The sequence below is a fragment of the Muntiacus reevesi genome, chromosome 2 (assembly GCF_963930625.1).
Source record: "Muntiacus reevesi chromosome 2, mMunRee1.1, whole genome shotgun sequence".
NCBI lineage: Eukaryota > Metazoa > Chordata > Mammalia > Artiodactyla > Cervidae > Muntiacus > Muntiacus reevesi.
Window position 1 is genome coordinate 178,296,462 of NC_089250.1, and position 285,873 is coordinate 178,582,334.

At 48.3% G+C, this 285,873-nt stretch overlaps 4 protein-coding genes, 1 long non-coding RNA gene and 1 other non-coding gene across 18 annotated transcripts; 3 read left to right on the forward strand and 3 right to left on the reverse strand.

Annotated features, from left to right (window-relative positions):
* Nucleotides 1-26,486: 26,486 nt before the first annotated feature.
* TMEM130 (transmembrane protein 130) lies at nt 26,487-41,906 on the reverse strand. 2 transcript variants are annotated; one of them, XM_065920204.1, is made up of 8 exons: nt 41,782-41,906; nt 35,240-35,545; nt 33,620-33,779; nt 32,448-32,614; nt 31,659-31,743; nt 30,401-30,603; nt 28,347-28,459; nt 26,487-27,824 (listed from the first exon to the last, which is right to left on the reverse strand). In XM_065920204.1, exons 1-8 carry the CDS (start codon nt 41,864-41,866, stop codon nt 27,672-27,674), a joined length of 1,272 nt encoding a protein of 423 aa, XP_065776276.1. In that variant the 5' UTR covers nt 41,867-41,906; the 3' UTR covers nt 26,487-27,671. The 2 variants fall into 2 exon arrangements, with proteins under 2 accessions (XP_065776276.1, XP_065776274.1); XM_065920202.1 differs by having other exon boundaries at nt 26,487-27,860.
* Nucleotides 41,907-47,226: 5,320 nt separating this feature from the next.
* Nucleotides 47,227-136,523, forward strand: TRRAP (transformation/transcription domain associated protein). 9 transcript variants are annotated; one of them, XM_065923801.1, is made up of 71 exons: nt 47,227-47,357; nt 49,491-49,651; nt 50,059-50,108; nt 54,571-54,681; nt 55,691-55,795; nt 56,734-56,817; nt 57,566-57,622; nt 59,361-59,486; nt 61,015-61,092; nt 61,287-61,375; nt 62,164-62,260; nt 63,031-63,169; nt 64,398-64,476; nt 65,072-65,306; nt 65,942-66,308; nt 66,394-66,491; nt 66,914-67,108; nt 67,968-68,159; nt 70,079-70,244; nt 71,941-72,197; nt 74,032-74,232; nt 76,523-76,674; nt 77,117-77,316; nt 78,496-78,713; nt 78,808-79,005; nt 79,809-80,069; nt 80,555-80,716; nt 82,251-82,347; nt 83,641-83,762; nt 84,081-84,251; nt 85,648-85,716; nt 89,809-89,928; nt 90,165-90,284; nt 90,634-90,798; nt 90,893-91,074; nt 91,258-91,456; nt 91,897-92,025; nt 94,611-94,877; nt 95,975-96,181; nt 97,235-97,393; nt 97,482-97,616; nt 97,864-97,974; nt 98,842-98,988; nt 100,369-100,582; nt 101,132-101,257; nt 101,924-102,070; nt 102,672-102,871; nt 103,580-103,701; nt 103,875-104,088; nt 105,180-105,359; nt 107,332-107,478; nt 108,641-108,760; nt 108,979-109,266; nt 109,403-109,540; nt 110,173-110,285; nt 110,678-110,813; nt 113,590-113,781; nt 116,229-116,457; nt 117,038-117,303; nt 117,852-117,952; nt 121,506-121,707; nt 122,868-123,032; nt 124,383-124,473; nt 125,981-126,180; nt 126,905-127,166; nt 129,096-129,321; nt 130,072-130,289; nt 131,160-131,344; nt 133,681-133,884; nt 133,972-134,166; nt 135,539-136,523. In XM_065923801.1, exons 2-71 carry the CDS (start codon nt 49,552-49,554, stop codon nt 135,821-135,823), a joined length of 11,583 nt encoding a protein of 3,860 aa, XP_065779873.1. In that variant the 5' UTR covers nt 47,227-47,357; nt 49,491-49,551; the 3' UTR covers nt 135,824-136,523. The 9 variants fall into 9 exon arrangements, with proteins under 9 accessions (XP_065779873.1, XP_065779879.1, XP_065779878.1 ...); XM_065923807.1 differs by having other exon boundaries at nt 126,035-126,180; XM_065923806.1 differs by having other exon boundaries at nt 116,229-116,424.
* On the forward strand, nt 49,780-49,975 carry LOC136161899 (small nucleolar RNA ZL1). Its single transcript, XR_010661789.1, has one exon. It is a non-coding gene; the product is annotated as a small nucleolar RNA ZL1 (small nucleolar RNA).
* Nucleotides 136,524-140,049: 3,526 nt separating the features above from the next.
* SMURF1 (SMAD specific E3 ubiquitin protein ligase 1) lies at nt 140,050-229,651 on the reverse strand. Of its 4 annotated transcripts, XM_065923814.1 has the most exons (19): nt 229,276-229,651; nt 165,410-165,448; nt 164,191-164,299; nt 162,559-162,692; nt 162,338-162,403; nt 160,823-160,898; nt 159,154-159,395; nt 158,349-158,433; nt 157,691-157,768; nt 156,588-156,734; nt 155,302-155,500; nt 153,789-153,892; nt 149,691-149,805; nt 148,323-148,501; nt 147,113-147,250; nt 146,305-146,425; nt 145,366-145,567; nt 144,112-144,196; nt 140,050-143,001 (listed from the first exon to the last, which is right to left on the reverse strand). In XM_065923814.1, exons 1-19 carry the CDS (start codon nt 229,328-229,330, stop codon nt 142,902-142,904), a joined length of 2,274 nt encoding a protein of 757 aa, XP_065779886.1. In that variant the 5' UTR covers nt 229,331-229,651; the 3' UTR covers nt 140,050-142,901. The 4 variants fall into 4 exon arrangements, with proteins under 4 accessions (XP_065779886.1, XP_065779883.1, XP_065779882.1 ...); XM_065923811.1 differs by lacking the exon at nt 157,691-157,768 and having other exon boundaries at nt 144,112-144,187; XM_065923810.1 differs by lacking the exon at nt 157,691-157,768.
* LOC136160320 (uncharacterized) lies at nt 142,886-146,308 on the forward strand. The gene is made up of 3 exons (XR_010661601.1): nt 142,886-143,017; nt 143,673-143,852; nt 143,940-146,308. It is a non-coding gene; the product is annotated as an uncharacterized lncRNA (long non-coding RNA).
* Nucleotides 229,652-248,224: 18,573 nt separating the features above from the next.
* Nucleotides 248,225-271,729, reverse strand: KPNA7 (karyopherin subunit alpha 7). The gene is made up of 10 exons (XM_065920205.1): nt 271,664-271,729; nt 269,615-269,740; nt 265,785-265,867; nt 265,095-265,363; nt 263,633-263,715; nt 261,892-262,155; nt 259,825-260,058; nt 257,403-257,585; nt 253,102-253,248; nt 248,225-248,338 (listed from the first exon to the last, which is right to left on the reverse strand). The coding sequence occupies exons 1-10, from the start codon at nt 271,727-271,729 to the stop codon at nt 248,225-248,227; spliced, it is 1,569 nt and encodes a 522-aa protein (XP_065776277.1).
* Between the last annotated feature and the right edge of the window lie 14,144 nt (nt 271,730-285,873).

Below are 285,873 nucleotides of genomic sequence, written 5' to 3' on the forward strand. Positions count from 1 at the left end.
GGCTACTGAGAGGATAAAATGAAATAACCCATCTAAAGTACGAGGCACAGTTTCTGCCACTTGACAGGTGCTTGATATATGTTAGGGATTATCACCTGACTCTATGAAATATAAATTCCTTAAGCCTGAAAATAGGGATCTAAATCAAATTGGAGCTTGGCCTTGTGGATTCTACAGATGAGAGTTTCTGCATTTACTCAGGTAATGAAGGATTCTTGCGATTCCCCCAGAGGAGGTTTCCTGGAAAGGTATGGGGTGAAGCTTTTCAAGTATTTATTTTGAGTCACAAGAGTGACCGTTACTGAGCGTTCACCTCCTGCAGGTCAGTGCTCAGCAAGCATTTTCAAAATCATATTCCATCCTCAATGGGCTACCTGAGGCTCCAGGGCTGTCCTAGCCCAGGTTTTCTAGAAAATAGAACCTGAGGCAAGACTTCAGTGCTAACAGGTTACTGGAAGGTACAGTCCCAGGGCGGTGAGAGTGAGGTTGGGCAGAGGAGACAGGATGCAGGAGACATCACATAATGATACGCTTCTGGGCCGACCACTGCCTCACCCATTGCAAGAAAGGCCCCAGGGATGTCTCCCAGTAGGTTTACAGCAAGAAAGCCAAGCCTCAGAACGACATCTCCAAAGGAGGAAAGGAGAATTTATCCCCCAGCTTCATCCCAACTCTCCTCTCCTTTAGACTAAGTTGGCCCCAGGGGGACTTAAGTGCCCCCCCCCTCCACCAGGTGCATCACCAGGTACCTTTAGGTGACTGACTGTAGGGGGAAGCTGGGGCCCTGCTCTCCCCTGCAGGGGGTCAGAACAGGTGACAGAAGAGGTTACAAGGGCAGCAGCTGCAGCAGCAGCAACCTGGGCTCTCTGTGAACAAACAGCGCAGTCCCAGGAGAGCAAGAGGCAGCAGAGACCCAAAGCGGCATGCCCAGCATCCTTCCCGATGGCTGTTCCACCCTCGCCCCCAACTTTGCCCTTTCTTTCTTCAAAATGCTGCTTCCCTGGCGGTCCAGTGGTTGAAACTTTGCCTTCCAACACAGGCGGTGTGTATTCCTTCCTTGGTCGGGAAGCTAAGATCTCACCTGCCTCCTGGCCAAAAAGCAAAACACACACAAAAAAACAGAAGCAGTATTGTAACAAATTCAATAAAGACTTTAAAAATGACCCACAGTGGGGGGAAAAATTCTTTTTAAAAAAGTTGCCAATTATATTCCAATAAAGAAATGTAAAAAAAAAAAAGTTGCAGAGAACAGCTGCCACAGGGCCCCTTGAAATTCGCTGTGAAGAAGATGCAGCAGATTCTTGGGTTGGGAGGCTGAGCAATCAGGATGGGAACACCCGCTCCACAGGAAACTCACTTTGGACACCTCACCTTGACTTCTGCCTTCACATGGCTTTACTTGTGTGTATGTGTGCATGTGTGTGCACACATATGTACACACCCATGTGCATCTGGGTCTCTTCCTTTCCCCCAAGGACACCAGTGACTGACTCAGGGGTGAAGTCACGTAACCATCTGCACCCAGCTCTCTCATCCACGGCTTGGGCGCTGTGCAGTGTCCTGGATGGCCTGGATGAACCATGCCCCCCAGTGTTCACGCCCTCCGGGGGTCCTTCCCGTGGTGGGATGGCAGCTGTGTGCCGATTCCAGGTCTGGCCTGCCCCCTTTTCTGCTTCCTCCCTCTTGGATCCTGCGCTTTGGAGAGCTCAGGGCCACCACCTGAAAGTCCGGGTCCCCCTCCCCAGGAGCATGACGTGGAGAGAGGCCAGACTCTTGTGCCACATGGAGCAGAGAGATGCCTAGCCTGGGGCCGGTCTGCACGTGGATGGCTCCAGCCCAGCCACAGTCTGATGACAACATGAGAGACTTGAAGTAAGATCAGAAGAAGCGCTGCCCTGCGGAGCCCAGCCGGCCCACGGCTCCCGAGAGATAACAGGAGTGCAGCTTGGGGTGGCTGCTTATGCGGCAACAGGTAAGCAAAACAGCCAACGTGCACTCTGCCTCCATAGGGCTGAAATCTGCAAAAGAAAAACAACTCCCGTGAAATGTCAAGGGGAGGTCAGTTCAAGAAGCGTATGTTTGAGAGTCCAGAGCAAGGCACCGGGTGGGGAACGGGGGTGGGGGGTGGTTTGGGGAGGTGGGAGGGGGGCGGTCGCTCTCATTTCCTGCTCCGATCCGCTGTCCCCCTCTACGGTACTCAGAGCTAAGGACTGTGGGCTTGTTGGACGCAGCAGGACCCAAAGGGATTTCAAACTTGAGGGCTCTGGTGCGACCCCAAAGGCAGCCCTTATGAGCATCTGTAGGGACACAGGGCTGGGCCAGAAAAATGAAGAGGGGCAGCCCCCGCCCACTGGAGCTAGCAGTGTCACAGAGAGGCCACTCAGCCCAGTCACCCGGGCCTAGGGCCTGGCAGGGCCGCAGGGAGCGGCCGCAGCCCACACGCAGCCCGAGAGGTCACTGATCCCGCCCAGCTCTCTACATAGACAGGGCCCAGAGAGGACACAGTCCTGCCCAAGCTTGCACGGCGAGACAGTGGCATCATCTGGCCTGCTCCTGGGCCCTGGTCCCCATCCGGGGCCCCTCCTGCACCGTGACTTCCCGGCTGAGGTTGTCCAGGCAAGAGGAGTGGCCGCCTGTGGCACACACTCCAGGCTGGACCCGGGCAGAGAGAGAGGCAGGAGGGCCGCCCCCACTCAGCATCCTGTCCCCTCCGGCTGTGAGCGTAGCTGGACGCGGTTTGACTTGCTGTCATGGTTGTCATCTGCCCTGGCAACAAGCCAAGGCTGTTACATGAGTGCCGTTGCCATGGAAACCATGAATCAGGGCCACACTTTGCCCAGCCAGACATGCGAGGGGCTCTCGGGGCTTCTCTGCCAACGGGAAAGGGGATGCCTCTCATTACTCGGGTGGAGGGAGGGGGAGGGTAGAGGGAAAGGGAGGGGCTAAGTGGAGGGAGGGGGAGGGGCCGGGGAGAATGGGGATGGGGCACGGTGGGGAGGAAAGGGAATCAGGAGAGAGGAAACAGTGAGAGCGGCAGTGCAGCCCTGGGACCATCTTGGGGGCTTCCACAGCCAGACCACAGGGCAGAGGGGTGTCTGCTGCTGAGCGCCCAAATCTGCCACTTACTGTACCCAGGAAGTCAAACTCCCAGAGACCAGAACCCGGGGTTGCTCCCACAGATGCAGCCTTTTAGCAACAATGGGGAATTGGGGCTGGGGGGGCTCTGGGTTGTGGGGTTCCACCTGAGAGGCCAGCCAGCACATCTGTTGTTCCCCCAGGGTGCACAGAGGTTTGGGGACCTGCCCAGGGTCACGTGGTGGGGTCACATGGAGCCAGGCAGCCTCTCCCAGGCTCTCACCATTGTCCAGCGGGCCTGCCAGCTCCAGAGGAGCTCAGATCCACACAGGGTCCCCCCACGTGGCCTGGGCCCAGCAGAGAGCATCCCAACCCCCACACCTGCCTGGGCACACGCACTGTGTTGGTGAGTGAGCTGCCGGCCTTACGGCAGGCGCTCTGCCAGGGCCCCAGGTGATCACATGCTGACCTCGCCACCATGCCCTGTGTACCCTCCACCCCTGGTTCAGAACCTCACCCTTTCTGGAAACAGGGCAGACTCCACCCCAGGGAGGACCCGCCGCCTGCAGACACCCGAGTCCACGGGTGAGCTGGAGGTGAGGGCGGTGGGCCCTGCTCCTCCTGGGCCTCCGTCCTCTCAGGTCTTTACCGAGGCCCCCTGCCAAAGGCCACAAACTCACAGAAGGGACGGCTGGGCTTTGAGCCGATTGCTTGGTGATGACAGAGCTGTCACGGCGGTGAGCCACCCAGCCACTGAGCACAGGCCTGGTGGCCGACCACCCTAGGGAAGCGTGACATCGGTCCTCCCACGTCTGATGCCGGAAGGCTGCTGCAGGCTGCTCGGCTGCCGCTGGGACAGGCCTGTGGGTGCCCCAGAGAGATGCAGGATGCCCGGGGCCAGGGGGTGGCCACCAGCCCCTTCTCTGACCACAGGCTCCTTGGCTCCAGAGGTGGGAAGGGGCAGGGGGCCGTGTCCCTGCTTTGGGCTGCAGCCACTCAGCCGGAGGGAGGTCCTCCAGGTCTTTCTGCTGGTTTGCTGAGTGAGCCACCAGAAGTTAGGTGAAACCTTCAGGGTACCAGGAAAGAAAGCTGAGCGTTGCAGGCTGGCTTCCTGGGACTGGTCTTTATTGCTACTCTTCTAGCCTCAGGGACGAGAAGAACCAAGGAATACTGGAGAGACGGCTGGAGGAGGAGCGCTTTCTCACCACCCACCCTCCTGGCCCGGGGCTGAGACCTTCGATCGAGGGATGAATAAAGCCAGGGCATGTCCATCGGGTACTCATAGCTCTTCAGCCCCAGAGCTGGGCAGGCTCCTGGAGCTGAGGGACCCTCCCCCTTCCAGTGCCAGAGGGCTGGGATCGGCAAGCCCCTTCCTTTCCTCAGTGACAGACAACCCACCTGGTCCAGCCCCCACTGTTCTCCAAATTCAGGTAAGTACCACTGGTGCCTCGGAATGGACAGAGATGATGAACTGGTACCAGGCACCCTGCCATCAAGCCCAGCATTGCTCAACCTATTTCCCTTTATCACGGTCGCAAAGGAGACCTTTTAGGCCCCTTTTTAACTAATCATCTCCTTCCCCGTGAAACTAAATACTAAGAACTATGATTTTGTCAGGTGGCGGGTAGCACTGAGCTTTAGATGGACACAGATCACTGTAATAGCTGAGACTGTCATATTTTGTAATCTTGTAATGTTAACATTGTAATATTTTTTGCGCCTTCCTCCCAGAACTGATTTTAGCCCTTTGGGGCACCAACACCCCACTGAGGACAAATGGTCTTGTCAATGCGTCTGTGTTGCCCACTGGGGGGTGGCCCCCCTTGTCCATTTGATGCTCCGTGATGGGCCCCTGGCCTGGGCACTGGGGCCAGAATGTCCTTACAGCTAGTCTGTGCCCCAAGGTGCTCCTTCCAGGGGGCACAGCAGACAGAGGAGGGGGTACTTGGAAGACGGGGTGCTGGGGAGATTCGAGCCTGGAAGGGAGCAGAGAAGTGCTTTCAGGAAGCAGGTGGACTGGTCCCCACAGCATGACCCAGGCACTGGGAACCGTCAGGGTGCACAGGGAACCCAGTCTCTCAGAAGCACACTCGCGGGAGGGGGATGGAGAAACCATTTCCAAATCACTTGCTGATGTGGTCGTACGACTCATGGCCACCACCCAGGACTGCTTCCGGGTGCAGGCTCCGGGCAGGGGGCAGTGGGAGCTGGCATCAGAAGGGGAGAGCTGAGCTCTCCCGGCCCGTGTGCTGGGCCAGAGTCCCAGCGGAGGAGAGTGCATGGTGACCGAGCCACAGACGGGGCAGGATGGCGCTGGGCGCGTGCCTCCAGCTTGCATCTCTGCGCGTGTGTGCATGGTCAGTTGCTCAGTCGTGTCCGACTCTTTGCGACTCCATGGACTGTAGCCCGCCAGGCTTCTCTGTCCATGGGATTCTCCAGGCAAGAATACTGGAGTGGGTTGCCATTTCCTACTCCAGAGGATTTTCCTGATCCATGGATGGAACCCACATCTCCTGCATCAGCAAGAGAATTCTTTACCACGGCGTCGCCTGCAAAGCCCATGTCTTTCTGAGGTCTCAGCTTCCTGGCCACACACCTGTACTTTCTGGAGAATTCCTCGGACAGAGGAGACTGGTGGGCGACGTCCATGGGGTCGCAAAAGAGTCGAACAGGGCTGAGTGACTAACACTTGGGCTATTTTTTGTTTCTAAGGAGAGAAGGAATGGTACTCATCAGGAAGGCCACAGCCATTCCAAGTGCTTTGTAATTAAGTGAAAGATGAGGGTCTGACTTCCTTAAAGAGGAGCCCCTCCTTCCTCCTTCCCCAAAATGTCACATCCTTAGGGGCGTGGATGGCAAGGGTGGGGGAGGGGACAGATTGAGAGTTGGCGGGGGTGGGGGCGGTGGGGGTCCCCTGCAGTCTCAGTGGCTGGGGATGGGGCTGATCCATCCCCCCCACCACCTCCTGTCAATGAGCCTAAAGCCCAAATCGGAAGTTTTAACATATTCCTTAATTAGAACCTGACTTTGTTCTCAGCTGCCCACCCGTGCGGGCCCCAACAAGACCAGGCAACATTGTTGTCTGTATGCTTATGAGACGGATCCACTGGAAGGGCGCATTCCAAATGAGATTACATCTTATACATGTTTAATGTACTGTTCTCGCCATTTAGAATGCGGGTCTATTAAAATAGCGGGGAGGGAAAATTGGCTCTCAGAGCTGGGTGCGGGGAGGATAGATCACTGGTGAAATGAATAATATATTAACAGAATAATGATGTTGCTCCTCATATTAATCGTATAAATCACAGGATTCTCGGGCTGTCGGCACAAGTTAAAAAAAAAAAAAAGCCGATTTCTAGTTTTCCAGAAGACAGAGGCCCGTGGGGGTGTGGGAGCTGGCTGCCTGGTGGCCACGTCAGATATGAAATTGAGGTTTTCTGGATGCTCTGACGAAGCTCCCAAGGACCTGGGACTTCCCCCTGGAGGTGTGGGAAGGTTGTAACACAGTTCCAGTCTGCATCCCTTACCAATGCCAAGGGTGCAAGAAATATGAGTGAGATGTGGTCCCCTGCCCACTGGGGCCAGAGGGGCAGGAGTGTAGACAGAGGGCTCAGAAGTGGGTCAAACCCACCCACCACTGACCCACGTGCGTGCGTGCTTAGTTGCTCAGTCACGTCCGACTCTTTGCGACCCCGTGGACCAGATTCCTCTGTCCAAGGGATTCTCCAGGCGAGACTACTGGAGTGGGTTGCCACTTCCTTCTCCAGGGGATCTTCCCCACCCAGGGGTTGAACCCGGGTCTCCCGCACTGGGAGGTGGATTCTTTACCATCTGAGTCACCAGGGAAGCCCCACCGCTGACCCGCATAGCTGTTCTAACAACTGCCAGGACCACATCTCACCTGGGCGATCACCAGCCGGGTTCAATGCTGGGTCATTGAAAGTGCTCAGGGCAGTGACCCCCAGGTATCCATGGCGGGGACTGGCCAGCATCTCTGGCTGCAGCCTTGCCCCCCTCCCACTCCCATGTTCCTGGCAGGGACCACATCTGAGTGTGGAACTGTGCCCAGCACAGCCAGCCCCATCCTGGGAAGATGCAAGGGGCAGAACTCAGGCATCAGCGGCCTGTGAGGCAAAAAGGTCTCCATGGCAACCAAACCCTGCCCCCAGAGGGGGGTCACTGGCTTTGGTTTTCCAGGCCCTGGGAGGGCAGCTGGAACCCACAAGCTGGAGAAACAGGGGTGCAGACCAAAGGCTTATTGCCCTGGATCACAAGCTCCCCAGGCACCCCTGCCTGCCCAGGCAGCTGTGGAAAGGAGGTCAAAGCCCAGGAACCCATCTCCCCCTTCCTCCAGCGCTAGGATGGCTCTTAAAGCCTGGAGCCCTGAGGAGGTCTCAGCCCTGTGTCCGGAGGGCAGTGAGCTGTGACGTGGCAGGGATGCTAGACTCAGGCAGTGGGAGCAGGGTGCAGTAGGAATCCTGAGTGGTGTGTCTCCAGGTGGAGGAAAAGTGAAAGAAATCCTGGCCTCCTGTAGTTCTCCCCCCGGAAGGTTTCAAATGCCCATCCCTGCTAGCCGGGGTGGGGAGTGGGGGGTGGTGGTGGTGGTGCCTGCATCGGCATCCCCAGAGATGTAGAATCGATCCCAGTGCATGTAGTTCTGTCTCCATGTGGGGAAAAATAGGGGAACAGGGGCTCAGAAAGGACACCAGCTGTCCCCCGGCGAGGCCAGGGCAGAGCAGGAGGTAGAACACAGCTGTCCTGGTTTCCAGACCAGCCTCGTTCTGCTTCGCCAGAGAAATCATCCTGGGAGATTTAAAGACTACCAACGCCCAGGCTCTTCCCCAGGCCAGTGAAGTCAGGGTCTCATAAGTCTCCCCAGTGGCTCAGCGGTAAAGCGTCTGCCTGCCAATGCAGAAGGCATGGGTTCGATCCCTGGGTCAGGAAGATCTCCTGGAGGAGGAAATGGCAACCCACTCCAGTATTCTTGCCTGGAGAATCCCTTGCACGAAGGAGAAGGGTAGACCCCAGTCTATGGGGTCGCAAGGAGGCGGACACGACTGAACACAGACACGCACAGGCAGCCGCATTGGGATTTTGTCAACGTCTATCACTGGGCAGGCGGGTGGCTCTGCTGTTCAATCACCAGCCTGCCCCCCTGGCTGGCCTGATCCCTTGGCTGCAGAGTTCTCAACAGTATTTGAAAACACCACCTTAGACGAAGCAACTTATGAGCCTCTCCTTGCAGTTTTGTCTACACCAGTCACTTGCGTGGCAGACTGCCTCTCCATCGATGGCTCCAAGGTCACATCTAAATAATCAGAAGTTCTCTACTAGTGTAGAAACATTCCACTTCCACTTTTTCCACTTTGATGAGTTGCCCCTCCCCAACACACGTACCCGCCACCCCCCTCGTGGGGGGTTAGTATCTCTCCTCCGCTCTTCCCCAGGGCCCCTCCTGGCTGCCCTTTGTCCAGGGCGCTGGGCATCTGCGTCCACATCACCTCCTCCTCCCACCCTCGGCCATGAGCTCCACGCCTAACTCCTTCTCCCATCCCCCGACCCAGAAGTTTCCGACCAAGTGATGACCATCAGATGAACTTGAGAAATAAAGATGAAATGCTGAGACTTCTCCACTGAGGGCTTTGATGGACTCTGACCTGCCCACCTTGATGTCATTGTCAAAGAAGGAGCTTTGAAAGCTTCTTCTTTGGGGAACTGAAGCCCTGTTCACGTCTGTGTTCTGAAAAGCTGTGCGCTGCTACCTTTGGGTCATTTTAAGAAACGTCTCGGGGGCTTCCCTGGTGGTCCAGGGCAGGAGGTCCCATCCCTGCCTGCCACGTGGTGAGCACCCCCTCCCCCCCGCAAAAAAGAAAACACTCCACTTTCCTTCAACCTAATTTACACAAAGTGCTTTAGGGGTGCTGTGGACTAAATGTGTCTCCCTACCAAATTCATATGTTGAAATCCTAACCCTCAATATGATGGTATTCGAAGGTGGGGCCTTTGGGAGCTGTTTAAATCATAGGGGTGGAGCCCTCATGAGTGGACTGGTGTTCTTTTAACAGAGACCCCAGGGAGGCTTCTCTGGCGGCCCAGTGGTTAAGATTCCGAGAGTCCACTGCAGGGGGCATGGGTTCGATCCCTGGTCAGGGAACTAAGATCCCGCATGCTGTGTGGCACAGTCAAAAAGAAAATAATTAATCAAAAATAAAGAGATCCCGGAAGCTCCCTCACCCCTGCACCCACGTGAGACGGCCATCTGTGACCCAGGAAGCAGTTCCTCACCAGACACCAAACCTGCCTTGATCTTGGACTGCCCGGCCTCGGAACTGTGAGGAATGAACTCACATTGTTTCTAAGCCTCCGGTCTCTGGGAGTTTGTTACAGCCGCCTGAGTGGACCAAAATGATGGGTCTACAGAAGACAGCAAGCAGCTGTGATGCCCCCCAAACCACAGAGGCTGTGTCAAGTCCTCGTCGGAAAAGTAAAATAGCAGAGGCTTTGAATGGTCATCGGAAACTTACTCCCAGGCCAGCAGTGATGCCGTGGGGGCAAGGAGAGCTTAAAGGGCAAGGTTGTTTTTTAATCCAGTTTTTATTGCATCTATATATTTACTTTTGGCTGAACTGGATCTTGGTCACTGCCCGCGGGCTTTCTCGGGGTGCGGGAGCGGGGGCTCCTCTTCGTCGCGGTGCGCGGTTTCCCGTTTCAGCGGCATCTCTTGTTGCAGAGCACGGGCTCTAGGCTCAGGGTAGCCGCACCTCCCAGCCCTAGAGCGTGAGTGCAGTGGGCGCGGCTCAGGGTAGCCGCACCTCCCGGCCCTAGAAGGTGAGTGCAGTGGGCGTGGCTCACGGTAGCCGCACCTCCCGGCCCTAGAAGGTGAGTGCAGTGGGCGTGGCTCAGGGTAGCCGCACCTCCCGGCCCTAGAAGGTGAGTGCAGTGGGCGTGGCTCACGGTAGCCGCACCTCCCGGCCCTAGAAGGTGAGTGCAATGGGCGTGGCTCACGGGCTCAGCTGCTCCCTGGCACGCGGGGATCTTAGCTGCCCAGTCGGAGACCTAACCAGTGTCCCTGCACTGGCAGGTGGATTCTTAGCCCCGGGAATGCCAGGGAGGTCTTGATTCTGGTTGTGCCGGTTTCTGGCTCCACAGCCCTGGGCTTTGCCTCTGCCTCTGCACTCACACACCTTCCTCCAGAGGCTGCCCGGATGCTTGGGAGTGGGGCAGGTGGGGTGATAGTCTGCATGTGCAATGACTCCAGGGGCTGTAGGTGCAAATATCCACCAGCCAGGATATTTGCAAACACCACCCACAGGCTGGCCTGCTTTCTGGGGAAGAATGAGAAGTGGAGAAGGAGGAGGAGGGTGGCCTTCGGGGCCTGGGCTGTGTACAGAAAGCCCAGCTGGGATCCAGGTTGCACCTGAAAGTGTTTTGAAGGTAGACAACAATGGCAACCCACTCCAGTATTCTTGCCTGGGAAATCCCATGGACAGAGGAGCCTGGGGCAGGGGGTGGGGTGGTGGTGGGGGTGGTGGTTTGGGGAGTTACAGTCCATAGGGTCGCAAAGAGTCGAACATGGCTAAAGTGACTTAGCATGCACACATGCAATGGAATATTCTAGGTCTGTTTGAACATTTCCTGCTGGCTGGAATTGAAAAAATGAAGAAGGAGGGGCATTCTATCCCCGTCTCATAAAAAAGCAGCACAAACCATCCTCAACTACTCCTGGACCCATGAAAGGCCTAATTTCCATCCACCTATAACTTTATTAGGCTCCTCCAAGCTATTCATCAGACAAGCCTGTCTTGAAAAATGGTGTGTAGTGGCTTTTATTAAAATGTCTTCCCCGTGACTCACGCATTAGGTTTTATGGTCCTGCACACAGATCAGATCAGCCTTCACAATGGGAAAGAGCCGGCTCCCTTGCTCTGGGATCCACAGAGGTTACAGCGAGACCCTGGGAGACCAGATGTCTGGTCCCACCGTTTTCCCCCCATCTATGGGCCTCAGTGTTTGGAGTGGGTCCTTGCTGCAACTCCAGGAATTTGGATAAAATTTTCCATCGAAGTGCAGTCAGCTGACTCTTATGTAGCACCAACCCAGTCCCCAACTCCCAGCTGCCCTGCCCTTCAGACACGCGCTGGAGCCAATGTGTATTTTTGGAAACTGGTCCCTGGATGGAGGCTGGAGAGTTTGGATAAGGGGTGGCCAGGCTGCTAAAAGACTGTGATGCGTGGGCAAGTCCCGGGAGCACAGGGCTTGGCCAGTTGTGAAAAATCCAGAGGGGGAGGGACTAGACTGATTGAGAGGTCAGTGGTGGAGCTCGGGGGTGCTTAACACCACCCCCCTGCATCGGAGAATGGAGGGGCCTTTGGACACATCTGCAGGTCTCTGCCTCTAAAAAAACGTCCTGAGGGTGCAGGTGGGAACTGGCCAGATCTGAGGCTTTGCCACTGATAGAGCAAATGACTGAGGCTGAGCTTCAGTCTTTTTACCTGTAAAATGGGGCTCTCCATCCCACCCACCCCCCCCAACCCCCGCCCTAGCCATGCTGCTGAGTCGTTGGCAGGGTTAAAGCAGACAGATCTCAAAAAGCATTTAGCGACAGGCTTGGCACATTGGAAGCCCAGGACTCAACTGGGATGTGTTGACAAATGGATGTGGTATGTTTGAAAGAGAGAGAGGTTGGTCCAGAGTCACCTGAGGGATTGGCCTGGGACACCAGGACGACGGGAGCAGCCATCAGCTGAGATGGGAAAGAGGAGAAGCAAGTCGCAGGGGACCGAAGCTGAAAGGAGGGGTCCGTCCCCAGTCTGTTGGGAGCCCATCTCAGGAGACAGGGCGAGGGGTGGAGGGCAGGCAAGTGGGAGATCCAAGGACCACCCCCGTGCCCACTGCCACCACCCATCTGCCTTCCAAGCACTTGTCTTCAGGGAGGGTTGCCCAGTGGAACCCCCTCCTCGGAAAATCAGGGCCTCCCACTCCTGCACCGGCCCGAGCTCCTCAGCACATGTCTCAGGAGAGAGGTAGCACCTTCAGAGAGGTGCTCGCCATGATACCACAGCCCGAACCTCTAACACAGCCAAGAACCCCCTAAGGGGGCAGTTGCTAGCTGGTCCTGCCACCCGCCTTCTCCTCGATGGGGCTCCCCATCTCCTGACTCAGCCCAAAGCCTGCTTGGTCATTCTGCAACAAAAGCCCAGCTCTCCCGGTAAAGAACCGAACTCCTCTCGCTCCAGAAATAAACTGTATACGTCTGCCTGCCTGTGGCCTCACATCTCTTCCTCTCCCTTCTCAGCACGAGGCTCGGGCTCTTTATAATTCATCAAAAAGGCCACACATAATGAGCTCCGCTCTTAACTCTGCAGTTAACTCTGCTGTCGGCTTACTTTTTAAGAACTTTTACATCTGTGTCATCCAGAGTCAGGTGTTTGGCTGAGTTGGCACCGCCCTCTTCCTGAGGACCAATCATGTGTAAGGGGCTGGGCTGGGGGCTTCGCTAGAAACAGTCTCACAGAATCCTCTTGACAACGCTGGAAGGAAGGTGCCTGCCTGCCCATTCTGCAGGTGTGAAAACTGAGGCACCATGAGGTTTAGTGTCTCATTTGAGGTCTCTTGGCAGATGTCCAGTAAAAAGTCAACCTCATCCAAAGAGATGTCTGGACTTTGCTCTCAGCTCCTAGAAGGTGATCTCTAAGTCCTTGAAATGTCCTGCCCAATAATAAGTGTGTCTTTCTGGGGGGTCTTAGACCATGTCAGAAAGTCCAACGACATGATTTAGGGTGGGGGCTTTGAGCCATCATTATCAGTTTGACCTCCAGAGGGGCTGGCAACCAAGCTCAACCACATCAACTTCTGATGTGTCAGAAGTCAACCACATCTCGGTGACGGAGCCCCAGTAAAGACTCTGGACCCCCAGCTCAGGGGAGCATCTGTGACGGTGTGTCTGTGTGTTGTCATGTCGCTGCCAGGAGATGTTGGTACTGTCCACAGCCTCACTGGGATGGGGCATCTGCCCGCTCTCCTGGACTCTGCCCTGGGCATCTCTGGCCCTTGGCTGAGCTAATCTGAACCTTTTGCTGCAGTAAACCACTACCACGAGCACACGCACCTGGGGCTTCCCAGGTGGCGCTAGTGGTGAAGAACTCGCCTGCCAGCGCAGGAGACAGTAAGAGACGTGGGTTCGATCCCTGGGTCGGGAAGATTCCCTGGAGGAGGGCATGACAACCCACTCCAGTATTCTTGCCTGGAGAATCCCATGGACAGAGGAGCATGGCGGGCTATGGTCCACGGGGTCACAAAGAGTCAGACACGACAGAGTGACTTAGCACGCACGCTGCATTCAGGATGCTTTCATCCTGAGGACCTTAACTAATGATGTCTGCACAGGCTCTGTTTCCAAGTAAGGTCACATTCTGAGGTTTGAGTGGATGTGAATTTTTTTTTTTTTTGGCAGGAGGACACTATTCAACCCACTACCCCGGCATCTCCCGTAATAAGATGCGATCTTGATATCTGCCAGTGGACCCGCACTAACACCCCCTCTGTGGGCCGGGCATCATGCTAGATGCTAGAACTATAAAGGTGGACCACCCAGGAGTGACCCCCGGCCTCATGGGACAGAAGATTTGGGGAGGGGGCAGGTGGGGAGGATCCGGTGGGGGAGGAAGTGTATCGGGGGTACTGGGACCCCCACCTCCACCCCACTTCCCTGCTCCTGGGGTGGGGATCTAGCCCAGAGGAAGAAGCAGCATGCCTTGGCTTCCAGGGTGCACATGTCCAGGAGGCAGTCGCAGGCATGAATATGCCAGGGAGCCTCTTCCTCTCGCTGCCTCTCCGGCGCCCGAAATAAATGAAAAAAGAGACATTCCTGGCAGGGTCTGCAGAGGAACTCCACGGCAGGAATGAGAATTGGCTGCAGCCTCCGAGAAATCCTCGCCTGGGAAGGGATTTCTAGGACAGCACACCTCGAGGAACGGAAAACCCCGGGAGTGAGGTTGGGGTGGGGGTGAGGCTGCTGCCCAGCCTGTCCGCATGTGCCCACACCCCCGCCCGCCATGTGCACACCTACGCAGGTGTGTGCGCACCTGTGGCCGGGCGTGAGGGTGTGGGCGAGCGCGGGAGGCCAGCCCAGGACACAGCACGCACATTTGCTGCTGTCTGCCCACCTGCCAGCCTCTCCCGTCACCCCCAGGCCCGCCGACCAGCTGGGGTCACCTTGTCCTGCTACGTCTCCACGAAACTGGCCCTGGCCCCCGTCCAGGACCCGGGAGGGCCGCCAGCCTCCTGCCGCTCCCCGGGGATTTTCTGCAGGCTGACATGGCTCCGGGCCCACCTGGCACCGAATCCCGGCTTTCTCTGAATCCTCCATCTGCCCTGTGCCAGCCGTCCTTCTCCTCCAGGTGTCACGGTTCACAAAGCTTCAGGGACTCACCGCCACAGGGGGCTCTTTTCCAGGTTCCACCACGGCCTCAGTTACTTAACATTTTAAAACAGATCTTCAGTTTAGTCACTGGAAGATTTCTCATTGTATTTGGAAAAACTCGGGGATGGAAATCTACTTTCCCAACTGTTGTAGTTCATTCTCTAAGTCGTGTCTGACTCTTTGCGACCCCGAGGACTGCAGCTCACCGGGCTTCCCTATCCTTCACCATCACCCGGAGTTTGCTCAAACTCATGCCCATTGGGGCAGTGATGCTATCTAACCATCTTGTCCTCTGTTGTCCCCTTCTCCCGCCCTCAATCTTTCCCAGCATCAGGGTCTTTTCCAATGAGTCGACTACATTTGATGAAATCTAAGGTCAAGACGGATGATGCTTTAGAGGAAGGTACACACACCAGTAGGTGAACATACAGTAGAAAACCAAGAAGGTAAACCACCTCCCTAACAAACGGTATGGATTCCATGCAGGGAGGATGATACTGTGGAAACAGTGTGTTAAAGAAAATAGATGAGTGAAATCATCCGGCCTGCTTATTTCCATTTTTTTAGTGTGGACATTAGAACATGTAAAGGTACACAAGACTGGCTTCTCCGGTGGCTCAGGGGATGAGTCCGCCTGCCGATGCAAGAGGCATGGGTTCGATTGCTGGTCCAGGAAGATCCCACGTGCAACTAATTCCACCACCACAAACACTGAGCCTGCGCTCTAGAGCCCAGGAGCCACAACTACTGCGTTCACACCTCAGCCTGTGCTCCGCAACGAGAAGCCTCAGGGTCTTTTCCAATGAGTCGGCTACACTTTATGAAATGTAAGGTCAATGAGAAACACTCCAACTGCAACTAGAGAATAGCCCCCGCTCTCCACAACTAGCAGAGCGATGAAGACCCAGCACAGCCGAAATAGATAAATAAATAATTCTAAAAATATATATAAATATATTTTATTTATAATTCTAAAAAAAATATATAAAATGACACAGGACTTCCCTGACGGTTCAATGGTTTGGACTCCACGCTTCCACTGCAGGGGGTGCAGGTTCGATCCCTAGTCAGGGAATGAAGATCCCACATGCCACTTGGCGTGACCAGAACATAGAAAAAAGAAAAGGTAAAATAAAATGAGTATGTGCCTTGAATGTATTTCTAGGGCTTGGAGGGATAGATAGTGAGCTGAGAGGTCGGCGGTGGGTATAGAGATCTTGTTGGCTTGATGCTGATTAAAAAAAACTACTTTTAAAGCAAAACAAGAAAAATTTTAAACATTAGATTCTCTCTCTGCCCCTTTGAGCCCCTGCCCTCTCCCTTTTAGTGAGCATGGTGCACCTGTATTACATATTAACTAGGTCTCCTTAGAAGAACAGGAATGCCTACTGACCAAAGAAAAAGAAAGAAAAAAAGCAATTTCCTCCTAACACCAGCAAGGTAACTCCTTAGGAGGTAACAGTCCTTTCTCAATTCTGTAAGGGGTCACAGCAACCCACTACTCAAATGCTTGGACTATATAGTTGTTGATATGTTACTTTGATGCATAACCCTTTGTCTCAAACACTTAGATAACTGTGTCTTAACTTCTAACTGTCCTGGGAGCGTTCTGAAAGACTGTCCCCTCCAGGTTATAATCCTCAAGTTGGCTCAAATAAAATTTTCCATTTCTTTCTTAGATTGACAATTGATTAATTTTCGTGGACAACACAATTGGGACGTCTGCCTGGGTAATGGGGAGCCACAGCAGGTGTTGGAGCAGAGTAGTGGCAGGTGGAGACATCAGTGCCCGGGAAGATCCCTCTGCTGGTCACTTTGGGGGAAGTCGTTGTCACCGAGGTCAGCAGACACGACCGAGGCTTGGATGAGGATGGTGGCTGCGGAGATGGAGAAAAACCGCTTGTCTCCCACGTGAGGGGGCTTTGCAGACATTTCATGAGAAACTTCTGCTCTTTATTTTCTTGCACATTTCCTAAAGATATTTATAGCCATCCAAAGGTATTTTCAACAGGAAAAGGCAAGAGTCATAATTTCCCCTGGTGGCCCAGTGGTAAAGAATTGGCCTGCAATACAGGAGACACCAAAGACATGGGTTCGATCCCTGGCTTGGGAAGATCCCCTGGAGAAGGGCATGGAACCCACTCCAGTATTCCTGCCTGGAAAATTCCCATGGACAGAGGAGCCTGGGAGCTACAGTCATGGGCTCGCAGAATCAGACATGACTGAGCGATAGCACAGCACACAATTTCCCCAAGATTCGCATTTTCAGTGTCTCCCAGGGAACTCATCTATCATGGAACCCTCTGAAGACTCAGTCTCTACAAAGTGTAAGCTAACTCACTCGGACTCCAGTTCCCCTCTGCCAATTCCTGGGCTGACCTGCAAATTCCATCTCACCGTTTCCCTTAGGTCTCTGGTTTCTTTTTGCCAAAATGTCTGCTTTTATCTCATCAGCCACCCCCCCTCCCCAGAATGTACAGGGGACTGGAAAAGTCACTTGGGTGGGCTTATGTCTGTTCCAAACAAAACTGGGGCCCTCGTCCTAAAGAAAATGGGAAGAATGGTAGGTGGGCAGACAACTGGTCACCTCCACTGAGAAAGTCCAGGGAGGAGAGGGAGGGAAGGGACCACCAGCGGGGTAGGAGGGAACCAAGGAGAGCTTAGGGCTTGTAGGTTTCAGGGAGGACCGGCGGCTGCCCAAGACCCAACGCTGCTGAGCGCCAGGCGGGATGAGGGCGGAGCACTTGGGGCATAATGCCTGGCTTGCAAAGATGTGCTATAAGTGTTTGGTGAATAACGTGGATTTAACCACATGAACGTTACTGATAACCTTGGGAAGACCAGTTTCAGAGGGGAGGGGAGTGGGAATTCTTGCGAGAAGTTTGGCTAGGAGGGTGGGGTGGGGGCAGAGCCAGAGAGAATGGTGGAGAGAAGGATTGTGTGGTATTTGGCTCTGAATCCTAGCACCTGGCATTATTATAATCACACCAGCATGCACGTGAGAAGACTAAGGCTCGGGACTGACTAAGACCAAGATGTGGGGCATTCCAGGTTTCCAGGGGGGTGGACGGAGATTTCAGCCCGAGTGGCCACAGCCCAGCGGGTCTCCCCACCCCCCAACTCTCTCCCTTTCCCACTCCTTCCCTGCACCCTATGTTTCTTTAATGAGCAGGCACTTTGATAATCTGGCCTTTTAGGAGCTAAACAAACCAAAGCTGCAGAGTTTTATTTTGTTTTGTTTTTAACAAAAGGACTCATTGAATAAGCAATGGGCTTTTCTGCAGCTATTTTTAAAGATGGAGCTGCAGGCAAGGCTTCGAGGAAGATCACAGAGGGCGACCTTCTGAAGGTCACCCAGCACTTGGGCGGTTGGAGGGGGTGGGGAAGCCAGAGGTGGCAGGTGGTGGGGCACCTCCCAGACCCCACAGGCTGGGGCCCATTAGAAGGCGGAGGTCCTGAGTGCAGCTCCTAGAACGCACCTCCATCCCGCGTGGCCCCCCGTCCTTGGCAGTGTCCCCAGCCTGCTCCTTTGGCCAAGGGACTTTGTGACCTAGGACATCACTGACCTAGCAGTGACCAGCACCCTGGGCTGCCCGTGAACCAGAAGGAGGGGCTGTAACCCCACCGCCTCCACTGTCTCCACACCTTCCTTCCTCCTCCGGGCCCCCACCTCTCACCCCACAGATGACTCTTTTTTATCAATTCGCCCCTCACCTGTGCCTCCCCCCCACCTGGACATTGCTGCTCGCCCTGGCACCTGGTCACCGCAGGCACATCGGATGCCCTGTCCCATCCTGGGAACCAAGACCTCCGACCTGCTCCCTGCCCTCCTGCAGTTCCACGGTCGGGGCCAACGTTCCTGGGAACAAAGGGCTCACACACACATCCCCACACTTAATTACCAACCACTTCCAAGACATCACTTCCGGGGAAATGGAGGCTCAGAGAGGTCAGCGGCTGCATGTGCCGCAGTGGGATGCAAACCGGAGCTCCTTCCATCTTTGTGGTTCCTTACGCGGTGCGAGGTGCTCCTTCCCCCTCCACAGAGCTTTGGTCCAGGGAAGTTGGAAGGTTCTGGAACTCCTTGTGAGCTTATGTCTGGGATGTGCTGCCAATGATGTATTGAATCACATCCAGGTGGGGAAGCATCACTCCAGCTTTTGTGTGCCCATGACCCTGACCCCCTAGGTCTCAGTTTCCTTGGCTGTAGATTGGGTTGATAATATACTAGTAGTAGCAGTAGCAGTTACTATATATTTTTTTAAAGTTTATTTTACGCTGGAGCGTGTGCTTCCCAGCTGGCACTAGTGGTAAAGAATCTGCCTGTCAATGCAAGAGAGGCAAGAGACTCGGGTTCGATCCCTAAGTTGAGAAGATCCCCTGGAGTAGGAAATGGCAACCTGCTCCAATGTTCTTGCCTGGAGAATGCCATGGATGGAGGAGCCTGTTGGGCTACAGCCACGGGGTCACAGAGAGCCGGACATGACTGAGCGGCTGAGCAAGTGCACATAGCTGATTTAGAATGCTACTTTAATTTCAGGTGACCAGCAAAGCGATTCAGTTATATTGAATAAATATTTGTTGTTGTTGTTAACTTGCTAAGCTGTGTCTGACTCTTTGTGACTCATGGGACTGTAGCCCGCCAGGCTCCTCTGTCCATGGGATTTTCCAGGCAAGAATCCTGGAGTGGGTTGCCATTCCCTTCTCCAGGGGGTTGAATACGTGTAGCAGTTACTGTTTCCTGGGTCCTAACCACGGGGCACTGGGCGCAGACTCCCCTAGGTTGGCACCGTTATTTCCCCCAAAGGAGACAGGGAAACCGAGACTCAGGAGAGTGAAATGACTTAACCAAGGTCACACATTTGCAAAGATTTGAACCCAGGCAGCCCCACTTGGATGGTCTTGCGGGGCTGTTGGGAGGATGTGAGAACCTGGGAAGGGGTCTTGAACCCCGGTTTCTGCTCTCAGCCCAACTGCAGGGCCTTCCCCTCCCCCTCCTTGGAGCCCTGACGCCCCCTGGTGGTCGGAGAAGCCATTGCGGCTCCACCTCCGTCACGGCCGCACCTGGGACAAGTGGGTCCCCCCTGGAAGCCCGAGGACCAGCGGCTGGGGAGCCCAGAAGGACGGGTGGCAGCCGACGAGCCGGGAAGTCAAATCCCAGCCCTACTGCCTCACCCTGGCTCTGCAACCCTGGGCAGAGATATCACTCAGGCAGGAGGACACCACTGAGTGATCCATTGACGTGTCCTTTTTGTTGCATCTCCCCCTTCCCGGTTCCTAGAGAAGAGCTGGGAGTTCCTCTGCCTCCAGGTCTTTGTATCAGCTAATCCTGCCTTCTGGCTTGTATGGTGAATGCTGACCTAGAGGCGATCACTCAGGGCCAACCATTGGGGCAGCCGGGGTGGGAGAGGGTGGATACCGTCCAGCGGTGCCGTGTTCCCAAGAGTCCAGCCTGTCTGAACACAAAAGCACTTTTCCCAACAACGTAAGCTCCCGTTTAGAACCTAAGGTGGGCAAGCAGGCTTCTGACATCACCTGCTCAAGACCTCCTGAAACCTACATTGAGTCATCAGCAACCGTCTCCCAAGAGTGTTAAATAAAGATAAATCCAGACTCAGGAAGACAGACTCTATTCAAAAGGATCAGCCAGTGGAGACGAGCAGTTCAGGTCGTCATTATGAGTCAAAGAAAAGGATTTTGAGCATCTGCGTCTGGCCTTGGGTTCTCATGGGCAAACACAGGGGGAGGGCGAAGAAGGGTAATTCTTTGCAATAAGCCATCTTCCTGAGTGCAAAGGAGGTGGGGGAGGGGGCATCCCATTAACCTCTGTTGTTTCTTGGGAGCTCAAGACTCAGGTTAAAAAATCCAACGTTGTCAAGAGTGAGGGCACTGTTGTCATTTGTGGGTTGAACCTGAAGGGAGGAAGAATGTTAATTGTGTCCAAGGTGAAATATAAGAATAAATGGATCACAGGCAATAACCTTTTTTCCTAATGCGTGTTAAAACCTGGCAGAAGTGTGTAGGTTGCCCTGGGTAGAGCTGGTGGTGATGCTACCAAAAAGCACTCCATGCTCTTTGTAGCTCCCCTCCGCCTCTCCCACCTTGAGCTCAGAATCCCAGAGCATCTCCCGGGGAAGCCTGGGGATCTTCTGCCAGAAGAGCCGCCCGTGGCCAGCAGAATCCCCGTGGCTGTGGTCTGGGATGCTAGGCACTGGCCAGGTTTCAGGCATGTTCCCCAGGCAGAACGTGAAGAAGAGGCACCAGCTCCTGACAGCCCGTGGCTCTTTCTGTGTTTCCCTGGGAGCCCTTGAGCGTTTTAGAACCGATCCCAACCTGTTTGGGGCCTGGAGGTTGTGGTTTCTGTTTGAGAGAAGACGCAACACCTGCCCCACCCTCCTGGGGGTGGGGGGTGGGGCCAGGAGTGGCCCAGCTCCCATCAAACGCTCGTTGGGGGTCTGGGGGCCTGGGGGTCTGGGGGTATTGGGGATCAGCTGGAAACGACAGCCCGAGCTGGAGTCACAGAGCCTTCCGGATGACTGGGCGTCCATCACCTGCTCTGCAGCTGGTTTATAGCACCCCCTGCTGCCGATTCCTGGAAGCACACTGGACTTTGGGGAAGAAAAGGAAAGGAACGCAAAGATGGCATCCAAACCATCCGCCTGCAAGGGAGGCAGGGAGGCAGGGAGGCCGCTTGCCGCCCGGCCTCCACAATCCTAACTCACCGCTGACTTGGACTCTGACATGTGTCCAACGTGCTGGGAAAAAAGGACATGTGTTTCCGGGTTCTTCTGGGCCCCTGTGCTGGGCTTGTCAACGCTGTCCGAACATTCTCTGAATGACTGCCTGGAAAATGCTTTAATTTTGTTGGGAAAAAAAAATGAATGAAATTCACATAACATTCAATGGGTCACTTTAAAGTGAACGATTCAGTAGCATTCAACGCATTCAGAATGTTGTACAGACTTTCTGTGGTTTCAAAACTTTGTTCACCATCCCCAACAATGCCCACTACCCATTAAACCAGGGGTCCCCAACCTCCAAATTCTAATGCTTGATGATCTGAGGTGGAGCTGATATAATAATAATAGAAATAAAGTGCACCAAAATTTAATGTGCTTGAATTATCCCGAAAACCACCCACGCCCCCCCAACCCTGGTCCATGAAAAAAATGTCTTCCTCGAAACCAGTCCCTGGTGCCAAAGAGGTTGAAGACAGTTGGATTAAATAATCCCTTCCCCAGCAAAAAAAAAAAGAAAAAAAATTATCCCAATATATGTCCCAGAATGTGGGGACTCGCCTAACAGAGCTCCCAGCAGAAGACCCTGTGATATTAATATATTAAATCATGTTTTACCATTGTCAGAAACATGTCTCCTGACCCTAACTAAACAGTCCCCTAACTCTGTTACCAGTTGTATATGTACATTATAAATATAATAAATGTTATTCCCCATATTTTGAAAAAAAAAATCCCTTCCCATTCCCTCCTCTCCCCTCCAACCCCCAACAGCCACCAATCTGCTTTCTCTCTCTATGAATTTGCCTGTTCTGGACACAATATAAATGGAATCATGACACATGTGTAACCTTTTATGGCGGACTTGTTTCACTGAGCATAATATTTTTGAGGTTTATTCTTATCGTAGTGGCATTTCATTAGTTTTGAAGGCCGAATGCATTCCATTGTGGGCCTCCCAGATGGCACAGTGGTAAAGAATCTGCCTGCCAATGCAGAAGACTCAGGAGATAGAGATTCAATCCCTGGGTCAGGTTGGGAAGATCCCCTGGAGGAGGAAATGGCAACCCACTCCAGTACCCTTGCCTGGAAAATTCCATGGCCAGAGAAGCCTGGTGGGCTACAAAGAAGTTGCATGGGGCTGCAAAGAGTTGGACATGAGTGAGAGACTGAGCATGCATGTGATATTGCATTGTATGCATGTAGCACAGTTTGCTCATTCATTCTTCTGTTGATGTATATATGTGAGCTCTTTCCACCTTTGGGCACTTGTGAATAGCGCTGCCATGAACATTCATGAACAAGTATCTGAGTCTCTGTTTTCAGATCTTTTAGGCCTATACCTAGGGGTGGAATTGCTAAGTTGTATAGTAATTCTAGGTTCAGCCCCTGGGCTGGGAAGGTCCCCTGGAGGAGGGCATGGCAACCCACTCCAGTATTCTTGCCTGGAGAATCCCATGGACAGAGAAGCCTGGTGGGCTACAGTCCATGGGGTCGCAAAAAGTCAGACACAATTGAGCACGCATGCATACGTGGTGATTCTATGTTGAACTTTTTGAGGAACTGCCAAAACTGTCTTGCAGTTTACATTCTCACCGGCAATGTACGAGGATTCCTGTGTGTCCACATCCTTGCCAAAACTTACTGTTTTCTGTTTCGGTTTGACTGTTTTGTTTTCGGTTACAGCCATCCCAGTGGGCATGAAGTGGTTCCTCATTGTGGTTTTGTGTGTCCCCGATGACTAATGATACTGAGCATCTTTTCCTGTGTTTATTGGTCATTTGTACGTCTTCTTTAGAGAAACGTCTATTCAAGTCCTTGGCTCATTTTCCATTTGCGCGGTTTGTCTTATAGACATTGAGCTGTAAGATTTCAGTCTTTATACAAATTGTGCAACACACAGACCCTAGAGTTTGGACAGGTTAAGTCGCTTGCCCAAGGTCTGGGAACCAGGCCAGGACTCAGGTCTACACCTCACCCCACTTTCTGTGTGCTAAGTCGCTTTAGTCGTGTCTGACTTTTTGCGACCCTATGGACTGCAGCCTGCCAGGCTCCTCTGTCCCTGGGATTCGCCAGGCAAGAATACTGGAGTGGGTTGCCATTTCCTTCTCCAGGGGCTCTTCCCAACCCAGGGATCAAACCCGCATTTCATTATATCTCCTGCCTTGGCAGGTGGGTTCTTTACCACAAGGGCCACCTGGGAAGCCCACCTCCGCTGCAGTTAGATTATTTTTGTGGCTGGAGCTGTTGGCTTGTGCTGACCTGCGGACACCTCAGAAAAGCTATTAGGGAAGGAAGAGATGAGAAAGAACAAAGCAGTTCCTCTTCTGAAAGGACTTCTCAAGGGCAAGTGTCCTAGGGATGCCGTCCGTCCTGGAAGGGGTAGGATGTTCTGGAAGCTGATTCCCAGGGAGGCTCCTTCGGCTGTCAGTGTGAGCATGCGCACATGCATGTGGCGTGTGCCTGTGTATTCACAGCTATGTGGGTGCCACAGCTGCCAGGACCCACGCCCTCCGTGGCCCTTATATTCCTCTGGTGCCCACAGGCTGCCCTGGAAGAAGGCCAACTGCAGAAACATGGCTGAGAAGGGCTGCCACCTGCTGGTCGCCTTGGGCACTGCAAGCAGGTGGCCCATGGGGACCTGACACCTGGTCTCCTGGGTCAGACGCCCCCGGAAGGATCCTTCTCTCTGGGACAAAAAAAGCAAAGTCCCCTGTCACCCCTGTGCCCTCCGAGGACTGCCCCAGGGTACAGCTACAGGGGTCTGGTAGCCTTCTTGGCACCCTGAGCTCCTCTGCAGTCAGATCCAGTCATCAGAATAAATCAGAATGTTTTTGGAAGCATAATAGTAAATAACAGGATTCCAAAGGCAACCAGTTATCAAAATAGCAATTGTAACATATGTGCTCAGTGAAATAAGATCCAGCGGCAAGTCTAATAACAACTGTAATTCTGAAGGCACAATCAGCATAAATGTCGTTCTGAGAGATTCACAGTTGGAATGCGATGTGAACGCATTTGTGACTGTTACTGATGGCAAAGCCACAGAAACTGCTGACGACAGTTCCGGGCCTATATTTATGACCTCGATTTTATTAAAGGTTTCTAACAGCAGAGATGTCATCTCTCCCATCCAGGCTGGTGAATTCTCTCCATGGGTCCCTTGGGGGTCAGGCATCCTCAGGTTAAGAGCCGCTGACCAATCCTGCCTGGTGGTCCCAGCTCCCCCTCAGCCCCTTAGCCAGGTTCCAGCCCAGCGGTGGCCCCTGCTGTACCCTCCATGAACAAGACCTCATCTTAACCTGATCACATCTGTAGAGCCTCTTTCCACAGAAGTGCCCATTCACAGATGATGGGTGGATATGAATTTAAGGAAAGTCACTATCCAATACTTTGGCCACCTGATGCCAAGAGCCAACTCACTGGAAAACACCCTGATGCTGGGATAGATTGAAGACAGGAGGAGAAGGGGACGACAGAGGATGAGATGGTTGGACGGCATCACAACTCAATGGGCCTGAGTTTGAGCAAGCTCCAGGAGCTAGTGATGGACAAGGAAGCCTGGCATGCTGCAGTCCATAAGGTTGCAGAGTCAGATACGACTTAGCGATTGAACAACAATAACAACAGCTATTCAACCCAGAATAGATGAATTCATCTACCTTTCCTTGGAAACCCGCTTTAATCCTATCAGGCTTAAACTCTCAGAAACCTTCTGAGACACCTGAGCATGTCTGGGGTGATAGGCTTCTTCAAGGAAAACATGGCTCTTAACAGGTACCGGCAAAAATACATTCAGTTGCTTCTGCTCTTGACATGCTGTGGTCACTAGAACCCGCAGCCTCTCATTAGCCATGGTGAGGTCCCTCCTAGAATTGTAGGTGGCTGGGAATAGCTGCCCAGCCCTTTTGCCATCTGGGGCTGGGGAGCAGGTGTAGGGTGAACTAATGCAGAATTCTGACAGTTCTCAGACAGAGAAGGAGAAATATCATGAGACATCCCTTATATGTAGAATCTAAAAAGAGACAATACAAATGAACTTACAAAACAGGAACAGACTCACAGACTTAGAGAATGAACTTACGGTTGCCAGGGGGATGGGATGGTTAGGGAGTTTGGGAAGGTCACGTACACAGTACTATATTTAAAATGGATAACCAACAAGGACCCACTGTATAGCACATGGAACCCTGCTCAATGTTATGTGGTAGCCTGGATGGGAGGGGAGTTTGGGGGAGAGTGGATCCATGTATATATATATATGGCTAAGTCGCTATGCTATTCACCTAAAACTATCATAACATTGTTAATTGGCTATAACCAGGTGCTTATTTGCTCAGTCGTATCCGACTCTTTGAAACCCTAAGGACTGGAGCCCACCAGGCTCCTCTATCCGTGGGATTTTTCAGGCAGGAGTACTAGAGTGGGTTGCCATTTCCTCCTCCAGGGGATCTTCCCAACCCAGGGATCTAACCCACATCTCCTGTTTCCTGCATTGCACGGGGATTCTTTACCTGCTGAGCATTGGGGAAGCCAGGTGGCGCTTGTGATAAAGAACCCGCCTGCCAATGCAGGAGACATAAGAGAGGTGGGTTCGATCGCTGGGTGGGGAAGAGTCCCCTGGTATGTATAGCAACTCATTCCAGTGTTCTTGTCTGGAGAATCCCATGCACAGAGGAGCCTGGTGGGCTACAGTTCAAAGGGTTGCAAAGAGTCGGACAAAACTGAACGACTAAGCATGCAAACTTGATCTCTTTTCTCAAACCTACCCCTAAATTCTAGTGTTTAAACAAAGTTCAAGAGGCCCTGCTGGAGATAGGAAGCTCTCACACTTGAGGGTGCACTGGGGCTGCCCCCTCTCCCAGGAGCTGTTTTGGGTGTGGCACGGGGCCCAGGGAGCAGCATTTCCAAGTTCCCAGGTGTGGACTATGTCCCATGTCCCACCCTGACCAAGAGTCGCCCCCAGAGTCTCAGACTTAAGAGTCACCTGGGGGCACCTGGACCCACCTCCGGGGGACCCTCAGGAGCCCGATCGTCTGTGAGGCAGCCTAAGCGGCAGTGTGAGGACCACCGGTCCAAATCCAGACTGGAGCCCCGGACAGCGGCTCCATCCAGTGCACCTGCTGGAGAACGTGATGGGGATGTCCTACTACGTCCAAGAACCTCTCCTGCCACCTGCAAGGCGCAAACGTCCAGGCATGGAAAAGGAAGAGACTCGGCCACCCGCTCTGGGCTTGGCTATCGTCGGAGCATACAAGCTTTATTCAGCAGTAACAGCAGTATTTATGGGTATGAGCTGTACACCAGTGGGGATGCTGTCTTCAGCACAAAGTCTGAGAGCAAACAATTACGGCGACAGAGCTCGGCCTCCGTGGCCCTGCTCCCTCCCCAAACAGGCCCAGGGTGCTCCCCACTCCTGCATGGTTGGATGGGGACCTGATCGTGGGCTCCCTCTGTACCCACGCTCTCTGCACATGACCTGCCTCCCCCAGGCTGCTGGGCCAAAGGGAGAGGGGTGGACTGGTCCCCCACCCTGGGCTCCATCCAGTCCTCTTCCCTCTCAAGGCCACCCTGGGAGCAGTTAAAGGGGCGAGAACTCTGTCCCCCACACAGGGTACCCAAGTTCCCCCCATGGCCTGACTCTTTCTTCTGCCGCAAAGCCTCTTTCTCAATGCAAGTTGAAACAGACTCAATAAAAGAAAGTGCTGTCTACGAAGCACTTCACACTCACAAAGCATTAGCCCTGCCCCCCACCCGACCCCCAGCAAGCAGATGGGGAACAGGGTGTCCTTAGAAGGGGACCCAGGAGCCCCTGGGACAGGACACAAAGGGAGGAGCCAGGCCCCGGAGCTGTCAGGGCCACGTGGGAAAGGTCAGGTTTCCTTTTAGCTCTGATCAATGGGACAGCTCAGCAACCAACTCACTGAGAGAGAGGAAGTCGTCTGAAATACATGGGTGACGTCATGCACGCTTATCCCTGTATGTAAGACCTTTCGTAATGTAGCCTTGAATTAACCATCTGTGAGCTTCCTCCTGGCTCTCGGACCTGGGCAGGGCCACCTGGGGGAGGGAAGTGCGAACCCCAGATGGACGGCGAATGTGCCAAATAGGGGAGGAATCGGTGAGGGGCCGCGGGCACACCTATGAGAGAACAGGGACCACGTCCAGTGCTGGAATCCCGCTTGGGGGCCTCCTCAAAGGCAAGGGGTGGGGCGGGGCTGACCGAGAGGGGCTTCTGACCGTATAGATGGATGGAATGGCTGGGAGGTGGGACTGAGCCGGGCTTGTGGAGGCGGCTAGACTGTACAGATGGATGACCAGTCAGGGCGGATGGCCCCGAACTCATGGCGTGCACCAGTCTGCCCCCAACACTGCCCCAAATTCCTGGGCAGCAGTCAGTTAACACTGAAACTGGATTTGGGGGTGGGTGGCGCTCAGACCGTGTAAGTTTTGACAGACTTGTAGAGGGGAGGCAGCAGTCCGTGGTTCTCGCGGACGACCTCCAGGTACTCAGATGGCGTTTCCAGTAAGAAGGGCCCACAGCACATCTGGCAGCAGCACCTGACCCCAGTGGGCGGCTCCGGGTTCTTGTCAGACATGGGGGAAAAGTCAAAATCAGCCACCTATGGTGAACAGAACCCCACGGGTCAATCACCCTCCCACCCACCAGGAGCCCCGTGAGGTGGCCTTATGAGCTCAGCAGCCCAGCTGGGCAGCCTCTTGCAAGCTCAGCTGCCTGGCTGCAGCACGCACAGAAACACCTTTCGGACACTACACTGTGCTTCCCTGTGACCTTGGCTTTTCTGCGGTCTGGGTTGCCCCTGCTTTTGGCTGCCCTCTCCTTTACCAGTTCGTGGGCATGGCTAGCGGGCCACGGGCAAGCGGAGTGGGAGTTAAGTGACATGAGAAGCAACCAAGTTTATCAATGGGGCCCCATTCACAGATGCTTCATGGGTATGTCAGCTCCAGCCCCGGGGTCTTGCTCTGACATCCAGACCACCTCTTAGCCCCCGAATCTAGCCCTCCACCACCCGCCCTCTCTGCAAATCCTCTCCTATCAAGGCCAGGAGCCCAGCCCCACCCTCACCCCACCCCCACCAAGCACCCACCTCCACCATATCCTTCTGGTGAGTAGCATTCCTCAGGGTCATGTACATGATGAAGGCCAGCATCATGGTGATGAGCGTGGCACACGGGAACGCAAAGACAGCCGGCTGGATGCCTGGGAGGAAGAGAGGTGAAGTCACGAGCCTGGGCAGTCAGTGCTGAATACCAGCTCTCAGGGTACAGCATCGGAGAGAGAACAGAGCCTGCCAGAGCCTTTTCCCTCTTTGTGCACGTGCATCCCAGTGAGGCAACTCCGATAGGCAAATCCAGGATTTCGCAAAACCCAAGGAAGGGTCTGTCGGGGTTTTAAAGCAATACTTGACAGTAACTTTCAAAGGGTGCAATTAAATTTCCCACCAGAGTGTGGGCTGGACTCATAGTGACTTGCTCCTAAACAGCGGCAGAGGACAGAGGGATGATGGACAACTTCTAAACCTAGACCACGAAAGACCCGGCAGCTTCCTCCTTACTCTCGTGGGTGACTTGCCCTGGGGAAGAAGGCCAGGGCATGAGGACACCCAAGCACCCCTGTGACCTCCGGCAGCTCTGGGCTCGCTCGCTTAGATCCTGTTGCGAGGAAGCCACAGGGCAGAGCAAGAAGAGCCCAGCAGGTCCTGGGTTCAAATCCTGGCTCTGCCCAGGTGACCTGACAGTCATGCTGACCCACGAGGCGGCCGTGGAGATGCAACCACATGAGGCGGGCGCAAGGCAGGTGATCAGCAAGGGTGGGTTCCTTCTCACCCTTCCCCCGCTCTCCTTCTGGTAGAGGCACCACCGTACACCAAAAGGATCTGTCTCCGAGGAAAGGCGGCGTGGGTTACCTGCAGTGCCAGGTAATCCCCCTTCTCCGCAGGATTCAGGGGATTCCAGGTGATCAGTGCCCAGGAGATGCTGGGGGAGTCAGGGCCCAAGGCCCCCGGGGATGCTCACAGGTCAAAGCGTCTGCCTGGCACACAGGGTCAGCCAGGGACCAGGGCAGAGCATGGAGTCGGATCAAGTAAGAGGGACTGGGGAGACAAGGGGGCGGTGACCACACCTGGTGCATTGCCAGGCCAACCTTGAGGCAAGTGCAGCTGGCAGGGAGCATCCCCTTTAGTTTTGCACAGGGTGGGACCTGGCTGAGCATCTGAAAGAGCATCCCTAGGGCCTGGGATCCTTTCTCCTCTGTGTAAGAAAACCCTCTTCTGGGGTCATAGAGGAGGAGCCCCTGGAAGTGAATGGGAGGACGTGATACTGTCATCAGCTAATCCCATCGCTGCAAGTCAGCGGCTGGACCATGTGACTGTTTGGGGGAGAGTACGCCAGGGGGTTCGGCTGGGCGCCTGGATAAATGAGAGAGGCTGCACCGTACACATTCTGAGCTGCCCGCACTCCCTGGGAGACTCCCGACAACCCAGTGAGGCCAGCACGGTCACCACCGGAAATGCTTGTTTTTGGTAGAAGCGAAAACACGGAGACGCAGGCGATAGAGTGGGTGTGACGGCAACGAAGGACGGAGGGCTCAGGCCAGGGACAAGGGTGGCAGAGGTCACGTGTGGGAGGGACACTGCCCACCGCCAGCGGTGGTGGCAACACGAGAGCTGAAGTTGGGATGATCCCGGGGCCACACGGCACGGATGGTGCCGGTCCAAATGGTGGGTGCCGGGGCTGGGAGCAGGAGTATCAACAGTGGTGCTGATGGTGGCCAGGGTGGTTGCTATGGCAGCGCTGACTCTGGCTCGTGAAGATGCTGGAAGAACGGTCCGTAGTGTGTGGTGATGGTGGCACTGGTTTTGGACAAGTCGCCTGGCAACAGCTCAGTTTGCTGTTGTTACAGCTAGTGGTGCTGTGTTGAGGGTGGTGTTGGTGGGACTGATGGGGGCTGGTAAGGGGGGGCTGGAGCAGTGGCCGATGGCGCTAGAGTTTGGTGGTGGTGCTACGGGTGGTCAGCCATGGTGTTGACTGGGGCCGGCAAGGTTACCGATGATTCTAGTAATAGTGGGATTGGCTGTTGACGGCCATGGGTGGACCAAGGGTGACTGGGTTTTGCTGGAAGCAGAGGCAAAGTGTCACTTACTAGAGGGCCACACCTGGACCTTATGGTACTGGTGCGTCTTGCTGATGACATTCTCAGCCTGGATGCTGAAGCAGTAGTCCCCGGGATCCCGGAAGATGTGGGTCAGGTTGTAAGCCGTGCTGTCCACTGCCACCGGGAGGCATTCCCCTTCCTCCAGCGGGAGGCACTCGGGCTTAAGACGCCAGCACACATTCAGAGGGGGGCTGCAGGGAAACGGGGGGTGTTTTTTCACCAATGGCTTGCCAAGGGGTGTGAGCACAGACCAAGTCCGAAAAAGGTCAGGCAGTCATGAACTTCAGTGTTCTTTCCAGGAAAGAACACCCAGGTGCCCAGGCCTCCAGGGAACATGGCAGTACATAAGAGATGGCCCGAGACTCCAAGGGGAGGCCAGGGCAGTGACAGACAGAGGGACACGCACAGACTGCTGGACGAGGCAGAATGCATGCTCCAGTGACGCCCTTGGAGTGTCAAGGGGACGGAGAAGCACGATTTCAATGAGGTAGTCAGGGAAGGCTTCCTGGAGGAGGTGGCGTTTGAGTAGGCTCTGAAAGGATAAGTCGGCTTTCTATAGATTTGAAGGGGTGAGGGCATTCCCATGTTGCAGACAGCCCCACAGGGCCAGTGCTCCCTCCCCTGGACGTTGAGAATGGAGTCATGCTGTGACTCTCCCACGGCCCAGTTAAGGGTGGGCTCATCACTCCGTGTGCTCCCTAACTTGGGGCCCCTCAGGGATGAAATCCAGTGGTCATGTATGGATGTGAGAGTTGGACTATAAAGAAAGCTGAGCGCCAAAGAATTGATGCTTTTGAACTGTGGTGTGGAGAAGACTCTTGAGAGTCCCCTGGACTGCAAGGAGATTCAACCAGTCCATCCTAAAGGAAGTCAGTCCTGAATATTCATTGGACGGACTGATGCTGAAGCTGAAACTCAATACTTTGGCCACCTGCTGCGAAGAGCTGACTCTTTGGAAAAGACCCTGATGCTGGGAGAGGTTGAAGGCGGGAGGAGAAGAGGACGACAAAGGATGAGATGGCTGGATGGCATCACCAACTCAACAGACATGAGTTTGAGTAAGCTTCAGGAGTTGGTGATGGACAGGGAAGCCTGTCTTGCTGCGGTTCATGGGGTCGCAAAGAATCAGCAACGACTGAGTGACTGAACTGAACTGAACTGAAGGGATGAAACAAGGTCAGGAGCCTCTGAGAGGGAGTGTGAACAGGACCACAGGTCAAGCACGTGCGTTCAGGGCTTCACTCACCTCCCCAGGAAGTTCAAGGTCACTACCATCTTTTGGAAGGTCTGAATTAGGGTGGGCCCCAAAACTTGGATGCCTCGAAGGGTTTCTGAAAGGCAAAGAAGACGACCTCGTTATACCTGGTGGCTGACGACAGCTGTCTCAGGGCTCCCGGGGTTCCCAGGCTGTGTGACCACCACCCTGTCCTCCTGGCCCTCCCGAAGAGCGGGCCACAGGTCACATCCAGAGTCCTGCTTCCACATCAGCAGCAGACGCTGGAGCCGCTTAGACTGAGACCACTGGGGGAAGCCAGCAGGACTCTGGTGAGCAGGACCTGGGGCTGGCTTAGGATAACTACCTCCCTCCCCATCATCTGTGCTGTGTGGGGGGCACGGGAGCAGCACCCCGTTGGCTTGACTGAGAAACAGGCTGCAGCCGCCCCAGGGCCCCGTCTTGACAAAGCCAGGAGCGGCGGGCCTGGGGGCTCCCTCCCGGTGCAGCCGACTGGGGCCGTCCCATCCCCGACAGGATGGTCCTTGACTAGAGGCCGATGTAGCTGGAAACAGAGAGTGATGGGGATGTGTCCAATCACGGCACAGTGTCTGGGCTCTGCCTCTCGGTGCTCCCTGACCTCCTCCGTGGCCTTCAGCGCCCTCTTAGAAGTGGGGAATGACGACCCCTCTCAGGGCTGCCAAGGGGCCTGAAGAGGGGTTGTGCCAGCCACTCTGTACGTGATCCAGCCCTGGAAGGAGTGGTACCCAGGGCTCCTCGACGAGCCAAATGCTCAACCCACACCAACCCCCCGAGACTCACCCTGCAGCTTCAGCGAGGCGGAGAAGTCACCCGTCTTCTGCAGAATGCCCCTCCCGGCGTCCGATGTGACCTGCTCCCACCCTGCCACCACCTTGACCTTCACGGTGAAGGAGCCGATGATGGAGTAGTTATAATAGACGGTACCATCTCTGGTCACCATCTGGGTGCTGTAAGATGTCGGGGAGGGGAGAGATGACGGAAGTGATCCACGTGACTTTTTAGGGTCAGCGGTTGGGTGTACAGTGACACATTCAGACCAGTGTCATTTTGCGAGCAAAAATGTCACCTCAGCAGCAGTCCCCAGGGCAAGCCAGGGCATGAGGTCAGCTGACCTGCATGGGTGGGGTGGCTGCTGGTCGTCTTCGGATTTGTAAGTTACAGGTAGAAGACCTCTTAGCCACAGGTGCCTGTCACCTGCCAGGAAGTGCCGTGCAGCCCCAGCCAGACCAAGGGAAGACCGTGTGTTAGATAGAGATGATCTGGGAAGGGGAGAAATACGAACTTTGGAGCTAAGATAAATCTGGCTTTGAATCTCAGCTCCAAATTTCCTATCTACATAACTCTCAGCCTTACCTTTCTCACCTGTAAAACAGGAAGAATCATGCCTCCATCATAGGTTATGACATTTTCCTCTACAATTACCTGAATCACTTTGAAAGGAACTTGAGTGACAATAAAGAAAATATTTCTGTTGATTTGTTGATGCTCTTTCCATATGAAGTTCATTGAACCTTTACCTATTCTATATCTTCCAAATATTTTCTTCCAGTTTAACCATTATCTTTTGGCTCAACTTGCTTCTTTCATTTCAAATTTCAAACCTGATGATGCCAAACTTAGCATTTTTTTCCTATACAGTTTCTACCTTTTATTTGTATTCTTAGAAATGCCTTCCCCCACTGCCAAACTATTCAATTGCAGGGGATTATTGTCTACATTGCAATCTAGTCCTGGTTTATTATGTTTACTGTTTACTATTTTAAATATGGAAATTTGGAACAGGTTTTGTTAGGGGTTAGACTGGTTCACACTGGTCCCCAGGGACCCTGAGTTTGACACAGAGCAGGTGTGCAAGGCATGTTCGAAGTGAGAGTGAGCAGGTGAAGATGACGGAGTACACAGCACTCCGCACAGGCCAGGACTCTGGGGCATCAAAGGGGGTCAGAACATACCCGTCTCCGAAGTCCCAGCTGTAGAGGAACGAGGCGTTCTTGAAGAAGTTGCTGGGGTCGTGGAGGAGGAAGGAGACTTTGAGGACTGTCTTGGTGAGGTAGGAGCTGGGCCAGGGCAGGGAGGTGTTCTGGGTGACCACAAGGTTCCCCACGAGGAACTCTGGGAGGGAGAAACCACGGGAGGGTGAGGCCCCCGCCCCCGGGGTGGAGGAGGGCAGAGCCATGTGCCAGCCGGCAGGGCCGCCTCTCCCCCACCCTCCTCCTGACTGTCACCGCTGTGGTAGCAAGAAGGGACCTTGCAGGTCCCTGAACACAGAGCCATATGCCCCCTCCGAGGCCCTGCCCCGGGCCAGTGGGTGCTGGCGAAGGCTCACTCCCTGTTACACACACAGTTCCGCTCCTGTGCCCCTTTCACCAGGACTCTGAACTTTCTGGCACAAGAGATGCCCAGGATTAGAAGCAAATGGGCAAGCTTTTAAATTGACTCTCGGGAAATATTTCAAAGTATTAGATGAGCCTGGAAAAAAAAAATGAGCATTTCTACTGACCACATTTGTTGTTGTTATTTAGCCACTAAGTCACATCCAACTCTTTTGCAACCCCATGGACTGTAGCCCACCAGGCTCCTCTGTCCATGGGATTCTCCAGGCAAGAATACTGGAGTGGGTTGCCATTTCCTTCTCCAGGGGATCTTCCTGACCCAGGGATGGAACCACATCTCACACTGCAGGTGGATTCTTTACCACTGAGCCATCAGGGAAGCCCATTGCCAAGTACACATGTGTACGTACCACATACATTAAACACAGTTGATCCAATTGGTCATAGAATTTCATTTTGATGTTTAAAAATTTACAAGCATGAGTACTCTCCCAGGCTAAAACACACTCTTTGTAAAGATCATTATTATTATAAATTATATCAGTATTCTCATGGTTGCATACTTAGCTTGTCTCCACTTTCCTCTGTTACCATAGAAACTGTGATGAACACCTTCATGCATAAACCATTACCCGAATGGAGGTTTATTACCTGAAGATAAGTTCTTTAATAGATTGTAGGGACTTCCCTGGTGGTCCAGTGGCTAAGACTCCACACTCCCAATGCAGGGGGTCTGGGAACTAGATCCCACATGCTACAATTAAGAGTTCCCATGCTGAAACTAAAGATCCTGCATGCAGATAAGACCCAGTGCAGCCAAATAAGTAAGAAGAAAAAATAGACTGTAAACTCTAAGAAAGCAGGGAGTTCTTAGAAAGAGAAGGGAGGGAGGGTGTGAGGGAGGAAGGAAGGGAGGAAGAAGGGGAAAGAGAGAGGGGTGGGGGGGATAGGGAAAGAGAACAAGCTGAAGACTAAAATAATTTACAGCCATTGACACATATGGATCAGCTCCTCTCCAAAAGCTTGTATTAATTTACAGCCCAGTGGCAAATATGCACTTTGTGTCCATTTTAGCACAACCCTGCCAGCAATGTGTATTACCATTTTCTGATCCTTTGTTGACTCAACTGACAGCAACTCAGAACCATGGGGCTAATCTGCCTGTGTGTGATGGTTCTGATGCCCATTTTCTCTGCCCCAAGAGCTGAAGGCAAATCAGCGAGGAGGGAAGGTCCTCACCGGTGATGGGGAGGACGAGGAGGCTCCTGGCCACAGGCTGGCACATCCCACAGTCGGCGGCGGTGACCCAGACGGAGACCGGGAAGTCCCCGGGCACGCTCCCCACAACACGGATGGTGGAGCTGAAAGCCTCGTCCGCCTTCCCCGTGAGCAGCAGCGGGGTGTGGATCCAGTGGAAGCGGTAGAGGCTGGTGCTGGCAGGCAGGGCCAGGCTGCCGTTGTCGTCGGCCACCAGGCTGGCCGTGATGGTCACCTCTGCGCCCGTGGTGGCAGGGCCATCGGTGGTGAGCTGAAGTTCATACAGGCCTAGCAACCCAGAAACAGAGGCTGTGTTTCAGGTAGAGGGCATGGCCAAGAGCCCCACTGCCCCACGCTGGGTGGGTGTCTATTCATCTTACGGGTGGAGAAACCGAGGCAGGTCAAGAGACAAGCCCAAGGATCATACATTGCCACGTGGAGATTCAAACCCAGGCCCGGCTGACTCCAAACCCACACTCTTTCCAGGGTCTCAATTTATTTTCTTTTCTCATGCCAGCCACGCAGGGCCTTACAGGGCATGAGTCTGCTGACCCAGTCATGCTTCTCAGCTGTAAAAATGACCATCAGTCCATATCACAGGAGGAACCACTGCAGCTGCTGCCCAGAATGCACCCCCCCCCCCATCACCCACTCTTTGGGGCTGAGCTTTACATGTGAAACAAAATTCCAAGTTGAAACACAGAGCTGAATCTGGACCCCCTTAGAGGCTGCACGCCTTGACACGGCAGAACGAGCCTGGGGAGGAAGGGTCACCGTGATCCAAGATAAGGTCCCTTCTCTTTGGTCTCAGTCTGCAAATCCATAAACTGAGAGCCTCTAGATCTGAGCCGCCCGATACGGTTCCACTAGCCACGTGCAGCTCCTGAAGCTTCAATCAAAAGGAAACAAACATCAAACCCACTTGCTCGGTCGCACTGGCCATGTTCCAAGGGCTCAACAGTCACATGTGGCCAAGGGTCACGAGAGTGGACACTGTGGATGCAGATCTTTGTTATCACAGAAAGCTCCACTGGACCACACGCTCTCAGGGACCTCCAGGGTCTCAGCCGGGGCCAGCGCTGCAGCTGTGAGATTCCAGCTGGGTCCGCTCTTTGGGGAACTTGAACTGACACATTGGGGACACAGCTCTTACAGGGAACCTGGGAATTAAGACTTGCAGGATGCAAGCAGAGAACAGGGCCTGGGGACTTCCCTGCTGGTCCAGTGACTAAGACTCTGCAATCCCAACACAGGGGGCCTGGGTTCAATTCCTGGTCAGGCAACTAGATCCCTCATGTCATAAGTGGAAAAGAAAGATTCCTCATGCTACAACTGAAAAAAGGATCCTGTATGCTGCAACAAAGAAGAAAGATCCTGTGCGCCTCAACGAAGACCTGGCATGGCCAAATAATATAAACAAATAATTTTTTAAAATAAACAAATATTTTTTCAAAAGAGAGAGAGAACAAGGTCTGGTGGACATGGAATGGAGACCACATAAGAGACCTTTTAAATAGTACTCCCCACCCAACCAAGACCATTCAGTCTTACACTGAAGGTAAGACTAATTATAATCTGAAAATTCAGAAAGGTATAAAATTTAAAGAAAAAGAAAACTTTTTAAATAATCAGCAACGATCCCTCTTACTATATTTGAACATTTCCTACTGTTTTTTTCAAATGATACGTACTCTGAGATTATTCTACTGTTGTTGCTGGTTTTGCACATCAAGCATCTTCCTAAGCTATTATTCTTCACCTGTTCTAGATAGCCGCAGATTTTTATCATATTCATGTGTAAGATTCTAAAAATCAGGTTTGTTTCCATCATAAAAGTTAATCCAGGGACCTCCCTGGAATCTTCAGTGGTTAAGATTCCATGCTCCCAATGCAGGAGGCGTAGGTTCGATCTCTGGCTGGGGAACTAAAATCTCGCATGCCACACAACACGTCACGACCACACACACACAAAGTAATACATATGCATAAAGAGTATTAGACGTGTCCTATTACCCTACCCCCCCAAAAAAAAACAACAGCTGCTAACAGATTAAGGTCCTCCAGCTCTTTTTCACACACTGAAGTTTCAATTTCGTCAGAATCACCCTCTGCACACAACTCTGCATGATTTTATTTCCACACGGCCACACATCAGAAGGATGTCCACGGGCGTCCTAACGTGAACTTCAATGGTTGCACGATAATCCCTCAAGCAGGTGTATCTGAATTCCCAGAACCCTTCCCTCTCGCCAACAGCACTACTGCATGTCTTGGTAACTCTTTTCCTGCGATTTGGGTTTTCCTCTTCAGGTGCGATGTCTGAAGGGCTTGCAAGGTTAGAGACTGTCCAGCCTGTGGCAGGGCAAACCTGGGCAGGTGAAGTGACAGAAGGAAGGGAGGAAGGGCCACGACACCCCCCGTCATTTCAGTCCCTCCCACCTCTCCCTATCCTGGCCACATGCACCCCCTCCCTTGGCTTCTGGTACCCCCTAAATGCTGACAGAACCCCGGCAGAGTGACTTTAATTCTACTAAGCAGTAATATAGTAGCTACTAACCACATGCCATTACATTTAACCACTTAAATGTAATTAATACTAAAAAATTCAGTCCCTCCATTGCACCAGAGCCACATTTCGAACATTCAAGAACCATAGCTCTCCCGGACAGCACAGATGGAAAATATATCCTTCACCATCCAAAGTTCTGTAGGCCAGGAATGCAGCAGCAGTTCCTAGCCTTTTTGGCACCTGGGGCCAGTTTCGTGGAAGGCAATTTTCCCACTGAGCTGGGGAGGGAGCGGGGTGGGGATGGTTCCAGGATGATTCAAGTTCATCACGTTTATTGTGTACTTCACTTTTATCATTATTACATCAGCTCCACTTCAGATCATCAGGCATTAATCCCAGAGGTTGGAGTCCCCTGTTCTAGACCCCCTAGCTTTCTCCCTTCCCAAACCTAGCATTCTCATTACCTGTCATTCTCTGTCTGGTTAGAAGGCCCAACTGTTTCAAGACCCAGTCCCTGGGCCCCTGCCACTCTCACTGCTCCTCTCCATCACTGCGAACACCACTTGCACATGTGTGTGTGTGTATGCTCAGTCTTGTCTGACTCTTTGCAACCCCATGGACTCCCAGGCTCCTCTGTCCATGGGATTATCTAGGCAAGAATACTGGTGTGGGTTGCCATTTCCTCCTCCAGGGGATCGTCCCAACCTGGGGATCGATGCGTCTCTTGCGTCTCCTGTACTGGCAGGCGGATTCTTGACCACTAGCGCCACCCTGGGAAGCCCCTGTCTGGTAGATTACCGCTTCATCCTGCCCGCTGACCCTTGGCCTCCAGTCCTGCCCTGGTCTCAGCCACCCCAGCAAGCAGCTTCCGCACAGTTCATCTGACCACAGGCCAGCCTCCGGGTAGAGGGAATCCACGTTCATGTCTTGGCACATCCATGCTGTAGATTTAACACTTGCTCTGTCCTCCATAGCCTCAAGGCCTGTGCAGATGCTGTCCCAACTGCTCTTCTTCACCTAGATATCTGTGGATATAACCTCTTCCAGGAAGCCTTCCCTGACTCCCACCCCACCCCCACCTCTTCAGCGCTCTCCCAACAACTTGGCACACAGCGTACCCTGGGTTGGAATAGACATTTCCTCATCTCCCCTAACTGCACTGCAAGCTCCTGAGGGCAGGACAAGGGTCATCCCCATCTGCTCCAGGCCTAGTCAAGCACTCGGCACCAAGAAGGGGCTGGACACTGTGCTGTGGAGTGGCACCTGGAGAGAAGGGTGCGGCAGAGGGACCTGGCACTGCCCCAGGAAACTCTTCATCCAGGACTGAGCCCCCTCCTTGGGCCACACCCCACAGCTCTGGGGGGACCCAGAAGTACAGGACGTGCCCCCTGCCCTTAGGGAGCTCACGAGAGACCTGTTGATTCAGCCAAACTGGGAGGTGAGCTAGCGGGTCCTCAGCTGGATCCCATTCACCCTGCGACACCGCGTCACTGCCCCCAGTGCGGACTGTCTCCAGCCTTTTGGTCACTCGTGTTATATATCTGTTCCGAATCCCTTTCCTTGAGGTCATATTTTGAATTATAAAGTCATCTGGGCTAGGACTGCAAAAGGGACCGGCGGTGTCTTAATCCCAAAGAGAGAATTCCAGACATAGAAGTCTCTCCAAGAAAACACAGTGTATGGCTGAGTCCCTTTGCTGTCCACCTGAAATCATCACCACGTTATTAATCTGCTATACGCCAAGATAAAATTAAAGCTAAAAAAAATAAACTTTCAAAGATTCTTTAAATTAAAAAAAAACAACAACACGGTGGAGATTTTACACTGGGGGACCTGAGACCCCAGGGGATAAGGCTAGTGCCTGGGGTCACAGAGTAAATCCACACTGCCCCAGGCTAAGTCCCTCTGGCTGGGGGGCAGCCTTTGGCCAGACTGCCACAGACGCAGGTGCTGAGATGAGAGGCCATCTCCACCCTTCCCCCTCAAGGAGAATCTCCGCCTCTCCCCACCAAGGAGAGGCGCATGGGCCAGAGCGAGGCTGGCAGGTGGCAGGGACATTCGGCTGCAGCAATACGGGCGCATGTCAGCACGATGATGACTACGAGACGACGTAGATCGGTTGCCAGGGGAATGGAATCAGGGGGGCAGCCGGCTCAGCTGGGAGGAGGGACGGGGTGGGGGAGGGCAGGGGATGTGGCTCCGGCAAACAGTGGCCCGGCTCCTGGGAGCCAGCCCCTCCACCACCTATCCAGACGCCTAGACTCCAAGGGCAGTTTTCTCAGGTTTGTGTTTCTGTTTTTGTTCTTTTAAGCAGGTACTTCACAGCCCCTGAGTGATGCTGGCCCTCGTCTTTGGGGTCTCAGAATTGTCCCGAATCTGAAATGGACCACGAAGGCTTTGCCACCTGTGGCTGAAGGCACCAAGCCCAGATAGGGTAACCTACCTGTTGAAATCTACATTTCCGGTTCGGGAGCCCAGTTGCCCTGGCCTTGGACTGCAGAGCACCCCAGTGGCCCAGAGCTGAGAAGGCCACAGCAAGACGTGAAGTGGCAAGAGCCATGAAGCTTGACCCACGGAAGAGCGCCCACCAGCAGGCTCCCTTGGATTCCACCTGGAACATGTACATTTTCCCTGACCACACAGCCTGCAGGGGCCCCAGAAGCTTCTAGAAAAGGGCTATGTCGGCCTTTGCACCTTGCACATGTTGTCAGACCAAAACACTTCCCAAAGTACCTCTGAAGTGTGAACAACACAACCTGGAATTAATGAACAGTCCAGGACACGGACTTCTGACTTCAACCCTTGGAACAGGAAGCAGGCCTGAGTCTGACCCAGACCTGGGGAAGCTGCAAAAGGCTTCTGAATCTTTCTCTTCTGTGGGCTCTCCCCAACTGCATCTCAACTGTTTCGAACTATATCATGGGTTCAATAGGCCAGGCTGGGAACCACATATGATTTCCAAAGAATTAATCCCCTCCTACTTTTTTTTTTTTTCTGGCAATTTAGGCCACACTGATCATTTCTGAACACCTGTAAACCTAACGGACAACAGACCTCATTTCTATGTGAATAACCAGGGAGAAGCAGATTATCCTGACAGAGCACAGAATTCTCTTAACATTCACTCCTAAGATGCAGGGTTTTTACCTTCCCTTGTGGCTTTCATTTCACAAGTTAGGATTCAATCTCTTCTCTCTGCCATATTTTGAAGGGGGGAGGGGGCATGATGAACATATTGGATAATATTGCATAGCTGCGTTCAGTAATATTGAACGCACCCAATAGCTGCCAACTGTCTCCTCCAAACTCTCCAACCTGGGTCCCCTTTATTTTGTCGCCAAAATGGGGCAGAAAAGTGGGGTGCTGGCCTTCGGGCGGTGAGGAGGTGGGGATGCTAAAAGAACAGCCCTGAGGGACACGGAGTGGTACCCAGCGGAACCAGCTCGGGGTCCATTTTGGAAACCATTCCCCGAGAGGAAATGGCAGGCTGGCTTCCCGAGCTCTGAAAATTGCATCCTCCCACCCCCACCCCCAACCACCACCCTGAAGCCTACACGAGCTGGGTGGCAAGCCTCTCCCGATAAGGCAACATTTGGAGGCAACCTGGCGGCGCTCCTTGGGGGCTGTGGCGTGACGACCGACCCCAGCATCCTCGGTCCCCCCGCAGCACCCTCCCCAACCTCCAGCGGCTTCGAGGTTCCCAGGCTCCGGGATGGAGGCCCCGGCCACCGCGCCATTCCTAGGGCAGGGCCGATCTGGAGGGAGCAGCAGAAGCGAGGGGCGCGGGGACCCCCCCCCCCAAGTGCCAGCGACTTCAGGGGACGGAGTGAAGGGACAGGCCCGTTGGGCCTCCGCAGCGCGCAGCCTCGGGAGAGGAGGGAGGTGAGCGCAGGGCGCACGGCGCCACCTCCGCAGCGCCGGCTCCCGGCGAGGCAGCCGGCTCCAGGCCGCCTTGAGGCCCCTGCACGCAGCCGACCGGGGAGGGCGGCCGGCCGATCCGCGCGCGGCGCCTTACCTGCGGCCACCCTAGCCGGGGCCAAGGACAGGAGGCAGGCTAGCCAGAGGATGCGGCCGAGGCGCGGCCAGAGCGCCGGGGCCATGGCGGCGCCGGGAGCCGCTGGAGCGCCGAGGGGACGCGGCTGGACTCGACTGCGGCGGCGGCCGCCGGTGGGGCGCGCGGCGAGGGCGGTGCGGGGAGGTGCGGGCGCGGCGCCGGCTCGTCCTCGCCTCGGATCGTGGAGTCTCTGCGCGTCGCCGCCGCCCACAGCCCTCCGCGCCGACCCCGGCCCACGTCGGCCGCGTCGCGCCCCCTCCCCGGCCCGCGCTGCACCCCGCCTCTCTCCGCGATCCTCCCCGCTCCCCCCGGGCCTCAGCTCCTCCAATCTGCGCCCCCTCCTCCCTCCCGCCGCCGCGCCCTCCTCTCCCCTCGATCCCTCCCCTCCCCGGTGCCGGCTCCTCCAGTCGGCGCCCCCTCCCCGCCCCGCGTCCGTGCCCGCGCCCGGCGACTCTGACTCAGCGTCCCCAGAGGCGCGCGCGCCGCTGCGAAGCCTCCAGAAAGGTCCTTTGGGCTCTTTCTGCAGGTGCCTTCGCTCATGACGCACACGGTTTGGAGATGCTGCCCTTCCTTCAAGAAACGCTGAGGAAACACCGTGTGCCCGGCGCTGGTCGGTGGGCCCGGGAATGCCTGTGTCCGTCCAGAGAGAAGGACTTGAGCGCAGGGGCCCGGACGCAGGCGCTGGCGCTAGCCGTTCCTCTGTTTACCTTCTCTGCACCTGCTGAAAAGTGAGGCTTGTGTCCCTGGGCCCACAGCGCTGTCAGAGGCCTTGCCACACTCAAGACAACCGTGATGAGAAGAGACCAGGCCGCTCCTTGGACACGCCTTGGCCCAAGCAGGCGCTTCCATCTGCCGTAACAGGAACAGAGCGTGTCTTTTCTGCTAGAAGGCGGCCAGCCTGGCTGACCTTAAAGGCTAGACACCGGCAGCCTGAATTCTGGTCCCAGTTGGGCCTCTCCTTCACCCTTGGCCAAGGAGCCCACCCAGAGAGGAGAGTTGGGTGGGACCAGGGCTGTAGGATGCGCGCCGCAGGGGAGCAAAGGCACATCCCCGGAGTAGCTGCAGGGTCCCCAGGGGATGGGGGGGACAGAGTTGAGTGAGTCCCCTTAAGAAAGTTAAAAGTGCTAAACAGATGTCACTCACTGATGGCATCAGTCACCATCGTGGGGACAAATGCCAGTAGACTTTGCATGCTCCCTGAGAGCTCTGTGACCTTGAGAAAGCCACATAACTGTCCTGGTGCCTCAATTCAGTTTTCTTTAAAATAAGAAAACTAATACCCCATGAGACTGCAGTAAGGGTAAAATGAGTGAACATCTAGAACAGTGTTTGGACATTTGTTGTTGTTTAGTCGCCAAGTCACTTGTGACCCTTTGCAGCCCCACGGACTGTAGCCCACCTGGCTCCTCTGTCCATGGGATTTCCCAGGCAAGAATACTGGCCTGGGTTGCCATTCCCTTCTCCAGAGGATTGTCCTGTCCCAGAGATCTCACCTTTCTCTCCTACGTTGGCAGGTAGATTCTTTACCACTGAGCCACGGAGGAAGTCTGCACTTGGACATAGTTAAGCGTTCAATCAGTGCTGGCTGTCATCATGAGAATTGCTTAAGGAATTGGGAGAATTTTGCTTGTCCATCAGGAATTGAGAAGAACATTGTGCTTGAGAAGAAAAGAGTATGTTAAGGTTATAAATTGTTTCAAATATTTAACTATTTCACATTATTCAAAAGTCTGACTGTTAGTTTTAAAAATGTACTAACTGCAGAACTTCCTTGGTGGTCTGGTGGCTAAAACTCCATGCTCCGGAGGCCCGGGTTCAACCCCTGGTCAGGGAACTAGATCCCACATGCCTCAACTAAGGGTTTGCATGCTGCAACTAAAGATCCACCTGCCGTGGTGTAGCCAAATAAATGGTTATTTTTTTTTTAATTTAAAAAATTAAACTGACAAATATGTTCTTTAAAAAAAAGTAAAATTTACTAACTGTATAAAAAGAATAATAATATTTATTACTTTTAAGAATGTGTAACATTACATTGGGTAACTTCACAGCCGCCATAGTCACGGAAACCACCTGGGAAGGCCACCCTGAAGCTAATGTTGATCTGAGTCTTCTTTGTCTAACTTCTCACACGTATCACCTCCTCCAGAAACCTTCCTCCTTCTGGGCTCTCACAGCACCTGTCTTTTTTTAAGTGTTATTTTGATATTTATTTCTTTATTTCTGGCTGTGCTGGGTCTTCATTGCTGCACGGCCTTTTCTCTAGTTGCGGCGAGCGGGAGCTACTCTCTGGTTGCGGCGCACAGGCTTCTCATTGCAGTGGCTTCTCTGGCTGCAGAACATGGGCCCTAGGTGCACAGGCTTCCGGAGTTGCAGCAGGCAGGCTCAGAAGTTGTGCCGCATGGGCTTAGTTGCCCCAGGCATGTGGGATCTTCCTGGACCAGGGATGGAACCCACGTCCCCTGCATTGCAAGGCAGATTCTTAATCATTGGACCACCAGGGACACCCCCTGCACCTGTCTTGAGGTACATTCTTATTGCTGAGAATTTTTCTAAAGCAGGTGTGTTGGTCTGTTGGCCCTAGCAAAATAGTATAATTTGGTAACAAAAGGGCAGCAGCCATAGTGTTCATCTTCCTACCACAAATCCTCACTGTCCTTCATTGGAAATGTAACTGTGGGAAGTGGGGGCCCCCGATCTGATAACAGTCACCCTAGATCAGCTCTGGAGAGGCTTTTGGGGTTAAATCCTATGGTAGTTTGGAGGGGGCAAAAGGGAGTTCAGGGTGATCTCTTTGTTGAATTCATAGTTCCAGGCCTCGACCTCCACTCTGCCAGATTTTCTGCTGGAATTTTTTGACCTCAGGACACCCAGTCACCCTGTTGAAACTCACACAAGACCTAGGGAGGATTTATTGATTCATCAGGGGGGAAGGTTCTTCATAGGGCTGGGACCCTCAGGGCCAGCCCAACAGGTAATCAGGGAAGGAGAAAGAGGAAGAAGGGTTCTTGGTGATTCTCAAAATGCCAGACTGGGGCCCTGACCCACTCCACACGGGGACCACTTCTGCAGACCGCTCATGCCCACCTAAGTGAGTATTTTGGGGCTTCCTGTGTTGTCTGTAGTGTCCCAGCTGATCCTGCCCTATGGGTTTATGCAGGGTACAAATTTATACATTTGATTATGCACTGAACTATATCCCTTGAGAAATTCATATGTCAAGGCATAGCCTCCAAAGTGACTGTATTTGGAGATAGCACCTTTAAAGAAGCAATTAAGGCTAAATGCAGTCATAAGGGTGGGGGCCTAATCCAATATGGTTAGTATCCTTATAAGAAGAGGAACAGACACCAGAGATTGATCTCTTGAGAGAGCACACAGTGAGATGATGCCACCACAAGCCAAGAGAAGAGGCCTCAGAATGAAACCTACCTTGGTGCCACCTTGACCTTGAACTTCCCACTTGCCAGAACTATGAGAAATAAAGTTCTGTTGGGTAAGCCACCCAGCCTGTGGTAGTCTACAGCGGCAGCTTAAGGAGACCAAGACAATATCCAATGGGCAACAGGAATACATTGGTAAAGAGAGACAGGAAGGGAGCCTGTCTAGGAGGCTAGGAGGGAAAAACAGATGATAAATGAGTAAATAAGAAATTTCAGGTTCTAAGGAAAATTCCAAGTATAATGAGATGGCGGGGGTGATGGTTTTCCTACTGGGCCTTAAGAAAGGCCTCTCTGAGAAGATGACATTTGAGCTCATCAAGGATGACAAACAGCCTGCTTTATGCCTTTGAGGGAAGAATATTCCAGGCAGGATAATCAGCTGCCAAGGTCCTAGGTGGGCAGGATGCACAGCAAGGCCACTGTGGCTGGAACATGAAAAATAAGGTTAGAAGGTGCACAGGGCCAGGGGCTGAGGATAAGCTGAAATGGTTATCCTTTGGAGGGTTTTGAGCAGAGGAGGGGTATGATATCATTTATTAATATATGATAGAGATGAAGTTGACACTGTCCCCAACTGCTAATTCAGGAGACAGACAAGAAAACAGGAAAAAATCATAGCAGCATGAGGAGTACTTTTAAAGGAGAAGCTAAGGCCACGGGAAAGTGTAGGGATTTCGCCAGTGTTGTCCCTGACCTAACTCTAGGTCTTTATCACATGCAATTAAACTGAAACTTATCAAGGGATTTGTCTACAGCTGCTTCTTTCTTGATTACCACCCCCTCTCCCTCCTGCAAACAATGTTAAATGACCTTGGCTAGCACACTGGTTCTAGCCCTTAGATTTCTCAACTTTCCCCTACCTTTTGGGAGTGGTGGTGGTTGGAGCAGAGAGGATTTTGCTTGCAAGTGGGCAACTTCTTTCATGGGGGAAGGAGTGTTCTAACTCACTTTATGTCTCCTGGGGCAGAAATAATTGGCACTAAATACCAATGCATCTATTTACAATCCCAGGCGCTTCAGCTGAGGTTTGTTCTTGAAAGGTGACATTAAACAAAGCAAGAAGCGTGTCTCTGAACAGGATATCTTGCAGGAATTGCAAGCTCTATTTATTACCAGGTGTGAAATGTATCTTTCTGAGAAGGAAACATAAAGATTTTGGTGAGTTCTTGATGATAGTTGGGGGGCGGGGAGGCACGGGGAAGTACTGTCAAAAAAAGGAGGTGGAGCCAGGTCATGAAGCAGGTGGAGGTCGGTCAGGTCATCACTTGGAGCTCTGTCCATCTAATACGCTAACCACACGTTTCCAAGCTCATCATTCAACCACTCTCAAAGATGGGAGTCATAGGTGAGATTCGACGGTATGTTTCTCTTTTAGGACCTTTAGGTCCAGCCCGCGCCAGGGCGCCAGGGCATCAGGGTCTTCGCTCCCTGTCATCATTGCTCTGGTCCAAGGCCTCCGCCTCATCTGCGGTCTAGCCTCAGGGTGATGGAACTGCAGCAACTGACCAGGCCGGCCTCCTCCAGGCAGAACACCTGGGTTGCCCTTTGCTTTCTCCGTCTGTCTGCAGCCTTCGTCCTTCCCAAATACGCTCCTTACCTCCTCCCCCTCCCCGGGCTCAGAAGGACCCCCAGGACGCCGGCGAAGGAGAAAACCCCACTCAGCCTGCCACGTTCCGTTCAGGGGTGGCCTCTTCCCGGGCCCGTCCGCCACCTGCTAAGGGTGCCCCCACTTCCCCTGCAAGCGTCCCTCCTTCCCAGCTTCCTGGCTCCGGAGAAGACATTCAGGGCAGAAAGAGCCCAGAGACGCCGGTCACCTGCCTGCCCCGCCCCCCCCGGCCGGCAGCCCCGCCCCAGCGGACGCAGGCTTAAAAGCGCCGACCCGTGCCCACCCGGGCGTGACGCCCCTCCCCGCTCCCGCCGCCCGCCCAGGCCGCACCCACTGGAGGGCGGTGCGCCCGCGCCTAGTCCTCGGGCGGCCGGCGCGGCGGCTTTAAGCGGGGGCGGGACTGCGCGGCGCGCGGCGCGACCGAGACGGGGGCTCGGCCGGGGGGCTCTCCGGGCCGGGGCTGCGGGCGGCCGGCCGCCGAGGTCGGGGTAAGTGCGGGGACCAGGGCGGGGCTGCGCCAGAGGGCGGCGGAACTGCCCCGGGAGGCGCGCGCGGCGGCGGCGGTTCCGGCGGGGCCCGGGCGTGAGGAGGCCTCTGCGGGCGCGGCGGCCCGCGGAGCGACGGAGAGAGGCTCCGAGCGCCCTTGGGGCTCCTCCGCTCCCCCACCACCACACACCGGGGCTCAGGCCGGGCGGCGCGGCCGGCCCGGGAGCGGAGCGGGCAGAGCGCGGGACGGCGGAGGGCGAGCGGCGCGGGAATTGGCCCTCGGCGCCCGCCGTAGCCCGGCGGAGGGAGGCGGGCGCTGGGCGACCGGGGGACTGTGACCCAAGGAGCGGGGCCGCGGGCCGTTTGAGGCCGGGGCGATAAGAAGGCAGGCTTGGGGGGGCCCCGTGTCCCCCCTGCAACCCCTGGCCGGCCGGGCTGCTCTCGGCCTGCACGCAGGCGCCTTGGTCGCCCCGGCCGGGCCCACGGAGCGAAGGTAGAGCCGTCGACAGCGCCCCTTCTGGCCCGGCGGGGCGGGGAGGGGCCGTTTGTAACGAGCGGGCGTGGCGGCGGCTCGGGGGGCTCCCCCTCACCCCGAAACACCCCGACCCCCAGCCCCGAACGTGGGCCGGGACGCGGCGGCGGGACTCAAGCCAGGCTCGCACCCTCGGCCACCGGCTCTTGGAGCTGCTGTCCAGCCCGCAAGGCAGGGATGGGAGGTCTTCCCCTCCGGGGCGCCCCCCAATCTCGGGCCCAGGCAGAGAGCGAGCCTGGCCCCTCGTAGTCCCGGAAAATGGGAGAGTTTGATGCCTTCGTTGGAAAGGAGGGGGGATTCGAGCCTTTTAAGAAGTTCGGGCACGCACCCCGCCCCCCCGCCCCAGCTCCCCAAAGTGTCTTAGGCAAGGGGAGGCCAAGGGGGACCCGAATCTCGGGTCCCCCCGGGTGTGGGATTCGGGGTGGGGAGGTGAGGAGGAAGCCCGAAGTCAGGTCTCGTCCAGTGCGGCCGGCGGGATCCCCTCCGGTTGGTTCCGTTTAGTGCCTTCTGCCCGGAGCCGGCGGGCTACGCGCTGGGCCGGAAGGGGCTTTCTCTTGTCTCGGGGCGGGAGGGGGTGGGGGTGGTCACCATCGCTTGGGGATCGCAGAAGTGGAAGCTGCAGGGTAGCGTAAGCTGGGAGGCAGGGCCGTGGAAGTTCGTGCTGTACTTGTTGAAGGAAGAAAGAAAATCGAGTCCTGAAACTGTGCCTTCGTGCAGAGTGAAAGGAGCCGGGTATTCACGCAGGGAGGATGGATGAAAGCGTTTGGACCAGGTTCTTAGTACAGGAACCAGGTCTGTTTTTCCACCTGGAGTTGCAGTGCTCAAAGTGTGGTCATCCATACCTGTTTCCAACTCACTGAGATGCTCTTTGGAACCACCTGTGCGTTCATCCCAGGAGCGTTTCCTGAGTGCCTAAAGTGTGCCCAGGTGGGGACAAAATTTACAGCTTCCCAGGGCTCCTCTCTGCCTGGTGCTTGGGAGTCCACCTTTGGTACCTGGTGATTTTAGTGCACAGTGAAGTTGGGGTCACCCAATGCAGAGAGAGTCCAACCACAGTCAGCAGGCCACATCCAGCCTGGTGGCTGCTTTTATGCATCACTAAAAGTGAAAATGGTTTCTACAATTTTTTTTTTTTGATAGTTGGAGGGGCATCAAAAGAGGAATAATGTCTCATGGTACAATTCAAGTGAAATTCAAATTTCAGTGTCCATAAGTCAAGGTTTATGAGTTACAGCCATGCTCATTTATTTGCAAGTTGTCTATGGCTGTTTTGTGGCTATAGCAGAGCTCAGGAGTTGTGACAGACCGCAGAATCCAAAATATTTACTATCTGGCTCTTTACAGAGAGTTTGCTGACCTCTGGCCTAGGAGAAGATGGACATACTCTAGGAAAGAAAAGCATCTGTGTATAAGAGTCATGTTTAGAAATGAATAGAATGGACTTAGTAACGTTTACTTTCCAAAGAAAGCAGAGGGAGTCATGTGGTTTTCTGAATTAATGGCAAAGTATTTAGATTAACACAGGCATTTAGGTAAGATTTTCCTAGAGACTGTGAATTTATGCCCTCAGTAAGTTAAGCTAATCATGTGCTTCTTTTCGTAGGCTGGGCGAACTTATGGACTTGATACTTTTCTCTTGAGAAACAAGCGAACTGAAAAGAAAAATGGCGTTTGTTGCAACACAAGGGGCCACGGTGGTTGACCAAACCACTCTGATGAAAAAATACCTTCAGTTTGTGGCAGCTCTCACAGATGTAAACACACGTGAGTTGATGCTTTTTGTCATTAAGAAATGTGTTGATGTGACACCTTCATCTCAGTTTAGATGATGCCCACACTGAGATAAGTGGTAACATTAACTTTTTTTCCCAACTTCCCCTTCTCTGCCTTGTGGAGAAGCAAACTGATGAGCATTACTGGCTGGAGCTCCAAAGAGGCGTGTGCGTGTGTGTGTGTGTGTGTGTGTGTCCTTGTCTGTGCATGCACACGCGTGTGTGGGAGTACGAATGCGTGTGACTGGTTATAGGGAACTAGTTATGTGCCTGCTTTTGGACCATGACAGTCAAACTGATAAGATCTGATTGCTTCTCTTAAATTATTAAATCCAGTAATTTTTAGGAACACCCTTAACATAATTTCAATTACCTGATCATTTGTTTTGTTATTTACAGCTGATGAAACAAAGTTAAAAATGATGCAGGAAGTTAGTGAAAATTTCGAGGTATGAGCTTTATATTTTATACCTTTTCACTTTGAGATAAATACTCAACATGTACTTTCCTACAGTTTCCTTTGTAGTCTTTTCACTGGTCACCTGAAAGTTATATTCTTTGTTAATGTAATGTGTTGTATTTCAAAATTGAAATTTGAAAATCTGCACAGTGTTGTCCACCGTCTTCACACTAGTGATAGTTGAGCCCCAAACAGTGTTGAGAAATGTTGCTTTGTTTAGGTATTTGACCTTTTTTTCACTTTTCAAATACGTATACCTCTTCTAGGCGTATGCTTTCAGAATACACTCAGACTTCTGTTGTAGATTTGTTACGTTAGGTAATGGATGTTATGTTACTATGTGGAAAGAGTGCTGGCTTTCAGTTTTGGCTCTCCTGTTTATAACTTCTCCGAGACTCGGTTTCTCTCTTCTGGATCTTATATTCTACAATTTTATATTGGTTGCTCAGATTCTATTCATTTTTCTTGTCTTTTCCCTCTTTGTTCTCTGATCTGTCCTCAGATTTCAATGGCTGTTTTTCCGTCATTTCCAATCTACTGTGATGCTATTTTTAAATTTCAGTTTATTTGTATTTTTTAATTTTAAAGTTTTAGTCACTGTACTTTCTATGATTTCCATTTGCTGCTGCTTTAGATGTCACTTCTGTGCAGAGATTCCTCATTTTCATTTATTGAGACCATATTTTCCCTTTATACTTTGAACATATTATAGTAAGTCTCTGCTAAATATAAAATTTGGGGTCTATCAAGGTTGATTTCTGTTGACTGTAGGTCACGTTACCTTGCTTCCTTGCATGTCTGGTAGGTTTGATTGTAAACCAGACATTGTGCGTGAAATGTAGGGACCCTTGGTTCTGTTACCTCTCTTGGAAGAGTTGATATTTGTTCTGTAGTCAGCAGTGCAGGTGCTGGCCGATCTCAATGAACTTGCGGAGGTTTGGTTTTATGCTGTGCTAGAGAGGGTCTGTGGGAAGCCCAAGGGGTTTCCCAAGTCCCTCTGATTTGGTAGGATTCAACCTCCGAACCCCATCTCCGTGTGGCTCTCACTGGAGATTGATTTTAGACTTTGTTGGGTTGGGGCTAAACTAGGCCTTCCTTGGCGGCGTGGTCCTTCGTCAGCTGAGTGTCTGAGGTGTCTCCAGGCATTTAGGTCTCTGCGCTGTGTCGAGGCGGGACCCCCAGTACCCTCTGACATCTCTTCATTTCTCAGTCCTCAAGCCCTGACTCCCTGGCAAACCTCAGGTAGTCTTCCCTTCCCTCACCAGAAGTACAGCCCAGTGGTCTGTCTGGGACTCTGGGGAGACCATCCACACCCCCATTCTGTAGTTCCTTCTCCTCTGGGGCTTTGCCCTGCAGATTCCAGCCACTTTCCAGGTGCCCACCCTGGGCTCTGGCCTCCTGAGCTCAGCTGGGAAATGGGGCCCGGGCAGAGAGTCGAGGTGGGGTGCAGCTGATGAGTTCCCCCTCTTCTGGAGATCACGGCCTTGCACTGCCTCTGGTCCAGTGCCCAAAACTGTTATCTGTATTTTGTCCAACTTGACCGTTAGTCTGGTGCCAGTCAGCCTCATAGGCCAAAGAGAAAGTGACTTTCTTATTTTTAATGCGGGGATGGTAAAACCTTTCTCAAAGAGCTAGTGTGATTGTTAAGGACAAAATGTTTCCTATCATTTGAATGCCCCTGTCATTTGAATCACTAAACATGAGATGAATGTTAGTGGGATTGAATCTGATACCTTAATATCTGTAGTAATGGATGGTATCTTTTTTTGGTAGGAAATTGTTTGGTTTTGTTCTGTGTTAAATAGATGTTTTTAAGAACGTGTTGCCTTGTACTGAGGTGGAAAAAAAAATCCTGAGATATTTAGAGATTGAGCAAAAGAGCTTTCTCTTCCACCCAGGCTATTAGTGCAAACTGTTTAAAAAAAAAAATACAGCAATTAAACACTGAGAAAAGAGGTGGGAGTAGAACAGGAAAGGCCTGCATTCTGCATTTTATTGACAGAACCACGGCGCTCAGAGGTTTACCTGAGAGGCTGAGATCACAGCGCCGCCCGTGATGCTGCGGGAGTGGCAGGTAGGCCAGGCCTTGGGTGCAGGGGGCTCTTCCAGTGAAGTGTCTCACCCCTTCCTCTCCTGTTGGCGAGAGTCTGGCAGTTAGCAAGTCAGTTCCCGCTTTGGTTTCAGATGCATTGATTAAATTAGCAGAATGAAAAGCGCTTGGGGCTTTTCCAAATAGCGCCTTTTGAAATCTATTTGATAGACATTTAGCTTAAATGAAATTCAGATGACTGAGTCCTTCGAAGAATGAAACACTTGGAATGACCACCAGAAAGTAATTCTAAATTACCACCACTCCTATCCCAGAACTAAATATTTAAATGAAATGAGTGAAATGAAGACTGCGCAAGGGTTTGAGGAATCTTAGAAATTCATTTCATTAACCACTTAGGGATAAGATTCCAAGCCAAGTAAGTATCATAGGGGCCGTCTATGCTGACAGAAAACAGAGAAACGTTCAAGTTAGAAGTCACGGAGAGAAAAAAAGAAAGAAATCACGGAGAAAATTCCTGTGGATCGAAAAGCTGGGGGCTGAGTTGGAATCCTGACATAATGACTGAGCAACTTGTTGCATCTGTCCTGTGGGAGAAATTTGACACTTAAGATGCTTTGAAAGCTGTGGAATCTGGATGTGTGTGCTGACGGGTCGATGAGCTGGCTTTCTAGATAACGTTGATAGTGTTCCATCTTGACTCTTACCCTCTTTTCCTTGAGTCCTTGAATGTTTCATAAAAGTTTCAGAAAAGTTACATGTTGGGGATGAAAAGTGACAAGCTCAGTTCTTGTCCCCTGTGGATTCGCAGGCAGCTGGGGGAGGGGCTGCCAGCTCCTGGGGGTGCACCCTTGCCCAGCGTGCTGTGGGCTCAGAGCCCCTGGAGTTGAACTTGGCCCTGGGAGACCAGTGCTTGGGTGTGTATTCCAGGAATGGCGACTCTTTCTTTGTTCCTATGGCGGCACACAGTTTTCTGGGTTTTGCCTGTATTTCCTCCTTCATAGATTCTCAGGCAGCAGGCAACCCTGGACCTGTGTCCTCTGCCCAGATCAGCATCTGCAGCGCCAGACACATTTAGTTGCAACCCATGGGCTTCTCAGACTCATGACAGTAAAAGCTTAGTGCCTCCCCCTTGTACTCCCATCCCTGCCACATGGAAACTTTAAGAAGTTCAGTAAGTGCCTTTGACACTCACACGTTCTCATCAGTTTGTGCTTTCACACGTGCTTTTCTTAGAACCTTCCCGCTCTGTCCGTGTTAACCCCTGCTGGCCTCTTAGGTTTTCATGTCCACATCCCTTCTTCGGAGGGTGTGCTCTGCCATTGGTTCCATCCACTCAGTCAGGCCTCATTGTCAGGTTCCCTTACCCCAGCGCTTCCCCCATCATAATTCTCTGTTACCAGATCGTTTCTTGACTACCTGTCTTCTCCACCACACTGCTGCCTCCCCCAACTCCAAGGATGTGAACTCTATCTACCTTCGTCCTCGTTTTATCCCCGTTGAGCATGTGATAGGAGTGCAGTTGTGTGTGCTGAAGGTGCAGGGGAGGCCTTCAAGGGGAAGAGGGAGGAGCCCTTGGGTGTTAGATCCTCATAAGCGGAATCCACTTCCCAAAGCTTTGTGACTCTGACAGTCAGCAGGCTCTGAGCTTTTTTTTTTTAAATCTGTAAAATGGACAAAATACTCAGAGAGTCGTGGTGAGGATTGAGTGAGGAAGAGTAAAAGGTACAGTGTTTGTGAAGCACAGGGGAGCTGTAAGTAACAGTGAGGGGACGCTGAGCATTTACCGTGGGCAGCGCGGAAGGCTTTCCGTGTATCCGCTCGTGTACTGTTCATGCGGCTACATAAGGCAGGAGGTGTCAGCCTCTTCACTGGTGGGACCTGGAGGCCCAGAAGGTCAGGGGCCTGTCCCAGGTCTACACTTGCTGAGTCGGGTCCGGACCCTGCCCTGGTCACCATCTGACTTCACTGTCTCCAGAATGCAGTTTCATTTCCTAGTCTCCTTTTAACACCCGTGATGTTCGTCTAACTCATACCAACCTAGAGTTTTCGATTTTAGTGTGGTCAGGCTCCTCACATTCTCCAGATGAAGAGATTCAGACCAAGTCCCCTTAGAGGGTGGCAAAGTCAACCCCGACAGGCTCCGAAGTATACGTTCTCCACAGCATCAGCTTTTCTAGGCTGAGCAGTAAATTTTAGTGTTTAGTTCTCTTGAATTGGATTTCAGAAACAGCTGTCAACTTATTTCAAACTATGTTATCATTAAAGCATCTGTAAGTTTTAAAAATTGCTATCAGCTCTCCTAAAATGTTTCTTGAGATGATTGTAATATGTGAATTTGCAATGGAATTATACGTACATAGACCTTAACAGTGGTTTTCTTTTCTTTCTGCTTGATTAGAATGTGACTTCCTCTCCTCAATATTCCACATTCCTGGAACATATCATCCCTCGATTCCTTACATTTCTTCAAGATGGAGAAGTTCAGTTTCTTCAGGAGAAACCAGCCCAGGTAATCTGTTCAAGAGAAGAATGTCCTGCTCTAGGGGTCTCAGTCCTTGTGAATGAAAACAACTCAAAACACTTAGGGCTGCCCTTAAAAATGAGAGAGATTTTGTCAGATAAGGGTCACTTTGCCCACGGCCATTGCCTCCTCAGGTAGCTGTCTTGGTTTTATTTCCTCATGGCCACCTCTCTCCACACTTGCCGGCCAGTTCGTGTGTGTGGGCTGCATGTTGTAGCTGAGTTCACACATGTGTACATGTGGGGGGAGAATTCCACCCCATGCCTGACGCCCAACTCTAACCTCACACTGTTTTCAGTTCCTGTAACTGCCCGCTCTTATCTATACCCCCACCTCCTCTTTGCACCTCCCCCACATACTTTGACCTTGATCTTTTTAAAACAGCCCCATCTTTTTTTTTTTTTTTTCCTATAAATGTTTCAGCTTGTATCTCTTAAAGAATTTTAAAAATTACCGCAGCACCAGTGGAAGTGAATTGCTGAATGAAACATTCTCGTGTGGTGCCAGCTTGAGCTGTGCCTCTGAGTTCTGTTTGAGTTCTTAGTTCAATAGACAAAATCACGAAAGCCTGGCATAGCCTGCGATACGATTAGTCGTTCAGTCCGAGGTACCTGGAGAGCTCGTCCCAGGAGCTGAGCTGAGACCATGCAGGGAGATGGCCGATGAAGTTTCATTGGTGTTCTGCTCTTTCTGTCTTAAATTCACACCCCCGCACTCATTTTTGTCCTTCTGCTGGCGGTGGTGACGAGGTGTGGAAGAAAATTTGGCTTACTTGACTTGGTACACAGCTACAGAAATACTGAAAATACCAGTTTGTAGTACATGCTTGGGATTACATTTAAATAATTTATGGGACTGTTTGTAAAATGGGCTCCATCTTGTAGCACGGTGGCTCCCAGTGATGGGTGCAGGCGTGTGTGACACTTGTAGGATGCAAAAAATTATCTTGGAACTCTTGGACGGGTTTCATATTTACACCTTTGTCTCTCCTTAACAGCAACTGCGGAAGCTTGTTCTTGAAATAATTCATCGGATACCAACCAACGAGCATCTTCGTCCTCATACCAAAAATGTTTTATCTGTGATGTTTCGCTTTTTAGAGGTAACTTTTGAGAATTCTTTTTATTTAGCCACTTTCAAAGCTTTTAATGATTTTCTTACAGTAAAATCCTGTGTGTAAACAACTGTTTCCCTTTCAGTAAAGTTCTGTTTCACAAATAGAAGTTGTCTTAACTGCCTGTTTTCTCCCACTTTGCCAGCCAGATTACTAAGAAGGATTATTAAATGAAGATCTTCCTTTGAGTCACTGGGGCCTTGGCTGACATAGTGGGTGGTGGCTGACAGTTCGGGGGTCTGAGCTCGGGGGTCATTGGCTTTGCGCCTCTGTGTTTGTATGGCTGTCGTGAAGAGTTGCTCAGATTCTTGGGGTTAATCCATGTGGTACCTGTTAAGCTAGCCTCTGGCATCATTTCCTTGCTGTCCTCCGTCTTGACGTGTTTGGCATTCTGCCGCGCTCCTGGGCCCCTTGGGAAGATGAGCTCTGGAGGGTGTAGCATTGAGCTCAGGTCTCGGCTCTGCCCGTGTGCTGACTCTGTCACATCAGCCTCACTCCTCTTGCCCTGAGCCTTCGCTTCCTCTGTTAGGATGTGGATGACACCCCAGCTCCTCCCATGGTGTGTGTCGAGTTAGCACGGGTCCAGTGCACGTGGGGTGCTCAGCTGTCATTCTCCTGGCAGTCTTTGCAAGCAGTGAGACGTGTCTGTGGTTAAGACCTTGGTTCATAGTGTGACTTGCTGGTTACTCATCGGTTGACTCTGGCAGAACCTACAGGTGGGAAATCGTCAGCTGGTCCACCAGAGGCCACGAACATGTCCTGTCTGGGTCGGCTGTGTTCTCTGGGTTTATCAGTTTTCTGCAGATCACATCTAAGTGGGTTGGTGGAGGGTGTATATGTGAAGAATGCTGAGGAAATACTCTTTAATCTTTTTAATAAGATAAGTTTTCAGTAATATAACTCTTCTAAATGTATTTTTTTTAAAGACGGAAAATGAAGAAAACGTTCTTATTTGTCTGAGAATAATTATTGAACTACACAAACAGTTCAGGCCGCCCATCACCCAGGAAGTAAGTGTTTATTCTGATGGCATTTATGAAGTGTGCTGACAGATTCCTTCTGCTGTGTGAATTTTTCACTCTGAGTTTCCTTTCTTCTTTTTCCCACCTTACGTGTCTGTAGGTTTTATAATTCAACTGTGGATAACATATCACATCCTATTGTTTCCCTTCACTTTGTCTGTATGTGTTTCCCAATCATAAAGAATGTTTTGTAAAGTTCATTTGTAATAGGTATATGATGATCTTTTACAGTTTTGATAGTTAGGGCATTTCAGAGTTTTTAATCTTATGACCGTAACCTAGTATCTGTTTACAGCTTAAATTACCTTGTAGACTGAATGTTTAGAAGTAGGATCCCCAGGTCACAGGTGTCGCATTCGAACGCCTCTGAGCCCGCTGGCCCCCTGGTGTGCAGAGGGCTCCAGCAGCTTGCGTGCCTCGGTGCGCGGGAGTCTCCCTGGCTCACTGCCTCCAGCTTGTGGTGGTACTACTTTTTGAAAGGCAAGAAGTGGCATTTATTATCATTTTCATTCCTTTGCTCTCCCTGAATTAGAAAACTTGTTTTCTGTTTGTCAGTCTTGGTTTCTTTTTCTTTTTTTGATCCGTGTGTTCACATTCATTGCCTATTTGTATCTTGAGTCTGGCATTTTTCTTGCCTGTTTCATGGGATCTTATATATGAAGACTATTGATATTTTTCTTACTGTAAGCATTTTCTGTTTACAGATATCTTCATATTGTCTTCTTTTTTTTTTTAGATTCATCATTTTTTGGATTTTGTGAAACAGATTTACAAGGAGCTTCCAAAAGTAGTGGTATGCCATTTTTTATATTATTTGAATTTATCTTTATATTTATGCCTTCCTTATTCCAAAGGATTAAAGGAATAATTGGAGGGGTACTGATTTTACAACAAGGAACATTTAGTCAGAATCTAGGTTGATAAATTGTTGCTGTTCATTTGCTAAGTCGTGTCCAACTCTTGAGGCCCCATGGACTGCAGCATGCCTGGCTCCCCCGTCCTTCACCATCTCCCAGATAGCAATTGATAAGTTAGACACTTGAGAAAGAGTCCTTTTGGTTTCATTGTTTAATTTTTACATAAAAGCAGTATATTCTTGTAGAAGTTTTGCATTTTAAAAAAAAGGAAAACAAATTGTCCATAATTATCTTTTTACTTGTAAGCAACCATTGACGTTGCTGTTTCCAGTTTCACTTTGTGTTTTGTAGAGATGGTTTGCACTCACAGTCTTGAAGGTTTTTGGGGAGTGGTGTATACTGGCAACATTTTTCTATGTCATTAAAATTTTTCCGTATCTTGAACTATTTCTGAGCAGGGCCACCCGTGTTCAAGTGTGTGGAGTGGAAGAGGAGCGCCCCCTCGCTCCCCGTCCCCCCCACTGCTAGGACTAGCCGTCACAGTGGGGAGCGTCCTCCAGGGCTCTCTCTGGCAGTCTGGCTCTCTCTGGAAGTTCTGAGTGACCGATAATTCTGCCGTATTCGTGTACTCTGACCTTCTCCCTGGTTCCCCCCATTTTTCAATTCATTGCTACCACAAATAATGCTGTGGTATAAGATCATTGTCCATAAACGTGTTTGTTTCAGAGTTTCTACTGTAAAGGTTTTTTTTTAAGCTTGAATTTTTTAAAGAATTAACACATGGGAAAATTGACCTTTTGTTTTCTAAGGATTTTAGTCTGCTGCTGCTGTTCATTTGCTCAGTTGTGTCTGACTCTGCGGCCCCGCCCACCAGGCCCCTCTGTCCTCTACCATCTCTTGGCGTTTGCTCCGGTTCATGTCCATTGAGTCGGTGATGGCTCATAGTGTGTAAAACTTACATTGCCTTCTAAGTTACCAAATTATCAGCGTGTCAGCTACCATTTTGATCAAAGAAGAGCTGTTTTTCTTACGAAGCTGTCTTTTTTTTTTTTAACATGAAGCCCAAATTCCACTGAGAACGAAGCTTGCCAGTGAGGTCCTTCCTGGCTTTTTTTTTCATTTATTTTTATTAGTTGGAAGCTAATTACTTTACAATATTGTAGTGGTTTTTGCCATACATTGACATGAATCAGCCATGGATTTACATGTATTCCCCATCCTGATCCCCCCTCCCAGCTCCCTCTCCACCCCTTCCTGGCTTTTTAAGACGTCTCTTGTACTTTGCTTCTGTTCCATATCTGACCTTATTTAGGAGACTGAGAAGTTAATTCAGTAGGGACCAGCTCCTGGTTTCTTATCACTAGAGAGCTGGGTTGCATCCTCCTGATTCACTGAGGTAGCAGTGTCACGTGGCACGCCTTTCCTCTTCCATCGGGCAGGAAAAACTAGTAGAGAGTGCTGTGGGCAAGTCTGTTCTCTGTTGGAGGTGGAGAATGTGTCGTGTTATCTTCATGGTCCTGAGAAAAGGGGGCTGCTAGTACTGTGGGCTTGGTGTTGCATACGCGGGCAGGACATTGAGCACCCCCCCCCCCTCCGCCCCACATCAGGCGTGTTTTATTAAGAGGAATGTTGTGTTTGACTTTAGGAAAAATGACTTCTATTCTTTTTCTGTAGAACCGCTACTTTGAGAACCCTCAGGTGATCCCCGAGAACACCGTCCCTCCCCCAGAGATGGTCGGAATGGTCACGACGATCGCTGTGAAGGTGAACCCCGAGCGTGATGACAGCGAGACAAGAGCCGTGCGTGTCTCCGTTGTTCCGCTCCTAGCTTTGCTTTTATCCGAGTCTCCTCCCCCTGATAGAGGAAGCCTGAGCTCTTGACTTTTTAGACCACTAAGCTTTTTGGTTTTTTCGTAAAAATTAAACACATGGAGACGTTTAAAATAAACAAATAAATGTGTGTGTGCACAAGAGAGCCTCACTGATTGTGCTCTGTAGGTGTGCACGTGAAGTCGCTCACTATTGATGCAGAGACGCTCAGAATCGTGCTGGAATCGGGAACCAGAAGGAACAGCTGACCCTGCGGGGGGCCCTGGTCTGTCCTTAGCTTCAGCAGTAGTGAGGTCACTTTAAACTACATATAAACCTGTAGTTCAGTGCCTGCCCGTGTGGGCTCTGGGGACGGAAGTTCTAGAATGTTACAGCCCCGCCACTTGCATTTTCTCATTGTAGGAAAGTTCATGAACCATGAGTTTTGTGAAGGTAACACTGTTATTTTCTGCAGCTCATGTGTTAAATCTGTAGCACTTGCCACATAGGGAACATGTATTGAGTATGTACTATGACTGTGTTCTATGATTAAATCAAGACAATCACCTGTATTTGTTCCACTGCAATGTTTTGCAGACTGTTTCAGTATGAGCTAAGATAAATAGGAAACTACATTTTAGTTTATAAGGAACAAAGCTTCCATTTCTTTGCTCTTCCTGAATTAGAAACTTTTGTTTATCAGTCTTTGTGTTTCTTTTTTCACTTCCCTTTTCCTATCCATTCATTGTCCATTGTGTTTTGAGTCTGATATTTTCCTTACCTATTTGAGATTTTATATATTAAAAGACTTATTTTTTTCTTATATTTATTTTAAGTATTTTTCTTGTTTATAAGTACCTTTGAATAAAACTAGGTACACACATATTTCTTACTGTTTTTCTTTTGAAAGTGAAAGTCACTCAGTCGAGTCCTACTCTCTGTGACTATGTATAGTCCATGGGATTCTCCAGGCCACAATACCGCAGTGGGTAGCGTTTCCCTTCTCCAGGGGATCTTCCCAACAGAGGGATCGAACCCAGGTCTCCCACACTGCAGGCAGGTTCTTTACCAGCTGAGCCACAGGGAAAGCCCAAGAATACTGGAGTGGGTAGCCTATCCCTTCTCCAGCAGATCTTCCCGACCCAGGAATTGAACTGGGGTCTCCTGCATTGCAGGCAGATTCTTTACCAACTGAGCTATCAGGGAAGCCCATAACAGATTTAAAAAAAATTTTTTTTTTAATTTCTCCAGTCAGTTGAATGTCTTTTTGACATATTTTCTTGAGGATTTTTCTACAAGTGATGACGCTATAAAATATAAAACCCTTTACATTGAATGATAATTCTTGTGCTTTGTTTTCAAAATACTTTGCTTCTTTCACTACAGATAATTGCAGAGATGAGTCAGTGTTTTCCTTGCCCTTTATTATGACCGGGTGGTGCTCAGCAGTGGGACAATGATGGGGGCTATTTTAGGTGCCAAGGTGGTGACCACAGTCCTCTGTATTCCTCTCTTCCAGCATTCCATCATTCCCAGAGGATCGCTTTCTTTGAAAGTGTTGGCAGAATTGCCCATCATTGTTGTCTTAATGTATCAGGTATGCGTATTTCCAACAGTTTTTGGGATTTGGGCTTCTCATTTTACTGCACTTTACACACCTGCTTTACTGTGGCAAATAGATGTGTATGTTACACGTGTGCCGAGTAATGAATCTCAGTGTCTTTGCTATGCCGAATTAGTTTGCTGTAATCGGAGTGAAGAAGCATAAGAATCTGATGTGTTTGCTTTTAGCTCTACAAACTGAATATCCACAATGTTGTTGCGGAATTTGTGCCCCTGATCATGAATACCATTGCAATTCAGGTATCTGCGCAAGCCAGGTGAGATTTCTCGGCCAGTGATGTGGCCGACTGCCATCACTCTTTAATCCAAATGGCTCTATACTTGCTGTCGTCATTTGTGAAACAAGAAACTTAGATAAAATTTTGGTTTAACTTGTATGTATTTGTGGCTTTCTGAACTTAAATTTTGATGCTGATAGTAATGGTTTTTTTGGCTCCTTATTTCGGAAAGATGACGTGCCCCCTCTGTCCTTGGTGTCATGTGAATTTAGAACTGTCATCAGGGCCTCCTGTCCTGGATCTCAGCTGTGAGATGTTCCAGGCCGCCTCACCTCCAGGCCTGTTTTCCTGCTGCCCCTCACCCTTAGTCACTGCCCGGGCCAGGCCCTGTGAAGCCTCTCAGCAAAGCATCCTCTCTGACCTCACGGCATTCCTCCTCAGACCCTTATCACTTGTCTCTTGACTTGCAGCCTGTCTGGCTCTGGGTCACTCGAGGGCAGGATCTAAGGATGGATCCGCACTAAGAACCTCTGTGGCACAGGTCTTTCATTGCTCAAATAGGTGCCTTCCTTGGGCAGCAGGCGGGTCGGTCTCCCGTTGACTGTTGGGGTTCAGGTTGTGGCTGTTGCCCAGGGGCCTGGTAGAACGGCCTGCTTTATGTCTTTAAGGCCTCTTTATGTTACCCAGAACTGCGTAAAAATGTGGGCACATTGACTGTTGCTGCTGTGTAGAAGTCAACCTTTTGGGCTTGGTAATTACCGTAGGTGATATAATGTCACCTAAAGAACTGAGAGCTAATGTTGTCAATTTTACCACTTCTCACTTAGGCAACATAAACTTTACAACAAGGAGCTGTATGCTGATTTCATTGCTGCTCAAATTAAAACGTTGTCATTTTTAGCTTACATCATCAGAATTTACCAGGTAAGCTCATTGACTTCTGTCTTAACTCAGGTTTGCTGAAATACAATTTACAAGGAGTAAAGTTTACCTTTTGTGGGTGTATAGTTTGCTGAATCAACAAATACGTACCTAACCACCAACCAGTACGTCAAAATATAGAACATTTCCATCTTCCAAAAAATTCCTCTTATACATACATGGTCAATTTCATCCTCCCACCTCCCGTCTGTGGCAAACACTGGTTTGTCTTCTGTCCCCATAATTTTTGACCTTTCCCAGAATGTCAAAGAGATGACATTTTTATATTGGTAAAAAATCTGAATTAGATGCCCTTTGATATTTTGGTCAGCTTGAGTTATCGTGAATAACTTCCTGAGATGCCTCAGAAGGCAGATGTGACTTGAGCTCATTCTGAGCTGATTAAAGGTGTCATTCTTGACTCACGTCGATGGGGTGACTGAGTGAAGAATTTTGGTTTTTAACTTCGAGGTTTATTTCTCCCTCCTTCCCTGTAACAGGGACATTGTTGAAGGATGGAAAGACGCAGAAAACAAAAAGGACCTCTGTGATCCCATTGAACTACTCTTGTGTCGCCGCCTCTCCCAGCAGGGCGGCAACACGCAGACTGACGAGACTTTTGGGCTAATGCTTGTTTGTTGCTTTCTGAGGGTCCTCTGAGCCAACTGTAGTCCTCCCTGAAATTTTTTTTTGTTTTAAAGTTTGTAAAACTTGGGTTTTTCTCAACAGCTGCCCACCAATGTAACTGCGTTGCTTTCCTCTCCCTGGTGCAGGAGTTGGTGACTAAGTACTCTCAGCAAATGGTCAAAGGAATGCTACAGCTGCTTTCAAACTGCCCGGCGGAAACCGCGCACCTCCGGAAGGAGCTGCTCATCGCCGCCAAGCACATCCTCACCACCGAGCTGAGAAACCGTACGTGCGCCCGGCCTCTGCCTGCCCGTCTGCACGTGGGCTGGGCCGTCGGCCCGCTTAGCGTTCTGGCTCCGTTGACCTCTGCCTTGCTTATTGCTGCTCTGGCTGTGTTTTCTCTCCTGTGTCTCCCCTCTTCCCCTCTCCCCCTCGTTCCTCTCTCTCTGAAGGCCTCTCTGTTTCACCTGCCCCCAGGGTTCTTGCTTTATCCCATCAACAATTTCATAATTAATGTGACAGTCTTCTTAGCCCAGTTTGCAGTCTGAGGAGCTCTCAGTATGTCTCTGCCTTCTGACTGCCTATCTTTTGACACTGCAAATACCCATTTGCTCTTTCTGACTCACAGCCAGCGAGTTTTAAAAGGTGAGAGGAAGACAGTGTTTTCTTTCTGCATGCTGTGAAAATGATGAACAGTTTTACACGGAATGTCTTAAAATCTGTTTGCTGAAGTGACTGAGTCGCATCTGGAGTGACTCTTTCGGTTTTCTGCCGTCTGAGTAATAGCGACTTTGGAGGTGCGGTGGGGAGCCACGCAGTGGGAGGTTTGTCCCTGCTGAAGTGCTGACAGATTAGAAATCTTTCTCATGTTTGTTTGGTCACCCCCGACCCAGCAGGCAGGGTGGATCTTTATCAGGCACTCTTTTGGGGCCGTGAAGCTTGGTTTTAGTCTTGTTAACTCTACAGAGATCAACAGGTTTCCAAGACACTACTCTCTGAAGTTAGGTTAGATGTTAGACTGGTTGAATTCAGCTTTTAGAGACTGCTGTTTTTTTTCTTCCAAACAAGATTTCAGATATTTATTTTGAAGCCCATTGTTAGTTTACATAAAGTATCCTTATTTCTCCACGATGACCAACCTTAAGATCTTTAAGAAGGACAACTTCAGGGCAGTGGATAAAGGGGCATTTAGGGACTACTGCCCCCTTGGGTGGTCGGTACCAGCTTTTAAGGACCTTGGACTGAACTGCTATGAAGCACTGGGGCAGGTTCCCCGCCAGGGACACGAGGCGCGTGGTTTACCTCTGACACTGATGTGTGTGAGGCCCGTGGCTGGCGTGGCCCAGCAAAACCAGCATCTTAGACTGAAGCATCATGTGTACCCTCCTCCTCCCCGCTTTCCCAAATCTGGGTGGCTGGTTGGTGCAGAGCCGCTCCTGTGAACGTACCATTAAGGGATTTGCTGGCCGCCTGACTTGTTTAGTGATGGAGGCCATGGATGTTTGTGTTCCAGAGTTCATTCCTTGCATGGACAAGCTGTTTGACGAATCCATTCTGATTGGCTCAGGATATACCGCTCGGGAGACTCTCAGGTATGATGGTAAAGCCAGCGCTGGGGCCAGGGATCCGGCACTGTGTCAGGAGCGCCTATGAACGTGGGCTGTGGGCTTTTCTCTCCCATTGGATCAAGAATTGCAGGAAGTTTCAGAGATGCCTCGGTTTGCTTTATGTGCCTTGGCTGAATCAGAGTCGCTGTCTTGATTTACACTGTAGGCAGAACTGTTTGACTAGTGTTGTGGTTTTGTTTTCTAAGTAGGAAATGTGACACATGACCTATAAGGTACTAATTGACAGGCTGTGTTTATATGAGCAGCAGAGCCCATTCAGGGCAGGGCGCACCGGTAGGTGGTTCTGCTCAGGTTAACCAGGTATCACGGTGTAAACATGGAGGTGCATTTATGTGCAAGAAGGTAACCATCCTTTTCAACTTAGAAAAGATTTAAGCAACAAGAGAAGACTGGAGCCTTTTACTCCTATAGCTGGGAGGAGGAAATGGGGAACGCGCGACCGGTGCAGTGTGCCCAGACCAGCCATCCCGCCGCCGGTGTCCCTGGGGCGGTGGAGCTGGTCGCCCGCAGACGGGGTCAGGGCATGCCGAGATGCGCTAGCGGAGGTCTCCGCCCGCAGGCCCCTCGCCTACAGCACCCTGGCCGACCTCGTGCACCACGTCCGCCAGCACCTGCCCCTGAGCGACCTCTCCCTCGCTGTCCAGCTGTTCGCCAAGAACATCGACGACGAGTCCCTGCCCAGCAGCATCCAGACCATGTCCTGCAAGCTCCTGCTGAACCTGGTGGACTGCATTCGCTCCAAGAGCGAGCAGGAGAGCGGCAACGGGCGCGACGTGCTGATGCGGATGCTGGAGGTGGGGCTCCCCCCAGCCCGCGCGCCCCGCCCCGCGTGCTCCCCGCCCCGCGCCTTCTCCCCTCCCCGGTGCTGTGTGCTCACCGAGCACTTGACCCGCAGTTCACGGCCGCCTGGTCGCCCAGCTGGGGCCTGGGTGTTTAAACTCCCTGGGTTCAAGCCCCCACTCCCTCATCAACTAGCCGAGGGTCCTGCGGCGAGATGCTGGACCCTCTCTGCTGGCCTGCTCGCCCCCTGCCCGGGTCAGTCACGGGCCGCTTCCTAGGACAGTCAGGGCTGAGGGAGGCAACCACGGGCGTGCTCAGCGCGCTCCTGGAGGACAGTCCGGAGTGGTGTCTCCCGGGACGCTGTGTAGCCCAGCGCTCCCTTGTTCATGAACGTCTCTAGGGAGGTGTCTGGTGCCGGGTCAGGGGAGGGCAGTGTGGGTCATGGAGCGCGCCCAGGGCGCGTCCTGGCCCTGCCCATCAGCCCGGTCACCCCCTGCTTCTCCCCGGGGGAGGTTCCTCTAGTAACTCGGGAGGGGAAACAACCAACTCCAGCAGGTGGCTTCAGAGAGTCTGTTCTGTCCCCTGGACGGGCGCTCGGCCTGGTGAAGAGAGTGACTTGGGTCTGCCTTCCACCTTCCCTTCCTGACAGGTGTTTGTTCTCAAGTTCCACACCATCGCGCGGTACCAGCTCTCTGCCATTTTTAAGAAGTGCAAGCCTCAGTCTGAGCTGGGGGCCGTGGAGGCGGCCCTGCCCGGGGTGCCCTCGACCCCCGCAGCCCCGGGCCCAGCCCCTTCCCCAGCCCCTGTCCCCGCCCCAGCCCCACCGCCGCCCCCGCCGCCCACGCCCGCCACCCCCGTGACCCCAGCCCCCGTGCCGCCCTTTGAGAAGCAAGGCGAGAAGGACAAGGAGGACAAGCAGACGTTCCAGGTCACGGACTGCCGGAGTCTGGTCAAAACCCTGGTCTGCGGCGTCAAGACCATCACGTGGGGCATCACGTCGTGTAAAGCTCCTGGTGGTAATCCCGCTCCTGAGTCGCTTAGATGTGCTCTTCCCGGGCGGGGTGTTGCTCCCAGCAACTGACTGTGCGCTCTTTTTTCCAGAAGCTCAGTTCATCCCCAACAAGCAGCTACAGCCCAAAGAGACCCAGATTTACATCAAGCTCGTCAAGTATGCGATGCAGGCTTTAGACATTTATCAGGTAAGGCCGCGCCCTCAGGCCAGGCTCCTCTGAGAATTAAGGTGCTGGTGGCAGCAGGGGTCTCACTAGGGTGGTCTGCCGTACTGATGTTCCCGGGTTGAGTTTGTTCTGTAGCACAGGGTTGCGTCGACGGTGAGAATTCTCATGTCAGTATATTTTGAGGGGCAGGTGGTATAAAGGGAATGCAGTAGAAATGAGATTTAATTTTACTGAATTTGTTACTGCTAACAAAGGTTTTTGGGTTTTTTTGTTTTTACAAATTTTAGTTGAGAGTAGAGAATTTAGAAGATGGGGGGCAGGTGGGCAGTAGACATTTGTTTTCTAATTCAGGTACTCTTGAGTACGCGGCTGATCTGGTTATGAAATGGAATATGTTCAGAGACTCGGTTTAGATTCCCGTGTGGTTTTTTCCTCTGTGCAAGGTTCAGATAGCAGGAAATGGACAGACATACATCCGAGTAGCAAACTGCCAAACGGTGAGGATGAAGGAAGAGAAGGAAGTGCTGGAGCACTTTGCTGGTGTCTTCACAATGATGAATCCGCTGACATTTAAAGAAATCTTTCAAACCACAGTCCCTTACATGGTGGAAAGAATCTCAAAAAATTATGCTCTACAGGTATGACTGACGCTCCTTTCTTATGTTCTTTCAACATGCGTCGAATACTTCGTATCCCTTTTATTTCTAAGTAACGTGCCTAAGGATAGTGCTTGTAGAGCAGAATTTATAGAGAACTGTTCATTTCAGTCGCTCAGTCGTGTCCGACTGTTTGCAACTCCATGGACTGCAGCACAAGAAGCTTCCCCGCGCATCACCAGCTCCCCGAGCTTGCACAAACACATGTCCATCGAGTCGGGGATGCCATCCAACCAGCTCACCCTCTGTCGTCCCCTTCTCCTCCTGCCTTCAATCTTGTCCAGCATCAAGGTCTTTTCCAGTGAGTTAGTTCTTCACATCTTGTGGCCAGAGTATTGGAACTTCAGCATCAGTCCTTCCAATGAATATTCAGGACTCATTTCCTTTAGGATGGACTGGTTTGATCTTGCAGTCCAAGGAACTCTCAAGAGTCTTCTCCAACATCACAGTTCAAAAGCATCAATTCTTTGGCGCTCAGCTTTCTTTATGGTCCATAAATAGAACTGTTAGGCCGTAGTAAAAAAACAAAGTGTTTTCAAAAGCTCAAGGTATTTTGGACCAGTTCTTTTCATAGTAGAAATTAAGTATGTGCTAGACGTAGGCTCTTGGTACTTCACAGTGAGGGTGAAATGACAGATTTGAGTTCTTCAAGTGAACTGTTCCATGCAACGCTCAAATCAATTTTGGTGGGGTTTTTTTTTTTTTTCCTTTTGGTGGATAACTCATGTCTGGAGTGTCTGATACAGATTTGATTTTGTAATTTTGAAAAGTTGATTGCTTTTTCTTGCAGCTGCTTTGTGGACAGGGTGATTTTTGTCACGTGCGTTTCTCGTTTTGACAGATTGTTGCCAATTCCTTCCTGGCAAACCCTACTACCTCTGCTTTGTTCGCTACGATCCTGGTGGAGTACCTCCTGGACCGCCTGCCAGAGATGGGCTCCAACGTCGAGCTCTCCAACCTGTATCTCAAGCTGTTCAAGTTGGTCTTCGGCTCCGTCTCCCTCTTCGCAGCTGAAAATGAGCAAATGCTGAAGGTAGAGTCAGACCCAGGCCGCGCGTTATGTTTGGGGGGTTTTTTGGTCGTCGTTGTTTTTTAATACTTTTCATCTTGAGCAGAAACTGCAATGGCTCTTTATATTTCCAAACCCAATAATATTAAATTAATAAATGTTTGCAACTAGTTGGAGCCAAGTGTGGAAAACACTGCAGGTGTTTCAAAGCAGAGCTGCTCCTGGTTGTTTGCTGACCCAGGATGAACACAGGAGAACTCTCACCAGCAGGGCTTGTCAGTAGTCTCAGCACCACTGACTTTTCATTTTTGAAGTCATTTCTTACATGAACCACACAAGTAGGGTAGGAGCACATCATGTTCTTTAAAAAAAAAAAAATCGAATGACACAAAAGACTGGAAGAGGAAGGAACATCCGACCTCTCAGATCTGACGAGAAGTGGTCGGCTATTGAACAGTTCCCGTCATATCCCCTTCTTTCCCAGCACATCATGTCTGTGTTCGTATCTTCTTGTGTTCGGCACACAGACACCCCATTTCAGGACTGTTTGTTCATTTTTCCTCTGAATCAAGGACTGCAGCCAATTTGTGTCCCTGTATTAAGGCCGTCTGGGAGGGGTGTGTTTCCTGACGCACTCTTCAGCGCGTCATGGTATCTTGTCAGTTACTTGATGCCAGCAAATGGCAGAAGCCAGCGCGTGCTTACAGCAGCCACTGCAGGCAGCGCATGGAACAAAAAACCTTATCAAAATTCTCTTCTGCTGATGGCAGGATATTTTTATTACCAGTTCTGTCTGAAGAGAGATGTTCTCCTGTAGGGGGAAGTTTGAGAATGTTAAGGAGATCCATTTTCTTCTGAAGTAAATGTGACATAAAGCACCAGTAATCTGTGCTTGTGTGAGACATTTTCCTCCACTTTTTCTGTTACGTAGTTAACCAGTTATCAACACCCTTGATGTTACTTCTGAGTTAGTATAAAAAGACAAACTTTCAGAAAGATATAAAATGTTTGTGTTTTTTGTCCACATAGTTCAATATCTTCAATAATTCAGTTTTTGCCTGTATTAAGGGGACAACTGTATAAACCAGCAACCAACAGAAAAGAGAATAAAGCCTAACAGACAAGTCTAATGATGAGGTGCCTGAATATTGTTCAAGAGATGTTCAAAGAATAATTTGATGGAATGCTTTGTCTTGGGACTAATTAATACAGATGATTTATCTGTAAAAGAAAGAATTCATGCCAGATACAGTTACAAATGACTATACTGATAGTTTGCAGTCAATAGTTAGCTTTAAATGTGCCTGCAGAAAACCTCACATCAAACTTAACCTGCCGCATGTCAAACTAGGATTTGAAGTACCAGATAAAAAGCTAACCTATTTTAAGCTGTTCATTAAACTTTAAGCTAATAAAGTGGTTTCTTAAAGTAAATAAATACTCATGAACAGAGTTTTTGATCAAGTCTTCTAAAACGTTAAGATCTCGAACATCTTTTGAGGCTTTTCCCAACTTTACCTGTGTAGCATGTGATCGGTAGTGAAGTTTCCGTGTCTTTGGGTTGCTTTTTGTGTTTCGATAGTTACTAAGAGACCAGCTTCTTTCGTCTTGTTTGATTATTTAGTCTTAGGAAGGAGGGACTGTTCACAAGAACTGCAGAGCCAGCAGGCCCTCCAGGTCCCGCTGCAGAGTGTCTGCAGCATTGCCTCCCTACGTGTTAGTGGTAAGATAGGAACCTAGGAAATGCTGTTTTCCCGCCAAACTGGGGGAAAAGCTACCTGTATTTTAAGAGAAATTAATTTCAATCAAATAAAAGTTGGAAAGATTCTGTTTTGTTTTTCTTTTTGGAATAAGTTCATCAAGATGACCTTCCCTTCCTCCCTTTGTGCAGTGAACCGTCCTCCCTTCGGAGTCTGTTAACCTGCTTTTTCTCCATCCTGCAGCCTCACCTGCACAAGATTGTCAACAGCTCGATGGAGCTCGCCCAGACGGCCAAAGAGCCCTACAACTACTTCCTGCTGCTTCGGGCCTTGTTCCGCTCCATTGGGGGCGGGAGCCATGATCTCCTGTATCAGGAATTCCTGCCCCTCCTCCCCAACCTCCTGCAAGGTCAGAGCAGTGATCCGGTTGCCGTTGAGTCTTGTGTGCTTGCGTGAGTTTTGGCTGACCTTGTTTGCTGGGGTTCCTCCTCTGTACCTGGTCATGGTGAGGGGACATGTGTGCGTGTGTGTGTCTGTCCCTGTGTCTCCAGCTTTAAAGGGGTGGGTACGTCTCCCTGCTCAGAATTGACTGGGAGTGGGAAGGTCTTCATTGACCCTAGTTAGGACATTTTTGTAGCATTTAGGAAGCAATTTTAGAGAGTGGTTTAGTAAGATCAGGGATCCCTAGATTGAAAGAAAACAAGAAGGCAAAAAACAAGTTATAAAGCTGATATAAGCCATATATATAATATATAAAAATATTTTTGTGTTTTTATTTACTTGCTAAAGTGCGTAGACAGGATTCTTTCATTCCTGTGCATTAGGAATGCTTTCAAGGCTTATAGATAAAGGGGATCTTGAGTCCAGTGAATGTTCACAGGTATGAACTGAGTAGACACACTGTCCTAGGAATTCTTTTTCGTTTTTTTTTTTCTGTAATGGTGAGCTTTTGGCAAGGGATTGAATCTTCTTCTGTGTTTTCTTTATAAATTCTTTCAAGAGAAGCCATTTATAGCATAATGTACCCAGAAGGTACCTGGGAAATCCTTGAGCATGTTGAAGGTAGTGTTAGTTGCTCAGTCCTGTCCGACTCTTTGTGACCCCACGGCCTGTAGCCCACCAGGCCCTTCTGTCCATGGGATTCTCCAGGCGAGAATACTGGAGTGGGTTGCCATGCCCTCCTCCATGCTGAAGGTGAACGTGGCCCTGAGTCCCCCGGGAAGTGCTTAAGGAGGCCCGTAGGCGGGCTGTGTTGTCTGTGTTTGACCTGACTCCAGGCCTCCCCAGCCTGCGCCCTCTGCTCCGGTCAGTCTCACGGCCTTGCCTGCAGTCTCCGCAGCCCGCCTTCTCTCCCTCCTGGGAGCGGGCCTGGCCCCTCTCCTTGTCTCCCTGCCCCTTTGGTTCTGAGCCTGGTGCCGCTGCTGTGCCTTGCCCCGCCTCACGGGCCCTCTTGCTTCAGCCTCGGTGCCCGGGACGCACCTTGTCCAGGGGGCGCTGTCACCTGATTTTCTCTTCCCAGCCGTCTCTCAGGTTCTGTGGGCAGGTCCACATCTGACGTTTTTCAGGAGAGGGGTTCAGTAAATACTCCGTTACCTTCGTGAAGCCTTGTGAAGAGTGTACAGGGCCCTGGGTTTGTAAGAAGGAAGCTCCTCTCATTTACAAAATCCAGAAGTGGATTTTTTTAAGTTTATCTTAAAGCATAAACATCAGCTGTGGTTTACTGGAAACCTGAAATGACATGCAAGCTTGTAAGCCTCAGACTTGAGATGAACACATCACATTGGAGTCTGTTTCTTTCCAGATTGGGCTTATTTACTGGAGAACATAACGTTAAATACCTTGTGTAGCATTAACTAGTCCTACATGTTAGTTCAGTCAACGTTAAGTAATATTCATCACAACCTAAACTGATTACATGCAGCCTGCTGTTGTCACACGATAGACGGAAGAGGCCTTGGGTGCAGTTACAGATGTAACTCTGGGGTGGAACTCTGTCTTGGGGCGGATGTTTACAGAGGGTGGGCCGGTGGTTCTGTGTGTTACCTGGGCGCCCCGGGCGGGACGGCCCCCCGTGCGGGGCTCAGCATGCTGGCGTCCCCGCGCAGGGCTCAACATGCTGCAGAGCGGCCTGCACAAGCAGCATATGAAGGACCTGTTCGTGGAGCTGTGTCTCACGGTGCCCGTGCGGCTGAGCTCGCTGCTGCCCTACCTGCCCATGCTCATGGACCCGCTGGTGTCGGCGCTCAACGGCTCCCAGACGCTGGTCAGCCAGGGCCTGCGGACGCTGGAGCTGTGCGTGGACAACCTGCAGCCCGACTTCCTGTATGACCACATCCAGCCGGTGCGCGCCGAGCTCATGCAGGTGAGCGCCGTCCCCGCCGGCAGAGGGCGCCCCAGGCCCGGCCCTGCCTCCTTCCCGGGGCGCCAGGCCATCCTTTCAGAGGGGTTTCAGAGGCAAGCTGGGCTGCCGATGTCTGGGCTGCCGATGGAGCCTTCGCCTGGCTGTGGGAGGCTTCTGGTGTACAAAGTGGTGTGGAGAAACACCATGAGTGTCGAGTGGATACTTGTTTTGCAGCATGGCTCCCCGTTTGGAGGGCTCCCGCAGCGTCGCGTTCTCCCGAGGTTGATGGCTTGGGAAGGCAGGTGTTACTTGGCTACCGCTGTTTCCAGGGAGACGCACGCTCTGTCTGAGGGTTCCCGAGTTACACAGTGCGGAGGTGCGCCCTTGTTGTAGAGAGAGAGAGCCGTCTGGCCGCCCCCGGAGGGAACAGCAGAAAAGGAGGGCGAGTTTGAACCTGTGTTATGTTTTGTGGTCATTAGCGCTCTGTGTGGGGTTGTCCCCACGTGTTTTGCTGATGGTGATGGATTGTACTGTGGTTGGTGAGTGTTAGAGGTCAGGGCTGCCTGTTGCTTGCTCACCCACCCGTTTAGCGGAGTGTTTGGCCCCAAGTCAGGGTCCGAGTGCCAGCTTCTGTGTTGGGCATGCAGTCACTCCTGAGATGCAGGATCTCTGGACAGTAGACAGAGACAGTGACCTGCACGCGCTGGCCACTGCCGTGGTTTAAGCCTCAGGCTCCATTCAGTCAGGAGAAGACGGCGGGAGGTCGGGTGGGAGCCGCCAAGGCCAGTCATCTGGAGGCCTGGCCAGAGAGCAGGACTGTTGGTTCTGGAAGGTGAGCCTGGGTGAGCACCGTGTGGGAAGAGGAGGCAGGGCTGGGTTGGGGACCTCCTGCCCTTCTGTGAGCGGAACAGGCTGAGGGAGAGAGAGACTGCTCGGGGCCACGGCTGGCTTCTTCCCGCCTGCTGGACCGCTGGCAGAGGCCTGTCAGCCCGCCGAGTCCCTGTGCGAGGGTGGGAGACTGCACCCCCGTTCCCAGGCCACCCCCTCCCGGGAGGCAAGCAGACACCCCTCTCCCGCAGTGCTCGGGTTTTGGGTGGGCCGACAGGAACATAAGAGAAACTGGAATTTTGCTTAAAGAAGTTCCAAGATTTTATATTGATGATTGCTAGACACTAATACCTGGCCTTGTTACAGAGGATGTGTTAGAAAATAGATTTAAAAAGTGAGCTCTGGCCGCTTTCAGGGCTTATGATGATGTCAGTGAAAAAAGTTGGGAAAATCACAGTTATTTGAAACAGTCGAGTGCCTCTCTCCTTTATACTAACTGTGAGCACGAGGCGCCCAGTAACTCGTTTTTCTTGTAATGCCGGTCCCGTTACAGTCCCAGTGTGACCTCCTCACCATCCTTTCTCATAGCAGATTTGAAACATAGAAGGAAATTTGTGTATCATGTTTATGAGTTATAAAACCTAATAGCAGTATAATCCTGAGGACACTCCGTCTAATCCAGGGTTGAGGACTTCACCGGCAAGTGTGTTTTCCTGTCTGCTCCCCTGGCCCGTTGTGTATGTCCATCCAAGCAGTGTGCTGTTTCGTTTCCTTGCTTTGAGCTCTATGCTGTTGACGACTTGCTACCTCTTGTATTCCAGGAACACGGAAGAACATTTATATGTGTATTTTCTGTCGAGGCATTCAGTTTCTCGGAAGGACACACAAGCCGAGAGCTGTGTGTCTGGGGGGCCGAGGGGAGGGGCGTCTTCGCCGTGTCGTCCCCCCAGAGCTTTTGCGTCGGGGCTGGGGGACCGTGGGGGCGCGCTGTCTGCTCGGAGGCCGACAGATGCGCGCTGACTTGCAGGCTTTGTGGCGCACCTTACGTAACCCCGCGGACAGCATCTCGCACGTGGCCTACCGCGTCCTTGGGAAGTTCGGCGGCAGCAACAGGAAGATGCTCAAGGAGTCCCAGAAGCTGCTGTACGTCGTGACTGAAGTTCAGGGCCCCAGCGTCACAGTGGAGTTTTCTGACTGTAAAGCGTCCCTTCAGCTCCCGATGGAGAAGGTAACTGTGTGTATCTCTGGGAGTGTCTTAAAAAAGACTGCAAGTTCCATTTTAAAACGTTTAATTTCTGTTCAGAAACATGGAAATAGAGCCAGTTCCTTTAGGGCGGGAATTTCTTAACCCAAAGAGCAACAAGGCTTGCCAGGGCCGAACTTGGCTGGTGAGGGCTTCTGTGACCCCCAGAGGCCAGTGGGGGGTACTGCCCCCGAGGACCTGAACCCTGGGCAGGGCCGTCCTTCCTGACGGGCGGGGGGTGCCGCCCAGCCAGCCTCACCCTTGCCCTTTGTCCGCTCTGATGCCCAGCGGGCGTCACGTCACGGGTGATGTAGAACCAGGCTGATCGCGTCCCTGCTTCACCCCTCACTCCTGGGTACCCACTTTCCTCCCAGGCTCCCTCCAGGGGCGGCTCTGTCAAAACCAGCAGACTGCGCCCAGCGTGTTGAGCACTCAGCCGCTTCTGCCTGACCCTTACTGAGATCTGACCCCCTCACCTCACTGACCCCTCTGGGCCTTGCACACTCAAGGTCGTATTTGTCACGGTCCATGTGGTCGCATTCGACTTTCCCTTTTTTTTACAGAACCCGCCCTCGCTGCCTGCAATGCAGCTTTTGATACCACGTCATTTTGGACTACTTAGCTAGCCGTTAACATGGTGGGCATTTTGGGGAAGGTTTTACCGCACGCTTTGGCGTGTGTCCGAGTGACAGCCGTCTCAGTGAGCCGCACGCTGGCCGCATGCTGAGCTCCCTGCAGGCCTGGGCCTGGCCGTGCCCTGTGGCCGGGACCACTCAGCCCTGCCCGAGCCCGGCTTGCCCCGCCGCATCCTGTGTATTAGAACTCCGCTCTCTGTGTGGGAAGTGGACGCACGGCAGCAGTGTCTGTGATTTGTTTGTTTGTTTTTGAGCCAGACTTCACTGTCCGTTTGTGAGGAAGAATGCCCACTGTGGGTAGCGTCTCTCTGGAGCTGTTTCTGGTGTCTTCTCTCCATCCACCTGCCCCCAACCTTCTCAGGCACACGCATTGTCTCTCCACTCCCCCAGCCCTGCCCCACAGACATGGTGCCCTTTTTAATCTCAGCTCCTATCTCAACCTTTATCAAAGTACTGGTCACTAGTTTCCTTGTAAGAAAATACAACTAAAATTCTGTCTTTACCTTGAAAATGACCATAGTGACTGTTCTGTGAATCCATCCAGTTCCACATCTTAGGTAATTTCCTTAAGTTAGGATTCTGTTTTAGCCCTGTCAGTGCAGGGTTGGCATTAGAATGCAAACGATGATTTTCACTTGACCTCTGCACAGACTAAGCAGAGCTAAAAGATCCCTTTAGAAGTAGTTTCTCCCCCAGGCAGCTAAAGCAGGGAAGAAACCAGATAGTGAAGACATGCCTCCCTGGTCCTCAGGGATCCCATGCTGCTCCTGGGACCCTTCCCAGCAGGTGGCACCTGAGGGCCCTGGCAGCTGGCAGGGAAGGGCCAGGTCCAGCGCCTGGGCTTACATGACAGCAGTTGCTTCTGGCATACAGTCCTTTCTTTGGTGGGGAGGGGACGGTGATCAGCTTGTAGGTTCTGTTGATAACACAGTTCCCCCTCTGTGGTTTATGACTTGGTGCTGAGTGGGTCAGAGGCCGCAGGAGAAGAGCTGGGGGTGAGGTAGCCAGAGGCTGGCCTCACGCCCTGCCTGCGTCTGGAGGATGGGCCTGTCCCGTCAGCCCCTCCCTGGCTCCTCACTGCGTCTGGAGGAGACTTCAGTACAGGTTAGGCCTTTGATTTCTAGGTGTGTAAGTACCTTTAACACTAGCACCTGAGCCGTTAAAGTGTTTTTGTGCGTGATTCTTCCTTCCCTGCCTTCCTGGCCCACCTATAGGATAGGATAAGATGTGTATGAAGCTGTGTAGGTTTTCTGAAAAATTGAAGTAAACCCTTTTTGAAGAAATTAGTTAAACCTTAGGAAAGTCATCTCAGTTTTGAACTGAGACGACTCAGACTCTGGTTTAATCCAGCAAATCTACCACAGGAGTCCTTTTGAGCTCACTTAATTTCTGGAATTTCCCATCAGCCGTTTAAGCACAAAATCTGTAAACCGCGCTTCACATTTCAGTTTGAGCCACATCCGTTGCCTCCCCTGGAGGCCTCATTTGGTGAAACCTGCTCGCCTGTCTGCAGACCCACTGCTGTCTTCAAGAGTAGACCTGCTTCGAGCTGCTTCTGGGTGCTGCTCGTGCCTCCAGCAGAGGCTTTTCAGAATCACGATTGCAGCACAAACCCCAGTCGCTGTGCTTCTTTGCCATAGGCCATTGAAACGGCTCTAGACTGCCTGAAGAGCGCCAACACCGAGCCCTACTACCGGAGGCAGGCGTGGGAAGTGATCAAGTGCTTCCTGGTGGCGATGATGAGTCTGGAGGACAACAAGCACGCGCTCTACCAGCTCCTGGCCCACCCCAAGTATGCTCTGCCCGGGGACGGGTTGTGTGTCTTGTTTCAGAGCATCAGGGGTGGTGTGCCTTCCAGATCTCTCAGTGTCGGAAGTGTGTTCCTTCAGGTCAGGAATAAGACACGCTGTCTCTCAGCCGTGCTTGTCTTTTAGAGACAATGGAAAGAGCTTGGGTGCTGAGCGGTGGCCTCTCTCAGCACGTTGAACATGCCGCCGTTCTGTGGTTTGCCTGAGTCATTGGCCTGTGCTCACGTTAGGGGAGAGCACGTTTGGTGTCTCTTGACCCACTGGCTGAAGCCATGCGTCGTGAAACTTGTCACATTAGATTCCATGTGTTGCTGAAATTAAAGCAGAGAAGTCACTCAGGCCCGTGCAGTTGTACCTAAGTTCCTTGTGGTAGGATCATCAGCTCTGGACTCGAGTGTAGTGACAGTGAATTTAATTGTTGCACAGTTTTACGGAAAAGACCATCCCCAACGTCATCATATCACATCGCTACAAAGCGCAGGACACCCCAGCCCGGAAGACGTTCGAGCAGGCCCTGACTGGGGCATTCATGTCTGCAGTCATTAAAGATCTGCGGCCCAGCGCCCTGCCCTTTGTGGCCAGCTTGATCCGCCACTACACAATGGTGGCGGTCGCCCAGCAGTGTGGTAAGTGACCCCAGATGAGCTGGGTTGAGGTCTTCAGGGACTTCGTGTTTCAAAGAAGCTGAGTTTGGCTGATTGGTTTTGGACTGTTTGCTGGTTGTCCACTCATTCCATTGACGCAGAGAGTTGGTGTTTCAGCAGTGGGTGCTGTATTCACTTGAAAATTGTCACCTGGTTTTACGTATAAAATACTAATACAGTGGCTTTAACGTGTTGACCCTGTTTTTCGTCTCGGGGGCTGAGTACTTTTGGACCCTCTGCATGGAGAGCGGTGACTGTGTGTGGTTGTGCCCCCTGTCCCCACTGGTGTTTGCCAGGCCCAGTCCCATCACCGCTTGCTCCAGTCCCCCAGCCCCTCCATCTGCTCCTGGACCCTCATCCGTGCCTTTCCCCTGCCTGGCCGCTCCTCCCCTCCGCTCCAGGCGTTCCCAGCCTCTGGGTGCCGAAGGACCTATTCTGTTAGTTTCTAGTCCGTTGCAGACTGGCGGTTTTGTAAAAGACAGTAATCCTGTCACTGCACTGCCAGCCACTGTTCCCGAACACTCAGTCTGTTCTGCAGCCGCTCCCAGCCCAGCGCCGGTCAGCGGGCGTGACCTCTCAAGTAGCACTTTGTGTCCTCAGACCTCTCACCCTGGGACGAGTAGCTTCCTCCCAACGCTGCAGAAGCCCCCGCCCCCACCCCACCTTTTAAACTCTTTCTGTCCGAGCAGTTGGCGCCGTACAGTTGAGCGCTGAGCTTGTTTCCCAGTGTCAGCAGACCCGCACGCCTCGGTCACTCCCACCGCACCGCGGGCCGGTGCCTGCCAGGTGGGGTTCGTAGCTGGGTGCCCTTGCTTTTTCCTGTTGGTGCGTCAGGAGCATCCACAGCATAACCCGTAGTCACGCCCACGTTGTGCCTCTTGACCTGGGTAATGACTCTCTTCAACAAAGATACCTGATTATGGTTCTCACTTTAAACAGCTCTGTCCTTGAGTTGTGATTGAGAAAATCTGAAAGTTAACACTGTGTAAGGGAGTCAGCTACATTATAACTACTTAGTTTGTAAATAGCTGTGGTTTAACAGAAGTTGGTCAAGTACCATGGTTGGCTTTTATTAAATTCCTAACCTCAAGGGAAACGGGTAGTTTTGCAGTTGGAGGCGCTAAACCCAGCTCTCCCGCCTGCCGTCCACTCTCCTCCCAGGCCCCTTCCTGCTCCCGTGCTACCAGGGGGGCAGCCAGCCCAGCACCGCCATGTTCCACAGCGAGGAGAACGGGTCCAAAGGGATGGACCCCCTGGTCCTCATTGATGCCATCGCCATCTGCATGGCGTACGAGGAGAAGGAGCTCTGCAAGATTGGGGAGGTGGCTCTCGCCGTAATCTTCGACGTGGCGAGCATCATCCTGGGCTCGAAGGAGCGGGTGAGGAGTGCAGTCTGGGTGGGGCTGTCTGTGCCCAAGGGCGGCCGCTCTCCCGGGACCTGGGGGCACAGCGAGCGGTGTGCGTCTCTTCCAGGCGTGCCAGCTGCCCCTCTTCTCCTACATCGTGGAGCGCCTGTGCGCCTGTTGCTACGAGCAAGCCTGGTACGCGAAGCTGGGCGGCGTGGTGTCCATCAAATTCCTCATGGAGCGCCTGCCCCTCACCTGGGTGCTGCAGAACCAGCAGACCTTCCTCAAAGCGCTGCTCTTCGTCATGATGGACCTGACGGGCGAGGTAGGCGGGGAGGGGTCGGCGGGGCCGGGGGGTGACGCCAGACCCGACCACATGGGTGCAGGATGGTCACTCGCCTGGGGAACAGTTAGTTTGAGACAGTTCTGCACGCATGCTCTCCGGGAAGCTTAGATTTCACTGCTGTTGCTGTTCCATCACTAAGTCGTGTCCGACTCTTTGTAACCCCATGGACTGCAGCAGGCCAGGGCCCCCCGTCCTCTACTGTCTCATGGAGTTTGCTCAGATTCACGTCCATTGACTTGGTGTTGCTAGCTGACCATCTCGTCCTCTGACCTTGCTACAGCATCTTAAATGAAAGGACAGATCACGGCCCTCAGGTTCACTTTCTCTGAGACTCTAAATACTGGTCAGTCTTGATAAACAGTCGCTGGCCAAAGGACTTGACACAGTGGTCCGTGAAGGGAAAACCACTTCTCAGTTCTGCCACAGGTTAAACAGTATACATGCAGCAGAAGTCCCTTTAGGAGCCACGTTCTTTATGAACCTTTGTATGGATGTAGCACAAACAAGTAGAAGATGGCGGGCATCGCCTGTTTAAATTTGTTTGGTAAACATGAGGATCAAGTCTAGATACGTATTTTCTTCCTGAATGATAAACAGCTGATCTCTAAGCAGCAGGGTTAGCTACAGGAGTACCTTGACAACACGAGGCAGTCTTGACGCCTTAGCTGGTGTGTGAGGGGCGTGGGCCCGCAGTGGCCGCGTTTGGGGCGGGTGGGCGGGCAGATGTGGGTGCTAAGTGCAGCAGCGTCTGTCTTTGGTGCTAAGGAGTCCCTGGCCTGCAGGTTTCCAACGGGGCGGTCGCCATGGCCAAGACCACCCTGGAGCAGCTTCTGATGAGGTGTGCGACACCCCTCAAGGACGAAGAGAGGGCGGAGGAGATCGTGGCGGCCCAGGAGAAGTCCTTCCACCACGTGACCCACGACCTGGTGCGGGAGGTCACGTCCCCGAACTCCACCGTGCGGAAGCAGGCCATGCACTCTCTGCAGGTGCTGGCCCAGGTCACCGGGAAGAGCGTGACCGTGATCATGGAGCCGCACAAGGAGGTGAGGCGCCGTCCCGGGCGCAGCCTCTGCAGGCTTTTTCCTCCATCAGCTGTGGGTGTTCATGACAGGGAACTTGTCTGTTTTGTATCTAGTGAGCTAAGTGCTGTTACACGTGCCTGTTCTGACCTCAGGCTTGCAGATGGCAACGTCCTTATATTAACGCCTGTGTTGGTGACTGTCAGGGGCAGAGGCTGGTTTTCTGGACCTGATGAGCACGACCTGGTCTCATCCTTGTTTTGGTTTTTGCTGTTGTAAGAGCAGCTGCTCTGGACGCCGAGGAGTGGAATGTGTCTGACTGCATCTCTCTCCATGACCCAGTGTCAGAGTTTGAAGTAGCTCCTCCCTTCCCTCACTGAGGGATGTCTAGGATTACTTGATCTTAGTTACAGTTTTTAGGTTGCTAACTGGCTTAGGATCTTGCAATGAGAGGTGTTTGCGTTTTGAGGGGCAGCCGGTCAGCGGTGCCTCCTCCATGCCTCCCCCAGGTCCTCCAGGACATGGTCCCACCTAAGAAGCACCTGCTGCGGCACCAGCCCGCCAACGCGCAGATCGGCCTGATGGAAGGGAACACGTTCTGCACCACGCTGCAGCCTCGGCTCTTCACGATGGACCTCAACGTGGTGGAGCACAAGGTGTTCTACACGGAGGTAGGGGCCCGGTGGCCTGTCTGTGCGCGGAGGCGGGTCAGGCAGCGTCCGGCGGGGGCGGGGGCAGTGGCCGCAGGGAGCCGGCTGTTGCCTGGCTCAGCCCTCCGCGGAGGTGTGTTACGTCTGAGACGGGGAGGCATGCGTGTGTCTGAGATGCCCAGTGCGGTGGGGGCTGCTGAGTCCTTCGGGCTCTGTCAGCCTTCGCGGGGAGCTTGCTCTTTAGGACCTTGAAGTGCATTTTAGAGCCCAGACTGTACCATCTTCCTCTGTCACACGTGTCAGCAGACTCCCAGTTTATTGAGTTTATGAGACTTGAGTGTGCCACGCCCTGCTGAGAACTCCCTTAACGTGAGCGCCTTTACCTGGCTCCGGCAGTACCGCATGAGGTACAGACCCTGAGCACTTTCCTTCTGAAGGTGCCAGACCTGAGCCTTCGGGTTCGTTAGGCACCCAGAGCCCCAGAGCTGGAGAGCTCAGGCTGGAGCCGCTGCAGTCGTATTAGAACCTGGCCCCTCATCACTGCGCTGCCCTGCTGGGCTCTCGTTTTGTTTGGTGGACTGGACTTGCCCCTTAACCCCAAGATAACAGGCAGTGACGGGTGGTACCTTCCACGTATTTGTCACTGTCAGTATTACAGTGTGGGATGGTACTAGACAGTACTGAATAGGAACTCAACTATAGATGCAGTCAAATCATGGATATTAACTTAGACTCAATAATGGGCTGTTGATTAGCCTAATTTGAAATGGTTATAAGATGTGACTTATTCTGGAGGCATTGTCAGACTAAACTGAGCCAGAAGTCATAAGGAAGCAAGTTTCTTCCTTGTCCACACCAAGTCTGAATGTCCAGCTATGAAAAAACTTGTCTCTTGATTCTTTAAGTCCCTTGTTTTTACTTGGACATGAGGTCATTGATCGTGTGTTCTAGCTTTGATTTTTTTTAATACCTTGGTTATAGCCCTCATATAAGTTGTCCAGGATGTCAGTGGAAGGGGAAAGTAGTGATAGAACACCATATATAGTATTTTAGGCAGTAGATATATAAATGTGTACTAGTTTGGCGAAATGTCTGGAAGACTAGCTGCTGGAGTATCTGCGTTATATAGTATTTCCAATAGAATACTTCTTATGCTTCTGTGTGCTTGAAAAGAGAGAAAAAGTATTACTGCTCAAACACTTGAATTACAGCATGTTTATTTCTTGGGCCTTGGCCCAAGGCACTGGGAAACGTCTGTGAGCAAGGCATTGTCCCCCAAACATGGAATTTGCATTTAAATAGAGTGATCCCCTGCGTAAAGAAAAAACAGGATGGTATCAGAGCCCGTGAGAGAATGCCAAAGAATTTATTTCACAGAGGTTGACTTGAGTTTTGCTTTAGAATAAGGAAGTCCAGTGACATTTCAATACTTACGTGCTTCGGGATTTGGGTTTAGTTGGTTAATCGTGTTGTGTGTGGCTGATGGTCGCGTCCTGTTACTTGCAAGGTCTTCTCGGTGAGAGCAGGCCGCATTAGGTCATTCTGTCTCTTGCAGCTCTTGAACTTGTGCGAGGCTGAAGATTCGGCTTTAACAAAGCTGCCCTGTTACAAAAGCCTGCCATCGCTTGTGCCTCTACGGATTGCAGCCCTAAGTAAGTTCACGTAAATCTGAAACAAGTTAGCGGGCATGGAAGTGGGGGGGACGACTGCCTTTTTTGTTGTCTGATTTTTCTCTCTGTGGTCTCTAAGGGGAAATAAAAAAGTTGTTGGTGTGTTTATCAGGCTGCATAGTCAGATGTCATTGGATTGTATAGATTGCTAGGATTTAAGTAATTATTTTACTCTCTAATAAACTGGACTTTACTGTGTTGTAAACTCTTTGTAGTTCTTGAGGGAACTGAACATTTCTCTAAGGTGTGTCTCTAATTTCCTGGTTTAAGAGGGTCGTCACACCACTCACATCTTGCCATTTTCATCTGAATCAAAGTATTTAGATCTTTTTAGACTTTTTAATGATTTAGGAGCATTTGAGACTCCTGCTGTCTCCAGGCTTTCATTAAGGATGTCAGTCATCATTGTTTAGCACAGGAATTGTACATAATTTAGGAAAATACACTACTTGCCTTCATACTTAGAACCAGTCATTTCCTCCTCTTTGGTAAATACCCAGTGGTTAACTTTGTCTCTTGTTGACTTTGATACACTTAATGACTTAATGAAATATTGCCAGAATCCTCCTTGAATTAGAGGTAGAGGAGCTGAGAGGCAGAGCTTGAGGATGGCGCTCAAGACACGGCAGGCCAGGGTGAGGGGGGACGCAGGGGGTCTTCTCACCCCTCCTGTTGGGGCTCCTCTCCTCGGGGCATCCCTCACGCATTTCACATAAGCTGGAACATTACTGCTTAACTAACATACAGGCTCAAGTTGTGTCCTCTGTCCTGAGAATATTTGCGTTTCAAAGCCTTTGATCCCCCCCACCCCCGCCCCTGCACTCTGGGACACAGATGATGGAGAGACGCTGAGCTGTGTGTCCGTTTCCTTCATCACAGAGCTTGCGGCTCAGTGCTCAGTGTTAACACAGCGTGCGTGCGACCATGGGCCTGCTGTGCCCTCACCTGTGAGACATCTCGGGGGCGGGGGTGTCGTTGGGGACCCCCCTCACCCTTGTTTTCATATTGTTTTCCTTTTCACCCCTCCATTTATCTAGACAATAAGACTGACCGTGGGCTTTCTGGCAGGCTGTTACCTTCTTAGATCATAGTTATAGGTAATAGGGACCCTGTGAGTAGAAGGCCACGCATTCTTTTGTCTTTCATGAAGCCGGGTTATTAGGAAAGAAGTTTAATGACCCGTGTGTTTGTTGGTTGGTAAAGCCTTCAGATCAGGACGTTGCTGTACGTTTTTCAGGTAAATAATGAAAATCGTGTTGATTTCTCTCCCTAAAGATGCGCTTGCGGCCTGCAATTATCTTCCTCAGTCCAGAGAGAAGATCATTGCTGCGCTCTTCAAAGCTCTGAATTCAACCAACAGCGAGCTCCAGGAGGCCGGAGAAGCCTGCATGAGAAAGGTGAGTGGGGCTGGGTGGGTGGGATTTCCACACTGAGCTCATTCTGCTGACCTTGTCTGTATCTCGGGAGCCTGCCTGTGTGGTTCATCCCACCCCGGAGTGTCATAACATCTCTATTTCATGGCCATCCTGAACCCTTGAAAAATTAAACAGGAATGCCCAGTCCTCCTCATTTCATCATAAACTTCTAGGATATATGTGGTTAATGCTGCATTTTCCTGAGCAAAGCAGAAACTTGCTGCTAGACTTGACTGTGAGTTCCGGGTACTATGAGGTGTACTTGGTACCTTTTCCCCTGTAACCTTTCTCTGTTAATAGTTTTTAGAAGGCGCCACCATAGAAGTAGACCAGATCCACACTCACATGCGCCCACTGTTGATGATGCTGGGGGACTATCGGAGCCTGACGCTCAACGTCGTCAATCGTCTGACCTCGGTGACCAGGCTCTTCCCAAACTCCTTCAATGATAAATTTTGTGATCAGATGATGGTAAGCCAGACGTGTATAATGAACCTGAAAGATCAAACTTTTTTAAAAAGTGAATTACACTCACATGACTTACAGCTCAGAAGGTGTGGAGGTGTCCTGTGAGCAGCCTCCCTCCCATCCCCACCCTCCAGTCTCCCAGCTCCTCTTCCGGGAGACAGCCAGCAGGAACAGTCTCCTGTGTGTCCTTCTAGAGGTGGTTCCCGTTTGTCATGGGACATACGTCTCTTCGATTACTTCCCACAGAGGGAAGTGGGATCTATCCATTCTTCTTTCTTTTTACATTTACTGCCCCGTCATTCAGATGGGTACGCGAAGCGCCTCTTCATCCTTGTCTTATGGCCAAACAGTGTTTGATGGTGGGGACATGCCAGACTGTACCGCATCTTTCCCTGCTGGTGACCATCTTGATTGTTCCCAATCTTTGGCCTTTGTCGACAGTGATGTGGTGAAGAACTTGTAAGGGCTTTAGAAATCCTTTTGAGTTTTTACAGTTAGCAAGGAAATACAAAAAAAAAAAGATCTGTTTAAACAGTGTTTAAACCTAAGGAGTAAACAGATGGAGAGTTTCATCCATTAACTGTATTTTGCATTCTGTAAATAAACACTTATAAATAATTTAACTTTTACGATTTTGCAGGATGTTACTGCAAACATGCATGTTTTTTATGCAGCTTTTAAGCCTCACATGCTGGTTTCTTCATGTCTGTAGATACCAAAGAAATGAACCATGGCCCAAATACCTAACTGGAAATTGATTGGTCCTAAAATTTTTAAGTGATGCCCTAATAGTAGAGTGTAATGTAAGTGAATTCTCCAAATTGCAAGGCCCCTTCCCTTTAAGCTTCCATATATGATACAGATATGTACCTACCGGTCTATACGCATACGACCTGGAACGCTCTTCCCTCTGCTTCCCTGTTCTGGCCTGGCCGCCTCTGCGGGGCCCTCCCGTCGCTGGTTCCAGCTCCTGTCACGTGGCAGGTGCCTGAGTTTTACCCCGTTTCCCCTGCTGTGAACCGGAGCTCCACAGGGTAGGGGTGCCGTCTGCTCGATCACGCCTCTGCCCCAACGCCTCGCCTGGCTGCTGGCTCTGGGTGGACTCGGGGGGCCGCCGCGGCACAGAGTAACATGAATACACGTCCTCTTGTTGGAGTGACCGGTTGCAGGACGTTTCCTGCTGTGTCAGGGTGAATTCAGCCTTCCTGTTTATAGAACATAAGCAAACGTCAGTTACTCTCATCACTCATTTGGCCGCGCTCTTTCAGTAATTAGAAACACTGCTGTTCTCACGTTGAGTAAGTTGGGAATTGATCACCTATGGGTTTTCACCTATTTTGGAACTGAGATGCTCCCATTGTCAAGAAAAAATGTCTAAGGATGTATTTTTTCCCAACAGCAACATCTGCGAAAGTGGATGGAAGTGGTGGTCCTCACCCACAAAGGGGGCCAGAGGAGCGACGGAAATGTGAGTGACTCGTTTGTTTCCGGGGGCAGCCCCGCCGCCGGGCACTGCCGTTAGTGATGCGACCGTCGGAGCCATGCTCTTAATTAAATCCCGGTCAGAGGTTTAGTTGTGTGTGACTCTAGTCCGTGTAACCTGTTACACATATTTTGTTAGCATTACACTTTGGCTTTTATTTCTCTTAATCATTGAACATTCCTTTTTGTGTTTCTTTAAAAAAATTTCCCTTTTGTTCACGTTAACACGATGTTTTTGTTGATTGAGAATCCTGGGAGGCTGGGCATGTTAGTATTTCACTTTTACTAGCTTTTCTTTAAAGTGAATAAAGTGTGCTTTCTGGACGGTTCTTGGCAGCTGTCGTTTGCACGGGGGTGCAGTGCTCAGCTGCTGATTCCACTGCTTTCTGCCCTCATTGCCTCACGAGCTGAGCAGAGGTCTTAGGCCTTCATAAAGCACCGAGGAGAACGTGAGAAAGCGTCACGTGAACGCTGGCACAGGTGTTCTCTAGGTCTGAATCCCCCACCGCAGTTGTTTGCCCAAAGGCCAGATGGCCCGAACTTAAAAGCATGTATTTTTTTTTTACAGTTTGGAGGGAAAACCACTCTAGTTAAATCATTTAAAGGATCCGACGTGGGTCGCTAAAACTTACTTTGTCTGTTACAAATGAATGCTTCTTGCTGTTTTGACTCTAATCTTACTCGCAGATGTTAATACTCTTTTAAAATATCTTTTAAGTTGATGTCTGTCCTCTCGGTGGGCTGTGTCTTCCACAAGCTCCTGTTCCGCCCCGTGGAACTGCAGCAGTACCCCGATGAGGGGCTCCCCGAGCTCTGCAGAGGCCTCATTAACGTGGCGTTCCGTGCTCCTGTGCCAATTCGTTGGATGCTGTGTTTCATCCCAGCTTGCATTTTATTTATTTTGGCTTTATTATGCTTTGTGTTAACCATTCTATGTCAAGGTGTTTTTTATGTGAGTCTTGTTTCCTGCTGCTTCTAAACAGCCAACAAGCAAAACTGAACCAGGATTTTAAACTTTCTTTAGGCGTGTTAAACCATCCATGACCTCTTTGAAGGTTTGTTATTTATATATATCGGGGAAGAAAATCAGGAAATCCTCATGGGGGAAAAGCGGATTGTATTTGAAAAACCGAAGCGCTTGGGAGCAGGCGCTAGTGCCTCTCTACTTCTCTTCCCCAGCTGTCATCTGTTAGGCGTTTTAGCTCTAAATTTTATACTTGTGTTTACCGTTAGCTGTTAATTCTCTGAAACATTAGGCAATTTTAGAATAAACATTAAAGCCCTAGCAGGTAGATGAACAACTTCCGTTAGATCAGAAAGATCCCACAAACTTTCAGTGAAGCTTGGATGGCGTGGGGGTGAGTTGCACAAGGAGTGGGGCCATGGGCACTGGGAGCTCGCTCAGCAGTGAGCGTGTCCCAGAGAGCATCTCGCTGCTGAGGGACTTACGGCTGTGCGCCCGGGGCCGCGGTGTTTGCGGTCCAAGGCAGAGTGGCTGTGGTTCCTGGCGTCAGCCCAGAGCCGAGCTTCCTGTCTGCTCTTGACCCTGAGGGCTTTCAGTGTATGCGCCACAGACTGAGGAGCAGTTTATTTGGTTGGATTCCCAAGTAACATTGCCCAGTTGAGAAACTGGAACTGATGATGTGCTAGAAGTTGAATAAAAATAATCACTCCCCATGACACCTTTACCCCTGATGATCTGAGCTTTGCATTATCACCACATTAGGAAGGTTTACCTGATTGGCATTGAACTTACAGGGGAGAGCTCGTGACCACCTGTTATACACACATGCACACACACACAGCTTCACTTTACAAGATAACCCAGATGTCCATCCAGTGGGTAATGTCATGGCCTGTGGGTTCTTCTGAGTGTGCAGGACTGAGACATGCCTAATTGATGGGGATTAAGCTCCCTGGTTTTTTTCCAGCTTCAGCTTAAAATGTTTTAGCCCTCACAGAAAATCTTGAGTTACTGATTCTAAACAGAACAATTTTTTAAAACATATTTGCTTACAGCAAAGTCTTACAGTTTCTCCCCCGGACAAGAATTCCAAAACTCTTTGTTTGTTAAATTTAGGGAAGAGTACACTCCCCATGACGCCATCAGAAGAGACGTTTTGACATCTGAAGGGTGGAAGGTGTCTGTTTTGCTGTTGCGCATCTGTTAACTATTGTGTGCTTTCTTGACAATTGTGTCTTCACTGTCTTGTTTCCCCCAATAACCCTGACTGTGTTTTTGAGTGTGCGGGAAGTTCTGTGTAAATAACATAAATAGAAAAAAGATGATTTTCCTCCCCATCCTCAGGAGAGCATTTCAGAGTGCGGGAGATGCTCCTTGTCTCCATTCTGTCAGTTTGAGGTGAGAACAACCTATTAACAGTCAGTTTATGACTTGCACTGTGAAGAACAGTGTATATTTTCCTTTCTTTTCTGTTCTGTTTACCTTTGCGTTGCCTTTTTTCATGCTGTAATTTTTGTTTTGGTTCAGCCTGCCGTGGAAGGGGTAGAGGTGAGAACCAGTGGAGGTGCAGGAGGGGTTGTCCTCGTCCTTGGTTTTGCCGTGACTTGTGGTTCTGTGGTGGACGGAGTGTGTCGTGCCTGAGTGCAGTGAGCGTACTTGTCTGTCTGTGGCGGACCTGTATCAGTACCACCGTTGCCGTGAACTGTCCGGGGGCCACGCATGTTTCCCGTGAGGACCTTTTTAAGCCAGTTTCTAAGTTCTTCTGTTTCCCACACGCTAGAATCGCCACATCTCAATTTTTCTGATTCCCTCGGGTTTTTGCTCTCATGCAGTTTGTATGATCTCACACATCTAACAACCTCTTGAGAGGAGACACCGCAAAGAATGCAGGAGGCCTGTTAGAAATTGGGAGGCCTAGTTCCTCCTTGCCCACGTCTGGCTGAGCAGCTGCCTCACATGGCCCTGCCCACACCCAGTCCCCCGTGTGTGTCTCCCGCGCACAGCGCCCTCTGGTGGCTGGGGAGGGCGGCGCAGCCCCGCGCTGCCTCTTCTGTAAAACGGGGGTGGTAACGCCTGTCATTCCTGCCGCCTCTCCTGGTGGCGACGCGAGGGCCAGCAGTGGTTCCGTGACAGGGCTTTGAAAACCAACGCCTTGGAGAGGAAAGTGCCATTTTTAGAAGGTTATTCGAACTTGAGGATCGAACTAACTTATCCTGCCCCCAAACTCAGAAACACTGGAGACGGGCACTCCAGGGGAGGCCGGGGGTGAGGTGAGCTGATGCTTCTCAAGTTTCTGACCCCTCTCACGTTTGGCCTCTTGACTTAAAGAGGTGTTCTGAGCACTCTCTCCTCTGCCCCCGGGACCCGGTGCCCCTGACCGGCGCTTACCATCCCCATTTTACCGCAGTGGGGTCTGGATACCCGGCCCCCCACCCACGAGGGACATCAGGGCGTCTTCCGCCCCCGTGGCCTGAATGGCGGACCCAAAACTGTGGGAACTGACGCCGAGAATGCAGAGTCGGGGTGATGGGCTCCAAGCAGTCCACTTTTCACGTGATTCCGGGGAGCAGTTTGTCAGCTTTGTTTTCAGGCCTGCTTGACAAATTCTTAGTCCTGCAGTCAGTCACTTATTCCCGCTGATAGTTAATTTCCGGGTTAAAGACTTCCCGTATGTTTTGAGGACTTTGTGGCTGAGTTTTAGGGGCAGCAGAAGTCTGTGCTCTCAGAACTTGCTGCACTGGGGAGACCCCATGAGGTCATGGCCACGTGGGGGACCCCTAATGCTCAGGTAACAGGCACGACCCCCCCTCGGGGGGGGGGCTCATCTCGGCGGCCCGAGAGGTCACTCCCGACCCTGGTCAGTGTGTGGGCACGCGGACGTGGCAGTGTCACCAGCTGTGACCCCGCCCTCCGCTGAGAGCCCAGGGCAGGTCGTTTCCTCCGGCCACAGCTGGAAGCTGAGGTTGGCGAGTTGTGGCTTTTTCCATGTTAACTCTGCTTCTGCTGGCGAGCCTTGCGAACGTAGTAGAGCCTAGCAGGGTCTGTGGTGACGTTGATGCCTCTGACTGGCGCGATGAATTGGCTTGTTTTCTAACTTCTGGCTTTCTCCATTAGGAGATGAAAATCTGCTCTGCCATCATAAACCTTTTTCATCTGATCCCAGCTGCACCCCAGACTCTGGTCAAGCCTTTGCTAGAGGTCGTGATGAAGACCGAACGGGCCATGTTGATCGAGGTAAAGGCCAAGCTCGGGCTTGTCTCATTCTTCCTCCGTCTTCGACAGGCAGTGTTTTCAGGGTCATGTTTCAGCTGGGTTAATCTAGCAGGGGAAGGTGTGGGGTGTTCGTGCTGGCTTACGGAGCGTGCACTGCACTCACGAGGGGAGAAGGTGCACACGGAACCGTGGGCGGTCACTGGAGCAGAGACGTCTCAGAGCCCCGGAAGGTGCAGGTTTCACCACGTGTCTTCCAGGCTGGCAGTCCCTTCAGAGAACCTCTGATCAAGTTCCTGACGCGCCACCCCTCGCAGACGGTGGAGCTGTTCATGATGGAGGCGACGCTGAACGACCCCCAGTGGAGCCGCATGTTTATGGTGGGAGCCGGGCTGGGGTGCGGCTTGACAGTCTGAAATTTGTAGTTCACTGTTGAGGTTTTATTTTTCTCTGGTATAACTTGAGCATTAGACACATTGTCGTGTCCTACTGAGAAAAGCTCAGGTCTGGGAATCCTTCTTTGCAGGACTTTGATCTTAATGGACAAATGAGCTGCTCAGATTATGAAAACCAAGTGTCTAAAAAGCACTTTCTAAAGAGAGTACTTTTATAGTCTTTTTATTTTTTTGGTCTATCTCAAGAGATTTAGGAAGAACCTTAGAGTTTATATCATCTAAAATAGTTTGTGGGTTTTGATTAGCCTAAGACAGCTCTTTGTTTTGTTTCCAGAGTTTCTTAAAACACAAAGATGCCAGACCTCTTCGAGACGTGCTGGCGGCCAACCCCAACCGGTTCATCACACTGCTGCTGCCCGGCGGCACCCAGACAGCGGTGCGCCCCGGCTCGCCAAGCACCAGCACCCTGCGGCTGGACCTGCAGTTCCAGGCCGTCAAGGTAGCGCGGCTCCCCACACGGCTGGTGCCCCGAGCGTGCCGTTGGGACACAGGGGGAGTCCTGCCGGTGTCCTCACCTGTCTCCTCTTTGACAGATCATCAGTATCATCGTTAAAAACGAGGACTCCTGGCTGGCCAGTCAGCACTCCCTGGTGAGCCAGCTGAGGCGCGTGTGGGTCAGTGAAACCTTTCAAGAAAGACACCGGAAGGAGAACATGGCGGCCACCAACTGGAAGGAGCCCAAGCTGCTGGCCTACTGTCTGCTGAATTACTGCAAGTGGGTGCACCCGGGGCCCCGTGGGCTCTTCCTGTGCCGTGTGTCACGGGGGTCCCTGAGTGTGTGTGGGCATGGCCTGTAGAGCATGGGCTGTGGCTCTGAGCAGCTGGGGGGCAGGTCGGATGTCCCTGGCAGTTACGGCATTGGCTGTGGTGTCACGTGCCCTCTCCTTCGAACACGCAGGAAGAATTACGGAGACATCGAGTTGCTGTTCCAGCTGCTCCGGGCCTTCACCGGTCGCTTCCTCTGCAACATGACCTTCCTAAAGGAGTACATGGAGGAGGAGATTCCCAAAAACTACAATATCGCCCAGAAACGGGCCCTGTTTTTTCGCTTTGTGGATTTCAATGACCCCAACTTCGGAGATGAGCTGAAAGCCAAGGTGGGTCCCTCTGTTGCTGCAGGAGAAGCCACGATGCTTGAGCTAGTTTTCTCGGGAGCCAGGGCGCTCTGCTCATGGTCTGCTGTGTCTTTCCTGGCATTGGAAGAGCAGTCTGGGCTGTTTAGGAAGGAAGTTTCATTGTTGAGAAACATGAGGCAGGTCCAGCTGTGAACCAGTGCTGACGAGTGGTGTGTTAGTTCCTTTGTTTTTATAAAAACAACTTGTTTGATGTGAGAAGAGTGACCGAGTCTGCTGTCTCTTTTCTTCAAGTTGTTAACCTGCCTTTGCAGTTGCCACTGGAAGCAAAGACAAGATTGCTAGCTGCACCCCTGACTGAGTTCTGACCGGATGCTGCAGCAGGACTGAGCTGGTTCTGCCTAGTGAGCGAGAGCGAGCCTGGCTTTGTTTTCCTTCTCCTTCATTTTAAAATTTTTTTGTAGGTTCTGCAGCATATCTTGAATCCTGCTTTCTTATACAGCTTTGAGAAGGGAGAAGGAGAGCAGCTCCTAGGACCTCCCAATCCAGAAGGCGATAACCCTGAGAGCATCACCAGTGTGTTCATTACCAAGGTGACGTCACAAACCACACACAGTGTGGGAGGGGTGTGTGTGTGATGGGTTCGTTGAAATAAGGTGACATCATGATCCACGCACAGCATAGGAGGTGTGTGTGTGTGATGGGTTCATTGAAATAAGGTGATGTCACGAACCACATACAGTGGGGGAGGGGGGTGTGTGTGTGTTGGATTCATCGAAATAAGGTTATTTCCCTGCTTTCATTTTTCATGATTGCATTCATTCTTACTAGTGAACTTATTAAGGCAACTTCACTGTAGAATCACTTAACTTTGCCACATTAATTGATTTCAGTGAGAAGCAGAATACATCACGTTGAAAACTCACATGTCGCGGTGGTTTTGCAGAAATCCCTATTGCCAGTCAGTAGTGTTTTCATGATCTTTTTGCAAAAGAATCTACTGAAAGCTGGTGAGAATGTGAGACTGGACCCAGTTGCCACCGTGACCCTTTGCTGCCAAATTCATGAAACGCTACGGCAGTGGGATGTCTGAAATTAACTTGGGTCTTGGCTCGTGCACAGTAGCGTTTGCAGGTTGCGCGAGTGAGGCTTTGGGAATCAAGTGTTTGCTTGAGAACTTCCCACGGTGCTCTGTGGTCAGGCTGGTGCACTTTACCAGCGGATGCTGAGTTTGCCTTGAGGCGGTTGGGCCGAGTGTTTGGGCACGGTTGCTGGTTGAATGCTGTGACCATGGACGACCTTCACTCGTCATGGGCCTTCACTTCATTGTTTGTGTGGCCCATGAATTACCGCCTTTGGGAAGAATAGAGTAGGTTCCTCACCCCCCAGCCTGGGGTCCAAGTAGAGGGGAGGCTGTTCACAGGACACGTGGCCAGGCTTTCCATGGTCTTTGTGTCTTAAGACAGGCCTCCTCCTGCAGCTTTGACCCCAGCCCCATCCTCCTGGGGGAGAACTGAGCCCAAGGAATGGTTTTTGGTCCACACACTGATACTTGCCGTGTGCTGGGCAGCTATGGGGAGATGGAGACCCAGACTCGGGCCCTGCCATGGCCTGCCCTCTGGGCTGCGTCCTGGAGTCACATGCTGCCTCTTGGCACCAGTGTGGGCCGGGAGTTCGAGTGTGGATGAGGATCGATGGCGCAAGGCAGGCTGGCGCCCCTGGGAAGGGCCTCTGTGAAGCCGCAGATCCAAGGACGGGAGCTGGGGGCTAAAGGGCCCCCAGTGACGACACAGCTGTCGTGGAAGGCTTCCGGTGCAGGTCTGAGAGGCAGAAGGTTGTGAGGTTCTTACTGGACAGTCTGGTTGGTCTGTGACTCCACTGAGGCAGGTAGAATTTTCCTCTGTGTACATTTCTCTTACATCCTTGAAACACATGGAGGAATCTGTCAGACCCTTGATTGTATGGAAAAGTGTAATTTTTTTTTTTTTTTGAGAATAGAGAATTTGGGAGTAGGTAACATTTTCTAATAATACTAAAAAGCAAGTTAATAATTGTTGACTAGGGAAAAAAGGTCAGTTACTTGGAAATTGAGAAAATGGGTCTAATGTGTGGGAGGGCTCAAACCGCCCCCTGCCCCCTGCATTCCAGCTTCTACGCCTCCTCCCTCTTCAACACTGAAATAAATTCAGCAAGTTTGTAATCTGTACGTAATAAAGGAAAATTGATGTGATGTCACTGAGTCCATCCCCATAAAGCTTAACGCTGTATGTGTGTAGAGGGTACATGTATATGAGTGAGTGTGTGTGCGTGTGTGGGGAGGCGTAGATTGCCAACTGACCCTTGGGGAGGTACAGAGGTAGCGGAATATTATGTGTATAGAGAGCGTGTGCAAAAGTGTAGACTTGCTGAATGACTCTTGGGAGGTATGGAGGTAGGAGAATGTTATGTGTATAGAGGGTATGTGGGTGTGAGTGTGTGTGTGCATGTGTGAAGGCATAGACTTGTCGAGTGACTCTTGGGAGGTTTGTGTATAGTGTGCATGTGTGTGAATGTGTAGACTTGTCAAGGCCCCTGGGACGTACGGAGGTACAGAATGCTATGTGTTTAGAGGGTATGTGCGTGTGAGTGCATGTGTGAAGGCATAGACTTGTCAAGTGACCCTTGGGAGGTTTGTGTATGGAGTGTGTGTATGTGTATGCGTGCATGTGTGAAGGCATAGACTTGTGGAGTGCTCCAGAGAGGTACGGAGGTAGCAGAATTGTACATGTATAGAGGGTGTGTGTGCACATGTAAGTGTGTGTGTGTGAAGGTGTAGACTTGTGGCGTGCCCCTGGGAGGTAGGTGTCTATAGAGTGTGTGCGCGCATGTGTGAAGGCGCAGACTCGTGCATGCCCTGCAAGGTGTGTGTCTAGAGTGTGTGTGTGCGTGCGTGTGTGAAGGCACAGACTCATGAGTGCCCCTGGGAGGAATGTGTATAGTGTGTGTATGCGCATGCGTGTGTGAAGGTGTAGGCTTGTGAGTGCCCCTCAGAGGTGTGTCTAGCATGTGTGTGCGTGTGCGAAAGCTTATGCTATAGTGTGTGTGTGTGCGCATGTGTGTGCGGAGGCGCAGACTCGTGTGTGCCCCGTGCGGCAAGGGTAGCGGAGCCAGCAGCGCCCCCTGATGCCTGCGCCTGCAGGTCCTGGAGCCCGAGAAGCAGGCGGACATGCTGGACTCCTTGCGCATCCACCTGCTGCAGTTTGCCACGCTGCTGGTGGAGCACGCGCCCCACCACATCCACGACAACAATAAGAACCGCAACAGCAAGCTGCGCCGCCTCATGACCTTCGCGTGGCCCTGCCTGCTGTCCAAGGCCTGCGTGGACCCCGCCTGCAAGTACAGCGGGCACCTGCTGCTGGCCCACATCATCGCCAAGTTCGCCATCCACAAGAAGATCGTCCTGCAGGTACCGGCACGCGTAGCCTCCTCCTGGTTCGTCGTCTTCCCTGGTGCCTTTACAGAGGTTCCTCCTGCCGTCGTCTTATGACTAAATCCTCCCCTGTGATTCATCCTCACCCTCCGCCACCCCTGCTCTGTCCGCCCCTTCCTCTCAGCCTTGCTTTTGAAACAACACGGTGTCTGCTTCGTCCACCCCCCACTCCTCTGCCTGCTGCTGAAGGTGTGTCTGTCCAGGGCCCCAGCCCACTCGTTAGCTGCAGTCAGACAGCAGGTACTCTGGGGTCCTCGTCTCCTGACTCTGTCCGGGTGGATCATCTCGAGCACGTTCCCGGTGTTGCTCAGTGGGTTTGGGCCTTGATGTCAGGCAGCCTGGGTTTCTCCTGCTTATGAGTTCTATGACTCCGACAGAGCTCGTCCCTGTCTGTGTCAGAGTTCAGTGTGATCCTGCGCTTGAGCACCTAGCCTGTCTGTCGCATTGAGCAGCCGGTTGGGGGTGGCTCTCATCCTGTCCTCTGAGTCACACTTGATTGTTTCCTCTGACCCTGCCCTCCTGGGAACTTCTCTGGGCCAGAGACCCCCCCAGGCACCCAGGCTTAGCAGGTCCTGTTGTTTCTGGCCTGTCCACTATCTCTGTGCCTTGACCGCCTCTGTGCTGGTCACGCTGGAGGAGCTGGGGCTTGCTCATGTGTGCATGTGTGCGTTTCAGTCATGTCCGACTCTTGGCGACCCCATGAACTGTAACCTGCCAGGCTCCTCTGTCCGTGGGGATTTCCCAAGCAAGAGTACTGGAGTGGGTTGCCATTCCCTCCTCCAGGGGATTTTCCCGACCCGGGATCAGACCTGGGTGTCTCTCAGATTCTTTACCATCTGAGCCTAGTCCAGCACAGGCACATAGTAGGTGCTCAGAAAACATTAGAGCAGACATTTTCATGGATCAAAACTTAATGGAAGAGAAACTCACTACTACGCACTTTCCTAATAAAAGAGCTCCAAGGAATTGTTTAAAAATTGTTTTTGCAGAAATAACACCTTGTTTCTGAGTGACTGTTCTCATCTCGCTTGTTAAAGCCTTCATCTTTACTGAGAATTTCTGTCCTGTCTCAGGTGTTCCACAGTCTTCTCAAGGCGCACGCCATGGAAGCGCGCGCCATTGTCAGGCAGGCGATGGCCATTCTGACCCCGGCAGTGCCTGCCCGGATGGAGGACGGGCACCAGATGCTGACCCACTGGACGAGGAAGATCATCGTGGAGGAGGGCCACACGGTCCCGCAGCTGGTCCACATCCTGCATCTGATCGTGCAGCACTTCAAGGTGGGGACGTGCTGCGGGTGGGTGGGCGTGGAGGCCTCAGAGCAGATACTGATACATTCTCGCGCATTTGCTTTGAAGTTTCCCTCGTCTTTCATTTTTCTGCAATAATGAGGTTGTCCTCATCTTTCAGTGAAGGTATTTCTCCTCTATAGATTAGTATGAGTATGTGTGTGGCCTTACAACATGGAAATTGCTGTAGTTTAGTGGATGTGTCCAAGGTATATATGCTTCTTTCTAAGACAACATTTTTCTTGTAAGTACACTTGATCTTTGAACAACAAGGGTTTGCACTGTGTGGATCCACTCATATGCAGATGTTTTTCAATAAATACATACTGTAATATTACATGATCTGTGGTTAGTTGAATCCATGGAGGTGGAACCATGGATAGAGAGGACTGACTGTAAACTCTATAGTCGCATTTTTGACTTTGTGGAGGGTGGGCACCCCAACTCCTGTGTTATTCAAGGATCAGCCATATTCAGTTATCTGTGAATACAGGCGAGTTGTTACTTTAAGGTGGGAAGTAATGTCATCAATTCTTGAAGAGGTCACTGGCATCTCCTTTTCTATAACCAAATCACCTTCTTCTTGTATTTATTTATATGTAGATTATTTTTCATAGATTTTTGGGTGGAGGAGAAAGGATTGAATTAAAAGTTCGTTCTTTTACAGTCAGCTGTTTAGAATTAGGAATTTGCCTCTTGGCATGGCTAACTTTTATGACATCGTCTTAAGTTTAATACATGTCACTGGACTTGCCTACCTAACAAGAATTCAGTATTTCAGCATTTTCTAAAGATGGTCCTTAAAAGCTAAAACACGCTTTTGTATTGGAACTCAGTGGATGAAGGGGGCGTGATAAACATACTTACAGAAGGTGCTGAGAGATTTCTTAGCTTAAGTCAAGGTTCAGAATGCTCGGGCGGAAGTTTGGGTCGCATGCTGAGGCAGAAGCGGGTCGCGTGCTCAGGCAGAGGCGGGTTGCGTGCCCGTGCGCGCCTGGTGCGTGCGCGTGCCGGCGGCCCTGGCGTGACGGCCCGTGTCCACAGGTGTACTACCCCGTGCGGCACCACCTGGTGCAGCACATGGTGAGCGCCATGCAGAGGCTGGGCTTCACGCCCAGTGTCACCATCGAGCAGAGGCGGCTGGCCGTGGACCTGTCGGAGGTCGTCATCAAGTGGGAGCTGCAGCGGATCAAGGACCAGCAGGTAGGGCGGCAGCGCCTCCCGCCGGCCTTCCCCGCGCCTCTCCCCGGAGCGCGGGCGGCAGAGGCAAGTGCGGGTGCGTCTCTTTCAGCCCGACTCAGACATGGACCCAAACTCGAGTGGAGAAGGCGTCACCTCCGTCTCGTCTTCCATCAAGAGAGGGCTGTCGGTGGACTCCGCGCAGGAGGTGAAGCGCTTCAGAACGGCCACGGGCGCCATCAGCGCGGTGAGAGCGCGGGTCCGGGCCACCAGCGGTTCATTCATCCAGACTCGGAATGCGGGCCGGGCGCCAACGCCACACCCCACCAGGCCGCATCCCCGCTTCCTGGACCTGGTTCCCTTTCAGGGGTGGCTCGGGCCCCGTTCCTTCTCTGTGACAGCTTTGCTCGTCCGTCTGCCGGGGGTGCCCTGGTGCGTGGCACAGGGGCCGCCGCCAGGCCGCGCTTCTGAGAGCGCTCTCCCCGCGTCTCCAGGTGTTCGGGCGGAGCCAGTCTCTGCCGGGCGCAGACTCCCTGCTCGCCAAGCCCATCGACAAGCAGCACACGGACACCGTGGTGAACTTCCTCATCCGCGTGGCCTGTCAGGTGTGGTATCCGCGCGTCTCAGGTTAGGGGCCTTCTGAACGAAGGCTGCCCGGTACACTCAGCGAGTTCGACAGTCTGTGACTGTTCGGTCAGAAAAGAAATAGACAAACCAGGTCTGAGAGCTCGTCTGTAGTAGTTCGTTTCTTTCTTACCAAATTTGATTTGTTTAGTAACATGCTGATGTTCCTGAAATCTGCCTGTGTTTTATAATAGGATTTTTTAAAACTTTTTTTCCCATCAGTGTGATAAAATAGTGTCTGTCTTACAATTAATAGCATGTTGGTGGTGGTCGGTGACCCCGGGTTGGATTACTTGACTTTCTCGTGGCCTATGTCCTGAGGGTGTGGGGATAACTAAGCCCACACAAGTAGTGGACAACATTCAGTGGTTCAGATGCCTTGTAACTTGCATTTGGGTTTTTTTTTTTTTTTTGTAACTTGCATTTGTTTACCGTTCACATCAGTAACATATTTTCATGCCATTGTTGGCAATCTGTTTCTGAAACTTCCTTTTTATATTTCAAAGAAACCTTTGTAAATGAGAGTTCCTTCACAAAGTAGTTTTATCACTATTAAAAAGTAGTGTACACTATTTCACAACACTATCGAGGATCTCTAAGTCCTGGAAACAGGCTACCCGCCTATCAGCCGATCCGCCCCTGAGCACTGCAGCGTGCTGGGCACGGCTGGGGAGGGCCCAATGCCCCGCTTCAGTCACACAAATGAGTGCAGGTAACTGCTGACCCGCTGTGAGGAGGCGGGGTCCCAGCAGAGGCAGAGGCTGGGTGCGGGGTGGCCAGGGCGGGCGAGTGGCCTGGGCCCTCCCTGTGTGCAGGGTAACTCGGGCCTGACCCCAGTGAACTTCCAGGTCAACGACAACACCAGCGCGGCGGGCTCTCCTGGGGAGGTGCTGTCCCGCCGGTGTGTGACCCTCCTGAAGACAGCCTTGCGCCCAGACATGTGGGCCAAGTCGGAGCTCAAGCTGCAGTGGTTCGACAAGCTGCTGATGAGTGTGGTAGGTGCGGGGCCCTCGGGACGGGTGGGCCCTGAGCCCGCTCCTCTCTGTCGGTCGGGGCCCTCCCACTGCTCTTCTGGCCGCTGGCAGAGGAGGGGAGAGCGCCGTGCTTCCTCCTCCACCCCGGGTAGAGCTAGGAGTCTTGGAAGCAGAGTAGTGCCCTTGCCTTTCACAGACTCATTTCTTAAACCAACCCACCAGCTAGCCCGGAATAAAACATGCTTAACTGACTTAGTCAACAGTCTTTAAAACACAGTTGAGTTTTTGAATACAGATCGAATAGTGAGCACAGCACCGTTTAGTCGGGTTTTGAGAGAGAGCCCCAAGCGCCGATCTTTTGATGGCTTTTTGGACGTTCTTGTTCCCGTAAAAACTGCGATCCTGTGATTTGTTCGGAGGTTGCAGAAGCTGCTCTCTTGCCTTATCCATCTTGTTACCAGGACGCAGTTCAGTTTGTCTAGGTCTCTGGTGAAACCCGGAAGTTTTCCGTTTCAAGATTTTTAAACCTGCGGTAAAGGTCTATTACTTTGTGCTGCAAAGATGAGCGTTGCTGCTCAAGTGTTTTGAAAGGTCCCACAGGTGACCTGTGTTAGCGGAGCTCCAGAGTGGGAGGCCCGCTGGGTCCGCAGCGAGTGCTTTGATTCCAGCCTTAGGCTTCACTGCTACATCCTCTGCAGATTTCTTGCATCTGTTTCTCTCTGAAAGGTCAAATTATTTTCCTATCAGAGTTAGTCAATTCTGATTGAGCTGACTCAAGCTCAGCCCCTTCACAGGTTCATATTTTCCAAGAGCAGTGGGTCTGCTCACACTGACCTCTGCCTTTTCCCCAGGGTCCACCTCGGAGTAGTGCACACGCAGGGCGTGTATGTGTGAACCACAGACACAAGTGTCCTGAAGCCCAACTTAAATCCTTACTGTGGACCTTGGTGCTCTATTCTCTATTTTATTCTTTTTGTTTTGTTTTGTTTTTTAGTGGTGACAATATAAGTTGATTTCACTATACACAGTTTCAAGGATACTTCCTTTTGGAAGGATGTATGTAGTTGAACTAAAAACATGAGAGGAGAAAAGCAAAATTTATTGCAACAGTTGCCTTTTTAAGCCAAATACTAATGTTTTTCGTGAACTTTTTAAAGGAAGTTTGACTAAATACTTTAGGTGAATTTATTGAAAGGAAGATTGTGAAATTCTGCTGTGTTCACAGAATATGGTGATCCTTTATACGCCTGACGTGCTCACCCCTCCGTGGTTCTGGGTTTTTTTTTTTGGTTTCACCTCCTGAGTGCTCAGTGGCACGGGGCTTGGGTTTTGCTTGCCCCCTCCTGTCGCCAGCATTCACGTGCTGTCTCATCCGCGCATGGCCCGTGTCCCCCGTTGCAGGAGCAGCCGAACCAGGTGAACTATGGGAACATCTGCACCGGCTTGGAAGTGCTGAGCTTCCTGCTCACCGTCCTGCAGCCACCGGCCATCCTGAGCAGCTTCAAACCCCTGCAGCGTGGCGTGGCCGCCTGCATGACGTGCGGGAACACCAAGGTGCTGCGGGCCGTGCACAGCCTGCTGTCCCGCCTCATGAGCCTCTTCCCCACCGAGCCGAGTACGTGGCTGTGGCCGTCTGCGCCCCCCTCTCTCTCTTTTCTTTCCGCATGGCTGGGTGGGCCCAGAGCTTGTTACTGAGAGCACTCCCCTCTCCTCCGCTTGCCATATGAGCCATTTTATCATCCAAGCTTTTTTTTTGTACCATGAAACTTTCTTTTTAGAAAAGGAAGGTTGACATAACTTCACAGTCAAAGTCTTTGCATTACATTTTTTGGCCACTTGGGAGATAGTTTTTCTTCATCAGCTAAACATTACCGTTTCCGTAAGGTTAAAGGAAAGTTCGATTAAAGCATTTTGGTCAAGCATCAAACAGCTGGCAGGATAGAATTTTGGCATGTTTTTCTTGTGTTTAGGGGGTCGAGTTGAGGCTCGGGGACATGAAAGGTGGTCACCGAGCTCCGTTAACTGGGAGCCACGGTTCCTGGGGTGAGGGTCAGCGCGGGTCCCAGACGAAGCTCTGTGCTGGCCTGGGGAGAGTCAGCATCTCTCAGAGCCAGGCTGGGCCTGCCAGCCGGACCCTGACCCCACAGTCCCACTCCTGTTTCAGGCACTTCCAGCGTGGCCTCCAAGTACGAGGAGCTGGAGTGCCTGTACGCGGCCGTGGGCAAGGTCATCTATGAGGGGCTCACCAACTATGAGAAGGCCACCAGCGCCAACCCCTCCCAGCTCTTCGGTGAGTGTGTGTCCTGCCTGGCACACGCCTGTCTGCTCACTTGGACGGGCTTGCCTTCTGGGAAGGGCACAGCGTGTCGGGAGGAGCTCTGAGCCCATGTGTTGTTGAGAGTGTCTGCACGTGGCCGAGTGCACCCAAGGCCACGGTCCCCTGGGGTGTTGGAGATGAAAGACCCCCACCCAGCCTCAGAGCTTCCTCCTGCCTCAGACACATGTGCTCCTCCCACCCCCCACCTCCAGGGTTGTTTAAGGTCCATGGTATAAGCTTTCATGGGGCATTTACAGCTCACTCTCGCACACATGGGGCCTGGGGCAGCGACGCCATGCAGGCGAAGCAGGGGAAGTCATCTTGTGAGTGTCGTCGGCCTTAGTGTCTGTACAGGGTCTCTCTGCGTGGCCGTCTCGCGTCCACGGGTTCAGCTGACTGAGGATCCTGCAGCGCCGTTGTGTATACTGTTGGAAAAAAGCCATACACAAGTGGACTCAAGCAGTTCAGGCTTGTGTCAGGCTCAACGGCAACGTGACATTTCAGATCAATCTGTACTTTTGTCAAAAATAGCACGTTTTTGTCTAGCATGTTGTTTAAATGTTTTTAGGAGTAATTGACATTTTTGTGAATTACTCAGCTTTTAAAGACTCAAACCCCCTGGCGCTCTATCCCCTCCAGGGACCCTTATGATCCTCAAGTCCGCCTGCAGCAACAACCCGAGCTACATCGACAGGCTGATCTCGGTCTTCATGCGCTCCCTGCAGAAGATGGTGCGCGAGCACCTGAGCCCACAGGCTGCCTCGGGCAGCACGGAGGCCGCCTCAGGTGACGCGCTGGGCCGGGCAGCCTCAGGGCCGCCGCGATTGGTAGCTCCACTGCGCCCTGCTTTCATGTTCATCATCATTTGCTCTCAACAGAGAGATTCTGAGCATTTCATTGACTACCAGAGTCAAGCGCTCTTTTAAAACAAATTGCTTTTGAAGATTGTGATTGTAAGAATGAAGAGATTTTGAGGAACACTTGCCACTTGATGAGAGTTAATCTCACAGTGTTGCTATAAGCAGAGATGGCGTAATCAGAGCCACTGTTTCTGAAGAATGAAGTCTCAGGGTCCAGACCCGAGCTGTGAGCTCTGGGACTTGGGTGACGTGTTGTGGGGAGGGGAACTGTGGGAGTTGCACCTCTCGGCCCGCTGAGGCCGTGCACGTGACTTCAGGGCTTGGCCAAACCCCTGGTCCCGTTAACTCTGTCGTCCCCTGCCTTGTGAGGAGGCTGTTGGGCCGCCCTGGCAAGGCGGTGCGGTCAGAGCCAGGAGGTACTTCACACTCTGGAGCTCTAGTTTTGGCGAGAAAGCGTCCTGGGGAGGGTGTGGGCAAGATCCAGCCACTTGGGTGGTGGGGATAGCCACCGTCTCTCCCGTGAGCAGGGACCAGTGAGCTGGTGATGCTGAGTCTGGAGCTGGTGAAGACACGCCTAGCTGTGATGAGCATGGAGATGAGGAAGAACTTTATTCAGGCCATCCTGACCTCCCTCATTGAGAAATCCCCCGATGCCAAAATCCTCCGGTCCGTGGTGAAAATTGTGGAAGAATGGGTTAAAAACAATTCCCCGATGGCAGCCAATCAGGTGAGCTGGGCAGGGGCTTGGGTTCCGGCCTGTGGACCTTCCCGAGTATGCAGGGGAAGAGTCAGCCATTGCTTTCTAAGCTCTTCTGCAAGTTCTCAAGCAGAATATTTTTTCTCTCCAGTATTTGCATTCATGGGATCTTTTTTTAAAGTTGGATTTTTCTCATTGTGCTTCACAGATCTTAAACAGAAACTTGAAATAACTGGTTGTGTAATGTGGTTTTCAGTTCAGTCCAGTCGCTCAGTCATGTCCGATTCGTTGCGACCCCATGAATCGCAGCACGCCAGGCCTCCCTGTCCATCACCAACCCCCAGAGTTTACTCAAACTCACGCCCATCGAGTCGGTGATGCCATCCAGCCATCTCATCCTTTGTCGTCCCCTTCTCCTTTTACTTCTGTTAAAATGTTAAATGAGCCAAAAATAACAACGATGAGGGACTATTACTTGGTAACTAAGATGCTTGCAAACTTCCAATTTGTTTTCTAGTTTAGTTGCTTTCTCTCCCAAGTGAGTTGTAGCACCCGCCCCCCCCTCCCCCAGGAAAATTTTGTTGGCACCTGTCTTGATCTTAAGCATCCTAAGGACCATTTAGAAATGACCTTATTTTACCTGACAAGACTGTAGGAGCTTAAAAATCAGTTGAGCAGATGGCTGAAATACTTTTGAACATGTTCTTTCTCAAATAATTGACTCTTAAATTTGTGCAGACACCTACACTCCGGGAGAAGTCCATTTTGCTTGTGAAGATGATGACCTACATAGAAAAGCGTTTTCCAGAAGACCTTGAACTAAACGCACAGTTTTTAGACCTTGTTAACTACGTCTACAGGTAATCACCACAGCCAGACACATGTCACGTCGTCCCTGATGTGCTGTCTGACCCACTGGTGGTGTGACTTTTTAATCTTCTCATATACAATAAGTTTTAAACGCCCGTTTACATTGTAAGACACTGTAGTGTATGTTGGTGTCATTAGTGAGCCTTTTATTCAAATGTTCCAGGGATGAGACGCTGTCAGGCAGCGAGCTGACCGCGAAGCTTGAGCCAGCCTTTCTCTCAGGCCTGCGCTGCGCCCAGCCGCTCATCAGGGCCAAGTTTTTCGAGGTTTTCGACAACTCGATGAAGCGTCGCGTCTACGAGCGCCTGCTCTACGTGACCTGCTCCCAGAACTGGGAGGCCATGGGGAACCACTTCTGGATCAAGCAGTGCATTGAGGTAAGTCAGGCCCAGAGCCAGGTGTCCACACCCATACGGAGAGGCAGACGTCTCCACGGCAGAACCGCTGTCATCTCTAGTAAGAAGGAATTGACGAACCGCTGGGAGGTGGAGCAGCCAGGCTAAGCCGGCCTAACAGCACGCGGGCTCTGACCCCTTGGCTCATGGGGCCAGGGAGCTGGGGGTGAGGGCCCCCGCGAACAGTCAGGCTGTTTCAGTGGACGGTGAGTCAAATGGCCTCCGTTTCTAACTAGCTTGTGGTCAGGTGTCTGTATTCCTTGCTATTTGGCTTTATTACCAGCGTGCCACACCAGGCAACCTCTGCCTCTCTTGAGAACGGGAGGTTATGTACGCCGTGCACACATAGGCTGTGGGCTGCGCCTGCCGGAGGCACCACTGTCTGACACCCGGGCTGTGAGACTGCCCTCGAGGGAGAGGAGGGACTCGTGGCCGGGCTTCGGGAGAGCGTGTGGGCGCGTTCCCACCAGGGCTGAGGTCTGTTCTCAGTGCTGTGAGCAGCAGTGGGTGGAACCCTGACAGCGGCACAGTGGGCAGGGCTCCCTGACTTGCTCTTCATTCAGGAGGTGGGCGGGTACATCAGGCTCTGGGTCAGGTGGTCAGAAAGACCTTGGAGGAGGGGCTGCCGCTGCTCCTCTGGCCTGCGGTCTGGCCTGTCTCTAGGCGGCACCAGTGCACGGCCCCCCCTTCTCTGCCTTCCTGTTGCTCTTCACGACGACAACAGGAGCGTCCTGCTAGTGTTCACCCACTCCGTGCTGCCCAGCACAGGCTTCCTGCTGCCGCCCAGCCGTTCTCAGGCCTTTCTCAAAGCGAACCGGGTCGCGCCGCTCCTTGGCTCTGCCCAGCGCACAGTCTAGCCTCCGGGGCCCGATCTCGCTGGCCCCTCTGTCCAGCCCGCTGAGACGTGGAGTCGGGGGCACCTGAGTGGGACAGTGGGAGGGAGGTGCAGGCTCCTGTCTAGGTGGGGGCAGCGGGATGGAGCGAGCCCGGCACTGGGGGCTCAGCCGCACGCATGTGCAGGGCGAGGTGACTCGGAGCTCACCGGGGGCCTCTCCTCCCCTGCGTGCCCCCAGCTCCTCCTGGCCGTGTGTGAGAAGAGCACGCCCATCGGGACCAGCTGCCAGGGCGCCATGCTGCCCTCCATCACCAATGTCATCAACCTGGCCGACAGCCACGACCGCGCGGCCTTCGCCATGGTGACGCATGTCAAGCAGGAGCCCCGGGAGCGCGAGAACAGCGAGTCCAAGGAGGAGGTAACGCCACGGGCCCGCGCCGCCTCCCCAGCCGGCCTCCCGGCTCAGTGGGAGGATGCTGTATCAGCCATGGGGTGTTTAGGGCGAGAGCAGCACATCGGAAGCTGCCTCTGCTGAAAGGTCTGCGTGTGGTGCCTCTTCGGTTACTCACTGTTTCCTTTTTCGTGTCAAAGGTACAGCGTTGGACCCGTTAGTCTCAGGTGTACAACGTGAGGATTTGGTGCTTTTGTGTGTTGTGAAATGATCACAGTGAGTCTAGGTAGCATCCATCACCACACATAGTTACAGCATTTTTTTCTTGTGATGAGGACTTCTAAGATTTACTCTCTTAGCAACTTTCAGATACACAGTGCAGCGTTGTTGACTGTAGTCCCCGTGCTGTGCGTTACACCCCCGTGATGAGTTTATCACCGGCGGTTTGTGCCTTTGCATGTCTTGGCCCGTCTCACCTCCCCCCCGCCTTTGGCCGTCTGCTTTCTGTGTTTATGAGCGTGTGTCTGCCTTTGTCTTTCTCTCTGACCTATTTCACTGAGCACAGTGCTCTCGGGGGTCTGTCCGTGTTGCAGATGGCAGGATTTCAGGGTGGAATTGATGAGCATCTGGTGTTGCCATTCGGTCTTGAGAGCAATCACTTATCACGGGTTGGTGCTGCTGAGGACAGGGTCTTTTACTCTCTGCTGATGGTCCTCTCCCAAGTCAGGAGTCGCCCACATTGTATCCTAAAGCACCGCTCTGGGGAGTGACGCTGTCTTGAAGGAGCTGTGTCTCTAGCTGGTTCCACAGGCCACCTACCTACTCTGACCCTCCTGGGTCCCCACCCAGTCTGGCTGGGGCAGCCCTGGAGCCTGTAACTAACCATCAGGGCTGAGCCTCGGTCCTGATGGTTGTCGGGGCTCCGTGTGGGAGTGGTGAGGCCCCTCCAGGCGTGGATCTGTGAGTGTGTCCTTCAGGCTTTCGGCCCATGGAAGCTCAAGCTGGCTGGAGCATTGGGTGTCAGAAGACAGCCAGTCGGTACTGGCAGAGGAAGGCACTCTCTTTCCTCTGAAAGGGGTGGTTTGTACCCCTTCTTGTTTCTGAGACCTCTACTTATTTCATTCACAAGTAAGAAGTTAAAACTTCCTTCACTTCACACTTGCTAAGCCGGCGATCGTTTGGTGATGGGACCCTCTTTCCTTCCTGTGGTCCTCTGTGGAGTGAGTGGCAACTTCGGCGTGACTCAGAGGCGGCTTTGGGCTTTCCATGGCGGCTCAGTTGGTAAAGAATTTGCCTGCAATGTGGGAGACCTGGGTTCGATCTCTGTGTTGCAAAGATTCCTTGGAGAAGGGAAAGGCTACCCACTCGAGTATTCTGGCCTGGAGAAGTCCATGGACTGTATAGTCCTTGGGGTCGCAAAGAGTTGGACACGACTTCGCTTTTACTTTCACTTTTTTGATGTGACTCGTCTGCCTTCTCAATGGCGCACACCAAACGTTCCATAACCTGACTTAGAGCCCAGTGTGGGGACGGGATGTTGACTGTCACTTCCGGAAGCTTCAGACAGAACTCAGGTTCCTTCCTCTTTGGGGGTGAGCTGTGTAAAACCTGCGCCCACAAGGTGCTGTGCGTTGGCCCCGATGATAGTCTTGATCCAAGTGAACAAGCCCGTGCTGCTTTCTCAGGAACGGCAGGCGATGATTCCTGGTAGTCTTTATACTCCTTAAAGTTCTGCTTTTTTATTTTCCTTTCCACAATCCAAATATGACAGCAAAATGCTGACATTTCTATAGCATCAGGTAAGAAAGTGCTAGATCTGGTCTAGTTTTATTTGCTTGTCTTTTATTTTAGAACTCAGGATTATTTAAATTATTATAGACTTCCAGGAAACTGAAGTTTTACTTGGCACAAATTTAACAAGAAGTTTATGAGAGTTGTGTGTGTTGATGTTTTTTAACTATTTGACCTTTTGGTTTTGCATATTTGTTTTTGTATTTAGGATGTAGAGATAGATATTGAACTGGCTCCTGGAGATCAGACCAGCACGCCCAAAACCAAAGAGCTGTCTGAGAAGGACATTGGAAACCAGCTGCACATGTTAACCAACAGACATGACAAATTTCTTGATACGCTCCGGGAAGTGAAGGTTTGTACGAATTTGGGGGAATGATTGTGGCTTTCCTCTTCCCACCCCAAATATTTTGAACAATCCATGAACCCACGGACTCCCCCATTCATAGCTCGAGGCGAGCATTTCTGTGGGCAGGTCCATGGCCTTTGAGAACTTTGGCGTCTGCTGTGTTAACGTGGAGCCAGGAGCTGCCTGCCCGGCAGGCAGGGAGCAGCCATGTGAGGGCAGCCAGGCTGGTTTTATCGCAGCCTCCCATGCAGGGCAGCCTGAGAAGCAGACAGGAGCATTCTTCCCTGGAACGTTTTCTCCCCCACCCTCTGGCATGTTCGTATCCCGGGCTTGTGCGTTTTTGACAGGGGCGTGGTTTGGGGTTAGGTCCCTTCCTGCTCTGCCCTTGGGTGTAAAGGACGGCATGATCTTGACACACGTGTCTCTGTGTCTGCCACAGGGCCCACCATGGGCTGGCAGGCGTGTGCCCGAGCCCCTCTGCGCTGGCTGTGTGTGGCTCTGTGGGGAGGTGGGCTTCAAGCTGCCAGAAACTTGACTGAGAAACTCGCACCTCAGGGACAGTGGAGCTGTGGGCAGAGACAGCCGCATTTGTGGATTTGATGGGCCCGTTGGGACCCCGGTTTCCAACTCTGGCCCCGGTTGTGGGGTGTTCTGGTACAGTCCTGTCCGTTCCAGTCGCTTCTCCATCTGTCCACTGTTCATTGCAGAGACCCCGACCTCTCATGATTCCTGATTTCTTCAGAACTACACTTGTTGGCCAATAACATAGATCCTATGCGTATGGTTCTCCTCTTTCCCCTGGGTTTCTTCAGCAGCCTCTGCTTTGATGGCATCTGTGTATCTCTTGCTTGCCCTTTCCGGGTCAGCGTGGTGTTCATACTTCTCAGATACGGTGAAATCAGGAATGTTAGGAGGTGGCCTGGGAAGTTAGACGTGTTGTCGTGTCACTGAGCCCCTTTCCCGCGTCCGTGCCAGCCGCTCAGCACAGCAGGAGGGGTCTGTGGTGCCCAGAGCTCGTGTTTCCCTTTGGCACGACATCTGTTCAGGTTGTGAGCGTCAGGCAGTGGGCAGCGTCGAGTAGAGTAGGGGGTCCTGCTTCCTGAGCAGGCAGCTCGGGCAGCACCCACGTGGCGAGGGCCGGGCGCCAGACGGGTCTCTCCTCCTGCAGACGGGAGCCCTGCTGGGCGCCTTCGTCCAGCTCTGCCACATCTCCACCCCGCTGGCTGAGAAGACGTGGATCCAGCTCTTCCCCAGGCTGTGGAAAATCCTGTCTGACAGACAGCAGCATGTGAGTCTGTGTGTTTTCAAATCCTCTTTCAAAAAGGGCAGTTTTAGCTTCTGAGGAGTGTTTGCAAAAGAAACTCTTGGTTAAGTTTCAAAGGCTGAGGAAACTAGCGTTTCCAAGCGTGAGTTATCACACCCATGCCAGACGCCGAGGGAGAGCGCGAAGGCGGGTTGGTTCTCGCACGAGGCCCCGGCCAGACCCAGCCCGCGCTTGGGTTTCAGGCTCTGGCGGGGGAGATCAGCCCATTCCTGTGCAGCGGCAGCCACCAGGTGCAGCGGGACTGCCAGCCCAGCGCCCTCAACTGCTTTGTGGAGGCCATGTCCCAGTGCGTCCCGCCCATCCCCATCCGGCCCTGCGTCCTCAAGTACCTGGGCAAGACCCACAACCTCTGGTTCCGCTCCACCTTGATGCTGGAGCACCAGGCCTTCGAGAAGGGGCTGAGCCTGCAGATCAAGCCCAAGCAGACGGCCGAGTTCTATGAGCAAGAGAGCATCACTCCACCGCAGCAGGTGAGGCCGTGCCTCCGCCGTTCACAGGTCCCGATGAGCACCTCCCCGGTGGTGGCAGATGAGGGGCCGTGAAGTCGGCCTGTCGGGGAAACACGCTATTCCTCCCCGAGCACTCAGAGACCGCGTTCTGTTCCAGGAGATCCTGGACTCCCTTGCGGAGCTCTACTCTCTGCTGCAGGAGGAGGACATGTGGGCGGGCTTGTGGCAGAAGCGCTGCAAGTACTCGGAGACGGCCACGGCCATCGCCTATGAGCAGCACGGCTTCTTCGAGCAGGTAGCACCGCTGGGGAACCTCCGGGCCTCGTGGGCGGTGGAAGGCGCTTACAGAGGTGCCGTGGTATCGGGGCCTCAAGGCAGTTCCTGTCTAAATAAGAAGTCTCACTGATTTCTTGGAGGCATGTATTTGTCCCCATACAGGCTCTTAAAGTCAAGTCTCAGTTTTAGAAACGTGAGCATTCTTGAAGCTTGGTTGTAAGTTCTTTACTGTCAGTGTAGTCAGTGTGGATACTTTTCATCCGCAGTCCTCAGTCCCGTTGGGATTGGTAGGTAGGTTGTGTTCAGCAGAGAGTTTAGTTCCCCTGCCCATCCTTGCTCGGCAGCGGGGTCACTGAGCAGGAATGGCCGCAGCCCTGGGTTGGACGCCGAGCCACAGAAATTCCAGAAGCAGAGGCATGGCAGTGGCCTGGCTGCCATCGCTGATGGGCGGAGACCTGCGCAGAGTCCTGCGGCTTCTGCTCAGGGCGGGGCCTCAGGCACCAGCTCGTCCGCTCTCGTTCTCTGAGTAGAGATCCTGAGAGCCTGACACGGCCCCAGGTCTGCGATCCAGTTTGCCCTAAGTAATTGAGCAGTGGTCGTGCAGAAGTTGCTAGTTAAGCAGCAGTTTGAAAGCATTATGAATGTTTACAGGCGCAAGAGTCCTATGAAAAGGCAATGGACAAAGCCAAGAAGGAACACGAGAGGAGCAATGCTTCCCCTGCCATTTTCCCAGAGTACCAGCTTTGGGAGGATCACTGGATCCGGTGAGCCAAACGGGAACGTGGTGAGGAGTCACTGAAGGGAGCCAGTGGAAAGTCTGAAATTTTCTCTAACAAGTATTTTTAGAAAGGGGCCTTGCTGTTTTCTTTATGGCCCCACGAAGAAAAGTACAAACAAAAATCTGCAAACAGCTGTTAAAGGCTCAAGCACTTGGGTGTGTGTTGGAGAAACTGACCGAGTCCTGCCTCCACTGGCCCGGAGCTCTGCTCTGCTGTGGGGGTGCGGCTCTTGCTGCTTCAGGGGGACCCCTGGTTCGTGCCCCGGGCACTGTGGCACCCCTTAGAAGCCCACCCTGCTCTGTGGGGGTAACATTTTTTCCTTTCTATGGAAAGGAGTGGTTTAAAATCATGAGCTCAGGGTGATCCTTGGCCTCTAGGTGTTCCAAGGAGCTGAACCAGTGGGAAGCCTTGACGGAGTACGGCCAGTCCAAAGGTCACATCAACCCTTATCTGGTCCTGGAGTGTGCCTGGCGAGTGTCCAACTGGACCGCCATGAAGGAAGCCCTGGTGCAGGTGAGGACCCATCCCGCCCCCCACCTGACCTGTCCACGCTCAGGGTACAGTCTCTGCAGGCATGGGAGCACCTTTCTCCAAAGCCCGGAATCTCTGGGGGTCTCCCTTCACTTGAGTCACGCGGGGCACCTTGGCAGATGGAAGATAGCTCCTGGGAAGTAAGGGTTCCTTTTGGTTTTCACGAACATCTTTCCTGAATCTGCGTTAAATGGTAACTTAGTTTTAGTTCATCCTTCAGTTACAATGAGTGTCAGGTGTGGAGACTCTGGGCTTTATGAGAAACTGGGAGGAACAGAGGCTGTTTTCCTGGTGGATTTGGTCGGCAGGTGTGAGTGGAGTGCAAGCGCAGGGCTGGGCTGTCAGTGAAACTGTCGCAGGAAAGCGGTATCACGTTCAGAGCGTGTCAGTGTTACGGAAGTGGTAACGGTGTCTTGTGAGTGAAGTTGAGCCCTTAGCTTGGTCGGGCTGCACGCTTTTCAGAAGTGAAACTCCATCTGGAGGAGTTGAGTGTGAGACAGACGAGCGGGCACTGAGGTGCAGGTCTCTCGCCCTGGGAGCCTCTGCGGGGCACCGGCAGCTGGGGTTGGCGGCCCAGCTCTGCCGCCCGAGCCCACGTCCGGCCGACGCCTCGGCCTCCGCCGGCGCCGCCGTGCCCGTGGCTTGCTTTTTTCCCTCCTGTGTCTCTCTCCCCTGGCGCCCCTGTCCTGCTCAGGCTTTGACCTTTGCTCTGCTGTCCGTCACGGGGCCTAGGGTTTGTACTGCAGTCCCGCGCTCACCCTGCCCCTTCGCCTGGTAAGGGCCTATTTAGTCACACCAGTGGTTTTCCTTATCTGATGTGTAGGCTCAAAGCGCACGGAGGTTACAGGCCACTGTGTTTGAAAGGATTGACTTAAAACTACCTGGATTGTGGCTCCCGTGCTTATTTCGCCACTGCTGCGGCTTTTGAACAGAATGCGGAAGGTGCGAGAACCAAAATAGTCACCAACCATTAACTACAGGGAGGTTATAGAGCCCAGGATCTGGACTTACAGGCTGGGATCTGGGAAAGGGCTTCTCTGATGCAGGGAGTTTATGTTCCTCTGAGAAGTAAACCAGTCAGTGTGTAGGTAAACAAAAATAGTTTACTGACAGGTTGCATTTACCATTGGTTCTCTTTTTTTAAAAATTTGTTTTTAATGTCCTTTCTTTATTCTGATAAATATCCCACTTTATTTTACATCAATATAAAAATATTTATAACTCACTCTAATGTTTCTTTTTCTCCTTTCTGAGGTCTCACTTAGCAGGATATGTGCAGTATGATACTGACCATAAGTCTGACAGATGAGTTTCTTCTTTTACAAGTTCTTGATTATTTTCCCCCAGTTTTAAGGCCCTTACTGATTGGAAAAAGTTCAAAGTATTAATGAGCATTATGGGTAATCTGCAGTAAATTAATCTTAAATGTTTTTGATCATACTAAATTATTTACTCATTTACCAGTACTTCAAAAAAAGCTTTCTCTTCTTGTGATTATAGGGCTGCTTGTAGTAGTACATTTCTTGGTTTGATTTAATAAATCAGGTAATATTTTTCAGCAGAGGAAAAATCAGATGCTTTTGTTCTTAATGTTCCAGAGAGTAGGTGTGATTGAACAAATCCTGTCTTAACTAGTGTTTAAGTCCAGAAAACATGAGATGATAGGTTGTGATCAAAAAGGATCCTGTAGGAAGCAGTTGTGTTCCCAAGTTTGCCTCCCTGAGTTTCTCTTTGGGTTACTGAGAACCAGGTGGGGCTGCGGACGCGACAGCTCCGAGGTCAGATGTCAGCGGGCAGGACCGGTGTCAGGTCAGCGCGTCGTTATCAGCATCACTGCCCTCTCCCCCTCCAGACTGAGAGACACGCAGCTCTGATATGTGTCATTTCCGTTGTTGCTTCTGAATGAGTGTCTTACTGATCTTGTTACAGCAAGTCCTGTAAAATTCTTTCAAGAACATCTCTGTGTTCTTTCATCTTATATACAAAGAATTATTTTTGAAAAGACTTTAATTTTTTTTGTTTACAGTTTTTAAAATGCTCTGTCAAAGGCTGATAAGATGGAGTGAGTTCTAACACCTTCTTTAGAAGGTGGTGGGCAAACGCAGGGGCTTTCCAGGGCGCACCTGGAGCCTCCGCCGGGGCTTCGGAAGCAGACGTGATGCTCTGGGCTCCGTCGTCTTCATCAGTAGAGCTGACAACCGGGATACGAGAGTGATCTGGGGAACATTTATAGTGGACACTAAATGTGGACTTAAATGACAGTGAAGTTTGTGAATGTTCACTCGTATTCTTAGAAACCTGCCTTCTGCTTCTGTATGTAATGTGGAGCAAGTTAGACTGATTTCTCAGGATAACAGTGTGAGTTGGAGACAATTCAAAATTATACTTACCAAAGTGGAGATGAGCACATATTTAAGCCTTTTGAAATTCCCTGGCCAACTTTGTAGGTTGTTCATCTAGTCTGTCGTAACAGAGTCTTATCAGTTTCCCCTCTTTGGAACTACAAGTAATCTTAAAGCAAGGAGCCTGTAGTAAGGCCTCGTAGCCAGAGAGATTGGCCACGCTTTGGTGTTTTGGAAAAGGGGAGTGTTCAGAAAAATATGTAATATGTGACCTCTCCAGAAAAAACGAGTGTCTGTTTATAGCCTAATTGCACTTTACTGCTTTGCATAACTGGCTACCAAAAAGTTGGCTTTTTGATTCTGTGCCGAGAGGAAGTATACCCACTGCCTCCATGTGATGCTCTTCCCCTCCCCAGGTAGAGGTGAGCTGTCCGAAGGAGATGGCCTGGAAGGTCAACATGTACCGTGGGTACCTGGCTATCTGCCACCCCGAGGAGCAGCAGCTGAGCTTCATCGAGCGCCTGGTGGAGATGGCCAGCAGCCTGGCCATTCGCGAGTGGCGGCGGCTGCCCCATGTGGTGTCACACGTGCACACGCCTCTGCTCCAGGTGGGGCCCTTCTTGGGGTGGGGGGAGCCTTCTCGGGGGGCAGGGAGGGGGATAGCCTTCTCCAGGTGGGGCCCTTCTCGGGGGCCAGGGAGGGGGATAGCCTTCTCCAAGTGGGGCCCTTCTCGGGGTGGGAGGATAGCCTCCAGGTGGGGCCCTTCTGGGGTGGGGGAGGGGGGTAGCCTTCTCCGGGGCAGTGTGGGCAACCTTCTCCAGATGGGGAGGCCCTTCTCCAGGGGCATCCCTCCCGGCAGAGCTCCTCCCGTCCAGGCTCAGGGCTGTGAGCAGAGCTGCACAGCAGAGGAAACTCCTTCCCGCCGTCCTCCCCCCCCCCCCCCCCCACCTGCACTCGGGCTCGGCGAGAGGACGGCCAGAGTCAGAAGGGCGAGGACTGACCTGCGGTGTCCAGGGTTTGGGGTGTCGGGGTCTCAGTGACAGAAGGCCTCCCTCGGGTGGCTGCAGTGGCTCTCGCTCCTGCTCGGGGAGTGCCCTCTGACGCCCACCATGCCAGCCGTGGTGTGATGCCGCTGTGCAGTCTGAGCAGGGGCCTCCCTCTGAGACCCCAAAGCTGCACTTAAACAGCCCGTGCTTGGCTTCTTGCTCTGTGTTCCGTCCTCACTGTTCCTGCCGCCGGGCAGTCACTCCCCACAGCCCCTCGTGCACCCTGCCCCCTGCGTGGAAATTTCTTCTTCCCACCCTCGCGGCCCCTGTGTGTGTGCACGCGCACATGCATGCAGATAACACGCACACACCCAGGGCTGTGCCAGCTCTCTACCTCTTTTGTCTGGAGTCTGGTGCAGAGCAGCTCCCAGTGTGGCTGAGTGAGGGAAAACTATAGGCTGCCGTTTAACAGTAGTTCAGAATGCTCATGCTTTTTTCCCTCTAGAAAGAGTAGTTCTGAGACTTAAAAAAGCCACATTGATTTGTATAGTGTGGTTTTTTAAACTATGTAGTTATTTATTAATACACTTAGATTATCTTGTCTTTTTCATAGTGAACCAGCTCAACAAAGCAGTTTCATCTCCTTGTTTTGATATTTTCCCTTTTTGTATCTATTGTTTTGGGCTTGAAAGCAGTATATGTTTTCAATAGAAACCATACTTTGATGCTGGATTTGGATGTTTTTCTGGACCAGCATGCGTGTATGATGCTCTCTGGGCGGCAGACCCGAGCGTCAGCGCCTGGTCAGCCGTGAGATCCTGACGGTGGACAGCTGCCTGCTGATGGCCATTCTGCTCTTCAGTTTCATTATATGAGACAACCACTTCATTATTAAACAAGCCTTGTGTTAGGTAGTGTGAGTGTTCTGGGCACATTCAGGGTGGCTAAGCTAGGGTGTCTGGTAGGTTTGGTGTGTTAAATGCATTCTCAACTTGAGATATTTTCAACTTATGATGAGTTTGTTGGGACATGACATCATGGTAAGTTGTGGAAGATCAGTGCTAAAAACTACTGAGCCATACACTTGAAAGGGTGCTTTCAGTGATGTTTAATTCTACTTCGGTAAAGCTGTTACAAAACAAATACCCCATAGTTCTGTCTTCAGTAAGCTTTTGGTGGGAGGAAAGATTAGGTTAAGGTTTCAGAAATTTGAGTGTAATGAACTAAACTTGAAGTATAGATACAGAGGAAGGTGTGAATTCTTGTAGACAGTTTTTAAAATTAAGAGCAAACAAAAGGATACTGTGTCCTGAACTTGGTGCTGTGTTTGGCGGTTTGGACAATTCAGAGTTTAAAAACATTTCTCCTTGAAGAGTTAGGCTGGAGAGAGAGGACATATCCATAAGAAGCCAAGTTTTATGGGGGCGTCTGTGACTCAGTGCCATGTAAAAACAAACACAGATAAACCCAGGATTCAGAGAAGGGAAGAATCCCTGTGGGGAACAGAGGGTGAGATTTGACAGCGTGGGAAAAGGCTCAGAGCTGCACCCCAGCCTCCACCCCAGCTGAGAGGGGCTCCAGAGTGCGCCGCACGCTTGCAGCCGGCAGCATGTGTTGGGTGTAAAGGGTGGGGGGGGCCTGGACAGATGGGTGTGCAGATGGTGAGAATACACGTCAGCCGGGAGAGAACATCAGAGCTGTGTTTGAGATGATTGATGGCCCCGGGGTTCAGATCTTGACGGAGGAAAGCTTGAGGGCAGGAGGTGTTGTCGAAGACCTGCTAAGAGCCACACCAGCGGGGGGCAGAGGGAGGGCAAGCGTGGACCACACTGTTTTCCAGGCCCCAGTGTCACGGCAGGTGGAGGTCTTAGAGTAGGGTGGGGGGTGGCATCCCGAGAGGCATGTGTGAGGCGTGTGATAAGTCAGATGCCGCATCTGAGCAGGTCCCAGAGCATCCGCTTGAATCCTGAGCCCTTCACAGGAGACACTCCCGGTCGGCTCTGGTTTGCCTTCCTCCTCCAATCCTAGCGCCCTACTCACTGTGGAATCTGTCACCCTGGTCCCCTTAGGCAGCCCAGCAAATCATCGAGCTTCAGGAGGCTGCTCAGATTAACGCAGGCTTGCAGCCCAGCAACCTGGGGAGGAACAACAGCCTGCACGACATGAAGACGGTGGTGAAGACGTGGCGGAACCGGCTGCCCATCGTGTCGGACGACCTGTCCCACTGGAGCAGCGTGTTCATGTGGCGGCAGCATCATTACCAGGGTAAACCCACCTGGTCCGGCATGCCTCCACCATGTAATTTTCCAGACACCCACTGTTCTGGTTTCATGTCTTGGTTGTGTTTCTCTGTTCGTTCTTTTTTTGTTTGTTTTTTCTTTTACCGAATCTTCTGTTTCTTGGCAGGTGTGGTAGAGGTGGTTGGTATGACGAGGGTAAAGATGAAGGTGGTGAAAGAGGGGAAGAATTTCCCTCCCTGTTCCCTTTCTGCACCCAGGACAGACACCAGGGGTGTGGACCAGTGGGATGAGAGCTCTGGGTCGTGGCCCTTTTGTTCTGACGGCCCCCCCACTCCCAAGACCTGCTCTCGGGGGGCCGTGTGGAACCTCGCTTAGCTTCCCTGGGCCCCCTGCTGCTTTCCCTAGACCTGCCAGGCCTCTTTATCCAGAGCAGCCTTAGCCAAGAGGGTAGCTCTCGACTGAGGAGTCAGTGCTTCTTAGCGCGTCCTTTTGATGCGAAGTCTGAGGAAGAGTAACGCGTGTCGATGCAGAGCTTCCCGTCTCCATAAGCCACCCTGTGTCTGTCTTTCATTTTTTATTTAAGCCTTAAACGGAGAAATGTCTGACATGGGCTGAAGTCTCACTTCTTTCCTCCCCAGCTATTGTAACTGCATATGAAAACAGTTCTCAGCACGACCCAAGTTCAAACAACGCTATGCTTGGGGTTCACGCGTCGGCTTCAGCGATCATCCAATATGGAAAAATTGCCCGGAAGCAGGGCCTGGTCAATGTGGCTCTGGATATATTAAGTCGTATCCACACCATTCCAACCGTCCCTATTGTGGATTGCTTCCAGAAGATTCGGCAGCAGGTCAAATGCTACCTCCAGCTGGCAGGCGTCATGGGCAAGAACGAGTGTATGCAGGTAGGGTGCCGGGTGGACCCAGTGCCCGCCCTTGCCCTGACAGTGAGGGCCCCCGGGCCACCTCCTGGGTCAGATGACAGGGAAGGGGACTGGGCCTCTGCAGGCCGTGGTCTCAGGGAGCAGTCCTGCCAAAAGGAGAGAGGGGCAGGAAGCCACTGGAGTGTTTGAATTACATGCCACGGTCTCTGTTCTGCCACATACTCTGATAATGTAGTTATAGAACAGAAACTAAAAATTGCAGGACTGTGAGGGTGTATGGTAGATTTGGGCTATGTTCAGAGGAATATTAATAATAAACAATGAAACAGATAAGGTAATGTAAAGCTTTGGAAAAAATAATACCATTAAGGTGTCCGAAACTGAATCTGTGTTTAGTGATGCAGTTTAAATACTCTTTGTCGTCAACAAATATTCAAGGTAGGTAAGCCTCGTCAGTTTAAAATATATTTGTCAGTGACCTTTAGGACTTAACTGCCTGGATAAATATTTTAATGAGGTTTTCATTGATTGTCTAGCAAGTTCAAGAAGCTTTCTGTTTTTACAAACAGGGCCTTGAAGTTATTGAATCTACAAACTTAAAATACTTCACAAAAGAGATGACGGCTGAATTTTATGCACTGAAGGGGATGTTCTTGGCTCAGATTAACAAGTATGTATGTTATATAGGTGGTGGGTGAGAGAAAGACTCATCAGATTATTTAGTTGTTTGTAATTTAAAAGCAATGTGAAGATGAAGCTAGAAATTGACATGAGTTGGCGTCAGTTGTCAGAGATGGTGTTCAGCTTTTGTATCTCTAGCAACATAGTAACTTGCAGCAGGATCAGAAAGCTTGCTTGAGTGTGGTACTTTTTAACCATGAGTCGCTTGACCATGGAACTGCCAATAACGGATTCCTTGCCACATTTTCTCGTATGCCATCTTGGGAACAGAGTTGACTCCTTTCATGGAGATGATTCTTGCTTTAGAGGAAGGGTCAGTCAACTGGAAAAGTGTGGTGGGTCCTCAAAAAACTATAAACGAAGAATTATGTCCCAGCAATTACACTCCTAGGTATTTATGCAAGAGTTGAAAACAGGAACTCAAGGAGGTGGTCGTTCATGAAGGTTCACAGAGCTCTGTTTACAGTAGCAGAATACTGAAACAACTCAAATGACTGGATAAGCAACATGCGGTGTGTGCAAACAGTAGAATAGTATTCAGCAGGAAACAGAACGAAGTGGTGTTTCCTTTAATATGTCGCTGTGCTTAGTCGCTCAGTCATGTCTGATTCTTTGTGACCCAGCGGACTGCAGCCGCCACCTCCTCCGTCCCTGGGATTCTCCAGGCGAGAACACTGGAGTGGGTTGCCACGCCCTCCTCCAGGGGATCTTCCCAACCCAGGGATCAAAGCCAGGTCTCTGGCATTGCAGGCGAATTCTTTACCATCTGAGCTACCAGGAAATAAATAACTTTTATTTACTAGTAAGGAGTAAAAGCCTTTTTAAACGGGAAGTGACCCCTTGGATAACCTGAAAATTCCATGCTCCATCTCAAGCAGAGTGGGCCAGGCTTTCTGTGGTGAGCAGATTGTGTGATGAGGAACGTTACTGAATTCTCTCTGAAATCTTTGATCCAGGAATTCAGCCATGGCTTATATGTGGACAGACATGAGTTTTATAATGAAAGCTCAAGCACAGAATAATAAAAAATACAACCATGAATTTTAAAACCATAGGATATTCCATTTCAACGATGCTATGGCTATGGTAGTCTGAATTTTTTCTTATCTGTTGAAACTATTGTATGAAAATTACTGCAAATAAGGCTGGTAAATCTGAGTTCAAATAGCAGATTCTATGACATTTTAGTCAATGATTTATTTCATGCTTTGAAAATGTTAGCTTCCCTGGAGAAGGAGATGGCAGCCCACTCCAGTATTCTTGCCTGGAAAAGTCCATGGACAGAGGAGCCTGGCGGGCTGCAATCCATGGGGTTACATGACTGAGCATGTGTGCATGAGGGTGGAGGGAGATGGGTTGGTAGCAATAAAGTGGTGGAACTAAAAAAAAAGAAAATGTTACCTTCATCAGAAGTGTGTTTAATATTTTTTCTTTGAAAGTGAAAGTGAAGTCGCTCAGTCGTGTCCGACTCTTTGCGACCCCATGGGACTGTAGCTTACCAGGCTCCTCAGTCCATGGAATTTTCCAGGCAAGAGTACTGGAGTGGGTTGCCATTTCCTTCTCCAGTGTATTTTTTCTTTACTCATTTATAAATTCCATGTTAAGTTTTATCTAAGCCAGTCTGATGCTTGCTGCTGCTGCTAAGTCACGTCAGTCGTGTCCGACTCTGTGCAACCCCATAGACGGCAGCCCACCAGGCTCCCATCCCTGGGATTCTCCAGACAAGAATACTGGAGTGGGTTGCCATTTCTTTCTACAGTGCATGAAAGTGAAAAATGAAAGTGAAGTCGCTTAGTCATGTCCGACTCTTCTCGACCCCATGGACTGTAGCCTACTAGGCTCCTCTGTCCATGGGGTTTCCCAGGCAAGAGTACTGGAGTGGGTTGCCATTGCCTTCTCCCAATCTGATCTTAAATGATTTTAAATGTCAACAGTATTAAAAATATAGCTAACATTTTTCTAAACGATTAAAGCTTTGCACCCCTTCATTTTGGGTTTCGCTGGTGGCTCAGATGGTAAAGAATCTGCCTGCAATGCAGGAGACCCAGGCTTGATCCCTGGGTCGGGAAGATCCCCTAGAGGAGGAATGCAACACACTCCAGTATTCTTGCCTGGAGAATTCCATGGACAGAGGAGCCTGGCGGGCTACAGTCCATCGGGTTGCAAAGAGTTGGACAGGACTGAGTGACTAAGACATACACATTCCCTTTCATTTAATCATGAAATCAAGTCCTTGCAGCTCTCCTACATACCTCTCAAACATACCCACCCCACACGCACTTGCGACTGCCTCAGTTCAAGCCTCCTAACTGCCTCCAATTTCTTCTGTCTCCCACACATTCTCAACATGGTCACGAAGTGGTCAGATTTGTGTCTCAGAAGGATCACCCCACTCTTCTGCTCAAAACCCTGCCCTGGCTCCTCACCGTGCCCTGGTCTCACGTTCGTGAGCACAGTGGCCCTCAGTGATCTGGCGCGCACACCCACCTCTCCTGCACATCTCCCGTCAGAGTGCTTCACACTAGACTAACCGGCTGTGAGAACTCTGCAGGACTCCGCACGGCCCCCCTTTCTCCAGGACCATCCTTTCATCCTGAGTTCTGGTGAACTCCCATCATCCTTCACAACCCAGCTCAAACATGACTTCTTCCTAAGGCCTTCTTAAGCCTGTCCAACTCCAAAATTAATCACTCCCTCTTGTAAATCTTGTAGCATACCTTTTACTTACCACTTGTATTGTAACTATTTGTTTCTATGCTTGCCTTTTCTATATCACTGTAAACGTTTTGAGACCATGAAAGCTGTTTTGTGTTCGTTAAACCAAATTGTCTTTGCTTCAACAGTCTGAGTAATTGAGAGCAGGGATGTTTCCAGAGCAATTCACAGTGGCCGAGATGCCTCTGCTTCTCCACAGCAGACGTAAACCTCGTGTTTCTTTAATCACAGGGTTCACCAGACCTGCTTGGATTAGCATACATAACACAGCTCTTAAATATAGGTTGAGTGTTTCTGACTTTGTGCAAGATATGTACATAATGTTTTACTTTAAACCTTTCGGCAGGGGTTGTTGTTCAGTTGCTAAGTCATGTCTGACTCTGGTGACCTCATGGACCATAACCCGTCAGGCTCCTCTGTCCATGGGATTTCCCAGGCAAGGATACTGGAGTGGGCTGCCATCTCCCTCTCCCGGGAGTGAAGTGTTGACCTGAACGTCAGCATGGATGAACCTCAAAAACACTTGAGGCTGATTGAAAGAGTCTAGCCACACACAGTCACCGTCTGTGGGTCCGTTAGTGTGAGATGTGCAGTGGTCAGTCCATTGAGACAGAGCAGCAGTAACTCCTTGGGTGGGGGCTGGGGGCTGGGGGCAGTGGCACTTCATGGTTCGGGACTTCCTTGGGGGTGATGACAATGTTCACAGCCTCTGTAGAGGTGATGGTCACACAACATTTTAAATGTACCAACTGCCACTGCATCAGTCACTTTAAAACAGTTGATTTTATATTCCGTGGTGTTCACCATCTCGATCTGTGTCCCGCCAGGTCTGAGGAAGCGAACAAAGCGTTCTCTGCGGCCGTGCAGATGCACGACGTGCTGGTGAAAGCCTGGGCCATGTGGGGCGACTACCTGGAGAACATCTTTGTCAAGGAGCGGCAGCTGCATCTCGGAGTGTCTGCCATCACCTGCTACCTGCATGCATGCCGGCACCAGAATGAGAGCAAGTCGAGGAAGTACTTGGCCAAGGTGAGGCCGGAAGAACACGCTTTAACCAGAGACCTTCCTGGGAACCTTTAGTTTGGATGGAAGTTCAGTGACCTGCTGGTCTGTGCTGGGCATGACGAACCACACAGAGTCCATAGGTTCTGTTTAAAGCTGAAAAGTGGAGGCCTGGACGTTCTTGGGGTCAGAGGACTTCTCAGCGGCAAAACTCAGCCTGGAGTGTGGGTGGGTCTTAGGACTCAGGTCCGGTGTGGCTGTGGACCTCACACTGGACAGGGATTCCTGCAGACTGCAAGGGCTCAGCCAGGAGCGCGCCCTGCTGCGTGCCTGACTCTGACCTCACCCACAGGGACCGTGCACACAGGCCAGAGCCGGTCAGCTCTGGTCACAGGTGACGCTGAGCCCCTGGGCTTCTGTGGGGAGGGGTCGTCCTGCGGCACCCCACTGCAGCGCCGGGCATAGGGCTGTGGCCACGTGTGCCCAGTGGGTGGGCACCCGACCCCGAGCACCCTCCCCAGCCTCGCACCCTCCTGACTTCCCCAGGAATCACATCCGTACAACCCAGAATCCATTCTTGCAGATAACTTAAGAATAGGTTGTTCCACTTACTTTGCCCAGTAAAGGTTAGGAGTTTTTAGAATTCCTTAATTTAATGTCAGAGTTTGGATTGAACATCCCATCCCAGTAGTGAAAGCCGACTGTAGAGACAAACTGACCGTAATAATGCCGAGAAGCCGCCTCGCTGCCGGAATCCAGGTGTGCTTTCCTGTAGATGAAATCGTTTCAGACGGCTCAATAGAGATCAGACTGCCAGCAGGGGGCAGCCTCATGCTGGAGCGGGGGTGGGATCCTTTGAGATCTGAGCAGAAGCCCATTTTGTTGTGGGGAGATCGCAAGTGTGGATAACAGGCTGGAGCCCCTTGGGGTCCACACTGACCACCGCTAGCCAGCTGACCAGTTAGTAGTTGGCATTAAAGCTAAACCTTGATGAAGACTGTATTTAAATTCTCAGCATTATTTATCTGTAAGCTTTATAGTGAAGTTTCATCATACAGTTGGGCCTTTTGTCCATGTTTTCCCACGATGCCAGGAAAGGTGCCCAGTGTGATGGTTTAACGTCGGGGGAACGTCCCTTGACCGGAACTGGAGACTTTGGTTCAGCTCTGACTTCCCTTCTGTCTTAGGTGCTGTGGCTTCTGAGTTTTGACGATGACAAGAACACCCTGGCAGATGCCGTGGACAAGTACTGCATCGGCGTGCCGCCCATCCAGTGGCTGGCCTGGATCCCGCAGCTGCTCACCTGTCTGGTCGGCTCTGAGGGAAAGCTGCTTTTGAACCTGATTAGCCAGGTGGGAACTGCAAGTCCTCTTTGGTCACAAAAAAAAGCGTTTTCCTTTCACATCCTTTGTCCAAGAAAGAAAATGTGCACGCTCAGAGTTTTGAAACCAAGTCAGATGGTGGACAGGTGTACACAGTTAGCTGTCGCTTATAAAGCAGAAGTGACAGCAGCTGAGGACAGCAGGGCTGGCGGGCAGTGACCCGCTGGACTTACAGTGTTGCGATGCTACCTCTTCCCTTAACACATGTCGCCGAGTAAGATACACGTAAAGGACGCCTTCTGTTAAAACACAGGGGGCCTGGCGAGCACTCAGGTTACTGACTGAGCACAGATGTGCGGTCACTGCTCACGGCTGACTCCCCATCACGGGCTGGACTGGGCGCTCTGAACCCCAGAAGAAAGCCCAGTGGGCCGTGGGGCCTGTTGCTTTGGGTCCGGCTGTCCGGCTGCGGCTGTTGGAGGCTGGCAGTCGTGTGCCCCGTGGCAGGCTGGGGGGATTGGGCTGTCGTGACCCCTGTTTGAGGTCGGCTCCATATTGCCCTCCTCCTGTGGAGAGGCCAAGAGGTAGGGGAGGGACCTGAACAGGGGACGTGTGGATACAGCTCAGTCTGGGATTGGTGCCTTTGATGGTGCTTTGTTTTATAAAAGTACGGAGTCCTGTATGTAACTTTTCATATGTGAACCTGTAACCGAGCGCCAGGGGGCATGCTGCTCGCTCATCATTCACGTTCAGCATCTCCACGGCACCCAGAAATGCTCTCATTCTTGCTTGAGCGCTTGCGGCTGTGTTCTGGGTACTGGTACTTCCCTTGGAGTTGATCTGTCAAAGACGTAGATTCTGTTTGGTGTCATCGTTCACTGGACATCTCTTAACATATGTTAGCTAGCCTCCCTGTGGCCAGTGGCCAAGCTGGGTAATGTCTGCTCAGCTCTTCTGAAGGAGCCGTAGAGCTCTAGTTGACCAAAACTGGCATTTCTTACCTAAAAGAAAAAGGCCAGTTCCCTGCATCCTACAGTTAGCAGAGTGAAGTGGCTCGAGAGGGAGCCACGCGTCAGCCCGCTCTCAGTTCTGGTGAATGAAGGCTGCTGGCGTGTTGTGTTCCCTGTCATCGTCCTGAGACGCAGGCACGCCAGTGTCTGTCATCTTCAGGTTAGATCAGATGACAGTGAGGTTGCTCTGCCAGGAAGAGTCTTGGGTGGGCGAGACGGATGGAATACACCAGGCTGCTCTTTGCTGGGTCTTTTCAGGCTAAACTGGACATTGGACTTGCTATTCAGTCTGGCCTCCTGTATGTACTAAGTCAGTGGCACCGGCCAGGTGCGGGCCACGTCCCACTCACGACTGACTCTCTCTGAGCAGGTGGGACGTGTGTATCCCCAGGCCGTATACTTCCCCATCCGGACCCTGTACCTGACGCTGAAGATAGAGCAACGGGAGCGCTACAAGAGCGGTACGTCTCCGGGGGGCAGCGGCCAGGCTGTGGGGCTGGGTCCCCGGGGCGTCCGGCGTCCCACTGTCACCAGCACACACCCACCGGCAGCTCCCCTCCAGCCCGCCGGCCCGTCTGTGTTCAGACGCTGGGAGGTCACCAGGGTAGGAAGACGAAACCTGATTTCCCGTGGGTTGTTGGCTCTCCTTCACCGTAGTGTGACAGGGTGTTCATCCACTCCAGTGATTCCATCATAAGTAGGAAAAATGTGTGAAACCCAGGTGGCTCAGCGGTGAGGAATCTGCCTGCCGAGACAGGAGCCACGGGTTCGATCCCTGGGTCGGGAAGATGCCCTGGAGGAGGAAATGGCAATCCACTCCAGGATTCTTGCCTGGGAAATCCTACAGGCAGAGGAACCTGGCTATAGTCCTTGGGGTTGCAAAGAGCGGACACAACTGAGTGACTAAAAAAACAGAAGTTGAACTTATTAGTTATAAATGCATCCTGATAACCAGTACAAATGTCACTTACTGCGTTATAAGGAATAATACCTTCAGCTGTCAGAAGAATCTGCATAGAAACCAGTCTTACCTGGGATTTCCCTGGTAGTTCAGAGGTTAAGACTTCGAGCTCCCAGAGCAGCGGTCATGGGTTTGATCCCTGGCCAGGGAACTAAGATCCCATTTCCACATGATGTAGCCTAAAGAGAAAAAAACAAATCAATCTTAACCAAATGTAAAAACATTCAAAATAGAAGTTTTTAATCTGTAATGATTACCATGGTACGTAGAGAAGTAACCTACTTAATGGTTTCAGTTACCCTGTAAGCATGGTGCTCTGTAAACAATTAAAGCACCGCTTGATTCCTGCGTCTTTAATATGTAGACATGCTCACTGCGAGGCCAGAGCCTTTCCAGGAAGGTGACTCCCTCCTCCGGACGGTGGTGGCAGCTCCTGGTCCTGTAGGGTGGGTCTTCACACCAACCTCCTGGCTGTCTAGGTAGATTCAAGTTTGGGTCAATTGAAAGTTAAGGGTTTTTGTTATAAGTGAGCTGAAGCTTTAAAAAATGAGCATCGGGGTTCTGTAACATTTCTTACGTAGCAAGTGGCTTTTTTTAAAATGTCATTTTATACCTGTGGTTTGGCTCTCTTAGATGAAAGCATGTAGGCTGACTTGTTAACACTTCTAGATTCTCGGAGTTGTAAGACAAAGAATGAATTGCGAAATATTTTTGCCAGACCCTAAAAAAAAAAAAAAAAAGCTCAGACTCCCACTGCAGTTCGGGTCCAGGGAGCCTGCACCCCCACCTGGGCCCCACTCACACGCCCACCTGCCCGCGCCCTGACCCGTGTGCCTTCTGCCTGCCCCGCACCCCGGGACAGGGCGCCCGCCTCGGGGCCCCGGGCGGCCCCCGGGGTGCGTCCCGCGCCGGCAGGAACCAGCGTTCCTCCGGCCGGGGGTCCTCGGAGCGCCGACTCCCCGTCGTCAGCGCGGCGCTGACACTGGCGTTGTGTGTGTTGCTCTCAGATTCTGGACAACAGCAGCCAAGTTCAGTGGGTAACCAGTCCCATTCTGCATCAGATCCAGGGCCCATAAGAGCCACGGCCCCCATGTGGCGCTGCAGCCGTATCATGCACATGCAGCGGGAGCTGCACCCGACGCTGCTGTCTTCCCTGGAAGGCATCGTCGACCAGATGGTCTGGTTCCGGGAGAACTGGCACGAGGAGGTAGGCGGCGGGGCTGTGCGCTGCGGAGGGCGTGGGTCTGGGTGCCCGCGCAGCCGCGGCCTGTCCGCACGAGCGCCCCACTCGTGTGTCTGGGGGTGGCCCGGCTAGTGGAGGCTCCAGGTCTGCATCCTGGCGCTGTCCCTGCCGAAGCAGAAGACTTCTGACGAAGACATCAGGGAAGCCCCTGCTGCCCTTAAAACACTTATTTTGTTCACTTGTCCGAACCTAACCGCTGAAATCCCACCACTGGCCAAGGAGCAGCGGGATGTGGGCAGAGGTCACCCCATGGGCCGTCATCTCCAGGGGCCAGAGCTGGTTCTCGGGCCGCCGCCACAGTGGTGGTGATGAGTGATCAGCGTTTGTTGTCCGGTCGGCCACGAGGCCCCTGTCGGTGCTCTGTTACCCTGTGTGTGCGCACGGTACACAGACGTGATCTGAAACAGGCTTTCCGTTGGCGATTCAGCAGAAGGGCGTGTGCACGACTCAAAGGGTGGGCTTGTGGGTCTCTTTCTTCTGTTAACGTTCGGGACAGCTGTCCTTGCTGCCGAGAACGCAGCTCACGGCGTGAGCGTCCGGGGCGCCCCCCGTGCTGCTTCTGCGCACTCTGGCGCCCCGACAGCTTTGTCCATGGTGGGGCTGGCTGGGCGAGTGCCCAGTGGGCGGGGGGCAGCTTGCTCGAGCGCAGAGCTCTCTTGTGCGAGCCCACCGTGTCTCTGGTCCCCAGGTCCTCAGGCAGCTCCAGCAGGGCCTGGCCAAGTGCTACTCGGTGGCCTTTGAGAAGAGCGGAGCGGTGTCGGACGCCAAGATCACACCCCACACCCTCAACTTCGTCAAGAAGCTGGTGAGCACGTTTGGGGTGGGCCTGGAGAACGTGTCCAACGTCTCCACCATGTTTTCCAGCGCTGCCTCCGAGTCCCTGGCCCGGCGTGCCCAGGCCACCGCCCAGGACCCTGTCTTCCAGAAGCTGAAGGGCCAGTTCACCACCGGTGAGTCCCGACCCGGGAAGCAGCCCCTCACCTTTCCCCTCGGTCCTACCCATCCGGTTAACCACACCCGTTGGTTTTCTGGACCCCAGCACTGGGTGGGCGGGTTAGACTGTAAGGAAACGGGACATTCCCTGCCCCGGGATCGCACAGCCTTCCCTCCAGGGAAAAGGCAAAGGATCGGAGCCAGGGTAGACACAGGGTTTTAGGATGCAGTCCCTCCGCCTGCCGGGTTTTTTTTGGAAGACCAGATAGGGTCAGGTGAGGCAGTGAGACTCGAAGGCGCCGGCCCCAAGGCAACAGGCAGGGATCCCCCTGGTGGTTCTGGCGTCAGGAGGACAGTGGAGGGTGTGCACATCCCGTCCCTGGGTCAGGCGCTCGTGTTTCCTGGACCAGCGGGAGCAGGACTCCAGCCCCACCTCTCTGTGTGGCCTGAGGCTGATGGCCGCTGTCCCTCAGCCCGAGTCCCTGTCAGGGACCCCCGTCCCCCGGGTGCATGCAGGCCAGGCCGCACCCCTCGGAGCTGGAGCACATGTGGTCCTCTTCTTCACGGGAAAGGAGGTGTCTGAGATGGAAGTTTTGTGGAAGCCATCACTCATTACTGGAAAGAAGTGATACTTAGTGTATCCATATCTACAACCAAACGTAGTCTGAAGTAGAGTGTTAGAGGGGGCGCACATCTGGATTCTGACGTGAAAGAGTGACAGGCACCGAAGCCTGGAGGAAGGCCAGCCTTGAGGCGCTGACCCACCGCCTGCTGCAGCGAGCGTCGGACGCCTGCATCCAGCCCCACTGGCCGCGTGCCCCGGGGACCACCCCTGTGTCCGCCCCAGGTTCTGCTGTGCAGAGCGCAGGAGGGCTGCCCCTCCGCCCACAGCAGCATCGCAGCCCTGGCTCCAACCGCACGGGGGGAAGGCGGCTCCGGAGAGTCAGTCCCGAGATGGAAGACTGACCCCCCTGCAGACGCTGTGCCCGAGCGCTGACGGCTGGTTTGTGGCAACAGCCCCAAACGCAAGTCCCCCAGATGCCCCTCCAAGGAGAAGGGACGCAGAGCATGGCTCTTCCACACTCAAAGCAGATGAAGAGACATTAACTGACACACATGGCAACTTGGATGCACTTCAGAGAAGTTGTGCTGAACGCTCAAAGCCGGCTCAGGATTCCTGCCGCGCGCTTATAAATTATGAAGCCTTTGTGAGGTCACAACGGAAAACAGACCAGCAGTGGCAGGGCTCGGGTGTGGGGGAGGCGGGCATGGCTCAGAGCCGTGGACGGGGGGCCTCTTGGGTACACAGCGCCGCCCCTCACATCTCATGGGTGCACACACCATACGCACAGGTCTCGTGTCTGAGTCAGGCCCGTGGGTTGTGCCAGTGCCTTGGTCTTGGGAAGGGACGTGTGGCCCTACCTGTACATTTCTCGGTGCTCCTGTGAATATTTATTTCAAAATGAAAGTTAACAAACAGAAACCCATTCCATGAAGATCAGGCCTGGCCTTGATAACAGCTTCCTGCCCCGGAGTTGGGAAGGTGCAGCCCCGTGTCCCGGCGGACGGAGACCTGCCTCCCTCGGGCTCACCTTGCTAGTCAGGTGACCGCACGCGAAATGGTAAAGGAAAGGCAGAGAAATGCCGTGAGGAAAACCCCACGAGAGAAGTGCAGCGACTGTAGTGAAACTGGTGACACGTATGCACAGTTAAACTCACGTGGACGTGACGAGTGGAGCTGTGGGAGTGGCCGTGTGTCGGCCATTTATTCCAGCCGGCGTTTTTATGTGCTGTTTATTGGAGTTCTGCCCCTCGCGGCACTTTATCACTGACTAGATGGAAAACGCGCCTGTTTCCTCCTGGGCCGAGCCAGAGCCATAGTTGTACAGTGAATGGGAAATCACCCAGGTGGCCGAAAATGTTTCTAATCATGTTCTGTTTTGCAGATTTTGACTTCAGTGTTCCAGGATCCATGAAGCTTCATAATCTGATTTCCAAACTGAAAAAGTGGATCAAAATCCTGGAGGCTAAAACCAAGCAGCTTCCAAAATTCTTCCTCATTGAAGAGAAGTGCCGGTTTCTGAGCAACTTCTCAGCACAGACAGCGGAGGTGGAAATTCCCGGGGAGTTTCTGATGCCGAAGCCGACACATTACTACATCAAGATCGCTCGGTGAGTGCGCCTGGCCGGCCCGGGGTCATTGACACCTTCCCCCAGCAGATGCCCCGGAGCCCCTCCAGAGAGACGGGTCAGCGGTTCACACTGTGATTCCCGCCCCTCTGCCCCCGGGAGAGGACACGGGACTGCCGTCGGATTGGGGTCATTGGGCACCTTTCACGGGTCCGGGCGAACCCATGGGTTCCGTGTCCTGTCTGAGTCAAGCTTGTGTTTGCTCTCAAAAAAACCCTTTCTGAATGCTTGTAGAACTTGACAGTGGAGTTCTGCAGTGTTTCGTACACTCAGAAAGCACAGTATTCAAAACAGAATCAGACTATGGTAAAAATTTTTAGAGCAAGGTGAGTTGCGTCTCATTTAAATGTAAAGCGAGGACCCTGCTGCTCCCCTCCGCTGTGAGCGCTGTGAGCGCCGAGGGCAGGCGGGCCCCACGCCGCCCCTCCGCTGTGAGCGCCGAGAGTGCACATGCCCCATCCCAGCTCCATCCCAGGGGCCCAGGCACTCCTGCTGCTGGGGGCCCCAGCATCCTCTGACTGCGGAGGCCAGGCCCTCGGCGGGACTGTTTGAAACCCCAATTTCGCCTTTTGTCCTTCCCACACCGAGGCGCCCCCATACCCGGTCCCTGCGAGGTGGGGCGTAGGTAACCGACCATCCCGTCTGGCCAGCGGTCGTCCGGGAAGCTCTGCTCTCAGAGTAGAGGGGCGGAGTGGCCGCGGGGCGTGGGCTCAGCGCCCGTGGTCTCCGCAGGTTCATGCCCCGGGTGGAGATCGTGCAGAAGCACAACACGGCCGCCAGGAGGCTCTACATCCGCGGGCACAACGGCAAGATCTACCCGTACCTGGTCATGAACGACGCCTGCCTGACCGAGTCGCGGCGGGAGGAGCGCGTGCTGCAGCTGCTGCGCCTGCTCAACCCCTGCCTGGAGAAGCGGAAGGAGACCACCAAGAGGCACCTGTTCTTCACAGGTACGCGCGCCGCCTCCAGCACGCCCCGCCCCCCGCAAGACACGCGTCCAACCAGCGCCCACCTGGAGAGGAGGCCCCGGCCGGGCGCACAGCCGCCCCCGCTCGCCCGGCAGCCTGCCCAGGCTCCGGTGACGCTGGCTGCGCGGGGCGTGCTGGTGGCGCGCTCCACACAGTTTCTAAGCGCAGTCTTTGATCTCTCCTTGGGCTTCCCCGGTGGCTCAGCTGGTAAAGAGTCTACCTGCAATGCAGGAGACCCTGATCCGATCCCTGGGTTAGGAAGATTCCCTGGAGAGGAGAATGGCCACCCACTCCAGTGTTCTGACCTGGAGAATTTCATGGACTGTATAGTCCATGGAGTCGCAAAGAGTCGGACAGGACTGAGCAGTTTTCACTTTCACGTCTTGATCTGCTCTGGGCACAGCCTGCCGTGTCGGCCCCGCCTGAGGGGCCCTTCTGGGAGCCGAGGGGGTCCCAGGAAGGCCGCTGACATCTCGTTCAGGCAGCTCCCAGCAACCTCGGGTGAGGTCTCTACTGAACCGAGTGGCTGTGGGCGAATCGTGAGCCTGTCACGTGGGGTGGGGCCGGGCTGCCCATGACTGCCCATCCCCGGAGAGAACTGCGGCCACCTTCACGCTGACCAGGGCGCGGAGCCCGTTGCCCTGCGTGGTGTCTGGTCCTGTTCGGAGCGCTCTGCTGGCTGAGCCGTGATCCAGCCTCTTCTGCCTTAGTCTCTCACCGTTAAGTTTAGACTGCCCCAGAGTAAGTGAATTGAGAAATCCGCTCTGCAGAGCGCTGTGGGTGTTTGAGCGCACACGTGTCGTGCTCCGCCAGTCGGCCCTGCCTCACGCACCGTCCCCCCTCTCCCTCCAGTCCCCCGCGTGGTGGCCGTGTCCCCGCAGATGCGCCTGGTGGAGGACAACCCCTCCTCGCTGTCGCTGGTGGAGATCTACAAGCAGCGCTGCGCCAAGAAGGGCATCGAGCATGACAACCCCATCTCCCGCTACTACGACCGCCTGGCCACGGTGCAGGCGCGCGGGACGCAGGCCAGCCACCAGGTGCGGGCGGGCGGGCAGGTGTGGGGGCTTGGGGGGTGGCCGTGGGCTCGGCCAAGGGCCACTCGTTCTAATGGGACAGAAGTACGTTTTCACTCAGCCTTGCAGAGGCTCAGAGTCCTTCCTGAAGAGCAGCTGAGAGATGAGAACTTTAAAGGAACTGCTTGGCAGGTTCATTTGGTTGACAGCCCGGGCGTGGGAGGGTGAGGCTGCCTGCCTGCCCGCCCGCCCCCTGGGCGTGTTCACAGGTTTGCTGCCAGGCCTCCAGGTCACGCACAGTCTCTGTGCGGTGTGTCCTTGCTAAAATGCAGAATGTGGGGAAGCGGAAACCTATCAGGTCAGCTGTTTCTCTTGCCTCAGGTGGAGCCACGGAGCCCCCAATGGAGTCCCAGATGCCCCGGCTGCACCTGCTGGTGGGCCGAGGCTCCCTCTGCACCTGCGGGTCCCGCCCTGGGGGCAGCGGGCCACTGGGAGCGTGGATGAGAAGGCTCTGTCCAGGGTTGTCTGCGTCACCAAGAGGCAGCTCTGGCCGGTTCTCCTGCTGCCTCCGTGGTCCTTCCTGCGGTCCCCAAGGGCACCTCCTGGATCTGGGGAGAGACCCCCAGGGCCGGAAGCTGCCTCTGTTGTCCAGGGACTGGTCTCTGTTACTCTGGGTCCTGAAGGGCTTGATTCAGGAGGACGGAGCCAGGGGCGCCCTTCTCACCCCTGCGCCGTGCTCAGGGTGCAGGGTCTGGTGTCAGCCCTCACCTTCGTGCGGGCAGAGCAGGTGGGGTTCTTCAGTGCTCAGCGGTCTCCGTGGACTGTGGCAGTTTTGAGGTGTTGGTGGGAGGTGAATGGATTGGATTCTCAAGGTTCTGTGTTCTTTGGACTCTACAAGCCAGTGACCCCTGTCTGCAAATACGTGGCTGCATTGGAAACCCCCTCCTGCTCTGTGAAGATGGAGCTGAGCACGGGTCTGGCGCAGGGGCGGTGGGGGGCCCTCCTGGACCTGCGGGAGGCGCGGACGTACAGGCCGTCCCAGCGCGCGGGTCTCTTCTTGGTCTTCCTCCCCTGGTTTGCTTCATTACAACTCGGCTCCTTTCCCCTTTGCATTTTCTACCACACTGCCTGTAAACTTGCTTATTCTGGACGCATCCTGTGAGCAGTTCATGCGACACGTCGTCGCTCGTGCCTGGCTCCCCTGCACTGCGTGTTCCCAAGGTTGTCCGCTCGGCACTTGGGAGCACGTGTCAGCACTGCTGCTTTTTATGGCTGATCATTCCCTTGTATGAAGAGACCACATTTAACTTACCCGTTTATTAGTTGGTAGGCGTTTGCACCTTTTGTCTGTTAGGATTAATACTGCTGTGAACACACATGGTTTCTACGTGGACCTGTGTTCTCGTTTCCCTCGCCCATCTGTATACAAGGAGTAGAATCGCTAGGTTATTTGGTAACTCTTAGGTTTAACACTTGGACGGAGCCACAGACTTTTCCAAAGTGACCACAATGTACGAGAGTTCTGACTTCTCCACGTTCTTGCCAGCACTTAGTATCATCTGTCTTTCTGACCACAGCCACCTGAGTGGGTGCAAAGTGCTAGTTTATTTTGGTCGGTAACAAATGATACTGAGTATTTTTTCATTTGCTAATTGGCTGTTTGCATATTTTCTCTGGAGAAAAGTTGGTTCAAGTTCTTTGCTCATTTTTTTACATAAACTTTTTTTTAAATTTTGTGCTGCGCCGGGTCGCTGCTCCTCGGGCTTCTCCAGCTGTGGTGAGCAGGGTCTGCTCTCCAGTCTCCGTGCTCGGCCTTCTCACGGTGGACCCCCGGCTCAAGCAACCCGGCTGCAGTAGTTGGGACAGATGGGCTCCGTTGCCCTGTGGCGTGTTGAATCTTCCCGGACCAGGGATTGACCCCATGTTCCCTCCATTGGCAGCCGGATTCTTAACTACTGGGGCACCAGAAAAATCCCCGTTTGCTCATTTTTTATGTTGGGTGATTTGTAAAAAGACTTGTCTTTTTATTGGTTCTAAGAATTTGTTCTGTGATCTGGACGTGAGTGACGACGCAGGTGACTTTCTTTCTTTGCTGTGTGCATTGTCCTGCTTCTCCACGTGCCTCACGACCTTCTGTTGAAAACAGGGTGCTTTGGATAACACAGTGTGACCACACTCACCGTCAGGCCCTTCCCCCCGCGGGGTGATGCTGTGTGTGTGTGTGTGGTGACTTTCCTGGGCTCAGTCAGCCCAGGAGGCTGTTGAGGAATACCCAGAACCAATGCCAGGACCTTCCCGCTCCCCGAGGTGTCTGTCCGGCCTGCCCGTGCCTGACCCACTTGCCGAACTCCGTCCCCCAGGTCCTTCGTGACATCCTCAAGGAGGTTCAGAGCAACATGGTTCCCCGCAGCATGCTCAAGGAGTGGGCCCTGCACACCTTCCCCAACGCCACTGACTACTGGACCTTCCGCAAGATGTTCACCATCCAGCTCGCGCTCATCGGCTTCGCGGAGTTTGTCCTGCACCTCAACAGACTCAACCCCGAGATGCTGCAGATCGCCCAGGTAACGCGGCGGGAGCGGCCGGCCCCCCGCCCCGGCTCAGTCTGCGCCTGCTGCTTCCACCGCTGAGTGTCTGCCTCCGACCTTTAGGACACCGGCAAGCTGAACGTGGCCTACTTCCGCTTTGACATAAACGACGCCACCGGGGACTTGGATGCCAACCGGCCTGTCCCTTTCCGCCTCACACCCAACATCTCCGAGTTTCTGACCACCATCGGCGTCTCCGGCCCCTTGACCGCGTCCATGATCGCCGTCGCCCGCTGCTTCGCCCAGCCCAACTTCAAGGTGGGTCAGGGTTGTCCCAGGAGGAGCACATGGTGAACCCCTGGGAGATGAGACGTGGCCACACCAGGGGCTCTGACAGCCCTGTGCAATGCGCAGGGCTCGGGAGGACTGACGGATCCCGGTCCAGTCCATTCTGACCCCGGGCCTGTCTCTTTGCAGTCAGGGACGGAACACACACTGTTTACTGTTTTCTTCTGACTTCTGGGACTGTCTACACTGACTGCTCTTTTCCCAGATAAGCAGTCTGTGTCTAGAGAAGGCTTCAGACACCAATTATTTTTGCAAAACATTTACTCAGAACAGGTTTTAAATCATCGCGTCGCCTCCTGACTGCAAACACAGACTTTGTCTGTGTTAACGTCCAACTACTCTCCTCCCCCCCGTCCCCCATGCCTATGTCGCTGCTGCTCCGGGGCCCGTGATGGCCTCTCTGAAACGGGTCAGCACACGGAGCCTGCTCTCAGGCAGGGAGCGCAGTGACGCTCACCCACTTAGGGTTAAAACCTGAAATATAGCACGGAGTTCTCATTCCCTAGAAATGCTCACTTCTGGAGACAGGGTTATCCGAGAGCGGCCCACGATTGGAAACCCCTTTTAAAGACCTGTTATGAGAAGGAAATGGCAACCCACTCCAGTATTCATGCCTGGAAAATCCCATGGACCGAGGAGCCTGAGGGGCTACAGTCTGTGGAGTCGTAAAGATGCAGACATGACTGAGCGACTTCACTTTCATGACCTGGAAGAACTGCCCGCATCCCTGCGCACGGCCTGAGCGACTGTGGATGGGAGGAAGCTGGGCTTCTCCACACTCGGGGCCACGCTCCTTCCAGCCCCAGTGGGGTGATTGTCTTTGCGTTAGGTCACCATAGAAACCACCCTGCCTGGGGATCTCCTCCAAGGACACGTGCTGGGGCCAGCCCCTCAGCGTGTCAGTCCAGGTTACATTTAAGCAGCCCCAGCACCCCTGACGTGACAGCGTCCAGTTCAGGAGCGTTTGCACAGGGTCTGTCCATCTTATCGTCACAGCATCCTGTCAGTCATCCCAGTGGCGCCGCCAGCCTCTGGGTCCCCGGCCCTCGTCCAGTCCCCTCCCTTGGGCGCTCCTGCCGTCCTCCCGCGGGCCCCCCAGCCCAGCCCCCACCACCTTCCCTCCGGACTCCGTTCCACGGCGCCTTGACCCAGGGGTGCAGCAGCCATTGGGCCCCCCACCTTTCTTAGAACCCCAGGGGTCATCACGCGTGTCTGGCCGCAGTGTCCCCACCAGAGTGACCGTGGTACGGGCCCTGACTACTGAGGCCCTGACGGCCGCCGCAGCAGAGTGCCTGCCCTCTGGGCCGGTGGTCAAACGCGAACCTTCCCTCTCACCCCGCAGGTGGACGGCATCCTGAAAACTGTGCTGCGGGATGAGATCATCGCCTGGCACAAGAAGACGCAGGAGGACACGTCGTCCCCGCTGTCGGCCGCCGGGCAGCCCGAGAACATGGACAGCCAGCAGCTGGTGTCCCTGGTGCAGAAGGCCGTGACGGCCATCGTGACCCGCCTGCACAACCTCGCTCAGTTCGAAGGCGGGGAGAGCAAAGTCAACACCCTGGTGGCCGCCGCCAACAGCCTGGACAACCTGTGCCGCATGGACCCCGCCTGGCACCCTTGGCTCTGAGCCCGGCCGCTCGGCGGGGTGGGCAGTTCCCCCGACGGTTAGGGGCCAAGCGTCAGGAAGGCCAGGCGAGTCCAGGCGGGAGCGGAGACCAACCCGCAGCTTTTAAAGCAGCCTTCAGAGAAGCCAGGATTCCCTGACCTGGAATCTCTGTGAATTCTTTTTTATCGACTTCCTCCGTCGTGTGAATGTACAGATCAAACTGTAGGAAACACTTCCTTGTCGTTTTTAACTTTCAGAAGTGACACCTCCCGGGAGCTTCAAGCTTTTGTACAGAGCTTTGTAACAAGTGTACAGAAAACCCACTTTGTTAGAGAAATAGGAAATTATGAAGACACCGTGCTGGATTTTCTCTAAGCACAAACTTCCAGGCTGTATGGAAACAGTCTCAGAGCCTCCCCGCGTTTCCGCTGTGGATGGGTCGCCCGCCCCTGCATTTGGAGTCGGATTCCTTGGGGCCCACAGAGCCGAGAACGGGCGTGACCCTTGCTGTTCCGCTGCTCTCAGGCTGTCTTCTCGATATTTACTATCACTGTACCTGGAAAAAAAAGACATTTTCCCTCTTAATTTAAAAAGAAGCAACAAAGGTTTGTTCGTTACCTCCAGTCTGTTCTGTTCACATTTTTATAAGTATGAGCCTTGAGAACGTTCTATCTAAATTTGTACAGTGTGATTTTTTTAGAATAAATATTTTATCGAAGGATGTGTTGTTTCTGCAAATTGTGCCCCATGGCCCTTGGGCCAGCAGGGCCTGGGCCCCACGGTGACCGTGACACGCGCCAGGCTGGGACCTCGGCTGGGACTCGGGTCCGAGCCCCTCAGCGTGAGGTCCTGGTCCCGACTGATGGCGGGAAGGCACGCCCAGGGGCTGGTCCCTCTCGGTGCCCTTCCCATGTTTCAGGGCTGCGGCCCGGTGACCCGCATGCAGCAGGGAGACGCCCGGAGGCGGCGTCCTGGAGCCGCATTCCTGGCTGCGGCCTGGCCCATCAGCAGGACAGACAGACTGAACCTTGTGCCCTGGACTCCAGCCCCCGCCCGGACGGAGCCTGAGGGAATGGGTTTGGTCCATCTGACCTAAGTGTCCCATCCTTTATTTGGAGCTGATCGTAAGTTATTTTACTAACACTCGGCTGTTTTTATGAGCAAGCGCCTTGGGTTCTGGAATGACGGGAGCCTGTGTTTAAAACGACAGGTGTCACCGCACAGCCAGCAGGCTGGAGGGGGAAGGCGCCCGTCTGTCCGACAGCCCTCACTCTGCAGCGGGGTCTCGGGAGCCGGGATCAGGACGTAGCTGAAACCAGCCGCTGAGTTAGCTCGGTCCTGCTGGAGCGGGTGTGGAGCCTGGTGTTCGCAGAGACGCGTGGACAGCATTAGGGCGGAGGGAACGTTTGCTTCTCAGCCTCGCTGCTTGGAGTCGAGTTGGCATCCTGGTGAGAAGCACCTGGGTTCAAGGTCAGGCTCGCCCGCACCGTGCCCCAGACTCTGACCCTGATTCCTGGGAAAGCCAGCCTCTCCCCGGTGGAGACGCAGCCCCTCCTGTGCACCATCGGTTCGTCCCAGAGTCGGCAGCCCTGAGCCAGCACCTCCGTGACCAGAAGCCTCTGCTCTCTCCGCCGAAAGAACCTGGCTTTGCCGGGACCTGGGTCCCCAGGAGCGAGGAAGGTCAGACAGAGGGCTTGTGTGGGGAGCTACCCCCAGTGTGTGTCCAGTTTTCCTAATGCGGTTTCAAGGGTGAGCATGATCATTAAGATTTTCTTAAGCTCTCCACTGCATGTAACAGAATTTCTCATTTCTGCCATGTCTGTGTGTGCAGTTCAGTGGCCTTGAGTAACCTTCCCATCCTTACACAGCCCTCGCCCCCATCGCCTGCAGGACTTTTTCTTCCTCCCAAGGAGAAACTGTTTCCATCAACCCTGAGTCCCACGCTTCTCCCCCGGCCCGGGGCACATGCCCTTCTCCTTCATCTCTATGGTTTTGACTCCTCTAGGAATCTCGTGCACAGAAGCATGTGTTCTTTGTTCTTTTGTGACCAGCTTAGCTCACTTAGCACGGCAGTGCGGCACGTGACGAACGGCCTTCCTTTTCAAGGCTGGATAAGGTCACGAGGCTACACGCTGCGTCTTTGTATCACGTTTTGGGACCGTTGGCTTGCTTTCGTCTTTCCGCTATTGTGAAAAATGCTGGAACGAACATGGATGTTTTGAGGGGAATCGGAATACCCATTCGACTTCCAACTTTCAATTCCTTGGGGAATATATACAAAACTGAAATTTCTGGGTCATATGGCAGCTCTATTTTTAATTTTTTGAAGAACCTCCGTACAGTTTTCCAGTGACGGCACCATTTTACATCCCCACCAACAGTGCGCAAGGGCTCTACTTTCTCCACATCCGTGTCAATACTTGTTTTCTGATAAGAAAAATATATATATTCTTAACTGTGGGATCTGAGTTCCCTGACCAGGGATCAGACCAGCACCCGCTCCAATGAGAGCGTGGATCTGAACCACTGGACCGCCAGGCAAGGCCCCCAAACATTTATTTTTTTGGTAACCATCCTAATTGAGTGTAAAGTGCCATTTGTCCTCATTGTGAGTTTGGTTTGCATTTCTCTCACCGTTAGTGAGGTTGAGCATATTTTCATGAGGTTGTTGACCATTTGTATCTTATTTGAAGAAATGTAAATTCAAAACCATTGCTCGTTATTTCTGTAAGTTGTAGGAGTTCTTTATAGATTCTGGATCTTAAACCCTTTTATCAGGTACGTGACTTTGATATTTTTCTCCACCTCTTCAGCCTGCTTTTTCATCCTGTTGACAGTGTCCTTTCTTGCACAGATTTTAAATTCTGATTTAGTTAGTTCAATTTTCCTGATTTTCCTTTTGTTGCCTGTGCTTTTTGGTTTCATATCTAAAGAATCATTGCCAAATCCAATGTCAGCTATCAAACCTGCTAGTGGATTTTCTTCTCTCTTTTCAAAGTTACACTTTTTTACTTGAAGTATAGTTAATGTACAGTGTAAATTAGAGGTGTACGGTAACGATTCACAATCTTAAAGGTTATATTTCATTTATAGTTCTTACAAGACACTGGCTATATATTCCCTGTATTGTGCACTATATCCTCGTAGCTTATTTTATACCTAGTTTTTGTTTTTATTTGTGGTTGTGCTGGGTCTTGGCTGTTGCCGCGGGCTCCTCCCTAGTTGCGGTGAGCGGGGGCTGCTCTCTAGCTGCGGCGCACAGGCTTCTCACCGCAGTGGTTCCTCTCTGCGGAGGCCAGGCTCGAGGGCACGTGGGCTCTAAGGCACAGGCTCCATGGTTGCGGTGCTCAGGCCGAGCTGCTCCTTCCCGACATGTGGCATCTTCCCGAGTCAGGGTTCGAACCCACGGCTGCGGCACTGGCGGGTGGATTCCTCACCTCTGAGCCGCCAGGGAAGCCCTGCTGTCTTGATCCTGTTAACCCCCAGCTCCTGCCCTGCACCTCCCCCTGCCGTCCCCTCCACTGGCGACCACTGGTTTCCCTGTGAGTCTGTACCCCTTTTTGTTATATTCACTAGTTCATTTCTTAGATTCCACATAAGTGATACCAAAGTATTTGTGTTTCTTAAACTCGTTTCACTTAGACTAAAAAAAAATCTATTGTTGTTGCAAACTTTAGAATATTCTTTATGTCCTAGTATTCCAGTGTGTGTGTGTGTACACACGTATGTATATATGCATGCACACATACATATATATACACCACACCTTCTTTATCCACGCATCTATGATGGACACTTCGGTTGCTTCCATGTCTTGGCTATTGTAAATGCTGCTGTGAACGGTGGGCTGTGCGTGTCTTTTCGAATTAGTGTTTCTGCTTTCTTTCAGATATAAACCCAGGAGTGGAATTGCTGGGTCATATGGTAGCTCCTGGAGAAGGAAATGGCAACCCACTCCAGTATCCTTGCCTGGAGAATCCCGTGGACAGAGGAGCCCGGTGGGCTGCTGTCCGTGGGGTCGCACAGAGTCGGACACGACGGAAGCGACGTAGCGTGGTAGCTCTATTTTTAGTTTTTTGAGAAACTGCCATACTGTTTTCCAAATTTGCTGCCATCAGTTCCTCCTCCTGCTGTAATGGTAAGTTTGCCCCTTTCCTTTAGAAGGCCCTTGCCACTGACTTCCTGTCTTGTAAAAAAAAAAAAAAGCTGAACCTCTTTAGCACACAAAATAACAGACACCAAAAATGTAAAGTTGTGAGTTTATTGCATATGTAACAAAATGAACCTGACCACCGGGGTCCAGCCTGCTGTACAGTCACTGTTCTGTGTTTCCAACTGGTTCTATAACCACATTAAATAGAACTAGTATTCTTTAAATACTTTTGATTTTGACATAAAACAACATTAGTGTACAACTTTCACAAAATAAATCAGCAATAAAAACCGTGGGAAGGATAACAAGGATAGCAGCAGTACTTAAAAACAAAATAAATAAAAATACATTATAAAGTGGTTGAGAGACAAAAATAAATTTTAAAAATTCATACTATGTGTTGGGAAGGCTGCCGTGCGGCAACGCCTGGCTGCAGCCGGGGGCGTCTTCTCGGATAGCTCAGCCTGGAGGACCGCGCGACCTGGACTCGGACCCTGGGCTGACCGAGCCCCAGGCCTGGTTCCCAGGTGCTTCTCCCGGGAGGAGCCGGCAGATGGCTGGCGGCTGCCCCGCAGCCCCTCCGGTCTCCCTAAAGCACCCAGGAGCGGTGGTTTGCTACATCCCTGAGGGTCGGCTGTGACCGCTGGTGAGGCCAGCCTGGGGGCCGGGCCCTGAAGCTTCGGGCGGAGGCGGGGGGCGGGGCGTCTGCGGCTCCCAGGAAGGGCGGGGTAGGGGGGACCACCCAGGGCTAGACACGATTCTTTGGTGGGGGTGAGGGGTCGAAAGGCCCACTCCCCATGGACGCTAAGGTTTGGGGGGCAGTGCCAGCGACAGGCCTGCTTAGCTCGAGTGACCTGGAGCTCTGGAAGGTTCTGCCAGGCTCCCTGACACCAGCTGCGGGGTCCACATGTCCGCAGGGAAGCAGAGCCAGGCCCTGGGGAGGTGACGCTCACGGTTGCCAGCAGCCCGCGGCGGAGCCCGGTGGGGCCCCCCTGCTCCTACTGAGGTGACGTGACACGGGAAGCAGCCCACCCCGCTCCCCATCAGCACTGCAGATGGGGAGGTCACTGCAGAGGCGGCAAGCGCCTCATTCCTGCTTCCAGGTCTTCTCAGTCACGAGCCCCTCGTCTCCTCCCTAATTACGGCAGGCTCTGGCCGACACCCCAGGAAAACCAGGTATGTCTTCCCCCCTCGGTCCCCTCCTCTAGGTTTAGGCCCAGGTCACAGGGCGGGGTGTGTGTGTCTGTACCCTCACGCCCCAGAGGACGCCCCCGAGGAGCCAGCTCCCAGCACACCTGGAAAGCGTCAGGGTAACTCGGGCAGGGCTCAGCCCACAGCCCAGACATTCTGAGGGGGCGCTTTTCCTTTTACAGCCACCGGCATCCTTCCTATCCTAGAACCCCAGCGAGTCGCCCGACAGCACGGCTTTCCCTCTCTGCGTCCCCCCACCCCAGGCCACTGACTGCTTCCAGGTCAAGAGAAGAACCACAGCAAAATGCAGAGGGTCAGCGCTCCACAGGCGTCAGGAACAAAAAAGAACAGGTCAGGCAGCCAGAAAGCGCCTTCCAGACCCACAGCCAGATGGATCCCAGCACGGACCTCGGGAACGTCCACAACAGAAGTTTGGCAGGGACACTCCTGCCAGCGAGTTACCCTGCACTCAGCCCCCAAACAAAAACAACGCAAGTCCATACAGGAGACTTTGTTGCCGCTGCTGTTTTTCCACTGAAGTCTAGCTATGAAATCAAACCATTTTAAAATATTTGAACTTTTGTGCAAATTGGGAAACGGTGTTAGAAATTTAGGGTCAGGGCTTTCTCTAGCCTTGCTCATCGCCTGGACGGCCGAGTCGAGCCGCGTTGTTTGGTGAGAGTTGCCGTCAGACAGGGACGTGGGCCAACGGGTCCAGGGGCCCCTCTGCCTTCGGGTCTCCGTCCACGACCCGCTTTTTGTAAAACAATGACTTGGGGTGAACGTAGGTCATGGGGGTTAGACATTCTCTCTCCTTTTCAAGCTAGCTCGCACCAAGCCAGCAGCTACGAAGACAGAATTCTGGCCTGTTAGTTTAGTTCTTAAGCACTTTCCACAAAATGGTTCGTTAGTATCCAGGTGACACCTTCCAGGTGCGGCTGTGGGGGCGGGGCGGGGCTGGTTTTGGTCTGTTTTATAAGCTCTGTTATGTGGTGGTTTTGCTGGAAAAATATTTTGAACTGGATAGACAATGTGGCTAAAGGGACTCTGAAAAGGAAAGATCATTTTTCTCTGCAGAACAATTTTCTGCAGAGAAACATTTTTCTCAGCCAGGAAACCCTGAAAAGAAACAGCCAGGCCCCCAACGCAAGCCGCCCCGACTCGCGTCCCCTTCCAAAACTTAAGCACAGTCTTGACGCCAGCTTCCTGCAGTGGCAGAACTCCAGTAAGCATCTATTTTACGGTTCTTGTTCAGTTAGAACTTAACCTGCTACCCAGGGCAGGCTGCTGGGATGTGGGGTGTGGAATCAGAACTGCTGAACTCGAAAACGGGCCTTAGGTGGGCTTTGAGACAGCAGCGGGCCCCGCTGTGGGGTGGGCCCCGCTGTGGGGTGTGCCCCGCGCGGCTCCCTGCCTGGGGATCGAGACTCCTGTGGAGCCCATGGCACTGAGCTGCCACTGCAAGTGCCGCGGCCCGAGCAGAGGATCCCGCGCGACCGAAGCGGTGCTGACCCGGCTGCATTTATTGGATGGGGTGGATGGGGGTGGTCCTGCCAGGAGGGGGAGGAGAACGTGGGAGGAGCCACCAGCCGCAGTCTGCCCGCCCCCTTGCTCCCCCAGCCAAAAGCAGGGAGACCAGCCTTTCCCTCAGGTTTCTAGGATTCCAGGGCCGCAGCCGGCTTCGCAGAGGCATCCAGAGAGCTGCCGCTCGGGGTCTGGTGGCCATGAGCTCATGTCTGCTCCTCGGGGTGCACCTCACTCCACGGCAAACCCACAGGTCTCCTCCACCGCCGTCAGCAGCTTCTCATAGAGCTTCTCGTACGACTCGTAGGGAGGGATGTCGATCCGGTTAAAGCTGGAAAAGGACAGAGGTGAGACACGCCGCTGAGCCTGCCTGGCCCAGGGCCTGCTCCCGGGAGAGGGGCGAGGCTGGGTGAATACTTGTGTGTACACTTGAGGCTTCTTGGGTAAAGATTTTCAATCAATCAATACACAGCAAAATCTTAAGATCTTTCAAAGCAAAATGAAACCAGGTGAGTACATACTGGCCCGATTAGGACAAAGCTGTCACCTTGTTTGGTTTCTTGTTTTGGGGAGAAGTTATTTCTCAGACCAGGAACACATTTGCAGAGCATCGTGGTCAAAACACCACTATCAGTTCACTGCCCATGCATCAAATCCTCTGGGACTTGATCTAAGACCACAGTGGGGCAGTCCAGAGTATTTCCAACAGAAACAGACTGCCTCTCAAAACCAACAAGATGTCAGATCCCTGCCGGGATTAGATGAACGGGCCAGCATTTGCTCAGGGATGTTCATTCCCAAAGCTGTGTCCAAAAGCCCTAAGAAGCTATTACCTCACACTGAATCAAAAACTACAGAGTTCTGACTGAGAGGACACACAGAGGCCTACTGAATTGCTAGGGGCCAAGCCAGTAAGGACAATTTCTGAGGAGGAGTCAGGCTACCGGGTGTGGAGGCTTTTCAGAGGTCCTTGACCCCAAGGACATTCTTCACATCCATCAGAGGACCCAGCCTGCTGGACACAGACCCTGGATCCTCAAGTGTGGAGACCCACCCCCTCGGATGTCGTGGCCAGCCCCGGTTCCCAGCCAGGAACCTCCCCCCACGTCACCATGCGTCCCGGCAGCATCTGGAAACGGGTTCTGGTCAACTGGAGGGACACTCCATGCGTGGTTCACCAGGGTGAGTAACTGGATTTTAAACCACAAAGGAAATAAGCCCACTGCCGGTATTGTTTAAGTGAAGACTGAGGGAGGAAACATTTTTCAGCACGTCTGTCACAGGCAGAGTTCCAAGAAGGGAGAGACCAGTGACTCCAACTTAAACCTGCAGTGCTCCCTCCTGACAGCGCCTGTGGGCACGCACACGGCCACGTGCGGCAGGAGCCGGGGAGCAGCGCTGGGGTCAGTGCGCCTGACAGAGCCGCGGGCGCGGTCCTTACCAGGTGTGGGCCTTGGGCAGGTTGTCCGTGTTGGCATCGATCAGGTGGATAGTGAAGAGCCGGGGCCCTGCGGCGCCTGTAGAGCCTTACAAGACAACAGTCTAGTTAACACGCTTCAGAGGTGGGGCCCGGGCCCCCTGCCAGTCCTGCCAGAGGGGGTCGGGGTTCATGTAGCCCTGGGAGCTCTGCACGGTCTCGGGATTTGCACACGAGGGCCACGGAGTGACTAACATCAGACGTTCTAGAAAAGTCACGGGCGCAGGAAAAGCAAAGCCCAAGCTCTCCTCTCACAGCCGACCATGAGCCTGCCCCAGGGCAGGTTTCTGAAAGCGGAATCCTTAAGTCACCAGGAATTTGTTTTAAAAAAAAAAAAAACCAGGAATGTCTAGCAGGCAGACCCCCCTGTTGGCAGCGGATGGCAGCATCACAAGAAAAGCAGGTTTTGGAGTCAGGAAACCCCCTGTGTAGAGGCCGGCGGGAAGAAAGACACGAACGCCAGGACCAAAGCCCCAGGACGGGAGGAAACTTCTCAGTCCAGGAGGGCCTCAGGCTAAGGACGAGGCTACAGGGAACATTCACGTGAAACCTGCCTGCTCTCACTAGGAACACGTGAAGTTCATTTACTAAGTTTTAAGGTACTAATATTCTCAACCTTACTTTTGTGAGCTCTCAAGGTTATCAAGTGCCAAAACCCCCAGATTTACCGTCACAGCTGGGGAGAGGCCCTTCCCAGACAGAGGCACCGACCACAAGCCCTGCGGCCCCTCCTGAGCTCAACCGGCCCCTGGGTGAGCCGGAAGGGACACCCGGGAAGACGGCTCCTCACTGGACCAGGCGGGCCCCCGCGGACGAGGGGACTGAGAGCCCTGCCCACACAGCGCACTCAGGAGACTCAGAATTAACCCGAGTGCGCTTTTAAAGCTGCTTTCCTCCCCGAAGCCATCCATGCTGTTGGGCGAGGGGAGCCCACCCCCTACCCCGGCTCCCCTGGCCTTTCTGGCGGGGTCGTTCCTGGTCCAGCCCCGTGGGGGCACCAGGCTGGCCAGCTAGCATCTGCCACTGCGGGCCCACGGGCTGAGACAGCCCGAGCAGGCAGTGTGGAGGACGCGTGTGGCTGACACGGGCTCCTACTGCTCACAGGTGTTTCTCACCCTGGGGGCGGCAGTGGGGACAGAAGAGGTCTTGGGCCAAGCGAAAGACCCGATGCCAGGAGACACCCCTGGCCCCCACCCGCCCGGCTGCCACTGCAGTCACCTTGCAGCGCCTTGAAGCCCTGGAGGGGGACCCGCGTGGAGCCCGTCACGAACTGCAGCAGCCGGGCCCGCCGCTCCTCGTCGAAGGTCTCCACCGCCTGCCAGAACCACCGGACCACGTTGCTGTCGGCCCCGCAGTGCTTCAGCCGCGTGTTGGACTTCCAGTCGTCCAGGTCGATCTTGTCCAGGCCGCCGATGATCAGCTGCGGGATGTGAAGGCGGGTCACTTCCTGGACACGCAACGCGACGGGCCACCCAGACTCCCGGGCCGTGGAGAGACCGACCAACCAAGCCCCAGTCAACCGGGCGATGTTCAGACAAGGGGACACCCCCCCGCAACACACACAGCCAGCCCGAGGCCCCCATCTGTGGCTGTGCTTCCAGGGCGCAGGGCGGCTGCGGACGTGACGTTTCCCCACAACTGAACGCGTGCGTGTGCGTGGACTGCACAGGGCCAGCGGGGCCGCCTCCCAGGACCTCTTGGGGACACGTGGTGTGTAAAGTGTGACTCCCTCCCCCGGGGGGCACGCGCACTCTGGCACCACACCAGGGCAGAAGGTTGGGGACACTTTGAAAGGCCCAAGCTACATGGTGCCAGGGGTGGACAAGATGTGAGTGGAAGATGGATGAGAAAGGACAGTAACACTCCATCTTGGGCCTGATAACAGCCAGAATCAAAGTTGAGCAGCTGGCTAGGATGGGAGCAGCTGGCTGTGGTCACATCCTCGGTGTAAGGTGACCCCTCGGGAGGAGGCACTGGGGGAGCTCTACGCTGGAGGTCTCTAAGTCAGGGGGAACCACGGAACCCCCCGACTGATGAATGAGCTGGACTCCCGGCCACCACATGGACACCGGGCCTCGTCGCTCCTGCAGCCAGGCCAGGAGGCAGAGACCACCCCGCACACAATAGCCCCTCGTACCGCAGCCCCGCACGGCCCACCTCCAGCTCCTTCTGGTCAAAAGGCTTCAGTAAGTGTTGAGGGATGAGCTCATTAAACCCCTTCTGAAGAGCCAGGAACTGGGCCTCGATTCCCCTCATGAACCTCCAGTTTACATACAACCTGAGAGGAAAAGTCACACGTTGGAAGCAGTAGCACTCCGTTCATGAAAATCTTTCCTCGGTGAGTCGGTCTGACATCAGCTAGGCCCTGCCCGCCCAGCCTCGCTGATGGGGAAGAACCCACGGTGGTTGGTGACCAGCCTAAGACTCAGAGGAAAGGAAGTCAGCCCCTCCCTTAGATGCGCTGATTCTCTGCTTGAATCGGTCGGATCTGACCTGACCTGTTAGGGATGCCATAATTGAAAAAAATGTTTGAAAATAAAATATAGGACCCTGAGAACGACAGCCCCACCTGTGTCTGAATACCCCATGCAGTCGCTGGTCAGCTACTTGCCTGCAGAGGGGGGAGGACAGACCGGAGGGAAGATGCCCTGAGACAGAGCGCAGGAAGCTTCCAGGCTCCTCCTCTGCCTCCTGGGGTCACCGCCGTCACACCCAGAACTAAGTGGTCCCTTGCCAGTCCCCCCTTGGGCTCTGGGGTCCCGAATCCCCCTTTAACAGGTCAGCCCTCCACTCAGAGCTCCCACTGCTGACGCCTCCACTTTCTGGAAGTCTCTGCTGTGACTCTGGTCCAAATGCAGGCAGGGACGGGAGGCTCATGCAGCAGAGGAGTCACGACCATCTCAACGTGACCGCTGCCCACCGTCCCAGGGTTACCCCACCCCGGGTGCCCCAGAACCCTACCTACCGAACATATTCCTTCTTATTCTCCTCTGTGACGGGGACATTCCTGCCGTTGGGTTTCAGTTCATGCTGAAGAATCCGCCCAAAAGCGTTGTGCTCTACACAGAACGTGTGGTCGAGCACGGGGGTGATGTCGTTCTCTCTGGGGAGGGAGCACAGAGGCGGAGGTCAGGGCGGCCTCAGCCGCCATGAGGCAGCGGTCCTGCAGGCAGAGGCCCGGCTCCCCCCTCAAGAGGAGGGTGATGGGAGCGACACTGCTGGGGCTTCAGGAGACACGGCGCCTGGGTCTCTAAGCAGACGGGAAGGAAGCATGATGGGGAAGCGGAGTCAAGGAGCAGAAGATGTCACTGCCCTGGCTCCAGGCAGCCTTTCCAAGGGCTTCAAAAGCCCTTGAAAGTTAGAACTAGCTCCTTTATCCGCCATGTTTCTGGAAACCCAGCTGGGACACATGGAAGGAGGCAGACAGGATGCAGGACACAGTTGAGAGCTGCACCTCCCCTTCCTGTGAAATCAGCCCATTCACGAGGACCCCCGACACCCACAGTGATTGCATAGCTTTTTGTGCCTTTTTTGGGCCTGTTGCTTTTAAGAGTTTTAGGATAATCCTATAACAAAGGCAACCAAATATCAGGACTTTTTTTTATATCCTTCTGGTCCCTCTAGGGGCTTCCCTGGTGGCTCAGCTGGTGAAGAATCCGCCTGCAATGTGGGAGACCCAGGTTCAATCCCTGGGTTGGGAAGATCCCCTAGAGAAGGAAAAGGCTACCCACTCCAGTATTCTGGCCTGGAGAACTCCATGGACTGTATAGTCCATGGGGTCACAAAGAGTCAGATACGACTGACCGGCTTTCAGTTCACTTCACTTGGTCCCTCTAGAGATCAGGAGACACCTCAGAGTGTTAAAAAAAAAAAACAAACCACCAGGCCTGGGGATTAACAGCCACAATCGTAACCTAATAATTCAAGGAAAGAGCAAAAGAAACTAGTCCATGAAGAGAAGCTGCTCAGACAGTATATGAGATAGTAAGTCAATAAGTCAAATATCTTCGTCAGATCGACTTTTATGTTTCGGGTGGCTTGTTTCTATTCTCCAGTTTCACACCCATCCTCCAAATACACACCCATGGTGCTCGTGCACACACACACACACACGGACCTGGTGCACCCTAAGACAGGTGACAGGTGAATTTTCAGTTCCCTGAGTTGGTACTTACAGAATCCACACTAAGCTCTTATGGAGTTCAGGGTCCACCGATTCCAAATCAGAAAGCTGGATGGGCTTCCCCAGTAGCTGCTTGTAGAAAGGAACCGTGAAACCCCCATTGATGTAGTGTCCGTGGAACACAGCCAGACCCATGATCCGACCCACAAAATGGAAGTAAGACAAGTGGTCCTGCAGGGGGCAGCAGAGAACACCGAGTGTTAGCAAGTTGCCGGGCCGGGTGGCCAGGCTGCTCAGGAGACCTGTCCCACAGGCAGGAACCTGAATCGGTGCCTCACAGGCTGCGCTCAGGACCCACCCAATCAAAGGTCACAAGAGAGCACGACTCTGGAGAGGTGCTCAAAGACACTTCGTGTGCCCTTGGTTCAAACACCTTCTCAAAACTGCTACTGAATTTGCGGGGCCCACTGCAAAATGAAAATGCAGAACCCCCTTTTCAAAAAATGGAGAATTTCAACATGATGATGGCAGAGTCAGCCGCAAGCTGCCCCTTCTCAGCGCAGCGCCTGGTGCTGCCAGGAGTTAGCTGGCACACCCAGGAGGCCACCGGCCTCTCCTCCCAGCGTGCCATGAGCAAATAAAGGTGAAAGGCAGCCCCCTTCTTCCTCTGCCATCCCTCCCCCATCCCACAGGAAAGCAGGCGAGAGAGAAATCCAGAGAAGGGACTGAGGCGGGGACACAGCCCCAAACCAGCGCTGTTGTGGTTTGTAACCAGGGAACCCCCGTTTCTCCTCTTAGGTTGGAATTACAATTAGTGTCCACATTGGCGAGGGTCGCACTCACTGCCCCTCAGAGCCGTGTGCATGCTGGGGACCACGGGACACGGCCCTGCGCTCTGCTCGCCACCCCGGCCACATTCTGCTCCTGTTTCCTCATTTCTATGGTGAGCAACTAAGAGTATCAGCACGCTGGCCAAAAAGGCCAGTTACGTAAGGGAATATTCCAGTTCTGGCTGGGAGGAGGATGGACCTCGTACCCCACTTCTCAGAATCACACCGTCAACAAATACAGCCATCGAGCCAGAGTCCCCTCAAATGGCAGTAAAGAGTTTTGAGTCCACGAGCAGCTCAATTTCACTCTTGACCTTGAAACAACATACTCAGTGATCCCAGCCACTGAAGGTAAGGGGTGGAAACCGTCCATCCTAATCCAGCTGTGACTCTACCTTTCCATGTTTTACTTGCCACAGACTGAGGAACTCTACAATGAATGGCGTGCTGCGATTCATGGGGTCACAAAGAGTCGGACACGACTGAGCGACTGCACTGAACAATGAATAAACCAAGAATTGAGGTTGAAACTGGAAAGCCACTTAAATTCTCCAACTAAATTTCTGAACTCCTTATTCATTAATACTTACAGGGTTGATTGAAGAATCTGGGTTGATTTGCAACATGTAAATGTTGTCCGTGGAGTACTGGAAGAGTCCATAGTATGGATTCAACATTTCATGGCACAGTAAATAAAGCCACTCCCTACAAGGAACAGCAACAAGAAGACATGTGAAAACCCCCTAGTTTTAGATCTTAACCACAGGACTAATAGACTCTGCCCTAGGAAGCCAAACTGGTAAGGTTGCCTGGCTCTGAGAGAAGGTGATTTGTACAGACTGGGCAAATAAGCTTCAAGAAGGAAACAATTGCTTCTAGTGGTACCAGAAATAGATTTTCTGGCTAAAACTTTAGCAGCTCCGAAGCTGAGAACTATCTATGGTTGCCGGGAATCATCACCAGCTTAGAGGCACAGTGTCTGTCAGGCTGCCTGCGCCCCAACGAAGGTTTTCTCTGCTACTTTGTAGAGATAAAATCTCAGGTGACGATGGGACTTCCCTGGTGGTCCAGTGGCTAAGAATTCACACTCCCGATGCAGGGGCCCAGGTTCAATCCCTGGTCAGGTAGCTATATCCATCCCACATGACGAAACTAAGAGTTCATACGCCACGATGAAAGGTCAAAGATCCCATGTGCAGAAACCAAGACCCACACAGTCAAATAAATATTTTAATTTTAAAAAGCCCCAAATTAAAACCAAACAAAAAAAGCACTCTAAACAGAAAATGTGACTCAACTGTTGTGATCAGGTTTGGTAAAGCCAGGTATGCAATCTTATACAAACACTTGTGTAACCTTGTCGTCTTTCTACTCAAAACTTCTTTAAATGGACGAATCTTATTAAGTTCTAAAATTTCTTACTCTTTCAAACAGAAAATATAAAGTTGAGAAAATATGGAAGGATAAGCACAAATGCAGATAATCTGTCAGAGAAGCTTGTAAAAATACCCGCAAAATGATCACACCGACACAAAGTGACATATTGAACTCCAACAGGAAGGAACTGTCAGAGATGAGACGCCCAGTCTTAGGAAGCCTCTTTATTATAAAGGCAGGATTTCCCAACTCTGGTGCTTTGTTCAGCCCCAAGTTTCAGAGTTTGGATTTACAAAGAATTATTTTCATAAACACCAAGGACCTGCAACTGTCTAGACAGGAAGTGATTAAAATACAAGCAAACATTCCGACTGAGCTGTGGACGAGGTATAGAGCATGAGAAAAGTTCTAGAAGTGGTCAAGAAGAGCCATCCCCAGAGTCAGGAGAGAGACAGAAAGGAAAAGGTTCAGAGCCAGAGGCAGGGGAGAGGAGCAGACATACACGCACGTGTAACACGTGTAACCGCCATCTCAGCCCTCCATGACAGGTATGGACCATTCAGACACGGGGCAGACTCGAGAGCTGAAACAGCGGGAGGTCAGACTAGCAGCAGAAAAGCAGGGCTTCTCAGTCCCTGCAGCGCCATGTTCATCAAGGCAGCTACACCAAGACTCCGCTCCACCTGGAAGACTTGATAACCATGGAAAACGCTAGAGAAAGCGAACTCCTTCCAAATCAAACAGCTATTCACATGCTCGCCTAGGGACCATAACCCCAGCTACGCATGAAACAATGTAAAGTGAAACCATTCAAAATACTGACTCTTGAGACATCCTGAGACTAGAAAGAAAAAGGCAGAGAAGAGAGAATGGAAGTAGTTTGATATGAATTTAGGACAAATATGAATGAGGAAACAGAGGAGTCTCCCTGAAGAGAGGGACGGAAAGCCTAAAGCCCTTGTCTTGTTGGGAACGGGATTCGTGTTTTCAGGGCAAACATAAGTTACATTTGCCAGAAGAAAGATGCTTCCTAGAATCAATATGGGGAAGATCAAGGAAGAAACCTGGGACAATCTGGAAAGAAAAAGCACTTCCCAGGGAGGCAGTCCCAGTGTGAGCGCGTGGTCAGGAAGGTCCAGGCTCATCCTGTATCTCAGACAGAGGGGCAGAAGGGGAGAGCGGCGGATGCGATTGGAAGAGGCTGGAGGAACGATTCTGTTCCCGGCCCCATTTACTTACTTACCTTTGGCGGCTGGAAAAGATCCCAACTTCACCCAGAGACGTAGTAAGACCCCCATATCACTTCTCAGAACCTAATTATGCTGGTGCTGACTGCTGCAGGGCTGAGAATCTGCTTGTGTATTCTAAACTGTGAGGATGGGAGGCTCTCCTGTCCCCTGGCCCCCAAGACAGGACCACTGTCACGCACGACCGCACGTTAACGAGGCCCCTTGCAGCACCTACCAGAGTTGAGGTTTGCAGTCACTGGTGATTTCCTGATTTGTAACCCTGTCAGAGAGGGGACTCCTTCACACAGGATGGGAGCTTCAGAACTGGGGTTCTGCCGGTAAGTGAGTACAGCAAGCAGAAAGAGGAGCAAGTGAGGAGTGGGTGGGGGGAGTGAGCAGGATGGTGGATCCGGGCAAGGAGGCCTTGAAGACAGGAGTGGGGGAGGAAAACAGGGAAAAGGTACAGCATCTATGGATGATGGATGTTCCTGGATGGGGACAAATAGTGCAGAAGTGACTAAAATCAGACTGTCACCAGACAGTGACCCTGGGTGCAGGGAGACAGTAGAGCAAATTCAAAGTTCTGATTGAAAATGATTCTCTTTCTAGAAGTCTATAAGAAACCAAGCTATCAAAGTGAAGATTATAAGACATTTTCAGACCTAAGATCTTGGAAAAATTAACCCCCCAGGGCAAACACACCCTTTCTAAGAAAGCTACTTGAGGATATACTCCAGTAACATAAGGGAGTAAGCCAAGGAGGAAGTAGCCATGGGACCCGCACAACAATGGCTCCGACCCGAGAAAGCAGTGCTGTCCCAGGAAGACAACCGTGCAGGAGGCCAAAGCAGCCATTATCAGGGTGGACAGGGTCTCCACAGGAGAGAACGAGAAGGGGGGAGCTGGCAAGGGTCTCCACAGGAAAGAACGGGAGAGGGGGAACTGGCAAAAGGTGATATTTAATGGGGCAACAGAGACGAGACCTGGTTTGAAAAAGAAGAAGAAATTCTTAGAAAAATTAAAATCTGTTCAAAAGGATAAAATAAATGATAGAATACAGAATACCACTTAATCCCTCAGTGAACAATATTTATACTGTCATAATAATATAAAACAATGTATTGACCTTCAACTCTTACAAATAATACATAAGCACAAGACACTGACTTAATTTTGGTTACAGAACAAAGTGTAAATCTTTGACCTTGACACTTATAAAAGTCATACTATAGATGACAGAATGTAAGAGGTAAGAAGTGGAAGGAAGGGAAAGTCAGAAGCATTAATATCCTTTTCTTATGAAAAAGAAAGGCCAAGAGACAGTCTCTCTAGTGGACAACAAAAAATAATGACAAAAACATATCATGTACAGTTACAAAGACAATGGCAGAAGAACTAAAAATACTGACATTACAAAACCGGGAAGAATTAAATTTGATCCTCACCACAACCATGACCTAGTCTGTGTGCCTACAAACATACATCCCAGGATCAGTAGGTAATTAAATGAACTTGATCAAGTTAACGATCTAGATGATTCATTCTATTGAAAGGAATAGTTAAAGAGCCAAAGAACTGTTGTCTCAAAGGTGAAAAGAGGGAAGATAGGAAACATAATCACGAAAAAATATTACCTTTAAAATCATTTGCATGATTTTGACCCAAACCTCACTTTACAAAACCATTTAACACAAAGGCAATGTACATGCCTTCCTCCCACCCCTGAAAGTCTTATGACAAAAGCCAGGCTGCCCCACATTAACTTCCGGTTGGTTCCTGAACCAGAAGTTCAGTGAGTGTACTGTCCCAGGCCAGATAGAGAAGGGAGTAATGTTAAAAGTTTAATTCAAACTTTGTAAGAAGTAAAGCGATGATTGAGTCAAAAGCTGGGTCTCAATGGGTCATGGCGAGATGCTAGTGAGCACACGCTTTGAGGAATTCTATGAACGCTCTCTGATGGCAAGACCCAAGTCCTGACCGCCCCAAGAGCAGCACCAGGGCAGGGTAAAGGACCGCTCGGCAAACATCTGCTCACAGGCGTGCCAACGTCCACGCAGAAGCGGGGACACACAAGCCTCTCACCTCGCCACCCCGCCATAGTCCAAGCCTTCTTCTCCTCGGAATTTCACCATGAGTCGCTTTTTCAAGTCTTTTGGTCGCATCTTCATTATCTGGCGATAAGACTCCTGCACATCAAAATTACAGTTTCAGAGAGAAGAACTTGTCTTATTTTTAAAGTTATAACATGATGAAAGGTTATTTATAATGGAGCCCGACTATAAATAAGATCCGAGCTTATTTTTAAGAATTCCGATCTGAGTCCTGTCTGGTTCCTGTTCAGGATGTTCACTTGGGCTCCGGCTCACTGCTCCTCCTCCTCCTTTCTCCCACCATCACTCCCTCAGAAACAACAAAGCTCATGGCAGCTGACACCGCACCCAAGGATACACACATGTATCCTCAGCACAGTCACGACTGAAGGATTAAACGTCCTCTCTAGGGTTGATTTTCTCCACACAAATGAATTCCAATGTGTCCTATAAGTTTACATGCTTTAGCCAAATGAAGACCTCATGAGAGAGAAATAGTAAAAGAATTCTGAGCCTGGTTTTACATCTGAAGTCAAAAATCACATTTTCCCACTGAGTCAAAGAGCCAAGGAGGCTTTAAGTGGAACATGAAGCAGCTTATCAGACACAGAAAACACGTGGTCAGCCTAACAGGGCCTCAGTCAGCCTCTGGAGGGGAACCAGCTCAGCGTCTGTAGGTGTTTTCAGTGAAAAGACACTTAAGAACCTTTTCTTGCTTTAAATTTAATGAGATTCAAAGCGACCATCCCAAGAGGAGAGAGGATGTTGAGTGGAAAAGATCTGGCAGCAGCGTATCCACAATCCAGCTGCCCTGTCCTGACAGCCATTTAAGACGCTCAGTGGGCAAAACCCGGTACTTGAGCTGCTCCACTCGTGTGGCCCCGGGCACTCTGGAGAAGGCGCTGAGCGGCCCCCGTTGCTGTGGGCCGGGAGAGTCTGCGCCTCAGCGAGCCGTCCACAGAGGCCCACACACGGCTGAGACTCTACTGATGACAATGGGCCCGAGAAAAGGGCCCTGCCTGCCAGCGGTGCCCTATTTAGGGAGCCCGATGCTGCAGGGCAGCTGGACAGAGGTCAGCACGCCACCCAGAGCCAGAAGTGAGAGGAAGGCCGCTGGCTTCTCCAGGGAGGCAGTGCCTACGGGAAGGTGGCAGGCGAGGCCCCGTGCAGGGATGCTCGGTTCTGAGGATGCTGGGCCGACAGCAGGGATTCTCGGTTCTGAGGATGCTGGGCCGACGGCAGGAAATCCCATCCATATAGTGCAGGTGCGGGATTTATAGTACCACGTAGTACTGGTTCTGTACAGATCGCTAGATCTTCACTCAGAAGTCACTGATTTTTAAACCTTGACCACAGGAGGAAATACTGTTCCCTCTCCTGCCTGGGGCTTCAGCCCTAATAAAGCCCTGCACTTCATCCCCGACACACCAGACAGGAAGCAGAACTCACTGTCTGCTGACGGGGGAGAGAGTCAGCTCGACGGCCAGCTGCCCCGAACCCCGTACCTCAAATATCTCCTCTCTGGACACCTCGATGCGGCAGTGGCCAGCCTGGGGCTGCTGCAGGGAGAGCTCGTGTCTGAGGACCTTCAGTTTCTGGACCAGATCTCTCTCGTACCTCTGGGCGGGCAGCTCCTCGTCCTCCACGGAGCCCTCGCTGGGGGGCGGTGGTGGCTGGCTGGGCTCCTTCAGTTGGCACTGGTGACTTGAGAACAGAAGCGCTGCGGTCACCCCAAGGGCAGCAGCCAGCGGTGTCCCCCCCCACACGCACACCAAGGGACTGAGAAGAGAGGTCAGGACCCCCACTTCTGGTCAAGAGTGCTTCCCCGGTGACATAACTCTGTACACACATACGTGAAAACTGGGGGTGGCCACCCTCAGACCATCCTTTTCATAAGATGTTACCAGAAACCCCAAATGAACTTTCTGGCCAACCCAACAGATGTCCGGGATATAACAAAGGAGACTCCCATCTCCTTATCTCATACATTATCGTTGCCATAAATAACAACGGAAACTTCTAGCATTCATGGGCATCTAGTGCATATACGAGGCTGACCGATGTGCTCTCAGCGGGGCCTCGGGCTGAGAATTAAACGAAGGTGACCGGAGCCCTGAAAGCAGACGACACGGGAGGAGGTGACACGCACAAGAGCAAACAAGGGGCGTGTGACGGGGACTGCGCCTCCTCTCATCCAGGAGATCTCCCGTCTACTCACTGGAAGCGGGAGTCCAGGGGTAGAGGAGGACCAGGGCCCGCTATCTGTTCTGCTCCAGTTTTGCTGACTTACGTCAGCGGTCAGTGACAAGCACCCCCGGACTCTCATGTTTGAGGACATGGGGATCCTGGGACATGGAGTGTGGGATCCAAGGTCATCCCCAGACCCAAGTCCCTCGGGAATGACGGTCTGGGAAGCCAAACGGCGCTCTGAACCAGCCCTTTCCCGCAGTGGTGAGCAGGCTCCAAGGAAAACCTCGCTCCGCTGCTTCCCACTCTGAGGCCACCCGTCTTATCAGAGATGCGTGCGGAAGCTCCGAGAATGAAACTGCACCAGCTCGGGGGGTTGATTAGGCTGCAACTCAGTTACAGGCTGGCTGTGACGCAGGCCTGCAGGACTGCACCCAGCTGGCTTGAGAGTTTAAAACACACGACTGTCCACTCAGTAATTACCCTGTTTTGCTCATGCTTATTCTCTGCTAACCAACAATGCAGTCAATAGATGGAGGGAAATATCAGTATTAAACAGGGCACTATAACGGTAAAGAGGTCAGCGAAGGGCTGTAAGTCTTACGTCATGATGTGGTGTAACCGTGGGTCTGTAAACTGGGTTGTTCGGTTATTATGATCTACAAAATAGATTCTCCCGGAAACTGTGCTGCGGACTTCCCAGCCAGGCGGCAGTGGTCCAAGCTCATCACAGTTCACGCTGTTAAGGTCTCTACCAGGAAAGAAGACAGAGAGCGGTGTGTCCATCTGCGCGTGGAGGCCTGAGACCCAAACTTCAGGGAGAGAAGCAGGGGCGCCCCTTATCCAGGGGCTATGAGAGCCAGTCAAGGCGCTACTTACACCAAACGCCCACCGAGGCCCGGCCTCTGTGCTCCAAGTGGCAGCAAAATCCCACGGATAAAATCGCAACTCTCAGAGCCCGTGGTCATGACAGGGAGCGTGGTGTGCCCGGGAATACCATTCCTTCCACCAAAGAGGACTGAAACACTGCATCCATATAAGATGCAATGGAGAACCTCGATCGAACTTTTGGCCAGCCCAATAGTATGGGGGATCTGAATGCTGCCGGAAGGACTCTCTGGGTTCACAAGTTAATGAGATGCTCAAGATCAGAAGGGTCTCTCCGTGGGAAAGCTCCCAGAAAACACACTTTCTCCAGCAGACAGGGGTATAGGAACATGCATTGGAAATCTTCCCGTTCTAGAGAGCTGCACCAGGATGAGGCCGTCTCATTTTTTGAGTCACTTTTCTTAATCATCAAGTAGCTCTAAGTCTAACCTCTTGATTAATTATTTCAGCCCAATCCACAGTCACCTGGGAACAAGGATTACTGACCAAGATGCTTTTCTAATGAGCACAAAAGCCCGACCTTCCTTCCTGAGAAACCAAGGAGATAGCTCATTCATTTGCAGGTAATGCTTCCGTTCTAATTATAGACACTGAATTGTAAGTTCAACATAGATTTGGAAAATCAAGAGCAAGAAGCTTGTTCTCAGATAAAACAAATTATGAATAAAAAGGAAATGAGCATTACTAAAAATGTTATTAGGTAGTAATGCTATTCTCAAACCAAAAAAGAAAAAATTCTAAGAAAAAAAAGAAAGCAAAGCAAAGAGCAGAAAGAAACTTAACTCCATCACAGGCAGGGGAGGGGCAGGGATCTCTGACCTGGGCTCAGATGTATGGCCTTGTAGAAGGAATTCGTATAGAAAAGCTTCATCTCCCCCAGGAATGGTCCCCAAGGGACTGAGGCAATAGGGATGGTAAAGTAGAAGAGAAAAAGGGTGATAGAGTCTTTATATTTCCTGTTTAACCTTTTATTATGGAGAATTTTAAGCATATAAAAAAAAAAAAATAGAGACCATAGTGAATAACCAGCTTCAACAGTTACCAGCTCATCACCAACCTGCTTCCAGGGCTCCCCATTCACTCCCCCACTCCAATTATTTAAAGCATCAAGTCAGATATCAGATCATTTTACTCAGCAATATTTTTAGTTTAAAATGAGAGCAACCACATCTTGAAGGTTTTTCGAGTAAGTGCATCTGATTCCATCTAAGGATGATGGTCTTTTCCAGTTATGGAACCTGATTTCAAGACCCAGTATCACTCTCTAAACTTTAGTCTGAAGGGCCCAATTGTGTTACAGCAGCTGCTGACCGGCTGGGGGTGGGGGGAGCAGAGCCGGGACTGTCCCCTGGGAGTCTGGGTCACGACCTCCAACAGCCCGCCCTCTAAGCCTGCACCTCCACGCCCTAAGGGCCGTATCACCCACAGTCGGGGGTGCAGGCCGTGTGGCGCGCGGCGAGCCGCCCGGGAAGCCTACCTGGGTATCCTGGGGTCGTGCCACGTGCTGACGCCTGTCTGCGTGTGCAAGAAGTACACCTGGCCCTGCACCGTGGTCCTCTGCTCTGCACGACATGGTGGGGACACGGTCAGTGACGCTCACTCCAAGGGGTCAACCCTGTCAACTCGGAGGCCCCGCTTCCTTCCCACAGTCTTTCAAAGGACCCAGAGAAGGGTGTGAACGGCAGGGGTGGCCTTGGGCCTGGCTTACTGGGGTCAGCGTGTGGACAGATCTTACTTTTCCTGTTCCCACCCGGACCTGCCACCTCGGGACTCAGCCTGCCTCCACCCCTGTCCCCTGCATCAGCTCATACTTCCGGTCTGATTTGCCCCATCTATGTGGATCCTCCAACATGGATCTACATGGATCCTCCTTCATTTAGGGACTTCCTCTGTGGTTGTCAAAAGATTCTGTTTTATCTTTCGTGACAGTGATACGTCTTATCACTCGTACCCAAGGCTGTCCTTCCCATGTTCAAATCCCAGGGGCTACAAAGAGCCTCATCCAGACCCCCGCCCCACTCCTCCTGGCTCTCTTTGACATTCATTTGCCTAAATTCTTCACTCAATTGCTATCCTAGAAGTTTGGAGCAAAGGTGGATACATTAAGGAAGAGTAGGATTTATCAACCATCTCGGGTTACTTTTCTTTACACTGACACAACCGCCATGGGGCAGAGCTCTGCCAACATCAGCGGTTCTGGCAGGTACGCGTTACCAGAAAAGGTCTGAAGGCGGAAAGGGACACGTGGCCCACCGCACTTGGAAGGGCGGGCGCGCCCTCACCGTAGCCTTCGGGCAGCTCCGGGGACTGGTGGCCGTGAGGTCGGTTCTGTGGCGTCTGCAGCGACCCTCGCACCTCAGGGTTTCGCAGTCGCTGGGCCTGAAGTCTTTGGTCTTGACTCGGGGATTCCACAAACCTGCAGTTGCCCCCGCCGGCAGCGGCCCCGGGGCCATCGGTGTACGGGGCTGGCTCCTCCATGAAGCAGCTGAGGGGCCTTCCAGGCCCGGAGTCTTCATACACGGTTCTGGAAGCGGCAGAACACAGCCCACGTGACAACACCCGCCGAAGACAGGGACGCCCCCCAGTTCACGCCACGCTCTCACACCCGTTTAGTCTGCTTCTCTTAGACAATACAGAAGGCCCCAGGGCTTAGTTTCATAAAATTCGCCCCGTCCTAGTTCACCCGAAAGCCAGATTTGTTCACGAAGAATCAGTGGCCTAAGGGCGCCATGTGTTAAGTGCCACGGAGGCCACGGTAGGATTTCAAACTTGGGGATAGCTGAATGGTTGGAAAACACTAACCCTGACCTATAAGACGTTCAGAAAAGGAGATTTCAATTTTCTTGACTCGGAATCAAATTCAAACATTCCATTCGCCTTGTTATTTTATAATAGAACACCTTGTTACATCAAATATTGCAATGACTTTAAAGTGACTTTTAACATAAATCCTCATCCCCCGAACAACGCTGAAGACAATTTACCTTAATAGGCTATTTTCTCTTTTAAGCAAGTACTTTTGAAAATCATTTTACATTGAAAAATTTCAGAGACATGCAAAGTAAGGGACTTGTTCAGTGAATGCCCTGGACTCTTCACCCACCTCCGATACCATCCCGTGTCCAGCTCTTCCCCCCTCCGCTGGCTTATTCGGAAAACAATCCCCACATTTTACCATCTCTTCCTTAGATATTTTGGCACACATCTCTGAAAGATGAGCCTTTTTTACCATTAGCATGATCCCCAAAATGGGTCATAATAATGCCAGTCAGTATTCAAATTTCTCCAGTCCACTATCTCATCAATCAGGATCCAAATAGATCCACACACTGCATCTAGTAGGTGGGTCTCTTAAATCCTGTTTATTAAATTTACAGGTTTTCTTCCTTCCTTTTTATTCCATTCTTCTCCTTGCAGTGTACTTGCTGAGGAAGGACACTGGCTTGTGTCTGCTACACTCTACAGGGAGCCCCACTTCTGGATGGGCTTGTTATAGGGCGCTGGGCAGCCCACTGCCGTCCCTGGGACCTCCAAGATCTGTGTTCATGTCAAGTTCTCGCTCTTTCCTGATGGTGTCAACAACTATGAATGGCATTAAGAGTTAATTCATTGGGGATCGAAAAATCATGGCAGTGACCAATGAGAGCTCTTGTTGGTTTTGGGGGTTTGGTTTTTTATAACATTTCTTTCTGTATCATCATGAACTCCACGGACTGGTTTGGCTGTTGCAGCTATCATTCTTGACCAATGCTCTCCGGCCAGAGGGAACCTCTGTAAACTGGACCCTGACTCTCTGGGGCACGACCCTACTAGTCTCGACAGCTTCCTTTACAGACAAGGACACTGGATCACAGTTTTACCCCAAAGTCCCCCCCTCAGGTATTCAACGCGGTGAAAAGGTGTGTGGGACGCTCTCCCGCAGCGCGAGCACCAGCGTCCCGGGGTACGCACCCTTCACTCTCTAGCAGGCCTCTGCAGTCCACCACAGACCCGCCGGTGCCGATCCTGTCTCGTGTCTGTAAACTGACTAAAAAGAAAAAGGACATCTTGCATTAAAATCCAGAGATACAACTGCAATATAGTGAGCCACTACAAATGTATAATTTATATACGATATTATTTTAGAAAGTGAGGCGTCCGTCTCGGCACTCACACACACACGCCTGTGCTTTCGAGTGTGAGACATTTCACTCAGTGGCTCCACGCCACCACACACCACTCGGGCCCTTCCTTGTGAATGCGGAACAGAAGGAGGTGCTGTGTTTTCCACGCTCTCCATAAAGTAACACAATAGTCACTTCTTCCAAGTTATCTTATTTTTTAAAAAGATTCTGACTTATGCTGGATAAGGACACAGACAGCACTGTCTATTTGCACAGTCTAGACACATCTATGTCTCTACTGTCCGTCCCTAATACAACCAACAAAGACACTGATGAAGTTGCTTCCAGGTACTGGTTTTTCCCCACATGTCTCTCCACAAAGAAAAGAAGACATCACAAACAGGCAGTGAGAGAGAACTCTGTCATCAGGAGAGTTTGCAGGATGGATACTCACTGTTCATTTATCCTGGGTCAGATCTACAGCCGACTCATTGGAAAAGACCCTGATGCTGGGAAAGATTGAGGACAACAGGAGAAGGGGGCAACAGAGGATGAGATGGTTGGATGGCATCACTGACTCAACGGACATGAGTTTGAGCAAACTCTGGAAGATAGTGAAGGACAAGGGAGCCTGGCGTGCTGTAGTCCTTGAGGTCGCAAAGAGCCAGATATGACTCAGCAACTGAACAACGACAACTTCTACCTAAGACAAGACCTAAAAGATTTGCGGTCATACGTCATTCTGGTGTGCTACTGAAATACTATGGAGTTTTTTCTGGATTCCCTGCAATGCAGAGTCTATATGTGAGTTACTCTGAAATGCTAATAAGAATGGGATGGATAACAGGATGAACTGCTTAACTGACAAATTAACTTCAGCAGAATATGTCTAGTCAACATTTTGTAACATTGGCATGTTTCGTTTCTTCATTCTAAGTAAGTCAATCCTCTGTAAAATCATATGACACAGAGGTCTTCAGAAATCCCGTTGCCTTCTACGTATACAGTGGTCTTCCTGTGGTACTATGTTCAGCTCGTGCATGTGTGGCTACCACGTTTACCATCTGCGCTTGGATAACAGGACAAAAATGAGGACTAAAATTACATCAAAAATTACAACCGTACATCTTTTTGTACCTTAGTCACTTTAACTCCACCTTGAACGACAGAATGAAGAGAATTGGATAAAATAACAAAAACCACACAGATGAAACTTTTTAGTGCTGGAGAAATGGCCCCCAAATGTGGCTTGCCCTTCATGTACGTCAGCCTGGGTCAGTGGCTTTGTGTATTTTCTCAGTGATGAAGAGTTGGATGTTAAGTTCTGTAAAAGTTATCTCTTTAGAGATGAGAAAGTTCTTACCCACTATTTGGCCACGAACTGCATCAGTATCTGAGGGGTTTAGTTTGCACAGATCCAAACGCTGGTCTGCAAACAAACAATTCAAAACTTAACCTGGGGAATGTTAACTAGGGAGGAGGGCAGGAATTCTGTATTCAGTATTCAAAAATAATAATAAACAAAATGATGGCTCGTAAGCCTTCCTCAGTGCATTAAGAGGCAGAAAAGCGTTGGGTTCTTACAGCCAGTATCTTTCAATCTGCTGATGGCGTTGGAGAGCAGCCGCACACACCCCAGGAAGCCGGCTCCCTGCTTCTTGTGAATCTTCTTGTGGTTCCACACGCTGATGGTTATAGAATCCGTTTTTCCAACATATCTGAAATCAAAGTGCAAATTCATCTTTAATTGCATTTCTATATTACAATGGCCCACTGAGATTCTATCTGACTGACTTGTTAGTCCAGAAGAATTCTCTGAAAATAATGTTGGCTCTATATCCACAAGTACAAGCACTCAATGAGTATCTGTCTACCAACCTCAACCTCCCTTTGGGAGGCAAAAGGGCTACAGCTGATTATGTGAGAAGCACATGGAGATAACTACATGCTGATGATAATCTTATAACAGGGATTTCCTAGATCTTAATAGTTCCAAAGATAATGGCAGGAGTCATAAGCTCGCACCAATCAGGCTTCATAGAGAATAACCCATCTGCAACAAGGGACTCCTCACAAACCCTCCATCCGCCCAAAGCACACGCAGAGCAGACCTCCGACAGGAAACCCCCTTCCTCTCAGGGCAGATCGGCCACAAGGGGGCTTCCAGGACTGGGACTGACAACTGCTTTCCAGACCACCTCCGGTGCCACAGTGTAACTGAAATAGGGCCTCAGGATCCAGTTACTAAAAACCCCCTCAAACCCAGTACAATCCATGGTAGTAAAACAAACCAGTAATCATTCAGCATTACTTGACAAAAATTTCTTAGCAAGGACATGAAAACAGAGGTGAATATAAAATAGTGATTTTTCAAAGTGCAATCCACGTAATGAATGGATATAAGAAGTTGTTGGATGGCGTGCGGGCTTACATACATTCACTCATACCAAACTTTATTTGCTCTTGCAGAAAATGTGTGTGTGTTAGTCGCTCAGTAGCGTCCAACTTTTTGCAACCCATGGACTGTAGTCGGCCAGGCTCCTCTGCCCGTGGAATTCTTCAAGCAAGAATACTGGAGTGGGTAGCTATTCCCTTCTCCAGAGAATGTTCCTGACCCAAGGATCAAACCTGGGTCTCCTGCATTGCAGACAGATTCTTTACCATCTAAGCAAAATTTTTAAAAATCAACATATATTTGTGTGTATGTATAAAATATTTGTATAATAAATATGTGGAGAAGGAAATGGAAACCCACACCAGTATTGTTGCCTGGGAAATCCCATGGACAGAGGAGCCTGGCAGACTACAGTCCATGGGGTCGCAAAAGAGTCAGACATGACTTGGCGACTAAACAACAAAAACAACATAATAAATATGTATAATAATGCATTTCAGATAGTCCATTTTACAACAATGCTCATGGTTTTGCTGAAAAAACAGTAGCAGATAGAGGACCTGAACTATGGCCCCTTTTTCCTGTTAGAGAGGGCCAGGAGATTGAATGTTTGAAGATCATGGTTACAGAGGCAAACCATACGAAATGTATGAAAACGTCAAATGCAAGAACTTCCAAGTATATGCATTCTAAAAGTAGGCAATATGTCTTTGGCCATCCAAGGAATTGGTAGCCCTTTAAAAAAAAAAAAATGCTTCTCTTACAAGGTAGACACCCGCTCTCCTGTCATTCCCAAGTGCGCTGTAGGGTATTCAACTCACAGGTCGTAGTGCTGGTTCCACTTCGGGTCCAGCGTGTTCTTCACAGTGTCCGTCGAGTGGCACTGCCCAGATCCGTCCACAACAATCTTTGCAAAAGGGTCAGGGAGTCCTGGAGGAGAGGGGACAGCCACACTGGATGAGACGACAGGTCTATCAATGCAACACAGAACCTGTCCCGTGGGTAAAGGGCGCCTCACGGGCACCTAACTATCCTGGTATATTTCATTCTCAAATTTAAGGTTAGTTTCGATCAGCAAAATAAGTTATTTCCATTAAGCTTTCTAAGAAAAGCAACCCAGAATGACATCCTCCTCAAATTTTTTAGACACTAGAAATGAAACTCTAAAAACAGGCTTAAATTCAGATTTTCACTTCTGAAGATCACTTCTAGCTGAATGGAGGAAAAAGTGTCTACAAATAAACGTATTTGTACTTTCTAAAAAATAATACCTAGACATTGCGTTTGCTGGTCTTTATCTATTTTATCTCTGGAAGCAGTATTCACCAAATTTTCATTAGGTAGGTTCTTAAGTGCTGGAGTGTGACTCAGACAGTTTATAAGATCAGAGAGGTGACTGGGTCTGAGAGACAGACCTAGCTGGGATCCGTCCCTCTGAACCTTCTTAGCGCCTTGAATAAAGCCCGTGAACCTCAGTTTCTTCACCTGAGAGTGTGAATAATGCCGCTTAGGAACCAAGCGGCGTTCTGGTGAGGATCAGAAACAGTGTGAAAATGTTCCTCCTTCGGGCACCTACTTTATAGTAGGTGAGCTTCTTAAGAAGCAATTCCTTTCATAAGAAAATGACTCTCCATTTATTATTCCTTTCATTACAAGACTTTTCAAGTGTGATTTAATTTATCAAATTTGACTATCAGTTTTACTGAAACTCAGACACTTTACAGAAAAATGTCTCATCTGTATTTGAGCAGAGAACACTTCAGGAGAAAGCAATACACTAATGGATGGAAAAGCAGAGAAAACAGGGTGTGGCCAGAATAGGGAATGAGAGAGTGTTTTTCTTCCTTGAGTTAAAAATTCTGTGCCTTGGAGCTAAGGAGCCTCTGTGCTGTAGTCAACTGGGAAGTGAAGTTTGTCAAACCGTGGGTTTCTATTCTTTTCTTTTAGGAGAATACACCCAGTGTTTTTTAAAAAGTTTTAAATTTCAGAAATATGTGAAGAATATTAATAGGTAAGAGAGCAAAAATGGGTTTTACTTACTGAAGAAGTCTTTCTTTGCAAGGTTCTTGGCACATAATACTAAAAACAAACAGAAAGGCAAGGGTTAGCATTTATGGACAAGACTTTCACCACACTTGGTCGCTATGGACAGAACTGTATCCCACCCAAAATGCATGTGTTGAAGGTCCAGGCCCTGATGTGATGGTATCTACAGGTGGGGTCCTCAGGAAGTGCTCGGGGTTAGCTGAGGACATGGGGGTGGGGCTGCCATGATGTGGGTCTGAGCCCCTATAAAGAAGGGCCCCCCCAAAAAAAAGAGGGACCCACAGCACATGCCTTCACTCGGCCCTCCACAGGAGGATGCACCAGGTGGCCGTCTACAAGCCAGCAAGAGGGCCTTCACCCAGAACCAAATCTTCCCCCTCCTTCATCTTAGGCTATGGGAAATAAATGTTTGCTGTGTAAGCCGTCAGCCAATGGTATTTTGCTATAGCGGCTCAAACTGGCTGAGGCGCTAGCCTATATTTGCAGTGGGGGAAAAACAACCCTCAAAATTATCTTTACCATTGATTGTATTTCAAATTAAGTGTCACATTAAACAAAAAACTGACAAGTAACTAAAAAGTGTTTTCTCCTCCAGTTAGAAATAAACTGTAACAAATACAAAATGGTTTAAACTTAAAAATCTTTCTCAAACACATATGGGTGGATTTATCAATGTGTTCTTAAAACTCCCAGGATCACATTAACACCAGTTGAAATGAAGACCTACAGTCTGTACCTTCAGAGCACCTGCTCATAAGAGGAGTCATGCATCTTTTGATATTCGGCTAAATAACACAATTTTATAAACGCAAGCTCTGGTATGTTGGAGAACAAAATGGGAGAGTGACAGAAAATATGGGACCATCATCAAATGTCGTGAAAAACAGATGATAAAACGCATGCTAGGAATTTAGTACAATGTTGGCACATAGAAAGAATGCAATGAATGCCATCGTTACAATTTTATTAATGAGGTGGGTAAGAAATTTTGTCACTAGATCCGTTACATGATTAAAGCTATTATATGAAGGGAAAATACACAATATATTATACCACCTTACCTGCCTCCTGAGAAACCTGTATGCAGATCAAGAAGCAACAGTTGGAACCCAACAGGGAACAACAGACTGGTTCCAAATTGGGAAGGAGAACATCAAGGCTGTATACTGTCACCCTGCTTATTTAACTTATATGCTGAGTACATCATGCGAAATGCCGGGCTGGATGAAGCACAAGCCAGAATCAAGATTGCCGGAAGAAATAGCAATAACCTCAGATATGCAGATGACACCACCCTTATGGCAGAAAGTGAAGAAGGACTAAAGAGCCTCTTGATGAAAGTGAAAGAGGAGAGTGAAAAAGTTGGCTTAAAACTCAACATTCAAAAAACAAAGATCATGGCATCCGGGCCCATCACTTCATGGCAAATAGATGGGGAAACAACAGAAACAGTGACAGACTTTATTTTCTTGGGCTCCAAAATCACTGCAAATGGTGACTGCAGCCACAAAATTAAAAGACGCTTACTCCTTGGAAGAAAAGCTATGACAAACCCAGACAGCGTATTAAAAAGCAGAGACATTACTTTGCCGACAAAGGTCCGTCTAGTCAAAGTTATGGTTTTTCGAGTGGTCATGTATGAATGTGAGAGTTGTACCATAAAGAAGGCTGAACGCTGAAGAATTGATGCTTTTGAGCTGTGGTACTGGAAAAAGACTCTTGAGAGTCCCTCAGGCAGCAAGGAGATCAAACCAGTCAATCCTAAAGGAAATCAGTCCTGAATATTCATTGGAGGGACTGATGCTGAAGCTGAAACTCCAATACTTTGGCCACCTGATGCGTAGAGCCAGCTCATTAGAAAAGACCCAGATGCTGGGGAAAATTGAAGGCAGGAGGAGACGGGGACGACAGAGGGTCAGATGGTTGAATGGCATCACTGACTCAATGGACATGAGTTTGAGCGAGCTCCAGCAGCTGGTAATGGACAGGGAAGCCTGGTGTGCTGCGGTTCATGGGGTCACAGAGAGGCGGACACGGCTGAGCGATGGGACAACAACAACAGTCACGTGTAGAGCTGGTGAGAAATTTTGCCACCAGACCCGCTACATGATTAAACTATGACATGAAGGGAAAATACACCAATGTATTATGCATACATAGCTTCCCAATTTTTAAGAACACAGTGTTTTACTGTGACCTTATTTGACAAAAATATACAGAGGAGACTGTCGGGCTACAGTCCACAGGGTCGCAAAGAGTTGGACACGACTGAAGTGACTGAGCACACAGGATCACTACTAAGGCAATGTACAGGTCGTAGATTTAGCAACTGTTTCAACTACAGGAAATTCATAATATACCGTTCTGCAAACTTTTAGTACATTTTATATAACAACTTTACCAAGATATAATTCCTATACTATACAATTCATCCAAGCGAAGTGTATGATTTATTGGTTTTTAATATACTCACTGAGCTGTAGAACCATCAGCACATCAATTTAGAGCATTTTCACCATCCCATAAAAGAAATTCTGCACCTATTAGCAGTCACTCACTATTAACCGCAAACCCCACCAGTCACAGCCACCACTAATCTACTTTACGTCTTTGGATGTGCCTAGAATGGATAGTTCACATAAATGGAATCATAGAAAATGTGGTATTTCAGGACTGGCTTCTTAACATTTTTTTTTTTTTACTTTTTTAATTGAAGGACAATCGCTTTACAGCATTGTACTGGTTTCTGCCATACATCACCATGATTCAGCCCTAGGTGCACACACGTCCCCCGCCTTGAACCTCCCTCCCACCCCTCTAGGCTGAGCTCCCTGAGTCACACAGAAAATTCCCACTGGCCATCTGTTTTACCCGTGGTGACGTCTGTGTCTCCAAGCTACTCTCTCCATTCAGCCCACCCTCTCCACAAATCTGTTCTCTAGGTCTCCGTCTTTTTCTGTAGCTATTGGGGTGACCGGTCGCTGTTCGTCCTGAGCCTATAGATGATGCAGTTGTACATGAACTGACTTCCAGCATGAAACCACCCCTGCATTCTGAGGTGAACACCCCTGGTTATGTGGCATAACGGATCCCTTTAATGTGCGCTGTAAGTCAGCCGGGCCAGGGCTTTTCTTTGTAGAACGTGTTTCAGTCACTAATCCATAATCTCTTCACAAGTCTATTCACATTTTCCACTTCTCGAATAAGTCTTGGTAGTTTGTGTCTTTCTAGAAATTTGTCTATTTCACTTAAGTTACCGATTTATTGGCATAAAGTTGTTTACAGTATTTCCTGATAATACAAAAATACTACCAAAAATATACATTTCCTCTTCACTATAATCTTTACACCCTTCCTCTCAGTGGAGATACACACACACACAAACTCTTCAGTCTTTTTGTGGCTGGATCATAATTTATTACAGCTCTGGTTAGTGCTTCATTTCTTGTTTCTCTAATTTAAAAGGACAAAAGTACTTACAAAAAATGAAAACTTGCAAATGTGTAAATAGGAAATGCATGCCTCCAAAATCTCATTGTTAGCCTTTGTTTTTTAATAGCATTTTCCTGGCTGGTCTCACATACTTCCTTTTTTCCCATTTAACTTTAGAATTACTTTGAGCAAGTTTTCAAAAAATTCATAAGGGGAATTTACTGCTTTACAAAATTAAGTACTCCCATTCTTGAGTGAAGCATATATATCCAGTGATTAAATTCTTCTTTAAATGCCTTTAAGTAACATTTTCATCTACTCACAAATGTTTTCCACATTTCTAATAGGGGTGACTCTTACGTGTCTTGGGTTTTGTTACTATGATGAATGGGAGAGTGCCTTTCATTGCACTTTTTTTTTTTAATCATCAAGATATCTGTTCTTTTATGGTTTTTCATTGCACTTTCTAATAGTTATTTGGGTACAGGTAAGCGATTACTTGTCTCGTAATAATTCGAAATCTGCCATCTTTTTCAATGCTCTTCAGACGAGCCTGTGCTGTAGTTTCCTTCCACTCCTTGTTTTCCCAAGGTGCTGATGCTGGATTGCTTCTGACTGGAAGAATTCTGGTAACATCTCAAAAAGATTAATGCTTGCTCTTCTGCACAAGACTAGTAATTAAAAAAAAAAAAGTATTTATTTCCTTGGCTGTGGCATGCAGGATCTTGTTCACTGACCAGGGATTGAACCCAGGCCCCCGGCACTGGGAGCGTGGAAGATTAGGCTCATTCCAGTGGAATTTGGTTACATCAAAAAGTGGCGAGGATTTCAATATCGTCAGCACAAAGAAGATTTTGCCTTGATTTTGTGCAAAGATCATTTACGGTCACTATGAATCTAGTTTAGTTAATGGCATTTGATCTCTCCTAGTAGAAAAATTTTGTGATCCTGTGGTAGAATTCTGTTTGTCCACTCTGTGAGATAAGAGATAACTTACTGCACTTAAAATTCCACTCTGTCTGGATCTACCACTCATTTTGAAGATATGTACCAATTTTAAGTAAGATTCTGGAACTGCAACAATGAACAAAAGAGGCATTTACTCTTTAGAGAAAAAGCAGCTGATTTTTTCAGAGTACACTACCGCGTGCTCTCTTCAACGCCAACTCTGAAGTGCCCTCTACTGTGGACAAATCACGTCTAAATCCAGTAATTTCCTAATCATATGCCATAGTTTCCTAATTTGGGGGGTAAAGAAAGAACAAACTACATAATGTTCACTTAGCTTCTGAAAATACATGGGAAGGAAGTGTTTTGCTAACATTCAATTAGTAAGTCAAGCTTCTCTACCAGCTCCCTGACGGACGCACAGGGTCCCCAAAACACTGTTTGTGGGTGCACCCACTCTCTGAAAGATCATGTTCCTCAGAAGGAGTTTATGCTATTTCTTAAGGTTTCATTAGTGTCAGCTGGCTGGCACTCCGGATAAAAATGTTTGCCTGCAGTTCCAAGAGAGAGGCTGTATGACAGTGAGGGAGAAACAGTTCATGTCAAAAAACAAGTAACGAAGTCCAGAGGTCACACAGGAGTCAGACATGATTTAGCAACTAAACAACAAAGTCCAGACGGCATCTGGGACTTTTTATCATATTTGGACTTCCCTGGTGGCTCAGGCTGTAAAGACTCCACCTGCAATGCAGGAGACCCCAGTTCAATTCCTGGGTTGGGAAGATCCCCTGGAGAAGGGACAGGCTACCCACTCCAGTATCCTTGCCTGGAGAATCCCACGGACAGAGGAGCCTGGCGGGCTACGGCCCATGGGGTCCCAAAGAGTCAGACACAACCAGGTAACTGAGCACAGCGCAGGACACTGGAGTAGTAACCCGACTGTCTCTCGGGCTTCCCTGGTGGCTCAGCTGGTAAAGAATCTGCCTGCAACACGGGAGACCTGGGTTCGATCCCTGGGTTGGGAGGATCCCCTGGAGAAGGGAATGGCAACCCACTCCAGTATTCTGGCCTGGAAAATTCCATGGACTGTATAGTCCATAGGGTCACAAAGAATCGGACACAACTAAGTGATTTTCACCAGATTTGCACAAAGCCCTCATTCATGAACAGTCTTTTTTTTTTACATCTTAAGGGATGATTTCCATGGACCAATGAAGCCATTACATTCAAAGAAAATCTATAACTGAGGGGCAGTTTTCAATTTTTTTAAATTTAAATTTTTAAGACATTTTAAAATTTTAATCTTAAGATGTTGCTTTCCTTGACACCTGGATTTTCCCACAGAACCTACAGGGGATGACTTCCTGGGTGGAGGAAAAAGACAGGCCTCACAGGAAGCAATTTCCAAAACTATGGTTGGTTTGACTTTTTTTCTCCCTTAAGTATTACAGGCTATGCACCTTTGCCTTGCAAGATAAGAAAAATAGTTCATTAAAGGTCTCTGTCACTTAGAATAATTTCTATCTCCAGATCATATTTCTGTCTTAAATAAAGTAAATGAGATGTTTTTTCAACCATGTTAGAGTGGGACTAAGACAGCAAGAAGAACAGGGGAATTTTCTAGGTAGAAGCATTTTCCCTTGCAAAGAGCTTAGGAAAATTTAGGTTTTCATTAGAGAATGTTTTATCTAATTAACTAAAGTTACATTCCAAAATTAATCAACTCATCGATCAGTTAATTATTAGTATCAATGTTGTCTCCCTACATGTTTCTTTTTCTTTTCAAGCGTCCTTATTCAAGAGCCATAACGTGGTGACGTTTACTAAACTTCGAAACTTAAAAAAATAAAATAAAACTCCAAAACTTCAGCCCCGATGTCTAGTATCTCATCTCCTGAAAAGCTCCTAGTGATTTTATAACCAGGAACTAAGGAGCAATTTGCTACTGGTGCTTCCAAAAACCACCCTGGAAAGCAGACTGTCTCCCCGACAACCATATGACCAGTGCCTCTGCCAAAAACACTCGATGAAATCTATCAATGGAATCACAGTGGGAGGTTTGGAAACTTTGTCATTGTTTTGTGAAACGTTCCAAATACAATCTAATTCCCTTTCACAGACCTAATAACAACGGCTAAATATGCTTACAAGGTATGAGGCACTACCCTAAGTGTCTGACACGCCTGGCCAGGTTTATCCAACACCACAATCCCATGAGACGGTTATTATCATGTTTATTTTCCTAATGAGAAAACGGGGGCTTAACAAGATCACACAACTTGACCAACAAAAGCCACGGTAAATGCTGCTGCTCTGGGCAGTGCATCCGTTTTCCATTTAACAAGCACCCACTGATGACCCACCAGAGGCCAAGCCCTGTTCCAAGCTCAGAATGCTATGAAGAACTAAACAACGAAAAAACCCAAAAAGGTGCTTGTCCTGGGGTACTTCTCAGGCCTGAGGGTTTGACTTTTAAGGCAAGTCAGGTAATTTTTTTTCCTTTTAAATTGACTTCCTAAGCTTAAAACTATTTTCCTAAGGTAAAATAAAACTCAACTTTGTCAGGAAGGAAATGAATTTTAACCCCCAAAAGCTTGTCATTAAGTAAATTATATTTGATTGTCGCCTTAGAAGGAAAGTGAATGAACTCCACTGACAGGAGATAATCCAGAGTTAACAAGGAGGAAGGAGAACCTCCCAGAGGCCAAACATCCCCACCCAGTGACTCCTGAAGAACTGTTAAGATAAAAGGAAGCTGTGCTCTACTGGCTAAGTCATTTTAAACAAGGTGGTAACTGCTGAGGGTAAAAGGGAAATGAAGGAACGTTGTGGGAAGAAAGCTAGAATTAAGCAAGCTCTCCTACAACCTCATAATCAGTCCAGACCTAAAACAAATGGACAAGGAAAAAGTAATAATAGCCAGAGAAAGTTCTGTCTGCGTTTTCTTTCCGTTACTGAGTTGACAAATGAGGCTTTATTAATTTGATGCATAGAAAGGTCAACAGAAAACTGCAAGGGGAGGCCCAAGTTTTAGCAAGGTAACACGTGCAAATATCCCCACAAATGGCTAAGAAAAACCCATAGTGCACAATCTTCTCAAACAAAGTCCCTTAACGTGTCTTTCCTATTTTATCATTTTATAGTAATACTTTCTATAGCACTGAAATAAATGTATTATTTGGCATAGTTTTATCACAAAATCGTGTATAATTACAGAGCTAATCACTATTCACATCACAGCATTAGTCAGAATAAAATTATTAAGCTCAATTTAGTCAAGAAAAATAGAAGAAAAGGAAATTGAACAACTTGCTCAAGGTGACCTTGGCAAGTCAATGATGGAGATAAGAACCTGATTTATCCATGAATGAAATGCACAGAGCTCACTGGATTATGCTCCTTCATTAAGACAACTGAGTGTTAGGAATGAAACCATTTGTCACCACGTTAAAAATTTCCAGTCTGTGTGGCCAATATTGAATTCATAAGGTCATTTTAAAATTTTTAAAAAATCGTGGCCCAGCCATTCCACCCTCAGGCATGTAATTAACAAAAATACACATACACATAAGTTCGTGTGGTAGAACAATTATAGATGCAATAAGAGCAGATACATTGAGAGGGAGGTCAAATAATGATTAACTGTAAACTAACAGTAACAATTGCTAATATTTACTGAGCTTACTCTGTGCCAAACACTATCAATAGCACTTTACAGATTATATCTTATTTAACATAACAAATAAGGAGACCAAGATGAGGTGAGATTCAATCCCTTGCCCAAGACCATGGAACCTGTAAATTTCTTCTTTGCATCTGACTGACTCCAGAGCCCAAGCTCTCTACTACACATACCCTGATACAGTTTCCAAAAGGTATAATTACGGTGACAAGTTGACATACAACATAAGGAAGTCAGAATACTCTAGAGAAACACATATTTTTGTAAAAGCAAACAAATATGACTTAAAAAAATAAAAAGGGAACTAACTCTGCTAGATCCTACTTCTAACTAGAAAATGAAAAAAAAAAATTGTAAAGCAGTGGTACCTCATTAAGCATACATTTTAAAATATAACAACTTGCTGAGATATAATTGACAAGCCATAAAACTCATGCTTTTAAAGTATGAATACATTTCAGTGATTTTTAATTATATTCCGAGTTGTACAACCATCACCACCATTTAATTTCACAACATTTTCATAATCTCCCAGAGAAGCCTTGTACCATTAGTGGTTACACACCCCTTCAACCCCTCCTAGCCTCTGGCAACCACTAATCTACTTTCTGTCTCTGTTTATATTTGTATTGATGTTTGCCTACAGTGGACACTTTCTGTACAGGGTCATGCAATAAGTGGCCTTTTAAGACTGGTTTCTTTCATTTAGCATAATGATTTCAAGGTTCGTTCACACTGTAGCAAGTGTCAATACTTTATTCCTTTTTGTTGCCAAATAATACTCAGTTATATGAATATATCATACTTCATTTAATCCACTCACCAGAAAATAGACATTTCACAGTTGTTCCCACATCTGGGCTACTGTGCATGATGCATGAATATTCATGTAACAAAGTTTTATGTAGAAACATGTTTTCAGTTCTCTTGGGTATCCACCTAGGAGTGGAATTACTGGATCATATGGTAACTCTATGTTTAACACTGAGGAACTGCCAAACTGTCTTCCAAAGTGGCTGCCCAGTTTTACATTCCCACAGCAATGTGTAAAAGTTCCAATTTCTCTGCATCCTCGCCTCTGAGTATTTTTATCTGTACCAGCACCATGAGAAACAAAGACCTCTCTTTCCCACTTCTAGTTGTCTTGACATCACTGCTGAAAACCAACTGAATGAAGACATGAGGATTTATTCTTGACTCTCAATTCTGTTCCATTGATCTATATACTTCTATACATCTATACTTCTATCCTTGACAGTCTGTAACGACTACCATGCCTTGGTATTAATAGTAAGTTTTGAAATCGGGAAGTGTGAATCTCCAATTTTGTTCTTGTTTTTTTAAGACTGTTTTGGTTATTCTAGATCTCTTGCATTTCCATATGAATCTGAAGATCAAACTCTGTATATTCCCCAAATAAAGCCTCCTGAGATGTTGATTGGCTCTCTGCTACAGGGAAGCCTGGCGTGCTGCAGTCCATGGGGTCGCAAAGAGCCGGACACGACTGAGCGACTGAGCTGAACTGCTACACGTGCAGATGCATCCAATTCATAAGCATGGATGCCTCTCCATTTACTCAGGTCTTCAGTTTCTTCAATGTTTTATGGTTTTCAAATATTTATTTTTCTGTTTTTGATGCTATTTTAAAAGGAATTGTTTTCAATTCTCTTTTTCAGTAGATTAACGGTTACAAAGGAGGTTGAAATGAGGGGACCCAGGGATGACAGCTAAGGGGTACAGGGTTTATTTTGGAGGTGATAAAAGTTCTGCAATTGTGGTGGTGGTTACATAACTCTGTGAACATACTAAAAACCACTGAATGATACACTAGAAATGAGTGGATTTTATAATATGTGAATTCTACTTCAATAAAGGTGTTATTAAACAGAAAGAAAGAGAGAACCCTATTGAGTAGATAAATGAAAAAGTACAAGATGAAAGGAGTTTATCTCTATAGGAAAGACTATAGGGTTCATTTCCCCAGGCCAATGTCAAAAAGACTGTTTAAGACTGATGATTTATTTATAAATTAGTTAAATCATCTGAAGCAAAGTTTGAATGCCATGATATTAAACTAAGGAAATAAAAAAACTTCTGTTTACTTTTATAATGTTGATTAAGTCCATTTTAGAGGGACAAATGACCTGCCCATTAAACAAATCAGCTAAAGACTGCTACAAAGATTTCAAAATTATTAGAAGAGTCACAACTGAAATCCCTGCTTCCTATGTTGAGTTAAACTCAAATTATTCTTAAAACATTATCAAAATCCTTTTTGATAATATCTCAAGGATCTCCACTGTCTACAGATTGCTCCCTTTGGAATTTAAAACACAAAATAAAATTTCTCTTGATCTACTTAACCAGCTTTATCACCCAAGTGTGGTTTACTTAACCGTTCCCAGACCACAACATAGCAATTTTTACCACTGGGCCTTTCTTCCTGTTGCATGCTGACCTCTATCTGTGATAGTTAAGCAAGTTTTTTGTTTTTGTTTTTTTGAGCTAGAATGTAGGTCCAACAATAGTACATGATTTACAATAGCCAAGGCATGGAAGCAACCTAAATGTCCATCAACAGATAAACGGATAAAGAGGTGGTGTGTGTGTTTGTGTATATATGTATACATATATATATAGGTACAATGGAATGTACTCAGCCATAAAAAATAAAATAAGGCCATTTGCAGCAACATGAATGATTAATCTAGAGATTAACATACTAAGTGAAGTCAGACAAATATCATATGATATCACTTACATGTGGAATCTTAAAAAAAATTATTCAAACTTATTTATAAAACAGAAACAGACTCACAGACAGAGAAAACAAACTTATGGTTACCAAAAGGGAAAGTGAGGAGAGGGATTAATTTGGAATTGGGGATTAACAGATAAACACTACTACATATAGGGAGAACTATATAGTCAATATCTTGTAATAACCTATAATGTAAAAGAATCTGAATCACTATGCTATATACCTGAAACACTGTAAATCAACTATACTTCAATTAAGAAAAAAAGTTTTTAAACCCACAGAGTAGGTGTTCAGTCAATATCTGTTGAGAGCTCTACTTATTTCATGCTCGACTCTGTCCGAAGCACTTCACCTATGCAACTTCCAGGAATCCTTCCACATACCCCAGGAAGAAACGAAGGGTCTGAGGAGAAACTCAGCCAAGGGTGCACACATGGAAACACTTCAGTCATTGCAATTCTACTCATTCTTTCAGTTACAGCTCAAATCTTAATTTTTCCCTGTTAGGCCAACAGCGATTTCTCCTTTCTCTGAACTTGTAAAGGACTTTCTGACTTTGACATCTACCACCCTGAATTGTATTTTCAAAGTAGACTTTATTTTTTAGAGCAGTTTTAGGTTCACAGCATAATTAAACGGGAAGTAGGGAGATTTCCCTTATTCTCCCTGACCACGTGCACAGCCTTTCCAACTATTAACATCCCTCACCAGAGTGCCATCTCTGTGACGACCAGTGAAGCCACACTGACACATCCTCAGCGCCCCACGCCCATAGCTGACCTGCTGGTTCATTTTCAGTGTTGCACATCCTGCAGAGTTTGACGTATCCACAAACATAGTGTCACACAGAAAAGTTTCACTGCCCCGTAAGCTGTTCTGCTTATTCATCCTTTGCTCCAAATTCCTGGCAATCACTGATCTTTTAAACTACCTCCATAGTTTCATCTTTTTCAGAATATCATATGATTGGAATTAAACAGTATGTAGCCTATTTAGATTGACTTCTTTCACTTAGAAATATGCAGTTAAGGCTCCTGCTTGTCTTTTCATGACTTGGTAATTCATTTCCTTTTATTTTTAAAATTAATTTATTTATTTTCATTGGAGGCTAATTACTTAACAATATTGTAGTGGTCTTCATTTCCTTTTAGTACTGAATAGTATTCCACTGTCTGGATGGACTAGAGCTGCATTCTCAATTTTTGGCAATTATGAATAAAACTTCCATATACATCTATCAACAAAATCATCACATCAATCTAACAAAGAAATGGACAATTTTGAGCCAACCTGAGGATTATAACCCAGAAGACAGTCTTTCAGAAAGCTATAAAGACTGTTCCACCTTTTAGGGGTCAAGGCACAGTTATGTAAGTTTTTGAGAGTAACACATTGATAGTGTCATTGTCCCACAAGGCCAGTAGTGGGCTCCTGTGACCCCGTTACAGGGTTGGGAAAGGAATGTAATCTCCTAAGGAGTTACCTTGCTGGCACCAGGGGGATATTGCCTTTTATTCTGGCAAGGAGGCACTCCTGAGTCTTCTAAGGGGATCTAGCTAATATGCAAAGCAAATGCACCATGCTCACTAAAGGGGAGAGGGCAAGGGGCTCAAACGGGCAAAGAGAATTTCATGTTTAAAAATTTTCTTGTCCTGTCTCGAAAATAATTTTATTTCATCACATCCATGTGCAGGTTTTTGTTGTGGACTAAGTTTTCATCCCCTTTGGTTAAATACCAAAGAGCACAACTCCTGGATTATGTGGCAAGAATATGTTTAGTGTTGGAAAAAACTGCCAAACTGTACTCCAAAGGGACCGTCCCATTTTGCACTCCCACCAGCAGTGAACAAGAGTTCCTATTTCTCCACATTCCAGCCAGCATTTGATGTTGTCAATATTTTGGATTTTGACCCTTCTAATAGGTGTGCAGCAGTATCTCATCATTGTTTTAATTTGCATTGCCCTGATGACGTATGGTGTGGAGCATCGTTTCATAATGCTTTTGGCCATCTGTATATCTTCTTTGGTGAGATGTCTGTTCATGTCATCTGCCTATTTCTTAATTGAGTGGATGGGCTATTTTCTTACTGCTGAGTTTTAAGCATCCTATGTATACCTGAAACTACTACTGTAAGTCAACTAAATCTCCATTTTAAAAAAAAGAGTTATTATTTTGGACTAATAGTCCTTTATCATACATACCCTTTGCAAATATTTTATCCCTGGCTATGGCCTCTGCATTAATTTTTTTTTCACATTTTTATGTCTTACAAAATTGGGCTTAAATATATCCAAGTTATTTTGAGTAGCCATACTGCTTTCCCTGGGAAGTAATATCATCTGATGTTTAAAGTAACCTTAATGGAAATTCACGTTATCCATATAAAAGATAATATGTGGCCTTTCTGTCTACTGGCAGCTATCATCCAGACGAGAGCACATGGGAGCGATGGAGGATAAGGCTTCCTGCTGCGCACCAGCGCCTAAGCCTCTGGAACCCCAGCCTTTCCCTGTAAAGCACACGGTGTGGGTACGAGGCTAGTCCAGGTTACGGATTTACTGAATTCGTGTCCACTGTGGTGGATCCAAGTGCCCAGTAAGTGTGAAACTCACAGCAAATCCAGCCATCACGGAGTCAACCACCCGCAGGACACATGGAGCTCGAACCAGACGCCATCAGCTCCTTTGTCGTTTAGTCTCTAAATCACGTCCAACTCTTTGCAACCCTCTCAACTGCAGAAGACCAGGGCCATAACCATGAACATCAGGGAGACACAGAAAAACAACAAAGAATGGGAGATCCCAGCCTGCCAGGGGCCTCTGTCCACGGCATTTCCCAGGCAAGAATACTGGAGTGGGTTGCCACTTCCTTCTCCAGGGGATCTTTCCAATCCAGGGATCAAACCCACATCTCTACATTGGCAGGCAGATTCTCTACCACTGAGTCACCAGGGAAACCCATTAGCACCCTCAGAGTCCTGAATTCTTAATAGGCTGGTTAAAATTCCAAACTCATGTTCTTTGAAGTTATCCTCATTGAAGCAATCCATAAAGTTATCAGAAGAAATCAGTGGTAACAGCAAGCCAGCCCATAAACATAGGGAGCTTTGTGCCATGACAGCTCCTGACTACAATCCTGTGGTTTTGGAAAGGATCGTGAGTTTCACGGCATTAACAGTGGTTCTCATGCTATTGCTTCAAAAAGTCTTAGAAACACTCTCCAAATCCACAACACCACTAACTGAAGCAAGCTCTGTAAAATCCAAACCCAATCAAGTCAGTATGTTAGAACAATAGATGTCTGGACCTTATTTCATGAATGTATTGTCAAACTCATGAAAATTCAAATTTAATAGTGGCGCCAAACCACTTCAATGGGAAGAGAGCAGTCTTTTCAATAAATGGTGCCAGGACAACTGAGTAGCCACATGCAAAAGAATGAAGTTGGACTCCTAATCTCACTCATATATAAAAGTTAGAAGAAATCATAAGCCTGATTAAATAAATCTACATCTGGGACAAAGCAGTGGTTGCTTAAATGTAGTACCAAAATCACCAGCAACAGGGGTGTCCCGGACCTGCCAATGCAGGGGATATGGGTTTGACCCCTGGTTCGGGAAGATCCCAATGGCCCAGAGCAACTAAGACCATGAGCTGCAACTACTGAAGCCTGGGAGCCTAAAGCCTGCGCTCCACAACAAGAGAAGCCACTGGAATGAGAAGCCCCCACTTGCTGCAACTGGAGAAGCCCCGCACACAGCAACAGCAGCCATAAATATAAAAAATAAATCATTTTTTTAAAAATCACAAGCAACAAAAGAAAAAATAGGTGAGTTGGACTTCGTTGAAGTTTAAAACTTTTCTGCTTCAATAGATATTATCAAGAAAGTGAAAAGATGACGTGCTAAAAGAATGGGAGAAGATATACATAAGTTAAGTATTTATAAAATCTGGTAAGGGACTTGAATTCAGAATATGTAAAGAACTCTTACAAAGCAACAATAAAAAGACATCCCAGTTAAAATATATAGGCAAAGGATCTGAACCAACATTTCTCCAAAGAAGATATACAAGTGGCCAACAAGCCCATAAAAGATGCTCAATACCATTAACCATGAGGGAGATACACATTAAAAACTACAATGAAACACCACTTCACACCCACTAAGATGGCTAAAATAAAAAAGATAGACAAATGCAAGAGTTGGCAAGGATACAGAGAAACTGAAACACTCATACACTGATGGTGGGAATGTAAAATGGTACAGTCACTTTGGAATAGTCTGGAAGTTCTCAAAACATTAAGCAGAGAGTTGCCACATGAACTAGCAATTCCACTACTGGGTATGCTCAGGAGACTTGAAAATACATGGCCACATAGAATCTTGTACATGAATGTTCACAGCAGCATTATTCTTAATAGCCAAAAAGTAGAAACAATTCAAATGTCCATAATCTGATGAATGGATAAATAAAAAGTGGTACAGCCATTACAGTGAAATGTTATTCAACCATGAAAAACAAGTGCTGATACATGACATAAGGTATGGCATGGATGCACCCTGAACATTTTATGCTCAGTCAGAGAAGCCAGACACTCACTGGACCACATATTGCATGATCCCATTTACATGAAATGTTCAGAATAAGCAAATCCACTGCTATAAACTGAATGTTTGTGTCCCCTCAAAATTTACATGCTAAATCTTAACACCCAGTGTTTGGAGGCGAGGCCTTTGAGGGGCAATTAGGTCATGGGTGGAATCCTCACCAATGGGATTAGTGCCCTTACAAAAGAGAGCGCCCTTGCCCCGGTGACCACAGAGAGACAAGGAGAAGAAAGCCATGTATGAACCAGGAATTGGGGCTTCACCAGACATTAAGTCAGTTGGTGCCACTTCCAAGCCTCCAGAATTACAAGAAGTAGATTTCTGTTGTTTATAAACCACCCTGCCTATGACATTTTGTTATAGCAATCTGAACAGACATCTATAGAGACAGAAAACAGATTAGTGGTGGCCAGAGGCTGGGGATAAAGAGGAATAGGGGGTGACTGCTCAAGTAGGTGGGGGTTCCTTTTGGAGGTAATGAAAATATCCTGAAATCAGCTGGCAATTGGTTAAACTCCATGACATACTGAAAACACTGAACTGTAACTTGAAAGTGTATAGTTTATGATATGAAAATCATATCTCAATTAAAAACTAATGCAACAGTGATTCAAGGACTAATGAAAGTGGTGTTTGTTTCTCATAAGACACACCCTTCAGTCTCAGCTTTCTCTTATTAGGGAGTTACAGGACACTGTCTAAAATGTCACGTTGTGTGGAATAATAAGTGTCAATACATTCTTTAAACTGGAATAAAGAGACAATGGGCACCTACAACAAAAGAGTGTAAAATGCATCTCCCAAAGAGCTTACAGTTTGGCTCAACAGACACCATAAATCAAGAAAAACAAACAATAGTGCAAAGCAGATCCCTTTTGTTCATGACTCATCAAGTCATATCAATTCATCCTTTGTTGTATCTTTGAAATCTATTCTTTCCAGGCCCACTATGGTTGCTCAATTCCCGGCCACTCTCGTCTCCTGAGTTATGACAGCAGGCTCTGGCATTTCTTTTCTCGAATTCATTTTAATCATGAAATAATTATTTGTTGGCTAAATGAATAAAACACTATTATGTAACCCCCTTCACATAAATCTGAGTTCAGTACCACTTACAAAATAAAATATAAAGTCATTCCTGACCACCACCCTCCCCCTCCAAGAAACAGAGAGAGAGAGAGAAACAGAAAGTATAAACTCTTAGCATCTAGCACATAAACTTGTCCCACTCACTTTCTGGCCTTACCACCCACCCTGGCCCATAAAGTGCTGCCTCTCCAGTCAGACTACTATACTGTCTTCCAGATCTTTCTCACACTTTTCTAAAAATTTTATTGAAGGATAATTGATTTACAGTGTTGTGTCAGTTTCCGCTGTATAGCAAAGTGATTCAATTAAACATGTGTATACATTCTTCTTCAGTCTTCTCCATTGTGGTTTATCACAGGATATCGAATGCAGTTCCCTGCGCTATATACAGTTGGATCCTGTTGTTTATCCATTCTCCATAAAGTACTTTGCATCTGCTAATCGCAACCTCCCAGTCTATCCCCCCAATATCCCTTCCCTCTCATGAATTAATTCTCTCCTTTGCTCAAGAGCCCCCACCCACTGCCCTCCCCTTCATCATCATCCTTCCAGATCAAGCTCAAGACTCCCCTCCCCTATCCTGTGTCCCCTATCCTTTAGTGCCCTGTAGAATTACTTACATTTTTTACTAGTTACTTATATACCCCTCCAAACAGATTTTAAACTGAAAGTAGGATCCATGACAGAAATGAATCTGATTAACATCTTGCTCAATAACCACCACCACATGGAATCAAATTTCAAAATCAGCTGTACAGCCAGATCAGAATTCAGAGAAACACAATATTACTGTGGGAATGCTTAGAAAGGTTGTTTTGGTTTGTTTTTGTGTAAATGAGACAAGTTGGATTTCAAAGGCTGGGTAGGTTTTGGATTCATGGAGAGGAAATACTGTCAGAAATCAGAGGAGGCAGGCAGGGGAGGGAGGTAAAGCCCAGGATCCATGTGTTAATTGACTGCATTTTACTGAGAGGACTGAGAAAGATATGAATTAAAATTTTAAAATGTTGTTGATTAGTTTATCTTCAAAAGCCTTTAAATTTTTATGCTATTTGTCAAAATAATGTTGGAAAGTAAACTAGCATTGATCCACACAATATTGAGGTTCCTCCAAAAACTAAAAATAGAGCTACCATATGATCCAGCTAACCCACTCTTGAGCATATATCCAGACAAAACAAAAATTCAGAAAGATACACGCACCCCTCTGTTCATAGTAGCGCTATTCATAATAGTCAAGACATGGAAACAACCTAAATCTACAACAGAGGAATGGATAAAGATGTGGTACATATGTACAGGGGAATATTACTCAGCTATGAAAAAGAATGAAATCCTACCATTTGCAGCAACATAGATGGACCTAGAGATCATCATACTCAGTGAAGTCAGAAAGAAAAAGACAAATACCATATGATATCACTTATATGTGGAATCTAAAATACAACAAAATGAACTCGCTTATGAAATAGAAACAGACTCGGACACAGAGAACAGACCTGTGGTTGCCAAGATGGAGAAGGAGTTGGGGAGGGATGGTTTGGAAAGTTGGGATTAGCAGACACAAACTCCGAGTCTTTGAAGCAGAGCTCATCCCCATTCCTCGTGAATTCGGCATTCACAGACATGCCTACTTGTTAACATGTGCTCGTGTCTCCAGAATCAACACTTACGGCACTTTTCCTGTCACTCATAGATGCGTGCAGAGTGACATGAGCCCTAACCTGTCACCCAACGTGCACACTCCAGCTGTGGCTGAACGGGCGATACTGTGCCTTCTTGTTTCAAGAGTCATACCACATAAGTGTCCTTTTTATGGCCCATTTAGTGCCACGTTTTCCACATTTTTGTGCTTTTGCTGGTGGCTCTGCTATTTCAAATAGGTCCAAAGTACAGTGTTGAAGTATGACCTACTGCTCCTAAACCAAAGGCTGTGATGCGCCTTCCAGAAAATTCATGTGTTAGGTGAGCTTCATCCAGGGTGACTCACAGCGGGGGCTGGCCATGCTTTAAATGGTAATGAATCAGCAACATACATTAAATACGGTGTCTTTTAACAGAAGCATGAAACAAGCTTATGTGTTGATCAGCTGACAAAAGTGTAGCAGAGGCTCATGGGAACAGAATCCTGTATTCCTTTAGAAACCATGGTTCTGTGTCCACTAATTTAGTTTGAGGGACTTTAGAACATAGTTACCATGGATAAGAGGAATCAGCTGTAGAGTCTGCTTTCTACTGACAGTCAGATCTGGTGTTATCCACACCTCAGACATTATACAGACTCACACTGGAAGTTTCCAGTCCATCGCCAACTCTACACCATCCATCAGGCACTCATGCGAGCCAGGCAGAGTACTGGCAAAAGAGGGAACAAGAACAGAATGGAGACAAGCAAACATGGTACTCCAGTAATCATACTGCTCAAACGAGGACAGGAGAAAATGCAAGCTTTACACTAAAAACATATTCTGTTCCTCTCCGCTCCTCCCAACTTTCAGAATGATAAGCAGCTTTGGTAGTAATCTCCAAAATCCCTATATTCAGAAAATGTTTCCAAAATTGAATTACAAATTAATTAATCAAATTGAAAGCTGCCTTCAGTCTGGCATTCTTGATAATTTGCCAAATTTTCTTTCCTCTCATCTCAAAGCCACTGTTTTCAGTTTTAGCCATAGAAATTAGGTGAGAATGTGGACAGAATTATCTCCACAAAGATTTAGTGTGTTTTGTCCTAGAAAATAGACTCTCTTGGAATTTACTGCCAAAAACGCAGTCAAATGTAACACAGCAACCACACCATGATGATATTAATTATTACCAAATTGCCAGAGCCCTACAGAAATGGTGCCCAAACCCTGAGGAGGTTTGCAGTTTCATTGCTAAAATTCTTATGCAAAAGTTATTTTATGCCAAGTTAAATATAGTTTATGATTTCTTTCCTCCTCATACATAGGGTTGTTCTTTAAGACATTCTCTTTATTTAGAAAAATATCAATGTGATCCAAATTATATCATCCTACAGTGCAGTCTTCTGTATATATGTGTGAGTGTGTGTGTGTGTGTGTGTGTGTGTGTATAAAACAATTTAAAATAAAAGCTAAGTATATATCCCCAGGTTGAATTAGGGTAAGTCAATTTTTCAGTTATGAATTGATTAAAAATAATTTGCTAAAATAAAAGCTTTTCAGTCTAAATAAATAACTGGGCTTTCTATATTATAATACATTAATGTGAATTTTAAAAAATAACAGACAACAAAAGTCAACTTGTAAGTTTCATTAGTATTAACTCAGTTGAAATTTATAGACAAGATTTTAAAATAAATGATAGAAGTTATCTGAAACCAAGTATATAATATCTCAAAATTAAAATCTAATCATTACCTGAAAGTAACCTTAGATATTACAGGGCAGAAAACTAAAATACTAGAAATAAAAACAGAATCAAACTAAAAATTCATAAATAATCCCTTTTTAAGAAAGGAAATCAACTGGAAAAATGAATAGCCTTATATTAAACAGATCATAAAGAGAATCATCTCCTACTAACTGAAAATGTCAAAACTGACCATGTTTAAAGAAACAATTATCAACTTACTTTTTAAATAGCTGCACAACTAACTTTTAAAATACAACTCTGGCTAAACCAACATCTTGTAAGTCACTTAAACTCTCAGTTTAGGCTAGTCCCAGGAGGCAGCATGCTGGGGGTAGAAATTCAGGCAGCAGCCCACCTTTGTATCAGTTGGTACCCAAGAAAATCTCAAGTCTTAAGTTCTGGATTACTACAAATGACTTTCAAACACAAATGTCTAGCATCTCTGGTCTATGGGGTAAGCTACCAACCAAGCTTCAGGTGGCTACTAGCAGCACACAAGTCAGATTCAGACAGCTCTGAACAGGTTTTGAAACAGAGCTGACATTGAACCACAATGCCCAGAGGGCTACTTAGAACACAAACTGAACCCAACTAGGTCAATGACAGTGAAACAAATACGGCTGGACCTTGAACAACCTGGGGGTAAGGGACACTGGGGGTAAGGGTAAGCCACCCCCTGCAATTGGTCAGCTCTCAGAATCTGCAATTCCACATCCAACCAACCCCAGTTCAAGTAGTACTGCAATACATATTTACTGAAAAATATATTTAAGTGGACCTGCGCCATTCAAGCCTGTGTTGTTCAAGGGTCACCTGTGCATCGACATTCTCCATAACATTTAAACAAGATGCAATCTCATGACACAACACTCAAGATGTCCAGGATATAACCTAAATTACTCAGCACACAAAGAACCAGGACAATTTCAACTTGTGTGAGGATACGCCATGCAAACACTAATCAAAAGAAAGCTGGACTCACTGCATCAGTATGAAACAAAGCAAACTAGAGCAAAGAATACTGTAAGGGATAATGAGGAACATTAACTAATGATAAAAGTGTTAGTTTGCCAAGAAGACTCAATAACCATAAACACGTGTGCACTAACAGAGCTTCAGAATACCTGAGTCAAACACGGGCAGACTGGGGGCTTCCCTGGTGGCCCAGTGGTAAAGAGTCTACCTACCAATGCAGGAGACTCGAGTTCGATCCCTGATCGAGGAAGATCCCACATGCCTTAGAGCAGTTAAGCCCCTGTGCCACAACCACGAGCCTATACTCTGGAGCCCGGGAACCGCAACGACGGAGCCCACGTGTCGCGACTGCTGGACTCAGTGCCATTGAGCCTGCGCTCCGCAACAGAAGCCCCTGCAGTAAGAAGCCTGCACACCCCACTGAAGAGCAGCCCCGCCCGCTGCAACGAGAGAGAAGCCCGCACAGCAAGAGACCCAGCGCAGCCAAAAAATTTAAAAAAAAAAAAATGACAGAACTGAAAAAGACAAAACTATAGCTAGACTTCAACACTTCCTTCAGTAACTGGTAAAAGTAGCAGACAGAAGAGAATAGAGAGAATAGAGAAGAGAATCGAGAGAATAGAGAAGGATGGAAGGCCATCAACTACCTGGCTCAAACCGACATTTACATTACATTCCACACAACCATGGCAGATTTACACTCCCTTCTCAATTACCCACAGAATTCGTGAAAAACAAATTAACAAACCTAAAAGAATTGAAATTGTACAATCTGTGTTCTCTGATCATAATGGAATTCAACTATAAAGCAAAATAAACAAATCTTCAAACACATGGATAGTAAATACCATACTTCTAAATAACCAGTGGATAGAAGGAAAGGTCTAAAGGGAAATTAAAGAATATTTTATTACACTGAAAGAAAAAATTTTAAAAAACATACCAATATTTGTGGAATTCAGCTAAGTAAGGCTCAGAAGGGAACTTAAAGAGATTAAAATTTATTAGAAAAGTTACAAATGGACGGTCTTTTATACCTTAAAAAATTCGGAACAGGTCAAAACAAACTTACAGTGAGAAACCCTAATTATAAGTTTAACTGAAGTCCCAGAAAGAGAAGAAAAACAGAGTGGGCAACAAAAAAGAGATCCTGTCTGAGAATTTAAGAAGTAATAAAAAACATCAATCCACAAACTCAAAAAGCCCAAGCAGAATAAAGAAAAAGAAGCGTATCTGGTTATATCAAAGCAAAACTGTAGAAAATGAAAGACAAAGAAAAATCCTAAAAATAGCCATAGACAAAGGAAAGACTACTGGGGTCCCATGGGGGCTCGGTGGTAAAGAATCTGCCTGCCAATGCAGGAAACACTGGAGAAGTAGGTTCGATCCCTGGGTCGGGAAGATCCCCTGGAGGAGGAAATGTCAACCCACTCCCGTATTCGTGCCTGGAAAATTCCATGGACATAGGAGCCTGGCAGGCTACAACCCATGGGGTTGCAAAGAATCAGACATGACTGAGCAACTAACACGTTTCACTTTCTGGAATTCTCTACCCAGTAAAAATAGCTTTCAAGAAGCCAGATGAAATGTCCATCAACAGATGAACGGACAAAGATGTAATATATATATATATAATATGTGTGTGCACACACACATATACATACATACACAGTGGAATATTACTCAACCATAAAAAAGAATGAAATTGTGTCATTTGAAACAACATGGATGAACCTAGAGATTATTAAGTGAAGTAAGTCAGGCAGAGATAGATAGATATTATATGATATCACTTATATGTGAAATCTAAAACAAATGAACTTATTTACAAAACAGGAAAACTCATAAACATAAAATAAAAATTAATGGTTAAAAAAAATGGTCACCAAAGGGAAAGGGGGAGAGGGAGGGAATAAATTAGGAGTATGGATTAATAGATACACATCTAATAAGGATTTACTGTATAGCACAAGAAACTATACTCAATATCTTATAATAACCTATAATGGAAAAGAATCTGAGGCTGTATACCTGAAGCTAACACAATACTATAAATCAACTATAGTTTAATTTAAAAATTTAAAAATAAAAATATTTTAAAAGTGTTTTAAAAGATGAAATAAAAATCTCTTAAGAAAACCTGAATTAGCTACCAGTGAAATTTTCATTGTCACCATCAAAAAATGCTTTTATTTAAAACATTCATGAAACAAAAGACGAAAGTTCTCAACAGTGAATTTTGTAATTATACAATAAATTTACTACAGTTGTTGTTTAGTGGCTCAGTCGTGTCCAACTCTTTTGTGACCCCATGGACTGTAGCCCACCAGGCTCCTCTGTCCATGGAATTCTCCAGGCAAGAATACTGGAGTGGGTTGCCATTCCATTCTCTAGGGATCTTTGCAACCCAGGGATTGAACCCAAATCTCCTGCATTGCAGGCAGATTCTTTACCATCTGAGCCACCAGGGAAGCAAGATACAGTACCTTAATTTATATAATTAAAAGCTATATGGCCAATATCATTCTTGCTACTTTCCTGGTTTCCCCATTTATGAATTAAATAAATCTTTGACACATGCTGACTCTAACAGTTTGAGATGGCCTATGTTTAGAAAGGGTAACCAATAAAGTCCTACTGTATAGTACAGAGAACTCTGTTCAATGTTCTGTGGCAGTCTGGATGGGAGGGGAGCTTGAGGGAGAATGGATACATGCATACGTATGACCGAGTCCCTTCGCTGTCCATCGGAAACTATCACAACATGGTTAACCAGCTATACTCCGATATAAAAGAAAAAGTTTAAGTAAATAAAATACCAGTGAGGAAATTCTCCTCCAGGCCCTGTGCCTGGAGAAACAGATGACCGAGTCTCTGCCTCTTTAGCAGCAGCAAAGACAAGGAAATGAATAATACGAGTAAGGTTCTGAAGACACTGCTGCAGGCAGACAAGAAGGGGACTGGCCTTTGTCTAGCAGGACAGGGCTGGAGTAGGTGATTCTACAGAGAAGGAATACACATGAAGGCGTGTTTGAGAGGCATCAGGCATTCAGGGAAACTGTGCTTCTGTGGGATGCCTGGTTTGGGAGCAAGAGAAAAGGCTACAGCCAGACTGGAAGAGGTCTTATCTGCAAGGCTCAGGAATTTGGACTTTACCCCCACACCCAGGGCAACCAGGAGCCAGATGACTTTGTTAAGAAGATAGGAACTCTGTCGCTGGAGGAGAAAATGAGAAGGAATGGGGAGAGGCTGGAGGCAAGAAGACTGACGTTATTTGGAGACTGTTTCAAAAATCAAAGGAAGTTTTCTTCTCCTTTCTCCTCCTCCTACAGCAGCTAGCACAGTGCCTTAGGTGTGGCAAGAGAAGATAATGTTGAGCTAAACTGACTCCAAGAGAAAAAGACCTAAACTTCTTACAAAGTGCTTTCTTGTTTTCTAAGGCAATTTCTTTCTCAAGATAGAGGAAGGGTGGGGGGGGGGAAGCCGCACCATGTATACTCTGATAAGACCACCAATTTCTTTCATACCATTCTGTAATATACAGCTAGGACCTTGAAGAGCCCTGGTTCTCCAATTTTGTCCCTCCTTGTCTTTATCACAATTTCACTGATCTCAAAACATTGGTGGGGACTTCCCTGGTGGCCCAGTGGTAATGAATCCACCTCCAATACAAGGGACACAGGTTCGACTCCTAGTCTAGGAAGATCCCACATGCCATGGGGCAACTTAGCCCGTGTGCCATGACTGCTGAAGCCCATGTGCCCTAGAGCCTGTGCTCCAGGACAAGAGAAGCCACTGCCATGAGAAGCCGGTACAGACAACCTTAGAGCAGCAAGCCCCACCACAACTAGAGAGAGGCCGCTCACAGCAAAGACCCAGCACAGCCAACAACAAACAAGTAAATATAAATGTTTTTTTTAATGCTAATGAAAACTTAAAACAAAGGGAAGAGTAAAAAGCCTGCAAAGCAAATACTCTGACCAAAGGATGCCACATCTATATTTTTAATAATGAAACCAAGGAAAGAGTTTAATACAAAGATAATGCCAGTTCAGTGTTTCTTCAAAAAAGTTAGTTTTGGACTTGCATTGTTATCCACCAAGACACAAATCTCCCATGCACAGTTGAAATAACTGAGACATGTTTCAGAGTTGAATGCAATCTACTATCGATTGCATTCCTATTAAAATTCCAGCTGTTTTTGTTTTGTTTTTGTTTTTTTTTAACAAATTTTGACAGTCTGAGCCTAAAATTCCTATGGGAATTCACTGGACTCAAGCCAAAGCAACCCTGAACAAAGCTGGAGACTCACACCAGTATCAAAACTTATGACTAAGCTCTCCAAATAACATGCGGAGGGGGTGTGGAAAAAAGGGAGCCCTCCTCCATTGTTGGTGGGAATATAAATTGGTGTGGAAAACAGTATGGGGGCTCCACAAAAAGCCAAAAAGAGAACTGCCATGTGATCCAGTAGTCCCACTCCTGGACATATGTCCGGACAAAACTGTAATTCAAAAACACATGCACCCTATATTCACAACAGCATTATTTCCAATAGCCAAGACACTGAAACAACCTAAATTTTCAACAACAGAAGAATGGATAAAGATACAGTGTGTACACATATATATAAATGGAATTCTACTCAGCTATAAAAAAAGAATGAAATAATGTCATCTGCAGCAACATGGATGGCCCGAGAGAGTACCATACTAGGTGAAATAACTTAGCAAGAGAAAGACAAGTACCATGTGATATTACTTATATATGGAATCTAAGATATGACACAAATGAACATATCTATGAAGCCGAAACAGGCTCACAGATATGGAGAACAGATTTGTGGTTCCCAAGGGGGATGAGGGAGGGATGTATTGAGAGTCTGGGATTAGGAGACACAGACTGTTATATACTGAATGGATAAGCAACAAGGTCCTACTGTACAGCGCAGGGAATGATACAAATTCAAATTTGTACTCAAATCCTATAACAAACTATGAGAAAGAAATATATATATATATCTCTGAGTCACTTTGCCATACAGCAGAAATTAACACAACATTGTAAATCAACTACACTTTAATAAACACAAATTTTAAAGACCTTATGACTAAGCTATGGTAATCAGAATGGCGTGGTACTGGCATAAGGCAGACATAAATATAGATCAACGGACTAGAAATGGGAGTCCACAAATACACCCGTACATTTACATCAGTTGGTTTTGGACAAGTGTCAACATAATTCAATGGGGAGACAACAATTTTTTCAACAAATAGTGCTGGAATACCTGAATATCTACATGCAAAAGAATGTGGCTGGAGCCTTACCTCACACCATACACAAAATTGAACTCAAAATGGATCATGGACCTAAATGCAAAAGTTAAATTATAAAACTCTGAAGAAGAAACTATAGTAGCAAATCTTTGTGACCTTAGGTTTTGGCAGTGCTTATCTAGATATGATGCCAAAAGTATAAGTGATAAAAGATATATAAATTGTACTTGATAAAAAATAAAAACTGTAAGTAAAAAGACAACCCACAGAATACTTCAAAATTGTATATGAAAATAAACAAGGAGACCTGTATGCAGAATATAGAACTCTTATAGATGAACAATAGAAAGACAACCAATTAAAAATGGGCAAAGGATGTGAAGAGATATTTCTCAAAAGAAAATATACAAGTGGTCACTAAGTATAGGAAAAGATGCTTATCAGAGAAATGCAAATCAAAACCACAGTTAGATACTATGTCACACTCATTAAGATAGGCAACATAAATATAACATTAACAAGTTCTGATGAGAATGTGGAGAAATTGGAATCCTTAAACATGACTGGTGGGATTGTAAAATGATTCGGTCACTTTGGGAAACAGTTTGGCAGGTCATCAAATGTTGAACACAGAACTGCATATGACCCAGCAATTCCACACGTAAGGTGTGTACCCAAGAGAATCGAAAACATATGTCTACATAAAAACTTGTGCATAAATTTTCATTAGCAGCATATTTATAATAGTCCCAAAGCAAAAACAATTCAAACAATGAATGAATAAAATACGGTATATCCATACAATGGAATATTAGTCTGTTATTCAGCAAAAAAAATGAATGGACTGCGGATACAAACATGAATGAACCCTGAAAACATGCTAAATGAAAGAAAAGATCACATCTTGTATGATTTCCTTGATATGAAATGTCTAGAATAGACAAATCCATCAGTTCAGTCACTCAGTTCGTGTCCGACTCTTTGCAACCCCATGGACTGCAGCACGCCAGGCCTCCCTGTCCATCACCAAGTCCCGGAGCTTACTCAAGCTCATGTCCATCGAATCGGTGATGCCAAATAAATCCATAGAGACAGAAAACAGTAGATTTCAAGAAATGAGGGGAAGGGATATAGGGATTGACTGCTACTGGGTACAGAGTTTTTTTTTAGAGTGATGGAAATGTTCTAAAATAAGACAGTGGTAGGGACTTCCCTGGTGATCCAGTGGCAGAGACTCCGCACTGCCCATGCAGAGGGCCCAAGTCTGATCGCTGATCAGGGAACTAGATCCCGCCTGCCACAAACAAGAGTTCAAAGATCCCATTCACTGCAACTTAAGACCCAGCACAGCCAAACAAATGGGTAAATAAATAAAGATACTGGCGATGGTTGTATGTAACACCATGAAACACCAAAGGTCACTGAACTGTTATGCTTTTTATTTCTGGACTTTAAGTCCATAAAGGTGGACTTTATGTTATTTAATAATATCTCAATAAAGCTGTTTTATATATATATGATTGCTTATGAACTAAATTGGCACCGGTGTTGATGGGTTATTTTCTCTTCTATAAACAATCAATTTAAGATTTATTCAGAAAATATTGAACCAAAAAAATCATCACAAAGGTGAGGTAAGCAGCAAAAAGATATGACTCTGAAAGATTTTTACCCTTAAATAATGCCAAAATGCTATATGCCTTCTAAACATGTAGGATAAACTGTCAAGCTAATCTCTTCAGTTAAATGAACAGTCCCTGTTTTTACAAAGTCCAGAGCTATTCAGGCATGCGGGCTAAATAGCAACAAAGCGGGGGCAAGTACTCGGGAAAGACATGGGCTGTAACAAGTTAATCCGTTTGGACAGAATGGAAGTCCAGGCGTTTATTTCCTGTGAGCAGAAGGTTTGAAGCAAATTACACTCAAAACTCAAGAGTCTCTGCCTGTTATTTTAAGCAACTGATCCAGGATCATTATTAATAACTGAGGCTTACAAATATCACACATTCACTTAAATACACTGAGGTTAGCAACAGGCCAGACAACAGGTAATCTATGAATTTAGTCCTGGAAAGATGTTGCACTTTAGTAAAAATTAAAAAAAAAAAAAAAAAAAAAAAGGGAGAGCAACCAGAGCCTCAATTACAAAACGCAAATTGCAAGTTCTGAGCCCAACTGTCTACAGAAATATAGATCCTGTCTTCCCAGGTGATGTGTATAAGAAGCACGTTTACTTGAATAAGTTCTGTATCTTTGTTGGAACAACAATCATTAACTCATAGCCATGGTTCAGAAGTTAATACTAGAAACATTCTATCAATGATCAAACTGAGGCTGAAATGGAGACTAGAGAAGTGAGATTTCCTGATGTGCGATGGAGAAGAGGATGTGGGATGCTTCACGTTGTCCAAGTGAAGTCGCTCAGTCTTATCCGACTCTTTGCGACCCCATGGACTGTAGCCTACCAGGCTCCTAAGTCCACGGAATTTTCCAGGCAAGAATACTGGAGTGGGTTGCCATTTCCTTCTCCAGGGGATCTTCCCGACCCAGGGAGAGTTAGCTAGAGAGAGAAGATAATCCCCATCAAATTTTAAACCCATATCCAAAAAACAATGGCCAGAGATAAACCTGGTAGGAGAAAGAACTCTTTACTCATTAAAGTGATTTAAAGACTTTCTAAAAAAAATAATTGGGGCTTCCCTGGTTGCTCAGACGGTAAAGAATCCGCCTGCAATTCGGGAGCGACCTAGGTTCGACCCCTTGGTTGGGAAGAGCCCCTGGAGGAGGGCATGGCAACCCACTCCAGTATTCACGCCTGGAGAGTCCCCATGGACAGAGGAGCCTGGCGGGGTGCAGTCCGTGGGGTTGAAAACAGTCAGACACGACTGAGCGACTAAGTACACACACACACACAAATAGAGGAAGCGGTAACCAATTTTTAATCTCAATCAATTTTTCAACTGTTTATTTCCATTTTAGAATTCAATCTTCTGAAAAGGCACTTGTGAATTTGATTCTTGTTCAGGAGCAATGCTATTGCTATGTCCTAAAGAAATCTGCGGTCTGAGCTGGGGGATACTGATAAGAATGAACCATCAACGTAACATGCAGTTTCTACTAATTTAAAAACTAAGATACTGTGCTCCTGGCTCATGTTTGGACTGGAGGTTAGAAATACAAATAAATACATTACAGGAGACATGCACTATTTCAAACTGTAACACAACACTTATGTGTAATCTATTGTATGGTGTGCAATCGATTTCTGTAAATGGGGGTAGCAATTCCACTTTTGAAGATTCAGAGATTTTAATCTCACAATGAAGGGGAAAAAATGATATATACAAAAATACAGAACAATTTCGTTTTTCTTATTTTGCATTTCCATATCTAGTCAAACCCAAAGACTTTTAATATGATACTATGGGGGGGGGGGGTTAAATAAAATATATTATGATGTACATTTGAAAATTTTTAATAAGACATCGTAAATTGCTTTTTACAGGCACAAACTAGGATTCTCATTTTTTAAATCCCATTTAAATTTACATTCTTTTTAGAGTGATAAAAATGTTCTAAAATAAGATCCTGGTGACAGCTGTACAATTTTTATTTGCACAAAATTTAGGCAAAATGAGATCTACTATAAACAGTAACTTGAAATTTTTATATCTAATTCTAAAATCTCACTAATGTTTTAATGGATTCATCTCAGCATTTTTCGGTTCTTTGTATATATTAGTACCATCCTATACATCTGTCTCTAAAGAGTTTTGAAAGAGAAATTATCTATAGTCCTGTCAATATTACAACACAGGCATGGCATATGATGGGAACGGTGTTACATTCCTGGATTCATTGGTTAAAGAAACCTAGAAATAGAGACTTAAAGGTTGCCAGAAATTCAGTAATGAAGTAGGGACTACGCCCTGGTCTTAGGAGCAGAAGTGATACTTGTAAATAAAAGTGGGTGGAGGACAGTCATGCGGTCTTCAAACAGAATCTACCTAAACCTGAAAAATTCTTACATGGTAGCTACATTGTTCTGCAAAAGTAAGTAGACACTGAGAAGTATATTTGTATCATCTGGAGTAACCAAAGGAACCAAAAATAGCAACTCTGGGGAGTGGAGAAAGGAAGGCAGAGATATTGTCCGTTTTTCAGCTTAATCTCTTCTGTACTCCTTCTCTAATTTACTTATTACCATAGGCAGAGTATTAAATTTTTTAAATAGAAATTTTAACTGAGAATAAAATAAAATGAAGTTGCTAGGTCTCCTTCCATATAGATGTTTCTAATTTGAAAAACAAATTAGAATCGTTAGTATGATCCCATGACAACGATATATGATGAGGATAAAATGATAGCAATAAATGTGGATACAAGCCTAGAATGAAATCTGCAGGCTCACATTCCTAACTCTGGAATCAATAGCTATCTTATCAGTTAATAGCAAGGGAAGATGGGGAGAGGTATAGGATAGGCAGTCAGCTTTCACTGTCTATAGCAAACAATTCTCTAATTTAAAAATTTGTCCGGCACAACACAACAATATTTCAAATAAATAAGAGAAAGAGTGGACCACTCTTCCAGAACAGTTGCATTGCCAACTCTCTTTATGGCCTAGTGTAGAAAGACACAAATATTGTTGATTCTGGGTCAGCTGACTCAGAAGAGGTGAATCCTGAATCTGAGGTTGTTTTAGGGATTCTTTCATCTACTTTACTTACACTTTTTAATTATAAGTCAGAAGAATACTACATGATTTAAAAAAAAAAACAAACCTATACTTAAACAAGTCTATCCTCCAAAAGTATAAATAATTCACATTTTCTTTTTAGTACTGCATATAATGACCTCTCAGAATCAATGTGCTTTGATATTTGAGTGGAGACGTGCTGAAAAGGATGAGGAAACAGGAGATGTTTTGTTTTTAATTTTCTAACAACCATGACCATACCACCCACCACTATATATACATGTGTGTATGTATGTGTGTATATATATGTGTGTGTGTGTGTATTATATATATACGCCTTTGTGCATATACCCATGGGCCCCTTCCCTCACTTTCTGTGAAACAGAATATCAACTTTCATTCCAAAAAATTTTTGGAAAGAAATAAAAAACATGGGGCAGAATATTTAAAACTAATCTCATTTTTGCCAATTCAATGTTTGCTATTCCAAGTACCAAAATAAATGCATGGCCTTCAAGTTAAGGTATGACAAAGCAGAAATCTGATATGGATATAATATCTATTACTCATTTGAATCCATGACTCAGAGTATTTTAAATATACATATGGAAACCAGAGTCTCTTCATAACCAGACTACAAACGAGAAACTCGTGCCGAGACATGACAAACATAAATCTTAAAAAGCTTCACAGATTTAAATCTTCCATTTAAAACACAAGCTGTGTTATCAGTGCTTTGATATAATCCTGAAAATGCAGCAACACTGAGTTTAAAATCCCAGTAACATTTTCCGGTTGTGATGATGGTAATCAGTTGTTCCATTAACAGTAAACACATACTGTATAACACATACAAGTTCAAGAAGAGAATTCATATATTGATGGAGATAACTTTTGAGATTTGTTACATACTTAACATATTTGCAGTGGATATCTCTGGACATGTAACTGGAAGAAAAATCTAAAACTTTACATTTTTACAGTAACCTCAGAATCTGTTTGGTCATGTAATACATGCTCATTCAGAAGTCAGAGTAAGTAATAAAATCACCCATAACCTCCACCTGGCCATAACCCCGTGACTGCTTTCAATCAGAGTGTGTCTTTGTCAGAGCATGCAATAAAGTGGCTAAGTGCCTGGTTCTGAACTCCCAGGTTTGAATCCTGCCTCTTCCCTTTATTAGCCCCGTGACCTTGAGCCACAGTGCCTCCCATTACATGGCTGTTCTAGAATGTATCCTGACCCTCGTCACCAAGCATGTAAACTGTCTCCAACTTTTTGCTATCACAACGGGGCATGAGGAGATGTGAGGGTTGGAAGGAGGGTGTCCTAAACCACAGCGACGCTGACCATGGCTACACCATCCAGGCTATTTGCCTATGAAATGGTTGTCATCTTCCAGGACGCCCAGGCCACTCAGTTCCTGCCTTCTCTCAAGTTAGGTGCCAGCCTTCCAGCCATTCTAGGCGTTCTCAGTAGTCTTCGCATAAATTATCTGATACTCAAATTAGCCCAAGTCAGTTTCTGTTACTTGTAACCAAAACACTCTACAGATACGCACGATGTCATTCTCTTTTAATTCCACTGCACACACACAAATGACAAGCTACACAACCATGAAGCCCGACATGGGCTTGACAAGCTACACAACCACCTCTTCTGAGTACATGACCTTCACAAAATAGGCTCTGTCCCAGGAAGCAGTCAGTACCTAGACAACCGCAGTGCAAAGGACTCAGGTTCTCAAGACAGACACTTTTTTCTTCCAGTGAATAAAAACTCCACAGGAGCCTTCATGCACTTACTGGCCAAGGATGTTACAATTCCACTAGTGCAAAATTACACAGACTGTATCACCTACAGAAAGGCTAATCTAATCGTTCTCAGAGGAAAAAAATCAAACTGCACATTATACCCAAATACTAATCACTACTACTACTAACACTTACTACAATTACAGTTGCTAATACTACATACCTTTCTACTATAAGGCTAGGCACTGCCATAAATGACTTACATGTGTGTTAGTCACTCAGTCATGTCTGACTCTTTGCGACCCCATGGACTGTAGCCCACCAGGCTCCTCTGTCCATGGAATTTTCCAGGCAAGGATACTGGAGTGAGTTGCCATTTCCTTTTCCAAAAACTTGCAATAAACTTGTAAGTAGGTACTATTATCCTCATTTATATGTGAGGAAACTGAGGCCTCAGAGAGACTGAGTAACTTGCCAAAGGTCACAGAGCAACTCAGGATTCAGATCCAGGCAACCCAGCTTCAAAATCCTGTCCTTAACCACCCAATATACTGTGTCTTGATTTTTGTTTTATAATGACAGACATTTGAGTTCTGCTCAAAACATAATATTGTCAGTGCCTAAAGGGCAGGACAGCACTGCCCACATGCACGGACTCAGATAAAGACCCCATTTTCTGTTGCAGCTTCTCCCCCTAAGACTACGACCCCCGCACACAGAACAGCTCATCATACCCATTCCCCCAACAAATGCCAAGTGCTGTTTCACTTCTAAGCCTTCACTCAAGCTATTTCCATTATTTTATTTTTTTGTTAGGTGACTTTATTGTTTGACCGCAGCACATGGGGTCTCAGTTCCCTGACCAGGGATCAAACTCAGGCCCCCTGCACTGGAAGCTTGAAGTCTCACCCACTGGACCGCCAGGGAAGTCCCCAATTTCCATTATTTTAAATGTCCTTCCAAACCCTTACCTTTCTTCCTGTTTCCATCCAATAACACAACACCAAGTTCAAATGCCACATCCTCCACAAAACTCCCCCAAGCGCATCCAGATGGAGTGAGTTTGCTGGCCCCTATATTCTTGTGATTGAGTATGTACTACAATCTGCCAATTTCCTACTCTCCCAGTGGAAGAGTCTGGAAAGCAGGGACTATATCTGATCAATTCCCTTCTTTATTTGGTATCCTTCACAGAATAGAAAAAAGTCATTGCAAGAAATAGTTGCTTGATTAATAACCATTGAGGTTAAGGAAATAAATCCAGGCTGTAAAGACTTCTCCATCAAGATGGATTATCAAAGGAAGCAACTGGAAAATATCAAAGATTTAGAAAACCTTAGGCTATCATTAAACTACTCTAAGCCCCAGTAAATCTAAGTCTAAAAACCTATCATTAAGAGACACTATCATTTGTGAAATTTTAACATTTATCTCAAAAGAGCCTTTTATGGTCTGAATGTGCACCCTGGGGGAAATGAAGGAGGAAATTTTGGGGAAACTATTTCAAATATTTGGTAAATATTGGGAACACAAGGTCACATGAACCACAAGGGAAAAGCCCAAACTCTGGCTGCTGCCAGAGCCAGGCAGCGGAGGGTCCTAACCACAGGCGAGTCAGGCTGGGGCCGGCCTCCTCCGGGAGCCCACTGCCTTCTCAGAGCTCTTCCTCCTCAGGTGGTTTTCCTCAAGTGATTTACGGGCTCAGTCAAAGCTAAGAAGCTGTCTGCATTTTTCTCAGTTACCTGCTCATCACTGCAGAGAGGATAAAATATCATTCCCTTTGCACTTTTCTCAGATCAGATACGTAATTATGGAAAATGGGAGGGCGAAACCCAAGTGGATCTATGGTGATTAACCAAGTGCAAACACTACACTTAGATTCTGTGATCCATTTACAGGAAAGGTGCGATCCTGGGCCACCAACAGGGACATGATCAAACAAAGAAGACTCACTGCCCCTCCACCTGCAGATCCACACAGAGCCCCAGACAGGGGCTCCTGTCTAGAGCCCCTGCTCGGCACCAAGGGAAGCCATCACAGGGAGAAGCCCGAGCACCGCACCTCAAGAGCAGCCTCTGCCCCCAGAACCGAGAGAAAGCAACCAAGAGCCAGCGCAACCAAAAACAATACATCAACTCTAAAAAAGAAAGAGCTCCCCTAGCCTCACTGGGTGACCCATCAAACCCCGTGTCATGAGGAGCCCTCGGTGGGAGCATCTCAAAGCATGCACTCCTTCCTAAACACTATAAAGCCTCACTTAAAAACATATGAAACCTCAGTACTTCCCAGTACTTACTGGTGGTTGAAGGCTAGGACTCTGCGCTCCCAGCGCAGGGAGCCTGAGTTTGATCCCCAGTCAGGGAGCTAGAGTCCACAGGCCTTCACTAAGAGTTTGCACATCGCAACTAAAGATCCTGCCTCTCACAATGCAACTACGACCCAGCATAGGCAAACAAATAAATAAAAATAAATGTTTTTTTAAAGAATATGAAACCTGTATTGTGATCTTTCTGATTGGGTTTGCTTGCTTTCCTCTTGATCCAGACTCAAAAGGAGCTCTTGGAAATCCCTGGAACTGAATGCAACAACAGGAAAAGAACTGTTCTCAGACATAGAGAGGTGGGTAACCACCCCCAGCAGTCCCCGGTGGAAATGATCTTTGTGTTCTGGTTGCAGGACTGCCCTGTGCCAAGCAGCATACAGTCACAGCAAGGAAGCAAGATTAAATGGTCTAGCCTCCCCTAAGCCCAGTCCGAAGTGGCACCAAATGGCCTTCCCAGAGAAAAGGGTATCCTCAATGGAATATCACTTGTCTTGACGGTTAGAAACTACAGCAGGGGAGAGGGACATCCTATTGTTCACCTCAACAGCAAACTCATCTGCATTTATCCACGTGTGACCCAGAAAACAGATGACAAATACCCATCCCAACCCTGTGAAAAGGAGCTAAAGCGAGGCTGCTAATCTTATTTGCCTATATGAGAACACTTTCCAAAGTCATTTTTCTTGTGGTGGGGGAGGATAAATTAGGAGCTTGGGATTAACGTATACACACTACTGTATGTAAAATAGTAAACAACAAGAAAACAAGGACCTACTGAATAGCACAGGGAACTTTATTTTATCTTGTAATAACCTATAATGGAAAGGAATCTGAAAAAGAGCATGTGTGTGTGTATGAATGGGACTTCCCTGATGACTCAGCAAGTAAAGGACCCACTTGCCAATGCAGGAGACACAGGTTCCACCTCTGGTCCGAGAAGATCCCCTGGAGAAGGAAATGGCAACCCACTCCACTATTTTTGCCTGGAGAATCCCATGGACAGAGGAGCCTGGCGAGCTGCAGTCCACGGGGTCGCAAAGAGTTGGATATGACTAAGTGACTAAGTGCATATGTGAATGAATCCCTTTCCTGAACACTTGAAACTAAAACATTGTAAATAACTATGCTTCATTTATTTAAAAAAAGTCATCCCTCTCTCTAAAAAAATCATTGAGAACAGACAACCCCAAACTCACTGCAAAGTTTAAGAGAAACCCTTGAAAACGTGTGAAAGGCATCAGCGGAGCAGACCCAGTCGAAACATAATGGGACTCGCACCCTGCTCACAACCTGAACACCACGGGCCATGGTTGCCGCAGGGGGTCTTCACAACTGGCCCATAGCAGGCATTCCCTGTTACTCCCCTGCACTCAAGATGTTCGACTTTTAAAAGATTAACAGGATTTCTTATCTCGAATCATTCCTTTAATAAAGAACGACACTGCAGACACGGGAAGATCTCGTTAGAGATGTGCGTGTATTTGGATGTGCGGATGTGTGCTTGTGCTCGGTCGTGTCCGACTCTTGGCAACCCCACGGACTGTAGCCCGTCGGGCTCCTCTGTGCATGGGGATTCTCCAGGCAAGAATAACGGAGTGGACTGCCATGCCCTCCTCCAGGGGATCTTCCCAACCCAGGGATCAAACCCAGGTCTCTCCCACACTCCAGATGGATTCTTTACTGTCTGAGCCACCAGGGCAGCCCAAGAATACTGGAGTGGGTAGCCTATCCCTTCTCTAGGGGATGATTCTGACCCAGGAATCGAACTGGGCTCTCCTACATTGCAGGTGGATTCTTTACCTCCTGCCAAATCACGTATGTTGAAGACCTTGCACATGTTATGTCTATGGATCTACACACGTCTTCACTCTCAGGCCTTATGTTAACCCCGACCCCAGACTTTAGCCTCTCTCTGTGTGAATGTTCTTCACGTGGTGACCTATGACACAGTTGGACATCTGAGCAGCCAAGTTTCAGAATTTCTAAAGATAGAACAATACCAGAGAAACTAGCTTGAACAATAGTCAGTTAAGTTTTATATCAAGTGACCAAATCAACCAAATGGGAGCCCTTTTTAGAAAAATAAAAAAAGGTCCTCTTATTAACTATGCCAGGACAATAGGGTTAAACAAAAGGTTAAACAGAACTGTTCCAGGCAAACACTGAGAGCATGATTACTCTAGAATATTCCCACCAGATAAAACTTGCTCCCAGTTGTAAGGCATTACTCATACTGTCCTATAGAGGCTGAAACACTGGGCAGATCACCTCCTCTTAGGCATGCTGTAGCCATATCTTGTTTCCCTGGCTTTGCTTTGTGGAACTTCAGATTCCGCAGGTTTTCACACTCTGACGGTTTATGGCAGCCCTGCGTCAAGCAAGTCTATAGGCACCGTTTGTCCAACAGCCTTTGCACACTTTGTCTGCCATATCTTGGTAATTCTCACAGTATTTCAAACTTTTTCATTACTATTACATATGTGATGGTGATCTGTAATCAGTGATCTTTGATGTTACTATGATTCACTGAGGCTCAGATGCTGGTTAACATTTTTTAGCAATAGAGTCGGACATGACTTAGTGACTAAGCAACAACAACATCATGACATTATTTAGACAGCATGCTACAGTAGAGCATAAACATAATTTTTATACGCACTGGGAAACCAGAAAGTCCATGTGACTCGCTTTATTCAATATTCACTTTAATGCAGTAATCTAGAACCAAACCCACAATGTCTCTGAGGTATACCTGTATTTGATAATGGCAGAATAATAGGAACTGGGCGAGGGGGAAGGAAGGTAAAATATGGCTGAGACTTGAAATGCACTGTTTGTCCAGTAAACTAATGAAGGAACTGACAGCATCTTGTTCATCCTTGATTTGAAAAAGGACACAGTAACAGTAGATGCACAGCACTTTCCAGAGTCATTTTTTTCAACTGCCACAAAAGACACAACTGCGAGCCTAACATAATATTCACACCTTGAATCACAGGATAAGGTTGGTAAGAACCATGCATGGGATTCAGAATCACAAGATTAACAAATCTGTGCTGTGAACTGTAATTTACAAGAGATTGATCTCTCCCGATGTAATATTCAGAAACTGACTGGGGGGGGGGGGGGCGGGGGAATCGGGATGGGGAACACATGTAAATCCAAGGCTGATTCATGTCAGCGCACGGCAAAAACCACTACAACACTGTAAAGTAATTAGCCTCCAACTAATAAAAATAAATGGAAAAAAATAAATAAAAATTAAAAAAAAAGAAACTGACTGAATTTTAAGACATTGGAAATAAGATGTTAAGAGAATACGATGATTTCTTATGTGCCATTGTTTACCCATCTTCTATCCTCTCTAAGCTCACTCTGGGAGGCTGGGGCTACAGCTCTACAATCTATATTTCCAGGACCCAGTGCTGGCTGGCTCCCTGTTCATTTCTACCAGAGGGAAATCCTAGAGAGAGGCTAAAAGAGGAAAGGACAAAGGGCTTCTTCCTTGTTTTTCTATTCTGTCAGCATCACTCCTGCAGCAACTGGATCTCCAGGTGTTGAGATATGCATCATGACACGTACTCAAGCATATCCGGGGCAGAGTCATGGGTAAAACCCTAAGACTAGAGAACCTGCATATCCATCAAAGAAGTCCAGCCGATTTAACACAAACAAGGCAGCGGAGGAACAGAAAGTAGTAAGACACACAGACAACAAATATCAAAATGCAGAAAACTTTATCAGCAAGTACACAAATGTAAAAGTGCTTAACTCTCCAATTAAAAGGCAAAGATGGACAGAGTGAACACCAAACATGATCCAACTATATGCTGCCCACAAAAGGTTTTTCTTTCTGGCCATGTCATGTGACTCGTGGGATTTAGTTCCCCGACCCTAGATTGAACACGGGCCATGGCAGTGAAAGCATTGCGTTCTAACCACTGAACTGCCAGGGAATTCCCACAAAAGAGACTCAGACACAAGTAAGTGGAAAGTGAAAGAACAGAAAAAGGTCATCCATGTTAACAGTAAGCAAAGACATCTGGAGTATCAGCTATGTCAACACCAGACAACATAGACTGTAAGACAAAAAGTTGTCAGACTGGACAAAGAGAGACCTTATATAATGCTAAGAGTCAATTCATCAAGAAGATGTAAAAATTATAAATATATATGCACCTAACAATGGAGCCACAAATAATATGAAGGAAGAAATGACAAGAGTTGAGGAGAGAAATAGCTCTCCAACGATAGCTGGAGCCTCAATATCCCACTTCCAATAATGGAAAGAACAGTAAGACAGATCAACAAGGAAACGAAAGACTCAACGCCGTAAGCCAACCAGACCTAACAGACATATATCAAATATTCTACCCAAGAATGGCAGAAAACACATTCTTCCCAAGTGCATACGGAACATTCTCCAGGACAGTCCATATATTAGGACAGAAAACAAGTCTCAATAAGTTTTAAAAGACTGAAATAATTCAAAGTATCTCCTACAATCACAGTGGAATGAAACTGGAAGTCAATAACAGGAGGAAATCTGGAATTCACAAATATGTTGAAACTACACAACACACTTTAAAAAAAGAAAACAGTACATCAAGAAAAAAATCGCAAGATAAATTAGAAAATTCTTTGAGATGAATGAAAATGAAAATCCAACATATTAAAATGCATGAGATGCAGCGAAAGCACTGCAAAGTGGGAAACGCAGTTCTGAATGCCTACACTGAAAAAGGAGGATCTCAAATTAATAACCTCATCGTCCATCTACAGGAACCAGGAAAAGAACAAATTAAACCCAAAGCAGGCAGAAGATCAGAGCAGAGACAAGCAAAATAGAGAATAATATAGTAGAGAGAATCAACAAAGCCAAAAGTTTGTTCTTTGAAAAGATCAACAAACCCAACAAATCTCTATCTAGACTGGCCACGGAAAAGAGAGAGATGACTCAAATCGCTAATACAAGCAATGAGCCTGGGGTCATTCCTAACAGTCTTACAGAAATAAAAGATTGTAAGAGAACATGCCCTGTTGCTCACCAGGCTTCTGTCCATGGGATTTCCCAGGCAAGAACACTGGAGTGGGTTGCTAGTTCCTTCTCCAGGGCATCTTCCCAGACCAGGGATCTAACTCACGTTTCCTGCACTGCAAGTGGATTCTTCACCACTGAGCAAAACCCCAAAGACCAAATGATTTCCCCTAATAGCAGGAATAAGACTAGAATGGCTGCTTTTGCCAGATGAAGGGCATCTAGATCGGAAAGGAAGAAGTAAAACTCTCTATTCACAAATGGCATAAACCTCACATACAGAAAACTCTATAAAGAATCCATATAAAAACTATTAGAGCTAATAAATGAGCTCTGCAAAATTGCAGAATACACGGTCAACAGTCTAATATCAGCTGTATTTCTATACACTAGCAATGAATATCCAAAAATAAAATTAAGACAATTGCATTTACATTAACATTAGAGAGAATAAAATAGTTTGCAATAAATTTAGCCAAAGAAGTACAAGACTTATACACTGAAAACTATAACACACTGTTGTAAGAAATTTTAAGAGACCTACATAAATAGAAAATAAAATCCCATGTTTATGGATTGTAATATTTAATAATGTTAAGATGACAGCAACCCCCAAATAGATCTACAGGTTCAAAGCCATTCCTATCAAAACTTCAAACACTTTTTTTTTTAATGGAAATGGACACGTTCATTCTAAAATTCACATGAAACTGCAAGCGACCCTGAAGAATCAAAACAATCTCGAAAAAGAACAAAGGTAAAAGATTTACACTTTCTATATCAACTCACTACAAAGTGATAATTATCAAAATAGTGTGGTACTGACATAAGGAGAGACGAAGACAATATACAATTGAGTCTAGAAATAAAGCAAAACATTTATGGTAAAATGATTTCAACAGGTGCCAAGTCCAACCAGTGAGGGGAAAGTCTTTTTCAATAAATAGAGTTAAACCTTAAACAACGCAGGGGTTAGGGACCTGACCACCCTGAAAATCTGCAGGTAACTGCATCCAGCCATACCGATACATGCTTCTGCATCTGCGGATTCAACCAACAAAGGATCGAGTAATACTGGAGTATTTACTACAGAAAAACCTATGTGTAAGTGACCCTGTGCAGTTCAAACCCATGCTGTTCAGGGGTCCACTGTAGTCTTCTCAACAAATGATGCTGGGACAACTGGATATCCACTCACAAAAAGGGTATGTTTGGATCCCTACTTTGCAGCATATACAAAATTACTTCAAAATGGATTACAGACCTACAGGTGAGAGCTAAAACTATAAAACTCTTGGGAGAAAACATAGGGGTAGATTCATTATTTTTGGATTAGGTAACGGCTTCATATGACACCAAAAGCACAAACAAAATTTAAAAAGAAATGACTTCATCAAAATTAAAAACTTTTGTGCAAAGGAAACTACCAAGAGAGTCATAAAAACAACCTATCCATGGAGAGGAACTATTTGGAAATCACATATCTGATAAGGACCTAGTATCCAGAATATATAAAGAACTCTATCAATTCAACAACGAAAAGACAAACCAATTGATAGATATCTCTCTAAAGAAGATATACAAGTGGGCAGTAAGCACACGAAAAGATCCTCAACATCCTTAGGGAAACACAAATCAAAATCACAATAAGATGTCACCTCCACAGTCATTAGGATAGCTGTAACAGTAACTTTTCAAAAATGGGAAATAACAAATGTTCACTAGGATATGGAGAAATTGGAACCCTCAGACACTGCTGGTGGGATGGTAAAATTATGCAGTCACTGTGGAAAACAGTTCACTAGTTCCTTATAATTTAAACAGAATTCCATGGGCCCCCACCATTTCTGCCCCTAGGTATAACCCAAGAGAACTGAAACATGCGGTTACACAAACACTTGGCCGCAAATGTTCACAGCAGTGATAGTCATAATAGCCAAAAAATGGAAGTAATCCCAATGTTTATCAACTAACGAGTGGACAAACAAAACGTCTATGTCCATACAATGAAATATTATTCTGCTATAAAAAAGAATGAAGTATTGACACATACCATAACATGAATAAACCCTGAAAACATTATGCCAAGTGAAAGAAGCCAGACACACAAGGTCACATGTCGTATGCTTCTATGAAATGCCCAGAACAGGCAAAGTTCTAGACAAAAGCAGATGAGTAGCTGTCGGGGCGAGGGTGGGGACAATGGAGAACGACTGCTCAGCAGGTACTTGGTTTCTTATGGGGTCGAGGAAATATTCCAGAGTTTGATAGTGGCGATGTCTGTACACACCAGGAATGCACTAAAAGTCACTGGGCAGCACGGGGAATTTTACTTCAATGTAAAAAAAAAGAAAAAGGAGGCAGCTCTCTCTGTACTGATATTGGAAGCACTCCAAGATCTATTATTTAGTGAAAAAAGCAAGGCATGGGATTGTGAATGATATGATCTCCCTTAAAAGGGGGGCAACAGGTCAAGGAAGGCTATACATACAAGCATTTTTATCTAACATTTTAACAAACATCATAAGATACTGTTTCTGGTGAACTGTCTCTGGGGAAGAGAATCTGATGGCAGGTAGGTATAAAGAGACTTCCTTTTCAAAATAAGCCCTCTTGAACAACCTAAAAGTATGTATGTGTATATTAACTCCCCGACCCTGTCAAAAAAAAAAATTAACCTTTTAAAGAGCATAGATAAAGAGATGCTTATATAATGAAAACATGCTTACAGGAAGGTATGTTAAGTATGCGGATCCATACTGGGTGTGGAAAAACACTGGGAATGAGATTCCACAACAATGTCAGATATTGGAATACTTTTTAAGAATATAATTACACATTTCCCAACTAGAAGACTGTATAAACAATGTGATGCTTACATAAGAAATTGAAAGGCTATCTGAGTCAGTGACAACAAGCAAGCCATCCTTAGGACCCGACCCCTCGGGCAGGAAACCTGGGCTCCTTTTTCCTCCCAGTTAAGATCTCAGCCTGGGGCCTTCAGACACTAGCAGGTAAGGGCGTCCATAGTGAAAAGGAGCTTGACTTAAACCATCTTCTCTGTAATCCTAGAAGACAGAGACTGTACAAAACACCCATGACCACCATTACAATCCAAAGGCCTATTTTCAACACTTTCTCGTGACTCTGAAGATCTTCCAAATGTATCACTAACCGCCCAAAATAAATATATTGCTTTAATTCATGGCTAGTGAGTCCCCAGGCACATTAACACGTCAGGGAAAAGAGAAGTCCTTTCGGTGTCCGCTGCTACCTTTTTGCTCTTGTTCAGTCGCCAAGTCAGCTCTGACTCTTTGCGACCCTATGGATTGCAGTACGCCAGACTTCCCTGTCCTTCACTATCTCCCGGCTGTTGTTTAATCACTAAGTCGTGTCCGACTCTTTGTGACCCCATGGACTGTAGGCACTAGGCTTCTCTGTCCATGGGATTTCCCAGGCAAGAATACTGGAGTGGGCAGCCATTTCCTCCTCCAGGGCATCTTCCTGACTCAGGGATCGAATCCAAGTCTCCTGTGCTGCAGGCAGATTCTTTACCTCTGAGCCACCAGAGTTTGCTCAAATTCATGTCCATTGAGTTAGTGATGCAATCTAACCATCTCATCCTCTGCCACCCCTTCTTCTTTTGCCTTCAATCTTCAATGCTTCAATAAAAGCATCAGGGTCTTTTCCAACAAGTCAGCTCTTCACATCAGATGGCCAAAGTATTGAAGCTTCAGCATCTGTCCTTCCAATGAATGGAAGGTGAATGAATATATTCAGGGTTGATTTCCTTTAGGATTGACCGGTTGGATCTCCTTGCTATCCAAGGGGCTCTCAAGAGTCTTCTCCAACACCACAGTTCAAAAGCATCAATTCTTCAGCTTCTTTATGGTCCAACTCTTACATCTGTACATGACTACTGGAAAAACCCATACATTCAACTACACAGACCTCTGTCAGGATAGTGATGTCTCTGCTTTTTAATATGCTGTCTCAGTTTGTCATAGCCTTCCCTCCAAGGAGCAAGCGTCTTTTAAATTCATGGCTATCTACAACCTGCAATATGACCCAATTAAAGTGTTTGTCTCACCCAGACTCTCTCAGGCTCGTGACTGTTTCCCATTTCTGTCACATTGACCACCAAATCTTCCCTCCTCATCTTCAAGTTCATTACAAAAGTTGCTAGTGGGTTCCGACTAAAACAGGAGAACCTCTTGGAGCAGCTGGGAGTAAGAGTCTGTCCTTCCTGCCTGGCTTCATTCGGAGCAGAAAAAAATAACAAACCTGGAAGCCCCATGCAGCAGGAGCTTTTGTAGTCTGTGACTTCATTTAAGGAAGTATTCTACGAAACCTCTGAAAAGCGGCTAAATTTAGATTGAAGTCTTTCACCATGGATGCCAGCCTCTTCAGCTAGAGAGCCCACATGCCCACCAGCACAGCGGGGGTGGGGGCGAAATCAACAACTTTTAAAAGTACATATAAATGTGTCATCATTGAGGGAAGTGAAGCTGGCACGATTTAGCCCAAAGAAATTTTCTTCTCGTCCCACCAACATCTTAATTCTCGATAGAGGAGGAGTGACTACAAAAACTTTTAGGGAAAGAAACAGTGAACTAAGGGAGACGGGTTTTCTTTAGATTTCTACTAAGAGAGCAAGGAATTATTCTGTATACCAGGATGTCTGTCATGACATCATCTGGCATCAAGGTACTGAAATCAACATACTGTCTGAAAATGAGTTCTCTACACTGAGTCAGACAAGAAGGAAAAACCATCTACTTTCTTATGGGTACTATTTCCCCAACACCTTACTCTTCCCAAATGTGTTGATTTTAGACCTTGAGCTCTAAAATGAGACACACAAAAAAAGAAACAACGCCCCCCCAACACACAAAAACCTGGTGTGACTTGAGATTAACAACAATTAACAGGGAGATAGGGGCTTCCTAGGTGGCTCAGCAGTAAAGAATCTGCCTGCAATGAGGAGATGCAGGTTTGATCCCTGGGATGGGAAGATCCCCTGGAGAAGGAAATGGCTACCCAACTCCAGTATTCTTGCCTGGGAAATCCCATGGACAGAGGAGCCTGGCGGGCTACAATCCACGGGGTCTTAAAGAGTCGGACGGGACTTAGTAACTGAACACTGACAACAACAGAGAGATAATGCTCTTTCCTATTAATTTTTTTAACCTTTAAGAGTAAGGCTGAGCCATTTAAAGGCTAATCTTGTCCAATGTTCCATTCCCAAAATAAAGTTAAAATATTATATATAATTTTAAAATTAACATTTAACAGTTCCATCCAACTTCATGCTCCAAAACTGCTTCTATTCTGCAAGCCGTCTCTCTAGACAGATTCTAGCAGATGACTGCATAAGAGACAAACAGTGAGTTTCCTCGTTACTGAAGACTTGTCTCCTCTTCTCCCTGCCCCCCAGCAGCTGGGAAACAGTCCCAGATTCTTCCCAAGCTTAGTTTGGAAGTAAAGCTCAGCCTTGATAAACACTCAACCCAGGAAATGCTTTGGATCGTAGACCACTTAAAATACAGTCTGTCCTTTCCCAAGAGGTCTCTCTGCAAACTCTGTTTGATAGACGGTTTGGCAGTTTTGTATTTTCACTAAAACCTCCTGGAACAGATAAAATCACAGCAGGCTGGAAACTATACAAATGGTGGAGGGGAGCACCACACCCAAGGAAAGCTCCTCACACCTCAAGGGAAAAGTATTGTTCAAAAGAACTTCCAAAAGAAAAAATGGTGGGGGAGGGTGGAATTCCCTAGTGGTCCAGCGACTAGGACTCTGAGCTCCCAATGAAGGGGGCCCAGGTTCGATTCCTGGGCAGGAAACTAGATCCCTCATGCCGCACTCAAGATGCCGCATGCTGCAACTTAATGGTAAAGAATCTGCCTGCCAAAGCAGGAGACACAAGAGACTCGGGTTTGACCCCTGGGTTGCGAAGATTCCCTGGAGTAGGAAATAGCAATCTGCTCCAGTATTCTTGCTGGAAAATTACACGGACAGAGGAGCCTGGACCCTACAGTCCAATGAGGTCGCCAACAGTCAGACAAGACTGAGTGATTAAGCAGCTGCCTGCCACAACTAACGATCCCACACACTGGCCCATTTTGGGCCCAGCCAAAATCGATCAATCAATTGCTATCCCAACAGGACCTACTACTCCCTGGGGGAAGGGAGAGCGGAAGGGGGAGGGAAGAGGAGGGGGAGGCGAGGTGAACAAAGTCTCCACTCTGTGCCACTGGGCATGTTTCTTTTCTGGTGTCACTTCAAACTGCTTGATATTGTTAGGCCACAATGAAAACAACTAGAAAGACCTGTTTTTAGTATTTTTGAAATGTCCTGGTTCTTGCACTACTAAAAAGGCTGACAGTCACATTGACACTCCACATCCACCTTTTTTACACAATCACCATTTCACATCCTTTCTCTTGTGTCTTTTGGACCACATTTCATGCTTTTGTTTGGGTGCTGTTCAAACTGTCTCCCAGACCACACAATTATCGGTACTAGCAAACTCTCTCCTAAACTTGGTTCCTGAGTTCAAAGACAGATTACATGGAACCACAGAACACTTCAGCTCACCACACTGAACAGAATATCAAGTTCTTTCCCAGAGCGATGGTGGTGGGGAGACCTGGTGTGCTGGGGTATGTGGGCTGTTGCTCAGTTGTGTCTGACTCTTCACAATCCCATGGACTGTAACCGGCTGGCTCTTCTGTCCATGGGATTTCCCAGGCAAAAATACTGGAGTGGAGAATACTAAAGAATACACGTCCTCCCTCAGGGGAATCTTCCCAACCCAGGGATCAAACCAGCATCTCCGGCATTGCAAGTGGATTCTCTACTGCTGAGTCATTGGGTGAGCCCCTGGGGCGACCTCAGCGCAGGGTTAACTTAAACCAAGAATATGCGAGCGTCTGAAAGTCACCGAGATTTTATTTTTTCTGTGGAAGCGTAACAACAGAGTAACATTTCAGTAATATACATGTGATAACAAGGCACGGTTGAATCTAATTTTTAGTAAATAATCAATAGGGGTATAGGCCAAGTAGGAAATAGCTAATACAAAAAAAAATCTGAGGTTGGAAAGAGACGGTGGAAATTTGGGGAGAACAAATATCCTCTTTCCTTTTTGTATTGTTAACACATCTGTGTCAGGCTCACTTCCCTCTCCATATAACAACCCTTAAAGTGCTCACTCTCTGGGAAGGTCGGTTGAACCTGGGAGTTCCTCACAAAATGATGTTTAACGAAGGCTTTAATTCAGAGACAAAAAGGAAAAGAACCAGATTCAGAAACAACATTGAGATCAACTTATAAAGTAAGATGCAAAGTTACAAAGCAATTCAACTTCAGTCCACTTACAAGATCTTCAGTGAAGTCTTGGGCGAGGGAGCCCCTACTATATGCTGCTTGGCGTCGTTGGTTACTGCGTTTATTCCTGGCAACAGCCTTAGGAGGTGGGTACTATTCCTGGCAACAACCTTAGGAGGTGGGTACCTTCTGCAGCTTAAAAGTGAAATATCCAATTTGCCGAAGGTCACTGGTATGTAGTCAAACTGGGTTGGCTGACTCCACTGTGCTCCAGTCCCCAGGATGGGGACAAGCCTAGAACTTCCCTGGTAAGTTTATTGAGAGGAGGAAACAGACCTCAGGGAAACTGCTTAGCCTAGCGTCTGTCTGGCAAGTAGTAAAAAGTCAATAATTGACAGATACCTGATTATGATTACCTAGAGTCACCCAGCTCCTGAGCAGCGAAGCTGGAACTGAAACCCAGGTCAGCTGTGCTCCAAAAGCCATTCTCTATGCACAGGGGTGGCCTTGGCTCCACTGCTCAAAGTCTGCATATACAGGGCTCCAGGACAGAAGGCGCACACCAATGAATGACGTCCCAACACTGAAGCTTTAAAGCGGGCACTTGGCAGACTCCCATTCTAGAGTATTTGGGGAGAGATCCCAAACTTTGGGAATGAAGGCTGCCAACCCCAGCCTGTGTGATGTGGGGCAGAGTGAAGGGACGGGAAATGGGGCAGGGCCTTCCACCAGCGAGTCTGCCTCCCACTGGATGCAATTCCCTCCCATGCGCTTAGAAGTGACCTCTTTTGCACGAAAAAGGATTTTAAACAGCACCTGATTGTAAATGGAAGGAGGCCTGGTGTACAAAAAACAAACACCTTTTTTTAAAAAACCCACTACACAAACACCAGCCTCCCATCAAGACTGGAGGGGCCCCCTGAGGCTCCAAATACAACTTGTAAGACAATTTGAAATAAGCAGATGGCTGGTTTATCCAACATAGGCTGGGGCTGAGGCCGAAAGGGACCCCCAGGTCCACACAACTATTCAGGGAGCCAGGCTGATGGAGGCTGCCCCGTGTGATACAGAGTTCTGGGTGCCCCACGGCAGGGTGGGAGGCGCTGACAGCAGCAGCCCCGAGGCGGGGGGCGAGATCACTGCTCCTCTCTGCTCACCAGCCTGAACCAACCACGCGGCCCCTCCTAACAGAAGGGCACGAGGCCGGTCACCCAGCAGCGCCGTCTGCACCACCACAGAGGCAGCTCTGGAGGGCGGGGGGGTGAGGGGGCAAGAAGGAAGTAAGGGTGCACGGAGGAGGCTATCCTCTGTGTTAGCAGGAGGGAGAAAGGGGGACAGAAAACCTCTGCGAGAACACTACGGGAGAAACTAGGAATACCATGGTAAAAACAGTTACCTCTCTGGAAATGCAAATCAAAACAATAAGGTACCACCTCACACCAGTCAGAATGGCTGTCCTTATAGAGTCTACAAATAACAAATGCTCCAGAGGGGGTGGAGAAAAGGGAACCCTCCTACACTGGCGGTGGGAATGTAAGTTGGGGCAGCCCCTGTGGAAAACAGTATGAGCTTCCTCAGGAAACTAAAACTAGAGCTACCATATGATCCAGCCAAACCACCCACCTCCGGGCATATGTCCAGACAAAAATATAATTAAAAAAGACACATGCATCCCTATGTCTATAATAGCACTATTCACAACAGCCAAGACATGGAAATAACCTAGATGTCCAGAGACAGATGAATGCATAAAGAAGACATGATACACATATACAATGAAATAGTACTCAGCCATAAAAAAGAACAAAGTAATGCCCTTTGCAGCAACATGGACCTAGAGATTATAAGTGAAGTAAGTCAAAGACAAATACTACATGATATCCCCTATATGTGGAATATAAAATAGGACACAATGAACCTCTATCTGTGAAACAGAATCACCAACAGAGAACAGGCTGGTGGGTGCCAAGGAGGAGGGGGTGGGGGAAGGGATGGAGGGGGAGGGGGGTTTAGCCGCTGCAAACTGTTACATATAGGATGGATGACGAGGTGCCTACTGTGTAGCACAGAAAAACAGGTCCAATGCCCTGTGATAAACTATAATGGAAAAGAGTATTAAAAAGGTACAAATAAATAAGCAGAATTTTTAACATCACATGAAAACAAACAGTATTAAAACGTTAAAAACCAATAAAAAATTCTAAAATCTGTAAAACATTTTAAAAACTAGCTAGCGTCTCTGGAGGCAAGCTGGTTGGCAAAGGACAGGGAGGAGGACAAGGCATTTTTAATGGGTACCCTTTTATATCACACACACGTGCAATCTATTTTAAAACTAAAATAATTTTTAGGCTGTGATTTATACACTTCAAATTAATCGGCTGTTTGGAGGGTTTTTTTCTGAATCAAGTCCAATCTATTCTAATATAAGAAACACCAAGTTCTTGACTCATACAGCCTGAAATTAAACACCTGGAGTAACACTGACATAATCACATCCCTTTGTAAAGCCTTGCTGAGAGATTTTGGACTGACTTCTCTCTGTTCCAAATATAAACATCACTACGATTGTAGGTGATGAGAAACATACTGAAGCTGAGCAAATGTCTGCTATTGGAAACAATTTTTCCTGGTATTTCAACTTCAGTACCATTTATTCTCTAAAGAAAATGTCCTTTTCTAAAATAAAAGTGTACTTCTAGCACTGTTAAGCTTAATCTTCTGCAAAATCTAAAAAAAAAAACAAAAACAAAACAAAACCAGCAAAGTCTCCTGGGTTCTCCCCAGAAGAGAAATGTTTCAGAATGCATTAAAATATGGCCTGCACTGAGATACAGCCTTTGCCAAAATCATGATCAACATCCCTAAACAACGCTTAAATACTTCACGACCAGATGTGCCAGGGGCCTGCCTCCGGGGCTTGTGACAAGGTAACCCAACAACAGGTCTGCTCTGCTCACTCAGCTGTCAACAGAAGTAGAATCCTGCTGACATTCAGCTGATGAAGGAAGCCATAAATAATGCAATAAGTAAACAGTTAGGTCAAGTCCCAGAAAACTCTTCCATCATTCATTTCAATTTTAATATCAAAAACAGGCCTAAAAAAAAAACAAAACAGGCTTATACTATCCCATTCTCAGCACTCTAAACACCAGAAAATTTCCAAGAGAAATAGCACCCTATCGAGTTATGTGATATCCTTATGGGTTTTCCTTCTAAATTTATGCTAAGCATATTACATAGCCACTTTTACTATACCAAGTTTGTACTTAAATAGCCTGTAACTATCTCACAAGTTCTACAATATACTGTCCGCATTTATATATTAGGGGAAAATCAACTGCCATGCATTTCTTTCAAATAGCAATACTATGCTTTCTAAACTGAACGCATTTGGGTGTATCAAAGGCGCTTTTCTAAGTGGGCTTTCTGCCAACAACTCTAAAAGGTTATATGCACTATCATTTAACCTGCCGGGAGCCTCCAAATAGGTTTATTCGACTAATATTAATGAATTCCTTAAATGTATCTCAAGCTTCTTTCTAGGTCAGTGAAGAAACGCAAAGAACCCAAGTTTGCCAAGCCTTTCATGGGACTTACAGGATCCACTACTCAACGTACATAATGAATTAGTAATTATGAAATTGCCAATATTGCAACACGTGAAGCCAAATCCAATATAAGTTCAGGACAAAAACACAAAGGAAAGGAAACTGCAGATCCCACTGTGTTATGTTTAAACTGAAGACAGATGGCATTAATTTGTGGGTATGCAAACAAGTTCTAGGACTTTGGAGTCAGAGACAGCCATAATACCATGTATCATTGATGCTAAGACACATTTCTTCATATTTTAACATCTATGAAACTGTCAAATGAATCACATTGTAGTATAATTACTGATGTTTCTTTTTTAGTGGTCCATAAAAGAATGGTGTGACTTTCAACTCAGAGTCACTGAAATACGACAATGCTAATATTAGCTAACAAGTATTAAACATTTACTGTATACCAGACATTGCATGTGGATTATTTTATTTAATACCCACGATACTCTGAAGTGGCTCCAATTATTTACCCCATTTTTATAGCTAGGAAAACTAAGAGATGAGGTCACTTGTCTAAAGGCACAGGTTGGCTCCAGCCCAGCTCTTAGTACTACCCCTCACCCCCACCCACTGACTCCACAGAGGAGGAGCCTGCTGGGGGTCTGAGAGAGCCAACTGTTCCTTGGAGCATGAGTTCAAGGCTCAGCCAAGCATCTTCTAAGCACTTTTGGTTTGTTTTTTTTTTAAGGAATATATAAGTAAAAATATAGAGTTCCAAATATTAAGAACAGATATTAATTCAAAGCCTTTACTTTAAGGAAGGGTTGGTAAGAGTTTGCATACCGAAACTAAAATCCTGCATGCTACAACCAAGACCTGGTACAGCCAAATAAATATTTTAAAAACAATTTTAAAATTACATTATTGCTAGAGAAGTGACATAAAAATGTATTCCTTTACTCTGTAGCTAAATTTTGTTTAAATCAGTGTTGAAATAGCCCCAAATGAAACACTATACATCAACAATGAAATGTATTAGCGTGGTTGTTGTTCAGGCGCTAAGACATGTCCAACTCTTTGCAACGCCATGGACTGCAACATGCTAGGCTCCTCTGTCCTCTACGATCTCTCGGAGTTTGCTCAAATTCATGCCCATTGAGTTGGTTGTTGGGGTAAGTTCACATATAAAACTACCATTCCTAACACTTGGCAAAAATGTTTGGGACTTTTACAAAAATACATTTTTTAATTCACACTAGTACAAAGACAGTATTTTTTTTTCTTCAAAGTTCTTTAAATAGTATCGTCTACTTAATTTGTTGGCTGCCTTTCTCGTATTTATTTTCCAGTTCCCTCAAATGTTCCTGTCATATATGTTGGGAGACTAATACCAGTACTAGATTCCAAGATGGACCCTAATCCCCATCACCCTAGCCAGTGGCTAGTTCAGAGATGGACACGTGGACCAAAAAAGGCCAATCAGACAAGAAGATTCAGCTCCAGGACTTCTACTCCAAGAACAAGTCATTGGGGAAGTGCTCTCTTAACATCTCTGCTGATTAAAGCTAGACACAACAGCCATGGGAGCTGCCGGCAGCCACCTCCTACCTTTCGAACACAGTGGAAGCAGCGGCCAAGGACATCTGAGCTCACAACACCGAGAGGTGGGAAAGCAGGCCCTTGCCACGCTGGTGGAATGAGTTTTGGACTTTTCAGTAAATTTACGGAAGAAAATCCTTTCTATTGAGCCAATTTAAGCTAGATTTTCTGCTACTTCCATCTGAAAGCATTCTGCTTTTTCAAACTAATAAAAAAATTGGAATCAAGAAGTGTGGTATTGCAAATACAAGACAGAAGTAAAAATGTGAAATTGGTTAAAGAAAGGAAACAGGATAAAATTCGATGAGCACCCTATGATCTCAGCCTGAGCCTTTAACTGTCTTCACTCTCCAAGAAAGAACAGTCAGACTGTGGCTTCATGTGCCTGCCAAGAGGGCAATACAAGGAGCATGAAGGCACTTAATAGGAAGACTCAAGATAAGGCAAGGTTCTGACTACTGCTCTCAGTATCTGTAAGGCTCCACGAGGAGACAAAATGAAAAGGTAGAAAAATATGCCTTTGCTAAAAGAGGGTCTTTCTGCTTCAAATTGCAATCCAAGGGGACCAATAGGTGTGAAGAGAGGAAACAGGATAAAGAAAGAGAGGGGAATGGTACCCTGGGCAGGGAATAAGACTTCAGGGTAGGGTGGGCATAAGAATCCTGACCCCCAGGACACCCTCAAACATGCTTGTTAGGTATTCTCAGCCTGAAAACAGGAAACATCATTCAAGATGTAACTGCAAAGCATCCCCTAGGCAAGGGACAAATTAATGACATACTTCCATCTAACTACTTTTTCCCAACAGCCCTGAGGGAGCAGCTGAGGAGAAAACCGGGAAACCAAAGGTTAGAAGATTGGCCAAATTTTAGACTTGAGAGTATTTCAGGCTTTGGTTCAAACCTGTGGAACCGCCCAAGTCCAGGAGCAGACTAGCTCTGGGGTGTCATATGGCCACAGACATCCTAAGCCTCGCTGACCACAGGCTGTGACTGCCCAGTTCCCAGCCCCAATTCACCCTGCGGCCCACAGGAGGTGGCCTACCTCGGCAAATACCGCCTCCGAGAGGGGTGTCCTCCAGGGCCATGGAACACGATCAACAAGGAGGTCATTAACGCCCTCAACCAACGGATATGTGTGCGCACCGCTGTGTGCCAAGCCACCTTCAGTGAGACAACTGACACAGACAAGACGGCAAGGCCAAAAGGCTTCCTGTTGGCAGTAGGCTCTCCAGCTCCACCGCCGTACACAACTCAGCTCGTCACCGGCCACCCCTAAATCATCAGACCGAGGGGAGCTCCGTGTCACCCTGACAAGGATAGCTGGCCACCTCACCAAGGCTCCTGGAACTGCGGCTGGAGGCAGTGAACACTGAAGCAGGAACGAAGGAGCTGCAGAAGTGAAAGCAGCTTTCCTGTTTTTCTCCTTAGCCTCCCCCTCAGGGCAGTGGGAAATAAGCAGATGGATGGAGCCAATTTCTTTCCACCCTACTTGAGGATTTGCCCAAGTGAGGACTTTTTTCATGAATCCTTTACCATCTCTGAAAGAGAAATAACACTGCAGCGGATGGTTCTGGTTACAAGTTATACTAAAACACAAAAGAGCAAGCCGCAGCTGTCCAAGCAAGAGCGGATGATGGCAGCTGGAACCAGGACTGGGTCAGTGGACACGAAGAGAAGACACATTCCAGACAAAACGTGGTGACAGAAATGAGGACTTGAGGCTGAACTAGACATGAAGAATGACAACGAGGCTTGTTTTTTGTTGTTTTTGGTTTGGGCAACTGGGTAGATTCAATGAAGTGAGAAAGACTGTAGAGAGCAAGGTTTCCTGGGAAGGGGATCGGTTAAGCTTAGTCTACTAGTCTACTCGGCATGTTGTGGGGGAGAAGAATGTCATGTTTCCAACCTCGAATAGTTACAGAGAAAAAACTGCTACCTTATCTCCCCCCCCAAAAAACCTAATTTTGTGAGTGTAGATTATCCTCAGTGTAGCCTAAGTCAAGTCAACATCCCATGAAAACACGCAGGCCTTCTCCTGCATGTGACTATTGATTATCACAAAGCATGTGTGTGTGTTAGTTGCTCATTCATGCCAACTCTTTGAGATGCCATGGACTGTAGCCCGCCAGGCTCCAGGCTACACATCCATGGAATTCTCCAGGCAAGAATACTGGAGGGGGTTGCCATTCCCTTCTTCAAGGGATCTCTTCCTGACCCAGGGATTGAACCTGGGTCTCCTGCATTGCAGGCAGATTCTTTACCATCTAAGCCACCAGGGAACGCATCTATTATAGCTGCTTCTGAGAATTTTTCTACCAGCCCATGAAATGATTATCCATTAAGGAGAAAAGAAACTATCTTTTCTCTCCCATTAAATGTGTTTTTAAAGAATAAAACAAATTTCATGCTTTTTTATTTTAACCTAGAAACAAAAACACAATTAAAAAACAAAAATCAAAAAAAGCTTCTTTGGGCTGGCTTGCATCTCGCCTCAAGTGTCAAAATGCTTATGAGAACTCTGGAAACTATAAGACACCGTACAGATATAAAGGCATTACTATTAATATTATTCATATGTACAAACTCTCATCAAGCAATTCTCAAATCTATGATCTGTAGGTAATATATGTAGAAATACAATATGGTAAAACTTAAGGTTTTTAATCCCAAAGCTCTAAGAGAACAAAAAAGCAACAAATTACATGTGGTGATGACTTTTTCTACATTTAGAGTCAGCTATCAATATTTCTTTTTTAGGTACCACTAACATTAACAAACAGGCCTCTTTAGAGGTTCAAAATAAATTTATTGATTACAAATATGCGGGAAAAATACCAAATTTACCAAATTATTACAGCTGGTTTATGCAAGTAAGCATTTTTACCCCACTTCAGGGAGGAGTTTATTTTACAAAAATAGGTCAGTGATAACTCCAAATGACATTCCAAATAAATGATATGAACCAGCGCTGTTATTCAGAATTGAGACTCCAGTCTTTCAAAGGACTCTCTATAAAAAAGTAGGTCTAAGGAGGATTAGATTCCTGAATCTGCAAAGAATCATTTGGGCTGGAATAGCTTTTTAATATTATGCTAGAAAAGGGCTTTTGAGCTTCTGCTTGTTTTTTTTTTTTTTCTGGTTTTGGGTTTTTTGGGGGACTGGGGGACAGGTTCTCAGTATCAGAATGAACATATTTTCTGAGGGAAAAAAAATCTATTCAGACTTACAAAGTATGCAATGCATTTTACTCTCTAGAACCCAGAAATCTTCCTAGTAGTGAAATACACATGTCATGGATATATACCCTTAGATGCTATTTCAGTCCTTTGAAATACATTTGGCACAATTACTTTGAATGTCCAGAACATATTTGAAAATAATTACTATTAGCAATTAATGTACTAGTTGCTCTAAGAAACTTTTTGCTTAAGAGTTGATTCTTTTATTGTTTGTTTTTACCATTTTTGATTGTTGAAAAGCAATATATGCTCAAAGCAGGACGAGAAGTGGGGTGGGGAAGAGATGAAATAGTAAAAGAAATACAATGAAACAAAGTCTCTCTCTTTCCTGCTCTGCTCTAGATCCTCAAGTCCCAGTTCTCCCCCCCAGAGGCCATCACAACCAATGTTTCAACAGGACTCTTCCAGTGATATCTGTGCACATACACCATACATTTCCATTTTGCTTTATTTATAACTCAAACAGTATGCACAATTTCCAGTCTTCTGAATCACGCTTTTCCCCCCACTCAGTAACAGACCTCGGAGAATATTCCATCTCAGAATATAAAGCACTAGCTTATTCTTTTAAACAGCTATGTATCCCTGGGGATATGCCATAATTTATTTAACTAGTTCTCTATTAATGCAGATCTAAGTTGTTTTTAGTCTTCTATAATTTTAAGCACTGCTGCAACAATTTTGCATGTAGGCTTTACATAAATGTGTGAATATTATATCAGTAAGAAAAATACCTAAGGGCAAAACTGTCAGGTCCAAGGGTATATACATTCATTGCGTCTGCGCAGTCACTTCAGTCGCATCTGACTCTTTGGGACCCCATAGACTGTAGCCCACCAGGCTCCTCTGTCCATGGGGTTTTCCAGGCAAGAATACTGGAGTGGGTTGCCAAGCCCTCCTCCCCCTGGAGGAGGGATCAAACCCATCTCTCCTGAGTCTCCTGCATCGCAAGTGGATTCTTTACCTCTGATCCACCAGAGAAGCCCCATATACTTTTCTTATCTGATATCCAACTGCCCTTCCTACTCGATTGTACCAATTTTTATTCTCAACCACAGTGTAAAACAGTTTCTGCTTTTCCACACCTTTGTCATCATGACGTACTGTTAAACTCTAGTCACTGCCGATCTGCTAGACAAAAAGCTGTTTCCCCCTTAGTTTTAATCGGTATTTTGTTTGGCATGAATAAGACTGCATGTTTTTTCACATGTTTGAAATACATTTTCATCCTTTTCTGTGAATTGTCCACATCCCTTGCCAAACAGGTTATTGGCCTTTTTCAAATTGATTAAGCAAGCTAGACTTTCATAACATACAGATTACCAAGTGTTTTTATTAGCCTGTCAATTTTTATCCATTTTATTTTCCATGGAAAAATTTTCTATCCAACTACTAAAGTTTTGCTTGTAACTGTTTTTCAGCTGATTCTTTTGGACTTTAAAAGATAAATCATAACTGCCTGCAAATAGGGATTTTGCTTTCTGATGTCTTTCTCTAGCTGACAGAACTGTGACAGTGCATCCCTGCGTTGGTCCTGATTTTTACAGGAATGCTTCCAAGGTTTCACAATTTAAAATGATGCTGTGATACCACTTGGCTTATGATAGTATTTCTCTAAGGAATTTTCTGAATGCATGGAGAATTCAGCAATTCATTCTTAAGTGTAATTTTCCCATATTTATCTGTAGATTCCATAATTTTCTTCAGTCATTAGCTTGAGCACTTACATGATTATTTAAGCATAAGAAATAACAGGAATCGATGACTTTGTATTTACACTGTGCTCCTCTAGGAATACTTCACAACTACTCATCCAAATATTGAATCCATATCAAGTCCTCGCCTGATAGAAAAAGGCAGGTACCTCCATTACCGACTAGAAAACTGAGTCACAAATGGATGATAATTCTACCACCCTCTTTCTTCACTGCAGCGCTTCTGTGTGTCAGAAAGGAAAGTTGGACCTTCTGATTGCCAGTCCGGTAGTTAAGCCACAAGGAAGCACCAAGGCCTTTAGAGAATTTAGCAGATGTCCAACAAGAAGAAGAAGAAAGCAAAGCAGGCTGCTTGCTGTCTGCAAGCCCCGCTTCACAACATTCCCTTCCAGACTCCCTGCAAGCAACCTTCAAGTTGGACTCAGGAGCCTAAAACATCTGAAATGCATCACCCGGCAGCCAGCATAACAGGTCCGTGTTCTCTGATACATGACACTGCCAACATTCCTCAGCCAATTAGAATTCCTTTCAGCTGCAATGGAGGTGAACACAGCTGGAATTACAGAGTGGGGCCATCACCAGACGCACTGGTTGTACATTATTTAAGCCCTGTTTTAAAACAATAAGAGGATTTTTCCCCCTTTAATCTAGAAATACGGAAACAACATTTCCCTCAGTTTAAGTATCTAAATGGATTCAATTTCATCTATAGACACAACAGGAATTTTAACGTTTTAAAAAGAAGACATGCCTGATCCACAAGGCTATGAGCTTTTTTTTTTTTTTTTCCTTCATGAGAGAGCTCAGCAGCTCTTAACTAGAATGGCCTTAGGGAGAGCGGGCAGCTAGACGTGGCTGCCAACAAGACAATTTAAGTGAGGGGCTTTCTCTCAATAAAATTCATTGACAAAACAAGCCAACTAGTCATTTAGGTTGTTTAGTGACAAAAAAAAAAAAAAAAACCACAACAAACCCACATATTTTTTACATGCTCTTTGTTTAAAGACATTTAACCACTGACATGGTTCTGAAGTAACAAAAACATCGATTTGAGAATCCTAAAAGTTAGGGTTTCTCACCCAGAAAATCAGAGCATGGTATGAACACTCAATTATTTCATCCATCTCAGAAGGTTTTTTGAACTTCCTTTTTGCTCTTAGCACTCAAGAAAATGCACGATTCAGCTATTTTAACTTCTAACCAGTGCCCACAAGCATGTTACAAAACAGCCAGGCTAGTGAACTGGATCAGTGAGCTGATGTTGAAATATTAAGGGTCAGTCTTTGTTTCTTTTTTTAATTCATTAGGAAATACTTCTTCACAAATGACTCAGTCCCCAGGACCTCCCCCTAACCCAATGTTCCACATTAGAAACAGTCAATGTGACCGAACATAGAAAAGGAAAATTTGGAGAAGAGAAAGAAAAACTGAAGTTCAGACACGACTTTCATGGTTGCAAAAATAGGAGTTCTGAACTGACAAAGAAATAGGCTTGAAATAAAAAATTGTAGTTTGATAAATCACAACTACAATCAAAATACAGAGAGAAATAGGGCATATGGACAGGTTCATTTCTCAAGTCACTTAAGTCGGTCAAAGTTTTGTTTTTTAATGAATTTGAGGGAAAAGATTTTTCTTAACACAGCATGGATGTAACCAAATCAAAAATAAAGTCAATACAAGAACATGTATTTGGCAGAAAGCGATTGCTTTTAAAGTTTAACTGCAGTTTAAGTTTCAAATAAGCATTTGATCTAAGCCCACCACTCATTCTTAGATAATTCAATTCAAAAAAGTGTTTTGACTATACCTTCATGAACCTGAAACAGTTAGGTAAACTCAGGTGGAGGGTAAATACTGATGATTTAGTCCCTCATCACAGTTTCAGCTAATTAAAATAAGAGTTCTGCCTGCCTTACATAATTCAGGTTCTTTGCTGGTACAAACTGACACAGGCAACGTCTTCAGATTTCTTCACCTTTAAGAAAAACAACTATTTCGAATCACTCAGGTCACCTGTGGTTGATCAATTAAGGTTATTTACAGCTAATAACTACAACTGCTTTTCTCCAAGCTGGATCATCCAGATACCAAAAAAGTCAGCCTTACATTACACATGCTGCAACTCTAAAAACAGCTTCTACAACCATAGGCTATCAAGGAAGGTCTCTTTCCCCTTCTCTACTTGGAATTAGAATTTTTCTCCCTTCCCGGCACACAGTCACGCTCTGAAAGATATAAAAACATGAGGACATTTGAGAGTGTTTCAAAGCATAAAAGCACCAAAAAAAAAAAAAAAAAGTTTGGGCATTTGTTTTTTTTAACTAACTAGGCTTTCCAGGTGGTGCAGTGGTAAAGACTCAGCCTGCCAATGCAGGAGACACACGAGACTCGGATTCAATCCCTGGGTGGGGAAGATTCCCAGGAGTAGGAAATGGCAACCCACTCCAGTATTCTTGCCTGGAAAATTTCATGGACAGAGGAGCTTGGCGGCCTATAGACCATGGGATCACAAAAAGTCAGACACAACTGAGCACACACACCACACTTTAACTCACTAGCTAACAGTAGAATAAAACTGAATTTGTTTGAAGAGCACAGTGGAACCCTGAGAGCTCAAAATGTCCATTCTTTTACCAAAGTGGCCTAAATAACGTATCTGGCATTCATTTTTGTACCACATAAGAACAAAGTTCCTGCGAATTCTGCTTGAATTTAAGATAAAAAGTGTTTCCAAAGTATTTGTCAGAGGACTCTAAAATGTCTACAAATAAATAAATAAAATGTCTACAAAATAATGCTCTTCAACCAAGATCACTCGATTTTGTACATATTATGCTCCAAGCCTACTCAAACCATTTAAGAATGATATTCTTCTTCAGATATCACAAACACACTCATTAAAATCATATTCTTTTCAATATAAAGACTTACACGTTCTACTACTAATTTGGGCCCGCTTTCCAAAGAAGGCCAACATGCGACCCAATAGTTTTCAAAAACAAAAAGGGTTCCAGAGAAAGGGGGAGCGGAAATCATAAATGTAACCATTACACAAAAGTAATGCTTGGCAAAAATCAAACAGAGGTGCTGTGTTTTAACATAAACTCTAAATATCAGGACTGAGATTTAACAAAAGTATAAGCAAACAGTAATCTGGAACAAGTAGGCAGACTCATATATCCTCAAGAAGGAAAAGGAAACTATAACGGAATTGAAATCTTATTTTATATATTAGGAAACGGAGAACCCAGAAAGGTTAGATGATTTGTTCCATAACATAGTTAATGGTAGATCTTACCAGAATCAAGTCTTCTAATTCTAAACCCAATGTTCTACTTAACCACCAAAAATAACTGTGGACCCCAAAGCTCTAAATGCTCTTTTATAATCCAGTTCTTCATGCCTTTCATTTTACTGTGCCCTCTGTGGTATTCGCTGACTGGTTAGAATAACCCTCATTCTAAAAGAAAAAAATCACTTTTTTCAAATATCACACAGGGAAACAAATTTTTAAACAAGTAACAAAAGTACACACCTCTTGAAAGAGACTTCCCAAATTTCCAGAAGAGATTTTAACCTCCCTCTCACAAGCTCAAAGATGGGGCCAGAAACCTACCCTCCCACTGCCAACAAGGTAGCTCATTCCTACGTAAATCACGTAGTTTCCACACAATTTACGTAGTTTCCAGGTAAATTAACGTTCATCAGACAACTGGCATCATGTGCGTCTGCAATCAACACCAAATTCTCAACCTCTCGGCAAGGAAGACCACAGAGTCCCTCAGATCAGGAATAACATCGGCAGGGCGAAAGGGAAAAGCGTTTTGGAAAGAACGTTCATAAGTTCATTCTTCAATAGCAAGAACCATCCAAAAACTCTGTGAAGCATTTCCGCATCTATGACATCTCAATTCCTGAAAACTGGCTTCCCTGGTGGCTCAGCGGTAAACTATTGAGCCTGTGCTAGACAGCGGGGACAGCATCTACTGAGCCCACCCGCGGCAACTACTGAAGCCCAAGTGCCCTAGAACCCCTCCCCATGGGCTAGAAGAGAAGCCAGGAGATGAGAAGCCGGCGCACTGCCGCAAACGAAATAAAAACAATAGATTCCTGAGACTGAAAATAATTTGGGAAGAACTCCCACTCCAGGCGGAAAAGGCTCAGGTCCAGACCTGCTAACCTTGATTAATAATATACACCTGACACAAATGTTGTAATTAAAACCTAGTCCTTCTAAAACATTAATCACACTTTTATCCAACTCACAAAATCAGTTACTTCTGCTCTTAACAAGAAACCTGAAACCAATCTCATGTCAATTATAGATTACACTGCAAATGAGAACCAAATGAAAGGTGTCAGTCATTAAAGTTTTACAAGTATTACAAAGCAAAAAACGTGGCTTTTATGTAACCATAAAAATAACAATGTATAGATTGCATCTACATAGTGAGAGTTTCCTACCAGCCCTGGAATAAAGAATTGTATCTCTCCAGAAACAAAGATCCCTCGGAACGTGGCTTTTATGTAACCATAAAAATAACAATGTATAGATTGCATCTACATAGTGAGAGTTTCCTACCAGCCCTGGAATAAAGAATTGTATCTCTGCAGAAACAAAGATCCCTCGGACATACCTGTTACTGACAAAACCAGGGTCTGGATTTGGGTCCAAATCATTGTGATCTGATTGTGTTATCTAATCATAACCTGATCTGATATCGTTCTACAAAAAAATCATCTCCCTTTCCTTGAAACAAAAAATGGATTAAAAAAAAAAAATCACTCTCTGTTGTTTTCAGGGATTTCACCAATAATTGATGGCCATCCCAAATGCTCATTGTCTTTTTTAAAGAATCTGACCAGACTGACTTTGAAGTCATCATCAGACCAGTCACTGAACAGAAAAATCCAGGGGAAAACCCCTAACAGGGATTAGCCCGAACTTTATATTTCCTTTCCAGAGCTGGAAATAATTGCGTTTGGAAAGTCCCCCAGCAGAACCGTATTTGCAACACTACAATCCAGCCCGAGGTGTGAATTTAAACCAGGAGATGGGGCAGTGGTAGTGAGGAGAGCGAGGAAAAGACAGAAGGGGGTGCACACTGGTCCAGGATCTCTGGAGCCCGCCAGCCGCCGCACGGCCGGCAGACACGACTGGCAGCTACACACACCAGAACCACCACGTTGCAGGCCGAGAACAGAGCTTCGCGCTCACCCTTGAAGGTGGCACTACAGAGCCACCTAGGAGACACGGGCATTTCATTGAAGACTCAATGAGAGTGAATCAAGAAGCCTGCGCTAATGCAGCTCCCAAAGCTTCCAGAGTGTGCGTGTGCGCGCGTGCGTGCATGCGTGTGTGTGTGCGTGCGTGTGTGTGTTGCGGGGGGGCGGGGGGGGGGGCCGACGTGGGTGGGACAGGGGTGACGGTAACGCAAAGAACCGAAGCAGCAGCGTCCAGAGTAGATAGTGGCTTGGCCTGAGAGAGAGAAAGCGGCCCAGACTGAAGAGGTCTGGACCAGAGGGGAAGTGAGGGGACCGGGACCGGCAGAAGCTACGAGACTGGATTGAGGAATTAGAGGCTGAAGGAAAGGGTGGAGGCCGCCAGACAGAGGGAAGTGGGCGGGGCTGGGAGATAAGCGAGGGCGGGACAAGGTAGAAAACTGGGGGCGGGATTTGGGGGGGGAAAACCAGTGAGGGGGCGGGGCTCAAAAGGGGCGGGGCGCGAAGGGGAGCAGCAAGGGGCAAGTGGGGGGCGGGGGTGGAGAGAGGAAGAGCACGGATGCGGGAAGGGGGAGAAACAGGTGGGGGGTGTTACCAGGAGGGAGAAGCCAGGGGGCAGGTGGGGGCGGGGGGAGACAGGGAAACGCCAGAGGATGGGAAAACCTGGCGAGAAGAGAGGGGCGGGACCAAGAGGGGAAAAAGAGGGGGGGCAGGTGAGGGGGGAGGGAAGAAATCGAGGGGGACGGAGGGGAACGGAGCAGGTGAGGGGCGGGGGCGGGGCCAGGAGGGGAGAAGCAAGGGGCAAGGGGGCGAGGGGAGCGAGGAGGATGGGGGGGACGGAAGGGGTCCAGGAGGGGAGACGCGAGGGGGCGGGGCCGGGAGGGGGGAGGGAAAGGCCCGAGTGGGGGGCCGGGGAGGGGAGAGAGAAGGATGGAGGGAGTGAGACCGAGGGAGGCCAGGAGGGGAGACGCGAGGGGGCAGGTCGGGGGGGAAGCAGGGAAGCCGGGGGGCGAGTGGGGGCGAGAAGCGAGGGGGCGGGGCCGGAGGCGGGGGCGGGGCCGGGAGGGAGCTGCGAAGGGCGCCCGCCTAGGGGGGCGAGCCGGTCCCGGGACGGCGGCCGGCGAGGGGGAGGGCCACCTCCCCGGGGCGCCCTGCGGGAAATTCCGGGGCTGCCAGAGGGGCCGTGCGGGCTGCGAGCGGGCGCCGGCGGGGGCCTCCTGCCGGCCGTACCTGTCAGACGGATCTTGATGCTGGAGCCGTTCCTCCGCGTCCCGGGGTTCGACATCTCCCGCCAACGATCGGGCAGCCGCGGATCCAGCGCCGCCGCCGCCCCCCGGCCCGGCCCGGCCCGGCCCCGCCGCCGCCGCCGCCGCCTCAAGGTTACGGCTCCGGGCTGGGCGCCGGGGTCCGAGCCGGGACACAAACTCCGCGGCCCAGGCGTCCGGGCGGCCGGCAGATGGTCGAGCCGGGGGATCGGCGCTCCACCCGGCGCCCCCGACCCTCGCTCGCTCCCAGCCGAGCCCAGTCCGGAGTCGCCGCCGCTGCCGCCGCCACCACCACCTCAGAGCCGGACGCCAGCCGCCCTCGCCGCTTCCGCCGCCGCCGCCTCCCGGAGCCGCGCGCGCGCCCGCCGCCGTGCCGGCCCGGCCCTGCGCGCGCCCGCGCCGTGCGGCCCCGCGCCTGCGTGTGTGCGTGCGCGCGCCCGCGGGGACGGCGGGGCGGGGCTCGGAGCGCGGCCGCGTCGCCGGCCCAGCCCCCGGGCGCGCGGGGTTCCAAAGCCGGTGGTTGGGGTGTCCCGCACCGGGACGGAAGAGGGGAATCGCAGGCTGCCACCGAGCTCTCCGGAGGCCCTGGGGACCTGGCACGACGTGCGGAGCCTCGGTGGCCGGGAGCGAGCGCCGGGCACGCCCCGGGGCGGGAAGGACGGCGAGGCCCGCGTGAGGTTCTCGTTCTCCGCCACTCTCTCACGGAACCGGTTTGCAGATGCGGACGTTGAGGTTCAGAGAACGGCATCGATTTTCCAGGCCTCTCACTCAAGGCTCCGAGCTCGTGAGAGCTGTTGAAGGGGGGCTTACAGCAAACCGAGGTCTGTGATTACACCAAGCGCTTTGCACGAATAGACGTGCAATTCCAGTTTATTTACTTTTAGTAAAGAGTCTCTTAAAAAGTGCAGTTCAAGGGAGGGACTTCTCAAAGAGACAAAGCCCCCTAGGTGTGTTCTGGGCAACTAGTGCTCTCTCTTCACCCGTAACAAAGTTGCCAGAATCGCAGGAAGTGCCATATATGGGCAAGGTAAATGAGATGCGAGAGGCGGATAAAGAGGTAGATGTTGTCACCATCCAGTAAACAGACACTTGAGCCAAACAAAAAGGTAGCTTTAAGGCCCGCGTTTCCCTGCCTTCTGCTAACACTTCTCCCAGAGTTTCAGGGTGGAAAGCTCATTATGCTTTCTTCAGCAAACAAACTCCTCTGTTGACCTGTTACAAAGAGGAAATACGTTGATAGGGAAAGCTGGGTTTGTTTATCAGACTTGTTTTTGACCAACTACCTGATTCTCTGGATGCCTTCTTTGGTCTGTGTCTTAAGGAAACCCTTGCAGCCATCCCCTGCAGCCGGGGACCTTCCTTGGGGTCACAGTCTTCAGAACAGAGCCATCTTCCTAGAGCCCCTTGACATGCCCACCTGCCCTTGCTGAGCTGAAGACTCCCGAGCTGGATTCAAGGCTGCCTCTCCCAGCCTCCGTCGGTGACTTAAAAGGACAGACCTAGATCATTTCTATGGCCCCTTGCAGCTCAGACTTTGGGTGAGTCTAGTGAAATATCCAAGAATACAAGCTATGTTGAAGCAACAGAGCAGTGGATCCAGTATCCAGCTCTGTTTCTCTTTGAGACGATTGTCACTGAGTCCCTGGATCTAAATAAATCCATTTAGAGTCTGCAGTGCCTCAAGGTTACCCATTCTACTTTCAGTCCAGTCAGTATTTCTCCCTTCGCTCGGTTCCCATATTCGAGGAGCCTCTTCTCTGTAAACTACACTAAATGTCTTCCTTTCTCTGCTTACCTGAGTGCTGGACCCTGTTCTTACGCCAGCTGTTTCTGACCTAAAAACCTTTCATTTCTTAACCTCATTGTTTTCTTACTTTCCTGGATGTCCGGGCCTTTTCTTAATTGTTTCCTCAACTCCTGAGTCAGAAGGCTACTTCTGGAGGTTACTGAATTGCATTTTATTTACTCATTAGCAAGTAATACGTGACTAGAGACAAGAAACATAAATAAGTCAGAGCTACAGCACTTGCAAGGCTCTGCTGAATGGCAGAAACAGACAAGACACAGTGTCAGAGGCTAGAACATAGATTACAGGACCACTCTGCCTCAGAGGAGAGAGATGGGGGAGAGCTCAGAAGAGTCACAGAAGATCTTGATCTAGGGATTTAGAGGCAAATTGAAGTCTTTGGGGCCAAGAAGTGGGGAAGGGCACCGTAGACAGAGGGAACAGCTTGTGCAAAGTGAATGCATTTTCTAACGCAGGGTTCAGTGGCAGTGCAGTCACATAGCTGCTGAATCTTCTCTCCTTACACCAACTCGATTAAAAGTTGATAAAGATGATAGAAAGATGTTTGCCCACTAAAAAATCATCACCCACAATTTTGTGCTGAGGCTGTAGGCCAGCCTTATATCAAACTTAAGATGTACCTTGAAGGACTTCCCCTATGGTCCAGTGGTTAAGACTTCATGTTTCCAATGCAGGGGACATGGGTTTGATCCTTGGTTGGGGAACTAAGATCCTGCATGCTGAGTGGCAAAAAAAAAAAAAAAAAAAAAAATCTCACTATACAAATATCCTCAATGTGTTTAATGTGCTTCTCAGCTCCAAATTAAACCTAAAAAAAAAAAAAAAAAAGTACCCTGATACCCAATCTCTGATCAAAAATACTCATAAAATTCCAGAAATTTCCCAAAAGCAGAACTTGAATTTGCCCTCTATACCAGCAGCTATTTACATAGCATCTACATCTAGAGATTATTTCAAGTCTATAGGAATGTTGCTGCTGCTAAGTCGCTTCAGTCGTGTCCGACTCTGTGCGACCCCATAGACGGCAGCCCACCAGGCTCCCCCGTCCCTGGGATTCTCCAGGCAAGAACACTGGAGCGGGTTGCCATTTCCTTCTCCAATGGCTAAAAGTGAAAGTGAAGTCACTCAGTCATGTCTGCCTCTTCGCGACCCCATGGACTGCAGCCTACCAGGCTCCTCCGTCCATGGGATTTTCCAGGCAAGAGTACTGGAGTGGGGTGCCATTGCCTTCTCCGATAGGAATGTTAGGTAGTTAGAATAGGGAAACAGGTTCCAAGATGGCAGTCAGAGGAAGTGGTAAGAAGTATGCAGAGACCAGACAAAGGAAAGGAAGGAGACTAAGAAAAGGAAAACCGCAGCTGGGGGTGAGAACCTGTTGGGGAAAATATGCCTAACACACCCCTTTCCCTGATGGGCCTTGAGTATACACCCTATCTGCATTCTCTTTCCTGATTGGTCTTCTGTGCAAACCCCATTTTACATGGGGGAATAGCAAACTGAGCCCCAGGAACCTCCAAAGTATAACCTCCAAAAAGTATAAAAAGGGAAGCCGAAACGGGTTGAGGTCACTCCTACCAGGGTTGGTCTGCTCCAACATCTCAAGCGTGTACTGCATGCCACTTGCTTAATAAATCCTGCCTGTTTGAGCTGTCCTGGTCTGTCCTTTCAATTCTTTGCTACAAGACAAGAACGGAGGACAAAAAATTGACCCAACAGGAAGATAGCTTAGGTTATATGCAAATACTATGCCATCTTATATAGTATAAGGGACTTGAGCATCCAAAAATTTTGGTATCTTCAGCAGGTCCTGGACCAGTTCACCACGGATAGGAAGGGATGTCTACTCTCTCCTAAAGCCATCTTGAAATAGACAGGAAATGCCAAACAATTCTGCTGAGACAGAGACGAAGTTCAGTGAGTTTCTTTGAGTATCCTCTTTGCAATGACTTTACAGAAAGCAGTCTTGATCCAGCTTTCTGTGCAAGATTTGGCAACTGATTTTATTGCCCCCAGACGTATCGTCCCTGACTCAGTGTTATTGGGCATTTGAAAGGTTTTCCAGTGGAAGAAAAAAATATCTCTTTGGATCTGACTACAGTAGTTCTTTTTTGAGTCCCAAACTCTTTGAGAATCTGATAGCAACAATGGAGACTTTCACCAGAAAAATTGATCTGTGCAAGTACACACCGAATTTTGCATCCCATTTCCATGGGTTCATGAACACCTGAAACCATTTATGGTTCCTGAAAGGTCCCATAACTCCTAATCTAAAGGCAACGATCTAACGGACAGCATGGGGAATATCCCATATGTATGTATTCAAGAGGACTTCCCTGGTGACTCTGTGGTAAAGAATCTGCCTGCCCTCATGCAGGAGATGCAGGTTTGATGCTTGGGTTGGAAAGATCCCCTGGAGGAGGAAACGTCAGCCCGTTCCAGTATCCTTGCCTGGGAAATCCAATGGACAGAAGAGCCTGGCAGGTCACATTCCATGTGGTCGCAAACAGTCGGACACGACTTAGTGGTTAAACAACAACAGCAAAATTAGTAAGTGTAAAATGCATGTGCTTGTCTTTGGTTTGAAACCAGCAAGTTCTGTGGCCCTAGGGAAATCTGTTTGGAATATCGTGCAGGGAATCCTTAGAGTTGACAGCTCTAAAACATACCTCTTGAGAAGACACGTCTAGACCTGAGCTGGTGCCTCTGAGACCAGTGGCTACATCAAACTAACCTTTACAGTCTTTTGTAGATCTAGGATCTAGGATTCTTTTACTTTTCACCTAAACATCAAGTTTTAAAAAATAATTGTGAGACTTCCCTGGTGGTCCAGTGGTTGAGATTCCACCTGCCAATGCAGGAAACACTGGTTCAATCCCTGGTCCAGGAAGATTCCTCATGCCGCAGGGCAACTATTCCCATGTGCCACAACTATTGAACCCTGTATGCCCTAGAGCCTGTGCTCTGCAATAAGAGAAGCCACTACAATGAGAGGCACGTGGCAACTAGAGAGTAGCCCCCGCTCACCTCAACGAGAGGAAGCCTGCTAACAGCAACAAAGACCCAGCACAGCCAATAAATAAATAAAAATTTAAAAAACAATTGTGTTTCTGGTATATATGTGTTATAAAGAACATTACAGTATACTAACACATATATACGGAATTTAGAAAGATGGTAACGATGGCCCTATATGCAGGGCAGAAGAAGAGACGCAGAAGTACAGAACAGACTTTTGAACTCTGTGGGAGAAGGTGAGGGTGGGATGTTTCGAAAGAACAGCATGTATATTATCTGTGGTGAAACAGATCACCAGCCCAGGTGGGAGGCATGAGTCAAGTGCTCAGGCCTGTTGGGCTGGGAAGATCCAGAGGAATCGGGTGAAGAGGGAGGTGGGATGGGGGACCGGGATGGGGAATTCGTGTAACTCTATGGCTGATTCATATCAATGTATGACAAAACCCACTGAAAAATAAAAAAAATAAAATAAAAAACAATTGTGATTAATTAGCACATTCGTCTATTCTTTTATGCCCAGAAGGCTCTAGGATCTTTCTCTAAGTTACAACCTAAACTTGATGCAAATCTTAGTATGTTATTATCATTGGTAAGGTTTTTTACTTGTTTTTTCTTATTGAAATTTTTATTGAGATAATTTTTTAAACATGAAGTTGTAAAAAATAATACAGAAAGCTTTTAGATACTTTGCAAGTTTCCCCTAATGGTAACCTTTTGCAAAACTGTAGTATAATATCACAACCAGGGTGTTGACTTTGATACAGTCCAGTCACGTTCATATTTTCCCAGTTTTACTTATACCGGTGTGTGTGTGTGCATGCTAAGTTCTATACAATTTTAACATTTGGTAGGTTCAAGTATCCATCACCATGGTCAAAACACTGAACACTTCCAATGCCACATGGATCCCTCATGTTGCCCTTTTATACCCACACCTTTTGTCCCACTCTCAATACCTGGCAACCACTAATCTGACCTCCATTTTAAATGTTGTTCATCTTAAAATGTTACAAAAATGGAATCAGATAGAATGTAATCCTTGGGGATAGATTTTTTTTTTTTCATGCAGCATCATTCCCTGGAGAGTCATCCAAGTGGTTACAAGTATCAATAGTTCTTTCTGTTATACTACTAAGTAATGTTCCACAGGATGGATGTATCACAGTTTGTCTAACCAGTCACCCTTTGAAGGACACCTGGACTAACTCCAATTTTTGGTTATTTCAAATAAACTACTATGAGCATTTGTGTACGGGTATTGATGTCAACAGAATTTTTCATTTCTCTGGGATAAGCTACCCTAGAGTATAACTGCCGAGTCATAAGGAAAGGACATGTTTGGTTTTATAAGAAACTGCCAAACTTTTCCAGAGTGGTTATAACGCTTCACTTACCTACAAGCAAGGCTCCTCAGCATTCTTGCCAGCATTTCGTATTGCTATTTTTCCTTTCAGCCATCCTGATAGGTGTGTGGTCGCTGTGTGTGTGTGGAATTATTTGAGATATAGATTATTTCTTCAAATAGATGCAGCCAAGTAATTAGGGGAAATCTCAGAAAAATAACTCTAAAGTCTTTAAGGATCATAGCTGAACCCCACAGTTTGTGTTCAGAAACAAGTAAGGTCATGAGTGAAAATGAGAGAATAATTGAACTGCTATTATTCATTTAAAAATGTAATTTTGTTTAGAGAGTAGCTCCCACTTAAATTAGCAGTGTTCTAAGCAATTAAATTGATTATCCAAATAAAAGACACTGAAGAACATAGGCTTGATTTTAATGTATCTTTGTTATTAATTTTTCATTTAAATGCTTTATTCTCTGCAATCACCCTCTGTGTTTTTTCAGTCCTTTAAGTTTATTGAGGTTTTCAATGGCTAAGTCAAAGATCTGTCTTAGTAAATGTTACATTGCACTTGAAAATATGTGGGCTATTTTAAAATATCTTTTGATACTGTTATCTATCATAATTCCACAGTGATAAGAGAACAGACTCAGTATGATTTTAATATCTTCAGACCATAACATTTTTGCACTTTGTTTTATGTCCCTGGATATGTTTCAGTGTATCCTGGTTTACAGTCTATGGAAACTTGAATAGAATTTGTATCCTGCTGTTGTGTAAAAGGGCTTCCCTGGTGGCTCGGACGGTAAAGCGTCTGCCTACAATGCGGGAGACTTGGGTTCAATCCCTGGGTCAGGAAGATCCCCTGGAGAAGGAAATGGCAACCCACTCCAGTACTCTTGCCTGGAAAATTCCATGGATGGAGGAGCCTGGTAGGCTACAGTCCATGAGGTCACAAAGAGTCGGACACGACTGAGCGACTTCACTCTGTGTGAGTGTGTGTGTGTGGTGTAAAAATTGTATAAATCTTAATTATGTTGAAATGGTTCATAGTGCTTTTCAGGTCTACTATATCCTTCTACTTTTCTAGTCATTCTATTAATTTATGAGAGTCTGATATTGAAACTCCAACTAAAAATCTTAATTTATCTACTTAAATAATTGTATATATAGTGGAACCATATGTAACTTTGTTCTGTATTTTCCAAGTTTCCTGTAAATGCGTTATCCTACTTTCATAATTTAAAAAGTAAAAAAGAAAGAAAAAAAAATCAGACACAATGATTTTATTAGTAGTAAACAAAAGATGTCTAAAGTTCTAGTCCATTCCTCTTTACAGATTACATGATTTCTTTGGCCCAGAAAAATAAGATTAGAAATTCTCTAAATTTGTTATATCTCATCTACAACATATAGGCAATAACCAAGGAAATCAACAAACCAAAGGAAATCTCAAGTAAGACCCCAAATCACTGGCCTGTTGGCTAAATATTTTTGCTCATCTTAGAGCAAGCTCGGAGGAGGTGCTTCTATATATTAAAACAATGGTTCTCAAAAGTGTGGTCACCAGCAGTGACACCTGAGGACTATTAGGAATGCAAATTCTTGGCTGTGTGACCCAAGGAGTCCAAACAAGGTGCTCCCTGACAACCCAGAGGGGTGGGATGGAGTGGGAAGTGGGAGGGAGTTTCAAGAGGAGAGGACATTCATGTACCTGTGAATGATTCACGTTGCTGTGTGGCAGAAGCTAGCACAAAATTGTTAAGCAACTATCCTCTAATTAAAAATAAATTTTTACAAAAACATTTTTTAGAATAAAAAAATAAAAAATAAGAAAGGCAAATTCTCCAGCATGCCCTGGCCTACTACAGAGGCGAGCGCAACAGTCTGGTTTTGAACAAGCCGTCCAGGCGATTCTGATGCAAGGTTGGGTTTGAGAACCCCTGCGAAAGGCATCCAGTTGCTTTTCTAATGTCTCAACTAAAGGAAGACAGCAAGGAAGTGCAAAAATCCACAGCAAAGTTATGTTGGCCAGAATGTCCAAATCAACACTAGGTAACCTAAGCAAAAAATGAGATCTGTTAGAAAAACTTCAAGGGGTTATAAAATCCTTGCTAGATTTTAAGATAAACCATGGATTGTGATCGACACATCTGATCAGCCAAGGAGCAGATTCTTCCATCAGAAACTGTGGCCAGGATGCCTCCCCTGCTCCGCTAGGAATTAACATGTCCTTACATGTCAGGATTGTAAACTCTAATAGTAGAGTCACAGGTGTAGAAAGCAAACTTAAGTTTAGCAGGGGGAAAGAGGAGGAGGGATACACCGTGAGATGGGATTGACATACATACATACACTACTACATATAAAATAGATAACTAATAAGGATTCCCCGTATAGCACAGGGAGCTCTCCTTGGTTGTCTGTAATGGCCTATGTGGGGAAAATAATCTAAAAAAGAGTGAATATATGTATATGTTTAACTGATTCATTTTGCTGTACGCCTGAAACTAACACAACACTGTAAATAAACTGTACTCCAATAAAAAAATTTTTTTAAGATTATAAGTCCTAGGAGTTGCCAATTTGTTGCATTGAAAAGCCCCCTGTTTTCACTGTCTGAGGACAGTGAGAAGGACAAATAAAGCCCCTTTTACCTGCATAGAGGGAACTGGGGTGCTGACTCCTGCCTAAACCACACACAGTAGGTGCTTTCTCCCTAAGAGGATGAGAACTGAACAGCCCCTATTAAAAGCTAATACCTGTCTCAGAAACACAATGGGGGCAGGAGAGCCTCGAATTAACATTCCCTATCATTTGATTTAAACAGATACCAATAATTTAAATTAGAGTTTCATTTTTTACTCCCCAAGCACACACTGATTCATAGGAAGATGGAGACAAGCTTAACAGGAAGAAAGGAAGTCTGTGATTTAAAACAAACTGGAAAATTCATGAATCACACACCCTTGCGCTAATTATCAAAGAAGAGCTGGAGCAAGTGCCCATCTGCGGAGAATATTAACCACAGTTTCTGATGGCAAGGAAGTGACCCAATTCCCCAGTCCTACAGATACTCTGGACAGGTCACCAAATCATTGCTGTATGTCTTCTGCACTGTATTTGGTTTCCTTTGGTTTGTTGATTTCCTTGGTTATTGCCTATATGTTGTAGATGAGATATAACAAATTTAGAGAATTTCTAATCTTATTTTCCTGGGCCAAAGAAATCATGTAATCTGTAAAGAGGAATAGACTAGAATTTTAGACATCTTTTGTTTACTACTAATAAAATCATTGTGTCTGAATTTTTTTTCTTTCTTTTTTACTTTTTAAATTATGAAAGTAGGATAACACATTTACAGGAAACTTTGAAAATACAGTTGAAATCAAACTCAGCGAGAGATGGGGTGGGGCTCTAATCTTACCATGATTGGGCAAAAACAGAAACAAGTGCAGATGAATGTGACAGGGACTCCCCTAGTGATGAGAAAGTGGGGTGGGAGTGGCTCCTCATTATTTAAAGGCACTAATATAAACAAATTAAGTTAATTCGGGGTTCTGGCTTGTGTGAGGGAGGGATGCTACATAATGACTAGCTTCTATTTCTGCTTGGTGAACTTGATAAAGATTTTCAAGGATCACTAGTTCAGATCCAGGTTCACCCCTTTCTGCTGCCTGCTGCAGCACTAAAATATGCCGAAAACTGAAGCTTGGTCCATCCCTCTGACCCTCAAGCCTACATCACCCCTCTACCTGCACAGGACCTCCCTGGATGAATGAGGCCAGGCCCACAGAATAGCTGCTAAGACTTTGATTTCTCCTATCCCTTGAACTATATTCTAAAAACACAGTCAGTGGCCCAGATGGTCAAGAATTCACCGGCAATGTGGAAGACCTGGGTTCAATCCCTGGTTTGGGAAGATCCCCTGGAGGAGGGCATGGCAACCCACTCCAGTGTTCTTACCTGGAGAATCCCATGGACAGAGGAGCCTGGCGGGCTACAGCCCACGGGGTCTCAAAGAGCCGGACACAAATGTGAGCCTGAGTATGCCCGCTCTATATAATAATTTAAGCAAACATTTATTAAGAACCTCAGTGTACCAGATTCTTGTGCTGATGTGAAAGAATTTTTTTTTTTTTTTTGCTGTTAGAAATATTTTTATTGTGAAAGATGACATGCTTATGGAAAGGTGAAACTCCTATGTCATCATCACTAGGTGAAGAAATAGAACCCTGCCAGGCTCAGGAAGACATCAGAATTCACCTTCCTGATCCCAACCCCTCCCAGGGCCCCTCCCCAGGTAGCCACTCTCCTGACTCTTGGGGTAATCATTTCCTCTTGGGGTAAAGCATTTCCTGCGTTTCTTCACAGTTTGATCCATTAAGGATGAACCCAGCTTTCTTTTGTCTCTTTTTGACCTTTCTAAAAAATGGAACCATCCAATTTTTGGCATCTTTTTTTTTTTTATTATCATGTTTTTGAGATTCATCTATATTTTTGTGTTATGGCTGCAGTTCGTGTATCTTTATTGTCTTTGCAGTATTCTATTGTAGGACTATATTTCAATTTATCCATTTGTGGATATTTGGATTGTTCTAATTGGGGGATAATATGAACATTATGTGTTAAATTGCATTTTGACTAATATGACTATTACATTAAATTGTGGTGCAGTGCATGAGTGCTCAGTTCAGCTCTTTGCAACCCCATGGACTGTAGACCACCAGGCTCCTCTGTCCATGGGATTCTCCAGGCAAGAATACTGGAGTGCGTTGCCATTTCCTCCTCCAGGGGATCTTCCCAACCCAGGGATCAAACCTGCGTCTCCTGAGGATTCTTTACCACTGAGCCACCTGGGAAGCACTTCCTGATTAATAATAGGTATTGCTTTGGCTCTTAGGAATCCGTTTAGTGATGTGTGTATTCAAGGTTTGGGGGGCATGAAGGGCGTGAAGGGTGTCCATTTTTCTTTGGGATTTTTTTCTTTCTCATTGATTTATTTGCATCCTTTATGTTATTTGGATATAAGTTTTCTGTTGGCTTTCTTCTTCCCAATCTTTTTGTTGAGGCAAAATACACATAAAATGTACCATCTTCACCCCTTTTAAGTATAAAGTCACAATGTTGCGTTACATCATCCTGCTCTGTCTCTGGAGCTCTTTTCATCTTGTAAGACTGAAACTGTATCCTTTAAACAATAACACCCTCATTTCCTCCCTTTCCCCCATCCCTGGCAGCCACCCTTCTCTACTTTCTGTCTCTGCGAATTTGACTGTTCTAGTTACCTCATGTAAGTGGAATCACACAATATTTGTCTTTTTGTATTTAGCCGATTTCACTTAATGTCCTCAAGATGGAGAACAGTATGGACGTTCTGTAAAAAACTAAAAATAGAGCTACCATATGATCCTGCATTCCAACTCCTGGGCATCAATCTGGAGAAAACCATAATTCAAAAAGATACACGGGGGTGCTTCTTTGGCTGTCCAATGGCTGTGCTTTGAATACAAGGGGCGTGGGTTCAATCCTTGGGCAGGAACTAAGATCCCACTGCAGTGAAACCAAAAAAGTAAACACTTTCTAAAAATAAAAAGAAAGAAAAGATACATGTACCCAAATGTTCGCAGCAGCACCATTTATAGCAGCAAGGACATGGAAGAAACCTAAATGTCTATTCACAGATGAATGGATAAAAAAGATGTGGTGCTGTAATCTGAAACTAACAAAACACTGTAAATCAACTATACATCAATTTAAGAAAATAAAAACACACAAAAAAGACTCATCTTCATTGTAGAATGCGTCAGAATTTCCTTCCTTTTTAAGGCTGACTCATATTCCACGGTATGGATGGACCTCACTTTGCTTATTCATCTGTCCATGGACACTTGGGTTGTCTCCACCTTTTAGATACCATGAATAATGCCACTATGAATATGGGTGTACAAATATCATTTAAAGATCCTTGTTTTAAATCTTTGGGGTAGATACCCGGAAGTGCTGAATCATATCCTATTCTATTTTTAATTGTTAAGGAACCACCAAACCATTTTCTGTAACAGCTGCACGATCTTCCATTCCCACCAACAGTGCATGAGGGTTTCAGTTTCACTGTATCCTGGCCATCACTTGTTATTTTCTGGGTTACTGTCATCCTGGTGGGTGTGAAGTGGTATCTCATTGTGGTTTCGATTTGTATTTTCCTGGTGATTCACGACATTTAGCATCTTTTTCTGTGCTTGTTGACCATTCATATTGCTTCTTTGGAGAAATGCTTATTCAAGTCCTTTGCCTGGTTTTGAATTGGGTTGTTTGGCAAGCAATTTTAAAAGATCGATTAGGTATGGGCCTTCATTTTGTCCAGTACTGGAGACCCATCACATAAGCAAATCATTCAAACCATGTATAAATGAGACAGAAGAGCCAAACTGAACGCTTCCCTTTCTCAAGGACACCAGTATGCTGTGGGTGTCTGTGGACAAAGGAACACATCAGTCGCTTCACCTGGATGCACGTGGAGGGTGACTTGCTTGCTGAGTGTTTTCACCTTGTTATCTTAAGCCGCGAGTTTCTAAAGAGGCTCAAAAATTGTCAGCGATTAATTCAGGAGCCTCATTCATTTAAATATACTTGGGAGGTATGGTTGGTAACTTTACCTTTCAGAAGGCATCCCCCAACCTTTGCTTCTTAAAAGGCTTGAGCAGCTTTCTTGACAAGCCCCATCTATTTCTGCTGTGAATTTTCATCTCAGGTTGTCACTTAGAGGTATAATCAACATAGATGTTGCAATTTGCTCAGAGAGCAAAATCTGTGATGTCTTAACTGAGCACAGGACAAGGCTGTCATACTTCTCTTTCGTAAGTGAGAGTCCTTGGAATCAAGTGAGAATACAGTTTGATTTTTGCTCAGGAAAGTACTCACTGCATACAAGACAGACTGTCCTTACTGCAGTTGAACGTATAGATTCTGGTTAGATTCTCAACTCACAGATGAAAATTAAGAGACTTGAATAAATAAACCAGGGAGAATCCGAGGGGAATGTTACGCTAATCCAAGGGGAATGTTACCAGTGGGCTGGTCTTAGGAGAAAGCTTCCGTTGGAAAAAGGGTGGGGCTAAGTTTCGTGGAACCAGAACCGTCTGGCTGACACATCGTTCCCTGAAGGAGTTTCCACCCCTTGAAAGCAATCCTTTGCAGAATACTTCATATCTACGTGGGTGGGATAAGGGGGTGAGAGGCGGTTGGTGCCAACAGTGGATGACTTAGGAAAGCGATGAACCGCCCCAACATTTCTTTCCTCATATCTAGAGACTTGCCACGAATTGTTTAGCAATCATCAGTTTCCTTCCCTCAAATGCAGAGATCTAAAAACTCAAGGCATATAAGAGCCAGGATAAACCCCAGAGCGTTAAGTCCCTGGCAATCTTCACATTACACATATGACCTAGAGCAGATTTGGTATCAGCAAATCAGTGGATTTAAGAGTTTCCTCAGCAGGTAAAGAACCCGCCTGCCAATGAACCCGGGTTCGATCCCTGGGTCAGGAGGATCCCCTGGAGCAGGAAACGGCAGCTACTCCATTGGCGGTGGTGGTGGTTTAGTCACGAAGTCATATCCAACTCTTGGACCCCATGGACTGTAAACTGCCAGAATCCCTTTCCATGGGATTCTCCAGGCAAGAATACTGGGGTGGGTAGCCATTTCCTTCTCCAGGGGAATCTTCCCAACCCAGGAATGGAAGCCAGGTCTCCTGCATTGCAGGCAGATTCTTTACCAACCAAGCTACAAGGGAAGCCCAACCAATCCAGTATTCTTGCCTAAAAAACCCCAATGACAGAGAAGCCTGATGGGTTCCAGTCCAAAGGGTTGCAAAGAGTCGCACTCGCCTGAGCACATACATGAGTGGGTTTAAATACTTCCCTGTTGGCTGGCGATGGGATCCTGGGCGATTCCTTTAAATCTGAGTTTCAGCTTCTTCATCTATAAAGTAGTAATAATAGCAACATCATACTGTTACTCTAAGCATTACGGGTATGGAGGATATCTGTAAAAACATTTTGTGTATCCTGTGACTGTTCTTAATCCAGGTGTATCTGTATCTAAGCCACCTTCCAGAGAGGGGTTTTGCTTTCTTTTGTGTGTTTATTTAACTGAATGTGTAGGTAGTGACCAGGACTTTGTAAACAATAAAGTTCCCCTAATTTTGATTTTTTGTTAAATGTTATACCTCTCTGCCCTCCCTCTGAAAAAGGAAACTGCTTCAAGTTTTCGAAACAGTCACATTTCTCAAAGACAAGCAAATCAGTGATTTGGAATATATTTCCAATTATGATTTACCCGAACTGAGTGAAAGGGCGCTTACTTGGTGTGTTCTGTTTTCTCTTCTGGAAAGAACAATTATCTGGCTGCACTGCCTGTTTTTTGGTTTTTTTTCAATATTTATTTATTTGGCTAATTAGCCAAACCAATTGGCTAATTCATTTGGCTGTGCTAGGTCTTAGCCGCAGCACATGGGATCTAGTTCTATCTTAGTTGCAGCATGTGGGATCTAGTTCCCTGACCATGGATTGAACCTGGGCTCCCTGCACTGGGAGTGAGGAATCTTAGCCACTGGACCACCAAGGAAGTCCCTCTTTCTAACTTTTAATTATGGAGAACTTCAAATATCCACATGGGGAAAAAAATCCAGCATAGTATAATAACTACCCCTACCATGACCCCATCACCAGCCATCACCACATTGCCAGACACACAAAATATCTTTCTCTTCCGCTTCCCACGTCCCATATTGGTTGTTGTTGCTCAGTTGCTAAGAGTCTGACTCTTCACAACCTCAGGGATGGTAGTCTGCCAGGCTCCCCTGTCCTTCACTATTACTTTGAAACAAATTCCAAACGTTATTGCATCTGTAATCATTCAGAACATATCTCTTAAAAGCGACATTTTAAATTAACCTTAACGTGAAACCTAAAAAGTTAATAATTCTTTAATATCAAATCTCAATTCAACATTCAAGCTTCCAATGTCTCAAATATCCAATGTATCTTATTTTCACATTTTTTACATCAGAATACAAGTAAGGTATCACAGTCTAGCTGGTCAGTATGTCTTTTATAGGTTTCCCTATGTGCAATTTTTATTCGGAACTTATTAAATGAAGAAGCTGAGTTGTCTGTCCTGCAGCTTCTTACAGTCTGGATTTTGCTGACTGCATATCTGAAGCTCAGCTTAACGCTTTTCTCTGTCTTCTGTATTTCCTGTAAATTGATAGTTGGGTCGAGATGTTTAATTGCTTCTTTCTTTTTTAAATATTTATTTGGTTGTGCTGGGTCTTCATATGACGTGAGAGATCTAGTTCCCTGACCAGGGGTTGAACCTGGGCCTCCGACACTGGAAGCTCAGAGTCTTAGCCCCTGGACCACCAGGGAAGTCCCTAATTGCTTCTTCCTAAGGTTTTTTTTCAAGTCTACAGGTTCTTTCCTCCATCTTCTCCATTCTGCTGTTGGGCCCACCCAATCAAGTCTTAGAGTTTCAGTTATTTTATCTTTCAGTTCTAAAATTTCCATTGGGTTCTCCTTTATCTCTTCTATTTCTTTGCTGAGACTTCACAGGCTCCAGGCTCCAAGCTCTCAGCTGAGTGCGGTCTTTTAACATGTGAACACATGGTCGAGCCTCCAAGGTGGCCCCCGGTGGTGGTCCGTCTCCTGGTCTTTTACATCTGTGTAGCCTCTCCCACTTTCTACAAGGGTTCGTTGGTACCACCAGTAGCATACAGGGGGAGAGACGCTGTATCCCGTCTAAGATTAGGTCATGAAGGACTGTGGCTTCTGTCTTGGGCATTCTCTCTTTTTCGCTCCCACGCACAGACGCTCAGGTCACTGACTCTGGCAGAAGCAAGCTGCCCTGCAGCCAGCTGGTACCTGAGGCTCTGCTCTGTGCCTTACCAAAAGACGCAGGACAAATTAGACAAGCTTGGGAGCTCTGATTTCTTTACTTGGAAACTGCTTTTGCCCCACCTACTTCCCAGGGTTATGAGTCTCATATAAGAGAAAATGCTTGAAAACATTATATGACTATTAATTTGTCTAAACCGACACCTTTAATTCACAGATGAAAACCTGAAACCCAAAGGAATGAGGAGAATTGATAGATGAGACACGAAGGGAACAGAGAATTTATAGGTGAAAAAAAGGCAGGGCTTCCTTGGTGGTCCAGTGGTGAATTGTCTGACTTACAATAAAGACAACACGGGTTCAATCCTTGGTCTAGGAAGGTTTCCACATGTTGTAGGCCAACTAAGCCGGTGCATCTCGACTAGTGAGCCTGTGAGGTGCAACTATTGAAGCTCGTGTGCCTAGAGCCTCCACAACGAGAGACACCACTGCAATGAGAAACCTGTGCAGCGCAGCTAGGGAGTAGCCCCCACTCAACACAACTAAAAGCCCATGTGCAGCAACGAAGACCCAACACAGCCAAAAATAAACAATTATTTTTTAAAAAAAGAAAAGAAAAAGAGCCAGGTCTGGAATCCAGAGCTTGTGACTTCAATCAAGTCCAGTTGTTTTCTCTGCTATTCCTAAGGGGTCACATGCTATTATTGTTCAACAGCCACTCCACATTTCAGAGAAACAAGATGGATTATGGATCGCACATGGTCAACCAAGAGACTGATATTTCTTCTAAGCCACATAACCACTTGAGGGTAGATGTAAGAGGATCAGAGGTTTAGCTTTTACATCACACATTTTTTGGAGCCAGTTACTCCTTCCTCTCTGTTTCTCTGCCAGTCATCTCAGTCTGCCGAGTCCAAGCACATGGGCACCCAGCCAGAAGGTGACTAATACCATCTCTTTGCACCCAAATCATGTACAATAGGCAAATAGTTCCTCGTTTAAAAACCCTGCTAGACAAGTTGGTATCAGAATCTTTAAACTACAAATACTCCTTTGTTGTGCAATTTAGCAAAGAATAGTTGAGAGAAAAGAGGCTAACGGTTGGAGCCAACATGGTCAGACTATTTGGGTAAATGTAACTAATCTTAACATAGCTATGCTGCTGTGGCTGCTAAGTCACTTCAGTTGTGTCTGACTCTGTGCGACCCCATAGACCGCAGCCCACCAGGCTCCCCCGTCCCTGGGATTCTCCAGGCAAGAACACTGGAGTGGGTTGTCATTTTCTTCTCCAGTGCAAGAAAGTGAAGAGTGAAAGTGAAGTCACTCAGTCGTGTCCGACTCTTCGCGACCCCATGAAGTGTAGCCTGCCAGGCTCCTCTGTCCATGGGATTTTCCAGGCAAGAGTACTGGAGTGGGGTGCCATTGCCTTCTCCGATAGCTATGCTAGAGTGGTACAAATATCATTTGTTCTCCATAATTAGTTTTGTCTGTTTAACTTAAAAATCCAAACTTTATACAATGTCTGTCTTGACAGAATGATCAGATCTTCTGAACTTAAATAATAACTAGTCATAGTTTAGTTCTTCACTCTTCATGGGTGTCTGTTAAGATTCTCTCAGTTGCAAGCCAGCAGAAACCAAGTGCAGCTACTTGAAAAAAGACAATCTAAGGAATTCCTTAGCAGTCTAGGGGTCAGGACTCGGCACTTCTCACTGCCAGGGGCCATGGTTTCAATCCATGGTCAGAGAAGTAAGGTCCCACAAGTCACATGGCATGGCCAAAAATAAAAAAGACAGTCTATGGGAGGAACAAAGGAGAATATACAGGACCAAAGGGCAGCCTTGGAGAAGCAGGAAGCAGGCATCACTGAGGACACCCATCCCACTGAGGGTAAACTGCTGCTGCTGAAGCAAACACTTGCCAATTCTTTGTTTCTTCTAGGCTCAACCCCTGGGTCTCAGATTCAAAGTCCTCAGAGAGTGAAATTCTGTTTGGCCAAAGATGGGCCCAACTAGATGTCCTGAGCTGATTTAAAAAAAGAGAGAGAGAGGGAGTTGAGAGGAATCTCCCAGGCCCCCTCCACTTCTGTGTGGGAGAGAACCCTTTGAGGATCCCATCCCACCAACACAGCCCTCAGAAGCTGGCAGAGTCACCCCAGAAGATGAGGATACCGACGGGAAAGCCCAGAGTCCACTGAATCATGGATTTGTTCTCATCATTGAATGAGACCACGAGCTGCCTTCCAGTCATATTTCGGAGGGACACCCACACAACTTCCCTGCCCACCTATCAAGGACCAGTGAGAACATGCTTTGGGCATGACATTTGGGGCGATACTTTAGAGCAAAATATAACTTGATTTCATCTACGCTCACATCAGACAAATCGAGTCCAATCCTGCTTTAAACCACCCGCATCCATTCCCATACCACCTAGCGCTGTGTCTCTAGGTTCTTCCCATCCTCGTCACCCTCCTTGTGACCACTGCCCACACAGCCTTCCCTGCAGAGCGTTCTGTATGAACAAGCCTTACCTGACAAGGAAAAGGGTCAGGGATCCACAGTCAAATAAATATAAGAAATACTGGTCAAACCATACCTACGACTCACCCAAGTTTGTCTGGGGAGCTCTAGGCCACCCTACTCTGAAGATCTTCTTTGAAGATCCTGAAAGGGAACTGCTAAACCACACGCACTTAGGAGATGGATTCCACGTGGCTTTTGGGCACAAGTGGCTTAATTGCATCTTTGATGGGTGGAGGTGAAAATGTGGAAAATTTTATTAACATTCAGTTTTAAAAGCTTTACACCTGTGGTATACCAAGGGGAAGGGGTTTTCTTAAAGAAGTGAGTCCTAGGGTCTGGGTCCCGGTTTAGGAGTTGTGCAGCAGTGGTATGTGTTTGTTAAGTCCTTTAAGAATTTGTGATCTTGGTCCCGGGCTGGTAAGGCTGTGACAGTTTCTTCTTCCTTCGGGGGAGAAGAGACACCGTTATACCTTCAGGCTCTCAGCACATTATCCCTGCGCGATGGACTCCTTCACATCTTCTGTGGATTCGAATTTGCTCTGAGTCAGCCTTGAGGCTCTCCCAGAGGAGAGATCAGAGGAGAGAAGCCTTGAACTATTTCTCCAGATGGACTTTAAATGCAGCTTGTGTGTGTACATCCCATAAAATGTACCATCTTACACCACGAAGCAGACAATTCAGTGGCTTTAGAAGTTCACATTCACAGTAGACAAATCACATTGCTTTGCAACCACCGTCATCTGTCTCCAGAGTGTTATCGTTTCCAATTAAAACTCTGTACCCATTAAACAAGGCAGCATTCCCTTCCCCGTCCCAGCCTCTGGCAACCACTATTTGACTTTCTCTCTGTGAATTTGACAACCGCGTGTCCCTCACGTAAGGGGAATCATATAGTATTTGCCCTTTTGTGTCGGGCTTGTTTAAAAAAGCAGTTTGCTTTATAGAACATCAACCTTATAGTGAGTAAGGATACAATAGGTATAGATAGCTATTACTTCTAGATCAGAAGTCTTTAACCGGGAGCCCTTGTAGGGCTCCTCAAGAACTCTCCCCTTTAAAGGATGAGTTTCCTAATTATAAGGTTTTCTTAGGAGCCTTTAACCCAGAAGATGCTAATCACTGCCCCAGGTCATTTCTCCTCTGGGAGCATCCTCTTGGTCCCAAACTAAAATCAGCTGCCTCTCATTAGGAAGAACCACTAACCTGGTCATATTGATTGTATAGCTCTGGATTTTGCTAATGACTCAAGTTTGACACTTAACAGAGTGTAACCCCTAGTCCCATGTTTACCTGGCCACTTAACTTTGATCTCACCTTCCTCAAATGAAAAATATCTAATGCAAAACTACAGAACATCAATGAATCTATGACAAAGGAGGAGATACTATACAACGGGGACAAGACAGCCTCTTCAATAAATGGTGTTGGGAAAACAACACATCAAAGAATCAAACTGGACAACTTTTTCACACCATGTACAAAAATAAACCCAAAATGGATTAAAGACTTAAAAGACCTGAAACCATAAAATTTCTAGAAGAAAACATAGCATGCTGCTTGACATCAATCTCAGTAATATTTTTTTTTTCAGTAATATGTTTCTTTGATAGGTCTCCTCAGGCAAGGGAAACAAAAGCAAAAATAATAAACAAATGGGACTATAGCAAAAGAAAAAGCTTTCACATAGCAAAGGGAACAACCAACCAACAAAATGAAAAGGGCTGCCTACTGGATGGGAAAAGATATTTGCAAATGATATGCCTGATATGGGGTTAATATTCAACATACACAAAGAACTCAAACAACTCAACATTAAAAAAAAAAACTTGAATATGAGTGGTTGGAAGACTTGAAAAGACTTGTCTTCCCAAACAAGACATACAGATGGACATAGGCACATGAAAAGACGCTCAATATCTAAGCATCAAGGCAATGCAAGTCAAAACCACAGTGAGTTGGGAAAAAAAAAAAAAAAAACCACAGTGAGATATCACCTTATATCTGTCACAATGACTTATCAAAAAAACAAAAAGTGTTGGCGAGGATCCGGAGATAAGGGAACGCTTGTGCAGTATTTGTGGGAATGTAAACTGGTGCAGCCACTGTAGAGAACAGAATGGAAGTTCCTCAAAAAAAAAAAAAAAATCCAAAGTAGAACTACCATGTGATACAGCAATTCCACTGCTGGATATATAGTCAAAGAAAATGAAGGACTGATGCTGAAGCTGAAGCTCCAATACTCTGGCCACTTGATGCGTAGAGCCAACTCATCGGAAAAGACTTTGATGCTGGAAGGATTTGGGGTAGGAGGAGATGGGGGTGACAGAGGATGAGATGGTTGCATAACATCACCAACTCAATGGCCATGAATTTGAGCAAACTCTGAGAGATAGTGGAGGACAGAGGAGACTGGCGTGCTGCAGCCCATGGGGTCACAAAGAGTCAGACACGACTTAGTGACCGAACAACAACAATTTGAAAAGATCCATGCGCCCTGTGTTCACTGCAGCATTATTTACAATAGCCAGAATATGGAAGCAGCCTAAATGCCCATTGATAGATGAATGGATAGGGAAGATGCAGAACATTACTCAGCCATAAAAAGAACATAATCTTGTCATCTGTGGCAACATGGGTGGACCTGGAGGGTACTGTGCTAACTGAAGTCAGACAAACGCAAATACTGTATGACCTCACTTATATATGGGATCTACAAAACACACACACCACACAACAGACAGTCAGAGGTAGAGAGAACGAACATGTGATTGCCTAAGGGGGATGAAAGAAATAGACGAGGGAGATTAAGAGGTACAAACTACTAGTTACAATATAAACGAGCCATGGGTATGAAGTATGCAGTGTGGGGAACATAGTCAATGACTATGTAATCTCTCTGTAAGGCAACAGATGCGAATTAGACTTTTTCTGATTTCTACACATTTAAAAATGTATAGGAATATCAAATCACTATATCGTCTATCAGGTACTAACACACTGTTGTAGGTTAATTATCCTTCAAAAACAAACAAACTCAGAAAAAGAGATCAGATTCATGGTAACCAGGGGTGGGAGTGAGGGGGGAGGGGAATTGGATGAAGGTAGTGTTAAGGCATAAACTTCGCGTTATAAGATAAATAAGTATAATACATATCAGTCAGTTCAGTTCAGTTGCTCAGTCGTGTCCGACTCTTTGTGACCCCATGAATCGCAGCACGCCAGGCCTCCCTGTCCATCACCAACTCCCGGAGTTTACTCAAACTCATGCCCATTGAGTCGGTGATGCCATCCAGCCATCTCATCCTCTGTCGTCCCCTTCTCCTCCTGCCCCCAATCCCTCCCAGCATCAGGGTCTTTTCCAATGAGTCAACTCTTCGCATGAGGTGGCCAAAGTATTGGAGTTTCAGCTTCAGCATCAGTCCTTCCAATGAACACCCAGGACTGATCTCCTTTAGGATGGACTGGTTATATAGATAAGTATAATTAACATGAGTAATGTAATTAGCACTGCTGTATGTTATATATAAAAGTTGTTAAGAGAGTAAATCCTAAGACTTCTCACCACAAGGAAAAAAATTTTTTTCTTTTATTTTATATCTCTGAGATTATGGATGTTCACTAAACTAATTGTGTTAATCATTTCAGGATGTATGTACATCAAATCATTATGCCAACCACCTTAAGCTTTCACAGTTCTCTGCATCAATTACATCTCAAAACTGGGAGAAAATAACAATGGGATACTACTTCATACACATTAAAATGGCTATGGTCAAAAAAAAAAAAAAACAAAGAAAATAGTTTAACGAAAAAAAACACACAAAAAAGTATAACCAAAAAGAAGAAATTTAAAAACCACAGAAAACAAGTATTGATGAGCATGTTAAAAAAAAAAATGGGAAACTGTGTGTGTTGATGTAAAATAGTACATTCACTACAGATAACAATATGGTGGTTCCTCAAAACTAAAAAAAAAAAATCAGAATTACCATATGATCCAACAAAGGAGGAATTCCAACATATCTGTACTCCCATATTCATAGAGACATTATTCACAATAGCCAAAAGGATAACCCAAGTGTCCATTCATAGATGACTACATAAAATGCAGCACATCCATACGATGGCATATTATTTAGGCTTAAAGGAGGAAACTCTGATACATTCTACAACATGGATGAACTTTGAGGACATTATGCTAAGTGAAATAAGTCAGTCACAAAAGGACAAGCACTGTAGATTCCTCTTACGAAGTGTTTAGTACCTAAACTCAGAGATGGAATGTAAGATGGTGGTTACCAGAGCCTGGTGGGGGCAGGGGGGTGATAATTGTTTAATGGGGACAGAGGTTCAGTTTGGAAAAGCTCTGGGGATGCTCGGTGATGGTGGCCGTACAACAATGCGAAATGTACTTACTGCCAGTGAACCATACACTTAAAAACGATTTAAACAGTCAATCTTATGTTACATATGTTTTACTACAATAAAAAGTCTTTAAAAGTATCTAATGCTATCTGATCATGATTCCCTGCTCCTACAGGAAACTTAGGAGCCTTTATTATAGAGTTCATTCCCAAACATCCTATTCTGGAAAGAGACAATTTGTTGTTGCTGTTGTTCAACCGCTAAGTCGCGTCTGACTCTCTTGCAACCCCATGGACTGTAGCCCACCAAGCTCCTCGGTCCATGGGATTTCCCAGGCAAGAATATTGGAGAGGACTGCCATTTCCTCCTCCAGGGGATCTTCCTGACCCAGGGATCAAACCCACACCTCCTACATTGGCAGGTGGCTTCTTTACCACTGAGCCACCAGGGAAGCCCAGAAAGAGACAAAATACAGTTAAAGAGCAAAATGGTTGTTCAAAAGCTGGCCTCCCTTCGTTGTTTGAATTTCTCAGTACAAAGTCACTTTAGCATCATACTCCTTTCCTCTCCCTCCCCCAGAAGAGGCAAGTAGGGAAAAATAACAAAAAACAAGAGTGAGATTCTATACCAGAGGCAGTAGGACAAGTGTCTATGAGATTAAAGGGGTCTAGAAGCTTCCTAGGACCAAGAAGCTGCCACTCAAAGGTGGCCCCGATAATACAGATGGGGAGAAGCTCAGGGCCTAATCATGAGAGAAGCCTGCCTGTCCATCACCAGCTTCCTAGGAACAACCCAGGTCCTGGCCAGGTGATCACCTGCACAGGAGGTCTGGGCACTTACCTCGGAGAAGTGTCTCTCAATAATGTTCAGCGCAGTCAGGGCGACCTGATGGTTCTCGTGAAGTTGCAGAGCCTCAATTCTATCAAGCCCACCGAGTCCTTCTATCAGCAGACACATGTTTTCCTTCTGAGAAATCTTCTCCGCTGCCTGCAGGCCATATAAGAGCGAGACTCTGAACCGAAGCCCTTAGGACATGGGGCTTTACCTCAGTAGAATCAGACCAAAGCCACCCATTCCAGGCTGGGCAGCTGCAGTGTTATGTTCCCAGATTGAATTAAAATTGCATTGTCTTCCTCTCATTTTGGGGTAACTGTCATCTATCTATTGAAGTTTGTCTTCATTGCACAAAATACAGTATTTCTTTTTTCTGAATATGCCACCATCCATACACACATGGTTATACACTATTTGGTAGGTATCCCCTTTCTAATTGGGCTTCTCTGATGGCACAGATGTAAAGAATCTGCCTGCAATGTGGCAGACCTGGGTTTGATCCCATTGGGAAGATCCCCTGGAGGAGGGCATGGCAACTCACTCCAGTTTGTTGCCTGGAGAATGCCCCGTGGACAGAGGAGCCTGGCAGGTTACAGTCCATGGGGTCGCAAAGAGTCGGACACAACTGAGCGACTAAGCACACCCCTTCTAATTAATGGAGATTATTTTCAAAACAGAGGAAAGAACATTCAAGTGATGCTACATAAACGCAGATGTTCTGGCCCTGTGCTTCCTGGAAAGCCTTGAGAGGTCAGGCAGGAGACCCTGGGTAACAGAAGCCAGACTCTGGCAGCTAGTGAGGTCCCTGGAAACAAATGATGGGACTGGATTGAATCCAGTGCTGATCCTGGATTTCTCATCCATGGGCGTTCACTCACTCAACATTTGTATATACACTATGGGCAAGGGCCACAAAACTATCATTAAAAGTGGGATGTAGAGAAAACCTTTTTACAGCTCACACTATCAGGCAAGACCAGAATTGTTACAGTACAGAAAGTTAATATTCTGGGATAAACCATAACAGGAAAGAATACAAAAAAAGGGTGTATATACGGGTATATACTGAATCATTTTGCTATACAGCAGAAATGAACACAATGTCAATCAGCTATACTTCAATAAAAAATAGATTAAAAACAGACAGGACAGTAGAGGAAGTGATCAGAGGTTTAAGTTATAGAGGATGTGCAGAAAAGGGTCGGGAAGTACCCGGTTCGTAATGAACAGCATGGTGCCAGGGTCCATCACAGAGTAACGTCATCCCCTGGGCAAGGACGGACAAGGACAAAGTTATGAGGGAATGAGCGTTGCGTGTTTAGAGGAAAGGAGGAGGAGAAGCAGTGTATGCTCTGTTGTGTCTGATTATTTGCAACCCCCAGGGACTGTATAGCCTGCTAGGCTCCTCTGTCCATAGAATTTTCCAGGCAAGAATACTTGAGGGGGTTGCCGTTTCCTTCTGCAAGGGATCCTCTCAACCCAGGGATTGAACCCAAGTCTCTTAGAGGAAAGGAGTAGTTCACCTAAGTAGAATCTTTGTTTGTTTGTTTGGTTGGTTTTTTTTACCTAGGTAGAATCTTTGAGAGAAGCGGAGAGAGAGAAAGAAACAACTTTATCATCCTCTAGGACTCTGCTGGCTATTATGTGAGCAGTAATAAACACACACACAAACAAAACTTCCTGTGGATCACATTAAATATTGGGTTAGGCCTTAATTTATCTGATGAGAGCCTGCACTTTTGTCTAAGTCTTGATACCTTCTAGTCCTCTCTGTACGTCCAGAGTGAGCTCTAGGCTTTGAGTAAAAGAAACAGAGGCAGGAGCCAATGTGCTAGGTTAGTTTCCAAGAAAACTGGGAAGTGGGCGATGACCCAGCGCAGAAGGAGCCCTGGAGAAGAATTCTGGACTTGGACAGAACTGCGGATGGCCCCCAAGTTACTTCAAAAAACCTCAACCGCACTCTGCTGCCCACCTGAAGCTTCTTCTATCTTTTTATTTTTTTTAATTAAAAAAAATTTTTTTTTCATTTATTTTTATTAGTTGGAGGCTAATTACTTCACAACATTGCAGTGGGTTTTGTCATACATTGACATGAATCAGTCATGGAGTTACATGTATTCCCCATCCCGATCCCCCCTCCCACCTCCCTCTCCACCCGACTCCTCTGGGTCTTCCCAGTGCACCAGGCCCGAGCACTTGTCTCATGCATCCCACCTGGGCTGGTGATCTGTTTCACTATAGATAATATACATGCTGTTCTCTCGAAACATCCCACCCTCGCCTTCTCCCAGCTTCTTCTATCTCATCTTGATCTTTCTTACTGTCCCACGGACCACCACTGGATACAGAGGCTTCACTGGTCCTCCAGATGGGACGTGCCCAGACTCCTCCCAAGAAAAAGATTCCAAGCGTTTAATTTAAATGAATGAGATGAACAGATTTCTGCAGCTCCAAGCTCGCTTTCACACATTATGTCCCAACTTTTCCTTGTTCTTATTGTTTCTCAGTCATTGAGTCCTATCCAACTCTTTGTGACCCTATGCGCTGCAGCACACCAGGCTCCCCTGTCCCTCACTAGCTCTCAGAGTTTGGTCAGATTCATGTCCACTGAGTCGGTGGTGCTAGCTAACCATTTAATCCTCAGCCGTCCCCTTCTTTTGCCTTCAATCTTTCCCAGCATCAGGCTCTTTATCCAGTGAGTCGGCTTTGCTCCTGTGCCTACTGGCTGCCAAGACTCTACCCTGTATCTGTGATTTGCTCAAAGTCTTAGTGTCTAATTGGGCTGTTTCCAATCCGTTTCTGACTGGGGTCAGTTCTTTCTGGGACAGTTACATGAAAAGAGTGCTTTAAGTGAGCTTTTTACAGGAGTCCTCTGTTGTTACTTTGAAACTTTTCAATGGCTTAGTCACATAAAAAAAGACCTTCACCAAATGAATAAAGCCAGACTCTAAGATGGCCTGAGATGATCCCTGCCTCCGGGATATTCATTCCCTTGAGTAGCCCCTCCCATGCCGAAACGGGGTCATCTGTGCAACCAATAGGATGTCGTTGAAATGACCTCCTTCCTAAGTCATACGAGACATTGGAGCTTCACCTAGCTAGAAGATGGAAGATAGCTTGCTTCAGGGGAAGCCAGCAGCCATGATGGAAGGGCACTCAAGCAGTCCCGGGCAGCCCATGCGGTAACAAGGACTTTCTAGGCAGGTGAGCGAGTCTTTGTGGAAGCTGATCCTTCAGCCTCCGTCAAGCCTTCAGATGAGACTGCACCCCAGTTTCCATCTTGAACTTCTAAGACCCTGAGCCAGAACCATCTGCCTCAGATCTAAGCTGCGTCAGATCCCTAAACCCAGAAACTGTGTGACACAATATTTGTTTTAAGCCAGTAGAGGGGTAATTTGTTGTTCAGTATACAATTGACATAGATAGTATGTAAATATTGGCTTAACTCACTTTTATTTCAGAAATAAGACTTCTCTAGAACTATCTCAAGCCACACATTTTCCCAGCCACACAGCTAAATGGAAAGGAACTGGGAAGTGGGAACTCTAGTATGGCCCCTCAAGGTCTATCCTTGCTAACGTCCTGCTGCTTCCTCCAAGTATATTCTGTTTCATCTTCCAGAAGAGCCAGCCATCTGACTCACTGACTGCTTCTTCCTTGCTTCAAACCTTTGGTTAGTTTCTCTATCTCACTCAGACTAAGTCCACGTTCTCACAGACCATCCGTGCTCCTGCCCCTGGATATCACAAGCCTGTCTCTCAGGAGCGTCCACCTTTTGCTCTTCTCTGGCCACACCCCCATCCTTGCTTTTTAAGGCCTCCTTGACTTTGAGACCCGTTTCCCAGGTGCCCACGAGACTCACTCACTTCTTTCAGGTCTTTACTTAAACGTTCTTCCTCAGTGAAGTTTCTCCAAACTATTGCATCGAAGAGATCACCATGCCCTCCCCACTCTGGGCCATCAGTAACTACCCCTCCATCAGATATATTCTACCAGCAACTCTCTACTCGATACATCTGCTCCTCTCCCCACTAATACATGAACTCTACAGGACAAGGGCTTTGCTTTGCCGTTTCCTGAGCATCTAAAACAATGCGGGCCACCCAGACACTTCTGTGAGAAAATGAAGATGCTGGACCTTCATTGAAAGGCCTCTTGGCTTGCTATCCATCAGATGTGTGGACAGAGGGTGGGGGGAGTGTGGAAGTGGAGAGGAAGAGAGAGTCCTAGTTAGGCTTTTAGGACCAAATGAAATGTCTTCATGTAGAGACTATTATTTAGAAACCAACCTGCTCAGAACAGCTCACCTGGAGGATGAAAAAGAGGACGTCGAGGATGATGATCACGATTTTGTTGTCTGGGATGGTGAGGAGATTTATTAGTGGCTCCAAGACTCCAGCCTGGATGAGCTGGATCAACTGGTCCACGGAGCCCCCGGTTGTGAAGTTAGCCACCGTCCAGACAGCCTCTTTCTGGACTTTAAACTCTCCCTGCACAAAGGGAACATTTCCATTCTTTACAGATTCTGAAGAATTTAAATACAGGGATGCAGATGTAGTTCAATTCCTAGGGAACTGGGCTACCTGTTCCCGGGACTCCATGTGCAATTTACACAGAGTCCCTTGGTAACCTGCCTTTAGTTTTTGAACAGAAGACAGCATCTTTGAGAAGCCAAGAAGGGGGTAAGGCAGACTTGTGTAGGGTCTTCGAGGAAGGTTCTACATTCAGACAGACTCATTTCCTTGAGTCAGGTTATAGGAAAAAGAGAACCAATATCAACCAATACAGGTAAACAGTACAGATTAGGAATGACAGGTGGGGTTTTAATATTATAGTGACCCACGTCTACATTTCTAGTCTTTCTGCCCCAGTAAAACTTTGGACAAGAAGCTCCAGAGCTGAGCACCCCACTTGGTGGGGACACAGGAAAGCCACTGAAATCTCACTCAACGCCGCCCTTACATTTATGAAAAGCACTTGGGGGCTTCCCTGGGGGCTCAGTGGCAAAGAATCTGGCTGCGAAGGCAGGGGACACAGGTTTGATCCCTGGTCTGGGAGGATTCGACGAGTCGAGGAGCACTAAACCTGAGCCTGTGAGCTGCAACTACTGAACTCCATGCATGCTGGAGCCTGTGCTCTGCAGCAACAACAAAATGAGAACAACACAAGGAGAAGCCCTCGTGCTGCAGCTAAAGAGTGGCCCCCGCTCGCCGCAACCAGGGTCAAGCCCATGCAGCGACACAGACTCAGCAGAGAAAAAATAAAAAGAAGCACTTGGCTCAGAGAGATGGAACTCATTTATCAGGGATCCTTTTATCCATTTGCAGGAGGAGTTATTCCCACTTTAAGGCTGGGGAAAACTGTGACCTCAGTTTACAACAAAGCAAAAAGAAAAATATGATACATTTTAGAAATGAAGGACATGTTAGTTGTTGCCAGAACTTAGAGATGAAAGTAGGGTGTGAGGAAATAAGTGGGTTTTAAAAGATCAACAGAAGGCATCTTTGTTGTGTTGTAATTTCTTAGTGTGTTGATGAAGGCAGTAGATAAAGAACATACAGGGGTGATAAAATTCCTCTGAATCTAACACACACTCATACAAATGAGAATAAGTAAGACGGGAAATCTAAATAATGTCAGTGGTTTGTATGAAGGTGAATATCCTAGTTGTGATACTACACTATAGTTTTACAAAATGTTACCATGTTGGAAACTCCTGCAAACATATGAGGGATATCTCTTTATAATTTGTTACTACTGCATGTGAATCTATGTTTATCTCAATGAAAATTTCAATAAAAATAATTTAATAAACCTGTCAAAAAATAAAATAAATAAAGCAAAGAAAAAAGAAAAAAAAAACCACTAAAATAACATATGGCTGCAAGCAACTTAGAGTTCAAAAGGCACACTGTGGAAAAAAGATCACTCCTTGATTTCCAACTAGATACTTCCGATTTGAATACAGACAGACTCTGGGTAGGACGCAGGATAGGAGGCATCTGACAGACTGGAAGATGCCATGATTTGGGGAGCACTCCTGGCTTAGTTTTCTGTACCTAATGCACACCTGGGGACCCCCCAGTCAGCCTGAGATGAACCTCCTTCCCCAACCAGAGGTCACCACTCCTGAGCTGTTTCCCAAGTTGATGGTTTAAACATAGCTCATCCACTAAAAGTTGACAGAAACAAATGCTGATAGTAGCAGTTGTCTTGGGGAAAGGAAGTGGGAATCAGGAGGAAGAGGCAAGCTTTAGTGTATTTCTCCTGGTATATCTGGATTTACGCTTTCATCGATGGGATTTTTATACTGAAAAGGCATCCTTTCTTCAGTGTATAACATCACTATAACCTGATATATTTTTCCTCCTAAAACAAAACAAAACCAAATCTCCTCTCATTTTTGCCAAGGAAAGTAGGTGGCACTTTTTTTTTTTTAACACTAGAGATTAGCCAGTATTTACCAGCTCAATATTTTTCTGGATATTTGAGCTGTGGGATCACCTTTTCATTGACTTGTTAAGTCTTCTAAATTTTTAACGGGCTATCCAAAGTGGCATGCCCGCCTTTTTTTTTTTTTCAGGGAGAGTTAGGAAACTAATGTTTTGTAGATTTGTCATGATCTCAATTAATTTTGCTTCTCAGTCTGCATCTGAATACCTACAGGAGGTGAATGCACAGCCCAACGCAAAGTAGCCTTCTGTCAGGGATGCCGCGTGGGCCGCTTACGTTTTTTAGCACGGCCACCAAGGGAGGCAGGGCGCCACAGGCGATGAGCTGCTGGATGTGTTGGCGGGGCCCAGCGGCCACATTGCTCAGGGCCCAGGCTGCCTCCTTCTGGATGGAGGAGCGGGGATGCGTCAGGAGCTGGGGCAGCACACTCAAGATGCCTGCGTCCAGGGCCAGCTGGGTCTGGTGGTCCGTTCCCGTGACGATGTTGCCCACGGTGCGGAGAGAGGGGGTCTGGGGGACCAAGATGAGAAGTGTAACCAATATTGCAAATTTGTCATCGTGGAAGATAACCACCGCACCAAACTCCATGCCTTCCCAAACATTTGTCGTACTGTTCGGATGGTTTTCCGGAAGCCTGTGAACAATGATTATATCCATGATCCTTTTCCACTCAGGGCATCCATGGCTGTTTACATAGTTTAAAGGTACTTGTCAGCCTCCCAGTAGTTTCAGCTCAAGTGGGTCAGAGGTCAAGTGATGCATTTACCAAACAGGGCTCTCCTTTTCATGTCCTTATGTCGGGAAAGTTGCTAAATTGATGGTCATCTTTATAATGTAATCATCTCTACTGAATTTGTATTTAGCATAAATATCAAACTTCCTTTGCATATTTAATTAGAGCTAATGAAGTCCCAGTGGCATTTTGGGGATGTATTCATAAAGGTTCCCTCAGTATCTTTGAAGGTCCCTAGGATGGGTTTATGTTTGAACTCAAGACAACTGTTCTAGGAGAGTCATGGGGGCGTGTGTGCATGCTCAGTAGCTCAGTGGTGTCCGACTCTTTGTGGCCCCCATGGAGAGTAGCCCACCAGGCTCCTCGGTCCATGGGATTCTCCAGGTAAGAATACTGGAGTGGGTTGCCATTTCCTCCTCCAGGGGATCTTCCCGACCCCGGCATCAAACCCAAGTCTCCTGTGGCTCCTGCATTGGTAGGTGGATTCTTTACCACTGAGCAACCTAGGAAGCCCAGGAAGGTCGACTGTGGGTTTATTTTGGTTTCTCTGTACCATAGTGACAGCCCCAGCACAGCCCATCAACAGTTCTAGAATCTTCCTAACCTATCACACTAGGTATCTGCTACTCCAGTGAGCGGTGTAAGTATTGCCACAGGTCAAACACAGCCTTGCCAGTCTGCTGCATTTGGGCCCCAAGCCCTCATGATAAACAACTTCTAGAAGATGTCTTCACACCTTCATGCCCCCAACACTATCCCCAAACTAGCCTTGACTTCTGAGCAATGATATGCTCATCTCTGAATGGATGATCACTAAGATTACATAATATACAATTATAGGCATAGAAATCAAAAGGGGTACCCATGCTTCAAACTACATGTCCAGTGAAGTATATTATGCAAGTGACATATGTCACAGAGTCACGTATTTGATGTTGGCTTTACTTACTTTCCATCTATACCTAACGTACTCTAAGGGAACCATCTGGGGAGAGGATAAGGGGGAACTTTTCTACTAGAGTAAAAAAATCAAATGTTATAAGCTTTACATTAAAATGTGCACACACATACCCCAACTTGTCAACATCTACATGCAAAGAACAGTAGAAGGAAAGGCCATATAAGACTAGTTCACTAGGAGCTTTCCTAGTGGTCCTGGGGGTGTGGATTCGATCCCTGGTGGCCAAAGATCCAAAACATAAAAGAGATTATTGTAACCAACTCAATAAAGACTTTAACAATGGTTCACATCAAAGAAAACTTCTCAAAACAGAACACTTCACTAGGTGGAGGCAATTTTAATTGGTGCTTCTCTATCTTTAAATAGGCAATTTTAACTGGTGCTTCTCTATCTTTTCTAGTTATCAGATTAAGAGAAAGTAAGTCATTGAATACCCCTATGATTTTGGATCAAAGTCGATTAAGATCTTTGGTTACAGAGCAGCAGAGACCAAGGAAACACAGATGACCAGCTTTGTTCCAGGTAAAGGATGAATACCAACAGGGGGAGACTGGGGGGTGAGGAAGAAGAGAACCTGCTCAAGTGATGATGACCCACGAACTCTAACCTTAAGGCCCCTACGGAGACCGACGGGACCCAGGACGCTTACCAAGACGTTGAGTTCAGAGCTGCTCATCAGTTCAACCAGCCTGGGCAGGACCCCGGTGTCCACCACCTGGCCGATGCGCGCATCGCAGCCGTCGGTGAGGTAGGACAGGGCCCAGCAGGTGTCTGAGAGGACCTCTTTGTCTGGGTGCCCCAGGAGGTAGAAGAGGGCGGGCAGCATCTGCTTCACCGCGTGGTCGGAGGGGTACGGGTTCTTGTTCCGGCACAGGTTGGACAGGGTCCAGGCGATGTTCCGCAGGAATGGGACCTGTAACGAGGAGACTGCCTCTAGCACTGGGAACGAAGGAGGAAACGTGCCCACGGCAATGTGTCCCAGCCATCCTCGATCAATAGCATTGATCCGTAGGAACCAAAGCATTTGAGCTTCAAACAGGAATTTGTTCTAGGCAATAAGCCCTGGAGCGGCGCAGAGAAGGAGCTTTATTTTTATGTTGTTGTGGTTTGCTTTTTTAAACTAGAGAGTAGCCCCCACTTGCTGCAAGTAGAGAAAGCCCTCGCAAAGCAACGAACACCCAACACCACCAAGAATTAAAAATTCATTCATTCATAAAAAAGCAAGCAGCTGGCCAGTTTAGACTTGGCTGAACTCTGCTCTGGTTGACCTCGCCCAGCTGGATGATACATGTGTACGCATCATCTAGACAGACAAGCACAGCTACCTTTCCGGTGTTGCTGCTCGGTGCCTCTCACTGGCTTCAACTTAATATGTACAACTAGGGCCCCAGGTCCTTCTCCCCTTTACCCTCCCCACATCTCTAAGAGGAGGGTCCTCTAAACAACCTAAGCTGAAACCTGGGGCCAATCCTCCTTCTTTCTGCCTCCCCCTTCTGTGCCCATCACAGCAGCAAGCCAGGTCCACGTGCCTCCCCATCTCCCTCAGTTCTAATCCTATGATAGCAGCCAGAGGGTCTTTCTGAAAGATCAGGTCGCTTCACTTCCTGCCGTGACATCCTCCCAAGGCTTCCTTTTTCCCCGACTGATGTCTAAGTCCCTTGCCCCACCTGCCATTCATCTTACACTGCTCCCTGCTTGCAAGCTCCCTTCATCATGCCAGGCTTTTTCCAGTTCAACCATATCAAGTTCTCTCTCACCTTGAGGGCAGGGCATGCAGTCCTTTATTCTTTTAAATAGACTTATTTCTCTATTTGGCCATACCAGGTCATAGAGATCTTTATTGCAGCACGTGGGTTTCAGTTCCCCAAACAGGGACCAAATCCAGGTACCTTGCATTGGAAACGATGAGTCTTAACCACTGGACCACCACGGAAGTCCCTCCCTTGACATTCAGAAGCAGCCTTCTCATTTTTGTTTAAGGCAAATCTAGAATCTGAATTTCATTCCTAACCCAGGGAGTCCTCTACTATTGCCACAACAATCCACTTGGACTCTAAGCTTCGAACCTAGACCCTATTTTATTACCCAGGAACAGTACCGGTGAGCCACTAATTCTTTCTGTGCCCCTTGAATAGGCAGCTTAGTCATCTACTTTTACAGGATTTTAAGGTTAGAAAAACTTCCAGTGGATCTCTTCCAACCTCCACCCCTACTCCAAAGATCAGCATTACCATCCTCTGATGGTAATGTGAACAGCCTCTCCCCAAAGTGATACCCAGTCCGAGGCCTTGTTCATCATCGCTGTTGCAAGAGGCCGGGCACATTCCCCATTTCCCAACTATGGGGACTTGTGTACCGAGCTAATGAACTTCATCAAAAAGACACTCAACTGGTATGCTTGACGAAACCAAGGTCAGCAGATGTGGAATGGCATCACTTGAGATAACGTTGTCTCTGAATTCTGGTCCATCACCTACAAATAGATAAGAATACAACACTCTAAGAGGGAACAGAGAGAGTCCTGGGATGGGTGACAAATTCTTCAAAAGGCTCTGCAAAGGGTGAGAAGCCAAAAGTCATTCCTGGGTTGGGCAAGCAGATAGTATAACCATGAACTAGACCCCTGGGTCTCCAACATGTTGGTTGAGTAGATGGTCTGATGTGGAAAACAGCTACCACACAGCAGGGACTGCTAGAAGCATGGTCTCTGGGCCCATCAAGGAGCCAGGCAACCAGACCCGAGGAAGTGCGCTCTAAATGCTGGCAGCATTTCACAGCATGGTTCCCGGGAGACAAAGGCCACTAGAGACCAAACTGTCTTCCCAGAAGGCTTTGGCAACTCCCGAATGCAACTCAAAACAAAGTCTGGGAGACAGATAGATGCTAGCCAACAGCTATCTGCTACTCGGGCTAGAAGATCAACTTTAGACCCTAGACACCTCAGCCCTTCAACCATCAGGCAAGCTGTAAGCTACACCACACTACATCACCCGATTCTGCCTGTTCCTCACTGCACCGAGCCAAACGAGAGATGAAGTCTCTGTAACAGATGCTTTACGTCTGTGAGCGTTTTAAAAGCAGACTTATTTTATATTCTGTTTGCTAATCCCATCACGCGGAGTCCTTGGAGATCTAATCACTGTCTGTTTCTGCTGATGCGGTCACGGAGGACTGTTGACTCTCTGAACTTGAAATTGCTAATATTTGGTTGATCTTAATTTGTCAAAACCCTGAGGGGCCCAGTTGAGTTTCCCCCCCAAGAGACATCACATTTATATTCAGCCTGGGATCCTGGATTTTCCACCCCCGCAGCCCGCATCCCCAGCTTGCGCTTTCTCGGGCCACACAGGGAGTATAGATAGCATCCAGTCCTAAATCTGTGAGGCCGATCTTAGGGTCGCGTTTTCATGGGGAGAGTTTTCCCCTACACTGAGCAAACGTTTGTGTGTATGTGTGTGTTCCCTGGGCAGCTTTCACTGAAGGTAGAATTCTTTTACGGTCCTGGGTGATGTAAGGGTCTGTCAGAATATCCCCACCCTGGATGAGCAGTGTCAACAGAGATTTGTCTTTTGTTCCTGAAGCCGCTAAGCCCTGAGGCTGTCAGACCCCAGTCTTGGCAGAGGTCCCGAGGCAGCCTGGAGCTTCAGAATACACGTCACCTCGTTTCAGCTTCAGTTTTTGGCCTCTGAACTTGACTCTGAGTTTCGGTAAAGCCTGTTCTACTCTTGCCAGCATTGCTAGGTATCTGTATACTTAAGAGTGTCTGATCTACAGCATTCCCCAAAGAACTCCCCTGGCATGCCACACGCCCGGCCCACTATTTTCTCAGCTCCCCGGTGGGGAGAGCCTCACCTGCTATGTTCCCGAGGGCCCACACGGCCTGTTCACACACCGTCATGTGAGGGGAAGACAGGAGCTCAACCAGGGGCTGGATGGCACCCCCGTCCACGACGGCGCGAGTCAGCTCCGTGGCCCCCGAAGCAATGTTGGTCAGAGCCCAGGCTGCCTCGAACTGCAAGCGGGGGTGAAGGGATGACTTCAGGAGCTCCACCAGCCTGGGGATGAGTCCTGCGTCCACAATCAGCTTCAGTGGAGGGTTCTTCTCCCGGGACAGCATTTTCCTTTGCAGTGTGAGAGAAAAGGAAGACAAGAACATATCCTGTGAGTCAGGAAGGGAGAAGCCCCTTTATGGATGTTCTTGGCATTCCTAACTATCCAATGAGACAAACAGCTGGGCCAGAGCTCTTTCGGATCCTCACACTCAGCCTGTGGCACTTTGCGGGGATGAAGCAGCATTTTTACTTATTATCTATGAGCCTCCATTTCTGCAGAGACCAATTTAAATGAAGCCATTCATCTCTGACAACACTTGCATATCTTAAGCTGTTCTCAAGGACAGTGTAGAGGAGCAATTGCATCTCACTTTTGGATGGACTCGCTTTTTCCTACATCCTGTAGGTGTTCCGCCACTGTCAAGAGACCAAAGAGGCCAGTGGAATCTGGCTAGGAACCCGTTGATGATACAAGTCTGTTTGGTGATACCTGGCTGCTTGGGTGGCCTGGAAACATAGTTCTGGATCCGAGGCATTGACACCACTGATTATTTCTTGCAGGGTGAGGCTGTCCTGTATAAGGAGACCACAGATTCAAGTCAGAGTCTCTGCCAAAAGGAACCATGAAGGTCATCTAGTCTCGGCATCTATCTGATTAGAAGAAGCTGGCTTGAACAGTACATCCCAAGCTGCATGCTGGTCTGTATTAGGAGAGGGAAGAACTCTTGGTGCTCTCATAGGTCTCACGGATTCGTGGGACACTCCCCATGCTCTGGGGGAGAGGTAATTCCTATTATCACTTGGGTCCCCAGAGCCTTTTACTCCCATACAAGCTAGTGGGAAGCTAGTGGGACTTCCCTGGGGGGTCCAGTGGTTAAGAAGCCACTTGCCAGGACAGGAGACATGGGTTTGATCCCTGGCATGGGAAGGTCCGGGCTTCCCTGGTAGCTGACAGTAAAGAATCTGCCTGCAATGTAGGAGACCTGGGTTCGATTCCTGGGTTGGGAAGATCCCCTGGAGAAGGGAATGGCAACCCACTCCAGTATTCTTGCTAGGAGAATTCCATGGACAGAGGGGCCTGGCGGGCTACAGTCCACAGGGTCACAAAGAGCAGGGCATGACTGAGCAAACTAACACTTGTACTTTTCTCTTTTTTCCACTTTCAGGAGGATCCCACGTGCTCCGGGGCAGCTAAGCCTGTGCAGCCTAAGTCACTAAGCAGTGACTACTGAGCCTGCAAGTGCCCTGGAGCACGTGCTCCACCGGGAGAGGCCCGTGCACTGCGGGAGAGCAGCACTCGCCCCGCCACAACTAGAGAAAGCCCATGCGCCACAATGAAGGCCCGGCGCAGCCAGAAGAAAGACGTGCTAGGGATGTCAGCAAAAATGGCAGAGTCAGGACCTCAAAATTCTCTTCCAAAAAGGCAACGAGAAACCTGAAAAATAGAGTCAACTTTTTTACAACTCTGGAAACTGACCAAAAGTTTGCAGCAATTTGTTTTATTCAAGTTCAAATGGGTTTACTCAAGAAAACTGTCTAACTCCCAGGAAGAACAGCAAGGACTAAAGCATTTTGCCTTGCCTTAACCCCACCCCTCCTCCCCCAGCTCCGTGGGCGCTTTAAAAACCAATAGCCCAGCAGGCACTGGAGGAGGCAGAACAGGTTGGTTCTCCCTTAAAACCTCATTCCCAGAGAGTTATTATTTGATCCTTCTGGTGGTTTCCTGGGAGATCCCATTTGTAAGACTATATTTTATTGGACTCAGACCTCACATAAAGAAAAAAGTCTTTTTCCTGGAGGTATTTGTTAAAAACAATTCAAGGAAGTGGTACAAATTCGCAGTTGCTTGGGGGTGAGAGGGGGTTAGATAATAGTTGGGGGCAAATAATAGACTAACCACACATTTTTTTTGGCTGTGCTGCTTGACAAGTGGGATCTTAGTTTCCTGACCAGGGATCAAACTGGTACCCCCTGCAATGGAAGTGTGGAGTCCTAACCACTGGACCACCAAGAAATTCCAAGAGACATACATAAGATTCAAAGGCAAAAAAGAGTTGAAAGGAAAGGAAATGAAAACAATATACCATGCAAATAGCAACCAAATGGAGCTGGAGTGGGTACACTGATATGAGACAGAACAACCTTTAAGACAAAAGTTACTAAGGACAAAGAAGGACATCTTATAATAATAAAAGTCAATTCATCCATCAATGGATATAATAGTTATAAACACATATTCACCTAACAACAGAGCCCCAAGCTATGCGCAGCAGAAACTGACAAAATTGAAGGGAGAAATAGAGAATTCAACAATAACAGCTGGAGACTTTGAACCCCACACTCAATGGATGGAACAACCAGATTCATTGTCAACAAGGCAACAGAAGACTTAAACATCACTACAGATCAATCAGACCTGATAGACATCTACACCAATAAACAGAATATAGACTTTTTTTTCAAGGACACGTGGAATATTCTCCATGATAGACCATATACTAGGCCATAAAACATGTCTCGGTAAAGTTGAAAAGACTGAAATCATGTAAAGTATATTCTCCAGCCACAGTGCAATGAAATTAAAAACAAATAATAGAAAATGTGGGGACTTCCAGGGTCTAGGGTTTAACAATCCACCTGCCAAGGTAGGGGACATGGGTTCCAACCCTGGTCTGGGAACATCCCATGTGCCAGGGAGCGACTAAGCCTCTGCACCGGAACTACTGAAGCCTGCATGCCTAGAGCCTGTGCTCTGCAACGGGAGACGCCGCCTCAGTGAGAAGCCAGCGCGCCACCGCGAGGAGTAGCCCCTACTTGCCTCAACTAGAGAAAGTCTGAGCCCAGCAACAAAGAGCCCAGGGCGGCCAAAAATAAATGCATTAATTGATTTTTTAAAAGGCATTAACTCTAAGAGAAGAAGGAAATTTGGGACATATAGATTTGTGAAAATTAAACAACACACTCCTAAATAACTGATGGAAAACCACAGGGAAATTAGAAGACAGTTTGAGATGAATGAAACAAATATACGATAAACCCAAACTGATGAGATGCAAGTAAAGCAGAACTTAAAGGGAAATATGTAGCCATAAATGCAGGTATTATATTGAAAAAGTAGAAAACTCTCAAAACCCATGACCTATTTTCACGCTTTAAAATATGAGAAATAAAAGATTTTTAAAACCCAAAATAATCAGAAAAAATGAAAATATTTTTAAAAAGAGTGGAAACAAATGGAACAGAAAGAGAAAATAGAAAAAAATGAAACAAAAAGTTGGCTCAAAAGAGCAATATAGATGACAAATATTTAGCTAGATAGACCAAGAGAAAAATAGGTAAGACTCAAGTTACTAAAACCAGGAATAAAATTGGGGACGTAACTACTGAATTTACAGAATTAAACAAAATTAGAGATTCAGTCGGAGAAGGCAGTGGCACCCCACTCCAGTACTCTTGCCTGGAAAATCCCATGGGCGGAGGAGCCTGGTAGGCTGCAGTCCATGGGGTCTCTAAGAGTCGGACATGACTGAGCGACTTCACTTTCACTTTTCACTTTCATGCATTGGAGAAGGAAATGGCAACCCACTCCAGTATTCTTGTCTGGAGAATCCCAGGGATGGGGTCGCACAGAGTCAGACACGGCTGAAGTGACTTTGCAGCAGCAGCAGCAGAGACTCAATAAATAGAGTACACCAACAAATTACATGATCTAGATGAAAGGGACAAATTCCAAGAAATCCAAATCCCCAAAGGTGACTGAGAAAATCTGAAGAGACCTATAACAAGAAATTGAGTTACTAATTTTTTTTAATTCCACAAAGAGAAGCCCAGGCGCAGAAAGTTTCACTAGTGAACTTTCACAAAGATTTAAAGAAGAAATAACCGTATGGGCCTGAAACTCATCCCAGGATTTGCTTCGAGGGAGGCTGAGATGGATGCAGAATGGAAGAGAGATGACAGCATTCAAGTCTGAGGTAAGACTTGACAAGTTGAGTAACTAGATGCCTCCGCTGAGACAGAACCTTCGTGACCCCTCATTTTCTGTTTCTGGCTGAATGGAAGCAAGTGAATTTTCAATGAGAAGTACCACCTTCTCCATCTCCTGTTAGAACATAGATCCCAGACTCTATCCCACAGAGATAACGACACTTAGCTTTCTGACAACATCAGTTTACTTCTAATGACCATCTCTCGACGTCTTTCTTTAAAGGGCCTCAGTTAGAACTTGCAAGTTCTCAATCAAACATTTTAAGGGCAAAGAAACTTACTAAAGATGTATTTTTACACCCAACTGCTCTAAATGCCATGTTCCCGACGTACCCCTTTGGTCTGCTGATCAGCAGGGTCAGGTGAGACATTAGTGATGTTCCTCCTCTTCAAGGCCTGCTCATCCTTCTTGGCTTTCCGGAGCTCCAGGCTGACCGCAATCCTCTGCTGCCGCCTCGCCTAGTGAGGAGAAGAAGGAATGGGAGCCCTCAGAGCTGGGGGTGGGGGTCAGGCTGCCACCACAACTTGTCTTCAGAACACACTTCAAAGCATCTGATTTCACATTCACAGATGCAACAGGCTGAAGAGTTCAGATCACAGAGCCGGGCAACAGTCAGCTTGGTTCACCTCCCTGGCTTCCTCTTCCTCACCACCTCTAGAGAGTCAGTCTTCCAAAGTGAAGGAAGATTATGCCTGCCTGTTGGCAGGTGTAGAGACATCTGACCCAGGCATCCCATCACCCCAAATCTGAGTGCATCTTCACTGGTGCTAATTAGCCCCAGAAAAAGCAGGTTTGGGCCTGCCAGCTGTGGGGACCCAGGAGGGGCAGGGGACTGGAGGGAGCACCGAGGCCCCAGATGGCCTCGACCACTTCTGCTGTTGGGTAACAGCCTGTGTTTCATTCAAGCCTTGGGCTAATCCCAAGAGTTTTACTTGGACACCAGAGGAAGATGGAAATTCTAAAAAACCAACCAAAAAATAAATTCTTTTCTTCTTTTATCAGGCAAAACTCGGACTTCACAGTATTGAGAATCCTGGGGAAATGATCTAATCTTTATGGATAGATAAGTTTGGGGTTGAAGGCTTTAAAATATTGATTATAAGGAAGTTAGTGTGTATTAAATACTTGCAGTTCTTTAAAGAAGCTATTTAATCCTTTCTTGAAAATAGGGCCAGGGGGAATTCCCTGGTGATCCAGGGGTTAGGACTCGGCAATTTTACTTCTGGGCCCCTGGTTCAGTCCCCGGTCTGGGAGCTAAGATCCCACAAGCCACATGGTGCGGCCAAAAAAAGAAAAGAAAACAAGGTCACTGTGGTGTTATCTGGAGAGGCGGGGACACACTGGGGGCCTAAGGAGCCGGTTGCTGTGCTGGTCCCATCACTAAGTGGCCTTTCCCCAAAGAGGGCTCTGTATCTTTGGCTTCTACCTTCTCATCTCCTGACCCTTCCCCCTGCTGTCCACATACAGGGTTCCATTCCTGCGTTCTAACTGGTTCCCTTTAATCTGCGGTGGTCTTGGAAGACAGACAAGCCACATTTGTTGGAAGGGTATAAGCGAAAGGAAACTGGCTCTGATAGTGTCCTAACTGGGCAACTGTGACCTAGCGCTTTCCTTATCCTCAGCTGCCTTTCAGATTCCCAAGTCATAGCCAACTTGATACATAGATATAGGACATAGAGATAGACAGGAAACCTGGAGACCAGAGAAGCTGAATGAGGGTTAGATTCACACACAGCACAGACTCCCTGACCCAGGCCTCATGCTCAGCCCAGTAGAGAAAGCAGTGTGGACCTTTCACACCTGAGTTCTATCTCTTTACAAAGCATGCTTGCCGGTACTTGTATTCCCAACATCTCAGCTCCATGGTGAGCCCCCCTTGACATGCAGGACTGCAGGTAAGCATCTATATGCCAGGCACTTGATGCTGCTACCCAGACCCCTGGAGGTAGGTTATCAGCCCTGTTTTATACATGAAGAAACTGATGGTCTGAAGTTTAATAGTTTCAAGACCACATGGAGACCCTAATTTGAGTCTACAGTTGTCCGACAAAGTCCATGAGGCTTGATCCTCCCCACCTTTAATATTTTATTATAAAAATTTCAAACATACGTAAAAGTTAAAAGGATTATTCAATGAACATCCACGCACTTACCCACAATGAACACTCTGCAATACTTGCTTGGTTACCCTATCTTCTCCCACCCTTCACTCTATTTTTAATGCATTTCAACCATATGCCTTTTCTTTTGTGTGCAGTATGTGGGATCTTAGTTCCCCAACCAGGGATCAAACTTGCAATCCCTATAGTGGAAGCATGGAGTCTTAACCACTGGACCACCGAACTCATCCCTGACAGAGTAAGGCATTCCTTCATACTCACAGATGCATCTTTGCCCCGATACTTAAATTTTCTCAGCCTCTCTTCCGGAGCATCCAAAGTTGGCATGTTGACTGGAAAAAGTAAAGCACCTGTAGGTAGTTTCAAAGAGATTTTCAGGGCCCAGTATGTGGTTACTATGTTAAAGCCATCCAGACTTTAAGCCCTTAAAGGACCCGCAGCCAACAGGGAGCAGACTCAGGAAGTCAGCATCCATAGGCATCACACGCCAGCTGAGTAGGCAGTGAGCATCATGGGAGTTCAGAGGGGACCAGCCCAGGGTTGCAGGGGTAAGGGAAATGTACTGCTTTGGGGGACACTTTGGTTTGAACTATATTTTGATGGCTAGGGTAGGCTGGAAGGAAAGCAGAGAACCCTTCCATGCGGTGGGGTCCAAGGACTTCTGTATAGAGCATATGTGCAGGATGCAGAGGGGCCCAAGCAGGCTATGACATGAAGACGGTCTTCTCCTTCCACACAGGCACGTTAGTTTAGGACTTTATTAAGCATGACCCACTCCTAATCCTTTGGAAGGCTTCCTCCACCAGGTCCAGCCCATGGTCATCTTTCACCCACCCACACCCTGGCAACTGCCTCCACACTCTTCTCCCTGCTTCTACTTCTGCTGTGTTCCAATCTGTTCTCGACACAAAGCCATGCAATCTTTTAAAAAGAAACTGACCATGTAATTTCCCCCCCGTTTCCCCCACCCTCAACTGGATGCCCATTGATCTTAGAAGAAAACTCAGATTCACCAAGATGCCCACCCTTCACAAGCTGGCCTCAGTCTCCTTGCCCCAACAACGCTTTCCTATTTAAGAAGCTAAGTATCTTCTCAGTCAGTCTGTTTCATTTTCTCCACAGCTTTTACCATCACCCAGTATTTTCTCGTTTGTGCATCTTCCCCTCCAAACTCCCAAGGACAATAGGACCGTGAGTGTCTTAGCTACGATTCCTCAGCCCCTTCACAATGCATGGCATGTAGTAATACTTGTTGGATGAGAGCAGTGAGCAATAAGCTCACAAAAGGAGTTGGCCCTCCATCAGAGGAGGTTATTCAAATTGAGCCAAGATTGGACTTTCTACAGGGCAGTATGGAATGACCTTTCTTACAAGTGTGCAGTGAATATCCATCTAAGTATACAGGATGGGCTGGACTACATGATACAAAGAGAAAACTGGATGCAGACAACTAACAGACTCTTCTTGAGAAGAGAACAGCTGGGAATAATTCTGGTGGGAACAACTAATTTAGACATATCAACTTGGATGGGATGGTGTAGACAACTTGGAGAATTCTGTGAGGAGAGAGCCAAGGAGAGAGAAGAGGAACTTTGAGTGAGAACTGAGCAAGAATTGAGTCTTGGTGACACCGGCATTAGGGTCCAAGAGAATGAGGGCTGCTCTGCGTGGCAGTGAAGAAGGAAGAACTGAACTGTGGTGTTGGAGAAGACTCTGAGAGTCTCTTGGACTGCAAGGAGATCAAACCAGTCCATCCTAAAGAAAATCAACCCTGAATATTCACTGGAAGGACAGATGCTGAAACTGAAGCCAAAATACTTGGGCCACCTGAGGCAAAGAGCCAACCCATTAGAAAAGACCTGAATGCTGGGAAAGATTGAAGGCAAAAGGAGAAGGGGGTGGCAGAGGATGAGATGGTTAGATCGCATCACTGACTCAATGAACATGAATTTGAGCAACTCCAGGAGACAGTGAAGAATAAGGAAGCCTGTTGTGGTGCAGTCCGTGGGGTCGCGAGGAATCAGACACAACCTAGAGACTGAACACACACACACACACACATGTATAACTGAGTCATTTTGCTGTACATCTGAAACTAACACAACATTGTGAATTGTATGACAATAAAAGAAACTTTAATGAAGTAACATTAACAGTAAGGGAGACAGCGAGCCCTCTTTTGCAAGTGGGGAAATCATCCCAGGCACCACTTGCCAAAGTTCTCACAGCCGTTAAGCCTCAGAGCCGGGAATTGGCCTAGGTCTGACTCCTAAGTCATGTTTTCCTTCACTAAGCTTTGCAGCCCATACTCTGTAACAAAGTCAGATTAGGAAACATCAAGTCTCCTAACACACCAAGGCACCTAACGCATGGGGGAGATAATGGAAAACAGGAAAGCGCACATTTTAGGCAATGGAAATAGCAGAGGCCACTTCTGAAACACTCCAGGTTGCCACCTCATTGCTGCATCTCGCTGTTAACTGAACCCACCAGCTCAGTTTGTGAGACCGTCTGGATGTGCACAAGAGGCTGGTTTGGTACACGGGGATGAAATGCTTTTGCTTCTGGGGAAACCCGAGGCAGGGCCTCATTCTAGGACTGTTGCCATGGGAACCACGCATCCTTCTGCCACGTCCCAGAAGGTATGGCCGTAAGGCACCTGGGAAGTACTGGGTTTAAGATGGTCACCACTTTCCTTCAAATTAACTGTCAATGGGGATTCCCTGGCAGGCCAGGGGTTAGGACTCCGCAATTTCACTGCTGTGGGTTCAATCCCTGGCGGAGGAACTAGGATCCTGAAAGTTGTGTGGTGCAGCCAAAAAAGAAAGAAAGAAAACAAAAATAGAGTGGAAGGCCAGTATCAGATGGCATAAGGAGATAAAGCTCAACTTCCGATCAGAGTCCTCCCCTCTCCCCAAAGCAGTTTGAAAGGCACAGATGTGGCCATGCCACCTCATCTGGGGACATTCTGCAAAGCCACTTGCAAAGTCAATGCTCCTGGTTTCACAAACTTCTCTCCTCACAGCTCAAACGCGCTTCCTTCCCCTCCCCATGGCTATTTGTAGCACCAGGAGCGCTGGCCACCCCATCATCCTTTGCCAGTAGGATGAGAACACCAAGCTGGAGGCTTTGAATTAGGCACCGAAGTCAAAGTCAGTACCTTTCTTCACCCAGTGTCTAAGTTTGAGATCCAGAGAAAGCCAAACTGGTTACTTAGGCAAACATCATCCATTTGGGGGGCTGATACCCCTCCCCTAACCTTAGGCCATCACTGCTGCTTTCCACATAGTACGAGACCCCTTCCCTGGATGTCAGGTGGCAAAAGCCCACCCAAGGGACCCTCCTGGGCCATTTTTAATTAATGTCACTGAGTTACTTTCTTTGATTGGGGCATTACAGGCCACTCAGTTTTTTCTATCATTTCCTAGATCTAGTCAAGCTTTGCCACTGAGCATCTTTCGTGAACCCAGAACCGTTTTAAATTAAGATATGTCTCATCACCCCAAGCTTGGCTTCTGCAAGTACAATTTTTCTGATTCTAAATTAACGCATGTTCACAGCTTCAGAAAATGAAATACTTCAGAAGCACAAAAAGCATTAACTCCCAATAACCCCACTCCTCCCCCAAAATTAACCTTTAAAAACCCATACCACCACCCTCTACGCATCCTAGCCGCTCTGCATGAGCCCCAGGGTGCTGATCACAGGAGGGGAGCTGATTACAGACACAGTTAGAGACACGTTCATTTCTTCACTTCGTCTGTACTGGGGACATCTTTTGATGTGTTCAGATCTACATCATGAACAGCTGCTTCTTCAAACAAATTGGGATTTAAGTGAAAACCATGCATTTGGTTGGAGTGAGTGAGGTTTATTCTCCAGGAAGGACTGAGCAAACCTTGGCTCCAAGGTCAGCAAACGGGCACTTCTTCCCTGGATGGGGCTGGAGTGGGGCCCCTGGGGGAGGGACATTCTCCAGTTCCAGGGACCACCCCACCTCCGAATTCACTCCAGGCTGGAGGCAGGGAGCCATACAGCCAGGCTTCCCTCCGGGGCCCACCCTGACCAAGATGGGAGGCATGTGTCACAGCAAGAAGGAGGCAGGTGACCAGGCTTCTTCCCATGACCCACCTCCAAGGCTGCAGAAGGCTTTGTTCCTCAGGTGAAAACTTCCCAGGGGTATTTCCAGGAGAGGAACACTAGAATACAGGTCTGCAAGCTACTGTGTGGTTGATGCAGCCCCAGGCACCCTGCCACCCCCTACCACCCGAGCTCTGCAGGGTGAGCAGCCCCCAACAGTCACCACCCCCTCCCACCACTTCTGAAAACAAGCCAAGAGCCACTCGGCACAGCGTCTGCCAACCAAGGCTGAAGTTCGACAGAGAAAGGCCCCGCCTGGGCCTCCTGGGAGCCACTCCTCGGGGCAAACCACTGGCGTGGCAGAGGGCAAAACGCAGCAGCCTCTCCAGGGGCCCCCAAACTGCCTCTAGGGTCCGGGTGCCCTCACGCCCAGAGACAACCCTCCAGTCGCCCATCACTCACCTGGTAGGGAGCCGCAGTCTCCAGCCTGCTGGTCGGCCTTAAATGCCCTCAGCAGGCGGCACAAGTTTGGGGGGCGTTTGGTCCCACCCCACGGCTGGTTCCTGACCAATGCTGGCGGCTCTTGGAATCACGTGAGGTATTTTGCACCGCCCAGTCGCCAGGGCCCCGCCCCAGGAGCTGACTGAGCTGGTCAAGGAGGGAGGTTTGCATCTCCAGGTGATTCTCACGTCCCAACGACCTACAGGTGGGAGGGAGCCTCAGAGGCGCCCCGTATTCAGGTGCTACAGCCTTGAAGACCCTCAGACGGCCGATCAAGAGGCGAGGGGCAGGGACATCTCCCTCCAGGAAAGGGTTTGCATTCTGGGTGTTTGAGGCTTCTAGGATCTGGCTAGATTTAGTGGCCTCATCCTGCAATTGGAGGATTAGGTTTAAAGCTGCTGTTGAATAGTTAACGAATGTTTCTTCCCAAGGCAGGCAAGAAGATTGGGAGGTGGTGAGAATGGGTCTGCTTCATACTGAAATGGAAATAGGAACACAATTTTATGTATTTCTTCAACAAATATTTATTGAGTCCCCACTTGGAAGAAAATGGCAACCCACTCCAGTAGTCTTGCCTGGAAAATACCATGGACAGAGGAACCTGGCGAGCTACAGTCTATGGGGTCACAAAGAGTCCGAAACGACTGAGTGACTAAATAACTGTGTGCCAGGCCTGGCTTGCAGCAGTGAACAAGATGACCTGGTCCCCAACCTTCCAGCAGGAGCAGAGATGGGCGCTCCCAGTAGAGTGGGAATAGGACAGCAATTGGGGTAGGGGCAGTCAGGGAGGGCTTCCTGGAAGAGGTGATGCTTGAGCCAAGTCTTCAGGAAAAGAAGTTAGTGGGTAAAAAAACTATGAAAAAAATCCTCCAGGCAGAGGGAAGCGCATTGAACAAGGCACTGAGGCAAAAAAAAACTGGTCATGGTTCCCTTGGGAACAGAGGTCATTTGGGATTGCTAGAAGGACACTTGGGTTGGGTGCCAGGGCAAAGATGGCCTGGTGTACAGGGGAGGGGCAGAGGGAGCTGTCCTCTCTGGTCCAGGCAAGAGGGGGTTGCACTGTCTGTTGTTTATTCTCTTTTAAGTTGTGTCTGATTATTTTGCAACCCCATGGACTGTAGACCCCCAGGCTCCTCTGTCCATAGAACTGTCCAGGCAAGAATACTGAAGTGGGTTGCCATGCCCTCCTCCAGGAGATCTTCCCAACCCAGAGATCAAATACATGTCTCCTGCATTGGCAGGCAGGTTATTCACCACTGAGCCACCAGGGAAACCCTTGTACTGTCTGTACGGGATTTAAAATCAATGATAAAATCAATTGCGTCTGTTTGCTTTTTGAGCCAGGAATTCCAGTGTCCATGGACTGTGCCTACCTTGTTACTCACTCTCTGAAGGTGTTTGGATTTCATCCCGAGAGCAGCCCCTGAAGGCCCCAGCAGGGCTGCATTCTTTGACTGATTTTTACTTTTTTTTTTTTTTAATTATGAAAAGTTCCAAATTTGTAAATGTGGAGAGAAGGGTACAAATGGATCCTCAGGGACACCCAGGCCCTATAATCACCAATGCCATCTTCTTTCCTCTCCCCCAACCTTTTTTATTATGTATTTATTGATTTTGGTTGGTGTGTTTTAAAGGAAATCATCAGACATCATATCATTTCACCTGTAAATATTCAGAATGAATCTCTGAATCTCTGACAGACAGACTTAAGAGCTAAAACCAGAATATCATGATCGTACCTACCAAAAGCAACCATCATTCTTCAAGGGTCAGTTTATAACATTTAGGCTAGCCTTGGGGGCGAGGAGTAAGAGGAGGACTATTAATCCAGGAGGGGCTGGAAAGAGGAGGTGTTTGGCCTCAGGACCCCGGGGTTTCGGCAGGGGAGGGAAGGCAAGGTTCCAAGTGGGTGAAGCGGGGAATTCAGGTTTGGACCCACACACCCAGGTTCCTGGAGAACCGTGAGGTACGGTGCAGGCAAAGCCAGTCGGCTCAGAGCTAGGATGGGACTTGGTGAGCCGTCAGAGGCAGTGGTGGCTGACAGTGACAGAGATGTCAGTTAAAATTGTGGTTTCCACTGCTGTATTCAAAATATTCAAAATGGACAATGGACAAGGACCTACTGTATAGCACATGGAACTCTACCCAGTATTATGTGCCAGCCTGGATGGGAGGGGAATTTGGGAGAGAATGGATGCATGTATAAGCATGGCTGAATTGCTTCACTGTTCACCTGAAACTACCACAATGTTGTTAACTGGCTATGCCCCAATACAAAATAAAAAAGTTTAAAGTTTGAAAAAAAAAACAACAACTGTGGTTTCAAACCGAGGTGACTGGTGAGGGATGGTGTCAGAAAAGAAGGGTTTGGGATGACTTAGAGGAGGCCTGACCACCCACGGGATCTAAGGATCCAAGGCCTCCCTGTTCTGCCCAAGGCATTTGAGACAACCCACCTCTGTCCACCTGCACGTGGACCCAGGCCTGATGGTGACCTTCTCACTTCATCACAGCCATCCCCGCCTTGGCCTGTGCCCCTCCAGGCTTTTACATACACACAGAGCTGACAGATCCTTTAAATATTTAAGTCAAGTTACATCACACTGCTCAAACATTCCAGTGCTCCCCAGCATCCCTCCAATTGCCTGTGAGGCCCTTCAGGCTCTGTCTCGCCCTTCCCCATCCTTCTGGTTTCACTGCCTCTGCGCTCTGCTCCAGACACCCTGGCCTCCTCCTGGCCCTGCAAACACATCAGGACCGCGCCAGCCTCAGGGCCTTTGTGCCTGCTGTTCCCTGGGCCTCCCTCACTTCCTTCAGGTCTCAGCTTTCAGAGACCACTCCTGGTCACCCTATCTAAAATCAAGTTCAGTCCAGTTCAGTCACTCAGGCATGTCTGACTCTTTGCAACTCCATGGACTGCAGCAAGCCAAGCCTCCCTGTCCATCACCAACTCCCGGAGTTTACTCAAACTCATGTCCATTGAGTCAGTGACGCCATTCAACCATCTCATCCTCTGTCGTCCCCTTTTCCTCCCGCCTTCAATCTTTCCAAGCATCAGGGTCTTTTCAAATGAGTCAGTTCTTCACATCAGGTGGCCAAAGTATTGGAGTTTCAGCTTCAGCATCCGTTCTTCCAATGAATATTCAGGACTGATTTCCTTTAGGATGGACTGGTTGGATCTCCTTGTAGTCCAAGGGACACTGAAGAGTCTTCTCCAACGCCACAATTCAAAAGCATCAATTTTTCAGCGTTCAGCTTTCTTTATAGTTCAACTCTCACATCATACATGACTACTGGAAAAACCATAACTTTGACTAGACGGGCCTCTGTTGGCTAAGTAATGCCTCTGCTTTATAATATGCTGTCTAGGTTGGTCATAGATTTTCTTCCAAGGATCACGTGTCTTTTAATTTCATGGCTGCAGTCACCATCCACAGTGATTTTGGATCCCCCCAAAATAAGCTCTGTCACTGTTTCCACTGTTTCCCCATCTATTTGCCATGAAGTGATGGGACCGGATGCTGTGATCTTAGTTTTCTGCATGAGCCTCCTCACTAACCCTGTATCCATATCAGACTTATTTCATCCTGTGGGTCTCCCGGGTAGCACTTGCTAACATCTGAAATACTATATGTTCCCTTACTTATTTTCCATCCCTACCCCTGAAACGGAACAAAAGTTCTATGAGGGCAGGAGTGTTGTTTGTTTGCTCATCCCCACGGCCAGGAAGCGCCATTGCTGGTTGTATCTGCTGAATGCCTAAGCGGGCGTGCTGGCTTCAGAGCCAGGCTCTCCGCCTGCCCCGTGGTGCTCTGGGTGCCCCCCTCCATCACCCGGAATGTACCCTGGTGTACCATGGGGCGTGCTCAGTATCCTTCCCCAGCCAAGCGTTGAGCCAGCGTCCTTTGAATAAATCTCATTGCCTTATCACACAGAGCCCACAGTCGCCACCCAGAGGGTTGGAAAAGCATCAGGCAGATCCTGATGTCCTCCAGTGGAGGCCGCTCCATCCTCTCCGACTCCTATTGCCCCAATCGTGGGGAAGGGCCACACCATCCACCAAGACGGGGGGCCTGACCTCAGCCTCCCCTTCCACCCCCTTCCTCCACAGCCCCACCCTCCACTGAGGCCCGCTCTTAGACCCTCCCGACCTCTGCTCGGGGCTGACCCCCAGGGGCCAGCTGCCCCCTGGTCTGGAAGCAGGTTCCTACAACACCTTCCCAGCAAACTCCTACCTGGATGGGTTTGTTGACCTGTTGGTTTAACCTGCCTTGATGCTGCTAATGGAGGGATTACCAATCCCATTTCACAGAGCAGGAGGCTGAGGCTGCGATGTCGACGTGAATGACCTGAGGTCACACGATAGGAAGACAGGGTCTGTGTGGCCCCACCTTTGCCCCCGTGCTGGAGTCACACCTGACTCCCCCTTCTTTTATTTCCTTTCCTTTCATCCCTCCCTCCCTCCCTTCCTTCCTTCCTCCTTCCCTTCCCCCATTTTCTTATGGTTGTAAAATAGCATAACGTAAAATTGACCATTTTAACCATTTTTGAGCTTACAGAGTGGCATTAAGTACATTCACATTCTTGTGCAACCGTCCCCACCATTATCACCAGAACTCTTTGCATCTTCCCATACAGAAACTATGTCCCCTCTGAACACCTGCCCCCCCCCCCATCCTCCCCCCAGTCCCTGGCCCCACCCTTCTACCTTCTGTCTTTCCGGGTAACCCTTCTGGGCACTTCATATAAGTGGAATCGCACAATGCTTGTCTTCCTGGGACTGGCTTATTTCACTCAGCGTGATGTCCTCGAGGTCTGTCCGTACTGTAGCAGAGATCAGAATTTCCTCCCTTCTGATTTCTTCCTTTAAAACAAGAACACATTTTTCATGGTTTTGTAGCATCATTGACACTGTTACTTATAGTAGCCTCCCAGTGGTGGGGGAAGAGGGGGGGAGTATTTATCATTGACTGTGTTTATAATGGCCAACGCAGGGCAGTAGTGAATGCAGACGGATTTCCAGTCGGTTTTCATTTTTGTCTTTAAATCTTCTATGGTCAGGGTCCTTCCCGCTTGTTACCCACGTCCTCGGTCACCTGCTCAACCATCCCCCCAACTCTGTACATCACTGGTTATTTATAAATGCCTGTTCAGGTATATTACTAACATTTAAAGGGTTTTAAGAAAACCCAGAATTGGAGAATTGATGTCAGCGTTCCTCAGGGGATACAAGGAAGGTTTTGTCCTTGAGGTCAGTCTTTGGGAATCCGCGGCTCCTGATGAATGCAGCTGTCACCCTCCTTGGCTTCTGAGAGTGTGAGCCTGTGTGTCTGTGTATGTATCTCTGTCTCTGTAACTGTGTCTGTGTCTGTGTGTCTGTGTATGTGTCTGTGTGTGTGTCTGTGTGTGTCTGTGTGTGTCTCTATGGGTGTCTGCGTATCTCTGTGTGTCTCTGTGTCTGTGTATCTGTGTGTGTCTGTGTTTGCATGTATCTATGTCTCCGTGTCCGTGTCTGTGTGTCTGTGTGTGTGTGTATCTTTGGAGCTGTGTCTGTGTGTGTGCACACAGGTATCAGGAAGTCTTCAGGTCCTAGAGGGACTTCAGCATCCTAAGGATGCTGACCCAGAATGGCTCATTTCAGACTCCTGGGAGATGCGATCTGACCCAGAACCAGGAGATGAGAAAGAGTGGGGATATTAAGGAAATGAAACTGGTGGGGCAGGAAGACAGAACAAGGAAACCAGTCTGATTGTTTATCAGGTCTGAGGTTCGCCGGTAAAGTCTCCTCTACGCAGTATTTATTTCCTAAAAGCACGTTCTGTTTTCTGGGCTGTTCAGCATCGTCCTCCCAAGTTTCTCATCCACCTGGTTGTCCTAAGAATTTGCTTTCCTGGGGTGAGTTTCCTCCTCACTGAGGCCTGTGAACAGCAGAAGCACAACCTGTGCCGAGTCCAGGGTCCTGCTGCCTTTCTCCTGACCCCATGTGACCTCAGGAGCTGGGCCGTGGATAAGCCTCCTTTGGGAGCAGCTCCCGGGAGCCAAAGCTCCTCCTCCTCTGGGAGCCTGCTCTGTGCTGGCCTCCGTGAGCTGCGGGTGTGAACCCAGCAGGTTCCCTGCTGCTGGGGAACTGATAACTCCCAGCTGCCATTGCTCGAACACCCAGGTTGCAACGATCACATAAGACCTTTGGTCGACCATTTCTACCCCTGGCGTGACAGCTGGGTAAGGTGACATGAGCACCAGCTCAGAGAAGGGAGTGAGGTAGGAATTCAAAGACAGTAGTGTGTGTCCAGCACGCTGCTCCAGCTCCCTGTGATGGCTCTGTTAGGTAGTTAGAATGGAGGTGGCTAAAAGACAAGGAAGGGAGGAGGAAGGGAAAAGCCCACGAAAATAGAACAAAGGAAGGTCAGAGGACCGAGCGGGGACCTCAGGTAGAACAACGGCATTCCTCGCTAGCCCAATTTACCCAGGGCAGGCCCAGGGGGAGGAAAAATATATAAAAAGAGGAGCCAAAAGGCCAGGACTCTCTCTCTCTCTTCTCTTCTTGTCTTTTGGGTCGGCATGCCCTCACACCTTGAGGATGTATTTTCCTTTTATTCTCTAAATAAAACTGAGCTGTAACACGGAGCTTTAACACTGATCTGTCTGAGAGCTATAACATGGTCTGTCCGAGAGCCGAGAGCTGTAACACCGTCTGTCTGACAACTGTGACAGGCTGAGGGCTTTAACGTCCGTCGCTTCAAATTTTTGTTCTGATGAGACAGAACCGAGGAGATTACACTCCCCTGACAGCTCCGAGGCAGAAACGCTGTCCCCAAAGAGTACAGGAGAATACAGACAAGGTTCACAACAGCCCAGTCTGTGGCCCCAGAGGGAGTGACATAAATACGTGTTGAATGGATGGATGGATGAGTGAGTGAATGGATGGATGGATGGTGATGATGGATGGATGGATGGATGAGTGGGTGAATGGATGAATGGATGGATGAGTGAGTGAATGGATGAACAGATGGTGATGATGAATGGATGGATGGATGGTGATGATGGATGGATGGATGAGTGGGTGAATGGATGAATGGATGGAAGAGTGACTGAATGGATGAACGGATGGTGATGATGAATGGATGGATGGATGGTGATGATGATGGATGGATAGATGGATGAGTGGGTGAATGGATGAATGGATGATGGATGGGTGCATGGATGAATGAGTGAATGGATGGAGGATGGATGGTGATAATAGATGGATAAATAGACAGATAGATGGTTGTATGGATAGATGAGAGATTATTCAGCTAAACTGAGTTTTGAACCCACCAGTTTTTCAAACACTGGGCTGTGCTTGACCTTGGGAGAGTCACAGAAAGCAGAGATTCTCTCCTTTGGAAAACTAAGAATAAATACTTCTTGACAAAGAGGAATGATGCCAGACAGATAAAAAGTGAAAAAGACTTTTAGATGTGTTGAGACAATAAAATGAAAATGGCACAGTAGTGCCAAATGAAACCAAATGGTGGTACAGGTCTAGATGCAGTATGAAAAAGAAAGAAACACAGCTGGAGAAACCTCTGTGCAGCAGCTGTGACCACGATATTTCTGGGATTCCACGGACTACACAACTAGTTAGGAATTCTCCAGTTGGCTTGGAATCAGAGAGTTTTCAAGCTGGGCTGGTTTTGGAGAGCTCCTTGCCCAGGTCCAGCTTGTATCTGCCCCGATGCAGAGCACTGTGTTAGAGGAGCCGGTCTTGGGCCTCATCTTCCATTTCAGAGCCTGCAAGGACGGTTCCAGCAGTAGCCTGCTCAGGCTCTCCCCTCCTGAGATGACACTCCAGGATTCCAAGGGGTCTCTGGAGCGAGGAGCTATTTCTGGGCCCAGACTCTGTATGTATATTTGGCCTTCAAGGAGCACACTGTGAACCTTACTGCACCTGCGGAGGCCTCATCCGGCAACCCTCCTGAGAGGGCACTGCTCCTCCTCCAAGGAACCAAACAAACTGGGAATGCAGCTTCTAGAGGTGCCAGGAAGGACCCTCCAACCCCCACCCAGGGGCGAAAAAGCCAAAGGGAAACTCCTGAGACACCTCTGATGAACATTTGTCACATTTTTTTACACTAAAGAATAATTTCCAATCCTAAAAACCATCCTTCTCATTGAAAAAAAGAAAGCTTTAGGCAACACTGATAAATTTCAAGAGGGTTTAAGGAAAAAATCACCTGAAATCCCACCACCCAGAGCTAATGGGTCCGACCACCTGGCTGACGATCCTTTCAGATAAGCTCTTAGGGCCTCTGTTTAAACAGGTGCCATTCTGCAAAAAATGGGCTCGAGCTGTTCTATAGCCTTTCTTAAAAAAACAAAAACCAACAGTCCGCTGTCAGCCTTGCTCCATGCCAATGAATATGAATTTACATCGTCAGTTTGAAAACCATCCATTGTGCCTTTATCTCTCTTGATTTACAGTTCATAATTAGATTATGAACAAATCCCCTATGAATGGACATGTAGTTGTTTCCTGCTTTTCATCCTCACAAGAACATCCCACTAGCAGTCTCCTGCAGAATTTTCCCTTCTGCTCCCTTCTATGGAAAGCTATCTCAGAGATGCCTGCAAGAAGGAGAGAGGGAGAGAGAGCCGGAAAAAAGAGAGGAGGAGGGACTTCCTTGTGGTCCAGGGACTTAGGGGTCTCTCTGGCTCTCAACACAGGGGGCCCGGGTCAGGGAACCAGATCTCATTTGCCACAACTTACATGCCACAACTAAAAGTTCCCACATGCCACATCTGAGACCTGGTGCAGCCAAAATGAATGAATGAATAAGGAAATAACTGTGTGCTGTGCTAAGTCGCTTCAGGCACGTCCCATTCTTTGCAATCCCATGTGCTGTAGTCTGCCAGGCTCCTCTGTCTATGAGATTCTTCAGGCAAGAATACTGGAGTGGGTTGCCGAGCTCTCTTCCAGGGGCTCTTTCTGACCCAGGGATTGACCCTGTGTCTCTCACATCTCCTGCATTGGCAGGCAGGTTCTTTACCTCCAGCACCACCTTAAAGGAAGAGGAGAGAACAGAACGATGGTGTTTGGGCTTCTAAAGAGGTTCCCCAGAGGAGCTGAGGTGGCAGCCTGGGTGGATGGTATCTGGGGAGAGGTTGTTCCAGGCCCAAGGTGGGAGGGTGGGGCCTGAAGCCTGAGGCTTGACTCAGTTGCCCTTCTCCTGATCAGAAGGTTCCAGAACTTAGATCCCTAGAGGCATGGGTCCAGCGTGCCCTGGCCCCAGCAGCTCAACAATAACCTATATGTCCGAACCATGTGGAACGTAGAGCCGGGGTGATCAGAGAGGCTGTAATGAGCTGCTCCCAAAGGGGTGGGGATTGGGTTGCTGAGGACATGACTCTGTCGACACCTGTGAAAACCGGCTGAGGGTCACCAGGCAGGATAAATATATTCCAACTCTGGCCCTACCCCTGCCAGCCCCAGCCCTGAGCCTAGTTCTCAGAATCCATGGCTCCAACACTTGACCTTGCTCAGAGGAGCCCAATGTGCCCGGGGCATGCTGCCCAGGAGAGATAAGCAGAGGTACATGGAGGGGAGTTTCTTGGGGTCTTCATTTTGAGTCACATGGGAACATCCTTAATACGTAGGCAGCCTATTACCACTCAGCAACAATTTAAAGACAAGCCACAGCCTGGGAGAAAGTATTTTCATAGCATATATCCAACAACAGCCTTGGGTCTAGAATATACAAAGAGCTCTCAAAATTCATTAATAAGAAAATAGGGACTTCTTAGGTGGTCCAGGGTTTAAGACTCCATGCTCCACTGCAGGGGGCATGGCTTCCATCCCCGGTTGGGGAACTAAGGTCCCACATGTGCTTAGTTGCTCAGTCGTGTCTGAC

Excerpts from the sequence above, each read along its gene's own strand:
- TMEM130 (XM_065920202.1), bottom strand. The coding sequence starts at position 41,866 with ATGGCCCCGGCGCTCTGGCCGCGCCTCGGCCGCATCCTCTGGCTAGCC. Across the intron at positions 31,744-32,447 it reads CGCCTCGCTGAAGCTGCAGG|AAACCCTTCGAGGCATCCAA; the intron begins GTGAGTCTCGGG and ends TTTGCCTTTCAG. Across the intron at positions 28,460-30,400 it reads GGTCCAGGTGTGGCCCTCTA|GCATCCAGCCGGCTGTCTTT; the intron begins GTAAGTGACACT and ends TCTTCCTCCCAG.
- TRRAP (XM_065923801.1), top strand. The coding sequence starts at position 49,552 with ATGGCGTTTGTTGCAACACAAGGGGCCACGGTGGTTGACCAAACCACT. Across the intron at positions 55,796-56,733 it reads TGATGTTTCGCTTTTTAGAG|ACGGAAAATGAAGAAAACGT; the intron begins GTAACTTTTGAG and ends TTTTTTTTAAAG. Across the intron at positions 108,761-108,978 it reads TGTCTGACAGACAGCAGCAT|GCTCTGGCGGGGGAGATCAG; the intron begins GTGAGTCTGTGT and ends CTTGGGTTTCAG.
- SMURF1 (XM_065923814.1), bottom strand. The coding sequence starts at position 229,330 with ATGTCGAACCCCGGGACGCGGAGGAACGGCTCCAGCATCAAGATCCGT. Across the intron at positions 162,693-164,190 it reads TGGAACCAGCACTACGACCT|ATATGTTGGAAAAACGGATT; the intron begins GTGAGTTGAATA and ends CTTTGATTTCAG. Across the intron at positions 147,251-148,322 it reads AAGAGCTTAGTGTGGATTCT|AGAGAACGACATCACCCCCG; the intron begins GTAAGTACCAAC and ends CTCCCTCCCCAG.
- KPNA7 (XM_065920205.1), bottom strand. The coding sequence starts at position 271,729 with ATGCCAACTTTGGATGCTCCGGAAGAGAGGCTGAGAAAATTTAAGTAT. Across the intron at positions 260,059-261,891 it reads GCTCTGAACTCAACGTCTTG|ACCCCCTCTCTCCGCACCGT; the intron begins GTAAGCGTCCTG and ends TTGGTCCCCCAG. Across the intron at positions 248,339-253,101 it reads TTGAGAGACACTTCTCCGAG|GAAGAAGAAACTGTCACAGC; the intron begins GTAAGTGCCCAG and ends TCTCCCCCGAAG.